Here is a 249,946-nt window from a genome sequence, read left to right on the forward strand (position 1 = left end):
GGATCTGCCAGAGTAAGAAGTAACAAGTAATGGGCAACCTGCTGTTCTCCAGATGTTTGGGGACTGCATGTCCCATTGGCCCTTGAGGCCTCTCAGAGTAGCATGTAAGTGTCAATTCCTTAAATCAGCCACTTATAGTATTTGTATTATAGTAACCTCTTTTTAATATGCAAACCAACAATATCAGGAAGTTTCTCTTTTCCTCAAAGATGAAGCACACACATTTCAGCAACATTTGTTAAAGAAGTGTGATTTTCAAAACATTTATATTTTCAGAGGGTGGCTTGAAGGATGAGATAGTTATGTAATTACTGAATTAAGTTCTCAAACTTTGCCCCACCAAAGGTAAAAATCCTTTTGAGCTTCACATTACTCAGACCCAAAGTGAGACATGCAGCAATTAAATTTAAAGCACAAAGTATAAGGCAGAACAAATACATACCCAGAGGGAATGGTTCTGCTTCCTCCTTCCATCCCAAATAATACAAAAATGGCTGTATCAATTATTTGGCTAGGTCACCTTCAACATTTGTTTTACAGAAAGTTCTTATTTTTATGCATAGTCCTCACTGACAGAAGGGTTCATTTTTTTCCTTAAGGATAAGAAACAAATGGTACTGTGAGGCTTGCATGTCCCATAGCTCATTCATTATGTTGAGAGAGCCCAAGTATTACAGAGGAAAGAACTAATCTCAAAAGAAATCGTTGGCTGTTAGGGTTGAAAAATACTTATCAGAGTGTTCCTCAGCCTCCCCATGTTACCCCACCATGAGGGTGACACGGTTCCTTGAATAGACCTCTAGGTTCAGAAAATCGTTGATTGATTAAACCAATTCCTAGAGAAACAACCCATAATGAGAAAAAGCACTCTCCTCTTGTGAACGGATTAAACAGCAGGCTTAACATTATTTATAAGGCAATTAGTTTATTCAGAATAACTATCCAGTCTTAGGATATGTGCCACTGAGGAAATTCCCTTAAAGGTAACCAACTGCAGTGAATGGATGGATATTATACAAAAACACCATATGTATAGGTACAGAGGTAGCTTTAACAGGGCTTAAATGTGTTTATTTTTCAAAAAAATGTTTTTTATCTCAGTTTTTTTTTTGGCCTTGAAACTCATAATGCCTTCTAAGGATGCTGACTCATACAGAATTAAACCTATCTAGTGTAACTGAAATGTAAAAAGGACTCCATCCATGCAGTTTCTACTTTTGCTTTCCTTGCAATAATTAATTGGGAATTCCTGCATGGCAGGAGGTTGAACTGAAGTCTTTTCTGACTCCGTGATTCTTTTAAAAAAAATTCTAAATTTGCATATATATCAAGGAGAATGGCAAATTAAAAAACCTATACACATGCATATATACATAAACAAATGTGTTTTAAAACTGTATTTCCTAACATCTATACAGTAATTGTTCCTAACTATGCCATTCCCTCCTCCCACCCATCCCATTGCAGTGACTTCCCGTCTTTTGGGTTGAAAAAAGTCATGTGCATGTATGTCTTTCATTCCTAGAGAAATATTTTTTCCTTTATTCCTTCTAGCATAATATTGTTATTTAAAGATTCTATACAAACATTCTAACAGATTAAATTATGATGCCTTCTATAAAAATATTTCTGCCTTTCTTGTTACAAAATTTAGAACTGTGATTTTAGGAGAAACAACCCCTTAAAAAGAATTCAAATGAATTGCTTTCAAAATGTTAAGCTGTTCACAAGAGGAGAATGAAATAAATTTTGAAAGTTATTTTTCCTGCAATCATAGAGAATAGAGCTCTGTTGCTTACCACTGAGGACAGAAGCAATGATGTTGTGACAAATGCTGCAGAGAAAAGATTCTTTATGACAGTCCCAATAGCAATGTCAACCTAATGAAAATCCAAAAATGTAATACCTGTGTAGTTTCATATGCAAGGATGGGTAACATCAGAGGGCTGAGAACCATTTGGGATTATTTCCACTCTCTCTTGGACTTCAGCAGGCTATACTACTATTTTTCAAAACTGGAAGTTATTGTCTGTTTTGTTTCTTTCTAAAAGTATATTTTGACCCTATAGCAGGCATCAAACTGCTTTTTTCAAAAAACCAACTGAGATTCATAATTGGTCTAAAATGGAAATAGGGTATCTTGTGGACTGCCTCACTGCACCTGCTTATTCTGAACAGTATAGCCAAAGCATTGCTTTTAAGTACATATTCATGTCTATTGTTTAGTGTGGGGTATATCTTAATTAACTAAAACTACTGACATCGTTTTAAAAGAAAATTCCATATACTGTGAACCGTGGAAAAAGCAATATACTTTCACTGACTTTCCAAGTTGTGACCAAGTACCAGTCCATCATTGCTCGTGCAGAGATAACAAGACAAGGTATGACAAATAAGAGGAAGTTATCTTCATTCACTTTTCATTCTACAATCCAGAATGATGACTCCTTCAGACTACATTTTTCAAATAAATAATCTGATAACTTAATCAGTTACTTTAAAATCCCTATTCTCTGGACAGGTGAGGAACTTGCTGGTAATAACATGCTTTGTCTTATCAATGAGCTGGCACCACTAAATTCAGTGACAATTGAAGCATCCTAGACCACATTTAATTGTTCTGCCTTAAAATATTAAGTTGATGGTCAGAATAAAATGTAGAGACCTCTAACTGATGAATATCACTGTGACAAGGGCATGTATTAAAGGTCAGAACCTATTTTTACTACCCTAATATCTGGTTTTCATTTCATATGAAGTTGATAGAGAATATAGTGCCATTTCCTGATATACTGATATACTGATAGTTGTCACTGTAATTAATATACTGTAGTATTCCTTTATTCAGAAAGATTTTCTGCTTTGATTCAAAACTTTTGAGTGGTATATACCATTAAAATTTTCTCTATATTATTAAAATATTTTAAAAATATGATATATATTCAAATCAACATACTGTTAGTCTAAGAAATATATGTTAGATGGCACTATCACCAAAGATTTTCAAAACTAATAATATTTTAATATGTATCAGAAACTTCATTTCAAAACGAAGAGAATGCCACCTAGTTGTTGCCACCATATACTAGATGTAAGGTAAAGGTAAAAGTTTCCTCTGACATTAAGTCCAGTTGTGTCCGACCCTAGGGTGAAGGTGAAGCTGAAGTGACGGCATTGCCAATACACACCTCCAAGGTCATGTGTCCGGCATGACTGCATGGAGTACCGTTACCTTCCCCCTGGAGCAGTACCTATTAATCTACATTTGTATGTTTTTGAACTGCTAGGTTGGCAGAAGCTGGGGCTGACAGTGGGAGCTCATGCCACTCCCCAGATTCGAACCTGCAATCTTTTGGTGAGCAAGTTCAGAAGCTAAGCGCTTTAACCCACTGCGCCACTGGGGGCTCCCTACAAATGATTAGGGTCTTAGGATCATGTGACACTACCAGGAGGGCTTCTCCAGATGACTTCATTAATCTAATATGGTTTGGGTTGTTGTAGCTTTTTTGGGCTATATGGCCATGTTCTAGAAGCATTCTCTCCTGACGTTTTGCCTACATCTATGGCAAGCATCCTCAGAGGTTGTGAGGTCTGCACTAATCAACCAGAAGTTCCCAGAAAACATCACAGCTCTGAACACCACTGCCTCACCACCAGCTACTTTCAGTGGGACAATGAATTCTATGAACAGAAAGATGGAGGAGCTATGGAGAGCCCTCTCAGCCCGGTCATAGCAAATTACTACATGGAACACTTTGAAAACAAGCCCTGGAAACAGCAACAAAAAAGCCCACTACATGGTTCAGATATGTGGATGACACCTTCACCATTTGGAGCCATGAAGAAGAAGAACTAAACAGGTTCCTATACCATCTTAACAGCATCCACCCAAATATCCAATTCACCATGGAAAAAGAAAATGAAGAAAAACTGCCTTTTCTAGATGTCCTAGTCATCCACAAACCAGATCAACAATTGGGTCACACCGTTTACAGAAAACCTACACACAAGATAGATACCTACATAAAAACTCCAACCATCACCCAAGTAAAAAAAGAAGCACAATTAAAGCCCTGGCAGACCATGAACTGAACCACCTAAACTGGGGTTTACAGGCCAGTGGGTACTCCACCTCAGATATCGGAACAAGCCAAGGGAGCAAAGACAAAGATCCACGCAGAGAAAAAGTGTTCTTGCCATACAACAAGGGAACCACTGACTGCATGGGGAAGCTGATGAGGAAACATAATATACAAACTACAAACCCACTAAGAAAATTCAACAAATGCTACGTGCAGCAAATGACAAGAGGGATCCCCTCACTTCTGCAAGAGTCTACTGTATACCATGCAGCTGTGGACAAGTCTACATAGGACCACCAAACGCAGCATTGCCCAGACACGAATCAAGGAACATGAAAGGCACTGCAGACTACTTCAACCAGAGAAGTCAGCCATAGCAGAGCATCTGATGAACCAATCTGGACACAGCATATTAATTGAGAGCACAGAAATGCTGGACCACTTTAACAACCACCATGTCAGACTACACAGAGAAGACACTGAAATCAATAAGCATGCGGACAATTTCAACAGAAAGGAGGAAACCATGAAAATGAACAAATTCTGGCTACCAGTATTAAAAAAACCTCCAATATTATAACAGCAAAACAACATTCAAACACAGGGAAACTCCAGATAGGAAACAATCAGGGACAGCTAATCACCTCTCAACAAAAGATTCCCCCAGGCACTAACAAACCACACCAAAAAAACTGCCAGGCCATCAAATGCTAATCAAGGTGGCCAGTTGAAACATTCACACCTAGCTCCAACAGACAAGAGTACTTTGTCCCACCCTGGTCATTCCACAGATATATAAACCCAATTTTCCTAGCTCCGTTTTGCCTGCATCTATGACAAGCATCCTCAGAGGTTGTGAGACCCATGCCTGCACTACACCCTCTGGTTGTGAGACCTTACAACCTCTGAGGATGCTTGCCATAGATGCAGGTGAAACGTCAGGAGAGAATGCTTCAAGAACATGGCTATATAGCCCAAAAAACCTACAACAACCCAGTGATTCCAGCCATTTCAACTAAAATGGTTTCGTAGGCAGCCAGATTGCTAATTATACTTTGAGGTTGTGGCTTTCTTCCCCAAGATGTGTGGATTGTTCTTTGATACTGGTCAAATTTGGAAGTTAGGACACAAGTTGCAAAAATGCAAAGTGTTGTACAACCATAATACATGAAGCATGCTTAGTGTACAAAATACAAATCTGCAATGTAGCTGGTCTATTTGTTTCCATGTTATTCTTTCTTAAGAAAGAGTACACAAAGCTAACCAGAAATTATAGGAATAGCATTTCATTCTGATTGGTGATTCAGGTTAGTTGTTCCTTTCATAAGCCAACTTCAAAAAGCTTTCTCTTTCTCTTTCTTTTTCTTTTCTTTTTTTTTTTTTTTGCTTTCACAATATACGAAGTTTCCAATGTCTTCTTAGTTTAGTGATCATGCTTGAAGAGAAATGCAAAGCATGAACAAGAAGTCTACAACAACTAGCATATGCAAAGTTCACAATAGGAAGTGAATATTCAGAATCTTGGCTTTTAATTGCATGCACAAGGTCACAATTTGCTCTGCACCATCCCCCAAATCAGACAGGAAACAACCACAATATTATTTAGATAGAACTGTAAACAGGGTTAGAGCACACCTGGGTGTGAATCCGGGCATTGATCAACCCAACTGTTGATTGATTAGCCAGCGGATTCAGCCTATTGCCGGATCCCATAGTGATACCATGAGAAGGGCCAGCTGGGAAGATTCTCAAACCTGGCCTCTCAGCTGCCAGAGGATGTAATCCTTCCACAACTGGATAAGACTTGCTCCCAGCCACACAGCCCAAGTGCCCAGCAGGGATCTCCTTCTAAAACCAGTGCCTGGTAGACATTCTACACTGGATTCTGGGTCCATTACCCATGCCAAGCACCCTTACAAAGTTGTGATGATTAAATAAGGTGTACCTCTAACAAAAGCCAAGACATAGGGAGGGAGGGTTGGACACAGCTTGGAGAGAACCGTTCCAATCCCAACTGTGGTTCTATCCTCTCTGCCAGGGTGCTGGTGCCTCATCAAACTGCAACTCCTTGGATTTTATACCATGTAACTATGGTAGTTAAAGTGATGTCAAACTACATTAATTCTGTAGTGTATATGCACCTTTACTCCCAAGCAAGAGTGAAGATAATTTCAATCTAATGCTAGTTATGATTATAAAGATATCATAATTACCAGCCTCTAGCTAGCAAGCAATGGAAGCCTTAGAATTCTGTTGCCTACTAAACAATACTGAAGGAGGAAGTCTGGTTATCACTTAACACCTGCCTTGCTATTTCATCTCCCTAATTATCTTTCTACATAAATAGCTAAAAATTGAGAAAAGGCAAGGGCAGACACAAATGTCAATAAGTGCAATAAATGAAAATGTCATAAACATAACCCAAGGCTTTGTGCTGGATGCCTTTTTTTATCAAAGCCCTTTGGCTATAGCCTGCTTCTCCCACCTCATTTAGCAAATTGTGATTAGAAACTATGTCATATTTCCTTCCATCCTCTGAAATTAATTTTGAAAATAAGGATCTGTAGCATAATTTGCAAATAGATGATATGTGTCTGCTATCATGCTGGAGGCCTAATAGTAGAACTTGTAGTATATACAAATTGCTGCATCTTCCAAGACGGGGGGAATAACATCTCTTGGGGTGAAGTAGTACTCCTGCCTGAGCTTGGGTGAAGAGTCACATATTTTCATCTTGCTAAGGCAAGTAAGATAAATAGTAAGTTTATTGAAACTCTACAGGCTACCATATACTCCAATATTTCACAGATAAAAATAAGGGCACATTTCTGTATTCATGCAAAGAATTACTGCCTGAGATCTTCCTTTATTACCCAACATCTATTCGCTGCTATGTACTATATTCATTGAGTTGGATCCAGTATTCATCTGCCATAGATCCAAGGCTTCAGAAAAACTGTCCATCTTCAAATCCTGGATAAGTTGTTCCCAATTCGCTTCTATCACAGTTCCTTGCATTCAGCAAGGGTTTTGGCCTCTTCTGTATTGATTTCAAGGAGGTGGGAAGAGCTGCTGAAGAAAAGATATGGAAGCAGAGAAGTTTGCTTTAAACAACCAATTTGCACAGATTTTTGTCAGGGTCCAGTCTATTATATCTTTATAAGTTTATCTTCCCTTTCCAGAATTTCATACTCCAAAATTGTCTACATGCATGGTTGAGACAGTGACACTTTTCTGTCTAAGGGTTCAGTGTACCCAAACTTTGTTCCACATACAAAATTATTAAACGTGGTGTGTATAATTATTGCCGAAGGCTTTCATGGCCAGAATCACTGGGTTGTTGTGCGTTTTCTGGGCCGTATGGCCATGTTCCAGAAGCATTCTCTCCTGATGTTTTACCTGCATCTATGGCAGGCATCCTCAAAGGTTGTGAGGTCTATTGGAAACATTCCACAGATATATAAACCCAATTTCCTGGTTTCCAACAGATCTCACAACCTCTGAGGATGCCTGCCATAGATTTGGGTGAAACGTCAGGAGAGGATGCTTCTGGAACATGGCCATAATGCCTGGAAAACTCACAACAACCCATTGTGTGCATACAATGATCTTCCGATTATGTATATAAGGTGAAAATGAATACATTTTATGTTTTGACTGTGTCCCTTCTCCAAGATACCTCATGATGTATGTCCAGGTATTTCAAAATTGGAGAGGGTCTGGTTTATTTATTTATTTATTTCCAATATTTCTATCCTGCCCTTCTCAATCCCCGAGGGGGGACTCAGGGCGGCTCACACACCAGCTACAATTCGAAGCCTCAATATGATACAAATATAAACACAAATAGCAACAGTTCAAAACAGTAAATAAAACATTAAGTTAAAAACACATTAAGAGGTTGGAGTTAAAAACACTAAGAGGTCGGAGGTATGGTAAGAGGCAGCTGGGGAGGTGCAAGTGTTCTATGGACCATACTTTCCATATCTTTGACTAGTTGCTAATCAAACACAGTGAGAAAAAAATCTATTTTCTGGATAGGAAAGAATGACACAAATGTAAAGAAAACAATTACAGTTTTTAAGCCCATGTAGTCATATTTGAACACACACAGAAGCAGGACAATTTTTTCCATTTCTTTAGCAGTGATCAGATTGAGAAAATGAAGAAAGGTTGGTATGCATTGTGAGAGGAAAGTTTGCTAGAAAATCACGTTTCTTTTTGCAAAAATAAATTACTATTTCACTATAACACTGTTATCCCAAACTTGTTTTCTATGAATAAGTCCTATTGATTTTGATAGAGCTGACTTTTAAGGAAACTTACTTGACATAGCCTTGCAGCCTTATTCTAAATTCCAATTTATGATTCAGCTACCATTTCTAGGTACTTCCAAAAGTGGCTGTTCTTTATGACTTGAAAATAATAAATGGGAAAGTCTATTTCTGGGTTGCTGTGAGCTTTCTGGGCCATGTTCCAGAAACATTTTCTCCTGATGTTTCACCCACATCTATGGTAGGAATCCTCAGGGGTTGGAAGGTCTGTTGGAAACTAGGCAAGTGCAGTTTATATATCTGTGGAATGTCCAGCGTGGAAGAAAGAACTCCTGTCTGTTTGAGCCAATTGTGAATGTTGCAATTAGCCAGCTTTACTAGCATTGAACAGCTCTGCAGTTTCAAAACCCAACTGCTTTGTGCCTGGGGAAATCCCCTCCTCTCACCTCTCTAGAAGTTTACCATATACCATGTAGCTGTGGACAAGTTTCCATCAAACACAGCATCCAAACACAAATCAAGGAACATGAAAGGCACTGCAGACTAGAGATGGGCCCGAATCACTGTTAACGAAAATATTTTTAGTTTTTGGAGGGCCATTTTCGTTTAATTTCCAAAAACAGAAAAGGAAAAAGAGAGACAAAAAGACCAGTGAAAAAAATTCAGAGAGCCAATATTTTTGGAAAGAGTTAAGTCCACAAAATACCTGAGGCAGGGGGATCTGTGGCAGATTTTTCTCTCCCTGGCAGAAGAAACCTCCTCCATTTTTTCTTGGAAAGTTACCTCCTCCACCAGAAAGGGCCCTTAGAACTCACTTTCATAGTGGCACTAGCATAAGGGGGAGGCACTAGCATATGTTGGCCATTGAAAGTTCTTTCAGAGCATGATGGGAGTTGAAGTTTTTCTCTGTGTGTCTCCCTCAGCCAATAAAGTGACTGGTGGTGTCCATGCTCTGATTGGATGGGAATGGACACAACCAGCAACTACAATTCCCAGAACTCTCTCTTGCGGTTTGTCTTTTTTTTAAAAAAAAAGTTATGTTTAAAACTTCAAAGAATTCTTAAAAAATCAGTAAATTGATGAATTGTTTTGAAGCTTGGCAAGCCTGCAGTTGTAAATGGGGTCTACAACTGAGGTGGTTTCATGCATACAGGCCTGAAAATGGTTGAGAATTGAGCCTCTAAAGTTTCCCATTGAAGCCAATGGGCCAAATCTTTGCTGAATGAAATGTAAAACATCCCTCCCCTTTCGGGTAACTTTCTGGTAAATTAAATGAGGGGTCAGATGAAAATCTAGCTGAAAACAGTATGCCTTTTGGGCCGAATGTACATGGCTACTGCAAACTGATTCAACCATAGGAGAGAACTTTATGAACCAACTTGGATACAGCATATTATGTTAGAACACAGAAATGCTGGATCACTCTAACAAACACATCAGACTACACAGAGAAGCCACTGAAATCCACAAGCATGTAGACAATTTCAACAGAAAGGAGAAAACCATGAAAATGAACAAAATATGGCTACTAGTATTTAAAAACTCTAATATCAGGGCATTAAATAAGGAGCAACAACCAGAAAATGGGGGAATTCCAAACAGGAAATAAGTGGATCCAGCTAGCACCTCCCTACTGCGGATTTCCCCCAAGAAAACTTACAGCAACCTAGTCATTCTGACCATGAAAGCCTTCAAGAAGACAAAGTCTATTTCATATATCTTGCAGAGGTAAAGCTGCAGATATTTGGCTGTGGGAATGTTTGATCTTGAACCTCCCTATAAGATCGAACCACCTATCTCCCTAAAAATAAAGCCAGAGGACAGAACTAACCAATCTCAATAGCTAAACAAATACAGAAGGTATTCCCTAGCAGAAGGAAATAGAAAAAGATAATTACATTCGAATTCATTGTGCAGTAGTATTTCACTACTGTGTTAATAAAGATTCTCTTGAAAATGCTGGTAATTACAAATAAAAACTGACAATGGAGTGGCCAAAACATATGAGGAAAGGTTGAAGGAGCTGGGCTTGTTCAGCTTGAAGAAAAGAACCAAGGTGACATGAATGCATTCTTTAAATAATGCAAGGGCTGCCACAGAGAGGAGTGAGGCATATTCTGTTGTCCGCGAGCGTAAGACCAGGGCAAACGATTAGAAGCCACAGGAGAGTAGATTTCAATTGAACATTAGAAGGGGTGAGAGAGGGTGTGGAATCTCTTTCTTTGGGTGTCTTCAAAAAGAGGCTGGAGATCCTGCACTGAGCAGGAGGTTGAACTCCATGACCCATGAGGCTCCTTCCATCTCTATGATTCATGCATGTCTTGAGAACAGGTCCTAGTGAGAAATTGCATAGAGTTCTGATTGCATAAGTGCATATGGGATTGCAAAATGAAGGAAAGGAAGAGGGATACAGCAAGTGGCTTTGAAAATGCTAAGCAGTCTTTTAATGCCTGGGACAGTTGCCAATAACTAACAATAAGAAGATAGTATTGGGGGGGAGGGGTGTAAGATTAATGTTAGATGTCAGATAATCTCTTTATGCATGTTTTCCCAGTACTACAATTCACAACTGGTTTTTAGAAAGGATACAGGAAGCAAAGGGGAGCCCAGAGTTACAGCTGGAGGTGCTCTTGTCAGTGGAGCAGCAAGTCTGATCTAGCTATAGCTTGAACTTTAAAGGAAGCTTCCAAGATGTTGAGCCTGTTTGGGGCATAGGTTTCAGAACCTTAGATAACCCCTTTGCAGTTTAGACAACAGCCCAGAGCACTTCCACTAACATGAGAGCCACCATTGGGAGCTAGGAAGGAGAAAGCTAGAAAAGAAAACAAAGCTAGAAATTCAGTTTTCTGAAATAAAGAAGTCAATTCCGCTAACTGTCTCAAGTTTTTTCCCCCTTTTTTGTTTAGACAGTCATCCAAGACACAACTGTGAATATACATTCAGCACACAATAGAGACATAAATTATATCCTGCCCACGTACATCTCTTCATGGAAAAAAAGAATCTGTTTTTAGGAACAGTTAGTTCATGTGTCTTATTCACCAGGTATGTGTGTGTGTTTTTAAAAAAAATCTAATTCTAGACATCTGTGGAGTTTTATTCAGGCTGAATTAATTTGCCACGTATTAGGTCTCACTCTTAGTAGTGCCCTTGTGTGTGTTAGTTTGAAGCAATGGTGGAATGGGAATGTGTTTACAGTGCTTTTAAAGCTGAGAGGCAGCTTTGCCACTCTCAGTGACCTCCAAAGTGAACGGAATTGCAAGCTATAAAGACAGAGTTTAATTCAGCACCCAGTGTGCCATTAGTGTTCCATATTCATGATCAATGAGCACAGCCGTAATATGAAAAACACTGAATATTCATGAAAACGCAGCTCGCTAACCCTACTTTGAAAACCACGGATGTGATTTTCACTTCGACAATAGCGTGGCTCAGTTAAATGAAAGAAAAGTTATTTGGCTTGGCTTTCATTTCCTGTCCCCCTCCCCCACTACATCAGGATATGTGTATGTAAAACCATGCTTATTTAGAAACACAGTTCAATAAGAGATCCATTTTATCTGTTCTACAGTAATTATGTATACAGATGGCAAAGCACAGATTGAGGTTGGCCTGACCAGAAGGAGCGTCAGCAGACATGTTCTGGACTAGATCATATTGGGCAACCTTTGTTCTCCAGATATTCTGGACTAGAGTGCAACATCTCCTTTGCCATACTGTGTGGGCCTTCTGGTAATTGTAGTACAATACAGCATAGTATCAAAAGGGCCATTCCCCTTAAATAAGTTTATATGATGTTCCTGAAGCCAAATTGCTTCTCTCAAGAACACAAATTAAAATGAGAAGGACATGATAGTAAATCGAGGATTTAATTTCATACACTCCTGGATCTGGATCTGAACAGAATGAGGATTCTGAGTTCAGTGTTCATAGCTCTAATACTGTATTCTAAAATCACTAATCCAGTAGTACTCATTCTGCATCTGCTGAGGTAACTTACCATCCAGTTAATATTCCTAGCAAATATTAAGTAAATTTTCCAGGCTAGGTTCCAAAAGTAGTCTTCAACAAATTGCTTCCATGTAAACAACCAAGTCCTTATTCCTTGTATCAGAAAGCTCTTAATGTGCATGGAGGAGTGTGATATTCTGATGTAACCTTTACTGTGTCAGCTTGCTTTTCTAGGGAAATTTCCCTGAAACTAAGGCACACAATTCTGAAAAGAGTCAAACATTTTTCTGTGTTAATCCAAAGGACAGCCTTTGTACAACATCATCCACTTATGACCAAGCATAGGAGAAAGCACTTCTCACACAATGGATGACAGGCAATGCCTACCATTTTCCAATCTCCAGCTTCCACTTTCTCAGTCACATCTCATGTTTCATCCCTTTCAAATCTGTTTTTGGATTTGGCATAGAAACAGGAATGGGGAAAAAATTCAAAATAGTAAAAAATGTGTTTCCTGTGTACTGGGAAAGCCTGACAAAGGGAATCTTGCACTGAAAAAATATTCAGTTTGAGGCTTCACACTAAAGAAATTACCACATTTCACTAAATCTAAGGTACTATTAAATGTAAGGTGCACCCCATTTCAAAGTTTCAATGTTAGGAAAATAGAATTTTCTTTGAATATTTTTTTGAATTTTCTGAGCATGTGAAATACTTTTAAAATATCAACACAGCTTTGTAGTGCAATCTTTCATGTGGGGTTAGGAGGGATTATAAGGAAAACTTGAAGCCATCTTGTTTGCATGAATCCATTTTGATAAGACTCTGGGTTTATTGCATAAACAGCCATCCGGCTGAGGCCAAAATGGTGGATGCTAGCAGAGCCATTTGGGACAGGGGCCCTTCCTCCTCCTCCTAATTCTCCTCTCTTGAAGGTAAGACAGTTAAAAAATAAAAACAATGCTGAATCCAAATCTAAATGTCACCCTGGTTTTGAAGCCCCTTAAATGGAAAAAGTGCACCTTTGGCAAAAGAAAAGAAGCATTTTTCTTTGTGAATTTTCCTAAACTGGGCATTACCTTCGAAAATTGCAGTTTTCACACATTTTCCCTCAGTGGAAGAGAATCACTGAAATAACTAATTCCTTCCTTCAAAATTAATAAAGAGTTGTATACCTCAATTTTAGGATGAAATGTTCTCAAATGTTTAATTCAAATCTAATATTAATCCATGGTCTATTTGGAAGTATAGTGTTATAAAGACTTTGGAGAGCTTTCAGGGCATTCGCCCCCACTGGATAATTTTGTATATCTTTTAATAGGTTCTTAAGTGGCTCAGCTATGTTCATGGATAGACAATAAATATGGTTATGGTGTGGATTCCAGCAAATTATTTAGAAATCTAAATCAAGAGGATCACATTATATTTCTTCTTTCCTGGCAATAGATTAGTAAAATATTCATTTTTGAAACAGCCTTCATGATGTCTTATCATGTTTCACAATGTCCTATCCTGCCTCCACGTCTTGTATCTTACTGTGATCCTGGGCTCTAAAAGCTCTCAAAGGCTAAGGCAGCACAGCCTAAATTCCGGCAGGTTCTACCAAGCTGATTATTATTATTATTATTATTATTATTATTATTATTATTAAACTTTATTTGTACCCCGCTAGCATCTCCCGAAGGATTCGATGCGGCTTACACAGGCCGAGGCCTCAACACACAACACAACAATACAATCTAAGCAAATCAAACAATTAAAAACAGAATAAAGCAAAATAAACAACAGGCACAATACAATAAACACAATAAAACTGGGCCGGGCCAGAGCAATGGGTACAAGATTAAAAGTGCCGATGTGACAGGAGGTGTATATAGGGCTTCCAGGGCAAGTGCGATGTGTGATGTGCAGCAATCATTGGTTCTGATAAAGTGCTTATGGGACTTGGTGGTGGAGATTTCCTAATCTGGGAAGGCGCATCGGAAAAGCCAGGTCTTCAAGTTCTTTCTGAAGACAGCCAATTTAGGGGCCTGTCTAAGGTCTTAGGTCTTTGGGGAGGGTGTTCCAGAGTTGGGGGGCCACCACGGAAAAGGTCCTGTCCCGCATCCCCACCAAGCGTGCTTGCGACGCCGGTGGGATCACGAACAGGGCCTCTCCAGATGACCGAAGAGAACGCGTGGGTTCGTAGATGGAGATGCGGTCACGCAGGTAGGCTGGTCCCAAACCGTTCAGGGCTAAACATATGGATCCAGTGACAGACTGGGGAGCTCATCAGATACAGAGTTCCCCTCCATTTCCACACACTTTAAAGATGAAGTCCCATGGAGCCTATCAAATGACACAAGAGTAGTTCTTTGAGTTGCCCATGGTACTTCATCTTTAAAGTACAAAGAAATGGGCAGATTGTAAAGTTTGGGGAGGAATCAGCTCCACTGCTTTCCTTGCACATAGAAATTGCTAAAAGCAGGTATTTTAAGATGGAATGGGAACCCTTGATTTTTAAGATGAGATGAGAACTGTTGTGATGTTTATGTGTGGGTTGGTCATGTGGGTGGTCTTTACATGTCCTTTTTTGCTCCTTCTGCTGCAATTACTCTTTGGATTCGAAAAAGGACATGGTAGCAGGCACAGTAGTATAATCTCTCTATAGCTGAAAAAAAGGAAGGTGGGGTGTGATTTTTCTCTTCATATCTATATATTAACTTTTAAGTTATTATTGCTCCTACTGAGAACTGTGGTGATGTACAAGTAATGAGGAGGGAGACATGGGAGGAGACTACACTTAAACAGATCATGTGTAAGCAGGAAGAGGTGATCCCTTATGACAGGTCACGTAAGACAGTGGTTCTCAACCTGTGAGTCCCTAAGTGTTTTAGCGTACAACTCCCAGAAATCCCAGGCAGTTTACCAGCTGATAGGACTTCTGGGAATTGAAGGCCAAAACATCTTGGGGGCCCACAGGTTGAAAACCACTGACGTAAGAAGTTGATTCTGCCTGCTTCCCCTTGTTGGATGAGATCCTGGATGGCTGTCATCTGAAGATTAGCCTATGTAAACACCATGATGCTCATCACCAAAACACGAGCCTTTAGTAATGAACTGACAGTGGCTACTGTAGCAATCACCACAGTGAGCATACCAGAATTACAATGACATTGTGGAATGATAGTGTTCCAGATTTATGAGGAGACTTCCAGTGAAATCCTGGCTATTCAAGATATAAGGGCAGCAATGGGATAAGACACGGTTGAGGCAATAGAGGTGGTTCATTTTTAATATTTCCCTTTGAAAATGCCACATGAGGGTTTTTTTTCCCCATTCTAGCTGTTGAGATAAGAGGGTTTCCATATTTTTCTATGTTATTAAGTCTTCTTATAGAATGGGTATAAAGCTAAAGAATCATACAGAAATCTCCCATGACAAGATATTAAACAATAGACAATCGTTTAGTCCCTTGGTGAATATTATGGTAGTTTCTCTCTATAGAATAATATCTAAGTATCTCTTAAACAGGTGCTATTTCACCTGTTTTTGGCCTGGCCTTCTCTGCCTGTAAAGTAGTTGTTTCTCTCATGCAACTTCATTGATTGCGGTCACGACTATAACTGGCCAGAACTGGATATAACTAGCAGACTCCTCTCTCACATCTCAACATGTCTTAAGCAGGGCGTTAGAGAGGTGACACAAATAGGATTTTTCTTTCTGAAACATCGAATGGAGGAAAGTGTGGTGTCTAAAATGCACATTTTCCCAATCCCATTTTTTGTACTCATGAAGGAAGTGGATTAGCACTCTTCTTTCACTTTCCTACTCAAATCATGGCACTGTATGACATTTTAATTGAAAAAAGGAGCCATCCACACAAATGGGATTTTTCTTATTGATTTAACTAATGTGTGTCTATCTAAACTTAGGGAGAGAAAGAATTGACCCTTCCTTCCCCATGAGAGACACCCCTCTCTCCCCATAACACAAACGCACAGCAACTAGGGTTGCGTGGAGAGTTATTTCATTCACATAAACATGAATTGTTCCCTAAATTTCATTTCTGCTTTTGGGATTGAGAAGGATGGAGAGAGAGAGAGAAAGAGAGATGAAGAGGAATTAAACAATGGGGTGAGAGGAAAGGGAGGAGGAAGAAATAAAGGAAAGAGGAGTGACGGCAGTAATCATTTGCTTTGCTTATGCATTTGCAGCAAGTAAATACAAACAGTATAAGCAAGAAGCTAAAATGAAGTGAATTTTTATTTAAACCTCCAACTCACATTCATGTTATGCACACATCTTTTTGATATGATGCTAATATAGCACTTGCTGTAGTTTTAATTATGCCTAATATCAAAGCATTGCCTATTGTGGTATTTAAACAGTTATCTTCTGCCTTTTTAAAAAATACAAAATACATCGCTGGAATCATGCTTTTGTCAAGAAAATCTGGTTCAACAGCTGTTTATGCCTCTAGATATATTTACCTAACATCTCTGTTGAAATTTGTAAAACGCAGGTGTTGTTTGATTATCCTTAACATAATTCACATTGACTTGTAAATGCCAACAAAATCCCATTTGCTAGCTGTTTTCTCTGTATATTAAGGCAAACACAATTCTTTCCTTTTTTTATGTAGGTAAGAATGAATATGGGAAAAATTGTTTCCTCTTCATTTCTGACACACAGTGCCACAAAAAAATCTTTAAAAAGAATGTTCTCACTGAGCATCCATTTTCAATGCTATTTATTGCTGATAGATGCATATCCAGAAAGCATAAATCCCACTTAGATGCCCTGAATAAGGGGGCTTTGATATAACCAGTGAATATATGCATTTGTCCACTTCCTGATAAAACCCTTTTCCCACCTGTATCAATTTAGATTTGTTATCTGCTTTCTCACCAGGTCTATCAGTTGCTTGTGTTGCCAAATTGAAACCTAATTGTTAGAACCGTACTTCACAGCTGAGATATCAGACCCAACTCCACTGCTTTGGTAATTAGCTCCTATTTCCCACTGTTTCAGCTGTCTGAACTGGGGACCACATGGATGCAGCATTTTTCATAAAAGCATACACATGGTGCAATGGACAACAGGGTTCTCCAGGTCCATTTGATAACTGAAGCTAGCAGATGATCTGAGTTTTATGCTTTTACATAAGTGGCCTTTTAAAATTTTCAATTGAAAGATTCAAAGGGTGCTCTCTGAGATTGGAAAAGTACTTGCACTGGTACTCAGCCAATAGAAGCCCTCAGCCAATAGAAGCACTGCCCATAGGATTCCAGGAGTTTGAGTCCCAAAACGTAATTTTCTAATCTCAAAGTATAATGGCTAGATACCCTTCAGCATATTTATTTGCTCATGAGCTATTGGCTTAACAGTTCAAGACTCCTTTATCCAAAATGTGTGTAGTTTGGATTTTTTGGACTTTTTCAGATTTGTAATATAGACAATCCTTGAGTTACAAACATCCAACTTACAAATGACTCATAGTTAAGAACGGGGGTGAGATAGCAAGAAGTGAGAGAAATCTACTCATAGGAAGGGAAATTCACTCTCGAAAGAGTTATCATGGGGAAAATGTGTCTCCATGGAAGCTTTCGCACCAATCCTTATTTCCACAATGAGCAATTTTTACAAAATCCAATTATCATGGAGACAGAAAGTGAGGTGCAAACTTCTGAACAGAGACACAATCAGCAAAACAAACAGCACAGGGCTATTAACTCTTTCCTATGCTATCCAAAACTTATATATGGAGAGGGGTGGGGGTGAGGAGGGAAAGCTGAAGTCACACATAAAAAGTACCTGTTCTGACTTAGATACAAAAAATTTATTTGTAACTTGGGGAATTCTGTACTTGTATTTGTATGTATAAAGTTAGTGTATCGTTGAGGGAAGAAGAGGCTATTCACATGTGTAATGTCCATTGAGCATTTTCCTCAAGGATTGTAAGCGTATTATCTGCCCTTTTAGCAAAGTAGCAGGGAAGAGAGGGGAAGTTACCTCCTTCCCCAGGAGTCTTTTTTGTTCTCTTTGGGCTGGACCCGTGGTAGGCTGGAGATCACTCTGCACTCATGGATGTTTTTAGAGTGGCCACCCCACCATCTTCTGCCATTGACCAGGTGGAAGGCAAGTGTGAAAGCATCTTTTTTCAAGCCTTGTGTCGGCGGACTAATCCCCATTCCCCTTTCTTTTTCCCTTGTCAAAGGTTCTGATAGCAAAAAGCCTTGCATTTTTTGGATTTTTAGACAGGGGAAACTCAACCTGTGTATATATGTATATACTTGCAATGGCTGTATTTATTCACACGGGTCCATGGAGGCTCCCCAGAAGCTCTCTGGAGATGCCTAAGCCCTCGTTCCCCAGATTTCAGAACATGGCAAGCATTTTTGGTCATGTGGAAGAGGGAGAAAATGGTGAGTCTCATCTTTCCCCCTGCAAAAACATCTTCAGGAACTGCAGTTTGCAAAGCAAATCCCACAAATTTGAGAAGACTAATTAAATTATTCCCTAACTTGCATAGGAACAAATATCTAAATGGTGCACATTCTCTAGTTCAAACTTTTAAAACTTTTGCATTTACAACCCCTTTTCACCTGAGAATTTTGTGTTTGACTTCGGGTACTGTATTTATTTATTTATTGTGTAAGAAGTGAATTGAAAATACAGTTATAATGTATAGAAAAACCATAAATAAAGTTAAAAACTTGGCATTATAATAAATTTCCTTTGACCAGAAGCTGGCCAGTTTGAGTGCTTCTGGTGTTGCTGTAAGGAGGTCCTCTATTGTGCATGTGGCAGGGCTTTAGACTAAGTAGGTATCTGTGGTTTGGACTCCACTTTGTAGCCCCATTTCTTAAGGTAAGCTCTGCATCTCTTGATGCCAGAGCACAGTCTGTTCAGCACCTTCCAAGTTGCCCAGGAGGGAGTTTCTCATCAGGTCAGTACCACTGATTGAGGTTCTGGGTTTTAGCCTGCCACTTTTGGACTCTCGCTTGCTGAGGTGTTCCTGTGAGTATCTCTGTAGATCTTAGGAAGCTATTTCCTGATTTAAGGCATTATTGTATATAAAAGAGGTATTTAAAAAAATCCCTGAAAATAAGCCAGCATTTGCAAGGCTTGCTAAACAGGCTGATTTGTGTGCTTGTGTACGTGCAATGCAGCTGATGATTGTTTTCCTGCAAAGTCCACTATAAACACAGGATGCTATTGCTAACAGATTTATGTAAATGGGTGAAGTTCAGAAATGTTTTACCAATGCCAATTTTTGAGACTCCAACACTGAACTAAGGGGACCAAAGTGTAAGGAACTTGTCACACATGCTGCTGAAATTGGCCAATATCACTGTGGCGTAGTGGTGCCTGCCCAGGGTGTGTGGGGACCTGTTGCCCTGCACTGCCTCAGCTTCTCCCCACCTCATCACATGGGGAAAAGACGGGAAGCCTCCCACTGTCCACCCCGGCAATTTTTTTCCAGTTTGGTCACGGAGCCACCCCAGAAGTACTTTTCTGGAGTGTGATGGGAGCCATTGAGCTCTGTGGCTGAACTTTTTTTTAAAAAACTGCCGTTGTCAAAATCGAACGCATGTGACGAGTTCCTAAGTTGTAGGCAGTGTTTTAGTATCGACAACCCAATTTTTTTTCACAGGCTAAGATAATGTTTGGTAGAACTCAGATTTGTTTTGCAGCTGAGGGAACTGCCCCACTCAGCTATGCTTTGCTGGTAAATGTCTGGTCCCGCTCACTTCACGGTACCCAAGGCTTATCTAGAATATGCCCCCAATATTCTTTCCAAATTGGAGTTAAAGTCAAAAAGTTTTCTACAATTCCAAATTAAATCTTCCAAGTAAAGAGAAGAATTCTCTGGTGTAATTTGAACTGAGGTTAGGGAAAAATTAAAAGTAAATTCCATTTGCTAATGTTACATATGCTTGGAGTGAGTATGCTTGCAAACCTCCCTATACCGAAATATTGAAGGACATTTACCCTGCCTGAGACATTGTATCCACCTATATGTTTTAAACATTTCTATATTCCATTAAAAAGCACAATAGAATTTAGAGCCTGCTACTTTAATATGCATTAATCAGGGCACACCAGGCAATGCTTCAAGATTTAGCTTCAACAAAGGACTGATTTTTCTAAAGGTAAGGTCCCACACATCACACTCCTGGAAGCAGTTGTGTAAATTTGACATTTGTAACACCTGTTGCTAATGGAAACTGAGAAAGGTCATGAACATAACTTTTATCAATCTATAAATCTGTCAAATTCTGTAGGTTTTATGAAATGTTTTCATGAAATAATGTGACTAGACTGAGTCGTCTGACAGGGACAGGTAAAAAATAGACATCTCATGATGTCTTTTCAAATAAATATATGTCCACCATAAACTCTGTCATCTATTTATACTCTGCCTTGTGTTTAGTGATAAACATAAACAAATGAAACAGCCACTGAGTATACTATATACTATGAAAATATAAGGTGTGGTTTATTGACCCGTTCTCTGGCTAGCTCGGTATTTTCAATTGCAGTGATTTTCAAAATTTGTTCCTTTAGATATTTGGGCAGGAAATTCTAGAAGTGGAAGTTCAAAACATCTGAAGAGTCAAAGTTGGAAATAATTGTAGACCAGTTGGTATTCATGCACTACCAGTACTTCCCAGCCATGCTTCTTCAAGAATGAAAGGGAAAAAGAACAATAACACTGGTCTTTCTCTAGGGCTTGCATCCTCTCAGTGGTTCTCTTGTTATTTCTTGTTATAGTCAATTGCCTTTAAGACAACTTCAGTATAGTGATCCTATGAAACAGAGACTTCCAAGAGTCTTGGTCAAAAATCCTGTTCAGGATTAAAACGTTTGGAAAGTACAAAGTTACTTCAATCTTGCCAAAGTACATGCACAAAGAAACATAGTTTTCTCTTGTTTGTTTTTTAACTAGGCTAACTAAATTTACTTGTTCAAAGCAGCACAATGAGCTACTGAAGGTTCTAATATTGGGTTTGGGGGGGGGGGGGTACCTGAGTTCCTCTCACCATTCTGAACAGCTTGGCTGGATGTGAACCTGGCCAGGCAGAGGTGGATTAATGCAAGCTGGAAGGGGACAGGGAAGGCCAGGCGGGAGGTGGAGGACAGGCCGAGAAGGCACTGGGTGGGCAGTTGACATGAGGAGGAGGCTGAGATCCTTGGTGAGTTGGGGGGGGGGGGGGGGTCCTGTGCAGTTGGAGAAGAGGAGAAGGTGTGGGACTTCTATTAGCTGGCCTAGGCATCTCCTCTCCTATCAGCATAGCAACCCAATTGGATCTCTGTGTAAAGAGGGGAAGAGAGGAAGGTGCACAGATGACAGAAGGGCTTCTGCCAGCCGCACACCTTCCTGATGGGCTGGGCCTCTCCTCTCGGCACAGCAACCCAGCTGGGTCACTGTGCCAAGAGGGGAGGGGAGAAAGGCACACAGCTGATAGAAGCCCTGTGCCTACCTGCTGTGCCGGGCTGCTCCTCTCCTCTCAGCAGAGCAAGCCAGTTGAGTCGCTGTGCCAAGAGGGGAAGGGGGGAAGCCACACAGCTGACAGAAATCCTGCAAAGGGCTTCTTTCAGCTGCATGCCATCCCTCTGGGCCAGGCTACTTCTCTCCTCTCAGTAGAGCATCCCAGTTTGGTCACTGTGCCAAGAGGGGAGGGGAGGAAGGTGCATGGCTTATTGGTCACATGCCTTCCTCTTTGCCCTATCCCACTGCATAAGGGTCAGGTTTTTTTGCCATCTGTTATCTAGTCATCACCCTTCCCATTTCAATAAAGTGTTGCTGATCATGCAATTGAAGGGCTTTCCACATTCCTAGCATTTGACTTCCTTCTCAACAAAAGGAAACTTGAGAAACTGAGGGGATCTTCCCTTAACAGATTGCACAGGGCTGTCGTGAAATTTGAGAATATTCGGTCTGGCAGGACTGGCCATTTATTTTGAAAGAAGTAACCTTTAGAGCAGTGTTCATAGATTGAAAGTGAATAGGAATAGAAGGTGTCTGGCAAGATGGGGAATTCATTTAGAAATAACTCTTTTTTTTCAAAGCTGTAATGAAAAAAAACATTCTCTGAATGTCTGGGATCATCTATAATTCATTAATAATTGATAAATTATTTATAATTTCCATTACATAAAAAAGGCTTGGCATGCCCATGCTGTAGGAGGTAAAGAGAATTAAATTTAAGTGCAGAATTTGGCATTTTGAAAATTTTATTGTCAGACATCAGACTACAAAGGAACACCATCTAAAAGGAATAATAGGCATTGGGATATGCACAATATCATTTTGATGTATCATATTTGGGGGATCCGTTAGCCGGATCCCTGGAAATGGGATGGGTGATGGGGGCAACTGGAGACTGGCAATAACAGGACATGTGGCAGCCGATCTTGGCTGCATTCAGCTGCCACATGAGAAGAGCAGCCACGCGCATGGGTTTCCTTTGCCTTACCAGAGTGAATCACAAGAAGGAGGAGGATCATGTGTCTTTTTGGAAAACTAGTCTATATATATCTGAGTGAGCTACACCATTTTTCTGTAGCATCCTGGCATTTGAGAAAGAGATTGTGCTAGCTTGCTCCATGTTCTCTCAGTGCCTTCTCTGCTTCTAGTGCTTACGGATCACTTTTTGAGAATTCCAGCATTTTTCTTCTGCATTAAATTTTCTTAGTCAATATCATTCTTGTAGTCCACCTTTTATTTTACTAGTAATTTTGCTATGGAGGAGTGAGTGGGTGTACATTTGGGGGGGGGGGTGAGTTTAAAAAGGGCATTTTTGTTTGTTTGCTTAAATTTTTAGGGGGCTTTAGCTTTACGTTGACTGAGAGTGGGATGGGTTTTGAGAACAGCCTGATACCCTTGAGTCCTCAGAGGGAGAATTTCCCCAGCCCTACTTTCTGGCTTCTTTACTCTAACCTGAACCAGCAGCCTAAGTTCCTCCCCACAACCCAGAAAAAAAGCCCTTTTTTCTTCTAGTTCACTTCTTTGACTCTCAGTCTCTGCTATTCCCAGTCCTACTTTCTGTCTTGTGTGTCTGTGCACCAATCCAACAAACTTTCTGACTGCTAAAAATAAAAATAAAAAATTACCCCCCAAAAGTTGTTTCTTCTTTTTAGTTTACCTATTTGACTCTCTCCTATATTTCTTCTGGCTTCTCTGTATGTGCTGTTCAAAGTCAAAAGCCTGAACCTATTTTTCCTCAAAAAAAGATACCTCGCTCTGCCCCCCCCCCCCTCGCCTTTGTTACTTCATCTGTATTATCCCCTATTTTTCTGGTTTTATAATGAGGTGTGGGCGTGGTGTAGGTAGTTCTGCTACACCAGGTTTTGAGGGGAGGGAAAGCCAGTGGGAGTGCTAGTGGGAGAGAGAGAGGAAGATAGAGAGGTGGTACTGATGAATGTGATCCTTCTACGCCCACCAAAATTCAAAGAACATATTTGAAGGTGGGAGAGGGGCTGCTGCAATTTAAAACACATTGTATTTGTAGAAACTTCAAAAATATTTTAATCAGTGGATTACTCAAATTTTCTGAAATCTGGAGGGCTTGCAGTTGTAAATGTGTCCTCTAAGTGTGGCTATTTTGCATCCTGATAGCCATAAACATGATAGAAAGAGAAGCCTTATCAGTTCCCCCATTGTCACCATGAGCTGGATCTTTCCAGAACGAAAATGGAGCTTTTGGCTGATGGATCACAAAACAGTATTTTCCCCCTCCCAAATTTGGGAATTTCTCAGTAAACATTATGGGAGGGCAGCTGAAAATGGGACAAAAAATGGGGTGGGACTGTGGTGCAGCTGTCTGAGCATCAGCTGCATTAAGATCACTTCTGACCACAAGATCATGAGTTCGAAGCCAGCCCGAGTCAGAGTGAGCTTCCAACCAATTGTGTAGCTTGTTGTTGACCTTTGCAACCAGAAAGATAGTTGCATCTGTCAAGTAGGAAAATTAGGTACCACCTATGTGTGGGGAGGCTAATTTAACAAAATTTGTGAGGCCATAAAAAAGACTCCAGCAAAAGCATGCGGGGAATGCAGAAGTACTTAATCAGTGTCGCAGATGGATGATGAAAGCGACAGCTCTCCTGGTGGCCAGAAAAAGTTAAATAGCCTCTGACTGTTTGTCTATATCTGTTTTGTGTCTTTGGCATTGAATGTTTGCCATATATGTGTACATTGTAATCCACCCTGAGTCCCTTGTGGGGTGAGAAGGGCCGAATATAAATACTGTAAATAAATAAATAAAAATAATTTTTGATGAATTGCACACCCCTAATAGGCATAGAATCAGGCATTGATTAAAATGTTTTGCTAATGAGAACTTTAAAATGGATGCTTTATACCCTGATAGCTTTTGAAACACACACACCTATACTGAAACCAACCTAAGGTACAATATACCTGTATCTGCTGGGGATATATTCCTGTTCCTTCCACAGATATGCTAAACCATGGATAACAGCAAACCCAATTGAAATTATAGACATCTGTCCCAGGAATACTATAGTCACACTGTTGGACTGAGAAAATGTTTAAAGACGACATATTTTCGAATGTGGATAAATAAAATGGTAGATACTGGTCACATGAATATGGGAATCATACAGTACTATAAACACACACACACCTTTAATTGTTTGAGGAGCCATACATCAAGGCATATGAAACAGTTATACATTTGTGGGTGGTGTGGCAGGGAGATGGCTCTTCCTAAATTCTCTGCTTGCTGCTAGAACCTGCAGGTTTGTCAGCTATCCAGACTCCATTTTAGGTGTACAGTTATTAATGTAGGACAAGTGTGAAGTACATGTGGAACAGAGTCCTGAATATATTTGTGACATTAATCAGTTGACACAGAAGTTTCTGCACCAGAAAATGAAATATGTTCAAAAGTACAGTGGCCTGAATGCAGTGACAAAACTTCACAGACTTGTTAGAATTCAGAGGAAATTAAGAGTGGACGCCTAACAATGGTTGAACACTTGAACTGTTTTTAACTCTTTAGCAAATGGGGAAGCATCAGGGATGTCATTCTTAGCTGATTTTCTTCTAAAAAAGAAGCAATGACTAATTGCAGAAAACAGAATATTGTGCTCCAAAAATATTTTGGTACACAAATATTTTCTTATACACAGAAAGTTATTTTCCCATATGGGAAATGCTGTTTTATGTGCAAATGATCACAGGTAAATTTTGTGCAAAATATGTTCTCAATTATAGACTTTTAAGTGCCAGAAATACGTTTTTTCTGTGCAGAAAACATTGATTTCAATGCAGAAAATGCTACTGTATGTGCAAGGCAAGCAAGTCCTGAACTGCAAACGTACTTATGAGTCCAGCTTTCTTCTCATCAGGATTCTCAAATCTTAAAAACATGTTATTGAATTATGTTAAAATAACTTTTCCATCCCTAGGGAGTGTGAAACTTCTTCAAATAGCGCTCTTGCTGCTTTTCCTACTCTGTCTTAGCTATCTTGTATTGTGTTTGAATCCCACTTAAAATTCAGAAGAGATGATTTTCTTTTTTTATTCCTAAAGCATGCAAATACTCAAATCCAACCCATCTGGTCCTTTTACCCACTGTTTGATGACAATCTAGAAATGTGAAGGCTATATCTTTCATTTGTATATGTAATGATGTTCCAGACGGAGTATATTCCTTAAATTTTGTTAAAGTGTACTAAATATTTTGAAGCTAAATGATTTATGTCCTTGTTTGTATTTTTTGATATTGGAATGCTTAATTTATTAGGTGAATTATCTTGAAAAAGGGGAGGATATTGCCTAGTAAAAGCAGTTACTTTTGGCTGCTTTGCTAATTCTTTAAAGAATAAGTCATGAAGATACAAGATATTTATCAATCCAGCTTGGGTTGTGGGCATGGCCACCTACCCCACATTTCAGCCAACAGGCATTGGGAAAACATCTTCTTGTCACTCTTGACTGACATAATCAATAATTAGAGATTATAGAAATAAAATCTAACTATGTCTGGAGGGACCCAGATTTAGAAGGCTAAGACAACACAGACAACTTGCTCAGTGTAATGTACTTTTTTACAGAACCAAACAGATGGTTATCACTGTGAGCTTTGGCAACCCTGATTACCACTAGGTGAAGGAATGAACAAAATCCAAGCATTAACCTCTGGATAGTGAAATGTTTTTGAACACCCACAGTTCCACAGTTCAATTTAGCTGCCTTAACTCCAATTATTATTTCTATCATTAGATGGCAAAATGTAATGAACAAAAAGAAATGAGAGGTGGGTGGGGTGGAGTGGAATGACTATTCTACAAATGTATTTGTGCGCAATGTTTTGGCCATGGCATTTAATGTTTGCTGTTTTGTATGTAAACCGCTCTGAGTGCCCTCGGGGAGAGAGGGCAGTCTATAAATAAAGTATTGATTAATACTATTAAATCTTTAGACAATCAAGAAAAAAAGAAATATACTACTGGGTTTTTTTGATACACATAGGACTTTAGATGGCAACCTGGGTCTAGTCCATTTGGACTATGGGAAGAAATTATCACTGTAAAGATATTGTGATGGCTATTTTTCAGAAATTGCTTCTGTCAAGAATCTCAGCCTGGTCTTTATTCAGTGTGAATGCCATACAACAGTGCAGGTCAGACTGGCCAACAAAAATGAGAGAGCTAATGTTCTGAGGACTGTGTAATTGAGAATAGTCTACCACTATTGCTGCCCATACCCACACTATTTCAGTTGAATGTACTGTATACAAATATTATTTGCGTTATCAGTAAAATAATTCTTTAGTAGGCTGAAACAATTTTAACAACATCTAATTTAAAATGACATTTTGATGATATTATTATTTCTTTAGACTATATTGACAAAGCACCTAGATATGTACATTGTTGGAGCAGACATACTGCATACAGTTTTTTTTTTTCTAGAACCCACTTCAGATAAATATCTGAACTATCTGTGAATCATACATCTCAATAGCAGGGGACAAAACATCATTCAGCTCAAATGAAAACGAATGGTTAGAAAATCCATAATTACGAAGCATCCCTCCTCCCATGGTTTTAGACAGATCCATATAACCTTGATAATACTAAATTCCTGAGACTGAGCATGGACAACACTGTGGTTGAAGGTTTTCATGCCTCCATGAATAGAGACCAGGGGTAAAGTAGATTGGCGTGAAAGGCCAAGTTTTGGCATGTTTGTTTGTTTTGCTGATCCCTGACTGACTGTGACAATTCATTAAGGATGATGTTGATTATTACGTCTTTGCTGACAAGTATTGGGGGCAGCAGGAAATAATATAAAAGCTGGTGTATTCTTTAGCACCCTCTTTTAGTGAAGGATGTGACTCTAGAATGTCATCTTTAGGTCCTGGGACCTGAGGTATATATGTGAAGAAGTCTGTCCTTGGAACTAACCTCAGGGCTTGCTTTCTCTTCTAAAGTCCTGGTGCTTGGGAGAAGTGCCCTAAGTTTGTCTTTCAGAAAATTAATTGCCCAGGGGAGCAACCCATGGCACTGGACTGTCTTCAGGGTCAGATGTTTTACCCAAGAGAAAGTTGGTAATGGTTTGACACCTGATCTCAGCTAAGACTCATATCAAGTTGTTGCCCCTGTCCTCTACTCATCTCCAGGCACAACTCAATTACACTGGTTGCCAATATATTTCTGTTGTGAATTCAAGATGCTTGTAATGACATTTACAATCATAAATGGTTTTTCACCTTGATACTAGAGGGAGGGTCTGCTTGATGATTAGGGTCTGCTGGGGGGTAGTCTCTACCCAGTTCCACCTGTGAGAGCAATACACTGTGGTGAGTAATGCAGAAGGGATTTCAAAGCTGTGGACTACCCTCTCCTTGCTGACCTGACTGGTACTGATATTGTTTAGGCATCAAGTTAAAAGTTCGCTGCTCACCAAAGCTTTTGGCCCTCATTGAACCAATCCAAAAATGGTTTTATATAGTATTTGAAATGTTTTAATGCTATTTGTAAGCTGCCCTGAGATATTTGACAAAGGACCAGATATAAATATAAGGAGGAGGAGGAGTCAACGGCAACTGATAGTGCGTCTTCAGGATTTGAGCTAGAACTCCTTCCCAATGCCTTCAATCCACTCCTCCTAAATAGATATGTCAGATACTGATACTACGTCTGCTGCATGCGACGCATCTACTTTTCCATAGAGCTATGCCCTTCTACCATGAGTAGATTTTGCTAGGGCAGAGTCTGGCACCTTATGGTCTGGAAAATTGAATCAAAACCACAACATAAAAAATTAAGAAATCCCATAAGCAGACAGCAGAGGTTTATAGACTAACAAAAACAATTAATAACAAAAGTCATTAAGCTAAAAATATATTGTTGTTATTGCTTGCTGTCAAGTTAGCTTATCGTGACACCTAAGAGTGAGAGAATGTCAAGACAACCTGCTATCAACAGCTTTGCTTAAGTCTATAAACTCAGTATGTGGCTTTCTCGGTTATGTTTATCAAAATACATATAGTAACTTTATCAGTCTTTACTTTGGGCCTGGAGTCTTACACAAGTATACATGTTTACATTGGGAAAATAGTCAATTGAAATCAACTGATCTTACTCATTAGAATACATGCTTAAGATTTCAATGTTTTAGGACATCGACCTCATTTTAAAGGGTTAAAAAAATGAACTCCATTCTATAGTCATATGGCCTCCAATCAAATTTTCAAGCAAACTTATTACCCACTAAAATGTGTTTAGAATTGCTATGAAAAGTAAAGAAATAGCATCACTCCCCTTTTTATCCTTACATAAAACCCTACAAAGCAAGTTTTTCCCCAATACTCAGAAAAAGGGGAAGGGGGAAGAAGGGCCCAAAGGTGTTTTTTAAAATTTGGCTGTAATCTGTGCAATTAAAGGAAAATCAATTAAATCTGCAAGCTTTGCAGTTACACACACATAAACTATATGACATCATGGCTTATATTAACATCACAATGGGGCTTAGTATACCATTTTATGCATTGGTCCAAATTCAAGAGAAACTATGTCAGAAATTAATCAAGATCATTTTTTAGTTTCTCTACCCAACTCACACTAGAGAGATGGCAAGTTGGAGTGAAAAAGAAAACTGTATACTGCCCGAGGCATGTTAAAGTTTGTTGTTCAGCTCAGTTAATTTAAACACTTAACTTTAAATGGCTCACTTAGAGGGAACATGCTATTAAAAGCATTTTGCTGCAGTTTTATTATATAAACATCTGCAGTTGAAACATTTTCCACTGGGACACATCACTGAAATAGGCCTGTCCATCATAGATGTTATAAAACAGCTTAGGAGAAAAGATTGTCCCATTTCTCTACTGGTTTATGCAGATGATTGCTCTCTATTCATGAGAGACTATCGTGGAGGTGGATGGGTCAGATGAATAGGTGGAAGGACAGATTTTACAGTGTGAAGGTTATCCAAAAGACCTGATTATTTCCTCCTTCTTTGTATTAAGTCGCTATAAGCAATAGCCTTCACTGAAGGGGAGTACTCCAATTTAGGATAGAAATGTGTTTTACCTTTATTCCACTGAGGATTTTCTTTTATGACGGAGGGAACAATTCTGTTAAAAGGAAACCTGCAACATTTCAAAAGCTTAAAGCTAGGGGTATAGAAAAAATGAAACTAATGTTAATATAGTAGTCCCACTTATTGCATGAGCTTCTTGAATGCAGCTTCATTTACATGCAAAGAGCTTTCAATACCACAAACTCCTCTGAAGTATTTAGAAAATGCCTAGAGAAGTGTTATCATTAGGCTTCCAGCATGATTATATGGTCAACCTCTGCCTGCCCCCCTGTGCTTTGTGGGTAATTGTCATAAGCAGCAGTCTGTATCATAGTAGAAATGTCTGCAAGAGTTTTTGTGGAAGAGGAATCCTATAGGCATTTTCTCCAAGAATTTTCTAGGTCCTCCGGAGTGATTCTATGGTATACTTCAGTCTGAAACCCAAGACATTGTTTATTTTGGTAAGAAAAATAGGTTTCCAGATTATGTGAAGATCATATTGCAAGATGATTCTTGAAATCAATGCCTCACAGAATTCGAATTTTTTTCTTATCTTCAATTAGCACCAAAAAGCACAAAAAAGATGAGGCAGATGATGCATAAGGAATAACGGTGTCCAAGGCAAATGGACCTGCAAATTAAGCATCTAAGCAAGCATCCAAGAGTCCCCCAGCCCCACAAAACATTAAAAAGTACTCTCTCTAGTATTTCTAGGTCCTCCAGAATGACTTTATTTTCCAACTTCTAGCAGAAATATACAATAGAACTGGGGAATGAAAACTAATGAAGAGGACTGAACACTCAATCAGTCTTGGATAACATTACCATCAGAGCTCTGGGCCCAAAACACAGGAAGTGGGGATTACTGGTAAAGCCATCGACCATTCTGAAGAGTTGGAGCTGTGAGTTACAAAACTAAATCTCTTCTCACCCTCCTTCTTCCTCGTGCTTGTCATTTTCCTTCTCTATAGAACTTGGAAGGCATGCTTCCCTCTTTAGAGACATACCATCTGGAACTCTGCCCTCCCCCCTCGCATACTAACAAAGATTTACAAAGTCCAGATTCATATCTCCCTAAAAGACCTCCTTTTTAGTTGGAACCCCCCCCCCCCCCCAATAATTTTGAATCAAACCAATTCAGCACATTATTCGGCCCTTAGGAAAGATGGATTCTTGTACTCCAGGTAATGTGACAATCATGTGTATACCTGTCTCATCACATCTAGTTGTAACTGTGAATTTTACAGCTGAACACGAGTCTCACTGGCCTAAGTCCAATAACTTGTTTCTTGCACCACATTCACAACTACTTTATTGCCCTGATTGATTGTCAGCAAAGTATTCAATTACCACTAAATAGATGGGACTATTCATACTGAGTGTTGAACAGTTAATTAATTTTACTGCAGGTACTAGGATACTCTGGTTTATTTATTTAAAGCATTCATTTATCACCCCTCAGCCCACCAGGGCTACTAGATCAATGTACAGCAGATTATATCTTCCCCAAAAGAGATATTGCCATACCTGTTAGATCTACCCAACCATTTATATCAAGAAGGACATTACAATGCTAATAATAGAAGAAAATATATTTCTTTTATCAACGCAGGAGAACAATGCTTTGCACAAGGCCCTACCATTATTTAGAGTGAGGAAACTGCCTCAGATGATAGCTGCTGGGGGAAAGTAGTTGCAACCTACCATGATCACCACCACTGTTCTTCCTGAACTCCCCTGGCTATTCTCCCAATGACAGAGGGCACTAGTGTGCCAAAATGCCTGTTCTGCATTCCATAACATTGCCTTGCCTAAGACTGAACCATATCGGTTTTGAAGAAAGATTCAGTGTCATTTAAATTTGCTTTTGTTTCTGGAATTTCAAGATTGCAAGTGGGATTCTCACTTTTCACATTCCGTATTCCATCAACCTTTGTCTCCAATAGAGGAATGGAGAAAATGATTAGAGACAAATGGAACATGGTGGTTCAGGATCATGGAATTAATTACAGTACAGCCTCCATATCTACAGAGGATACTTTCCTGGACTTACCATGAAAACGCAGAACCACAAATATAGAAAGATCTCCTTATCCATGGATCTGATTTCCAATATTTCACTTAACCATGCCTCCAAAATATCCTCCTACTAGTGTTTGTGTGTCTCCCTAGGTCCTCAATTGAGTTTTTACGGTATGTGCACAAATATAATCAAAATATAGGGTTTGTTATTACCCACAGTTTCAGATGTCCCACATATATGAGTCATACCATAATAGCAATCCCTCTTGCAAAGAATGGTTTCTGGTGGAAGCATGTCAAAGAATTAAGCTGGAGGACCTTGAAAATGCTTGTAGCATTTTTTTTTCTCTAGCATTCCTATGTCCTCCAGTGTGGATTTATGATCAAGTTCTGGCAGAAGCCTGCCACAGAATTGTGCTGGAGGACTACAAAATGCCTAGCAAGAAAACCCATCTAGAATTTCTGCATCTTCCCACATGACTCTATGATCATTTTCCAGTGGAAACATTCTATAGAACTGCAGGACTTTTAAAAATGCGTAAAGAGAACATATTTTGAGATGCAGATAAGTGAAATCGTGGGAACTGGTCCCACAAATTGTACTGTATAAAGCTGTGTCATCTAAGTAGGAATATAATTGTTCACTAGGTTTCTTCTCAAATGGGGCATTGAGTAAATTTCATCAATTTTTACCAAACCACATAGTTTTCTTGGAACACATTCTACTAAAAAATTGCATGTAGTTGTTTTGCATAGAAAACAGCGGTTTCTGTATAGGAAATAATAGTTCAATGTAGTCTTATTAATTTATGTGCTGAAAATGCTGTGCAAATTTTATATGAAACGAATACAGCTTTGTCTGCACAGAAATACAACATTTTCTGGGCAGGAATTAATAGTTCTTCATTAAAATATTATTTTCCACATAGAAAATGCTGTTTCTTATGCAAAATAAGCACATGAGAACTGCAAAGATTCTCATCATGACACTAGAACAACATGTTTTTTAGAGTTTTCCAAATATTATCTCCATCCCTATGTATAATGTATTACTGACTAGGCATTCTAATGGATTATATTCAAGTCATGCTGATCATTAAAGTGAAAGAGACTGTACAGGTTTGAAGAGAATGAGTGTGCCAATCCAAGAATCCACAAATGTAGGGAAAGGTAGCCATTTACTCCACTCCCATCATGCACACCAACACTTTGTGACGTATTAGCCAAACACAGATCACAAGTTACATTCAATGTCTTTCCAAAGATTTTGTAAATCTTTTGGTCTTTCCTTTTCCCTAGGGGGTTGAGAATTGTCAATATATGAGACACCATGAGACATAGTGGATGGGCTATGGGAACTTTATTCGGTCACAGATGTTGCTACCTGAACCATTTTTCTTTCCCTCTGAATAAATTAATTTTAGATTTTAAATGTTTGCCTCATAAACCAGGATTTATTATTCTAACAATCCAATAACCTTCTGATTTGAAAGTGTTAGCCTTGCGCTTCTAGGTGGGTGTTTGTTGTCTGCATAAGCATAAATTATTACATGCTTGCAGAGACTGTCTGTGGATTTTAAAGTAGTTCTGGCTTTGAAGAAAGGAGACTTGAGAGTGAAAGAAGAAGAAGAAGAAAAAACCTCCCCTGCCTGTGATAGAAAAGATCTCATTGACACAGGCATAAACCTGCATTGACCCTGTTTATGAAAATCCACTGAAACAGTTTTCAACCAAAGATGATAAATTTGCCACCACTTGTACAATTTCCTCGCAGTTCTCTCCAATTAGTTTACATTCCTCAGGCTTTACAGGAATATTGGCAAATTAATAGCCAGCTTCTACAATAAAATTAATTTGTTCTCTCACTCAACCATGGATGCATTTCCATATTTTAAACTGATAAATTATTTTGATTGTGTCAGGCCTCTGACTCTTATAAACACATTTTTGCATTACTGCGAACTTAAAATACTCCCACTAATGATAACTTCATCTAGTGCCCCGCTCCCAACCAATATGAGCCATTCTAGAAAAATTCCCATCTCCCCTCCACCAGAATCCATGATTACTTAGACAATTAAAAGCACAAATACCAAGCTGCTGAAGGAAGATTACCCGGGTCCAGCAATTTGCAGTTCTATTTAGTAAGTCAGTCTGCTTAAGGGCATTGTACAAATAGCACAAAATGTGCTGCATAATGGCTGTGACATTTCAAGCCATCATTATTGGAAAAGGCAACCAAATATATATTGTCAGCCCCCATACCTGTGATGATTTGCTTTCTAATGTTAGATATTCAGAGAAGCTATTTCCAGCCTTTCTTGAGACTAATGTATCTGGGTTTAGGCTTCATGTTTAATCAACCAAACTTTGGGCCTCATTCCAAAATGTATTTGTGTAGAGAAGGTACAAAGCCTATGCAAGATATTGACAGTAGTTTATTTGCCAAAGAAGCAAAGCATTTAAAAGGGGATTGTGGCTTACTTCTTCAATATACCTAAACAATTTGAAAAATATGGGTTTGGAGGCCGTTCACATGACACAGGTAGAACATCCCTTTTCTAGAATTCTAAAATCCAAATACCATAGTATGAGGTAGTAATGCCTTTCATTTCTGGTGGTTCAATGTATACAAACTTTGCTTCATGCGCAAATTTATTGTAAATATTATGTAAAATTACCTGCAGCCTTGTAACATTATTTATTTATTTATTTACATCATTTATATACCGCTTTTCTTCCCAGGGGGACTTGATTTCCAATAAATTCATGGCAAAAATCCAATGATTTACAGCATACACACACACACACACACTTCATTTTTCTCTGGTTGTGGGAAAGAAGGTTTCCTGCCTTTGCAGATTCCTCCCCTTTCAGGAAAATAGCTGTGGGGTTCTCAAAGGTGGCAAAGTAAATATATCAGAAAGAGGAAGAAACTATAAAGAAGCTAGCAATTATTTATAAAATACATTGGCCAAAGGCCTATTGGTGCCTTGTCCAAACTTTGCTATAATCAGTAGTGGGGATAGCAAAAAGGTTATGGGTGTCAGAAGAAAAAGGGAAGTAAGGAAAAGCAAGTTAAAATAGGTTGCTCTGAGCTAGCAGGTTTTGTTTGCCTACCCTAGGCATTGCTGTGTGACTCTGGTGAAAAGTACTAGTGTGGTACACAAACAGCTTTCCAGCTGTTATATTTAAGACATTTTTACAACCAATTTCTTTTTTAAAGCATATTACAGTAATAGTGTTAAAAAGAACTAAAAATAGAGTAAATTCTAGCAATAAAACAGTAGAACCAGTAGTGTACCACAGATAATTCACACATATTTTTAAGATCCTGGAAAAAAACATTTACAAAGCTCTCTGTTTTATTTTAAATATATCTGACACAGACACAGGAATGACTGTGGAGTTAATTGGGAAATTTATAGTAGATTCTACAGTCCATTCCAGAAACTAATCAGAAGTGTTTTAAGTTGTGAACAAAAGTATGTTGTGAGAGAACTTATTTTTATTGGGAATGAAAACAAAAGTTGGATACTAAGTAAAGTTGGAAGCTGTTGCCTTAAAAAGAGTTCCTTTGACGAAACTTGTTCTCAACTTCAGTTTCATTGATCATGATACAAGTACAGATTCCCAAATGTAATACTGGTAAAAAAAATAAGTGGTTGTATCCAAGCCTGGTTCCTCCTAGCCAGTTGGAAGGACTGTTGCCTGACTACAACAAAGAAATAACTTCTCCTGCTTGAATTGAATTCTTATGAGCTTGGTGAAAAGACCCCTCCCTAGTGAAATTCGGAGATTGTTATTACAGGTATCTGGTCTTTAGAGCATTGACGTTTCCTATAGAGAAGCTGGGGGGGGGGTGGTATAGAACCCCTCACCCAAAATGCTTGGGACCAGAAGTGTTGGGGTTTCAGATTTTCTTTGGTCAGATTTTTGAAATGCCCATATTTTAGAGCTACATGAGATATCTTGGAAATAAGACCGAACTCTAAACACAAAATTCATTTTTGTTTCTTATATACATAGCAAGCAGGCAATTTTATATAACATTTTTAAGAATACAGTGCATAAAATGAAGTTTATGCACATTGAACCATCAGAAAGCAAATGTGTCACTATATCAGTCACTCATGTAGACAAATTCAGATTTTGGACTATTGATATTTAATAAAATCATCCAGATTATGCATGTATTTTAATTTCATACTTTTATAAAAAGTTGTGTTTTTCCCACTTCTGCAGGCATGTCAGTGAAGACCAGAGCTTGGGAATGCTATCTTTCAGGCTACAGTTCCCTTGCCAATCTGATCACACTTAGCTAGGGCCTTTCTAACAAAACAAAACAAAAAAAAAAGAGCATAGCTCAAATTAGCATTTGTTTAAAACTCATGACATTTCTATACAGACCCTGTCATTCAGTTTGGAAGTGAATTAAAATGAACTGATTAGTTTGTAGCTAGGACGATTCCCTCACTATCCAATGATTACGGATCATAACTGAACTCAGGAATCACAGTATCCATGGCTAGACAGCGACCGGAAAATAGGGGAATTTCTTTTATTAACCTGTCCACTAAAATGTGTTGATGCACATATCCATGTCCATTCAGCATTAGTGCTATTGTGGCAGGACATGGTAAATGGAAAAAAAGGGGGTGGGGCGAAAAGCAAGAGTTCCCATGGGCATTGAGTCGCCTGAGGGCTGAGCAGGGCGGTATACAAATACAGCAAATAAATAAATAAATAAATAAATAAATAATTTTCTCTTCCAGGTGAGTAACTTTACCTTATGGCCAGCTGTGTTTCCATACCTCAGTATTAGGGAAGTCATGACAAGTGCTCTATGTTTTCCAGTCCCAGTTTCGAGCCCTACATGGGATATACTCTGATTGGCTGCAGTGCATTATCTGACTAATTCTGGATTTGGGGTTTTTTTAATGTGCTGTTTCTGGCTGGATGCGCACTGCAGAATGCATTGTAGATGTTTTATGACACTCCACACTTGAGTCAGCTCCAAACTGGATTATAGTGTCTGTGTAGAAGCACCCTCAATTAAGACATACTTCCTTTGCTGAGATGATTGGTGTTTTGGTCCTAGTTGGCAGTAAAGTCCAGGGAGAAGAGAGATAATCTAAGCCCAAATACTGCCTGTAAACAAGCCCAGCCAATGTAACTCCTTGCATCTTTACCACAAGGTTAATTCCAGAAGAACTGGGTTCAATAATTTTATTTCACAGAACCTCCGTATATCAAACATATCTCTATCAAATTATAATCCCCTTCAAAAATTGGATGAACTTAATTATCATTTTACTTGGTTATCATTGGAACCTTGATATCTACATCCTAATTGCCTATTCAGATCCATATGATTCTGCATTCTAACTTGTTTTTCATTATCTGTCATTTCAGAAATAATCTGACTGAAAATATTAGATCAAAACTATATGTGTACTTGCATAATTGGATATCAATTTATTCCTGGCACAATACAAATCTAATTTCTGGAAGTTACAAAACTCACTCTTAGGAAGGTATTTCTTTCTAAAAGAGAGAGGCTCTCCTGAAGGAATTTACTGAAAGCAATTGATGTCCCCGAAATTAAATGGCTTAATGTATATGAAACTGAAATACATATTTTTGAGACAAAGCTTCAAGAAGTTCCAGTCTTCAACACATTTTTCCACACAATGGTAAGGGGAAGATATGTCTTCAATAGTCATCAGAAATGTGGTCCTCAGGTTGCCTGTGAAACATTTGAACAATTGACTTTGGAGGACCTCCTGACAGGAAAGCTGATGAGATGAACACTTCCAAGGTTAAACTATGCTAATTTTCTGAGAAAATCCCTCTCCTGCTGAATTTAGTGGGAAAGTTCAGAAGTATATGTCTCTGATTTTGATGGCATGTTCCCCCATCTTTTAAGGATCAGTAGCTGTAACCGTACAATCCCACGATACCATCATGCTTCAAGATGTTAAATCCAGGAGGCATCTATCTTAGGACCTCATCACATTATCTTTGGGACACATCCTAAGATGCTTCCAGGATGCTTCTTCAACTGAGTCCAGTGGAGCCCATCATACGACACAAGGCTACTTCCAGTGGGGTTCCATAAAGAAAGCATTCTGGCAGCATCCTAGGATGCTGCCCAGAGAACATCATCATCATCATCATCATCATCATCATCATCATCATCACTTTATTTCTTAATTAGTCGCTATCCACCAAAGTGCTCCGAGCAACTTACAATTTAAAATAGCTTATACACAATATAAAACATTCAATATAAAACATTCAACATAAAAACATTCAACATAAAAACATTCAACATAAAAACATTCAGCAGTGACTATGGCAAAATTTGATCCGATTACTTAAATGCACAAGCAAACAGCCAAGTCTTGAGCGCCTACATGGGAGGCTTCCTGCATTCTTATTGGCAAGAATGGAGGGAAGCAGAGCAATGATGTTTTCCCCCTTGCTATGGGCAAAGAAGTGCAGCGGACAATGTAGGACATGGGGCAACTGTTTCTCCCTCTGCCCCACAGATTCACTATGCTACCTGGCGAATCTCCACACTGTCACCTGGCTTCAGAACCTCGGTATGATGACGTCCTTAGTTTATGACTGTTCGCTGAATAGAATAGTGCTTCACTGCAAACTGTTTTTTAAAAGAATCATTTGCACACCACAGACTCATTTGGATGCCATTGGAATCTCAGCTATTTTCCTCTGTTTTGACTTCAAGAAGTAATTCCTGTGGGGAACTTAGGGAGGCAAAATAGGCTTCAAGAAGTGTTCCAGCTGCCAGTTAAATGCTGTGAAAGGGTAGATTAATCTCGATGGACCTCACAATTGACAAAGTCATTGTTTAATGTGTTCAGGTTTAAAGCTAAAAGAAATATGATAACAGCAATAAGGCAGCTCCAAGTGTGTAGTTATCATACAATAATTACACCCCTTGAGGATTAGACGTAATCAGATGCACTGTGTCTTGAGACACCTCAGGGATGTGATTATCTTACTCTAACAATGCCACCCATTGTGTCTCATTGCTTCAACATGTTTCAGTAAAATAACGGAGCTACAACTCTGTAAAAAAAAGTCATAATCAAATTATCTAAACCCTTATCTTTCTTCCATTAACTTTTTTTCATAAAACACTGCTGAAGTTTTGAAATGATAGATATTCAGTCTCTATGGTCCCTTCTACACTGCTATATAATCCAGATTATCAAACCAGATAATCCAGATTATCTGATTTTAACTGGATTATCTGAGTCTACACTGCCATATAATCCAGTTCAAAGTAGATAATCTGTATTTTAAATGGCAGTGTGGAAGGGGCCTATGAAAGCAATATCTGTTGTCAAATTAGGAAAACAAAGATCTGTCCACCTGGTATGTCAATTGCCTCTCTATATAACTCACAAACTATTAGCAATATTCTCACCTGTTGCCAATTGGTAGATTCAACTAGAAGAGATCCATGGATCAAATGTTGAATAGAGAGTTACTACTTATAAAAATCTCAAAATTTTAAAGGGTCTGTTCTAGTTGAGCTAAGTGATAAGATACAGGTATGCTGTTAGTTAACTTACACAAACATAGGTTGGCATTGGCAGACCGCATCCCTTGTACAAACCTATCCAGACCCTGAGATCTTCAGAAGAGACCATTCTCTCAGTCCCACTTCCATCTCAAGCTCTGTTAGTGGGAACGAAAAAGCGGGCTTTCTCAGTGGCTGCCCTGCAACTCTGGAACTCCCAGCCTAGGGAAGCCAGAATGGCCTCCTCCCTGCTGTCCTTCTGGTAGCAGGCTAAAACCTTTTTATTCGGGCAAGGTTTCAAAGATGAAGGCTTTTAAGATAAATTCAGGGGGTGCTGTGGTATTAACTTTGAATATACATTGAATATGTTTGAATGGTTTTTAACTGTGAATTTTTAAATATTATTTATATTTAATTCTGTTTTAATGTTTGTATATTTGTATATTTTAAATTGTGTGCTAATGCTTTCATGTTAAACCGCTTTGAATCCCCTTTGGGGGAGATAAAGTGGGGTATAAATAAATAGAAGAAGAAGCAGAAGTCCAATTTATATCTGATTAATACATTTTTTTTGTTCCTGTGAAATCGCAACCCCTACAGGAAATATCAAAAAATATCTGCCAACTCTCACTTTTTATGCTAGCTACTAGGGCTGGGCGGTTTCGTTCGTTAATTTTGTAATTAGTTAATTATTCGTTATTTTTAACAATTACAAAATGATTTCAAAACTTATATTCAAACCCGGAAGTGTTTTTAAATAACGAAACGGCATCCTCCATCTTTTTTACGAGCTTCCGCCCGTTTCGGAAATGACGTTTAAGGATGGAGGATGCTGGGTGCGCCGGGAGCCAATCCGGCGCTCCCAAGCACCGTGGCTCATTCTGATTGGGCGGGCTGCCCTTTAAAAGCGGCTCCACGTGGCCGCATTTCTCATTCTGGGCTGAGGTGAGGAGCCGGGAGGAGCGGGTTGGGAGGCTTTAGCGTTGCTGGCTGCTGCTTGGGACTAGGGAGGACTAGCGAGGAGGCTGCTGCTTGGGACTAGCGAGGAGGGTGGGAGAGAGCAGGAGGCATTGCTTGCTGTGTGTGTGTGTTTCAAGTTGTTGTTCAGGGCTAGCATTTTGTTAATTTTCTTTTTCTGCTAAATATTTCTTTTTTTATTAAAAAAAAATTAAAAAATATTCCAAAAAAAGAAAAAAAAACATTTCTCTTTGGTGGTGAAACACAAGCTGTTTCACCCAGTTGTTGTGGCTGTTTTTGCCCCACTTCAGGGCTAGCATTTTGTTAATTTTCTTTTTCTGCTAATATTTCTTTTATTATTAAAAAAATTAAAAAAATATTCAAAAAAAAGAAAAAAAACATTTCTCTTTGGTGGTGAAACACAAGCTGATTCACCCATTTGTTGTGGCTGTTTTTGCTCCACTTTAGGGCTAGCATTTTGTTAATTTTCTTTTTCTGCTAAATATTTCTTTTATTATTAAAAAAATTAAAAAAATATTCCAAAAAAAAAAGAAAAAAATTCTCTTTGGTGGTGAAACACAAGCTGTTTCACCCATTTGTTGTGGCTGTTTTTGCCCCACTTCAGGGCTAGCATTTTGTTAATTTTCTTTTTCTGCTAAATATTTCTTTTATTATTAAAAAAAAATTAAAAAATATTCCAAAAAAAAGAAAAAAAAAGCACATTTCTCTTTGGTGTCACCCAGTTGTTGTGGCTGTTTTTGCCCCACTACAGGGCTAGCATTTCTTTTGTGTAGTTCCAACCAGTGCGGCCCTTTTGCCAACACAAAGTGCTATAATACAGTGCTCCTTCCTTATTTGTGTAGTTCCAGTGCGGTCCTTTTACCAACACAAAGTGCTATAATACAGTGCTCCTTCCTTATTTGTGTAGTTCCAACCAGTGCGGCACATTAGCCACCTCAAAGTGCTATAATACATTGCTCCTTCCTTATTTGTGTAGTTCCAGTGCGGTCCTTTTGCCAACACAAAGTGCTATAATACAGTGCTCCTTCCTTATTTGTGTAGTTCCAACCAGTGCGGCGCATTAGCCACCTCAAAGAGCTATAATACATTGCTCCTTCCTTATTTGTGTAGTTCCAGTGCGGTCCTTTTGCCAACACAAAGTGCTATAATACATTGCTCCTTCCTTATTTGTGTAGTTCCAACCAGTGCGGCGCATTAGCCACCTCAAAGTGCTATAATACATTGCTCCTTCCTTATTTGTGTAGTTCCAACCAGTGCGGCGCATTAGCCACCTCAAAGTGCTATAATACATTGCTCCTTCCTTATTTGTGTAGTTCCAGTGCGGTCCTTTTGCCAACACAAAGTGCTATAATACAGTGCTCCTTCCTTATTTGTGTAGTTCCAACCAGTGCGGCGCATTAGCCACCTCAAAGTGCTATAATACATTGCTCCTTCCTTATTTGTGTAGTTCCAACTAGTGCGGCGCATTAGCCACCTCAAAGTGCTATAATACAGTGCTCCTTCCTTATTTGTGTAGTTCCAACCAGTGCAGCGCATTAGCCACCACAAAGTGCTATAATACAGTGCTCATTATTTGTGTAGTTCCAGTGCGGTCCTTTTGCCAACACAAAGTGCTATAATACAGTGCTCCTTCCTTATTTGTGTAGTTCCAACCAGTGTGATGAAACGCTTCCTTCCCGGCTTTTCTAGTTGCAAGGGCCAAGTGCTATCGCGAATACCTAAGAAAGGCAGGGGACTGAAGATGAACACATTGGCAAGAAGGGAACATTCAACCAACGAGATGGTTATTGAAACACCCACAGATGCTTCAACCAGCTGTGAGATGGCAGAACCTTCTTCTTCATCAGTTCGAAAGACTCTACGTTCAGATCCTGATGTCCTTCCAAGTACCTCTGATACTACTTGTTATGAAGAGGAGGGCGAGGAGGCGGACGTGTCAGAGGAATGGGAGGAAGACAATATGGAATCTGCTTCCACCACAGGAATTAGTGATCAAGAGGACTGCATGCTGCTGGAGGGCGAGCTACAGAAACAACCAACAATTATACTCCCTTCCACAAACACCGTTTGGTGTCGGCCCTGTGATCCGTATCAATCACCTCCAGTGACAGGAGTGCCCAACGATGACCCAAGTCTAGGCAACCCTCCGTCTCCCACCAGTGAGCGGTCAGGGACAAATAGGAATGCCCTCCTCCCGTGCTCGTCCAGATGTCTGAGGTGAAATGTACATGGACGGGTTGTGATTTGTTCAACAGGGTTCTGAGACGTTGCTTGCATCCCTCGAACAAAGCGGGAATGACTGTTCGAGAGAAAGTTTTGCGATTCGGGATATTGTATTGTACCATGGTGCCAGGAGGTGAACTGAACAAATCAGCGAAAACCTTCCTGTTCCACCATACTGCATGATTGCATGTTGCCTGGAAGATGATGGCTGGTGGAGAGCCATCATCTCCCAGGCAACATGCAATCAAGTAGCAGGCAGCCAATCCCGGGGGGGGGGGGGCAGGCCGGGAAAGGGTTTTGGCCTTCTCACAGCAGGCAAAAAGGCAGCCAACCCTGGGGGGGGGGGCAGGGTCAAGACCCCCCCCCCCCGGGAGGTCCTAGAGGCTGTCTCACTAGGGGACGGATATGTAATGTTTTTTCATTTATAAATTAATTTCTAAATTATATACTTAATGATTTCGATTTTGAAGCCAAACAACCAACCAACCACCCACCCACCCAGTGGGAATTGGTCCTTCTTACTTAACTTGCAATACTGCTACAGAAATTAGTATGTATGCAATACTTCCCAGATAATTTTCAGAGTTTTTTCAAAGTGCAATTTCTGTTACTTTTTGTTACTTTTTCTTTATTTATTTCTTATATTTCTAAGTTTTTATAATAACATTATTTTTATATATTATTAATAATTTATAATTTAATTTTATATATTATTTTATTATTACTTATAATTATATTTTATAAATATTTTATAAATTTAATTATATTTTATTTAAATATTTATATGTTATATTATTATTTATTTCATTTATATATACAATAATATATTATTATATTATATTATATTATTTTATATTGTATATATTATATAATTTTATATTATTTATTATTAATATTTATTATTATTATTTATAAATTATTATTATTTATTATTATTTATATTTATTTAAATTTTATTATTATATTATTGTTTATTTCATTATATTATTTGACTCAGTTTTGGCTACTTTATCTTATTACTTTTTTATTTAATATCTTAATATCTTGTTCTATTTGATTATTTTATTTGATTTATTTTATGAAATGATTTTGTTTATAGAGCATTTAGCATTGCACAATCACGTCCGCCATTTTAACGAATCGATTCGTTATCATTTTAAAAACGAATCAATTCGTATTTAATAACGAAGTTTCGGAAGTCGTTTTCGCGCATGCGCAATCGCTTCTGCCATTTTTACGAATTGATTCGTTATTACCTTAACGAATCGACCCCGTTTTAATAACGAAGTTTCGGAAGTGATTTGCGCATGCGCGGGGGGGCTGCCATCTTAACGAATCGATTAGTTAATAATAACGAAATTTCGTAAATACCGAACTTTTTAAAAGGAAAATTTTGTAATTATTTTAAATAACGAAACGCAAAACCCCCCAAAAAAACGAATCAATTTTAGAAACAAATTTTTCCGTTGTTACCCAGGCCTACTAGCTACCATAGACACAGCCAAGCCACATAGTGATTAGTGCAAGGTGGTGGATATCTGAAAAGCATTGGCTATGTATGATAACAGGATATTCACCATTATCAGATTGACATAGTTACGAACCTATACCTTTATCAATTTCTGGTCACTCAATTTATGATAATGGGTAAACCAGAAAGTTCAGGTTAGTAAGAACACTTCACCTTAACATTTCTTGTCTTGGGAGTTCTAGAATATTTTTATGGGAATGACAGGCTTGTTTAATACACATTTAAACTATTTAGTTTACTTGCTTACTTTACTTACTCACTTATTTACTTACTTAGGCAATTCCTCATTGTCTGAGTATGATGGCCTTTCAAGTGTAGAGTCTTGGCAATATTTAGTTTAAGTATTTGCCGATACCTACATACATATACATTCTCTTCAAGAAGAAACGCAGACATAGCAATGCCTGGGCACTTCAGTTTAGTTATATTCAATATGTAAGGAATGTTATATTAAGTCATGCAGTCATCAAGATGTTCATCAAGGCATTTCAATTTAACACTTAAGCCATTATCCATGAGAAACTTTATCATTAGAGTTTTCTGTACTTCCATGCTGTCTTTTAGGACATTATACAAACAATTACTAAAGCTTTTACATATTCACAATCTTATTCCTTATCATATTTTTACTCATTTCAACCAATTATCCATGTCAATTCATTAGTCTGAGGAATTTTACTATGTGACAGGCTTCTGTCTGACATAGTTGTTCAACGGTTAAGCTGTAAACACAAACCAGAATCAGCATTTTGGGGCAGCAAATCAGGGGACTTCTCCCAGGAATGCTACACCATTGCCTTCTCTCCCCATGGTGGAAGCATGCTGAATAGCAGTGTAATTATGTGGCTCTGATTTAGCTCTTTTGTTATCTCCTGATACATAGTCAGTTAATCTTATCCCAAACAGAAGTTTTCATCTTATATTTCATCTGGTACCTTAGCGTCCAGTGCACATTCCACTTTTAGTACATACTCAATCTGCTGTCAGCATGTGTCCTTAATGTACTGACTCAGAGCATAACCTGAAGTCATTCTTTGATGTTTTGTTTACATTCTTTAAAGGACTATGTGGCATTCATCCCAGATTAGAAATCTACACAAGCATTTTTCTTCATTTGTTATAAGAAAGAGAATGGGCAGACACAGGCTGGAGCTACGCTGCCCTATATCCCAGGATCTGATACCAGATTATCTGCTCTGAACTGGTTTATGTGAGTCTCCACTGCCATATAATCTGGGATAAGAAGATAATCTTGGATCAGAACCTAGGATATAGGCCAGTGTAGAAGGGGCCACTGTCTTGAATCTTAGGCTCTATATTCTCCCATCTGTAGGGTTACCAAGTTATATGTCCAATAATATATACACATTTTAATGGTATACTTGCCAATTAATATTCATATGACATGTAACAAGATTCTTTTCAGATATCCCTTAGTTATTATATGTTGGCATCATTGGTGCGCAGTATGAAGAAGATGTGTTTATGTAGGAAAGAAGCAATAGATATGACACAATTTCACCAATTTCACACACAATGCATATACGGATGAATGCATAAATTCCAATAATTAGTGGGAAAATAGGTCCTTTTATCAAAGTGTATACAACACAATTAATTACAGCTTAATAAATCTGAACTCAGTGGAAAGCAGCTCTCTGGCATGAACAATAAATTTATTCAAAACAATGCTCTCACTGCAAGGGTTATTGCTGTTATTATTTGCTAAGTGCTGTAATTTTGGATATTTTCTTTTATATACATTCTAAAACACAGGAAAATAGGATTAGTCTGGATGTCCCTTATGATCTCTTCCAACTTTATGATTGTATTATTCTATATGCTGCCAAATCCCTGAAAAGGGGAGGGGGAAAGAGTTCACAGCTACATACTTGTGATATCTGGAGATACATTGACAATTTTATTTTGTGACAAAACTTTCTTTTGTCACAAATAGCTGTCCCAATAGAGGTGCTGGGCTACATTATAAGTCAGTTTGGCTTAATAACAGCACAAGTCTCATGAAACAAAAGGTCTCTTTCTGACTTACTACCCCCATATTCAGATCTTATAAATTTATTACTTTGACTTCACTTTAGTGAAGATAGAGTATCTATTGTCTAGTGTATTTTTTGCATGAATTCTCTTGTTGCAAATTATGATGAAGGGTGTGTCCACATTGTTGAATTAATACAGTTAATGCCATGGCTCACTGCTATGCAACCCTGAGAGTTGGAGTTTTACAAGAACTTTAGTCTTCTCTGCCAAAGAGTGCTAGTGTGTCATCAAACAGCCACTCCCATCGTTCCATAGCATTGAACCCTGGCAATTAAAGTGGTGTCAAACTGCATTAATGCACCCAAAACCCCTCCTGGGAAAGCAGAGCTGTCTACACATCTGAGTCCCACATGTTACAAATTATGGTCCTGTCTAAGAGCCCATGAAACACTCAACAGTTGATAGACTTGTAGTCCAAATAACTCAAATATAATTAATTTTGCCACAGTTTACTGATACAGATGATGTTCAAAAATACAGTAATTGATTAAACCAGCATAGTTGATAGTTGGGTTCCTTCCCATCCTTTCAACCAAAGAAATAAACTGAAATGCAATTGATTAGAAAGTCAGCATTCCAAGTCTTATGCCAGCACAGGAGGGTACTATATGATACTATACTTGGTGATAAAAGACACACATAGTGATTAGTGACCTACTATACCTTGGATGTATTGGTGATCTTTCTCCAGTTAAAGTTAATGTGGATAGTTTACCCTCTAAGAGGTGCAAAGACCTATAAAACAGTAAATTAAAAATGAAAGGAGATTTACTGTGAGCAGCTGGAACACAGTCAAATACCATGTTGTGGTCTGTCTTGGATTTTCAGTGCCAAGCTTTCCAACTTGTTATTTAAAGCTCTACTGGCAATTAGAATATTCAACTCTGCTATTCTAGCATTAAATAACACTGACTACAATGGGGATTTAAGCACTCCACGAGGTGCATTCAACTACCTAGGAGGCTTCACGGTTACAAGTGAGGTTGCATAGTGATGGCTATAAATATCTGTGCTAGAACTGCATAGCAAGAGGTTTCTTACTGTGCTTTAAATAAAATCCAAGCTGCTCAGCAGGTGGATTCTTCGTGAACTAGGATATTCTCTCTGTCCTTGAGGTTGGCTATTTATCAATATGACTTGGAAAAGATCCATAATTTTACCATCCTTTTTCATATTGGTAGACAGGATAGCACATTGGGACCATCTGCATGGAAAGGATGTATGCTGTCATTGAGCAAAGGCCCTTCACTAATCCTTTACTATTTTGGTACTGCTGAGACATGCTTGACATAGATGGTTAAAATCCTTAATAAACTGTCTTCTGCAAGTACATATCATCAGGTCATTCAATTCAGTGCATGCTTATGCAATGGATTTTAAACTTTAAGCCAATAGACTTTAAGCCTTCCATTAAAGGGGCTCATATATTAAAACATTGAAAGCTGATGCTACAGTTTTGAATCAAAGCCATATTTTCTATACATACTTGAGAAATTCAATAACCAGTATCAATGTAGGAATGAGTTCGGTTTTGGTAACAAGTGCCCATTTAGGAGTAGAATTAATGATATGCCTTTGAAAGATAGGATAGTTGACTTATAAGCAGGTTATATTTTAATAACCACCTATGGCTTATATATACTATGTGGTAAGAGAAATAATAAACAGATTAATCTATTAATTGTTGCATACATATGTATTAAAAAATTAAATATACTACCCTTTTATAGAAAAGCATCTGTTCTGTATCCAGTCATATGCAAACATAACAATAACAATAACAACAACAACTTGTGCCACAAATACCATCTGCCTGCGACAAAGAACTGGTGGGATCACAAGCCAGAAAAAGTTACAGAGAATGAACATATCAAACTACTCTGGGACTTCCGAATTCAGACAGACAGAGTTTTGGAGCACAATACTCCTGACCTCACAATCGTGTCAAAAAACGAAGTATGGATTGTCGATGTTGCAATCCCAGATGACAGCAGGATTGAAGAGAAACAACTGGAAAAGCTGACACAATATGAAGATTAAAGATCAAACTGCGCAAGCAGAGGCAGCCCTAGGTAATTTTCAACGGTAAGCAAACAGTATTTTGGCGCCCTCCCCCCCCCCACCCAATCATTGATATATATTTTCTGTTTATCGTGGGAGTTCTGTGTGCCATATTTGGTTCAATTCCATCATTGGTGGAGTTCAGAATGCTCTTTGATTGTAGGTGAACTATACATCCCAGTAACTACACTTGCCACACTTGCTCCCTTGCCTGGCCCGCTTTGGGTCTGGAGGCGTGACTGAAGACCCCGACGTGTGCACCAAAACTCACCTCTTCTCCTGACTTTCTCCTCAGCCATTGGGACCAAGAGAGAGAGAAAGAGAGAGAGAGAGGTGGAGATGCCCACCTTTCCTGAAGATAGGTGCAAAAACAAAGGAGGGAGAGGAGGTGGGAGATACCTCCAGTCAGAGGGGCTCTCTCTCTCTCTCTCTCTCTCTCTCTCTCGCTCTCTCTCTTGGTCCCAATGGCAGAAGAGAAAGTCAGGAGAAGAGGTGACTTTTGGTGTGCACGCTGGGGTCTTCAAACACGCTTCCGGACCCAAAGCGGGCCAGGTGCGGCGGCTCCGCCCCTTGGCCCACCCGCGGATTGGGGAGAGGAGAGGACGCGGGTGGAGCGCCGGGGGATCGGGAAAGGGAGCCGGTCATGGGGAAGGGATCGAACACAGAGAACAATTGAGCGCTGGCTCTGCTCGCACACCCAGTGGCCGGGTGGAGCAGGAACGAGAGGGGCTAGGAAAGGCTCAAGGGCCCGGCCCCTTTGGGAAGAGGATCGCCCAGCAGCGAGGCAAAAAAGCCAAGTCTCCCCCCCCCCCCCCGGACTGTTAGGGCTGTTGTGAGCTGAGGGGGCGCTCCTCAAGTGGCGGTCAAGGGGCATTTACAGAGGCGCCTTCGCGCCCCTGGCCAAAAAAAGTGTTCTGCAACCGCATATTTCGCGTAATGGACGAGCCACCCCTGTGCGCAAGCCATTCAAGTTGGTCCCAGTGGTGATCAGCACACTGGGTGCAGTGCCTAAAGACCATGGCCTGCACTTAAACACAATCGGTGCTGACAAAATTACCATCTGCCAGCTGCAGAAGGCCACCTTACTGGGATCTTCACGCATTATTCGCCAATACATCACACAGTTCTAGACACTTGGGAAGTGTCCGATGTGTGATCCAATACAACAGCCAGTAGAGTGTCTGCTCTGGACTCATCTTGTTGTGTTTCAAATAATAATAATAATAATAATAATAATAATAATAATAATTTGTATGCCGCCCTATCTCTCAAAGGGGACTCAGGGCAGTTTCCAACATATAAGGCAAAACATTCAATTGCCAGAAAGGAAAACCATACAGACCAATTAAAATAAACATCATAAAACATAAAATCTTACTAAAGCATACATTTAAAAACATTACAGCTCCATCAGACGGGTTCAAAATGCCAATGGCCAGGATTACAAAATAGACATGGTAGCTATAAAAGGGCTGGGCAAGGAATAGTGCAACAGTGTATCATAGGGCTAGCAACTAATCATTCTCAAAAACCTGCTGGAACATCTAGGTTTTCAGGTCCCTACGGAAGGAGAACACTGTGGGGGGCTTACTTAATCTCTCTTGGGAGGATGTTCCAAAGTCGGGGGGGGCACCACAAAGAAGGCCCTTTCCCTTGTCCCCACCAACCATGTTTGTGATAGTGGTGGAAGCGAGAGGAAGGCCTCCCCAGCAGATCTTAGAGCCCTTACCAGTTCAGAGGGGGAGATGTGATCACAAAGATAGGCACGGTCTGAACCGTTTAGGGCTTTGTGGTCATAACCTGCACCTTGAATTGGGATCAGTTAGAAGCCCGGCCGCCAACCTTTGTACCAATTGTAATTTCTGGGCTGTCTTCAAAGACAGCCCCATGTAGAGTGCATTGAAATAAGCATATCTTGTAACCAAGGCAAGGACCACCATGGTCATGTCTGATTTCTCGAGATATGGTCGCAGCTGCCGCACAAGCTTTAACTGTGCAAAGGCTCTCCTGGCCACCACCCACACCTGAGCATCACGTGTCAGCGCTGAGGACAGGAGGACACCCAAACTGCAGACCTGTGTCCTCAGGAGGAGTGCAATCCCGTCAAGCACAGGTTGCCACCTCATACCCCGATCGGCCCCACGACTGACCAGGAGGACCTCTGTCTTGTCTGGATTAAGCTTCAGCCTGTTGGCCCTCATCCAATACAGCACAGCTGCCAGGAACTGGTTCAGATTCCGGGAGGCTTCCCTAGATTTCATTGGAAAGGAGTAATAGAGTTGAGTCTCATCTGCGTATAGATGGCACTGAACTCCAAAACTCCAGAAAGCCTCACCCAGCAGTTTCATGTAGATTTTAAAAAGCATGGGGGATACAATGGGACCTTACGGGACCCCACTGGTCAATGGCCAGGGATCTGACCAGGTGTTCCCCAGCTTCACCAACTGGGTGCGATCTTCCAAAAAGGAGCGGAGCCACTGCAAAGCAATGCTCCCAAGACCCATTCTGGAGAACAACCCCAGAGGGATCAAAATCCACTGAGGTGTCCAAGAGAACCAACAAGGACACATTCCCCCTGTCTAGCTCTCTGTGGAGGTCATCTACTGAGGCAACCAAAGCCGTCTCCATACCATGACCAGGACTAAAACGAGACTGTGATAGATCAAGATAATCGGTGCCATCAAAGAAGGCCTGGAGCTGGGAGGCCAGCACTCACTCTAGAGCAGTGGTTCTCAACCTGTAGGTCCCCAGATGTTTTTGCCTTCAACTCTCAGAAATCCTAACAGCTGCTGAACTCACTGGGATATCTGGGAGTTGTAGACTAAAACACCTGGGGACCCACAGGTTGAGAACCACTGCTCTAGAACCTAGCCCAAGAAGGGAAGATTAGAAATTGGCCAATAGTTATACAATATAGAGGAATCTAGGGATGTCTCCTTCAAAACAAATCTCACTATTTCCTTTGTAGGCTTTATGGTATTTGTCCCTGTTCTAACATGGCATTTATAATCCTCATAAAACAGTCAGCTAATCCCCACTGGCAAGTCTGATGAGCCAGGAAGGGCAAGGATCTAGTATACATGTGGTTGCTGTCTGTGTCATCAGGCTGAATAAGTTGAAACAGATCCATCAAAACCAGATAGACAGATGCCTCAGTTACATCCCTTGGTACTGCTCTAAAACTACTCTAAAACTGGCAACTAAGTTGGAATGTATCCAAGTGACTTTATCTGCAAAACGATGGGCAAATTATTAATTTTGATGGGACAGAGTAACACAGTTGTGTTCAGGATCTCCAGCCTTTCAGAACATAATGCATCATTTTTAATTTGTCTATAGAATTTCCAAAAATCTACTAATAAGAGACAGGAGATCAATATGCTGCTTACAGAGTGGACTGAACTTGCCCCTTTTTGTTTCAAACTAGACTTTGGAAGCTAAGAAAGTCACTTCACAAGTTGCATGTTTACAGGTCTAAAGTACTAAAATAAACTGTCAAAGATATATGATCAAAACAGTTTAGCTTACACATATCCAACCTGTAATTAAAACTGTCCTTGAAACTTATATGTGATGATCAATATTGTTCTGAAGATATCCTGGCTAATTGACATTTTTAGAAGACTGTTGATAAAATAAGTGTTGCTTAAAGTTCTCTTAGGACCTCATCACATTGAGGATTTCTCCCATTGTAGAACACTTCATGTACAAAGAGAACAAAGAGGCACAGTTCCCATCACATGAAGTAAGCTTACTCCTGGCTGTTGGCCATGCCCCTCCATCCTCAAAATATGCATGAAATATCCTGAAAGGAGGGAGCTTTGAACATGGATGAGCAATCAGATATGTTGTTATAGCTGGAAAATACAAGGGATAGGAAGTGACTAACTTACTCATCCCATTTTGTCATTGCACAGTGGTATTTGAGGGGCAATCTGATGGGTGGTCATTTGGGGAGTGTCTTAAGAATGAGGCTTGGAAAGAAAAACAGCCCAGAGAAATGTCTTATGAATGTGGCTTGGGAAGGAAAGCAACCCATAGAAGTGATGTCTTAAGAATGATGTCTCCTCTAAGCGAATGGTTGAGCCAGAGGCAGGAGGAGACGATTCTGTGTGATGGGGGCAACTAAATTCTCCATCTTCTTTAAAGAGAAGATCCCCCCTCTTTTTATTCTTTTTTCTTTTTAAAAAGTTGAAGCAGGTGGAGAAAAGCCTTCCCATGACAGGATTCACAACCCGGGCAACAATGGGGGAGAAATCTGAAGAGACAAACACCTGTGATGGGAAGGGAGAACTTGAAACAGGACAATTAGCGATTGAAAGGGACAATTGCCTTCACTGGATATACAAACCCCCACACTTCTCAACATCCATGTGAAGAGGTCTCTACATGCAATAAAAGTTTTTCCTTGGAAACAAGTTGGAAAGAAAGTTCCAAATGTTATCCTGTAATTTAAAATTAATTGTATTGTATTAATGCTACTATCACTTGTGCTATTAGTGTAGCCAACTATCAGACAAGCTTTAATTAGGGTACCAGACTAAATGTGCTAAGCATCTACAGGGCAATAGCTGTATTAGGGACACCACAATGATAATGGCAGGAGCACCACAATTAACACATTTTAATATTGTGCAGAAGAGGGTCACAGGTAAACTACTTTGTCATTTATTATAAATACTCTATGGTGAGATTGTTGACATAACATCTACACAATTAACAACCAAGGATGGCCTTGCATGCTAGTGGGATGTATTGTAAGAATCAATGTGGATTAATGAAACATACTTCTTGTTTTTGAACTTCCTCAAAAACACTAACTGCAAGTATCTACCAAAATGTATGAATGACAAAGAGGGCACTGGGTGACAATCCAACAAGACATTTTTAGAAGTTCAAAAAAACTCAAGAGAAAATATTTCCAAACTAATTGTGTCTCCTTATCCATAGAGACAAGTGATTTAATGGCATGGATAACCTTAGCGCCTAATAAAGCTTCTGGTTCCTAAGGTGATTCTTTCAGGATTTCAGTAGCAACCATCCTCTTTCTGTTCTTAACTTAAAGGACTAGGAGAAGGGGGTATGTGCTTGATGTTCAAAGAGTAATAAAAAAATGAAATAAAGAGAAAAGAAACCTTCTGAAAACCACTATTCATTTTGTTCTCTGCCACCCATAGTTAAAAGGATGAAAGTGAATCTTTTTTAGATCACCGGTGTTTAGTTTGTTTTAAGGAAACATCAGAGGAATATACAAAGCTCAAGGTGCAACCACTTCACAATTTTATCTAGTACGTTTTCATTTAGGTTAGGCATATGGGAATTGCAAGAAAAGGTTATCATTCTGGTCAGGAAGCCATGTCCTGCTTTAGGATACTCCATCCCATTCCTTCTCTCGTTTTTATATATGCACATGCACACAAAGAGTGAGTGAGTGTGTGTGAGAGGGGGGGGGGGGAGAGAGCAGCATTTCATGATTTTCCTTACCAACCAAAGATTTTTGTGTGTCTTTAAACCCTAGCTTTTGAACTTTTGAAGACAGAATTGGTCATAGGAAGCTTAGCTACGTTCAGGCATTTGGCACGTTCATACACACACACATATATATATACTATCTCTACAAAATCATAGTGCCAGCCTGTTCACATGAGGAAGGCAGGATACTGTTTTTCTCTGCTTGAATAAAATAGGCCTCCTCTTGAAGACACATGCTTGACAAAAAGTAATGGGTAAAGAAATGGAACAGGAGCTCCCCATGCTTATGGAAAACCTGAAAAAATGTTATATGGAATACATATTATTATTATACTGCACCAACTTTGTAAATGGGACCTGTCAGAAAGGCAATTTCTAATACACACAATGGATCACTTGAAAGGGAAGGTGCATTGCATGTCCACTTAGTTTTTTCTCACCTCCATTTCTTCAATATAGATGTTCTCAGTTTTCACTTCATCCAAGAAGCAATAAGAACTCTTCATTCATTGAAATGGTCCATATTTGCAAAGCCAAGCCAAGTCATTTTGCAGCCTGAAATGATGGTGAAGATATACAAACTGATAAGACAATCAGGTAAATCTTTATTCAACACTGGCTAGTGGCTAGCTGCTGCACCCTAATATTTGCCCTCACACGTGATTTTCTTCACTCTGTCTAATGGTAGGGCCAGCTCTGTATACTTGGAATGCCACAGTGTCAACCTAGGATGCATGAAACTTCAGAGTTACTCAGCTAATTCTCCCATATCCTTGCTGGTAATGCTGTTGACCTTCCTGGTCAGCTTAGTTAGACAACACTAGAAGTTGTTATGCTACTTGTCATCAGTGGAAGTTCTTAGTTGTATGGCTTTTGTTTAATAATCAACTGTCTTATAAGAAAATGAAAAAATGTAAACTTTTTATCCTGAATAAGAAAAAAGATAGAATCATAGACTTGGAAGAAACTGCATGGGTCATGTAGTCCAACCCCCTGCCATGTACATTAAAAGTAATCCTAACAGATGCTCATCCAGCCTCTGTTTAAAAGCCTCCAAGGAGGAAGCTTCCACCACACTCCGAGGAACTTCTTGTATGGACAAGAAGTTCTTCCTAATGTTCAGGTGGAATCTCCTTTCCTGTAATTTGAATGGATTGCTTTGAGTCCTAGTTTCCAGGGCTGCAGAAAACAAGCCTGCTTCCTCTTCCTTATGACATCCTTTCACATATTTATACATGGTGATCATGTGTGCTCTCAACCTTCACTTCTGAGGGCTAAACAGACCCAGTTCCACAATCATTTTAGTTGCCCTCCTCTGGATACCTTCCTGCTTGTCTTTTAAATTGTTTTGCCTAGAATTAGACACAGTATTTCAGGTAAGGTCTGACCAAAGCAGGAGAGACACCGTGAGTTCCCTTGATCTAGACTATACTCCTTCTGATTCAGCCCAAATTCCCATTGGCTTTTTTAAAATGCAGCATCACACTGTTGGCTCATGTTCAACTTGTTGTCGACAAAGACTACAGGATCTTTTTCACATGTACTGTTGTTTAGTTACACATCACCATTTTGGATCTTTTCATTTCATTTTTTCTGCCTACACATAGTTTCTTACTTTTGTCCTTGATGAAATTCATTTTGTTAGTTTTGGCTCAACTCTCTATTCTGATCCTAATTTGGTGTCACCTGCAAACTTGATAAGCATGACCTCTAAACCTTCATCTAAGTCATTAATAAAGATGTTGAACAGTACTGGACCCAGAACCAAACCTTGCGGCACTCCACTAGTCACTTCTTGCCAGGATGACGAGAAATCATTGGTGAGCACTCTTTGGGTTTGGTTGCTTATTGGTTATTGGTTGTTGATGAGTTTGTGGTTTTATGATTTTTATATGTTTTTTCTTTCTTTATGGGTGTAATTTATTGTAATGAAATGTATTTTTGGTACTATATCTTATTTTTGTTTCACTGGGCCTGGTCCCCATGTAAGCTGCCCTGAGTCCCCTTGGGAAGATGGAGAAGGATATAAGAATAAAGTTATTATTATTATTATTATTATTATTATTATTATTATTATTGCTTAACCAATTACAGATCTACCTAACAGTGGCATTGCCTAGCCCACATTTGACTAGTTTGCTTGCAAGAAGGTCATGGGGGACCTTGTCAAAGGCCTTACTGAAATCAAGATATGCTTCCCTTACACAAGAGTATACATTGATTCACTGTGTGGAACATGTCCAAGAATTTCTACTGCACTACTATCTTTACCTGCCCTTTCTCCAAAGCAATTTCCTTCCTCTGAATTTGAATCTGACAAATGGAGAAAAAGTAGAAATTGACAGAGAGACTGAAGTTAACACTGTGTTTGCCCTGATGATTTGTGTACAAGCTTCAAGGTTTTTAAGGTAAGCTTTGTCTGTATGAGCTTTTCAAATGTTTACAACATCACTAATTAGTCCAACTGAACAAGAATTGCATCCCAATACTAATGATGGTAATGGAGAAAATCAAAAATTAATTGCTGAACCTGCAGCTATAATTTATTAGGAAGGGCAGATGTTGCTGAACTCAAATTCTGAATCTAAGGTCTCAGAAAGAATGACATGTGAGAGTCTTTTACTAAGAATCAGCAAAATGTCACACTGTCACAATCTATCATATGTTAGGTTTGTCTGCAATTATTTCAGAGTCTGCAAACACAGATTAGCATGCCCTCATCAATATAACATACTTTAATAATATCAGAAGATTTCATAGAAGATATCATTCTTGTCAGCTAGCACAGGGAGCAGAGCTAGATTAACCATAACACTGAGTAAACCATAGGGGTTCCGGCTATTATGTTTGAGCAAAATGTTACAGTGTGGAATGCTTCTCTTCAGCATTGCTTTATGATATTATAAAAACTGGGTTTGTATATTTCGGTCTTTAACATTGTAGATGACATGATTGTAAAAACCATTAAATTCAAAAACAGTTTGCCACACCATAAGTGTAATCCCCCCCCCCCCTATTTATGTAGGGAGATATCCAGCACAATTTTTAATTGCAGTCAAATATGAAGACTCAAAAAGGAGTCCCAGATAGCTTTTCAATGTACAAAGCCTATATATTAGAATATAATAGGTAACAATATAATATGCCTTATATTGTAATATGTAACTTAGCCTGTATCTGCACTGCTATATAATGCAGTATGAATTTGTACTACATGGTCAGTATAAACCCATATAATGAAGTTCAATGTAGTTAAACTGCATTATATGGATCTATATGGCAGTGTAGATCCGGTTCGGATTGTTATTACACATACTTAATAACTTCCCCCAACCAAAAAACCCCCTTATATGGATAATACACAGTTTTACCACGGTTTCCAAAGAATCTTCCTATCTCTTTTTAGTTCTTTTTGCAGAACAACAAGAAGTTATTGAGAAAGCAGAGGAGAAATGTGGGCACTTAGACATGCTGTTAAACATCTTTCAGGATTCTAATGAATTTAATAAGCTCCCAAGATGCTTCTCACAAAAAGCAGTGAAAGCCACAGAAAATATTAAAGTAATTTTGTTTTCTCTAGCGATAAAGTGTAATCTATGTGACTTGTAAGATACATCATCAATATTACTAACAGTGAAACTCACAGGAGGAAACAATTATTCACTTTGATGCTTTGAAACATCTCTTGATCCAATTCAGTGGCATGCTTTTTGCTGCACATGGGGGGTGGATGTTTAAGTCAAACACTATATGAATTACGATTTGCTAAATATATGCTTTCTATGCCAAAAGCTTTAGCAGCACAGAAAGAGATAGTATGAATGTGTTTTCACTTTACTCTGCCACCTAATCATATGAAATGAGTCACTGATGTGACTTAACTACAGAGAAAGCTGAAGAAAATATGTAGAAAAATTCATGAAAGCAGAGGTGTTAAACTTGTGGCCCTTCAGACGTTTGGGCATCTGAGAAGAAAAAGGCCACAGTGGGGTGAATGTGTCACTCTGCACACAGCTCTTTCTCAGTGACACTTTCCCCATCACATGGGGAAAGTGTCGCCCTTCTGGAGAAACCCCATGCTGGCTCCATTGGAAGACTCCCATGTTGAGAGGGAAGCAATGTACCATGCTTTCCCTCCAGTAGGGTTGGGTAGTGTTGTGGTTTGTAAAGAATCTGATGCTTCAGAAGGTGAGGAAGGGGACTTTGTGGGGTCTCTGGAGGGGGTTGGGGGGAAGGTGGAAGTAGCATGGAGAGATATGTTAGTGAATATCCTGGTAGTTCTCAGGATGGTAGTTCTCAGGATTCCCCCTCGATGGACTGTCACCTTGTCGTGGTGAGGGGGCTTGCGCGTTCCGATGAACCTGTAGGCACAACAACTGGAGTCGTGCACTCCCAGGAGTGGCTGCAGGGGAGGTTCCAGACCAAGCACAGTCCGAAGACCCAAAGACCTCAACGGCGGAGCAGGCGAAGGATAACATGGCACATGTTACAACGGCTGCGAAGGCGGAAGAAGGCTGCAACAGACTGAGAAGCCACGGTCATTGTGTTAAACTACATCACCAGTGGAACCTCACTCTGTGAAGTCTGTGTGTTGATCAGTTGTGCACTGACCTCCACACATTAAAAAAACCCACGCACATGCGTCTTCCAAAGAAAATAAAAACAAACCAACCAAAGCCCCATGGCGATCAGCGAGTGGCGACGGGGGCAGGACTGTGAAATCTGGAAGCCCCTAGTCACAGACTGGCACATGGGCGGTGGGTACGGACTCAGTCGTTCTACCTCAAGGTCCGAGGCAGTTGAGTAGTTCGGCAGCTGTATCCGCGACTGAGCAGCCCTTTTGAGGACCCACTCTGCTCACCCCACACGGGGAGGGGGCTAGAAAAGGTGCCCTAAACATAGTCTGCCTCACTTATCCCTGACTGGACTGCCGCATCCAGTGGGGTCACCACCCTGCGGCCAAAAAAGAAAAATGAACTTCGGTACGTGGAACGTACGGACTCTGATGGACAACAGCGGCAGTGAACGCCCCGAACGCAGAACTGCCATCATTGCAAGGGAGCTGGGACGCTTCAACATCGACATAGCAGCCCTTCAGGAGACCCGGAGAGCAGGAGAGGGACAGCTGAAGGAAGAAAAAGGAGGCTACACCTTCTTCTGGAAGGGACTGCCTGAAAAAGACCAAAGAATGCACGGAGTTGGCTTCGCCATCAGAAATGATCTGATGAAACATCTGCCCGAAGCACCCACTGGCATCAACGAACGACTCTCAACCCTCCGAATCAATCTTGCCAAAAACCAATGGGCAACCATCATAAGTGCCTATGCACCAACACTAGATGCTGACGAAGACATCAAGGAGAAATTCTACTATCAGCTGGACACCGTCCTATCGGGGATACCTAAGGAGGACAAAATCATCCTCCTGGGGGACTTCAATGCAAGAGTTGGGCGAGACTTCGACCTGTGGCCAGGGACCATAGGAAAAGACGGGGTTGGAAACAGCAACTCAAATGGCATCCTGCTTCTCACCAAATGTGCGGAGCACAACCTTGTCATCACCAACACGCTCTTCCGCCAGAAAAACAAGTTCAAGACATCATGGAAGCACCCCCGGTCAAAGCATTGGCACCTCTTAGACTATGTAATCACACGCGCCAGAGACCGCCGTGACGTGCTCCTCACAAGAGCCATGACAGGTGCTGACGACTGCTGGACTGACCACAGCCTAATTTGATCCTCGATGGCTATCAAGATCGCTCCCAAGCGCAGACTCCAAGGAAGGAAGACAAGGCGCAAAATGAACAGCCAAGCCCTTCAGGAGCCCTCCAGACGAGCCCATCTCCAAACAGCACTCAAGAACCATCTACCCACAGTACACCCCAAAAATGTTGAGGAACATTGGAACAAACTGAAGATCTCCATCATCCAAGCCTGCGAAGAAACTATTGGATACCAAGCCAAGAAACATCAAGACTGGTTTGATGAAAATGACATCGAGATCCAACAGCTAATTGACAAGAAAAGGAAAGCCTTCCAAGCATGGCAGAGAGACATCAACTGTGCTGCTAAGAAAAAGATCTATGCCAGTGCAAAAGCTGAGGTCCAAAGAAGGACAAGAGAGCTCAAGAACATCTGGTGGACAAAGAAGGCCGAAGAAATCCAACACCTGGCAGATACCCATAATGCTCAGGGATTTTTCAAAGCCACAAAGGTCATCTACGGACCAAGAAACCATGGCATACTGCCTCTACGCTCATCAGATGGAACCAAACTCCTGAAGGACCAAAACTCAATTGCACTACGTTGGAAAGAACACTACCAAAGCCTCCTGAACCGCAGCTCCAATGTGGCCGAAGAGGTCCTCTCACAAATCCCACAACAACAAACCAGGGATGAGCTTGCAGCACTGCCCAGTTTGGAAGAAGTCAGCAATGCCATCAGCCAACAGAAGAATAACAAAGCCAGTGGACCAGATGGGATCCCTGCTGAAATCTTTAAAGAGGAAGGACCTGAGCTGACACACCAACTCCACCAGCTCATAGAAAAAGTGTGGGTGACCGAGAAAATCCCAGCAGACTTCAAGGACGCCACCATCATCACCCTCTTCAAAAAAAGGGAAAGAACAGACTGCGGAAACTATCGAGGTATCTCCCTTCTAACCTCTGCTGGGAAAATCCTCGCAAGAATCCTTGCAAACCGCCTTCTGCCCCTCTCAGAAGACACCCTCCCAGCCACCCTTCCGGTGGAGGCAAGCATGGAGGCTGCAGCAGCTTGCTGAAGCTCCTGAAGCTCAGAGCTGTAAACCTCTCCCACAGGGTCGGGGACCAATATTTCCCCCCAACGACGATGGACAAGGTCGTGTTGGCACTTCTTTCAAGGTACACAAGCGGCAAGGGACCTTGGTAGGAACCCTGCTAGCAGCAACAACCTTGAAGATAAGATAAGACCCGGGACGAGGACGCCGACCTAATAGGAACGGCATGCGGCCTACTGCCTCCATAAACTATTTAATTACTTAACTGCAAAAAGAAAGAAGAATGCAAGAGAGATAAGGGAAACAGAGGAAAAAAGGAAGAAGAAGAATTTATTGAAATAAGTTACCCATAGAAGCTGCAGAGAAGAGTAAATAAAAAATAAGCCAAAGCAGTCGGAGGAGCCACAAAAAGCAAGGAAAGGCTGGAAAGAGTCGAAAAGGCTGAGGAAGGAAGGGAAGGCTGGAACAAAGCCAAAAAGCTGAAAAGCTGAAAAAGAAATAAAGGGAAACGAAGCTAGAAGGACAAAAGGTGGCAAAAAACACAGCACAGCAAGACGAAGATCACTAAAGAGAGAGGAAAGAGAACTGAGGAAGGCCAAACTACTACACCACTACTACGGAGAGCAGTAGAAGGGAATAACAAACACCGGATTGGAAGCAACCTTGGCATGGGGGGAATGAGAAGAAAACTGCAAAGTTGGAGCTTGTGAAGCTTAATGGAGGCGGTAGGCTGCTGACACTCCTCTCCGCTAATTTACTAACTTACACACTACCAAGCTACTGGGAGAGTAGAGTGAGGAGAGTGAAGCTGGAAGCTAACCCTGACGAAGGAAAAAAAAAAAAGAGAAGAAAACAGCAAAGGTAATCAACCCAGCTCAATAAATAGGTTTAAAATTAATACCTAAACATATTAAGATTGAATTTGTTTAATATATGTAACTGTATTTAATGGTACTTATATTTAATTAAACTCTCAATATATTAAATTAAGTTATATTGAGTAAGGTAAATCTTTATAGGTTATATGTCATATCTCATATGTAGGATACTCCCAAAAAGACCTGTGTAATGAATGGCTGTATGTAATCGTGACAATATATAGTAGGAGCTAGCGCAATTGAATAACTGGAATAGCACTTTAAAGCACTTTAAAGCGTACTAGCACCTGATAAAATTGATGATGATTGTAATCATTGTGAATAGACCATTGTAAAAGTAGATGTAGGGCTCTACACTTGGTTGTAAAGAAAGAAGAAAGAAGAGAAGCAGGAATAACCAGAAGAATATACTAGACAAAGAAATAGGACGGGAAGGCGAATTAGAAGTGTTGGAAACCAGGCATAGCCGGATAAGAGGAACGCAAACTTGGTGAAGGCTGGAAGGAATAACTAAATTAAACAAATAAATAAGGAAGTTAGAACTGACAGCAAACTCGATTGGGAATATACTAACTACTGAGGACCCGCAATATAAAAGGGAAAAAGATGGAACAAATGCTAGCAACAAAAGGCAATAAATTGCCACAAGGAAGAAGACACTCCCTACAGGGAGAAAAACTACAGAAAATGATAGGGGAAAAAGTTGAGAAAGCCCAAGAAGAGTCATCCACTGCGGGCATAATGGCAGAGCTAATTAAAATCCAAGAGGCACAAGGAAAATTACAAGAGACACAAGAAAAAATACAAGCATCCCAAAAGAAGATGGAATCCAAATTGGAGAAGATGATAAAAGATGAAATGGGGAAACTAGGAGAGGAAATTAAAGAAGAAATACAGGCTGTCAAAACAGAGATGAATACGATGCAAAAAGAAATCAATGACATAAAAAAGGAGAATGTGGCACAGAAGAAAACTGTGGAAAAAACAAATAAAAGAGTGGACAAATTGGAAGAGCTAACCGAAAAAATAAATAAAATGCAAGAAAGAACAGATAGAAACGAAACAGAGTATCAAATCAGAATTAGGAACATTGAAGAAAATGAACAAGACAACCTAAGGAATACAGTAATTGAAATTACAGCAAAGATTCTAGATGTGTCGACTCAAGAGATGGACAAAAATATAGACAGAGTGTACAGAGTGCAAACGATGTATGCAAAAAAGAAAGGGACGGCAAGAGACATCGTGGCCCACCTAGCAAGAAAACATCTAAGGGACCAAATTATAAAAAATAATACCAGAGAACCTACAACTTACAAAGGCAAGAAAGTGATCATCTTAAAGGAAATATCAATCTCGGACTTGAGTAAAAGAAAACAATACTATTTTCTAACAGATGAATTAAAAAAGTTACATATAAAATTTAGATGGGAAAGGACAGAGGGCATAATGGCTACCTACAATGAAGAAAAACAATGGATAACATCGGTAGAAAAAGCCAAGATTTTTTACCAAAAAATTAAGGAAGACCAAGAGGACAAAAAAAAGAAAGCGGGAAGACAACCACCCAGGGAAGAAGAGAGAGAAGCGGATAGAGAAGATATGGAGATAACAAATACACTAGACCCAACCAAAAGGAATAAAGGTGAAAAAAGAGCCAGAGAAACCTCCCCAGAGGATTATGGCAAACAAGGAATGAAGGACATAGTAACTAAGGACTTATCAGATATAAAATTGGATGATGGCGTTTAAAATTATATCGAATAATGTTAACGGGCTGAACAGCCCGAATAAAAGGAAATTAATAAGCAATATGTTTAAGAGTTTAAAGTGCGACGTAGTAGCGATGCAGGAAACGCACATCATGCAAAAACACTCTGCACACCTGCAAAATAAATATCTAGGAAAGCTATTTTATTCATCAGCGCCCCAAAAAAAGAGAGGGGTGGCATTATATATTAAAGAAAATCTGGAACCCGAATTGGCTTTTAAGGATAGTGATGGGAGGATGGTAGGTGTGAAATGCAAAGTAAAGGGGTTAAATGTACTTATATGTAATATATATGCCCCCAACGGAGCTAAGTCCAACTATGTTAAAGCCCTAAAGAAAGAACTAACGGAACATAGGATGGAAAATATCATAATTCTAGGGGATTTTAACGGAGTATTGGATAACAAAATAGACAGATCCGGAAAGAGAACGAGAGGGGGGGACCCGAAAGGAGGGAACCTACCAGCAGCCTTTATACAGATACAAAAAGAGTTCCATCTCCAAGACATATGGCGAACATTGAACCCAGAAGCAAGGGATTACACTTTCTTTTCAAATAGACACGAGACATGGTCTCGTATCGACATGTGCTGGATGTCCAAATCTTTAGTTATAAAAACCAAGAAGATAACAATAATGCCTAGAACGCTCACGGACCACTGTCCACTGAAGCTCGAAATGGTAATTAGTCACAAAGAGAAAAGATGGAGATTAAATGACTGGCTAATACAATCAGAGGAGGACATAAAACATAATAAGAACATATTAAAGGAATATTTCGAGAACAATATGGGCAAAGGAACTAAGTTAGGAATAGTGTGGGATGCTAGCAAGGCGGTTATCCGGGGACATCTAATACAGCAAGGAGCCATCAAAAGCCAAAAAAGAAAAGAGGAACAGGAAAAATTGGTAGAGAAGCTAAAAGCTAAAGAAGACACACTAAAGAAAAGACCAGGAAATAAAAAACTTCAATTAGAAATAGAATTGTTAAGGAAGGAAGTGAACGAGGCACAGATAATTCAAATGGCCAGGAAATTGAAATATTTAAAGGCCCAATTTTTTGCTAAGGCCAATAAGCCGGGCAAATTCCTGGCAAGTAAGTTGGCGAAGAGAAGACAACAAAAGTTCATAACACAAATAATAGAAGAAGGTAAGATCTACACAAAAGAAAGAGAGATTGCAGATCAATTCAGAAAATACTACCAAACATTGTACAAAAAAGATGAAGTTACAAAAGAGGATATAATGAAGTATATTTTAGACCAAAAAGTTTCTAAAATATCAGATATAGAAAGGGAATCATTAAACAAACCAATAGAAGAGGATGAAATAGTAAGAGCAATAAAGAGGATGGCCAACAATAAGGCCCCGGGCCCGGATGGGCTGACAGCAATGTATTATAAAACTTTTAGAGAAGAACTAATTAACTGTTTGAAAGAAATAATGAATGGCATCCTGAGTGGGGAAGAAATGCCGGAGACCTGGCATGAAGGTTATATATCGCTAATACATAAAGAAAACACAGAGGCTACACAACTTAAAAACTACCGGCCCATCACCCTGCTAAATTGCGATTGTAAGTTATTTACAAGCATATTAGCTGAAAGATTTAAGCTACTACTAAATGGGAAAATCAGAGAAGACCAAAGAGGCTTCTTACCGGGCAGACTAATGAGAGACAATGTAAGGACAATACTTAATGTTATAGAGTACTATGAGAAAAACCGCCAAAAGGAAGTAGGATTGCTTTTTCTTGATGCAGAAAAAGCTTTCGATCAAACAAACTGGGACTTCCTATATCTAATGTTAAAGGAGTTGGATATTGGCTACTCTATATTAAGCGCAGTTAAGACAATTTATTCAAGACAGACAGCAAAAGTACTAGTAAATGGCCTGCGCACAGAAAATATTGAGATAGAAAGAGGGGTGCGACAAGGGTGCCCCCTGTCCCCTTTATTGTTTATCTTAGTGCTAGAAGTCCTGTTAGAAGATTTAAGAAATGACAAAGAACTAAAAGGTCTTAAAATTAGAACGGAAGAATACAAAACTTTAGCTTTCGCAGACGATGTGGTCTGTATTATGGAAAATCCAGTAGAATCCATTCAAATATGGATACTAAAAATCGAAAAATTTGGGAAACTTGCTGGGTTGAAGATAAATAGGAATAAAACAAAAATTATTACAAAAAATGTCAAGATAGAGAGAAAGGAGAAAATCTTTATGAACTCAGGAATAGAAGTGGCAAATAAAGTCAGATATTTGGGCATCATAATCTCATCCTCTAATATACATCTGTTTAGGGACAATTATGACAAGGTATGGAGTAGTATACAAAAGAAGTTTAAAAACTGGAAGTACCTAAATTTGTCCATACTTGGGAAGATTGCAGCCATCAAGATGAGCGTGTTGCCTCAGATGTTACACCTGTTCCAAATGATTCCAATTATCAAGACGAACTCATGCTTTCAAAAATGGAACAAAGATATTAGGAACTTCATATGGGATGGAAGAAAGGCAAGGATAAAATTTAAAAATCTTACGGACGCTAAAAACAGGGGAGGATGGGGACTACCAGATATACAGTTATACTTTGAAGCCTGCGCGTCATCGTGGGTTAAAATATGGGCCACTTTAGAGCAAAAGAAAATGTTGACATTAGAAGGCCACGATATAAGAAGAGGGTGGCACGCCTACCTTTGTTATGGGAAAGCGAAAATAGAATACAACTTTACCAATCACTATGTCAGAGCCGCCCTATTGAAAATCTGGAATAAATATAAAAATGTCATGTACCCTCAAATACCCATGTGGACATCGCCAGTTGAGGCTCATCACAAAAGAGAAATACCGAAAAACAGATGGCTCAATTACAGACAATTGCTGACAAAAATTAACAACGAATGGCACCTGAGATCAATGGAAGAACTGAAGGGAGAAGACAAAGAAATAAACTGGTTACAATATATGCAAATCAAACAGTGCTTCAAGGAAGATCTAAAGGTTGGGTTCAGTGAAAAAGAAAGCTGCTGGGATATAATCATGAAAAAAGACAAAAAATTGATTCGATTATTATATAAGAACTTGCTTGAATGGAACACTGAGAGGGAGGTGGTAAAAGAGAATATGGTCAAGTGGGCTAGGGACGTAGGTCACTCCATCTTATTAAGTGAATGGGAGCAAGCATGGAAAACCAAACTGAAGTACACCAAATCCATCAATATTGTTGAGAACTGGTTTAAGGTTTTCTATAGGTGGCATCTGACTCCGGTCCAACTAGCCAAGTTTAGCAAAAACCCTAATAACCGATGCTGGAGGTGCGGAAAAGAAGCTGGCACTTATTTTCATATGTATTGGAGCTGCAAAAAAATAAAAGCTTTCTGGAAAATGATACACGAACATACACAAATCATTATAAAAACGAAATTTGACATAAAACCCGAATACTACCTACTAAATATAATGGAAATCGGGCTAGGGAAAAATGAAGAAAAAATCTTTTTCTATTTATCATCGGCGGCTAGAATACTAATAGCGCAAAAATGGAAAAGTAAAGAGATTCCCTCCAAGGAAGAATGGATAAAGAAGATAATAGACTACAGGAACTGTGATAGCCTATCGTGCTTACTAGAGGAGCAGAATAAGAACAAACAAACAAATTGGAAATACCTTAAAGAATACTTAAAAGGAAAAATCAAACTGGACATATAAATTTCTATGGGGAAAGAAACAAGAATTACGAGAAGAAGGCAAAAGAATAAAGGAGACAAGCAACTACCCTCTGTGGACTGAACGGAAGTTGTATATACATGTGTGTATACCCCTACCCCAACAACCCCTCCCACTATCTTCTCATCCCCCTCCTTTCCCCACCCATACCCACCCACAATTCTGTCCTTCACAATCTGTCTAAATTCTGTGACTTTCTATCACAAAGTCGTTTCTTTCGTTGTAAAGAAAAAACTGTATAAAAAAAAAAAGAAAAAAAAAGAAGACACCCTCCCAGAATCCCAGAACGGCTTCCGCCCCTCCAGAGGAACCGTGGACATGATCTTCACTGCACGACAGCTCCAAGAAAAATGCAGGGAACAAAACCAACCTCTGTTCATGGCATTCATCGACCTTGCAAAGGCATTCGACACAGTGAATCGCAGCGCTCTCTGGACCATCCTCCAAAAAATCGGGTGCCCAAGCAAATTTGTGAACATCCTGCGGCTCCTGCATGACGACATGATGGCAACAGTCTTGGACAGCAGTGGCTCCCAAAGTGACCCATTTAAAGTGGAATCCGGTGTCAAACAGGGATGTGTTATTGCCCCAACTCTATTCTCCATCTTCATCGCTATGATACTTCACCTTGTTGATGGGAAGCTTCCCACCGGAGTGGAAATAATATATCGGACAGATGGCAAGCTATTCAACCTCAGCAGACTGAAAGCCAAAACCAAGGTTACAACAACATCTGTTATAGAACTCCAGTATGCTGATGACAATGTCGTCTGTGTGCATTCAGAAGAAGATCTACAAGCCACTCTAAACACCTTCGCAGAAGCATACGAGAAGCTCGGCCCGTCACTGAACATTGAAAAAACCAAGGTGCTTTTCCAGCAGGCACCAGCCAACCCCTCTCCAATGCCAGTGATACAGCTTAATGGTGTAACATTAGAAAATGTTGATCATTTCCGCTACCTTGGCAGCCACCTCTCCACCAAAGTCAACATCGACGCCGAAATACAACACCGCCTGAGCTCTGCAAGTGCAGCATTTTCCAGAATGAAGCAGAGAGTGTTTGAGGACCGGGACATCCGTAGGGAGACCAAGGTGCTTGTCTATAAAGCTATTGTCCTCTCAACCCTGCTCTATGCCTGTGAGACGTGGACTGTCTACAGACGTCACATGCAGCTCCTGGAACGTTTCCATCAGCGCTGCCTCCGTAAAATCCTGCAAATCTCCTGGGAAGACAAGCGGACAAACGTCAGTGTGCTGGAAGAAGCAAAGACCACCAGCATTGAAGTGATGGTCCTCCAACATCAACTCCGCTGGGCCGGCCACATTGTCCGGATGCCCGACCACTGTCTCCCAAAGCAGTTGCTCTACTCCGAACTTAAGAACGGAAAACGGAACGTTGGTGGACAGGAAAAGAGATTCAAAGATGGGCTCAAAGCCAACCTTAAAAACTCTGGCATAGACACTGAGAACTGGGAAGCCCTGGCCCTTAAGCGCTCCAGCTGGAGGACAGCTGTGACCAGCAGTGCTGCAGAATTTGAGGAGGCACGAGTGGAGGGTGAAAGAGTGAAACGTGCCAGGAGGAAAGCGCGTCAAGCCAACCCCGACCGGGACCGCCTTCCACCTGGAAACCAATGCCCTCACTGCGGAAGAAGATGCAGAGCAAGAATAGGGCTCCACAGCCACATACGGACCCACAAGGAAATCCATAATGGAAGACCATCTTACTCGTCCAACGAGGGATCGCCTAAGTAAGTAAGTAAGTAAGTTCTCAGGATGTTATAGAAAAAAAACACTTTAAAACAATGCAATAATTAAAATGAAGATCAATTTTAACAAATATACACTTATTAGTATTTCAATAGCAAGTGTGGGCCTGCTTTTGGCTGATAAGATAGGATTGTTATTGTTGTTGTGTGCTTTCAGTTCATTTCAGACTTAGGTTGACCCTGAGTGAGGGCCGGGTAAATGATCTTTGAGGACCATATCCGGCCCCCCGGGCCTTAGTTTGAGGACCCTTGCTCTAGAACATAGCCATACAGCCCGAAAAAACCTACAACAACCCTGAGGTGGAATAGGTAGTAAACCCATCAGCTTTTCAGCTGGAGTGGAATCATCGTAGAACACTTCCCAAGGTATGAGGAGGATGGAGAACTATCACCCTCCTCTAACAATCATATTTCACCACTTATAAGATATCCTTTGGGTATTTCATGTATCATTCATCAAAGTTTAGCAGCAACATTTAGCAGCAATAGCAAAACTCATTCTGGTTGTTGTTTCTGCTAAATGTAAGAGTCAATCTTGAAAGTCATTTCCAGGTCAGTGATTTCATTAATGGAGTTAAAAGATTTCAGGGTCTTAAGTATATCAAAAGTGCTGGATTAGACCCAAAACTAGTCTAACATTCTCAAAATGCCCCAAGATGTTTAGATGTTTGGGATTGTGCAGAAAGAATGCATGATATTTAGTTTAGTAGCACCCAAAGCCAATTATGTTGGTTCCCAAGGATGAAAATCCCACATGCTTTGGCAATAAAATTCATAATTGTCAGGTATGTTTAAAAGGCATTTTTAAAAACCTACACATGTTGACAAACTCTACAAGCTAGCTGGCATTGCCCCCCCCCCCCCATGTACAATGGGAAGTTGCTGCTAAATGTGAGAGAAATAAGGTTGAACACTGTGAAAGCCATCCACTACATGGCTACCAGCCTCCTCCCAGCAGACTCAAATCAAGGAAAATCTTTATGAGAACTACCACTCCTCTTGGCGTCCCCCCAGCAACAGCAAGGGTATCCCTCTGGGCAGATAAACCAGGAAATCCCAACTGGATGGCCCTCCATGAGGGTCTTCCTCCAGGGGCAAACCAAGAACGGGCAACCTGGAAGTCCCTGAATAAAATCAGAAGCAGAGTGGCAAAAGACAACCTGGCAAAATGGCACTACTACCTAAAAGAATCCCAAACCTTGTGTGATTGTAGAGCAGAACAGACAACTCCGCATTGGTATGCTTGTCCATTGTGCCCGGCCTCATGTACATAGGAGGAATTGTTGGAGGCTATAGACAATAACATTGCTGTTGCCCGTTTTTGGTCAAAAGATATTTAACCACCCACACGCCTTCTATTTTTATCAGTTTTATACTAATTTATGCAATGCTTTTGATACGAAATAAAAAAAGGTATTTTCCTCTACCTAAGCAGAGTGATGGATGCATCCCCAAGCCATAAGCCAGCTAGGCCCCAGAATCCCCTTGAGCAATGCAGGAAACTTACTGTGTAAGCAAAAGTCCACACAGAGAGATATTCTTTCACTCCAGGACTGCAGGAAGGCTTTATCTTCTGTTCCTTAAGAAGATGCATACACACAACTCTATACACAGTACTCACTCTCTATCACAGCTCTTCTGTCCTCCATCCACTCTCTACAACATGCAGAGCACAAAATGGAGGTGCCAGCTTCCTTACCCTCCCTCCTGAGTCACGTGACTCTGCTACTCTACAGAGTGTCTGAGGCCTACACGAGTGACTGCAGTTTGGGCCAGGCCTAAAGGCTTCACTAGTTTGCTAGCTGATATATGCCAGTAATTTATAAATCATGACAATAATAATATATGTAGAATAATAAAAAATTAATAATATATTTTGCCTTTTCACGGTCCTGTGAAAATCTGCAACCTTAAGGTCAATCCCTAAATCTTATGTTAACATTCCTTGTATCAGGATACATAGCTCAAGTTCTAGTAAAACCAGATCAAACTTTTATAGCATGACAAAATGTATGCACTTTTACTGGGAGTTTTTAGGTCATGAGTTCACACTACACCAGGAATGGGCAAACTCCAGCCCTTCGGGTGTTTTGGACTCCCACAATTCCTAACAGCCAGTTTGTTTGGGCTCAAAGCCAACCTTAAAAACTCTGGCCTAGGCACTGAGAACTGGGAAGCCCTAGCCCTTGAGCGCTCCAGCTGGAGGTCAGCTGTGTCCAGCAGTGCTGTAGAATTTGAAGGGGCACGAATGGAGAGCGAAAGAGAGAAGCATGCCAAGAGGAAGGTGCATCAAGTCAACCCTGACCAGAACCCCCTTTCACCTGGAAACCAATGCCCTCACTGCAGGAGAAGATGCAGATCAAGAATAGGGCTTCAGAGTCACCTATGGACCCACCAGTACACTGATCTTAGAAGACTCTCCTACTGGGACAACGAGGGATCGCCTAAATAAGTAAGTATGGCAGTGGAATAAACAGCCTTGCATTTACTTCTCCCTGCATCCCATGGCATGACCACCTCACTTAACCTTGTGGTACACCTGCCTCAAAACATTAGGTTCATGAAGGACCTCATCCCACTGAGGCCGAGAAGCGTTTTCTCACTTCTCTGCGGTATCGACACAGAGTCCCCCGGAGCTCATCATCTGACGCTGGGCTGCTTCTACTGCTTCCCTTGGTCTCCATTCTGGCAGTGCAGAGAAATGGAGTCCAGAGGAGTCGGGTCTATACCTGATTCCTCATAGAAGAAGCCAAAGAGGAAGCAGGGGAGAGTGGGGGACAGTGGAGAAATGTCATGGGAAAGGGATGCCATGACCCACAACAATAAGCGAACACAGCATGATGCTGCCCCACAGTTTCCCCTGTGTTGTCTCCCGGCTTCTTGGCTTCAGAGTGATGAGGCCCATGGTGACCAAGCGGTTTTCTCTGGACATGATATCATAGACAGACATTTCAGAAATAATATGAGTACAAGAACAGCTAAAGTATGAATAGGTTGTTGTAGGTTTTTCATTTATTATTTATTTCGGTTGCTTCTACCCCGCCCTTCTCACCCGGGGGGGGGGGGGGGGACGGGACTCAGGGCGGCTTACAAAAGCAAGGCACAATTCGATGCCCGCATCACATACAGCAAGAGACAATAACATCAGTTAACAAAACAGCATTCTGGCAAAAACAACAGTTAACAGAAAACAATAATTAGTATAGGCAAAAACAACCATAAAACCAATAAAAGCAATAAAAACCAATACAAACCTCATTGTCGGTCAGCGTTTCACAATCTCATAGTTCAAATTCCCATTCCACAGTTGTCAGTCCTTTCAGTCCTATCCATCTGGCTGTCCATGTCTAATTGTCAGATTGCCCGATGGCCTGGTCCCACAACCACGTCTTTACCTTCCTCCTGAAGGAGAGGAGGGATGTTGATGCCCTAATTTCCCCTGGGAGTGAGTTCCACAGGTGAGGGGCCACCACTGAGAAGGTTTTTCAGGCTATATGGCCATGTTCTAGAAGCATTCTCTCCTGATGTTTCGCCTGCATCTATGACAAGCATCCTCAGAGGTTGGAAGACCCATGCCTGCACTACACCCTCTGGTTGTGAGACCTTACAACCTCTGAGGATGCTTGCCAAAATGCAGCCGAAACGTCAGGAGATAATGCTTCTAGAACATAGTCATATAACCCGAAAAACCTACAACAACCCAGTGATTCCAGCCATGAAAGCCTTCAACAATACAAAGTATGAATAGGTATTTTGCTTTTACTTTCTGAAAAAATCTCAGTCTAAAATATTCCCACCGGTACACATGAGATTCACTCTTATCTTTTCTGGTAGAAACAGAAATGCTCAGTTGATAATCTAGGTATATCTTATGATCCAGGGCAAACTCGGTATGTAGGAGAGCTTCAAAAATGTGAAGAGATGGGATCCCTAGTGGTTATGATGCCCTTCCACTTTCCAAAGGAATTATTTATCTGCTATTTTTTTCCTATTTCACAATCAGGGATGGTCAACTTAGCCAAATGTAGTATATAGTAAAATAAAGATTGTCCCCTGACATTAAGTTCAGTCGTGTCCAACTCTGGGTTGTGGTACTCATCTCCATTTCTAAGCCGAAGAGCCGGCATTGTCTGTAAAAACCTCCAAGGTCATGTGGCCAGCATGACTGCATGGATCGCCCTTACCTTCCCGCCGGAGCGGTACCTATTGATCTATTCCAATTTTAGTATATGTGCTGCCGAAGCGAGCACCTTTTGATCTATTCACATTTGCATGTTTTTGAACTGCTAGGCTGGCAGAAGCTGGGGCTAACAGCAGGAGCTCACGTTGCTCCCCAGATTCAAACCTGCAACCTTTCAGTCAAGTTCAGCAGCTCAGCGGTTTAACCCACTGAGCCACCGGGAGCTCCGTAAAGTAGTATATATGTTCCTTCAAACAACCATCATTAGATTGTAAGAAGGGCTTCCTTTTTTGTATACCATAAACTCAAGAGTTTAATGCTTATTTATTTATTTATTTGCTTTTCTCACCTTTAATACAGCATTGTATTTACTATCTCTGTGGAATTTCAGCATTAGTTAGGCTGCGCTTTGATTTATCTTGCAACCCATCAAAATTGTGTTATGCTTTACTAGAAAATACTTCCTCTTTTTAAACTGTTCTTCTCTTATAGATGCGTATACATGTTAATACCCTAGAGAAAGCTGTCATCCCATGTCCCAGGTTCTCTGAAATGTCTTCCTATTTCAGAATAAAAGAGTAAATTTCATGCTCTTGAGCTAAATGGAAGTCACAAGGACTAGTGTTTCTTACAGGTTTTTCTACCATAGGAATGTCTGAAATCATCAAGAATATTGTTGACTTTTAAGCATGGAACAAAAGCGATGTTGCCACAGAAACCTTAGTCTCTTTAATTCAAACCTAAGGGCTAGAACAGGATCAGATCTGTGGTCTCCATGAATATTTCCTCCACATTATTGTCGTATTGAACTGTTTTTCTATAGCTAAGAGAAAGGTTAGCTTACAGATAGAGACAGGTTTAGTAGGAATGTATTCTTCTCTTGTTGTTAGCATGTACTTTGCACCCTTCTAACCTCAGCTGGGAAAGTCCTTGCAAGAATCCCTGCAAACCGCCTTCTGCCCCTTTCAGAAGACACCCTCCCTATGTAATCACATGTGCCAGAGACCACCATGACGTGCTCCTCACAAGAGCCATGACAGGTGCTGACGACTGCTGGACAGACAACAGGCTAATCCGATCCACGATGGCTATCAAGATCGCCCCCAAGCGCAGACTCTAAGAAGAAAGACAAGGCACAAAATGAACACCCAAGCCCTTCAGGAGCCCTCCAAACAAGCCCTTCTCCAAACAGCACTCAAGGACCATCTACCCACAGAACACCCCAAAAATGTTGAGGAACATTGGAACAAACTGAAGACCTCCATCATCACAGCCTGCAAAGAAACTATTGGATATCAAACCAAGAAACATCAAGATTGGTTTGACGAAAATGACAACAAGATCCATCAGCTAATTGACAAGAAAAGGAAAGCATTCCACTGTGCTGCTAAGAAAAAGATCTACACCAGCGCAAACGCTGAGGTCCAAAGATGGAAAAGAGAACTCAAGAACATCTGGTGGACAAAGAAGTCTGAAGAAATCCAACACCTGGCAGATACGCATGATGCTCAGGGATTTTTCAAAGCCACAAAGGTCATCTATTGACCAAGAAACCATGACATACAGCCTCTACGCTCATCAGATGGAACCAAACTCCTGAAGGGCCAAAAATCAATTGCACTTCATTGGAAAGAACACTACCAAAGCCTCCTGAATCGCAGCTCCAAAGTGGCTGAAGAGGTTCTCTCAGAAATCCCTCAAAAACAAACCAGGGATGAGCTTGCAGCTTTGCCTAGTTTGGAAGAAGTCAACAATGCCATCAACCAACAAAAAAATAACAAAGCCAGCGGACCAGATGGGATCCCTGCTGAAATCTTTAAAGAGGGAGGACCTGAGCTGACACAACTCCACCAGCTCATAGAAAAAGTGTGGGTGACCGAGAAAATCCCAGCAGATTTCAAGGATGCCATCATCATCACCCTCTTCAAAAAAAGGGGGGGAAAGAACAGACTGCGGAAATTATCAAGGTATCTCCCTTCCTACCTCAGCTGGGAAAATCCTCACAAGAATCCTTGCAAACCGCCTTCTACCCCTCTCAGAAGACACCCTCCCAGAATCCCAGAATGGCTTCCGCCCCTCCAGAGGAACAGTGGACATGATCTGCACTGCACGACAGCTCCAAGAAAAATGCAGGGAACAAAATCAACTCTGTACATGGCATTCATTGACCTTGCAAAGGCATTTGACACAGTGAATCGCAGTGCTCTCTGGATCATCCTCCTAAAAATCAGATGCCCTAACTAATTTGTGAACATCCTACGGTTCCTTTATGATGACATGATGGCAACAGTCTTGGACAGCAATGGCTCTCAAAGTGACCCATTTAAGGTGGAATCAGGTGTCAAACAGGGATATGTGATTGCCCCAACTTTATTCTCCATTTTCATTGCTATGATACTTCATCTTTTTGATGGGAAGCTTCCCACCGGAGTGGAAATCATCTACTCCGAACTCAAGAATGGAAAACAGAATGTTGGTGGACAGGAAAATGGATTTAAAGATGGGCTCAAAGCCAACCTTAAAATCTCTGGCATAGACACTGTGAACTGGGAAGCCCTAGCCCTTGAGCGCTCCAGCTGGAGGTCAGCTGTGACCAGCAGTGCTGCAGAATTTGAAGAGGCACGAATGGAGGGTGAAAGAGAGAAATGTGCCAAGAGGAAGGCATGTCAAGTCAACCCCGACCGAGACCGCCTTCCATCTGGAAACCAATGCCCTCACTGCAGAAGAAGATGCAGATCAAGAATAGGGCTCCACAATCACCTAAGTAAGTATGTAAACAGCCTGGCATAAAATCCAATTCAATCACCACCATCCAATCATTCTACAAGTACTGGAATATATATATTTTAATTTCCCATTGGTAGAAATTGATCATGAATGATCACAGTTCTTCCTAATACATTACCATATGCCTTTCCTCTCGTTCTCTTGTCTCCAAATTACCAAAATCAAAATTACCAAAAATTCATGTGTGTGTGCAACTACATGCGCCTTCATGTCACCAGTTGAATTATGGTAATCTCATAAATACCATAGGGTTTTCTTAGGCAATGAAGACTCAGAGGTGGTTTTGCCAGTTCCTTCCTTTGAAATATAGCCTACAGTACCTGGTACCACTGGAGATCTTGTATCCAAGTACTAACCACCAGGGCTGATCCTACTTAGCTTTGAAGATCACATGGGGGCTGGTCCTTTGGAGTATTTTCCTTAGTCAAAAATGTTCAAAATTGTTTCTATTCCAGTGCAAGGATTCTAAATCATTACTTCTCTCATTCATTCATTCCATCTGAAATTTTCTTTCTGTTTTCCAGATAAATAATCTTTTTAGAAGTTGCGATGTCCTGCCCTTGGAAACGAACACAGAGATAGTGCACAATATTAGGAACTCGCTTTAGAAAACACTCAGACATACTCTGGGGAAGATGAATAAAACAATATTCTATGTTGATGAATATATATATATATATATATATATATATATATATTCCCCATTTTCTGAAGCACCATGCTTGGAAAGTTATTGTGGAAAAGATAAAGTTGTTACTGTGGGTACTTACATGATTCAAAGCACTAGAGACATGCTTATATCCCTTTAAGTTGTAATGTTCTAGAAAGAATTTTTTACAGTACAAGAGTGAACCCATAAACCACTGTAATTCTACAAGTAACTGTAACAGAATTATATCCAAAGGATAATGGCACTATCACTTCTCTTATAATAATGATGATATAATTTGGTTATGACTTAATTCTCTGAAAAAAGGAATTAATTGAAGCTTGTTGTTGTTGTTCATTCGTTCAGTCGTCTCCGACTCTTCGTGACCTCATGGAGCAGCCCACGCCAGAGCTCCCTGTCGGCCGTCACAACCCCCAGCTCCCTCAAGGTCAGTCCAGTCACTTCAAGGATGCCATCATCCATCTTGCCCTTGGTCGGCCCCTCTTCCTTTTGCCTTCCACTTTCCCCAGCATAATTGTCTTCTCTAGGCTTTCCTGTCTCCTCATGATGTGGCCAAAGTACTTCAACTTTGTCTCAAGTATCCTTTCCTCCAATGAGCAGTCGGGCTTTATTTCCTGGAGGATGGACTGGTTGGATCTTCTCACAGTCCAAGGCACTCTCAGAACTTTCCTCCAACACCACAGTTCAAAAGCATCTATCTTCTTTCGCTCAGCCTTCCCTAAGGTCCAGCTCTCACATCCGGAGGTTACTACAGGGAATACCATGGCTTTGACTAGGCGGATCTTTGTTGCCAGTCTGATGTCTCTACTCTTTACTATTTTATCGAGACTGGACATTGCTCTCCTCCCAAGAAGTAAGCGTCTTCTGATTTCCTGGCCACAGTCTGCATCTGCAGTAATCTTTGCACCTAGAAATACAAAGTCTGTCACGGCCTCCACATTTTCTCCCTCTATTTTCCAGTTGTCAATCATTCTTGTTGCCATAATCTTGGTTTTTTTGATGTTTAGCTGCAACCCGGCTTTTGCGCTTTCTTCTTTCACCTTGATTAGAAGGCTCCTCAGCTCCTCCTCGCTTTCGGCCATCAGAGTGGTGTCATCTGCATATCTGAGGTTGTTAATGTTTCTTCCAGCAATTTTCACCCCAGCTTTGCATTCATCAAGCCCCGCACATCGCATGATGTGTTCTGCATACAAGTTAAAAAGGTTGGGTGAGAGTATGCAGCCTTGCCGTACGCCTTTCCCAATCTTGAACTAGTCTGTTGTTCCGTGGTCAGTTCCTACTGTTGCTACTTGGTCCTTGTACATATTCCTCAGGAGAGAGACAAGGTGGCTTGGTATGCCCATCCCACCAAGAACTTGCCACAATTTATTATGATCCACACAGTCAAAAGCTGTGTGGATCAGTCAATGAAGCAGAAATAGATGTCCTTCTGAAACTCCCTGCCTTTCTCCATTATGCAGCGGATATTGGCAATCGGGTCTCTCTTTCCTCTGCTTTTTCTAAACCCAGCTTGAACGTCTGGCATCTCTCGCTCCATGTATTGCTGGAGTATTCCTTGCAGGATCTTGAGCATTACCTTACTGGCATGAGAAATAAGGGCCACTGTATGGAAGTTTGAGCAGTCTTTCGCATTTCCCTTTTTTGGTATGGGGATATAAGTTGATTTTTTCCAGTCTGATGGCCATTCTTGTGTTTTCCATATTTGCTGGCATATTGCATGCATCACCTTGACAGCATCATCTTTTAAGATTTTAAACAGTTCAGCTGGGATCCCGTCGTCTCTCGCTGCCTTGTTGTTAGCAATGCTTCTTAAGGCACATTCAACCTCACTCCTCAGGATGTCTGGTTCTAATTCATTCACCACACCATCAAAACTATCCTCGATATTATTATCCTTCCTATACAGATCTTCTGTATAGTCTCGCCACCTTCTCTTGATCTCTTCAGCTTCTGTTAGGTCCCTGCCATCTTTGTTTCTTATCATATCAATTTTTGCCTGAAATTTACCTCCAATGTTTCTAATTTTCTGGAAGAGGTCTCTTGTCCTTCCTATTCTGTTGTCTTCTTCCACTTCCATGCATTGCTTATTTTAAAACAGTTCCTTATCTCTTCTGGCTAACCTCTGGAATTGCGTATTTAACTGGGCATATCTCCCCTTATCACTGTTTCCTTTGCTTTCCTCCTTTCTTGGGCTAGTTCCAGTGTCTCAGCAGACAACCATTTTGCCTTCTTGGTTTTCTTTTTCTTTGGGACATATTTGTTGCCGCCTCCTGAACAATGTCCATAGTTCTTCTGGGACTCTGTTTACTAAATCAGACTCCTAAGCTTTGCTGATGCATAAGTCTCTGTACCAACAGCACTGCGCTAAGCATAACAGCCCAGCATAAAGAATATTTCCTATTTAGAGACAGTTGCTTTTCTCCCTAATTTACTACATGTAGGGAGATTTGAAATATGTGTCACTCCTGGCAGCTCTAGTCTGAAGTCTACAACCCAGAATTTGTCAACTCGGTATACTGTCTTATTCTGATTAATGTGTAAATTGCCTTTGTGTCTCTTCCTGGAAATCTGTTGGACAGAAAGAAATATGACCTTCCCATTCCATATTGTATGTTATAAAGTAAACATAACCAAATGTAAAAAAAATGAACTGTAGAAAAATAACTTGACAAGGAAAGTGTAGTTACCATATGAGCTCCTCCTCATTGACATTACTGAACATTTGTGTTTATATGAAGTTAGTCTTCTGTGAGAACATAATGCCATGGTGAAGAGCATCAAAAGAAAATATTGACAGTCATAAAATGAAATTTCAGGGGAAAGACACTAAATCACAAGACAGCACGCTGACAGTACTTATGCTAATTTTGGAAGTTTCATCCCTTCTGCATCAGTCTTGACACCTGATGTAAAATCACTCTTGAAGCACTGAGGAGTGAAAGTATATTATTCCAGACAAATATGTAAAGCAGAGAAAACACATATAAGCTCATGACCAATCTCACCCAATCACCAATGGTATCAATGGAAAAACTTCATAATTATTTTTAAAGGTCAATATGATTTGTTACAATTTTAGTCTCAAGGTGTGCGGCAAAGTAAAATGGTCCATAACTCAGTATGCACTTCCGCATACATGTTATTGCACTGCATTGTGATCATTCGTTTTAAATCCTTTAATAAAGGAACTCAGTGTTTGAATACTGATCGCTGTCTTTGTCTTTCCATCTCTCTCTCAATTTTAAAGGAAACATGGTGAAAGAAGTGTGTGCATATGCATATGTACTTATAGGGATTGTGTGTATTTTGTGTTTTTTTATGTGTTTGCAATACTTTTTCTTGAGGAAGAATACATAATACTGCACATATGCAAAATTTCTCCAAGAAGGAAATAAATTACATGTAAAGGGAGAAGAAAAACATCAATTCTTTTACTCAGATATTTGCAACAGGAATATAAAAGCCTCTGTCCCAGAACTCATTTACACTACAGAATTATATACTATTACTCCACATTAGCTGCTATGGTTCTGTACAAGAAATCCTGTGACTTGCAATTATGGATCATTTAGACTCCTCAGTAGAGAACTGTAATGTCTTACCAGGTCTCAAAATCCACTATTTCAAAAGAACGAACCTTTCTGATGGATTCAGTGCTATAATGGCTTAGTGTGGGTGAGCTCCCAGATTTGTTGCATTTATGTAAATCCTATATGTATATTTTTCCCATCAATTATTCATATCAGGTAGTGAGATTTTTTCCCATCCTTTCCCACAACTTTTCCATAATATTTGCCTTTATTTACATATTTTATTTTGTACCCTTTTCTCAGATGATTAAAATGGGTGGCTGCATAATTTTTTCCAATTGTACATATTCTCAGATATTCACATTTTTAAAATGCGTGGTCTACGAAATGTACCTCCAACCTTGTAATGTTAAAAGTCTTGGGAAATATGAAAGGAGTTAGTTCAGCAAAAGAATCTTAGAACCACAAAAATGGTTTCAGGTCAGCTGGACATTCAGCATTTGGACATTGTGATTCTTCACATTCTAACTTGAAGTGATATGGGATTTTTATTGCACTAAGCTGTTATTCCACTGCAGTCATATGATCACCAATTATGGCAAAATAACAAAATGAGCACTTTTTGCTCTTGCATGTCTTTGTATTCATACAACTATACCGACTAGCTGATCCATGGTTCTGTAGCCATACTTCCGCATCACTTCACAACTGTCTTGCACTGTAATTTTTAAAGTATTTATTTATTTATTTATTATTTATTTGCTTCATTTTTATACCGCATTTTTCAGCCTCAATCGGCGACTCAATGCGGTTTACAGTGCAATTTATATAACAATGACAGATTAAAACACGACATACACGACAGACAATACAAGACAAACAACATGGTCATCAACGCCTCAGTAAAATCAGATTCCGTTCTCATAATCCTTCTACCATTCCTTTGTTCATTTATACCGTCTTCCTGAGTTCAGTTGCCTTGTTGACCGAACGCCTGTTCATAGAGCCACGTCTTGACCCTCCTCCGAAACTCCAGCAACGAAGGGGCCTGCCTGATGTCTACGGGTAGGGCATTCCATAGCCGAGGGGCCACCACCGAGAAGGCCCTGTCTCTCGTCCCCGCCAGCCGCGCCTGCGACGCAGGCGGGACCGAGAGCAGGGCCTCCCCGGACGATCTTAACATCCTCGTCGGTTCATAGGTGGAGATGCGTTCGGAGAGGTAAGCAGGGCCAGAACCGTTTAGGGCTTTATAGGCTAAAGCCAGCACCTTGAATTGTGCCCGGTAGCAGATTGGTAGCCAGTGGACCTGGCTCAACAGAGGAGTGGTGTGCTCCCTGAGAGCCGCTCCCGTTAGTAACCTGGCCGCCGAACGCTGGACCATCTGAAGCTTCCGGGCAGTCTTCAAGGGCAACCCCACGTAGAGCGCGTTGCAGTAATCAATCCGGGATGTAACCAGAGCGTGGACTACCGTGGCCAGATCTGACTTCCCAAGGTACGGGCGCAAGTAATTATAAGTAATTTTGCAATTCCAACTAAAATTTATTTAAAATCAAATAAAACTTAAAATCATAAAATTGCTACCTTGAGAATAATGAGGGGAAAGGGAGAAGAGTGGGAGAGGAGAAGAACACCAACCTCTGACATCATTTCAGTACTGGCATGCTGACACATAGAAGTGGAGCAACCCCATCACAGCAGAATTGGAATGGGGCACTTTTTGCAGCTAATGTCCCCATCAACAGCAGGGGACAGATTTATCATGAGGAGGAATCAAGCCAACAATTAAATATGTATGGTTCTGCTTTGATGTCATTCTGTCTCCTTCATGTGATAATGTCCAAAATCCCAAGAGAACATTTGTCATATGATCATCATGAACATACAGATCAATTCATTTTATGTCAATACTTAGACAACTGCGGAAAAACACCTGGATTCCAGAGTTATGCTTAGGCAAAATCTCAGGCTGATCTGGAAGATTTATAGTCTTTCCAGAACTAGAGGTTCCAAAGACTTTCCTGAGTGGTTGAAGCACCTCTGGAACATAAAAACACGTGACCACATATGGTATTCTGTAATCCATAGCATTGATGGTTTACAGAATACCAAGAAGCACACATTTTATGGGCTCCTGGTTCTAATCCTTACAATTATTGACATACACGCACCTCCCCAGATATCCTGATTATTTCAGATTACATTTCTCACTTGTAGAGTAGAATTATTATCATTATTATTATTATTTGAAACACAACAAGATTAGTACACAACAAACAAGGTCACTATGCTGGCTGTTGTATTGGATCACACGTCCAACACTTCCCAAGTGTCTAGAACTGTGTAATGTATCAGCGAATAATGTGTGCAGATACTAGTAGGGTGGCCTTTTGCAGCTGACAGATGGTAATTTTGTCAGTGCCAATTGTGTTTAAGTGCAGGCCAAGGTCTTTAGGCACTGCACCCAAAGTTACCACCTTTACTGGCATGTGCTAGAATCTTTGCAGTCTAATCTTAAAATCCAGTTGTTTCTCTTCAATCCTGCTGTCACCTGGGATTGCATCATTGATGATCCATACTTTGTTTTTTAACACGATTGTGAAGTCAGGGGTATTGTGCTCCAAAACTGTCAGTATGAATTCAGAAGTCCCAGAGTCGTTTGATGTGTTTATTTTCTGTAACTTTTTCAGGCTTGTGATCCCACCAGTTCTTTGTCACAGGCAGATGGTATTTGTGGCACAAGTTCCAATGAATCATCTGAGCAATGCTATTATGCCTCTACTTGTAGTCTGTCTGCACGATCTTCTTTCATTATTATTATTATTATTATTATTATTATTATTATTATTACCCTGCTTTTCTCTCTTAAATGAGACTCAAAGTGACTATAAGTAACTGTTGCACATAATAGATATAACAACAATATGTGTTCTATACAACACAAAGCAAACAGGAGTGTTCAACAGTTCGAATGTAGTGTTCCATAACTAATGTAGTGTTCCATAAGCTACGGGTTACACAGAAGCAGGAAAAGGGTAGGTGTGGAAATGCAAACAGGAAGTAAATAAACATGAAAAGTAGCACTCCATGAATACAAACACACAAAGATTGCTAGATAATAAAATCAGGTGTGCCTAGAGCTCATTTTTTAACGTTATAGCTATTTTCTATATCAATTTCTATTTCTGGTCACACTGCCTTTTAGGGGAAAGCAACATAAACATATGACCCTTTCTTGTAATGTTTGATGGATTAGTGATATTGATTAGCAAGCACTGATCAGTGATGTGAATTTCTCACTTAATCTCAACGGCATGTTTGTCCATTTGAAAGTAAAATCATGTGTCAGGAAACAGGCGTAAGGTCAGAGGCCATAAAAAAATCCTTTCAATAGATGGCTACACTTGTTAAGAAAAGTACTGAATCATAAAGCCACATGTATGTCATAAATCACAGATAGTCCAAGGAGAATGATTTCATTTCTTTTCTTGTCCAGGAATATTTCTCTGCTTCACTTAGTAGTGTTTTACCATGGACAGCACACTGAAAGGCAAGATTGGGTAGCATTTTCTGCAGTGCATGCTAATGGCACTGAAAGTCCTTACACTGATAACATTTCTAACTTTGAAATTAGATGCAATCAACCAAACAAAAGAACAGTGATTGGTCCTGAGTTCCAGCTTTGGAGAGTTGTGCCCAGATTTCAAATGATGGAATTAAGAAATTGTAATACAGAAGAGTAGATTAATTTTCTAGATTGTTGCATATTGATCATGCGGATCAATCAATCCAAGGTCATTTGGGAATGAATCACCTTTGTGAAAGAGCAGGGGTTGTTGTTGTGGGGAGCTATAGCCTAACTTTTGCAAGATCTGAAGGAAAAACATAAGCATTCCTCAAAGCAGTTGGCAGTAGCGGCATTTCACAGCTTCTTTATAGAAGGGTGCTCTTCTCATTATGCTCCTCCACTTTAATGGTGGAAGAGGCAGGCAACTTAGAGTGCTTGAGCACAGTAGCTTACTATTTTCTGTGAAAATAACAACATGTTTAGAGATGTTACAGGTCAACATCTTCCTGCTGCTAATGTGTATAGCTAGCTGCAATGCCCTTACAGGTCACTGTGAGTTATAATAGAACCAAATGTTTTTAGTGGGAAAGTATGCTCTTACAATGCTGTTATGACTTTACTATGACATGATATTACAATGCAATGCATCTAATGAAGTCAGTTTTAGATCAGAAGAGCATATGCCACCTGCCATATGTTATAATTGCCTGCTTACTTCTTTCTAAGATGATTTATTTCTACCCAATAATAGGCGAACAATCTAACAGACACTTTGCGTCTCTAAAAGGTGCCACAAGATGCTGTTGATCCTGCTACAACACTATAACATGGCCTTGCCTCTGGAATGTGTTGTTATTGTTGACAAATTGCTTCATAAATAACACTATAATATAATAGTATAATATAATATAGTATTATAGCCTGCATCCAATGTCATGTTAATAATTGACAGTCAGTGTAATGGAAATATCCTTCCCTTTTCCCTTCAGCTCTGTATTGCCACAAAATCCAGACTCTAGTGTATTTCCTAGACCTTTGAAACCACATTGAGATTGCACAGGAAAGGGCTGCAAAAAGCAGACAGGATGGAATAACTCACTTCCTATTTTTCACAATTGGAAGCAATTCCTATAGCAGAACCACCCTCCTGGATTATGTCTTCTGTTTTCAAAAGACCTCTCAGGATTCAACCATTTAACAAATAGAATGTGTCTATACAGGGGAAGAAAAAGGACTACATTAGAGGGAGACAATTTGAAACTCAGATGTTGGGGGCTCTGGCTCTGACAGCCAGGGGATTCTCTAAAATGTAGTCTTAAAAAGTAAGTGATATACAAGTGTAATTCTTTCCTTTGCACTTTGTAATGAGTGAAAATTATTCCTCCTCATGGGAAAAAGGAAAATGTTACCATTGGAGAGTCTCTTCTAGTCCCATTGTGTTCGATTTTCCATTATGCTATTTTGCTTTATTTACTATATTTTGCCACTGTATGCACTTTATTGTGATGTAATTTTTTGTTATATTTTGCACTTTATTTTGCTGTATTGTATCTTTGGGTTTGACCTCATGTTAGCCGCCCTGAGTCCCCTTCGGGGAGATGGTGGTGGGGTATAAATAATAATAAATATTATTTTTATTATTATTATCATTATTATTATTATTGGGAACACATAATCTTCTGCATTCACTGCACCAACAGCTCTGTCACACAACTGTGCAGATGGTGTATAAAAGTGAAATGTCCTTTCCATCTACACAAATGTACCATAATCACCAGGGTCCTTGCAGTACAAAACAAATTTCCTGGACTGGTTAAGCAGTATGCCAGTGTAATTTTATAAACAGTGTGTCCTCAGAACATATTACATATTAAATAGAATATAAAGACCTAAATCCAATTTCTAGTCTCAACTAGAGTAGACCCAATAAATCAATGGAACTTACTTGCATAAATGTTGACTTCCCAGGATCTTGTTAATTTTATCATTCTCATCTGGTTAGTATTAACAACCAGATCTATGCCATAGAAAGCGCTAAAAGTGCAGCCCTATAAGTATAGAAGCCAGCACACATACTTCTCAGAATAGGACTGGGAGATTATTTCTTTCCAATTATCAAGGCTGTTAGGTAGCATTTGCTTCCAAAAATTAAGTATTGGAGCAGTCTCAGAGACTGTTGTAGACAGAATAGCCTCAGAGGAGACTGCAAATAAAGGATTTAAATGCATCTCTCCCCTTCTGCTGTCAATGTGCCAGCTACTACCTCCAAATTCCAATCTCACCTCTGTTCCCTCCGTGGCTGCTGTTCATCTGTCTGATGCACCTATTTATTCACACCACATTTCTAGTAAACTGCTGTTCACTCCAGGGTTGACATTTCCTTGTCACCCTGATGAGCTAGCCGTGTGTTCTGGCAATCGCATGGCTTAAAAGTGACATCCAGGATAGATTCTGTTTCTATAAAGCTGGATATTAAGTTTGAATCTCGCAACTCTGCTACTTACACTTGGAAGCCTTGTTCTTTTGCTATGTATTACACATTGTGGAGAATCCGGTGTATCTGAGAAGTTATTGGAATGAACAACATAAAGGCATGACTGAAATTACTACAGAGAACTTTACTGTGTTATGGCAAGGACTATTTACTACTGTTGTGCTTATAGTTGTACTTATAGCTGCCATTCTTGTCATTGTTGCTGCTGTTGTTATTACGTGCCTTCCATTTCAACTTATGGCAATCCTATTTGAGGGGTTTTGTTAACAATTTTTATTCAGCAAATATTTGCTATTACCTTTCTCTTAGGTGGGTCGTGGTGGTGAAGGAGTTAAACTGCTAAGCTGCAGAACTTGCTGATTGGAAGGTCGCCAGTTTGATTCCATGGACAAGGTGAGCTCCCTTTGTTAGCCTCAGCTTCTGTCAACCTAGCAGTTTGAAAACATGAAATGTGAGTAGATCAATAGGTACTGCTTCAGCGGGAAGGTAACAGCACTCCATGCAGTCATGCCAACCATATGACCTAGAAGGTGTCCATGGACAATGCTGGGTCTTCAGCTTAGAAATGGAAATGAGCACCATCCCCCAGAGTTGGACACGACTAGACTTAATGTCAAGGGAAAACCTTTACCTTTACTTCTCTTAGGCTGAAATAATGACTCTTCAAAAGCCACTTAGCGAGTTTTCATTACTGTCCTGGTTTTCTAGAGGCACACCCAAGCTTCTACACCACACTGCCTCTCAGGCCTATATAACAGCTTACTTGTGACTAGCAATGTCATTCTTTTTCAAATGGTGGAGCAAGTGACACTCCTCTCTTCGCTGTAGAAATGAATGGCTCACTCCATGATACATATGTTTTTTTCAAACTAGGTGATAAATAAATTGGAGCAGGGTCTCCATATAAATAGGCACTTACATTAAAGTCACTATCTGTGTAGCATAGGAAAGGGTCTGGGGATTGGTGCTCATCTCAATTTCTATGCCGAAGAGCCGGCATTGTCCGTAGACACCTCCAAGGCAGCAAGACCGCATGGAGTGCCGTTACCTTCCAGAGTGGTACTTATTGATCTACTCACATTTGCATGTTTTCAAACTTCAAGGGACTAACAGCTGGAGCTCACGCCACTCCCCAGATTTGAACCTGTGACCTTTCGGTTAACAAGTCCAGGAGCTCAGTGCTTTAACCCACTGGACACCATAAAGCAGGATATAATAATAATAATAATAATAATAATAATAATAATAATAAATGTAACCTAAATTCTTTAACGCTGCTTGAAAATGCAGCCCTCTAGGCTAGATTTTGTTCAAACTATGTGTTGTAACATTTTAGTGTGTCACCAGCATAGTATACGTGTCATGTGAAGAATGTTGGGAGACAAAATTTGGAGGGGGGCAAAACCATGTGCTCCCCTGGCCTCCCACACACACACACACATAGGAAGTCTGCCTTGGCCATGGTAGTCCACACTCTGGCTACATCCCGTATAGATTACTGCAATGCACTCTATGTGGGGGTGCCTTTGAAGACTGTCCGGAAGCTTCAAATGCTGCAATGGACAGCAGACAGACTACTAACTGGAGAAGCGCTCAGGGAGCTTACGACTCCTCTGTTGCGCCAGCTCCACTGGCTGTCAGTCTGCTACTGGGCTCAATTCAAAGTGCTGTCTTTAGCCTATAAAGCCCTAAATGGTTCTGGCCCAACTTACCTGTCTGAACGCATCTCCCCTTATGAACCTGCTAGAACTTTAAGATCGTCCGGGGAGGCACTGCTCTCGTTCCCGCCTGCATCACAAATACATTTGGCGGGGATGAGAGACAGGGCCTTCTCAGTGGTGGCCCCTCAGCTATGGAACGCCCTTCCTAGGGACATTAGATTGGCCCCCTCTCTCTTAACATTCCGGAAAAGAGTCATGACTTGGCTGTTTGAGCAAACATTTGAAAATGCAATGTAAAAGACATAGGAATATGGAATGACTGGACGATGAGATTGGACAATGTTTTAACTAGGAGACGAAATTGATTTATGTTTTTATTGTTCTTGTTATGGTTTTATATTATGTATAAATGTTTTAAAATGTTTTATGGTGTTCTTGGGCATTGAATTGTTGCCTCTGTAAACTGCCCTGAGTTGCCTGAGGACTGAGAAGGACGGTATACAAATATAGTAAATAAATAAATAAATAATAGTATCTTCCAGCCCTTTTGCTGCCAGCACATAATATGCAGAGGGAGAGAGGGAGGAAGGGATAATATTATTCTGGCATTCAAGGCACTTCCAGACAGAAACTTATTGCGGGCAAAAGCAGGCTGAAGTAACTCGTTTTCACCCATGTTGCTGTCTCCATGGGCGCCCAAAAGAAACGGGTTTTCCCATGGTAGTGGGGTAACTTCTGCACTAGCATGGGGCCACCCCAACCCCCCCCCCCCAAAAAAAGCCTTAAAAACAAAGAAAACTTACTGGGTTGCCATTAGGCCTCTCCTGGCATGTACCAATGACACACCAGAAGGCAGGGGAGCAGGGGTGACTTGTCCCCCTTCTCCCTGCTAAATGGGGCCTGAAGAAGCAAACTGGGTTGTGGGGACAGACTACTGGGATTGTGGGAGCAGTCCCAGCAGTCTGTCTCCACAGGGCCCATACTCTATTAGACCTGGATCATTCGGGAAGGCCCAAGTCTAATTGAGTATCATAGTAATTCGGGACAAAGCAGGGTTTACCTGTTTTTTCTTGAATTACTTCACTTTCACCTGAGGCAATGTTTGGACACCTCTTGTAAAAATCTGACAGGACCTGGAATATGAGCCCTGTCCAGAAAGGCCCTCAGTAAGCATGCTTATTTCAAATGAGAAGAGGGGATAGAGCAAGCAAGCTCCTTCTCTTTTATCACCACTTTCATCATTTGAAAGCCATGTGTCTGAAGTAAATCTACATTCAGTAGGTTTCCCCCATGAGACATAAAGCATAAAGAAAGCTAGGCCTTTCAGAACTATAACAGAACTCCTAGCAGTCTTGATTTTTGTGGCATCATAGTGTTTGAAAAAATTGTAAGTCCAAACCTGGCCTGTACAATAATCAACTTCTTAACCACCCCTGAGAGTTGGCCGTCTTCTAATATAGTCCACTCTCCAACAAGTCTTAATATCATATTTCCTACAGCAATACCAGCCTAATATCATATTCTTCTCTCATTTTTACTTGGAATATCCTTTCTTGTAACATGTCTATTTCTAGATGAGCTTGAAATGTGAGAAAAATGGGAAGTGATGACTGCCTACCTGCCTTATAAGGAACTGGCTAAAAAAGGTTGTAACAAAATACAAATAATAATGGCCCAAGGAAACTCACAAATAGCCACTGCACATAGTCCTACCGTACACTGCTAGCATTAGAATGGAAAGGCTAATTCGTGGCAACAATTCATTGGAGACAGGAATAAGATCCTGCTGACCTCCTGTCACTAGAACCCAGTGGAATAAAATAATCAGCAAAGCTTGGTGACTTACAGATATGTTTTGAAAAGGGAATAAATGTGATGTGCTTGAAACTTTCAAAAGTGGAGCTGCTGTCAGCAGGGATTAAATTGTATACCAACAGCAAAGGCATTTATGCACTGCTGCTTAAAGTGTAACAAATGGTTGCAAACCTGATCATTTCGGGAAGCTTTAATCTGAATGAATGAAGCTTTTAGCCTACCTCTGACTGGAATTCATTTGGCAAATCAAGAAAAATTTCCTACCCAGTTTTGTGTAAACAACACATAACAAGAGGCCAGGAGCCGTGCCTTTCATAAATATCTATAAACACACATCAATATTTTTTTTCTCCAAAAGTCCCTCAGCAGCATACCTTTCTACATGTCTTCTTTTCTGAATCCCTAGAACTGACTGCAAGACAAATTAATAAGATTTTTACTTAGCTGTCAAGCTTCAGGAAATTGTTTTTGAATCAAGTTTTCAGTCCTTCATTCCTTCGGCAGTTCCTCATTTTATAATAATTCAAATGCATAGGAGGCAGCAAGGATGACATTAAAAATGCAGTGATTTTTTAAATAAAAAAGACAAAACAAAAATGTAGCATGGTTTGAAAGCTATTAGAAATAATTTCAACCCTTGCCAGGTTAAGCGTAACAAGCGCTTTTGGGAAATGCATGAGTAGATACGATTTTTCCTCTGACAGTTTTATACCCAAAATCTCAAATCGGAAGAAAGAAAAGTTTGGGCAGAGTGAGGGAGGCATCTCAGATAGCAGATATTGTGTGTCAGGGAAGAGGAGGGAACCGACTGCTTCTTAATCTGTTTTCTACTGTGCTTTTTATGCCAGGGATGGGAAGAGGCGTTTGTGGGATTTTCTTCCTCATATGCCAAAATAATATAACTGGCATTAGTCACTCTGCACCTTGACTTGGGTGGATCATAAGTGGACATTTGCTCTTCTACCTGAGGCAGCAAAATGTCTTAGTCTTAGTACGATATCTATATTTATTTTAAAGTTCAGATTTCCATGACATAAGCTGTGCTGGCTTCAATGATGTGTCAGTCCACTCTCTGTATTCGCAGGAACAAACATAGGCACAAGCCAGATTTCCATACAGCTTAAGAGAAATGGGATGTTTTCAAACCCTAGTCTTCTTTAGATGCCAGGACATGTCCTTTAGAATGGTGGACACATGTCTCTGAATAAAAGCTTATTCATGAAAGAAAGCCTATCCATAGAAGAGAGTTTGGGATGTTTTATAGTGCCCTTCCTGTCCATGCTGAGAGGCTAGGTGGGAAAGGATGTTTTTCCCTCTTCCCCTGGGATTTCTTTCCCTTTTACCCTGGCAACACATTTTTCTTTTCTTTTCTTTTCTGAGAAGGTAACCAAAATGGGAGAAAAAAAATAAGATTATGAAATATTTTTAGAACAATGGATAAAATGGTTTGCATATGCTCACTTACTAGTAACATCTCTGTATGTTTGTGTCCTAGCAATTTCCTGTGGGTTTGTATCAATTCCACAAATTCAATATGGTTTTCTTAGATGGTTTGCCACTGCCTTCCTCTGACATGAAGTCTTACAGCATCTGATGCTTCCTGGAAGTCATCTATGCAACTACTAATCAGGCCTGAATTTAGTTAGGCTCCAAGATCAGAGAAGCTCTGGTATCTTCAGAGTATGTAGGCAGGACCTCATCACATTGAGATCCTTGATGGAGGGGACAGTGGGGACCATAAGGCAGTGTGGCAAATCATGGGAGAGTGGGACAAATCTGTTGCCCGGAACCCCGCATCACTTGCACCACCTGCTTGCCCATCACATGATGCGTTGTCCCCAAGATTCCTAACCTAAACATGGGTACTCTCCCGTGTTCAGGTTTCTTCTTCCTACTACGCTGCCTCAGTGCAGATGTACATTATAGGATGAGATCCAGTGGGCTCCATGCCAGCTGCATTGAGGAAGTGCTGTACGACAGGGAATTTAGGTAATGTGATGTGGTTGTTTAAGTCATCTTTGCTTCTCCAAAAATATTGTTGAGAACATGTTGATGTTCAAAAAGAATAGTTAGACACTGCAAAATACAAGGCATTTGTCTAAGAAAGAAATCTGAGGTTGTACCAAGATCACTGGAGACTGCAACATAGTGAAATGGCAAGGCCTTTGAATAACAGAGCCCTGGATTTCTCTTCTTTCCTCCATATTTCACTCTGGATAAAACAAACTGGTCCATTTTGGAAAATAATCACACCTCTCATACATTTTTGTAGCTATAAGACCCATGTTAGAATTGGATCTACAGGGTACTGCTGAAGTCAGAAGAGATGCTTCAGATAACCACACACAAACACTGACAGTACACATACACACATTATTTTAGATGTCTCCCTTGGCAATGCTCATAAGCTGATTGTAACACTCCACAATTATTTTAAAATCAGAGGAAAGGGAGAGAAAAGAAAATTGTTTGCCATATGGAAAATAAATATATGAAGAAAGGAAAACTGATTCAGTTATATTTCTGTGACTGTATGAAAATTCACAGTAACAATGACCATGCCTATATTTTTTTTTAAAAGCTCATGCTGAATACAAGACAATGAATCATAGAAAATACCACTGGTTCAGTTTTAAAAACAAAAGATTATAGCATCTCTTCTCCAGGCCTTGTTTAAAATAACAATCTGAACAATTTAGCCATAGAGGAGAAAATGTAAGCTTTGTTCAGAAGAAATCCTACTGATGAAATACTTTATTTAGAACAAGGTTAAAAGAAAGTTAAATTCATTTTTAAAAGAAGGAACTTACTGCCATCTTGTGGGATGTAGTATATTCCACACACCACTTGGGTTACACATAATATTTTCATTCTCAAAGTCCTCTCCTCTAAAATCATGTTATGTTGTATATGTGTGCTTTGTGTTTGTGTGTTTCATTTAGAGCCCTTCCAGACCCAACAAATTCAGAAATTACAAACTGTAGACAATTCCAATGCCTTTCTTCAAAACAGCACTTCTATTTTAAGCATATCACATTTTCAGGCACAGATAGCACTATAGTTTATTATTAGAGAAAGAGACTGCATGTCAGCTTTGACAGAGTTCTGCATGGCTCTGCAGGGAACCTTTGAGGGTGTTTTCTGTGGTATTATTAGTGATTGGTTGTAGTATATTCACACAGCACAACACATCACGGTATTGTCAGCTTAGCTGTTTTTGTATCAGCAGAGATGGAATAAATGCCCACATATATTGTAGTCCTGAGTTTAATTTGTGGACCTATAGAATATGACTTGACTAAGCGCCTATCAATTCTTCTTGAAGATGCCTGCTAATTTTATGAATGACGAGAAAAGATGTATTTGGACTATAATGTTAATTTGGAAATAAAAAACATAATATATAATGTTAATTTGGAAATAAAAATGCCATATATATGTTTTAAGAATAATCATTGCAACATACTTTTTTAAAAATACTAAGAAAAACTTGTCCAGTCAGCCCAAGAAAGTTGGCTGATGCAGACAGTTGGCTGATGCACAAGGCACTCACCCAAATCAATATGCAGTCACAAAGTACATGTTTCTCATCACACAGCCAAGAAAAAAACAAGATCGGCCTACGTTCTCTCTTCCACACAATCATAAAAGGTTCAGATGTTCTCTCCAGTTTTCAATCTGGCAACCCTAGCCAATTGAATTGTTTTGCTTTATGAGACAGAAAATCTCACAAACTACTCTCCATTCGGCTTAGGCACAGATTCATTTTTAGCCATTTCCTTTGGCCAATCCAGCTTCTTCAGTTTGTTCAAGTACCCAGCCTTTATGGATTCCTGTCTGTAACAGGACCACGTGGCAGCCGATCCTGGCTCCTCCTCCCTTATTCAGCATCACAGTTTAATCTTTTTTATTTTCCATTATTTTCTTGATTCTTTTTGTTTAGTGGGACTGACTGGGAGTTGGGGACGTGCATGACATGTGGGTGGAATGCATGCGTGTGTTTGAGGTGTTTCGGGATTTGGGAGAGTCACCCTTTTAGCTTTTTTTTCTCCTTCCTCTCCTTCAATTACTTCTAAAAGATCATAATAATTATTAATCATAGCTAACAAAGAGAAAACCCTCATTCTCTGAAAACTACTACCACCTAGTTACCTGTCCTCTAGAGCAGAAAGTAGAAGCAGCTCTAAGGAAGCATTATTTATTTATTTATTTATTTCGGTCATTTCTACCCCGCCTTTCTCACCCCTTAGTGGGGACTCATTAAACCCAAAGCAGAAAACAGAAAGGAATCTGAAGCATGCCAAGAAAAAAGAGGGTTTTTTAAAAGGAAGCCCAGGGAGGGTAGCTCCATGCTATCGCTCTTCCTTCCCTGGTCCTTCTTAAAATATATTGAAAAGTTGTGTGGCGTGATGCTGGGAGACAGTATGCATGCCTGCCTGCAGTATCTCTTCTCTAGAGTAGAAACAGCTTCAAGAAGCATTAAACTTGGTCTCCTCTACAGACAGAAGGGAAAGGATTGAAGAAAGAGTAGTATCTTAACTCTGATGCTTTTAATCCAGGTCTTAATGAAGGATATGGAAGGTGAACCTGTGGGAAGTGCCCTCCCCCTTAATGGTCTGGATAGGATGTTTCCTTAACCCCATTGCTAACAGCCAGGCTCCCTTGAAGGGAAAAAGGAAATGGTCCCAGGAACAGAAAGGGGAGCCTATAAGTTCCCCATTGCTGCCAGTGAGCCTCATTTATTGGCAAGGGACCGAAAACGGCTATCCAGCTATCCACCTGTTTTCAGGAGGCACATGAAAATTGATGCGGGGGGTCTACCGGTATCTGGCCAGCAGAAACAGATTGAGTTTCAGCTGAAATGCACAAGCCTGCGTTCCATATCCCTGTGTGAAAGAGAATAAATAAAATCAAAATATGTTGATTTGACTTATTACTCCAAATCTCTTGCCTTATGCAGATAATTCTCTATGCTTAATGAAATAGCCAGCCCTGAATGAATACCATATTTTTTTTCTTTCTCTTGATCACATATTAAAGTGGAAATAGTATGAAATATACCTGTGGGCAGCACAGTTATTCATTCCTCCCTCACTCTGAATGGCACAGAGAGCTTCTTCAGGATTTCCCATTCATGTGAGTGGAGAGACAGCTCTAGCCTTGGGAAATTGTGCATACACTAGAGCTCTTGATCAGAAAAATGATATTGGATGTTAAAGATTGTTTGCTTAGGTAGCTTATTTTTAATTAGAGAAGAGATCAGGGATTTGGGACTCAATGCTACTGGATTGCATTTCACATCACCCATTCATTGGACATGAAAGCTAGGAAAGAAGGCTGTTTTTGTCCTACAGCACCTAGATCAGGCATGGACACACTTTGGCCTTCCAGGTGTTTTGGACTTCAACTCACAGAAATCCCAGCCAGCTTACTAACTGTTAGGAATTGTGGGAATTGAAATCCAACACATATGGAGTGCTGAAGCTTGCCCATGCCTGATCTAGAGGGTGTCATACCCTCTAGATCAGTGGTTTCCAACTTGTGGGCCACAGGTGGGCCGCAAGACCTAAGATAAGGTTCATGGCTCTATGTTATTAAATATGGCTTCCTGTGGGCAAGCAGATGGCAACTACTGGATGGCATATGTCCAGTATCAGAAACTAGAGGTGATGCGGTCTATCCAGTGCAATTTTCTGAATCAGCATCCCAAATACCCCACTCGTAACCAAAGTGAATCTAAAGCTAACATAATTTCTACAGTTTCATAGTCAGCTAATGCAATTCAGGATAGTTGGGTTATTGTTAAATTTGCTTCAGAGCTAAAAAGCATAATTTATTTATTTATTTATTTGATGCACTTATTAACCGCCATTCTCAGCCCATAAGGGCGACTCATGGCGGTGTACAAATACATATAGGAGACACTTTACAAGAAAGCCAGTTACAACCACATATAGACTATACAACAATTACAGACAACACTAAAAATCCGCTTCGTCACTTAATAGAATCATAACCAGTCTCATATTCCTTGTTCCATTCCGATCTTCTTTACCTCATTGTTATAGCTCTCAATTAAATGCTCTCTCGAAAAGCCACGTTTTAAGGCTTTTTCGAAAGGACAAGAGGGAGGGCGCCTGTCTGATGTCTGCGGGGAGAGTGTTCCATAGCCGGGGGGCCACCACCGAGAAGGCCCTCTCCCTCGTCCCCGCCAACCGTGCCTGTGAGGCAGGCGGGATCGAGAGAAGGGCCTCCCCAGACGATCTCAAGGTCCTCGTGTGCTCGTAGGCCAAGATGCGGTCCGAAAGGTATTTTGGGCCGGAACCGTTTAGGGCTTTGTAGGCCAAGACCAGTACCTTGAATTGGGTCCGGTAGCAGATCGGCAGCCAGTGGAGTTGGGACAACAAGGGTGTTGTGTGCTCCCTGCTACCCGCTCCAGTTAGTAACATGGCTGCCGCGCGCTGAACCAGCTGAAGCTTCCGGGCCGTCTTCAAGGGCAGCCCCACGTAGTGAGCGTTGCAGTAATCAAGGCGGGATGTGACCAGAGCGTGTACCACCGTGGCCAAGTCAGACTTCCCGAGATACGGGCGCAGCTGGCGCACGAGCCTGAGCTGTGCAAATGCTCCCCTGGTCACCGCTGAAACCTGGGGATCCAGGCTCAACGATGAGTCCAGGGTCACACCCAAGCTGCGAACCTGCGCCTTCAAGGGGAGTGCGACCCCATCCAGCACAGGCTGTAACCCTATACCCCGTTCGGCCTTGCGACTGACCAGGAGTACCTCTGTCTTGTCTGGATTTAATTTCAGTTTGTTCGCCCTCATCCAGACCGTCACAGCGGCCAGGCACCGGTTCAGGACCTCGACAGCCTCCTTAGTAGCAGGTGGAAAGGAGTGACAGAGTTGGACATCATCTGCGTACAGATGACACCGCACCCCGAAACTCCGGATGATCTCACCCAGCGGCTTCATGTAGATATTAAACAGCATGGGGGACAGTATGGAACCCTGAGGCACCCCACAAGTCAAAGGCTGTGGTGCGGAACAGGAGTCCCCCAATGACACCTTCTGGGTGCGGCCCCCCAGGAATGACTGGAGCCACTGCAAAGCAATGCCTCCAAGACCCATTTCCGCAAGGCGCCCCAGAAGGATACCGTGGTCGACGGTATCGAAGGCCGCTGAGAGGTCCAGGAGCACCAACAGGGACACACTCTTCCTGTCTAGCTCCCGGCGCAGATCATCCACTAAGGCGACCAAGATCGTCTCGGTACCATGTCCCGGTCTGAAACCAGACTGTGCCGGATCCAGATAATCCGTGTCTCTCAAGAATACCTGGAGTTGTGAGGCCACCACGCTTTCCATGACTTTGCCCAAGAAGGGGAGATTGGAAACAGGCCGAAAGTTGTCCAAATTAGTGGGGTCCAGTGATGGTTTCTTCAACAGCGGCTTTATAATAGCCTGTTTTAGGTTCACAGGAATCTTGCCTTCCCGAAGGGAGGCATTCACCACCACTGTTACCCACTCAGCCAATCCCCCTCTGGCCTCCCTCAGAAGCCAGGATGGGCAGGGGTCTAGGATGGACGTGGTGGGCCTCATTCCTCCAAGTATCTTGTCCACATCCTCGGGTTTCACAAACTGAAAAGAATCCATCAAAATAGGACAAGCAGGTGCTCTTGTTACATCCTCAGAGACTGCATTTAACGCGGCGTCCAGCCCAGAGCGGATCAAGGCGACTTTGTCTGCAAAGAACCGAGCAAATGCTTCACAGCGCGCGACCGAGTTGTCAGGGCTCCCGCCTGCAGTGGCGGGAGTTAAAAGACCACTGACAATCCGAAACAACTCCGCCGGACGGTTCTTTGCAGACGCAATAGTGGTCGCAAAGAAAGTTTTCTTTGCGGCCTTTATTGCCGCGGCGTATGCCCTAAGAAAGGACACAAACCGTGCTCGGTTTGACTCGTTCAGATCCGAACGCCACACACTCTCTAGTTCCCTCTTCCTTCGCTTCATCACTGCCAGCTCCTCAGTAAACCAAGGAGCTGGTTTAGCTCGGCTACTTGAGAGGGGACATTCCGGAGCAATCATGTCAATTGCCCTGGCCATCTCCCCATTCCAGAGAGCGACCAAGGCCTCGACATGGTCACCTACCGAGGTGGCGGGAAAATCCCCAAGAGCCGTCAGGAATCCATTTGGATCCATAAGCCTCCTGGGGCGGACCATCTTAATGGGTCCTCCACCTTTGCAGAGGTTAGGGGGCGCAGTGAGCCTAAATCTGATCAGGAAGTGGTCGGTCCATGGCAACGGAGAGATGGACAACTCCTCCACACCGCCACCCTGTTCCCATCCCTGACAGAAAACCAAATCCAATGTGTGTCCAGCACATGAAGTCCTGAGCCGCACCTGTGAGGGTCGCCTCGGCATGGATGTTGAAGTCTCCCAGCACAAGGAGCTGTTGAGACTCCAACACCAGGCTCGAGACCACCCCCGCTAGCTCAGGTAGGGAGACTGTAGTGCAGCGAGGTGGACGGTACACTAACAGAATCCCTATTCTGTCCCGGTCACCCACCCTCAGGTAGATGCTTTCAAAATTTGCGGTCTGCGGGATGGGGCACCTGGTCAGATGGATGGAATCTCTATAGACCACTGCGACCCTGCCTCCCCGCCCTCCGGATCTCGGTTGGTGCTGCACGGAGAAACCCGGGGGACAAAGCTGGGTCAGATTTACTCCTCCAGCTTCATCCAACCAGGTCTCCGTGATGCACGCCAGATCTGCCCGTTCGTCCAGGATTAAGTCCTGGATCCAGGTCGTTTTTCCGTTGACAGATCTGGCGTTCAACAGCACCACCTTCAGTCCAGAGGGTCCGCTCACCTGGTTACACCAATTTACCTTAGGAGACCGATTTGGAGTTTTTAATATGGATAAGTGGTCCGAATTAGGCCGAATTCGAGGTCTCCTTGTCCCGCATCTCCTCCTTCCCACCACGACCTCTATGGGGGCCCCTCGGCTAGTGGAACACCTCCCCTCCTCCATGCCGCAGTTCCTGGTCAGGGTCTTAATCTCAGTTTCACCAGCTGTTCGGGAGTTAGCGTTTTTTCTTGCCAGTTACTTTGGTCTTTTTCATCCCCCCTCCCCCCTCATTGTTTTTCACAGGCTCCGGCCCACTTCCTCCCCTGCCCCTTCCCCCAGACAATAGTATCAGAGACAGAATACATAGGAGGGTGGGGGACCACATGGATGGAAACAACACTTAGTAGATGATGGATACAGGAGGTAGGCGTTCAGCCGCGAAATAGGGTAGTCCCTGAAGTGCTAGAGTCTTAAAGTGCAAAGTGAATTCCGCGGCTACAGGTAGTTCTTAAGGTGCAGGGTTATAAAGTGCAGCAAGATATTAAAGTGCAACGGCCCCAAAAAATTGGCCCTCTATACTACTAAAGTGCGGCAGGAGGAATTGGAGGAGGGGTAAAGTGCAGACAGTTGGCTACAGAACAGGCGCCTCTAAGCGCTATATTATGCTCTTATTACCACATTAGCAGCAGAGGTAGGACGGAACTGTATCGTGCAGTGTTCGCAAAATATACACAGTAATCAGGAGATTGGCAGTTGGCAAAGTGCTATGATTCAGATGTAAACTACAGACATTTGATGTAAGTTAGCGGATGGTCCTCCGGAGGTGGTCGACACGGTGGCGGTCAGCTCGGATGGTCTATATACGGCTAAATTGCACAAGCAACACAACCGTCAGTCTACACAAAGAGCGGCTCGCCTCACAAGATCTATACAAGTCGGTCTGCCCAGACTGACCAACACAATGGTCTAAAATGATCTACACAGTGGGCTACCCAGCAGCACAGTGGAGGTTGAGAAGAGAGAGGATCCGCCGCTTGGCCGATGGTGAGGGCCAGGTGGAGGGACAGTAGGGCCCGAGCGGGATAGGCGAAGATGGAGGAGCCTAGTTGGCCCCGAGGCAAGGGAGGGAGACAAGCAAGCCCAGGTGGTAGGGCCGCAGGACCGAACCACGTGGCAAGGGACCATACAGTTGGTCAGCATACGATGACAACACCACCGCGGTAGAAAGTAGAGCTGTCATTATCACTCTCGTGGTCCCGCACTCCCGATGGAGAAGGTACGCAAGGTTGCACCGCAGCAAGCCGCAAGATGGTGGCAGACAACACAGCCCATAGTTGGCGTGCTGGGAGGCCGTTCAGGATGCAACAAGCCTTATTACAGGCACTGCTGGGCGATGGAAAACAGCTGGAACAGCCGAACTTGAGCGATGGAGAAACCAGGGAGGCCCGGGAAATCAGCTGGAACGATGGAGCTGGAATGATGGAAAGCCAGCGAGGCCCGGAACCCAGCACCTCCAACTCGCGGCAGCAAGGCAGCCTATGCGGACGGAGGCCAGTCAAGCCGCATCCGGACCAGCCCCAGTGGCAGGAGCCATGGAAGGCGATCAGCCCGTTGGTAGCAACTACGGCAGTGTAGTAATGTCGCAAAGCAATGGCGGGAGGCTGGAAAGCAAGGAGTCCACAGCTGATCAGGGTACTCTTGCTCTCTTTTCCTTCTCCAGCGCTCCCCAGCTGATGGCAGGGCGCTGGCCCAATGGAAGAGCCAGCCTTCCTTGGGCCCGGACGGGCCCTGAGGCCGAGAGGAAGCCAACAGGAAGCCGAGAGGAGGCCGCGCGCTGGCCCTGCGCGCTGGCCGCGCCGCAACAATGGCGACCGCAGTCGCGGTCCGCCCTCCCCCTCCTGATGGCTAGGAGGCCGGGTAGCAGGGTGACGGGCAGGCCGGCGACGGGCACCCAGCAACTGCGGTGATACAGCAGTGGAGCGGCAGCGGAGCACCCAGCAACGCGGAGCGCCCAGCAACGCCGAGTGCTATAGCTAGAGCAGCAGCTTGGTAGGCCCTCTAGCAGCAATGGCGTCCGAGCCGGAGACTGCAATGGCGCTCGCAACGGAGACACAGGTGATGTGAGGGGGCAGGCAGGGTGCCGACACACACCTCCCGGGCCGTAGCTCAGGAAGGTCGGCAATCTGGCAGCCACAGTCTTGGCTCAGAGGGAACGCTCTACTTGGGCCCTGGATGGAAAGGCCCCGGCGTTCTGCCTCTCCTCCCTTTCTTCCCTCTTCCTCCTAACTCCCCTCTCTTAGGTGGAAATTCGCCAAAAAGCCCCCAGGGGGTTCCTTCGAACCTCTGGGAGCCGATGGTGGCGGTTGGTAGTTGGGGAGGGTCTGGATGAGGAGGATTGGGTTCGGATAGATAATCTCACCAGCCCCGCTCTGCAAGTTGCTGTTAGCTGTCCGCCATCTTACCGGAAGTCATAATGTTAACAAACTGCCAAATCTTTTATATTAGTCTTCTTTTATGATTTATATAAATACTCGCAAAAGCTCATGATGAAATTAGTCATGATTTACTTAGGTTCAGGAATTAAGCAGAATATTTTTGCATTATCAGGAGACAGATTCAGGAGAAAGCAGTGACATTATTCCAGTTGTTTCTACGGAACTATATAGCTAGTCTCCTCTGTGAAAAAACAATATGTCTTTTCCTCACAACCTGACCTGATCTCCAAAAAAACTGCCTGCTAATGTAAGTTTCAATTCAACTGGTTTCTGATGTGGAGAAGGCCCCACTATACCAATTGTGTCAGATAGCAAAATGTCTTGATGCAGTCTTTGGTCCATAATCTATTGTACCAATGCTTTTCAGATAACTTGCTCTTGTATTTAGGCCCTAGGCTAAATGATGTACTTTGCAACATATTTGAAGCAGATCTCTTTTAAGAAGCAAAATACATTTGTTCACCTTAGCATGAACTTGCCTCATTAATATGTAGAAAAACTGTGTGAGACATAAACACCTTTGGAATTATTGTTCCTTTTCTCATACAGTCTGGTTTTAGATATGGGACCTCTTCACACGGCCTTTTCGGGCTGTGCAATCACTTCCTCTCCTCATAATACAGAGGAGACAGGAGACTGTGTGTTGGCACATTGGATGGCAGAAATGGTGGCAATGTTTGTCCCACCACCCTTTCTGCCATCACATGTGCAAGTAGCTCTGTTGGAGCTACCCAAAATACATGTGGTAGTGCACAGCAGGCCCCATGAAGCAAAGCAGCAAATTAGGGCAAAAAGGTATATCTGCTAACATGAACACTTAGTTCTAAGTCTTTGAAATTCCATTAAATCCAATTAATTGACCACAAAAGAATTCTACTCTAGTCATAATTTTAACTATTAGAGTTTTGTTCAGTGATCCTAAAATCTTTCTAAAACTTATTTCCTACAAATATTACAATTTCACATCCTTAAATCCTGAGTTTCCCTTAGTGAATAACTGAATGTTCTACCTAATTACTATTAATCACTATCTAAGTTTATTCCTTCAAATTGATGGTTCTCTTTATATAGAGAGACAAAGATGAGCCAGGATAGTTTATCAGGGCTTCTTGAATTTCTGAAAACAGGCAGATACAGGTCATCTTAACAGAGATAAAAGACACATTTTTCTTGTTGAACTTTATTCTTCTAATATCACCTTATTGAGATTCTTCACAATATAAATAAAACAGTCACTGAATAACCTTCTGTGCACAACTCTAGGATACAGTTATATCCAGTAACTGGACTAGGAGGATTTAATGAGTGCAATTGTATTTGCTTCAAACATATCATGTCTTCCTCCTTCTAAGCAAGAAGAATACCATGTCACAAAGCTGGGACACTGCTATCCCTTGAGCATATCTTGTAATTCAGCACATATTTCTTTTCTTTTCTTTTCTTTTTAAAAAAAGAAGAATCCATCACTAACCATTTTATACAAAAATTAATTGATTTTGTCATTTCTGTTAATTTAAAACTGGGAACTTTGTCAGTTCTGCTGCTTTGTGAATTCTTCTTCTTATAGTTATAATTTTAGAGCTCTGTCAGCATGAGGGTCCTTCTGCTAATAGCTATGCTCTAAGTCCCAAGAAACAATGAATAATTTATTTGGGGGATGGGGATGGCACACTGCCCTGTTTCTATGTTCACAGAATATTCAAAATCAGATTTTATTCAATTTTAGCACAGAGAAACATTTTTAAAATAATGCTCAAATTAAAAAAAAGGAGGAAGGTTTGATCATAGGACTCCATAGAGAATCCTTGCGTTTCTGTTAAAATGTCATAATCTTCTGTGTTATTCTCATCCAGATGTCAAGCTACAATTAGTTTAACAAACTAGTTAAACTAAAACATTTAGCCTGGTATTACTTATGTGGTGCTGAATGTGGTATTACACTGCTGAGCAGCCACCCTAACTGCCTCCTCTCTCTAGTCTTGGACCTCCAGCAGCTAGAATATTTCTACCTAACCCATTTCTTCAAGGAGCCAGTTGCAATCAACAATGTGGGATACATCAGGCTTTGGCTCTATACCCTGTTACTGATAAAATGTTAAAAATAATTATTAAGTAGAAAATTAATATGTTCATATTATCTCTGATCAACACTTGCCCAGTTTTTAGACATCTATCCTGAAGTTTGGTTAGAAGTTTTGTATTTGCTATTAATCATAATTTTTGTTAACTGCAAATGCAAATGTTATGACTTTACAATGCATGTCTTGAAATTATTCATATATGTATTTGCATTGTGATGCACTTTCTCATGCACTGAATTGCTGCACCATCTGTCTACAGAGTCAAAAAGGACCAAAGATCCATTTGACTCTGTGTCCCACAGCAAGAAATGTGCAGTTAGCCCACCCCTGAGAAGAACACAAATGCCCATGCTGCTCACTAATATCCGAAATCTGTAATTAATTTTGTGACCTGGTATGTTGACAGATCAAGGCCTCTGTTGGGCCAGAGTCTTCCTTTGCTGAATCCTGTTACTATCATTGGGCTCTTGACAGCTGTCTGACAGGATTGGCAACAGTTCAGTTATGGCATACAGAGAGATGCCAGGATGGGGAGACTCCAGATTTCACAGTTATCATTTGTACCTTCAAGAACCTTAATTATGTATTAGTGTGAATCTACCTGACTCTGTCATAGCTCCAAAACTCTGAAATGTACACATCTGAAACTGGCCATGCATGCTAAGTGGACCCTCAAGGTATTCATGTTGGAGCCATTTTCTTTTCATTCCCTGAAATCATTTCAGGTCTCATCACAGCTCTCGAAACTACACACAGGCAGTCCCCAAGTTATAAACAAGATTGGTTATGCAGGTTTTGTTCTTAAGTTGAATTTGTTTACATTAAGTTGGAACATGTACCTTTTAAAGTGTAACTTTGGATAGCATAGGGAAGGGTTAACAATCCTGTGCTGCTTGTTTTGCTGACTGTGTCTCTGTTCAGAAGATTGCACCTCACTTTCTGTCCCCATGATCATTTTGTAAAAATTTTGTAAAAAATTGCTCATTGTGGAAATAAGGATTGGGGATAAAGCTACAGTGGAGACACATTTCCCCATGATAACTCTTTCAGAAGTGAACTTCCCTTCCTAAGGGTAGATTTGCCTCACTTCCTGTTTCTCACTCCTGTTCTTAACTATGAGTCATTTATAACTCAGATGTTTGTAATTTGAGGACTGCCTGTACATATTCCCAGTTCAGTACCTGGAAATGGGATAATGAATTGGGCATGCCCATTTGGGGCTATACCTATTTCTGTGCCTATCCAAAATATGTATAAGTCCTCCAGGAGTAATTAGCCTTGGGGTTGCTTCTAATATCTCAATGCCATAAGTGCTGCTAGCAGCAGCAGAATATTCTTACATACATACTGGAAGTAAGCATTGGTAATAAGAAATCTTTTAGAGAAAATATCATATTGAAACCGAAATGGAGTTCCTGCAATTCCCAAAGATATGCTTTAGCTAAATAATTGTCCAGAATTACCTAGTAGGCAGTCTATCAGTCCATGTACCTCCCAGGCAGGTAACAGTTCAATCTGCTAGGAATCCAACTCTGCGCCAAGCTATTTCAAAAGGCAGGGAAATAACTAGACAGATCTGCCTTACAGGCAGGTCATTGACAAGGGGAATGATTCCAGACAGATACCTGTTCACAAGTCTGCCCAGAAATCAAGGCATAATCTTTTGTATATCAGCTCTCAGACAGACAGCTCTTTCAGGTCTGAACATACAGCAGGTCAGCATGCAGATATGCCTAGGAGGCATAGAACTTTGCAAGAAGTCCTTTCCATGGCTTCAAAGACTTATCAAGAATTTCATTTTAATGGTTTCTTGAGGAAAAAAAATGTTTCCTGTAAGAAAATGTAGAAACTCTTTATGTTTCATTGCTGTATGCAGTAAAAGCACCACTCCAAACTCCACATTTCTGTTGGTATGAAAATAAGACTCTGTTTTTACACCATCCCTTTGGTTTTGGTTTAAAACAAAGAATAAAAAACCCTCAAAGAATCTATCTATTTCTTAGGAACATTTGGAAGATTATGACCAACAATAAAAATGACCTGTATTATTAGGAAACTATCTTGAGGCAGATTTGTTGGGATCTCATTTTTAATCCAGATAAATGCAGATCAAGGCCACTTTAATGTAGGTTTGAAGCATGTTTACCAAAGTTGTGGATTGCTTTGAATTCATCCCAAGAGTCTGGAGCAAACTTATGTAAATAGTTGGAATTAGCTACAACTGTTTACATGGCCAGTAAGCTAGTATTGATCTCTCATTGCCTGAAGTGATATTGACTGGACTAACAAGGTGATTGGAGAAGGGAGCGGGAGATGAGGGGGCAATTTTTCCTCTACTTCCTTCTGCATAACACTGGTGTCTGAGCTCACAGCACTCCAGGCAACGAGTGGCATGTGGTGCTTCATGACTGCCACTACAAAGATATTGGGGAAGGATGGGAAGTGTTGCTGCCCAGTGGTGCTGATTTGTATTCGGAGCTACTGTAAGATCAGGACTCCTTACAACTTCTGCAACATTTGAGGGAATGGTGGTTTGAACTATGCTGGGACCAGTCCAGAATTTGCCACTCTGGATGGGCCTTGGGATTAGTGGTCAGTATAGATCTGCCCACAGTCACTGTTCCAGCACTAATATCATGGTTGTAACTGTCCTCCCATAAGGAGCCCCCAGTGGTGCAATGGGTTAAACCTTTGTGCCAGCAGGACTGAAGACCGACAAGTCAGAAGTTTAAATCTGAGGAGAGCGTGGATGAGCTCCCTCTGTCAGCTCCAGCTCCCCATGCGGGGAATGAGAGAAGCCTCCCACAAGAATGGTAAAACATCAAAACATCTGGGTGACCCCTGGGCAACGTCCTTGCAGATGGCCAATTCTCTCACACCAGAAGCAACTTGCAGTTTCTCAAGTCACTCCTGACACATACACACTGTTTCCCCAGCCTATTTTACTAAGCATCAGCAAATGGGAAGAAGGGGGGTGGGTGTGGGTCCATTCTTCTTCTGATCGGGGAGCTCATGGGTGTGGATGTTTTCACTCACAATTTCCTACCACCAGTGAGGCTAAAAGAAGCAGAAGCAGGATCCTTGTCCCACTTCCTTGTTGCCCTTCACTGACTGGCAAAAGAAGGTGGGGAATCCCCCTATTCTCCAGTGTCCAGCAGAATGTATCCCCTTCTCTCCATATGGCTGATGATACTCGGTTCAGTAGGTCAGGCCAATACTATTTATTCTTAGCTATGTAACCAAGGTAATTACATAATAAAGTATCACAAGTAGATTTAGATAAATATGCTTTATTTAATGTAAATTCTAAAAAGTAGTTATCAACCTTTTCCTTTCTACTTAAATGATCTACACACACAGTGAACTGCACTTATTTATTTATTTATTTACTTTATTTCTATATTTCTTTTCTCAGCCCTCAGGCGACTCAAAGCAGTGAACAACATCAGTACAAAATATCACAAAACGAGTATAGGGCAATTAAAAACAATTATCACATAAATCATTAACATCAGAATAACAATCATTAGCGCCTCAACAGTAAAATCAGAATCCAGTCTCGTCATCCATTATTCCGTATTCCTATGTTCAATTACACTGTTTAATCAAATGCTTGTTCGAACAGCCAGGTCTTAACTTTCCTCCGAAATGCCAGCAGGGAGGGGGCCAATCTGATATCTGCAGGCAGGGCGTTCCACAGCCGAGGGGCCACCACTGAGAAGGCCCTGTCTCTCATCCCTGCCAAGCGCACCTGTGATGCAGGCGGGACCGAGAACAGGGCCTCCCCAGATGATCTTAGTGTCCTAGTCGGTTCATACGAGGAGATGCGTTCGGAGAGGTAAGTAGGGCCAGAACCGTTTAGGGCTTTATAGGCTAAAGCCAGCACTTTGAATTGTGTCCAGTAGCAAACTGGTAGCCAGTGGAGCTGGCGCAACAGAGGAGTAGTATGCTCCCTGAGTGCCGCTCCTGTTAGCAACCTGGCTGCCAAGCGCTGGACCATTTGAAGCTTCTGAGCAGTCTTCAAAGGCAACCCCACGTAGAGAGCATTGCAGTAGTCTACACGGGATGTAACCAGAGCGTGGACTACCGTGGCCAAGTCAGACTTCCCAAGGTACGGGCGCAGCTGGCGCACAGGTTTTAACTGTGCGAATGCTCCCCTGGTCACCGCTGAAACCTGGGGTTCCAGGCTCAGCGACAAATCCAAGATCACACCCAAGCTGCGAACCTGCGTCTTCAGGGGGAGTGTGACCCCGTCCAACACTTCTCTTCTTTCTGATCATCCTTCTAACTCCACCTCCCTGCAATTCAGGTTGCTACAATTTGGCATAGGGCATGGTGCTGCTCTGAGTGAATGCCTGAATGACAAGTGGACAGGTTGAAAAGTACCACAGTATCAGACTGTGCTCATCAGAACAATGACAGCTTGAAATGCAATACATCTAATCCCTCTTCTTTTACTCTACCTGGCTGGTTTTATATGCTTGTGAAGGAAGGTCCCCTCCTGTAAACAAAATTTGTTTTTCAGTTAAAAAATTAGAATTAATGCTATAACTAGAGCTGGTCACATTTTATTCTCTTCTGTTGTTGTATAGTGGATTTATCATTTCAACTTGCACTGCACTCACTATCTATATGGAGTCTGAGAATTGTTATGAGCAATTCCAAGATCAGCACAAATACTCTTTTCTAAGGAAGGCAATGTGTATTTTTTTTTCTTCTGCTGCTGATTTATCAGAGTGCATCGGCATGAATGAAGTCAGTGGCCAAAGAAAAGAATACTGCTGTGATTGTGCAATGATATCTAAACCCCCTTGCCTCTGATTTAATGTGAATTTTAAATTATACAAATACAGACTTGTATCTCCACCTGCACACAGAGGAATACCTTATTCATTGATATTCCTCCAAAACCATGGTCATATTATTCAGGTATGTGAAATCTGGGGAAAAATTCTGAAGGGAGTAGTTTCATAGACCTCTGTAACTACAGGCAATTTTACTGCTCAAGAGGTACGTGAATAACATTAAGTCTTACTATACATCTGTGGATTTCTTGGTTTTGTGTGTGTGTGTGTGTCAGGAGGGCTTGAGAAACAGAAAGTCGATTCTAGTGTGAGAGAATTGGCAATCTATAAGGACATTGCCCAGGGGACACTCTGATGTTTTGTTGGAGCCCCCTTGTGGCGCAGTGGGTTAAACCCGTGCCAGCAGGACTGAAGACGCAGGTTCGAATCCGGGGAGAGACGGATGAGCTTCCACTATCAGCTCAAGCTCCTCATGCGGGGACATGAGAGAAGCCTCCCACAAGGATGATAAAACATCAAATCATCCAGGCGTCCCCTGGGCAACGTCCTTGCAGACGGCCAATTCTCTCACAACAGAAGTGACTTGAGCTCCTGACACAACAAAAAAAAAAATCTCTGATGTTTTGATGATTTACCATCCTTGTGGGTAGCTTCTCTCATGTCCCTTCATGGGAAGCTGGAGCCGACAGAGGGAGCTCATCTGAGCTCTTCCCAGATTCAAACCTCTGACCTGTCGGTCTTCAGTCCTGCAGGCACAAGGGTTAAACCCATTGCACCACTGGGGTCTCCTACATCTATGGTAGGGATCATGCAATCCACAACACAGTGTCGAACTGCAAGTCCCAGCCATCTTTATATTGGGCATTTAATCTAAAACAACTGGGAGCTGCAAACCTGTGCTACTACAATTCTCAATTTCCACCCCTGCTATGCATAGAAAAAAAAGAGTAATATTTTTTTTTAAAAAAAATGAGATTTAACTGTGCTATTTTGTGGAATGTAACTTCATCATATAAACACCTTATAGGAGCCACATTAATTCACGTGCGATTTATTTATTATACACAGTAAAAGTAACTAACTGAACATTGTGCCATTATAATTCTCATTCATTTTTATGAGTGAGCATGTCATTTTTTTTTACTCCAGCCACTCATTTCAAGCTTTCCTCCTAAATTGCTCCCTTGAGGGACTCATTGTTGTTCAGGTTTTTTGAACAATATAAGAAAAGTCTCCCAGAATGCTCATTAATCAAATGTAATCAAATAGCCCCCAGCTTACTGGTACTGCACATTGTTTTCCAATATTATGAAATGATCCAAAGGCACGGCATCTTAATTTGGTCATGTTCCATTTCAATACATTTTAATCAACTTACTGGAGTCTATTTCCTTTTGGAACCAAATTAGATAGGGCAAAGGCTGGCAAGAAGAAATAGAAATACAAATGAGTGTGTTTAGGATTTGTTTATTATTAAATCGTTGTATCATACCCTATAGCCAAAGATTTAAGCATCAGTTTAAACAATTTAAAATGTAAAACAATAAAAGCCCATTTAGGTCATTAAACTATCTACTAGGGATTCAAATTCATTCTCAAGGGAAGCAATGGGTAATTTTAGCAATTTTCTTCCCTCTGCGAGAAAGTTTCACAACAGTGCCGTTTTTAAAGACTATTGGCAGTTTGGCAGTTATCCTACAAATGTTCACACTTCGTTATTGCTCAGAAAACAACATTTCCTCAGAAATAGCATTTATTATACATTACTATATTATATTATCTCCATTATATTGTTTTTGTGTGCCTTTAAATTGTTTCCAACTTATGGTGAACTTATCACATTTTTTCTTGGCAACGTTTGTTCAATAGAGACTTGCTTTTGACTTCCTCTGAGACTGACAAAATATGATTTGCCCAAGGTCCATGGTTTCCATGGCAAGTAAGGATTCAAGCCAGGATCTCTAGAATTGTAGTCCAACATTTAAACTACTACACCACATTGGTTATTATATGATAATGCATTTGATAGTACATAAAAATACTTTGTGCTTTACAGAAAATGCTATATATTTTGATAAATGTTCTTTGCAAAACTCCTATTTTTTTCTGTGCAGGATTCTCCTGCACAAAATAGTTTTTAACAAAAACCCTCCCCCAGAAAAAAACATGTTTACATTTTGAAAATCATTCTAAAATTGCAAAGATTTTTTTTATCACTGCAGGATTCTCTTCATCAGGGTCTCCCAACGTACAATAGACTTTTTCAACATGTGTAAATGTATTTCCAATCTTACTACCTACAACATAAAGCCGTTATCCTGTGGCATTCCTACCACCAGGGATAGGGACAACTGACCAGTAATATAATTCTTATCATTGCACTTCTGTTGACATCATGCATCTGCAACACCTTGGCAGTGCAAGCTCACAACTTTAGGTGGGCAACGTAACTCCACGGGCCCACTTCCTTTCCTTTTTATTTATTTTTTTAAAGATTTCATAATTGCATGCAATATAGGTTAGAAAATTATTTGTTGGGTTGTTGTATGTTTTTCAGGCTGTATGGCCATGTTCTAGAAGCATTCTCTCCTGTTGATTCACCTGTATCTATGGCAGGCATCCTCAGAGGTTGTGAGGTCTCAGATTTCGCTTTCTATAACATCCTGAGAACTACCAGGAAATTCACTAACACATCTCTCCATGCCACTTCCATCCCCCCAAAACCTCTCCTCATAATCTGAAGCATCACATTCTTCACAAACCACAACACTACCCAATACTACTGGAGGGAAAGCATGGTGCAACGTTTCCTTCTCAATATGAGAATCTTCTGGTGTTGTGCTGGCTCCAGTTGAGCCAGCATGGGGTTTCTCCAGAAGGGCAACACTTTCACTGAGAAGGAGCTGTGCTGGGAAAATTGGGTTTATATATCTGTGGAAAGTCCCAGGTGGAAGAAAGAACTCTTGTCTGTTGGAGCTAGGTGGGAATGTTTCAATTGGTCACCTTGATTAGCATTTGATGGCCTGACAGTTTTTAGGTGTGGCTTGTTACTGGGAGGAATCCTTTGTTGAGAGGTGATTAACTATCTCTGATTATTTCTTGTCTGGAGTTCCCCTGTGTTTGAGTGTTGTTCTTTATTTACAGTTATCATTTTTGAGTTAAGTTTTTTTATTACTGGTAGCCAGATTTTGTTCATTTTCATGGTTTCTTCCTTTCTATTGAAATTGTCCAAAAATATTTTCTTCTTTTTCAGCAAAGAAAGAATGGAAGTAGAAGACAATCCTACTCCCTGACATCAACAGCATGCCACCATAGAAACACTCGGACCTCACTGCACAAGGTAACTCAAAGGACTGTGGAACCATCAGGGCTATGGATGGATGATGTCCATCAGTAGTAGGGGACAGCTTCATTGCAACCAGCAACAGATATCACATAGCATATACATGTGTAAATTGAATACAATTATTAAAACCCAAAGACTTTAATAAGAAAGCAGCATTTTAACTTAACACCAAGTTAATGGTGGGCATCAAATTGGGAAAGAGCACATGCACATAAACCAATAATTTTGCATTAACTCATGGAATCTGAATCAACATTGAGAGAGAAAGAGAGGCTGTCAGGAGCCAATAATGTTAGTAACACAGGACTTTATTACACCAGTCTGTTGTTGCATCGCTATTGCATTCTTTAAGTAAGTGGAAGCATACCATTATAGAAACAATTGTACAATGCTGGTAATTTTTGTATGCACATTCTTATGATCAATCTTCCAGACAGTTCACCTGCTACCTGTGTTTACCCTAGCACATGCACACTGTATTTTTCTATTTTTCCTTTCCTCCTCTTTTACCATAACTGATACATTCACACAGTTTCAACATTCTCACAAAACCTTGCTATGTTTTGTAATACTGGGACTCCTCCAAAATGACATTATTGCAAAAGGAAGAGTGACAGAGGAACAGTGACAATGGATTCATTGATGGGTTTTTCCCATCAATGAAAAGAGATGATTCAATCACAATTCAAGCACAATGAGACTATGGCAGAGATGTGATGTTATGTGATAAGCTTGATCCAAAGGTGCTTTTATCCTGTCATAAGTGTACTTTTTTCAGTCTCACATGATAAAGTCCAAAAGATGCAGGTAGTCCCTAATTTGTTTTTTATGAGATGTTTAACTTACATACAATGAGAGAAGGTATGCTGCCCTACCATTCCATATCTCCTTGCACATGGAGATCAGTCTGAACCCCACAAAAATCACAATAGTGGAAGCTGCTGTCTTAAATGAAAAGTGTAGGGTTCTCTCTTTGTGTTTTGGGTTAACTTGCTTTTAAATAATACCTCAATGAAGCCATACATGTCCACATCCACAGTCCCTTGGGTGGGCTTATACAGTGAGGCACAAACATATGGACAACACATTTCTTGATTGAAATAGATATAGAAGTATCTTTTCCAATGTCTGTATATATGGATAAATATAAGAAGCCCAAAGGAGAGACGTGTCATCGCAGTAAAGTAGAAATAAAAATGGGAAGTCACACCTATCCATGGGCAAGTCTCATGGGTCTAAAAACAAACCTACTGAAGGAAAGTCAGACAGAAAGGCAAACAGATTAGTTGCATCAACATAGTACAATCCAGACTCCTGCTTGTTTTGAATTTCCCTCATTGCGTATTAAATTCATGTTCATGAAATTAACCTTGTAGTACTTTCAAACTGAATCAATCTGGGGCTTTTTTGTCATTTCATACCCAACTATAGCCACAAAGGCAACAAATTCTTATTGTCTCTCACTAAGTTTGTATTCATCTTTTGTTAACCTTGTCTTTTTCCCCTTGCCTTTCCTTTTTAAAATGCCTATTCATTTTTCCCACCATTCACACCCTGAGGGCAACTTATGGAACTTCATAAAACACATGTCCTGGTGGGGGTATATTTATGTTAATAAGTAGAATAATGTTCATATGTGGGCCAAACAGGTTACATTGTGCTTTACTGAAAACAAGAGGGCAGGCTCCTGTCCCAAGGAGCAAGATTGACTTGGGGAACAGAGAAAGGAGAGAAGTAGCAGAGCCTGTATTGGGTTGTTTTAGGTTTTTTTTGCTATATGGCCATGTTCTAGAGGCATTCTCTCCTGACGTTTTGCCTGCATCTATGGCAAGCAGCCTCAGAGGTAGTGAGGTCTGCATTACTCATTGTGGAGAATGAAGCAACTGCCTCAGATGGGCAGTAGAACGTTAAACTAGGGACATCAGACTTTCTTAACTTCATTCTTGCAGGAAAGTATGAATTATTTAGCTATGTCTTACAAACTGGAAGCAAAAAAAGGACAGACAGGCAGGCTTACTCATGGTGAAACAAGAGCAAAAAGGCCTAATCCCCTCAACGCCCTTCTGAGGATCAAGAACCTGGGCCAAAAAAATCAAAATGCATGTTGGTATCCTCTTAGTGACAGAGGCATTTGTATGACCAAAAGTTACAAATGAAAGAATTCACTATGCCCCTCGGGTAATGGCCAGTCTCCAGAGAAGTGCTGTCTTTCTACACCCTTCTGCTGAACTCAGAGATGTAATGGGTAGGGGACAGCACTGGCGAGGTATACAAGATTTATCTGGCTATATTCAGAGAGGCAGGCATATGACAATGCAGTCCCAGGGATCTTCCAGGATACATACAACTTACAGAACTAGACTATGTTTTCCCTCCCCTGGCCACAACACAACCATAATGGGGCAGGCACAGGGAAACAATGGGTTCTATGAGATACAGAATTTTGGCCAGATTCCTATGTCTATCAATGGCGATAACTTTTTAAAAGAACCTTAAATAGTCAAAGACTATTCTTTTGTTGGGACAGGAGTTTCCTTGACAGTTTCCCTCCAAAAAAACCAAACAAAAACATTTTCATTTCTTTCCTTCCGTGTTCTAAGCTGCAGTAGAAGAGGTTGCCAGCACTGAAATGAAAAATCATCTGCTACTCCTCTTCATTTTGTATGGAAAAAGAGAGGTTGTCATCTTCTCTTTGACCATGGCAGCATCTTTGAGTGACCTAGGGAGATAAGCAATGTGCAGGTGCTTCGGCTGAAATTATGGCTGATTAGGTGAAAGGGAAGGACTTGAAAGGTTAAAAAATAGCATGTTGGTTAGCAAAGTGGAGAGCAATTGTGAAGTGGAATGCAGGAGCTTTGTATTGAAAGCCAGCATGGTATAGGTATGTATTGGTATGTATTGAAAGCTGGCATTGGATTATGTCTCTGGAGAACAGGGTTCAAATCCCTGCTGGGTCATGACACTCACAGGGACCCCTTCTACACTGCCATATAAAATCCAGATTATCTGCTTTGAACAGGATTATATAGCAATGTAGACTCAGGGACTTTCCAGACAGGCCTTACATCCCAGGATCTGATCCCAAGTTTTTTGCTTTAAACTGGATTATATTTATTTATTTATTTATTTATTTATTTATTTGCTGCATTTGTTGACCGCCGTTCTCAGCCCTGGGGCGACTCACGGCGGTGTACAACATATAAAAACACATTTACAATAAGCAATAATCACTACTACACAATACTAAATTACACTAAATAATCCGCTCCGTCTTATCGTAGAATCATAACCAAGCTCGTAAACCATATTCCGTTCCAGTCGTCATTACCAGTGAATGTAGCACTCAGTTAAATGCCTTCTCAAATAGCCACGTCTTTAGGCCCTTACGGAAAGACATAAGGGAGGGCGCCTGTCGGATGTCAACAGGGAGGGTGTTCCACAGCAGTGAGTCTGCACTGCCAGATAATCTGGAATAAACTGAAAACCTGGGCTCAAATCCTGTGGTATAGGGCCTGTCTTGAAGGGCCTTAGATAATCTAGTTCAAAGAAGATGATGTGGATTATCTCCTTTGATAATCTGGATTATATGCAGTGTAGAAGGGGCCTGGGTGACCTTTGGGGAGTTTCAGTCTCAGCGGAAGGCCATGGGGAAATTCTTTTGAACAAATCTTTCCAATAAATTTTGGAATAGCTTCACCTTTAGATCAACATAGCTCAACAAGACTTGGGTCCCTTCTACACTGCCAAATAATCCAGATTATCAAAGCAGAAAACCCATGTTATCTACTTTGAGCTGGATTACCTAACTCTACACTGCCATATAATCGAATTCAAAGCAGATCATCTGGAATTTCTATGGCAGTGTAGATAGGGCCTACGAGAGCTGCATCCATCACTGCACTCATTCCTGAAAAAAGAAGAAGAAGCAGCCAAATTGCCCCCAAATGTCTCTAATGTCCTAGAAGAGACAGAGGCATTTTCATCAGGCTTTGGGACTTTGCTGGACCATTTTAGGCCCATTGGAAACCCTTTTACATAAAATTAAGTAGTAAATTGAAGGAATTTCAAGTTAACTTCTTGCTTCAAAAAGAGTCTCTCATTTGGGAGGCAAGGCCAAGATGGTGGAAGTGCTCTAAAAGGCATTTTGGAGCTATTTCCTGTCTTCGTGACTGCATCTTTTTCTTCAAACCAGCACGGGCATTAAGATCTACCAGGGAGGCCCTCCTCTCGGTCTCGCCTCTGTCTCAAGTGCGGTTGGTGGGGACAAGAGAGAGGACCTTCTCGGTGGTGGCCCCCCATCTTTGGAATACTCTACTTAGGCGATCCCTCATTGGACGAGTAGGATAGTATTCCAGGATCAGTATTCTTGTGGATCCGTAGGTGACTGTGGAGCCCTATTCTTGACCTGCATCTTCTCCCACAGTGGGGACATTGGTTTCCATGTGGAAGATGGTCTCAGTCGGGGCTGGCTTGACACGCCTTCCTCTTGGCATGTTTCTCTCTTTCACCCTCCATTCATGCCTCTTAAAATTCTGCAGCACTGCTGGTCACAGCTGACCTCCAGCTGGAGCGCTTAAGAGCCAGGGCTTCCCAGTTCTCAGTGTCTATGCCAGAGTTTTTAAGGTTGGCTTTGAGCCCATCTTTAAATCTCTTTTCCTGTCCACCAACATTCTGTTTTCCATTCTTGGGTTCGGAGTAGAGCAACTGCTTTGGGAGACGGTGGTCGGGCATCCGGACAACGTGGCCGGTCCAGTGGAGTTGATGGCGGAGGACCATCACTTAAATGCTGGTGGTCTTTGCTTCTTCCAGCATGCTTGCCTTCCCAAGAGATTTGCAGGATTTTCTGGAGGCAGTGCTGATGGAATCGTTCCAGGAGTTGCATGTGACATCTGTAGACAGTCCATGTTTCGCAGGCATATAGCAGGTTTGGGAGGACAATAGCTTTATAAACAAGCACCTTGGTATCCCTACGGATGTCCTGGTCCTCAAACACTCTCTACTTCATTCAGAAAAATACTGCACTCGCGTAGTATTTCCCACATGAGGAACATCAGACTAGCCCCCACTCTTCAAGCCATACACAATTGAAGACATGGTTTTTTCAACAAGCCTTCAAGCATATTGAGATTCCTTTAATGAATCTGCGTGAGGATCCATAGATTTCACCAAGCACTTTACATGACTGAGCTTGAATATTGTTGGTCTATTCTTGCAGCTATTGCTGTATTTTACTGTTTTTAACCAGGGGTTTTGTGAAGTGAGATATTTATGTTGGCTGTCATTGTTTTATATTATTGTTTTCGCCATTTTTGTATTGTATGTTTGCCCCTTTGGGTGCTTTGTAAGCTGCCCCGAGTCCCTCTGAGAGATGGTGGCACGGTATAAATAAAGATGATGATGATGATGATGATGATCATCATCATCATCATCATCATCATGGGCCACGGAGGCCCTGGGAGCCACAAGCAACCTATAGGCTGCACTTTGCCTATCCCAAATTGGAAGATTTTTTTTCAACAACTGGTTTGTGCTACTAGGAATCAGAAAGTTTAAACTTGTACAATACATTTGCTATTATGAAAGACAGGTTTCCCCTGTGTCCTGTAAGTCTATGTGTATCTGTGCCTGTACGAGACAAAAGGATCGGATTCTTTTATTTTACAAATTGTATGCATTGGGTAGGAAGAAGATAGCTACCATAATGTAATGGAGCGATAAATGGCCTGCTCCTGACTTTGCTCTAATTACAGGGGTTGAAAATTCAGCATGTCTTGACAAGACTTCAAGGGAGTTCCTCCCCGGGCTGATTTCAATCCAGCATAACAGAGACCTAATTCACAGAAAAGCTCAATTAGGAGGACGGCTCAGGGTCACAGTTCCAGTCATTTAGTTGGATTAAAAGCCTATTTCAGCGTAAAGCAAAAGCTGAACAAGGTGAAGTATTTAAAAGCTATCTGCCCTTTTGAGTACCTCTGAGGAGGCCACTCAAGATAGAAAGCCGTGGGGGGAAGAAGGTAGCTCTGTGTTGTGCCATGGGAACAATTGTAAGGGAAGCACGCTAACAATTATAAACTGGATTATAGTTCTTTCATGCTTTATTGGCTCCCTTTACATTCACATCGTACAAGTACATGAAAAGAAGCATTGAAAACGTATACATTAGAACATCCAGGGAAGCTCTGACTGTGCTCCAGTTCAGTTTGCTGTTTAACACTCACTCACACGCACACATACCTTTAAGACATCAAATGTATATGAAAATCTTCCTTCATAGCATGCAAGGGCCAAATACAAAACTGATAACAGGGGGAAATATTTTTCAAGGGGATCATAGTCACAGTCACTGTTTCTCTAGCTCTGCTTGGCTTCGTATTGTAGTCTCTGGCTGCAAGACAAGGGCCTGCTTGAGGCAAAAGGAAAGAAGACACATACTGCCAGAAGTTGACTGGATTTGCAGTAGAGTTCTAGTTCAACACTGAAAATGTGATGGCATCTTCCACTGTGATGGAAGCAGGAGATTAGGTCAGAATCCCAATCCAAGGCTCCCAGGACAGTAATGGGGCACACACAGCTCCATCTCCTAGCCTTTGGGAGCAGACAGAGACTCCATCAAGCAGATGATCGCTCATCGCACCCCTTCCACTGCTATAAAACTGTACTACAACATATATAGACAGACACAAAGGCAATTTAATATTTCAGCTTTTCCAGCTTCATGAGGGTATGGTTGGTTCTGGCCACAGGGGAAGCTGCCACTCCTTTGATGGATTACTTCCTCATTCTTCTGCACACTGCCGGAAGGTTTTATGGCATAATAATTAGTTAAATTGGCCTCCTCGCATAAAGCGGTACCTAAATTTCCTACTTGACAGATGCAACCGTCTTTCAGGCTGCATAGGTCAACAGCAAGCTAGATTATTAATGGTCAGGAGCTTACTCCAACTCAGGCTGGCTTTGAACTCATGTCCTCTCGTTCAGTAGTGATTTATTGCAGCTGACTGCTAACTAGCTGCGTCACAGCCCGTTCTAGAAGATGTGGTTACAAGGGTAAATGGAAGTACGATCATGGGATGATGAATTGGTGAATCAATGCTATTATGTGAATGAAGAGAGATGCAATATTGAAGGTGTGTAACTTGGTATGTATCCACTATCAGTGATAACAGGACTACAGTGGAATAGGGGGTTCATGCAATCAAGCCCTTAAACTGGATGGACATTCATGGGACACAAAGCAATTCACAAGATTAAAAAAAATCCTCATCTACATAAAATGTATGGCTTATCTGATTATCACATTAGATCCTCAAGTGCTGGTGCTTTAGGAGATGCGGAATGGGTATGCCCTGAACCCATCATTACAGCATAGTTAAAAATAGAGTACTATATATATTGAGGGTAGAAAATGAAATTGATTCATTTTGCAGCTTCTGTTTTCAAGCAATAGGCTTGTCATTCTGAAAGGTGAAATTGACTTTGCCATTAGCTCTATTGTGGCTCATAAACTGTGCTATGAGAAATAGTATAAGTAATCGTCAGTTATTTCCCCTGTTTTACACAACCCTGTAAAGCACCTGCTCTCTATTTAAAGACTCTGATGATCTCATTGCATAGGTCATTTTATTACTAGGATTTTGTCTTATGCAGGAAGGCAGATACAATTTTGGTGTTTTCTTTCTCTACTGATAAAGAGGCATGTCTCGGAATACAATGGAGGAACGTTTTATTGTTAAAATGTCTGACCTGTTTCAGCCAACAGAAATGTTAAGGGCCTTCCCAAGGGAGCTAACAATTTTCAGAAATTTCTGAGGATAATAATAGGTTCCAGTAGTCTCCAACTGAACTTCCTTGCAAGTCCCAGTTAAGTTGTATCAGAAAGGGCTTCATCAGAAATTTCTTCTAACAGTTTTCATCCCAGAGCGGGCCTCAATAATAATAATAATAATAATAATAATAATAATAATAACACAAAATATTCACAGAATGAATTTTAATAAAGAAAAAAATCATACTGGAAATAGTCCTGCTCATATGAAAGATCTGCTAGGTGCTCTGCTCTTTGGTATTACCATTTTTTTCTATTTACTCCATGATATGCACTGTGCCAGGTGTGTCAAAATGTTACCTGTTAATGTTCATAGCATATGTTCATAGCACATTAGAATTAAAAGATCTTGGAGTCCTTGTGAACAACAAGTTACACATGAGCCAACAACGTGATGTAGCTGCTAAAAAAGCCAACTGGGTTTTGGAATATAAATAAAAAGTGTCTAGATCCAGGGAAGTCATGTTACCTGTCTATTCTGCCTTGGTCAGACCACACCTGGAATACTGTGTCCAATTCGGGCACCACCGTTGTAGTGAGATGTTGACAGGCTGGAATGTGTCCAGAGGAGGGAGACTAAAATGATCAAGGGTTTGGAGAACATGCCCTATGAGGAGTGGTTTAAAGAGTTGGGCATGTTTAACCTGAAGAAGAGAAGGCTGAGAGTAGACATGATAGGGAAGTCATAGGGAGGAGGGAGCAAGCTTGTTTTCTGCTGCCCTGGAGACCAGGACGTGGAACAATGGCTTCAAATTATAGAAAAGGAGATTCCACCTGAACATTAGGAAGAACTTCTTACCTATGAGAGCTGTTCAGCAGTGGAACTCTCTGCCTCAGGGTGTAGTGAAGGCTCCTTCTTTGGAGGCTTTGAAACAGAGGCTGGATGAGCATCTGCCAGGAGTGCTTTGAATGTGATTTTCCTGTTTCTTGGCAGGGGGTTGGACTGGCTGGCCCACGAGGTCTCTTCTGACTCTATGATTCTAATACAGTTCGACACCACTTAACTGCTGTGGCTCAATGCTATCAAATCATAGAAGATATAGTTTTACAAAGTCATTTAATCTCCTCTGTCAGTGGAGATCAGATTGGGCAAACTTGGGCCCTCCAGGTGTTTTTGAACTTCAACTTCCACAATTCCGAACAGCCTGCTGGTGTAGACACATGCTTACTCCTGCTTATGTTATCAACCTTAGGCAAACTGGGATGATTGTAGAGAAAAATAAGTGAATGCCCTCTCTTTAAAGAATATATTCCTCCCAGCACTTGCTTAAATGGTGTCACAATCAATAACTAATAACTAGTGTTCAGGACATATTCCACTATCTGTGAATTGTGTAGTCATTCCCTGTTAAAGCTTTAAGAAATCATGGAGTAAAAGCAATTAAATTCTCCTTCGAATTTAAGATCATCCAGGGAAGCCCTGCTCTCGGTCCTGACTTTTTTGCAAACGCGGTTGGTGGGAACGAGAGACAGGGCCTTCTCAGTGGTGGCTCCCTGTCTGTGGAACTCATTCCCAGTGAAATTAGCTTGGTGTCATCTCTCTTTACCTTCAGGAAAAAGCTCAAATCATGGTTGTGGGACCAGGCATTTGGACAGCAGGCTTAGCCGCAATCACAGTTGATGTATGTGAACTGATAATGGACAGGCTTTGGACAAAGTCCCTGAATGTTCAATCGAATTTGGATGTGGCCATATTATTGTTAATAATGTTTTAACTGCCTATTTATATTTAATGTTTTAATCAATGTTTTGATTGTGTTTTATTGCTATGTTGTGTGTTCGAATTGAATCGAATTGAATTGAATCGCATCAAATTGTTGCCAGTGTAAGCCACCCTGAGTCTCCCCTCGGGGGTTGAGAAGGATGGGGTACAAATGTTTAAATAATAAATAAATAAATGAATGAATAACCTTTCTCTAATCGTTGCATTAGCTCTATGTTGCATTTGCTGCAGATGTTCTCTCCTTTCAAATACTTCTATGGACTTCTTTCCTTCCATCCATCTCCCCACCTCTTCCTTCCTCAAAACTGCTCAGATAAACAGAGATGAAGAGAAAAGTCATGAATTCTAAAAAGTTTAGGAAAGTGTGCTTATAGTCTCATTGTGAAGTTAAGTCACTAGGTGGCACTGGATTTAATTTTATCTGAATGAAGACCAATCTGACAGGCTGAGCATTCTTTATCTGAAATACTTTGGACCAGATGTGATTTGGATTTCAGAACATTTTATTTAGGGTTTCGGAATACCTATATTTTGCATAAATGTACACAATGAGTGATCTTGTAGATGAGATCAAAATCTAAATATGAAATCAATTTATGTTTCATATACACCTTGCAACCATAGCCTAAATATATTTTATATAACATTTTGTCCATGAAATAAAGTTTGCGTATATTGAACTATTATAAAACAAAAGTGTCTTAGCTACCCATGTGAACAATTAAGGATTTTAGAGTATGTTAGAATTCCAGATAAGGGATGCTCAACCTGTCTTATAAGTTTTCCGTGACAACCGGAGCCCTTTTGTTTGGTGTTTACTACCTGGTCTCATAACTACACCAGATCCTGAAAATGATATCCTGCATTGAACTTGATCTAAGTTTGTGATCAATTAAAGTATTCATTAATACCCATTCAGAGCTGAAAAACAAAATCAATCTAAAGATTTGCTTTCAAGGACACAAACACTGCTATATTAACCTAAAGATGTTGCAATTACACAGAGAGACATATAGCTGAAAACAGGAAAAATTGAGGTATGCAATTCCTTCCAATTTAAAATTAGTCACTAACAAAAACTATGGAATTTTCTTCTAAGCTTGCAAGTTGTTTAGATTGCCCTTCAATTCCTTTATTGTATACTTTTAATTCTTAGGAAAAAATGAATTTCATTGAATAGTTTCACATGTTGCAGAAATACTCTCAAATCAATGCAGCATGTGGATACTAGTAACGATGATATTAAAGTCTGACTAGATTAGTCTGTAAAGTGATTTTTCCATTTCACAATGCACGGTTGTGTTAAGACAAAAGCATCTTGAGTGCAAGAACTTATCTAGTTCAGAATATTGAATAGATTTCTGCACATGGACAGTCAGCGTGCAGCAGATTAGGAATTAAGACCAAGTTTTATTTTGCTTTTTTCATAAAAACTACAGTTCTGAAATATATCCTAAGATCTAACTCAATGTTGTTGTTGGGTTGTTGTAGGTTTTTTCGGGCTATATGGCCATGGTTTACAGGTATTCTCTCCTGACGTTTCGCCTGCATCTATGGCAAGCATCCTCAGAGGTAGTGAGGTCTGCTGGAACTAGGAAAATGGGTTTATATATCTGTGGAAAAACCAGGGTGGGACAAAGAACTCTTGTCTGCTGGAGATAGGTGTGAATGTTTCAACTGACCACCTTGATTAGCATTGCCTGGAGCAATCTTTTGTTGAGAGGTGATTAGATGTCCCTGATTGTTTTCCCTCTGCTGTTTTGCTGTTTTAATTTTAGAGTTTTTAATACTGGTAGCCAGATTTTGTTCATTTTCATGGTTTCCTCCTTTCTGTTGAAATGCTTGTGGATTTCAGTGGCTTCTCTGTGTAGTCTGACATGCTGGTTGTGAGAGTGGTCCAGCATTTCTGTGTTCTCAAATAATATGCTGTGTCCAGGTTGGTTCATCAGGTGCTCTGCTATGGCTGACTTCTCTGGTTGAAGTAGTCTGCAGTGCCTTTCATGTTCCTTGATTCATGTTTGGGCAATGCTGCATTTGGTGGTCCTTATGTAGACTTGTCCACAGCTGTGTGGTATACGGTAGACTCCTGCAGAAATACTGGATCACTCTAACAACCACCAGACTAAACGTCAGGAGAGAATGCCTCTAGAACATGGCCATATAGCCTGAAAAAACCTACAACAACCCAGTGATTCCTGCCATGAAATCCTTCGACAATACGATGTTGTTGTTTATTTAACCACATCCTGCTCAGGTCAATAGCCCTCACTGAAAAAATAGACAGGCAGAAAACAAGTTAGGCTAGCAATGGTTCTCAACCTGTGGCTCCCCAGATGTTTTGGCTTTCAACACCTAGAAATCCTAACAGTTGATAAAATGGTTGGGATTTCTGGGAGTTGTAGTGATATACAAATTCAGTTGACCCTGTTGAATAGAGTGAATCATGGGAAGGTATCTCTGAAAACTGAGCAAAGGGACTTAATATGCACAGAAATGAAAGAGTGCAGTGTAGATCTTGAACTCTTCCTATTGTAAATCAGTCACTTCTATTATTATAATATTTTGTACCAGAAGTGCTACCATATTAACCACAATTTACAACAGTAGCTTTATTCTGTACAGTCTACAGTGCAAACTTTCTACTAAACACCATAGGACATACTAAACATCTCTGTCTAGCATGATGAACATGCCAAACTGTGACTGAGAATCTATTGTGTATCAACAGACAAGCAAAACACAGACAAGCATTAGCACTCTTAGTGAGAGGACAGAATGATGGCATGACTCTAGGCCAAGAATGTCAGAACAGCTGCCCATTTTGAAGCATTTGCATTTGTGATAAAAGGAAAGAACCTCTGGTACTCCAACACTAATGTGGGGAAATAGATTAATATTGAGACAAACAAGGCCAATAATCTTCTGAAGGGCCAAATAAAAAGGGCTGTTTATTACTGCCAATTAGCCTAAGTGCTTGTCACACTATTCAGCCTGGAAAAACTGGATGATGTGGAGTTCAAAATGGTGTGGTGCCATCAGGGTTTTTTTGTTTTTTGTAAAAGAGAAACATAATGATTGAGTACAAATGATGGACTTTGAATAAATACTAGGTTGAAGAACACATATTTTGAAAAAGGCATAAAAGTTGGCATTGAGTACGCAGTAATAATACTTGGCAAGAGAGGAAATGATGACTGTTGTAGCAACTATCATTGGTCAAGTTCAGAATTAGCCCAGCTGTTCACACATACTCCAAAAGTGTGGAGCGTACTCAGTGACACTCAATAGCATGGAAAGGAGAAAAGAGGGAGGAATTTTGCCCTTTCCAGTAGGCTCAAGGGGGGAAAAGTGGCTGCAGGAGTGTTTTCCTCCACATGACCCTATATATATCTAAAAAACCTAGCCAGAAAATCAGGAAAAAAACCCTTGGTTATTCTTTCATATCAAGAAAGGAACCACCCCTTCTCTGAGTAAGGTAGTAAAAGGAAAGACCGGGCTGTGATGCAGCTAACTGCATTAAATCACTACTTACTGAGGGGTCATGAGTTTGAAGCCAGCTCGGGTCAGAGTGAGCTTCCGGCCATTAGTCTAGTTTGCTGTGGACCTATGCAGCATGAAAGACAGTTACATCTGTCAAGTGGGAAATTTATGTACTGCTTTATGCGGGGAGGCCAATTTAACTAATTTACGATGCCATAAAACCTTCCAGCAGCATGCAGAAAACTGAAGTACTCCATCAAAGGACTCAGTGTCACAAATGGACGGTGAAGTGACAGCTCCCCTGTGGCCGGAATCGAGCATACCCTCATGAAGCCAAAAAGCTGGAATGTTAAATTGTCTCTGTGTCTGTCTATATATGTTGTATGTCTAATTGGCATTGAATGTTTGCCATATATATGTGTATTGTAATCCGCCCTGAGTCCCCTGCGGGGTGAGAAGGGTGACATACAAATACTGTAAAGAAGTAAAATAAATAAATAAGAGTTTAATCCAGCCCTGGAAAAACTGAACCCACTGTTTTGTGAAAATGACAAAGCCATTTAATGATAAACAGGTCTCTAGAATTGCCTCTCCCACTCTTTATTTTTCCAAATTATGGCACTGTTTTTCAGTGGGTTTTTTTTAATGGAAATGAATCTCATTCAAATCAGTGGGATTTACTCCTAGGCAGATATACATATGATTGCATTTTGATTTCATGAGCTGTACTTCCTTTCCTTTTTGATCTCGTATATGTAACAATAGAAATGTAAGAAATTTATTTTTCTCCAAATGGCTGCAATTTTAAAAATAGATTGCACAGAAAAAATATGACTTGATTTTTTAAAAATAAGCCTAGCTCAATTACTATTCTTTATTCTCTGAGGTATTTCACTTGCATTCCTACTTATTTTATATAAAATGAGCTATTGGAGGAAGAAATCACCTCACTGGTATTTTGCTGCACTAAATGAATGTAGTAAGAGAAAGTAATGTAAACATCTAAACATTTAAAACGGCTGAAAATCCAGCAAAGTCACACCAGAATGGAAGTGCTATAGTGAAAACCACACACAAAAAAGCTATAAAATTAAAAATATTGTAACCAGTCTTTGCTTGCTACCATTCTGCTCAGAATAATCATGCTCTTTTTAAAAAGAAAGAAATCTGGGAAGGAATCTGATATAGATAAGAGTTCAATGCGAATTCTTTTAACTTTTCAGCTGAACATTTAATGCCCAGAGGAGCTTCTCAGTGTTTGAATAGTCTCACCTGAGGGTATTATGATTCTCAGCTTACTGTAACTGTTTGGTTTCTGCAGCAAAATATACAATATGACTTTAAGGAAGACTTAAGTTTTTTAAGGACATTTGTTTTTTTCCATTTCTCTTGAGGATTGCTCTATTATTCTTTCATGTTAGAGATGTGATTCTGCTAGTCTCGTGTCTCTGCTGCATTTTAAATGATATATTTGCAGTGTTTAGATGTTTATATTATTATATTATTAAATTGATATTTTCCCTTTTTAATTTTTTGGTCTTATTCTTTGCATCCTTATTTTTGTTCTGGTCATGTTTGGTTGGATCCTTTCAACCAAATGTATCTGTAAAGTTGCTGGAAAGAGATGGCCTTTCAGCATCCCCTCAAACTGTCCTGATTTGGCAGGATTAATTTTCCCCATTCCACTTTCTCCCATATTCAGCTTACTTCAATTGCTTTAGTACTCCAAATTGAATTGGAGTACTAAAGCAGTTTATTTATTTATTTATTTATTTATTTACAGAATTTCTATTCTGCCTTTCTCACCCCGGAGGGGACTCAAGGCAGCTTTATATACAGGCAATGATTCGATGCCTTAAAACACAATGTACACTTAAAGAAATATTAAAATAGAATTAAAAAGTACATTAAAATCAATTAAAACATTTAAAAACAATATATTCAGAGTTCAACATGAAATCTACAAGTGTAATCTGGGCCATTCCAATGGGCATTGCACATTATTCCAAGTCTATCTATTGCACAAGTTCTCGAAAGGCTTGGTCACAAAGCCACATTTTCACTCTCTTACAGAAGGTCAGGAGGGAGGGGGTTGATCCAATATCCCTGGGGATCGAGTTCCACAGCCAAGGGGCCACCACTTAGAAGGCCCTGTCTCTCTTCTCCACTAATCGCACTTGCAAGGGAGGCGGGACTGAGAGCAGGGCCTCCCCAGATAATCTTAAACTCTGCTGTGGTTCATAGAGAGAGGTAGATTCGGACAGATAAGCTGGGCCAGAACCCAGCTTTAGGGCTTTATAGGCTAAAGCCAGCATTTTAAATTGTGCTCAGTAACAGATTGTTAGTTACTACTCTGTTTAGCAAGAAAGGAAAGGCAAACCGCTGCCACCTTTATTATCTTGTCCATTCTTCTTCATGAATAACTTTTACTATGTTGAAAACACTCTGACATTGCTTGGCCATTGAATCATAGAGTTGGAAGAGACCTTATGGGCCATCCAATCCAACCCCCTGCCAAGAAGCAGGAAAATTGCATTCAAAGCACCCCTGACAGATGGCCATCTAGCCTCTACTTAAAAGACTCCATGTTCCTACTTTCCTATGTGGCAATGTTGAAGGGTATACTACAGTTGACAACCTGAATCCTTCAGTCAAACATATAGAGATATGATGTCCATCAGATACTTTTTAAATAATGTGTGGGATTAGTATTCTTGTGCATACTCCAAAAATAAATAAATAAGGCAAAGCCTTATCTGTGAATGAGGCTGTCTGAGTTGTTTCTCCAACAATATTTTGGGAAAGGCTGTATGTTCAACAGTGGCGTTCTGAATAGTTTGGCGAGCTAATGATGTCTGCATTTGAAGGCTGTAATCATATATTTTGAAGTCAAGGTTTAATTAATAAAAATACCTGTAGTGTTTGCTATGCAAGCCCTTGGTCCATGGCAACACCAAGTATATAACCGAGGAGATGGAAGCTTGAGGCTTTGGAAATGTCTCTGAGAAATTCATATCAGTTATACTTCTGGATGTATGCAATATATTTAAAGGATTACAATGTATAAAGAGTATTGTTGCATTATGCATGTTCTGCCATTTGGGATGGATGGATGGATGGATGGATGGAAGGAAGGAAGGAAGGAAGGAAGGAAGGAAGGAAGGAAGGAAGGAAGGCTAGCTTATTTATTTGTGGTCTGGTGGACCAAGATCCAAAAATAGATACTGAGACTTGAAAATGCTGGCTGAGAGAAGGGGAGGTGTCAGTACTGCTCCAGCCCTTGAGAGAACATGAATCCATTTCATTAAATAGAGGGCAAAGGGAAAGAAAGGCCTTCATTTCCCCACCACATATGCTCAGAGTGACTGCCCAAAGGGCTTGCACATTTTTCCATGACAAGGGGGAAACAGGTGCACAGCTTTGCAGTTGCCCAGCAGCTACTTTGAGGTGGCAGCTCCACCTCCTTTGCCTTATTTACAGGGAGACCATATGCTAGATCTAAAAGGAGCAACCATTCAAAAAATGACCCTGCTGCTGGAGGGGAGTTGAGAGAGAGCAGCGGCTGATGTGAACCAGAGCAATGTGGCAGCTGCTGTGCATAAAAGTGATGGGGCTGAGGGGCTGCAGGGCTCAGCATGAAGTCGAGCGGGGGTGCTGCATCCGACCCAGAGGAGCTGGAGAGTGGCAGCAGCGAGAGCAGCTCTGGGAAATCCCTGCCTTCCACCGGTGCCCAAGGCAAACGCAAGCGCAAGAGTCCTCGGTTGTGTGGCCTGAGCAGGCAGAGGCAAGCTGCCAACGCCCGGGAGAGGGACCGGACCCACAGTGTGAATACTGCTTTCACTGCGCTCCGCACACTCATCCCAACCGAGCCAGCAGATCGCAAGCTGTCCAAGATAGAGACCTTGCGCCTGGCCTCAAGCTACATCTCACACCTGGCTAACATGCTATTTCTACAACAGCATCAACAGCAATCACAAAGTGGGAGCTTGGGAGAGGAACCTATGCAGCCCTGCCTGCAATACCAGGCTGTCCTGCAGAGCGGCAGCACTCCAGCAACACCCAGGCCCATCTGCACCTTCTGTCTGAGCAGCCAGAGGAAACAGGTAAGGTTGCCCTCTGGCACTCACTGACCCCAAGATGGAGGCCAATGGGAAATGGGGTTGGATTCAATGTGGGAGGGACAACCTTTTCATAGCAACATAAACTCCCTTTTTGGCCATTAAAGAAAAATGATTTCATGTATTGCAGACACAAACTTGGTTGCTTTGCAATTATAGGAGCCAGTACTTGAGTGGACCAAGTGGGAAGTTGGGCTACATGAGGGGAGGATGTATAGATACCCCGGTCTGATATTTCTGATCATGTTAAAGCTCTTTAAAACAGACTCACACATTTTGTGTCAGTGTATGTAAATAGCTTGCTGCATTTTGCTTCGTTTGTAGCTGGAAAAAAAGTATTTGCATTTCTTCCTTGCTTCTTGCATTCTTACCAATGTCACCTGTCGTGTTACTTAAAGTTACATACCTTTTATGTACCATTCTTTTATCTCATTCTACCTGTAGTTTGGGAAGGGGGGTCTCCTGTCTTGAGGTTTACTTTAGAGTGGGGGGGGGGGAGACAGAGAGCACAACTAGTTTCATAGTGTCTTTTATTTTGCACAGAGCAGGAAGAAAAGGTAAAAATATTCTATTAGCAAACGCAAGAAGTTAAATGTTTGACACATAAAGCGCTGTGTTCTCTGGGTTTAAGGAATTACAACCATAATCCGACCAAGCCCCAAAAGTCTTTGAGGTGAAAACATAAGCCTGGTTTCATGGCTAGGCATTTCATTTAGCTTATGAAATTTGTGAGAGATAGGCATTGGCAACTGCAATGAAGTGAAACATGACTGTATGCTGTCTCTGTACTGCTGTTTTGTAATGGATGCCTTTATCCTTTTTGCAGCACAGAGAAAGGGAGAAACACTTGTCTCTTTAAAAGCTTTGTGGACATTGATTCAGCTGAGGACCTTGCACAAATGCTGGACTGGTAATAGCACAGTTGTAGGTAATGTCTTTGCACTCCAAACAAAAATGTTTATACTGAAATTGTGCCTGTATATACAGCGTGTCCCAAAAATGTATTCTATACACCATAAGCAGTTTATAATTCTGGATTATTATCATTATTTATTTATTTATTTTAATGATACAAAAGAATAGTATGTCACAGCAAACAAGATGCTGGTTTTCATATTAAAAAATCACAAGTCGAACACTTTCCAAGCGTCTAGGACTATGTGATGTATTTTCGAATGATGCGCGCAGATCCAAGTAAGGTGGCCTTTTGCAGTTGACAGATCGTGATTTTGTCAACGTTCATTGTTTCCAAATACCGGCTGAGATCTTTTCGCCAATGCCTACTGGGACCACCTGGACTGGTTTATGCCAGAGCCTTTGCAGTTCAATTTTGAGGTCTTGGTAGCAGCTGAGTTTTTCCTGTTGTTTTTCCTCAATGCGACTGTCACTCAGTATGGCAACATCTATAATCCAGACTTTTTTCTTTTCCACAATCGTGATGTCTGGTGTATTGTGTTCCAAAACTTTGTCAGTCTGGATTCGAAAGTCCCACAGTATTTTTGCATGTTCATTTTCCATGACCATTGCGGGTTTACGATCCCACCAATTCTTTACTGCTGACAGGTGGTACTTGTGACATAAGTTCCAGTGAATCACCTGGGCTATTATTATTATTATTTGCAATTTTAAAATTATATACACCTTTAGCAGCCTGAAAGATCCCAGTAGTAGAAAATGGCATGAAATTACAATAGAAATTTTCAATAAGGTTTATAACTGTGTTTCAGCAATTCAAACAATGCTTTGCTGCACAGGAATGACAAAAATGGCCACTTTATGTATAATCCAATTTAAATTGGAATTTGCAATATGACTAAATCATAATTATAACATTTATTCTTAAATATAAATATATTGGTATAGCCTTCAAATAACCTCTATATCAGGCCCGTAGCCAGGATTTTGATTCGGGGGGGGGGGGGAACGGGGGACTGAGTTTGATATGGGGGGGCTGAGTCTGAGTGAAAGAGGGTCTACCCTAGCAAACCTATTGTATCGTTACCCCAATATCCACATGCATATGGGTATATTGAGTATGGTGATCAGATCATGATATGAATAAACATAACAGTTTAAATAATGCACCAGTAAGGCCTTCTCACAGACCATCATGAGAATTTCGGGCGGGGGGGCTGAAGCCCCTCGAGCCCCCCCCCCCCCCCCCGGCTACATGCCTGCACTATAGCTATTATTAACTGTTAAAGAATATATGAGTATATATAATTTTGGGACATGCTGTTTATGGGGGGGAGAGAGAAAGAGGCAGAGAGAGAGAGAGAGAGAGAGAGCAATCCTGAGTTGTATTTTGTTTTCCATTGCAGCAGACTTATTCGAGGGGCTTTTCACGGATGAAACTGAACACGGTGGGGAAAGTTGCACCTGGTGTGGCAGCTATTTTTGGGTGAGAAATGCTAAAGCTAAGCAGCCAAGCCCTGACACTGATGCCTCCTAACCAAAGGCACATGATGGAACTTGAGCTTTCAAATACTCGGTGTCTCCTCTTCCTCAAGGCTCTCATAATGCACCAGACCCGGAGCCTTGAACCACAACTGGACAGATGGAGCAATGTTATGCCTCTCTTTTCTTTTCCTTCTTCTTCTTCTTTTCTTTTCCTTCCTTCTTCTTATTTCAGTCAAGAGCTTATTTATCTCTCTAAGCAAATGCATAACTTTCTACTGAAAGAAGGTATTAATGGTTTGCAGGAACCTCAGATGCTACAATACCATCTCAGCTCAGCTGCCCATACAGAGAGAAAGGTGCTCATATGCACTTTTCAAAACTTAGGAAAACCACGTGTCCCCTTCATAATGTCCACAGTGAAATAGTAGCTGTATAGTTAACTCCATTTCTCCCCAGGAAGCTTGCATTTATATCATGGGAGGTTGTAACTTATGGTCTTTCAGGATGTGTGTGTGTGTGTTTCATTGGCAGCACAGAGAGAGAAAAATGTTAATTCCCCTTCCTTTTGTATGCACAAATGATGGACTAATCTTGATTGCTTGTATTTTGAATGTTAAAATAAGATATGTGAAATACACATTTAATAGACCATCTAATTTGGCCCCTATACAGAACTCTATGGGAGATTTTTTTAGAATACAGTGAATTGTTTCCCAATTCAAGCCAATGTCATGCCATTATAGTGAATTTCTAATGATGAAAGTAAGGCCCTGGAGCTGCCAAGCATAAAATATTTCAGGTTAATTTTTGTGCCATTGTGTATGCAGATAGCCACATGAGAAACAAAGGGGATAATCCTATTAAGCAGTGAAGGAAATATAATTACTTTTTGCCATTCACCGTCATCTGTGAACAGAGCCTAGGTCTGCATGTCAAGTTGGCCATAGATGCCCGAAGACTAATTTCTCACTCTTTTAAACCATGATTTCTATGCTAATTCCTGTTTCTCGGGGGTCTCGCATAATGAGATTCTCAGCCTACATAGCCCAATGCCATTAACAGATGGGAAACTGGCCTTCTGTTGGCCCTTGCTCCCATGGTGAGTTCTGACATACTCAGTGTTCAATATTTACCACAGAGACCCTATTTCCCACAGACATAGAACAGTTACGGCCCAGAGATATAATTAAAAAGAAGCCCAAAGAGCTGGAAACATGCTTTGAGGTCATCTTTTAAATATTCATGTGGCAGAAACAAGGCAGTGCATCAAAAGTGGCCATGCTACAGACATTTCATTGGTTGCTTCCTCACTCTGCTTCCTTCCAATCATTTCCCCTGAGACTGGAGGTGGTTGCAACTGTGAGCCATTTCCTTATCCAGAAACAAAAGAATAGGAAATGGTGACACCTTTGAGGCTACAACCCCCCCCCCCCCGCCCCTGAGAGAATAAGGCAGCAATGTAGAGTGGGGGGCACTCACCTCCATTTTCAGTAGTACTGTTGGTACATCATGTCTCCTGGTGGCAGTGTGCTAAGCGCCAGTCCTGAGAACATGGGTGACTACCTGTGTTCTCATAAGGCAAGCTGGGGACAATGCAGGAGCCATCTGGAACCTAACAGATAATAGCATGAGATGGCAAGAGAGCAATGCAGGGCACTGCCTAACAATTTGCCCTGCTGGCTGATGGATTGATTATGCTGCACCACAGACGCCCCCACTGTCCCCCAGATTAAGGTCCTCCATCTAATGAGTTTTATGGTATGCTTCCTCTTGAAGTTGTTCATTCAATAGGATTTCCTATTATCCACAGTTTTTGTTAACCATGGTAATTCAAGGAACTTATTCTTTGAAGATACATGATCATATTACTGTACATACAATTGGGGAAGGAAAATCATAAGAGGTACCAATGTACAGAAGAACATAAGTCATACATTCCTTCCCTACTATCTTGAAGAGAGCATGGAAGAAGATTTGGCAAAGAAGACGAGTCAGGCACAAGATATACTTGTTCAGAAGATTGTCTGCGAATATCTTTGCCATCCTTAAGGCAGACACTTGCTCCCATAGTCAGTTATTTCCAACTCCACAAAAAGCTGGGTTTTTTTTTTTTGTAAAGTTAACAGATTCTAATGACCCACTCAAGATTAAACCACTGTAAAATGCTTTGCAATAGGACAGGTTTGACTCAAAACGTAATGTTGCCGGAGTTTGAAAAAAATGGCACAATGCCCCACAATAACCAAATTGCCTACAATTCATACTTTTTTGGCCTTTTGACTAAGATCAAGTGTAGTACTTTTGTGGTAATGTTATTTTTGAAAGGCAGCTTAATGTCAGAATGGTCATTGTATAGCATAATGAAGTATCCTAAAATCATAGAGTTGGAAGAGATACCACAAGGGTCATCCAGTCCAACCTCCTATCCAACTCATCTTATATTTGCTCAGATGCATTGCTCATGTGAGGGTCATTTGGATCAATTTGTTGTCATTTTGTATTTTATAAATATTTTTGTTAAAAAAATATTAAAGCACCACACTGTTAACAATGTAGCATACGATCATGAGTTATAGTTTCAATATGAGAAATTAAAGTCTTTTAAAATGTAGAACTCTGTGCTATGAGTGTCAGTGGGGAAAATGTATCTTTGCCCATCATCCCACAACTGTATGTCAGAGAAGCCAGAAGGTTGGCAGACAACATCTTGAAAACAGATCCAGATGTTTAGAGTTGGTGCTAGGGGGGAAAAAACACTTCTTCCCATCTACAGACAAGCAGGTAACTAACCAATTTGGTGAAGTGAATAGTGTTACCAGACTCCAACTGAAGAAAGGAATGTGTGCACTCTCCACTTGGCAATGAAGCTCACTGGTTGACCTTAGGTCACTCACAAGGGGATGCATCTACATTGTAGAATCATTGCAGCTTGACACAGTGGAAATTGTAGTTTGCTGAAATGCCAAACTCTTTAGCAGAGAAAACTAAAGTCCTTATGAAACTACAGTTCACATGATTCCATAGCATTGAGCTGTGACAACTAAAGTGGTGTCAAACTATTTATTTTACAGTGTTGCTGGACTCAAAATAATCCACTCTGCATGAATATAAAAACAGAGATGAGGGCCATGCACAACGCCTGTAGTTCTTGGTATGAAGATGATCTAGAAGGGGAGCAGGAGGACAATAATGTATCCCTTAAATCTAAAAGGAAGCGGCTGCTGCCAAAGGGCTGTAGCAAAGCAGCTATCAATTTCCTTCTATACATCAATCACATGCACATCTAAAAGTTATCTTCACAGCACTTTGAGCATTTTTTAAATAGCTGTCTGAGCTTCTAGACTTGGGTCCAGAAATGGAACATAAACCTGAACTGATTTACTGCAAGTAGAGGATGCATCCATGCTTCCCGACATTAAAAAAAAAAGGCTTTCCGCTATATACAGAACTAGCAAATTATTTTTAAAACATAGTATTTTTCTATATGGAAGATTTAAACTTTAATATCACTCCTCTTCTGTACTATAGTGTTGAACAATAATGAATGAAAAAGCAACATAGGATTTCTGGTGGTCTATTTTAGATCTTTATAACTATCTGATGCTTCACTGTTAGAATGGCTTCTCATATTTCAATCCAACTTGTTATGCATTAAAAAATTGGACATATCCCTGCCTTTCCCTGACAGATATTTGTGTCATGCTCATTTGACTCTGCTGCAGATGGTGTGGACAGCCATCACTCTGTATATATCCACATAATGAAGCAAGTGAAGCAACTGGATGTCCCTGTCAAAGCAGACCCATTTTGGCCATTCACCTGTGTCCATGACCTTGTGCCACAACTCTCCCATCAAATCAGCTCCATTAAATGGCTCTTGTAGGAGATGTTGCCAAATTGAGCAGTGATTCTTAGCTTCGGCTGAAACTTGAGGAGGGCCATTCTGTGACATGGACCAATTCTTGAAACAGTGTGCAATCTTTCTAAATTTGTTCATCTCTAAAGTGTGAAGCAAGAGGAGTTCCCAAGGGTCCTCTAAATTTGTCTGTGCTGCTAGGTTACTTCCATGTTGCAGTTGTACATTGTGGAAGGGAGTTAGCATCTTAGTTGTCTTGAGTCGCCGATAGGCTGAGAAAGGCAGTATACAAATACAGTAAATAAATAATAAATAAAATAAATAGGACTGCTTGCAGTGTAAGACATTCAATCTTTATTCAGATGAAATCAAAGAATGTCAAAGTTGATTCATTTTTCCAGATATAGGAAGAATAACAAAAAGAAGGTAGTATACATTGTGTACCATAGGTACTTTGAAAAATCAGCTAAGAGTCTGGCATATGTGAATTTGTGTCTTTCTGTGTTGGAGAGAACTGTACTGCACTAAAAGTATGGTTACAACTAATGTGATATAAATTTCACACTGAGCCTCATGTTTCATATTTAAAATCAATTGGAGGAAATCAGTCAAGATTAACAATCCTGCAATTATGATTTCCCAGCCTTCCTAAACTTTTAATTATCTTCATAAATATGTCATGAGCAAATCCACATTAAAGTAATATTTGTGGCATATATTTCAAAATTTTAATTGGATCATTAACTCTTCTAGTTGTCTGATATAGTTGTCATAATGCTGTCATTAATCATAGTCAAAGAGCAACTGAAAACGGGGCAGATGTAATGCAAAATATTTTTTTTCTCCGTGGTAGAGTGCCTTCTGGACTTATCATGAGTATCCAAAGTTCAATGGTGATTCTCAAGAATGTGACTTCAATGTGCCCCCATTAATTTCTTGGTTCTTTCTTAAGCAAGGAATACTCAGAAATGGTATTGCCACTCCCTTCCTATGAAATATGCCCTACAGTACCTGATACTCTTTGGCGGTCTCCCATTTGAATACTAACCAGCGATGATCTTGCTTATTCTCTAAGTTAAGAAGGGTTCTGAAGCCTGATAACTAATAATTTATAGAATAACATGAAACATTATGCTAAATTATATTTTAAAATGAAAGCAGGTTTGTAGTTATTTGTTATATCCCATTTAAATGAAGTATGTTGTACTTCTCCTTATAGGATCATCATCAAATTTTGTGGCCATTCCATTCCACTCTCAGTTCATTGCTGTCGTTTCTGCACAATTTTAAGTACAGTGTAGACATTAGGAAAGCTTATTTGTGCAAAAACACAGTTTTTCTGTGCAGAAAATGAGCTTTTGGTATGAAAAAGCAATATTCTAGCACAGAAATCAGGGTATTTTATACAAAATACAGAAGCTCCAGCAGAGAAATAATTGTTGCAGAAAAATAAATAAGTTTCCTGTGCAAAAAAACCTGTATCATTTTATCATTAATAGTTTTTCCAAACAAGGCCTCAAAGTGCAAAGATGTTTGCTACCCTTCTTCTCTTCCTTAGCTAAGCATTTCAAATTTCAAGAGACCCTCCCCCCCTCCCCAATCAATAATGTGAGTATTAATGAGAAATCTTTACATCTCTAACATTAGGTCTTTACAATTAGAGTAATTATGGCTTGGCCAGGAAATATAGAAAATCCACTTGTAGTATGCTCTTGTTTCTATTTCCTACGTATTAGCTTTTCATATGAAGCTTGTTCCATTTGCAGTTATTTCTACTAAATAATATAAGTGATAACTGCTGACAAAAGTTAAGAGGCATCTGCAAGCTGGGTATGGCATTAGTTCTTTTTTGATTATCAAATATAATCAAAATCACTGTCTGCATAGCATTAGGTCAGACTCAAGGGAATACTATATTTCAAAGTGTATAATGAAGAAAAGCTTCAACAGGTTCTTATAGAGTTGTCCAATCCTCAAGGGGTTCTTCTGCTGATGCTTTCTCACACTAGTATTACTTCAAATACCTATGTTTCAAGCAACCCAAGAAACTTTGAAACTCAGTGATATCTCCTAACTTGAGTAGTTGTTCACCCTTCCACTAGACATGTTACAAATGTGTCAACATACCTCCTTTTGGATCACTGAACTTTAAGATTCTTTTAACTTGTTGATACAGGTTGAACATCCCTTATACAGAATTCTGAAATCTGAAATACTCCAAAATTGTCCACATAGGTGACTGGGATAGTGATACTTTTGATTTCCGATTTTTCAGTGTACACACATTATATTTCAAACACAAAAATATTTTTTAAATGTTGTATAAAATTACCTGCAAGCTAGGTGTATATGAAAAATCAAGTTGGTGTTTAGACTTGGGTCTGTTGCAAACTAACTATCTCTCTAGTCATTGATTCTCCCACCCAAAAGACAGAGCTCTCTTATCTAAGAGTACATTTTAAACAAATATCTCCTACATAATCTCTGTTGTAATGAGGGAAAGCTCTTCAAAAGCTTTCTTGATCAGAAAAATGTATCCAGATGGATTGTGCTCTAAAATGTTTAAATTCACTGTAGTGTTCTCACTAAGCTTTCAAGCTGCCTTCTATAGAGCATTCCCCTGTGGAAGAAAAGAACTGAAAAGCCCAGTTCTTTTCTATGTACACGTACTTCATGGAGAGTACTGCAGACTAAACGTGCCAATTTTCAAAAGCGTTTTAATGCATTTCGGTTTGCTCATTGTATGTTGCCTTTGAATAATATTATTCTAAGGGCTGACAAAAGAAAGAATGTTTAGGAATAATGTTAGGGCACTAGGACAACACTTACAGTGGTTTGGATCCACGATCAATCTCTGCCGAGGAAAGGGATTTACTGAAGGAAAAGGCATCCATTCATTTTAAGGGAAGGGGTTTCCTCAGGCACTACATCTCAGCTATTCAGCGGGGCTTGAATAGGTGGTATGATTCAGAGGTCTGAAGGGTTGCCATGGCTTGATGCATTTTTCTTTAATTTGATCTATCTACCAGCAAAAAAAGATCCTGGATACAACCCATTGGGCACTATTACTGATAGAAGACCACTTATAACGTGTTAGATCCAGGATATGCCTTTGTGTGCACCAGATCCTACAGTGACATAGGCCTAAATCTAGGTCCAACTCATTGCATTTTTATCAAAAGATTATAAAATTGCTTCCTGGTGACTTTTTATAACAAAAATGTCTATGTGTACTTGATTTTTTTTAAAAAACTGCCTGTAATAATTTTGATCCATGTCTTTTGGGCTAAAAAAGCAATAATGATAACTGTGTAAAAGTGTCTAATTTGTTTACAAAAAGCTCTGACTTCTCCAAAAAGCGTATTTTTGTAAAACAGATCAACATTAAAATGATTGTTACATTATGTTTTAGTTTATGTATTCATTTCACTGTTGAAGGGCTCCTCTATATCCACACCAAGCAATGAGCTATGGAGGCTTATGTCTCCAATCACATGATGGTGAGTGGTGCCATATATAGCTTTATTCCAACAACATTAACATCAATAGCAGTATCGTTTTGGAGAGAATTAGGATTTTGAATCACACAATACTTTTCTAGATGTTATTTTTGTAAGTAAAGAGAGGGGAGTTAGAACTTGCTGGACTGACTTCAATAATGAGGAAGAGGAGGAGGATATTTTAATTATTACCCACCTCTCCTCATGGCTCAAAGTGGAACAAAACACAGTTAAGACACATCACCATAAAATCCACTGGTTCCACTTTTAACATGCAACATTGCTGGACTGGAAAAGGACTCATCTATTCATTAGGCTGAACTACAGGTGGAGGTTGTGGCTGTGGCTTCTGTAAGTCATTTTTCTCTTCTAAAGAAGATGAACTCTCAGGAAGGCATGACCACACCTTCCACTTATCTGCTATATGTGCATAGGTTTCAAAGTCAGCCCTCTCATTAGACAGAATGAGCACCAGGGAAGTAAACTGACTTAGGATCAGATGCTGTAGAAGGGCTGCCCTTCATTGAGAGATATTCTTCTAAGACACCTTATCTATCAATGCTGCCCCAACAAGGAAGTGAAAAGCAGGTCTACACAAATAAAGATGAAAGAATTGATGCAGTTAAAGCCAAGAGGTACACTTCTGGGTGATGGAATATAACAGGACTCAGATGGGACCTTGGGTATCCATACCTGAATTTATCTCTGGACCATATGAATTTCCACTTTATTGTTTCTGAAGGAAGAACTTGAGCTACAAATTTGAATGAGATATGAAACAGGCTGCTTACCTGACCAAGGACAAGTGCTAACTGAAGGATAAGCTCTGGTATGAATGTTCAAAATCCAACAATACATGTCACTAAAAGAGTTAAATGTGTCCTACCACCAGATCGCACTAGAGGCTTTGGGCTCTTTGCTCCTCTTTGGGGATGGAGGCTGATGAACAATCACATGACACTGGCAGTGGCCCCACCCCATTGAGTGCCTTGCAACACTTTCTTGTCAACAACAGGAGATAAGGCATCTTTTGGGTCCCACATTTTTTGGTTCTCTCCTCCCCTCCCCCATCTGATGGGGAAAGGACAGTAACACACGTTGATGGGGACAGGGCGCCAATGCACCTTGTTCTGATGCCCCCCATGTGATGGGGGAAAAGGGAGTACAGAGGTGTTGCTGTGACGCACCACGTGCACCTTTAATATTGCTGGCAATTACCAGCAAAACAGAACTAAATGGGGGAGGGGGGATCTTTATGATGAGATTGTTGTGCTTCAAGTGGATTTCAGTCTAGTCCAACAAAAACACAATAACTTTGCACAGTTGCAAAAGGAAAAACAGAAAACTATACTCTTTTCAGTAGAGTCAAACATAAACTTGCAGAGTTACATCAAATACAAATCGCATGATGTAACAAACTTACATAGTCCTTGTAAGCATTCCAAGATCCAAAAAAGCATAGCGTCTTCTTCTTCTACCAAAGGAGAGAGAGCAAAAAGCAAAAGCAGGAGCAGGAGCTAACATACACATACAGCTACACCTCACCGGGTGTGGTCCAAACTTCATTGCTTAGCTGCTGACCTAGATAGCTCCTGCATGTTATGAGCAGCAGTATAGGTTTTTCTTTAACACATCCATCCTTGGTCTTCATTATACCCTAACAGAGGTCCCTAGAGAGAGCAGTAGTAATGGTATTAAATAGTATTCCAGTCTCCTTGTGTGTTATCCACATTTCCTTATAGACAGATATTCTTAATGATCATTCTGTGTTTTCTCTATAACCTGAAGAGCACCCTTGTATGGGTTGGAGTCAATGGCTTAATCCAAACTTTAAAGCAACTATCCAAAGTGCTTTATCTTATCCTAAAAATAAGTTCAAGACCTTGGAAGCACTTTAAAAACTATCCTAAACCTAGTTCTAGCATCCCACTTGCATGGGAAGCACTTTCTGCCAATGTTTCAAGAAGACTCCAATTGAGAGGAATAGGGAGAAGGCTTTTAAAAAAAATACTGTGTTCAGTAATCTTCAAGATATTCTGCTTGACCAACCTTTGTTATTGTACTCTAACTTTCTTGCCTTTTTTCACGTGAATTAGTGCACTCAAACAACAAAATAAACTGTTCTATGCTTGGCATTTTTAACTTGTTTCCCCTTTTCTATTATTATTTCAAAGTCTTGTCCTTTGACGGTATTTCCAAGGTCTTCAATGAACAGAAGATCCTGCCATCTTCAAAAGGTTCTTTAGGAATGGAAATATTTGAGATGTTTCACCATCCACCAAGTTCATAACAAATTCTGAGGGTGCATCATCCCAAAAGTATAAATTTATCCTTTATTTTCTAGATGAAAGTATTTCTACTTTGTACTGGAAATGAAAAGATGTGGTGCAGATCTCATTGGAAAAATATCTTCTACCATACTAAGTGCTGCATCAATGTGACTTGAACTGTGTGTATGTGTATGAAAGAAAATAATAGTACACTAAAGGATGAGATCCATTGAGCACACTAGTAGCTGACAGGTCTCTCCCATCATCTAGGACAGTGGTTCTCAACCTGTGGGTTCCCAGATGTTTTGGCCTTCAACTCCCAGAAATCCTAACAGCTGGTAAACTGGTTGGGTTTTCTGGGAGTTATAGGCCAAAACACCTGGGGATCCACAGGTTGAGAACCACTGATCTAGGAAATGTTACCAGCTTCCTCTTCCTTCCCAACTGTGGCGCAGAGATCAAGGAAAACTCATGGGGTGCAACTCCATCCCCCAGTGACTTAAATACATTCTGGCTCATCTCAGCCACTGAAAGTAATAATTTCTGCCTGAAATAGTCTCCATAGCCAAAGAGTTGTCAGAGGGAAAAGAATGTACCCAAAATCTCCCTGGTGGCTGTTGTGCAAGTAAGATGATGGGTGTTGTGCCACAAGGTACAGACTACCTCCTTCTTCAACATCCTTGAAAATGCAAATTCGGGCATAAGTGAGGGTTATGCCATTATCTGCTACCCAGAGACTTCTAGTCAATAAATAACAATAATGATTATATTAATCAAGCACATCAGGACTTCTGGGAACATGAAGATTAAAGAAAAATAGACATTGAGACCCAGGGATCTGTATAGGGGAAATTTGCTCTCAGAAGAAGACCCAGCCAAAAGATTACATTTTCCTGAGGCAGCTGGCATGGCTCATGCCCTATCAGGGCAAGATGTCTCTTATAATGACTGTGCTTTTGGAAGAAAAAAACCCTCTTGCTGCCCAGCATCACCATCTCTTATTGCACCCCCTTGCACACCACATTTTGGATTGGATCAGGTTCCAATGGCACAACAATCTGGAGTCTTTTCCAATATAAGTCTTTGAAATATTTATTGAAATTTTTAAAATAGGTTTATAATAGGCTTGATCCATATTAATTTCCCCAAATTATTTATGAAAATGGACTCAGGAGTTTAAGCAAGTCCAGGTACATTTCTCTACTAGTCAAGAGAAATCATTCTCCTTTACAAAAATGTGCGAATAGTGTTTGCAAAATTCTCCACAAAATAGATCTTTTAAAAGGGTTCCAAAATCTGCCTAAATACGTAGGGCATTCTTAAGTTTTCAAACATGTAAGGGAGAGGACACAAAAAAATAGCTCTGAAAAATCCTCCTACTTCATTAGATTAGTTTCCATGAGGGCATGGAGTCAGTAAATAAAAATGGAATTACTGAGCCCTCCCAAACTAGTAGAAGTGTCTTTTCTTCTCTCAGCAGAACCTCTAGATCCAAATCCTTCTTTGTTTTCAATACAAGTAAGTACCAAAGAGTTCTCTGTTCTGTTGTTCAGATATTTTCAAGCCACCTACCATCACCCTGTATTGAAAATTATGTGGCAGTTATTGAACTGGTCTACTCTCAAGAGTAGTAATGCTAAAAGAACTTGCCTGAGAAAAGGGCCAGCCACTTGTCAGGTTTAGATGGGATCAGGCAGCTGTGCTTCTACCTGAGAGAGAGAGAGAGCGAGCTTTGAAGCTGAGCCTCCCTTGGCAAGAAACAATATGTCCAGAATGAAAAGCAACAAACGTGGATGGGCTTTTAGCCAATGAAAAAGCTAAAACAACTTAAATAAGTAGGCAACATGACACATGTTCCAGTGGGGTGAGCTACTGCATTAGCAAATAAACACCGATGATATCAGTGTGTGTGTAGCAGGCGATCCCCAGACCTTTTCCACATTTGAATACATTAAGGCAAATGTAGATAAATAAAATGGCCCTCCTCTTTTCTGCTCCTCCAAATACAATATTCAGCCATCTGATTGCCATTTAGACATGCCAGACTACAATGCGCATCACTCCAGCAACCTGAACAGATGATGGTTGTGGCCTGAGTCATCCGGATGGCATTAAGCTGGAGATGCTTCTCAAAGCACTATGCATGCATGCTGCCTGTCAGTTGTCTTTTGTCCAAGAGAAAAACATGATTATACAATCCATTCATTGTGTTCCTTACAGCCATGTCAGGGGTATTTGGAAATTTGGACGACGGATTGGATCACAACTCTAGTTATGAGATGCATTGTGTTGTCTATTGTTGTGTCAATATTGTATATTATGCTTTTATGGTTTTAAATTGTATATCGTGATTGATTCTTATTCTTGTTGTAAACCGCGTTGAGTCGCCCGTTGGGCTGAGAAACTGCGGTATACAAGTAAAATAAAATAAATAAATAAATATTTTCTTTTGTTTCTCTTTTTTTGATCTTATGCATCCACTGTCAGTTATTTCTATTGAGACTGCAGAAATTGCTGTCCATTCATGATCCATAGGAATGGGAGATCGTCAATGAATACCAGGTGCTTTGTCTATTTCAGATGAAGGAACAAGGAGTATTTCCTGCCTCAGAGAACTCTATGGAATTCATGAGGTTGCTATAAGTTATCAGCCAACTTGAAGGCATGCACATACATATGATGGGATAACAAGGGCCTTACCCTGATACAGTTCTATATCTCACTTGAAGAACTACTAATTTGGGACGAAAGACAGGATGATAAGCTCCAGTAGGAAAGGTCTAATGTTATAAGAAGAGCTCAAGAGAACTGCTGACATCAATACTCTGGAAGCACGGTTGTCTGGCCTCAAGCCTCCATAAAGTATCAACTCACTCCAAAGTAGGGATTTGAGGCTGACTCCAGGGCAGAGCTTCCCCAAACTTTAGGGGAGAAGATATCTGGCCAATGTAACGTATAAGGCTTTGGCAGAAGATACTTCATACAGCTGCAGGTATGTAAGGGAATCTTCCTTTGTGGTTGTAAATAAATATCCATTGTTTCAGCATCCCTGGCTGCAAAGAACATCTCTTTTACTAGTCATGTTCCTTATTTTCATTTCAGCATTCCTTGGATTTCTGTTGCGCAAATGTCCAGGCAATCTGAATATGACACACGTAATTTTGCACTTCTCTTCTGGCTACCACTTTCTTTTCTTGATGATCCGGAAGGATTTTCTCTGTTACCAGACCTGAGCTTACATACTATCTTCTTTGCTTGATCCACTGAGTTTCTGCTGTATTCATGGAGTAACCTCAACCTCATCAGAACAAGTATATGATCCACAATGCCCCACCCTCACCCCCACCCCAGCCTAATTTGATTTGGGCTGCAGATTCCACCCAATTTAGTTATTCATTGATAACAATTTAGTTATTCATTGTTGATTTGCTTTCTTGCTTAAAAATGTCTGTTTTTGTCACTCTAGTTCTCACCATTGGTTTTGAATGTGTTTTCTGAAATCTCTTTTGCTATCATATTAAAAAAATGCACCAGTATGCTGAAATCACATCTCACTCTTTAGATTTCCCTAAAATGTATAGTTTGGATATTTCAGATCCCTTTTTGGTTAAATATCCTGCATATGTTGTGGCTTTTGATAAAGAGAAGAGCCTTCATTTTACTTCATATTTCAAAATGCATTCTGGGGCTCCAGGCAGTTACTTAGAACGACCTTTGAGTAAAGTAATAAATGCATTGTGATGTCCTAGTTGTGTACCGCTAGTAGCAATTCTTTCTTTCTCAGAGGGTACATATAACCAGTATGACAGAAACACATATGAATTATGCTGGAGAACATTCTTGTAATATGAGCTCATAATATGTGTTTCTCTCCTATTGTGTTGTTATCCTCAGGACATTAAACATAAACGTCTGCCCTTCTTTTGTTGTTTGGGTGCTTTTGTAAATGTTCGCAGTGTGGGAGAGATATGCAAAACAGAGTAAGTTCTAAATTGAATATATTCCAGATGAAGTAGGTATTATATCTGAATTACAAATGCAAGAAATGGAACACCGATTTAAATGTCACATAAAAACTAATTCACATTTAAACTGCCATTCAGCAAAGTGTAAGTTTTTTATGACTAATTTTAGCATTTTCATATAAGTACGCATCTAAGAGCTCCTATTAGTTTTTACTATTGATTGAAGAAGGATGGGCACAATTTGAGCAGATTTAAGCAATTTTAAAAATTCTTGGTGTAAATGGGAGAGAAGGAAGATCACATTTAACAATCCCAGAGAAGCTAATCAAATTTAAAAATGTTCTAAAGAATTAATACCTTATTTCCTCAAATCTAATCATCACCTTTTTTGGCTAAAAGACCTCACCAAAATCACAATATGGCAATCTTAGTGCTGAGCCAAAGCCAGAGGGGAAGCTGCTTCAGGAGCTGTGTCTTGGACTCCTTTATGAGGGGCCTCACCTGCAATTTAATGACCAGGGCTTAATGCTATGCTAGCCTAGGATTTGTAGTTTAAGACTTAAGACATATAATTCAGCAATGTAGTTATTGACACCTAAAATAAGAATTCTTCTCCCTCAAATGAAATTGTCCTACAATCCCCAAATGTCTAGCTTGTCAGTAACTTGAAAGCTCAGCTGAGCATTTAGAAAAATGAATTAGGTAACCAGGTAAAATGGACAGTCATAATTAGCAAAAAAAATGTAAATATGTAAAATATAATAGTTCTAGTTATGAACAGCTTTTGTTGTATCACTTTCTGCAATGCTAGAAATTTGAGGATTGAAGAAAAATGTCATTGGAGATAAAAATCTTTGTGGGGGCAATCATAAAGAATCATCATTTCAGTGTTGGTGGTCTTTGTTTCTTACAGAGCGTTCACATTTGTCCGTCTGTCTTCCCAAGAGACTTGCAGGATTTTTTGACAGCAACTCTGATGGAATTTTTCCAAAAATTGATAGTAACATTTGTAGATGGTCTACATTTCACAGGCGTATAATGGGGTTGGAAGGACAATAGCTTTATAAACAAGCATCTTGGTCTCTCTTTGAACATCCCAATCCTTGAATACTCCCTACCTCATTTGAAAAAATTCTGCACTCGCAGAGCTTAGATGGTGTATTTTGCTATCAATCTCAACTTTTGTGAGAGGTGACTGCCCAAACCCCAGAATTCTGCAGGAGGAAGCCACACTATAGAAAGAGGGCACAAATATTTTACCTGCTCTTTAAAACACTAATGTGATTATACTATGTTCTAATAACCACATTCTTTAGATTCTGCATAATATAGAGGTTTTCTGCTTCCAACATATAAGACCTCACTTATAACTATATTCAGCTGTGTTTTTTTTAAAAAAAAATATTGACATGCTTGGATGTGTGTGGGGGGGGGGGTGCCTGTCTAAGTGGTCATACTCTGTTGAACTGTAACAGTAAACTAGATATTGCTCACAGATCTGCACAGGTGTGACCCAGCAAAGGTCAATAGTCCAACACTTTGTTCAAGTATGGAAAGTTATAAATAGAGGGTGAAATGATAGTTCTATATAAACAGGTGATGAGTGCTGGCCTTCTAAGGTCATTGCAGGCAGGACAAAACAAAACCCATGCCTGACACAATAAAAAGTAAGTACTTGAACCGAGAACATCTAATCGGTAGAGCTTTGCAGAAATACCAACTCATAATTTCCATGGAGATCTCATATATCTTGCTCTAAATATTACTGGATTTGAATCAATAAATTTTTACTAGAATTTTTAATCCAATGTATACAGCCTAACAATTGAGTTTACCAGGGAAAATAAAAACTTTAATTGAGAAAAAAAGTATCTCAATACATTATAGAAACTAAACTTAAATTCCATGATACTATAGAAGAGTAGCCATCTAACTGGAAATCTCAAAAACAAATTGGAAAAGGCACTTTGAGGTTGTGAAGATGTTTGGCATGAATACATCACTTGTGTGTAACTATTTGACAAGGGAATTGTTTGAGCATGGGAACATTGTAAGAGATAAAAGTGAGGAACTGAATTTTGGTAGGAAATATAAATTGAGTACAAATTTACGGGCAAGGTTTTAGCAGCAGAATATGTTTAAAAGACTGCAAAGGTAACACAAGTCAACAAAGTTATGTGGTAGCAAAGAGAAGCCAACACAGTTTTAGACTGCATCATAACAGAAGTGTTTATATCTAGGGAAGTAAAAAAATCTCTCTATTTTTATTTAGTCAGACTTCACCTGGACTATTGTGTCCAGTGCTGAGCATCATTGTTCATGAAGGATATTGACAAACTGGAATGTATCCAGGGAACAATCCAAGATGCAAAAGGTCTGCAAACCAAGTTCTGTGAAGAATAGTTGAGGGAGTTGAGTATGTTTAGCCTGAGAGAAGAAAGGGAGGTGATATGTGTACATAGGTGTCTTCGCATTTCCTATCAATTTATTGTGACTTCATAAATTTCATAGTGTTTTCTTAGTCAAAGAATGCATAGGCTGGATCTATACTGCCCTATAACCCAGTTTCAGAAGGTGGATTAATTGCATTTTTCTAGAGTAGATCAGTCTACAATGCCCTATTATCCAGATCAATACAGTTAATCCATATTCTGAAACTGAATTATAGGGCAGTATAGATATAGCCTGAGAAGTGATTTTGCCTGTTCCACCCTCTGAAATATAACTTGCAGCACATTGTTTTCATGGGTGATTTCCAATCCAAATCCAAATTTCTAATCCAAATTAAATTTTATAAATGCTGTTTAAATGGACAACATTCAGGAGTGATTTAATGTGGAATTGTCATACATCATTTGGCCACTTTTAAAGTGAGTAAATGAAGTATAGAAATTCCACACTAAATTAATAATGTCCACTATTTAAGCCATGATAATGCAATTCATCTGGTCTTCCTTCCCTTTACTAACAAAAGAGTTAAGTAAACCTGTGTGGTTGATAAACCAAATACATGGGGAAACAAGATCAACTTTACTTATGGGTACAGCTAGTATATGAGTAATAGCTCTCACCCCTCTTTTTCCAGGTGTGCAGGTCTGTTTCAAGATGCACATCTAAAACCTTTTCCCCAAGGAAATAGCCATGTCAATGTGTTTTCAATGTGCCCAAGTGTATTCTAAGACTACTACTGGTAAACAATTTCAGCATAATCTTTCACACATTTGTCCACTACTTCAATTTCCCCTGAAAGTCATGAAAACTCATGCTAAAATAAAGCAGGGAGGCTCAAAGGTCCTGCTAGATGTCTTCTCTTTTGCCCTTTTTCTTTTTATGGACTACTCATGGTATCTAAGACATTTGGGAATGCAAGAGAGATAAGTAAAACTGAAAGAAAGTTTCAAAATGAAGAAAATTGAAAATGCTGCTCATAACCTTTTCTCAGTCTGTGGAGGCTCAATATTTATCTGACAAAGCACTGAGACATATGACCACAAGTAGAAATATATCTATGTGTGAATCATCCATGTACACCAGACAGCCGGTGCTCTTTCGGTGACCGCAGCTTCTCCTTTTCAAGATACTGCAAAGGATGGAAATGGCTGCAGCTGTTCCTGTGTCTGAACTTAGTCCAAACTGAAATTACTTGGCTATATATTCAACGCTTGGAAAAGTTAAAGTTCCAGAATCCATAAGGAGCAGAGTCACCAGCGTTTCCAGGCTCTGTGTACATTTTTACCTCCACTTGGACAGAAACAACTCTGGCTTTTTGGTGGCACTCATAAACAAATGACTTGAAATCTTTTCACACTTTTCCACTTGAAATTGCTGTATGATCCCAGACATATAGGCATATAAAATAGATATAAAATCAAACATTTACTGATAATAAATCAACATTTGTCAGGCCTTGCTAAAAAAATAAGGCTAATTTTCCTTTTTATGAAGTAAACCCTGCATGTTGTGGATAACAGATTTATGTAAATGGATGGTGTTCAAAAACCTCTTACTGTTTTCAACTTTTTATGTGACCCTAACTGAGCTAAGGGGACCCCATTTGGAATCAGAACCCACAGTTTAAGAAGCAGTGATCTATATAACCTAATGCCATTTATACAATCACCTGAACAGAGCTTGATGTCCTTTCCCCAGGTGATGATTTCATTAACCAAATAAAAATTCACTCTTGAACTCAATCATTAGCACAATCACTACTAAAGTCAAAACCAATTAATAAAAATAGAAATCCAATAGTATTCTGCTGAAATTTCTATGAGTAATGAGAGCATTGGCTGCTGAAGTGTGTTACTATCTATTTTTAAAAACTTGGTTGTCTAATGGTGAAGGGTAATGAAAACAGAAGATAAAACTATGAGACTTCAGTTCATCTGTTTATTTTTTTGCACACAGATGTATGAAATCCACATTGAACTGGATTATATGACAGTGTGGACTCAGATAATCCAGTTCAAAGCAGATATTGTAGATTATCTGCCTTGATATTCTAGGTTATATGGCTGTGTGGAAGGGCCCTAAGTGAACCAGATGTATGAGTACATTGGTATGTCCTGTTCTTGTTTTTGTTTTTTCATCCTGTCTTTCTGATTGCCTTCTTCAGCCAGATCCTTGTTTTTGGGTGGATGCAGGTTTGGGTGCATGCACCAGGACTCATAGAAGAGAATTTTCCAAACTCCTTCATCTCTAGGGCAGACTGCCCACCCACTCCTGAAAATTGTCATAGATTTACGTTATTATTGGGGTGATATTGGAAAGGTCCCTATTCTTTCATCTTTGAGCAGCCTCCTGGAAATAATCCACAAATAGTCAAGGTCCCGTGTTAAATAAAGCAAGCTGTGTTGGACAGGGGGAGGTGGAGGGCCCTTCCACACAGCCATATAACCCAGAATATCAAGGCAGATGATCCACAATATCTGTTTTGGGTTATCTGAGTCCACATTGCCATATAATCCAATTCAGTGTGGATTTTGTGGAAGCATCCAGAGACACTCTCTAAATCCAGTGGATTTCTCTTGCACCAAAGTCCTTCCATCAAAGAAAAGTATATCACAGATCCAACCCATAGTATCTTCGCTTACACTAATGTGAATAAAAACTGTTTCTTGTCTTCATGTATCACAGAACTGTATGAAATGTATGGCTTGGATTTCAGCCTTTAAAAATGGACTTGCTTTTCTTTCCTGAAATAGTTCTGTTTTCTCTGAAAGACAGAATGTGCTTTCCATCCAGGCAGGCCACGCTTGAAAGAAAAATGATGATGAAAACCTTCCTCTTTACTCAGATTGTGAATTTAAAGATGTGCCTATTTCTTCTCTTCTTTCTTCCCCCAAGGCCCTGAGATGCATTACGGTCAGAAGAAAGCATGTCTTTAAAATTTATTCTGGTGGGACAAATGAAGCATCCTCTTTCCTTCTCTTGGTGCAATTGCAAAGAAATTGCTTGCACTGCTGCATTTTTCGACATTATTAAGGCGACCTGCTAAGATGAATAGGGACTGAGAAAGGGAGACAAGCAAGTTGTATAGAGATAGATGAAAGCAGAAGGGGAGTGGGAGAGAAAGAAACGTTGCAGAGCAAAATGATGAATTTCTGAAGACTCCCCACACACCTTGGATGGATGGACAGTGACATCTATCTCCTTCTCATATGCCTTACTCGATATGTAGTTCAGTCCCTAATCAACACTTAGTAGTAGTTTTCAGACACAATATCCTGTCACATTTTTATAGGGTGTTCTGTTTCATTAGAAATTATCTGGTTCTCCTACCCAGTTGTATCCCTGCTATTCTGATGGACTCTTGAGACTAACACTAACTACAGCAAATCGGAGTGGCTGAAAACATCTGATCTGCTCTCTTAATATTGAATTGCCAGGCAAGCACTTCCCTTCCAAATGGATGCAAGGAGTGTGGGAGGAAATCAAACAAAATGAAATAGCTGCTTTCCATGCTTATCCAAAGTGAGAATGCATCGCAAGGGAAGCAGCATAAGAAGGCAAAAGTTTTATAAAAGAAAAGTTGTGGCTTGAAATGGGGCGGAGGGGAGCACAGTGGTGGGGGAAAAAAGGGGGGAATAAAATGCTTAAGCAAAAGAATAAGATTATATGTTAAAGAGGGTGTTGAATAATATGTAACTGCTATAAACAAATGTATAATAAATGTAATAATTATGATAAAACAATAAAAATATTTTTTTTAAAAAAAGAAACCCTTAGAAGCCCAAGTATATCTTTCGAGGTGGTGGGAGAAGAAAAGATAATAAGCAAGACATTCTGAGAGGTGTGAAAGCCACTAGAGATATTTTTATTGAGCCAATCACTCAAGGAAGCTGGGAGACAAAGATTTAACCATCCATATTCAAAATCAACAAAAAGGAATACAAGCCTCAAGGACAATGTCCACTTCCATTAAGTTTGTAGACATTTATATAATTGACTATATACTAGTATATGCCAAATTAAACTTAAATGGTCCTGAAGTGGAATGCAGAGCAACACAGTTCTCTCACAAAACACATCTTCTTGTAAATTATAAGACCATTCTTACTATTTTTCATAGGCAAAAGGTTAATGTTAGAGCTGTAAAACAAAGTAGATTACCAGAGGGTTCTCTGTTTCACTGTATGTGTATGTGTGTGTGTGTGTGTGTGTGTGTGCGTGCGTGCATGTGTGTGTGTGTGATCTAAAGTCCGCAACCTGATTTCATGTAGCCCTTGTACTAATATCAAACACCCTATGCAAAGGTTCAGTTTGGGCTATTGGCTTCAGCCCCTCCTACCACAGGCTCATAATCCCGAAAAGATTACCCGTCTCCCCCATCCAAGAACAAATCAGCAATTGGTGGTTCAGATAGTTAAATATGTGTTTTTAATTTAGGGCATCCACTTATTATTACGCTACTGTGACAGATAATGAAAAGGAAAATAATAAAGAAAGACTTCTTAAGATTGAGCACTAGCTTTTGTTGACAAAAACCAACTCATATGTTTTCTTCAAGACATCAAAAATATATTGATATTGAGATTTTGCAAAATACATGGCTTCTGGGCTGTGTATGTCCCCTCTAACTGTTTTTATCCCCTGTCGACCTAAACTGCACTGCCAAAATTTATTAGTGGACAGACCCTATATCCCAGGATCTGATCCCAGGTTGTCTGTTTATCCCAGATTATCTGACAGTGCGGAGTCATATAATCCAATTTAAAGCAGAAAACCTGGGATCAGATCTTGGGATATGGGGCCTGTCTGGAAGGGCCCTGGATTGCCACCTAAAGTTACTGTGTGGTGGTTGGTGGTAGTTCCCAATGGGTTACAAAGGGGAAGCTGGCTTCCAGATCTGCTTAAAGTGCAGATATGTGGGCTGCATCCAAATTTAGCTTTGGGTGAGTCATTCGTTTTTTTAAAAAATAAGATACTATGTTAAACTTGTGTCAAACCTCATTAATGTACCTTATTCTGTAAAGGTTTATGCCAGGGGTCTTCAAACTTTTTAAACGGGGGGCCAGGTCACAGTCCCTCAAACCGTTGGAGGGCTGGATTATAATTTGGAAAAAAAAAACATAATTTGAATGCCTATGCACACTGCACAAAGCTGCACATATCTTATTTGTAGTGCAAAAAAAACACTTGTAAACAATACAGTAATTAAAATGATGAACAATTTTAACAAACTTACTAGTATTTCAATGGGAATTGTGGGCCTGCTTTTGGCTGATGAGATAGGATTATTGTTGTTGCTGCTGTGTGCTTTCAAGTCGTTTCAGACTTAGATTGACCCTGAGGGAGGTAAATGAGCTTTGAGGGCCATATCCGGCCCTCGGACCTTAGTTTGAGAACCCCTGGTTTATGCTATCATCTTTGTTTTCTCTATTCATTTCTAAGGTACTACTTTTCATTTGATGTAGTAGTTATGCTTTTGAATATGTCAGTTATGTACCACATGAAGTTTATTTTTTATGGAAAGAAATTCAGCCCCAAATTTATTCCTAACTGGTCTGATCTTAGTTTTTTTGCCCTATTTCAAAGGAGCCCTTCAAGTTTTTTTTTAAAAAAAATATTTGGCTGCAAGAAGATGCTGTATTTTAAGAAACCAGTAAACACTTATAAACATTCAAGGGAGAAGGCATGATAAGGAGAGATTGTGCACATGTATGACTCACTCCTGATCTAATCAATTATTTATTGTGCCAGAGCAGTTATGTCAGCAGTGGTCCTATCCTTAGGCATGCCATCATCTTATTATTGCTCAGAAATTATTTTAGGAGACATTGGGGTGAGAGCTTTCAGAATTACCCGGCCAGCCTGAACTGGGATTTGGGGAGGTCTTGTCCAACAAAAGAAGTTTTCCTAGGTGTGCATCGGCCTATATTTAAAAACTTGATAGGAAAATGGTGGATTTGTGTAACCATTTCATCCCAGTTCTAAAGGGCAAAAAAGACTGGCAAGCTTTTGGTTAGTCTCAACTAGAGTAGATTACTGCAATTGTTGACTGATTAATTAAGACATAGGATTCAATGAGACTACTCAAAATAAAGGCCCCCCTGTGGTGCAGTGGATTAAACGGCTGAGCTGCTGAACTTGCTGACTAAAAGGTCAGTGGTTCTAATTCAGGGAGCAGGGTGAGCGCCCGCTATTAGCCCAGCTCCTGCAAACCTAGCAGTTCAAAGACATGCAAATGTGAGTAGATAAATACATACCGCTCCGGCAGGAAAGTGACAGTGCTCCATGCAGTCATGCCAGCCACATGACCCTGGAGACATGTACGGACAACACTGGCTCTTCAGCTTAGAAATGGAGATGAGCACCAACCCCCAAAGTTGGACACAACTGGACTTAATGTCAAGAAGAAACCTTTACTTACTCAAATAAGCATCAACATGATTTAGACTAATGTGGCCTACAGTCAGGCATGTAGCCGGGGGGGGGGGGGGGGAGCTCGGGGGGCTTCAGCCCCCCCCCCCCAAATTCTCATGGTGGTTTGCGAAAAGGCCTTACTGGTGCATTATTTAAACTGTTATGTTTATTCATATCATGATCTGATCACCATACTCAATATATCCCATATGCATGGGGGTATTGGGGTAATGATACAAAAGGTTTGCTAGGCTAGACCCTCTTATCACTCAGACTCAGCTCCCCCCCCCCCGAAACTCAGCCCCCCCTGAAACCCCCCCTGAAAAAAAATCAGCCCCCCCCCCCCCGAAACGAAATCCTGGCTATGGGCCTGCCTACAGTTAACATCAGTCTTAGTGTGCATCTGCACTGGAAATTAAGTTTGACCCTACTTTCACTACCACAGCTCAATGATATAGGATCTTGAGAGTTGAAATTTTATAAGACCATTAGCGTTCTTGTACAAAGTGTGCTGGTTTCTTACCAAACTACAAATCCCAGGATCCCATAGCATTAATCCATGGCAATGGTGTTGAACTGCATTAATTTTGTTGCACAGATGTACTTCTAGATACCAGAACAAAAAAGAAACACATCCTTGTGTAACCTCACTATGAAGAATACTACTGAAGGGAAGTTTGTTGACTGAGAAGAGTAAGGAAAACACAATTAAAGCCTGCCAATTTTTGCTCCTGCTTTCTAAGATAATTCTCAATTTCAGCCATATCGTTATGACTTGTTCCTGTGTGTAGAAACACACAGGAACAAGTCATAACTACATGGCTGAAATTCAGAATTATCTTAGAAAGCTGCTGAGCACCTTTTCATACCGGGAAGATCCCTATAAGTTACCTGAACATAACAGATGGATGGATATAGATATAGATATAGATGGAGTCTCTCCCTCCCTCCCTCCCTCTCTCTCTCTCTCTCTCTCTATATATATATATATATATATATTGTGTGTGTACATACACACACACACACACACTACATATACATACTTTAAATAGACTAATTCTGTCCATTACCAACCACGCACAAAACAGCTTTTGTTGAAGCAATTGGTGAAAAATAGTATTCACAGCAGGATTTAAGTAAGTTATTGCAAGCAAATTGTATAAAAAGTCAAATGGATGAACGGCCTCAATTGCACCTGACAAAAATATCCACAGGCACTACAGCATTTTATATGTATTAATACTTTGACGCCAGCCTTTGACACTTCTAAATCTCATAATGTATGGAAAATGCAAATGTATGCAGGTAGGGTTTTAAAAGTCAAATCTTTAGGTAGCACATGGGTCCCTTTGATCTTTGCAAGTCTCTTAAATTATAAATGAGAGGCAACTACTTGAATGGCACTTATGTGTTCAAATATTTGCAGGTAATTCTAAATCTTTCTCCAGAAAGCAGGACTTTGCATTAGTCAGTGATTTACAGTTCAAGAGGCTGTCTTTTTAAGTTGTTTGCATAATCAGATCGATCTTGACATTTTTTAAAACCTCAAATTACTATTATTAGACTATGTGCGTTAATGATTTGTTCTAAGAGGCATACATTTGAGGGTTCTTTGATCTCTGAACTTTGGCAAGTGATTATGGAGGCTTTGGGGGGAAGTGAGCCTTTTATGCCAAAAAAAGATCACCCATGTTATATAAATGGTGTATTAAGTGTTTTAAAGGAAGCAGAGAAATGTAATGAGTTTTGTAAACAGGGAGACGATTAAAACTCTTTGTCGCCAAGAGTGTCACCATCCAAATTAAGGCAACATATTCTCAAAGCTCCTGTCATGATTTGTGTGTTAAGTGTTCTATCTCATCCTTCTTTCTTCCCCCCATACCATCAGTCAGGTGTCAGATACATATAGAAGGATTGCAGGGGGGGGGGGGAAGCCTTGAAGTTTCACTCCACAGATTAAGATGGCAGTGGGAAACCTCTACTCTAGTCTAAATCTGGCCTGATGCAGCCTTGGATTTTATACACATGACCAGAATATAATTTTATACAGTATTTAAAAAATAATTATGTTTGTGAAATAAAGTTTATGTACAACAGAAAGCAAAGGTTTCACTATCTCAGCCATCTACAGGGATTATTTTGAAATATTTTGAATTCTGAAATTTCAGATAAGGGATAGTCAATTATTATGAATATGATTCTTGGATATTCTTAGGCAAAGAATACTCAAAGGCCATTTTTCCAGTTCCTTCCTCTCTCTGACATATAGATTACAGAATGTGGAATTGGCAATTTCTCATCCAAGTACTGGCCAGGGCCAACTTTGCTTAGCTTTCAATATTGGTGATTTCTCGCTCTAGCATTGCTTGGTCATTCTTCCCTTCCGGAAGCTTTTTGTGAGTTTTGAGCAAGTGAAAAGTACCAGTCAATAATCACTGGAATCATTGGCTTACAAGTGGGACAACTGATATTATGGTAAAGTCTTCACACCAGTTAGATCGCAAACACCTTTACCATATCTGGAAAGAGAATTTCAGATGTCCAAGCTGAGTTCAGGAAAGGGAGAGACACTAGGGATCCTACTGCAGACAGACATATATTGAATAACAGAGAGGCAGCCTGTGCCTTACTGATTACAGCAAAGCCTTTGGTTGTATACATTACTAAAAACTATGGCCAGCTCTTAAATAAATGGGTTGTGCCATAATCTTTGCTTGTCCTGATGTGTAACCAGTACTCAGGATCATAGGCTACCATCAGGACAGATTATGGAGAAATGGAATGGTTTCTGATTGGTAAATGGCAAGGTCAGGAAATGCTGCATTTTAATAACCCCATTCTGTTTAATTTGTATGCAAAACATACCATGCAGAGAGCAAAATTAGAAATCTGGAGAAAGAAATGCCAAACAACAACTATAGCCCTTCCAGGACTCATGGTTTTGCTTCAGTGACTGGTGGAGTGGTAGGAAGGGCATTGAAATGGGGCCTTGGTTTTGTCCCCATAGTCAGAAGTAGAATGGTAGCTGAGTCACCAGAGGTTCATGTCCTGCTATGGAAAATAGCCATATCACCTCAAGCCAAAAAGATGAGCAGCTTCTTCCAGTCAGAGAGCAGGCAAAAAGATCTGAGAGTTTTTCAATTTAAGAAGGAGTTATTGAAAAAGTTCAGAACTACAAAAAAATGATACCTTGCAAGCTATGGACCAGAAGTTTTATATCTGATATTATTGCTTGTTGGCTAAGATCAGTGCATTCAAGTATTCAATTTCTTCCTAATCTTCAGTTTGGATAGCTACAAAAATAAAACAGCTTGTATGACCTATTGAGCACCAAGTAGTAAGTACAACTTCTGCTATCTTTTCATACTGCTTTGCTTCAAAATGCAAATCAATACCAGGAAGAGCAGATGTATTACATTCGTCTCTCTTTGACATTGTAAGGCAAAGAACACCAGTATCGCAGAGACAGCGATAAACAGGTACTGATCATATGGAGAGAATAACAAATTGGGTACGCCCTGTTGTAGTTTGGACAACAGGGCCCTGAAAAGGGCTTGCCCCTGCAAATAAATTTGCTTGCATGGCTTGCTTATCAAATAGCAACCTGAAAATATTTATTTATTTATATGATATTTATATACTGCCCTTCTCACCCCAAAGGGGACTCAGACTGGCTTACAAGATATATATACATACAATATATTAAATTATAAGCATAGTACAATATCAGTATTATATATTAGTATATTGTACTACACCATTATATTGTAATATTATTAACATCTCTCTCCAGTTCTAGTCTCTTGCCCAGATGGTTCTCTAAGCTCCCTTTCCCTCTCCACCCACCATGGTATGACCATGGCGGAGGAGGAAGATGTTACGGGAAACCGTGTGTCCTAGTAGTGATGAGCAAGGAAACATAGGTGGTGTCTATATGTGCCAAATAAAATGGACTCACCTTGTGATTGCTGAATAGTCCACCAATACATAGCTCTGTTTCCAGTCATTAATCTAGCACAAAGGGAATCACAATTTATCCAGAGCTTCTAGTAAACTCCAGAGCAAACTTGGGGTTTGTTTAGGTGTGGACAGCTGGATTTGTCTGGATCCAACCCAATTTATTGTCCATGCTTCAAAAAGAACAACTGCTGTGTTGTGAGCCAGAAGCAGCTCCCTGGCACAGCCTTGCTTATAGGGGATCACATGGCTGGGTTCCCTATTGTGACCTCACCAGAAGAAATGTCACCAGTAAGGCTCTGCCAGTAAGCTGCTTTTAGTCAGTGAAACAGTTGCAGCTGCTGCTGCCCAGATGTGCTGTTGGCCTGGCTGGTCATCTGGACTTGAAAACAACTTCAGAAGCGCCCATAATCTATTCATGGCAGCTGTAGAGCACAGCAATCTGTATTATTTTGGTAGTTGTAGATGCAACCATAATGGAATTTCATCTGCTAAGTCTTACATTATGCCAGACAATATTGGATCTCAGGCATTCATAGAATTACAGAATTGGAAGAAACCTTATGCGCTATCCATGGCCATGGCTCAAAGCTGTGGAATCCTGGAAGTTGTAGTTTTGCAAAGTCCTTAGCCTTCTCTGCCAAATTACAGCTTCACATCACCGAGTCATGGAAATTACAGTTGTACCAAACTTCACTGACTCTATAGTGTACATACACCCTGAAACACAAGCTTACCCTCACACAGAATTCATAGAATCATAGCATCATAGAGTTGGAAGAGACCTTGTGGGCCATCCAGTCCAACCCCCTGCCAAGAAGCAGGAAAATCGCATTCAAAGTACCCAGGGGCGGCTTGTCCATTACGCGAAGTAAGCGGTCGCAGAACACTTTTTTTTGCCAGGGGTGCAGAGGCGCCTCTGTAAATGCCCCTCGACTGCCACTTGAGGAGCGTCCCCTCAGCTCACAACAGCCCTAGCAGTCCGGGGGGAGCCTCGGCTTTCTTGCCTCGCTGCCGGGTGATCCTCTTCCCAAAGGGGCGGGCCCTTGAGCCTCGCCTAGCCCCTCTCATTCCTGCTCCACCGGCCACCGGGTGCACGAGCAGAGCTGGCGCTCAATTGTTCTCCATGTTCAATCTCTTCCCCATGATCAGCTCCCTTTCCCGATCCCCCGGCGCTCCACCCGCCTCCTCTCCTCTCCCCAATCCGTGGGTGGGCCAAGGGGCGGAGCCGCTGCATCTGGCCCACTTCAGGTCCAGAGGCATGTCTGAAGACCCCAGCGTGTGCACCAAAAGTCGCCTCTTCTCCTGACTTTCTCTTCAGCCATTGGGACCGAGAGAGAGAGAGAGAGCCCCTCCTTTGTTTTTGCGCCTACCTTCGGGAAAGGTGGGAATCTCTACCTCTGACCTCTGTCTCTCTCTCTCTCTTGGTCCCAATGGCTGAGGAGAAAGTCAGGAGAAGAGGTGACTTTTGATGCACACGCCGGGGTCGTCAGGCACGCCTCTGGACCCAAAGCAGGCCAGGCAAAGGAGCAAGTGTGGCAAGTGTAGTTACTGGGATGTATAGTTCACCTACAATTAAAGAGCATTCTGAACTCCACCAATGTTGGAATTGAACCAAATATGGCACACAGAACTCCCACGACGAACAGAAAACATATATCAATAATTGGTTGGGGGGGGCACCAAAATACTGTTTGCTTACCTTTGAAAATTACCTAGGGCAGCCTCTGAAAGTACCCCTGACAGATGGCCATCCAGCCTCTGTTTAAAATCCTCCAAAGAAGGAGCCTCCACCACACTCCAGGGCAGAGAGTTCCACTGCTGAATAGCTCTCACAGTTAGGAAGTTATTCCTAATCTTCAGGTGGAATCTCCTTTCCTGTAGTTTGAAGCCATTGTTCTGCATCCTAGTCTCCAGGGCAACATTATGCAATTCATATCTATATGTTTCTTTCACTTACTCAAACTACTCCCTTAGTTGGGCCATTCTGAAAGCAGAAAAAAATTTATCTAATATAAGAAAGACAAGAAAGAACCAAAATCATCAGCAAAGAAGGGAAAGGGCCCACTGGAGGGAATTCAATTCTTCTGTTAGTCCTGTTTTAAAGCAACAGTTCACTGATAAATATCAAGCAGCCTACTGAAGTAACAGAATGAACAATATACACTTTGATCCTAACAGAATGGAAAATGTTTTGCTGAAACTTCCATTCAGAGTTGAAATACACTGCAGTCCCAGAGTGCATTTCATGCAGGGGGGAGTTGATAGTTTGAAAGGCATAATGTAAGTTCAGGATGTGTTTTTAGTAGAAGACAAAGCTGGTGGAGTGGGAGATGAAAGGAGTTCTGTTTTAGTGGAAATGATTTGCACCTATAATGACTTGATGATAGGAACATATAGGAATGTTTTAATCTTCAGAGACTGTTTCCCATACTTTTGAGTGACAAGATTTATCAGTTAACTTTTTTCTTGCTTGGTGTGTGCATTCAAATAGTGCCCCAGAGATTCCAAGTATAATTTCTCCATTCCCTTTTTTCTCTGAGTGTTTTATAGAGTACTTTCTCCATTAACTATCTACTATTAACTTTCAAGTCTGTGAGACATTTTACGTACAATGAAGGAAATTGGTCAATGATTTCAGTTTTCTGCAAACACACAGAGAAATTGTGTGTGTGTGTGACACATGTTATTTCCGATTTCAACATAAGTCTTTGTGGTTTTCTTTCAATAGAGAGAGTATTTATTTCCAAATATTTCTAAACTGCCTTCCAAGAGCACGTAATTTCTGCCTTAAGCAATTAAGAAAGACACAAATGGTGATTAACAAAATCAGTTTTAAAATACAGCAACTGCTATAAAGCACACTTCCAAATATGACTAAGTCTGGAAAGCTTAAATACAGCAGAGTCTGGCTTATCCAACATAAAAGGGCCGGCAGTAAGTTTGATAAGCAAAAATGTTGGATAATAAGGAGGGATTAAGGAAAAGCCTATTAAAAGTCAAATTACATTATGATTTTACAAATTAAGCACAAAACATATTTTACAATGAATTGACAGAAAAGCAGTTCAATACACCATAACGTTATGTAGTAATAATTACTGTATTTATGAATTTAGCATCAAAATACTGCAATGTATAGAAACAGCTGTGGATCCGGGTGGTAGGCAGATTGTGTTGGATAATACATAAAAGTTGGATGAGCAAAGGTTGAATAAGTGAGACTCTACTATACAGTCAATTTGTTTCTTCAGATTAAGTGCAATCCCTTCCAACATAAATAAAATCCCTACTTTCATCAATCCAGTTTGCCTTCATCATCTCAAAAGGGCCTTCAAACACTGAGTCTGAGAGTTTCACAGCCTACTTTGAATCAATATGTGGAAAACATGGAGATCCATATATTGTTAATGCAATCCAAACCCACAGGATGCTTTCCCTGGTAACTTCATGTTCTAAAGCATGGAGGAGATGGATGCAGCAGGTGGAATTGGACAATGCCATGTTCTTCTGGACTGCCTGGCTGGTTTGAGTTTGGATGACATAATATTGTCCAAATGCATCTGCGGGATCCATCTTGTCCTCCATGTTTTGTGTCTTGATACTGTTGAGAGATAAAGAAGAAACAAATAGGACCACACAGCCCTAATCCTGTCTCTAGGGCAAGTGACCAAGGATCTCATCACATTAAGTGTCAGTGGAGGGATTCATCAGGCATTGTGGAGAATCCATGGGGCATTGGGAAACTCCGTCGCCCAGCATCACCAACAACAACTCCTTCCCCATCGCACAGGGAAAAGCATCGCTGCCCGACTTCCTCTCATGCTGTTCCCATTGCTGGTAAAAAGAATACATGAAACCTCCCATGTTCTCCTTGCTCCATCGTAGGATGCTTCCAGCACAGTTCAGGGATGGAGTCCTGCCAGAAGTAGTTGTGCATCGTTTGATGGGATCCAGCAGGCTCTGTCCCTGAACTGTGCTTGAAGTGACCTACGATGGGTAAGAAAGCCTATGTGATGCAGTTGCAAGACTGTTTATGCTCACACAGGATTGGAACATATCCAAATCATTAGTTACATCCAAAACAACCTTGATTTGAAACACAGCAGTGGTTATCAGACTACAGGATCTAAATTAGATTTAAAGGAGAGTCCTTTCACTGCCAATTTAAGCAGGGAAAAGTCCAAATTACCTGTCATGTCTAAATTATCTCCCCTCCAAACAGAACTTCATCAGGGATCTGAATTCTAGCCTCCCTGCCTATTAGTCCAATATTCAAAACACTATAACACAATTGTTGTATCACCAATATTTAATCAATATACAACACTATGTTCATCGCCACATAAGATATTAAGAGTTATCAAGTTAATTAACCCTTTTTTGTGTGTGCCAGGAGTGCCTTGAGAAACTGCTAGTTGCTTCTCGTGTGAGAGAATTGGCCATCTACAAGGACATTGTCCAGGGGACACTGGATGTTTTACAATCCTGTGGGAGGCTTCTCTCATGTCCCTGCATGAGAAGCTGGAGCTGACAGGTGGGAGCTCACCATACTCCCCGGATTCAAACTGGTGACCCTTAGGTCAGCAGTCCTGCTGGCACATGGATTTACCTTTCATTCATCCATAATCCAATATTTTGAGCCATTAGCTATACCAAACTTGCCATCAACCGAAGGAATTATCCAACATTAAAACTGACAAATAAATGTGAAGCCAACTGAAACAGATGTCACAGATATATAATGCATACCTGCGTTGTAAAAGAATATTCAACCTTGACACAACTTTCTGTAACTAAAAAGATGTTACATGTTTGTTTTATGATGCAGTCCTGCAGTTGTCTACTCTAATTTTCATTGAGTTCAATGGGGTACAGTCCAAAGCAATTGAATTATGTCAATAGTTTCTGCTCTGCTCTGGCTTTTAATCCAAAGTGCTAGACTTGTTTTATGGACAAGGCTTAACACTCTGAACAATTCTTTTACTATTTAGCCTAAAATTGACAGTAAATCTAACAACTTCAACTTCAAGTGCATCTTCACTGTATGAATAGTGTAGTTTGGCCAGTGAAACAGTTGCAGCAGCATCCCAGTTTGACATCCTATGGAATCACAGCATTTGCAGTTTTATAAGGTTTTTAGCCTTCTTGGCTAAAGAATACTGGTTACTCACCCTCCAGAATTCCATAGCATTGGGCCACAGCAATTAAAGTGGTGTCAAACTGCATTAATTCTACAGTGCAGCTGCACCCTTGGTGAGTGACCTAAGATCAACTAATGAGCTTCATGAGATTTACTTTTCAACTTAGTTAAGAATAAGATGCCAGTTTTAGTGTATTCAGTATAAGTTTGATTGATATGTATTTTTGGTATTTTTATTTTTATTGTTTACTACTTTATTTTAAACAGCTCTATATTCAAAATACAGCAAGATACATTTCTTTTGCTTTCTCTTTCCTATGCTACAGTGTTATTGTGGAGATGTAAAGTATTGTCCAATGTTTATTTACAAACTCTAAATTATATCATGTCTTAAGTCAGTTTTTCCATTATTTTCTTATCATTTTTCCATATATTAAAACTTAATGTTATGTGACATAAAGGCTTCCAAACTTTAAGGAATGGGACAAAATATGACACAAAAAATCCACTAGATGGCAGCATAAATCTGCTTAGCTACTGATTTTTAAAATTCTTCTGTGCTAAAAAAAAGAGAGAGAGAGAGACCTAGGGAGAAAATAGTAAAATGACAGAACTGAGTTATGTACTAGGACCTGTAAGTTTCCATACAGTTTAGCTGATATTTTGTGTGACAATGGCAATTGAGTAGGGCTGTCAGGGAATCCTATAGAATAAATGCTATAGTGAAATCAAAAATGGAGTATCTCAAACAAACACAAAATTAAAGAAAGTAATTTGTATTACTGAATGCCTTGTCCAAATATCTGTCTGTTCTGATCTTTAACAATAAGCTGCATTTGAAAAAATTCAAGAATCACTGTTGCTATTCATTAGCATTTATCAGGGGAAGAGGAACCCTCTCATGTCTGGCACAAAATCTTCTGCCAACTCTTTGAAGTACAGAGAAGGTAAAACACTATCATTATGCCACAATTATTGCTTTTTTACATTTACCTACTTACGGAAGACATATATTTCAATAATGTAACTCCAATTTAACCTGAAATGATTTTTGCCAGTAATTTTTTTCCTTTTATAAAATGTTATTCATTAGTGAGAGCCATGTGCTTGCCATGTATAAAGCAAATGTTATTTGCAATTAACATGTTATATTTGGTATGTGTCTTTGACATGTAACATTTTACCACTGCTGAATACGGTTTTGAGGAAGTTGTAAAAAATGAATAAAATTAGGCACCAGTGGTTCCAAATCTTTTTTTTTACCAGAGACCACTTGACCAGGGGACTGCTTGACCAAAGACCACTTTGACTAGGGACCACTCTCCAACATCAGTACCAAAAAGGTTACTAATCAGTCTTAGATCAACTTTAGATTCAGTTTGGTTATTTGGGATGCTGATTCAGAAAATTGCATTGGATAGACCACATCAGCTCTAATTTCTGATACAGAGCATATGCCACCCAGTAGTTGCCCTTTGCTTGCCTTCAGAAACCCATATTTTATAATCTAGAGCTGATGTGGTCTATTCAATGTGGTTTTCTGAATCGGCACCCCCAAATAACCCCAGGAACAGGCCTAAAAACAAAGACACCAAGGCGCCCCCCTTTCCAGGCACCACACTGAATGGCTTTTTGTATTTGCAAAAGGTCAAAATAATGTGATTGTATAGTAAAGTTTCTATGACAAGTGTTTCTTTTTTCAACTTGATGAATCATTGTAAATCCTGCACCATGTCACTCTGTCCTCAGTTCAAAATAGCTGTTTCTTGGCTTAATGTTGAGGCATCTGGCAAAGGAGCAAACAGCCTGAAAGACTTGGCCATTGCAGTTCACTTGATCATTAGCTTCTAAAAAGCTTCTAAAAAGTCCATCTGCCATGCAACAAGAATTGTGACCAGCTGCTGTTTATGAAAAGTCATGTGAAACCACAAAACAGGTCATCACCACTCTATATTATACCAACAAGCTAAAATTCAGTGCAAGAATCCAACTAATTAAGGGCCCTTCTACACAGCTATATAAAATCCAGATTATCTGATTTGAGCTGGATTATGTGTCAGTACAGCCCGAAAAACCTACAACAAGCCAGTGATTTCGGCCATGAAAGCCTTCAACAATACATATGTCATACTGTCCTTCCTGTTCGCCCATTTCTAGTTTCTTAACATCATAATGCTTCAAAAAGGAAGAAAGAATAAGCCTCAGTCTTTACAGCTGACAATTTAGCTACCTTTGCAAACACTTTCTGCTTTCTTTCCAATTCCTTCTCTAAGCAGTCTTCTGAATGTAGCTAATGTTTGAATGTGCCCAAATTATTTAATAATGAAAAAGTAAAGAGTCTATAAAGAAGCATGCCAAATCCCACCTGCTGTTACTAAAGGTACATGCCAGTTTTCTATCACAACACCTCCTAGCTCAGTTTAACCTTTATGATAATATAGCCTGCACAGGTGAAAAATAACCCACTTTTTCCCCACTGTTCTCTTTTGAACATTATTTTTTATAATTGTAGCAGATATAAATCCCATTTAGAAACTGATCTAAAAGTGCAAAACTCTGAAAGTATTCCTTAATTTAGGTAAGGATGTAAAGGATGTCATTCTTCAGGACTGCAATAGATGGTGCTATTAAGGCATAAGCCAATAGCAAAACGGTGAGCTTTTAAGTCCTGCCTGGGAAAAGCTCAAAAAAGGATATACTATTAGCAACGTGCTTAAAAGATACATTGTTGCAATCCCTGAATACTAAAATTAGGATTTATTTATTTACTTTCAGCATTTATAATAGAATCACCCATGCCATCATATTTTGCATTTCTATGTATGCTAGTGAAAGTTGGACATTGAAGAAAGCTGATTAAACTCATTTGAAATGTGGTACTACAGAAGAGTTCTGGTGGATTACTAAAAAGACAAATACATGGATTATAGAGCCTAGAATGTCCTCAGATGCCAAGATACTGAGACTGTTGTACTTTGGATATATCATGAGTCGCCATGATTCACTAGAAAAGACATTAATGTTTGGTAAGGTAGAAGGCAGCATGAAATGCAGAAAACTGCCTTATAGACAAATAGACTCAGTCAAGGAAACTGTGAGCCTGATTCATGGGGTCACCATAAGTCTAAGTCAACTTGATGGCAACAACAATGCTTAACCTCAAACAAAAAGATCATTTCAGATAGGAAGGGCTCCAATAACATATTTTATATTCTAAAAACAAGATCAAGATTATAAATCCTTTTAGTGTAGCATAAATGTAGGCCAAATCTTGTCAGGAAAACCCAATTTTAGGTTTGCCTTAGGGTCGTCATGTCAGAAATTACATGAAGGCACATAACAATCCAAATTATGAGTAAAAGACAACTTATATTATTTTCAAAGCTGTGTCCTTCCAGCTATAGAATGCACTTTCCATTATTTTCTATCGTCTTTTATTTCTACTTGGTCTTGCGGTGTATTCCCCTGTTAGTCATATAGCATTCTCACTCTTGATTTAAATTTCCTTTTGATTTCTTTGATTTTGTGGATGGAGTCTCTTGTTCCTCCTTTTTTTGTCATCATCTTGTTTCTCTGTATTGATTATTATAGTAGTTCTCTGTTCCTGTTGTGATTCTGTTTGTGTCTCCTTTTCCTTTGACTTCTCATCTGTCCTTAATGTCTTGAAGACTTTAAGCTCACATCCATTGAGAATTCGTTTTTGGAAGCAGATAATGTCTTTGTGCATATTTCCATCACAATGTCCCTGGCTTCAGTCCACACTTATTCTGGCTTCTGGTCAATTAGGCCTAATAGTACAAATCTATTTTTACATTATCTTCAAACTCTGCAGGGCTGTTCTTCAGATTGTATTCTGGCACAATGATATATTTTATACATTAACAAAATAGTCATTATTGCAATGGGAAGGGAAAATAGCATTGCACTGGGTAGCCTCATTTACCTATTATACTTTTGCAGCCACTGATAACTTTAATATTTTGAAGAAATCACATGACTATTGCCAAGGTAGCTGTTACTTTAACTGACAAGGAGTCCCAAAGCAACTTAGAGACTAACTGAGAAAGGTTGGTAGTTAAGCTTTTGTAGACTGCGTGTCTACACTATAGAATAAATGAATTTTGAAACCACTGTAACGGCCATCGCTCAATGCTATGGAATTGTGAGATTTGTAGACTGGTGAGACACTAGCGCTTTTTGATAGAGGAGCCCCTGGTGGCACAATGGGTTAAACACTTGTGCCAGCAGAACTTCTGACCAAAAGGTCAGCAGTTCAGATCCGGGGAACAGAGTGAGCTCCTGTCTGACAGCTCCAGCAGGGACATGAGAAAAGCCTCCCACAAGGATGGTAAAACATTCGGGTATCCCCTGGGCAATGTCCTTGCAGACAGTCAATTATCTCACACTAGAAGCATCTTGCAGTTTCTCAAGTCACTCCTGACATGGAAAAAAAAACAAACAGAGAAGGCTAAAGACTTCATAAAACTCCCACTATCGTCTTTTATTTCTACATGGTAATGCAGAGCTGTTATTTCTAGTAACAAACCAATATAATGATCTTTTTAAAAAAATCCTTGAGCCTCATTTAAATATTACTAGCCGTCCCCTGCCACGCGTTGCTGTGGCCCAGCCTGGTGATCTGGAAAATAAAGTAATGAGAAAGTGTTGATTTCTAATAAATGTGATGTCTTTCTGCTTGTGGGTAAACAGTATTTCTTGTTGTTACTTTGTCAGTGTTGTTGTGGAGATTGTCCTTCTTTAGGGGTCCCTTTCAAATCTATGATACTATATCTGTGTGTGTGTGAATAATATCTATCATCTATCTATCTATCTATCTATCTATCTATCTCTATGGCTGGATGGCTCTTTGTCATGAGGACTTTGATTACGTTTTCTTGCTCTGATGAAGGGCGTTGGACTGGATGGCCTTAAGTATTTTCTGTTGGTGATGGGGGTTCTGTGTAGGAAGATTGCCCCAATTCTGTCGTTGGTGGGGTTCAGAATGCTCTTTGATTGTAGGTGAACTGTGAATCCCAGTGACTACAACTCCCAAATGTCAAGGTCTATTTTCCCCAAACTCCATCTGTGTTCATATTTGGGCGTATTGAGTGCTTGTGCCAAGTTTGGTCCAGATCCATAATTGTTTGAGTCCACAGTGCTCTCTGGATATAGGTGAACTACAACTTCCAAACTCAAGGTCAATGCCCACCAAACCTTTCCAATATTTTCTGTTGGTCATGGGAGTTGTGTGTGCCAAGTTTCACTCAATTCAATCATTGGTGGAGTTCAGAATGCTCTTTGATTGTAGGTGAACTATAAATCCCAGCAACTACAACTCCCAAATGACAAAATCATAATTTTTGAGTGATGGTCACTCCTTGTGTTGTGAGATGTTTTGTTGCCAAATTTGGTGTGATTTTGTTCATTGGTTCTTTTGTTTTTAAGGAACTCATTATGCACAGAGCATTTTTATATATATACTAGCTGTGCCCTGCCACGCGTTGCTGTGGCCTATAGTAAAACTTATCAAAGTTGAGGTAGATATCTGGACTATTATGAAAGAGAGGTACCTACCTATTCCTTCCCCCTTTTCCTCCCCCTTTCTCTCCTTTCTTCCTTCTCTACCTCTTTCTTTCTTTCCTTCTTTCACTACTTGGTTTCATCCTTCTCTCTTTCCTTCATTCCCTCCCCCTTTCTTCCTTTGCCTTTCTTCCCTCCCTGTTTGCTTCCTTCTTTCACTTTTTATTCCCTTTTATTTCACCACCATCATAACAATAACAATAATGCAATGCATTGCCTCTGGGACCTGACACCTCTCCCATTCCCCCTAAAAGGGTCTAATAGGAATAATAATAGCATAATAATAATAATAGAAATAACAACCTTTACCTGTCACGTGTTGCTGTGGCCAACCTTCCCTCTTTCTCTCCTTCTTTCCCTCCTTCCTTCCTTCCTTCCCTCCCATCTTTCCTTCTCCTCTTCATTCTCTATCTCTTTCCTTCCTTCCCCCTTTTCTTTCTCTTCTGGTCTCTTTTCTTCCTTCTCTCTTTCCTTCTTTCCTTCCCTCCCTCTTTCTCTACATCTTCGCACTTCCATCACTCCCTCTTTCCTTCCTTCATTCCCTTTTTTCTTTCCTTCTCTCCTTCCTTCCTTCCTTCCTTCCTTCCTTCCTTCCCCCTTTTTCTTTCCCTCCCTCTGTCTCTCATTTCTTCCTTCTCTACCTCTTTCCTTCCTTCCCCCTTTTTCTTTCTCTTCTGCTGTCTCTCTTTTCTTTCCTTCCATCTTTCCTTTTCTTTCCTTTTCTTCTTCCTTCTTTCTCTAACTTTCCTTCCTTCCCCCTTTTTCTTTACTTCCCTTTCTCCTTCTTCCTTCTTTCCTTTCTTCCTGTCTTTCCTGGATTTTGACAGGGCGGGAAGGGGCGGGGTGGGGTTTGGAGGTGGCGTGAAGTAAAAGGAGGTAAGATTGGGGCAGGGGAGTGATGGAGCATGGGGTTGTGTGTGTGTGTGTGCGGCGGCGGGGGGAGTGATGGAGCGTGGGGTTGTGTGTGTGTGTGTGGCGGTGGGGGGGAGTGATGGAGTGTGGGGTTGCGTGTGTGCGCGCGGCGGCGGGGGGAGTAGGGTTGCGTGTGTGTGTGCGGCAGCGGGGGGAGTGATGGAGCGTGGGGTTGCGTGTGTGTGCGGCGGCAGGGGGAGTGATGGAGCGTGGGGTTGCATGTGTGTGTGCGGCGGCGGGGGAGTGATGGAGCGTGGGGTTGCATTTGTGTGCGGCGGCGGGGGAGTGGTGTTGCGTGTGTGTGTGCGGCGGCAGGGGAGTGATGGAGTGTGGGGTTGCATGTGTGTGTGCGGTGGTGGGGGGAGTGATGGATGTGGGGTTGTGTGTGTGCATGCGGCAGGGGGGGGGTGTGCGGGAAGCAGCGCGGCGGTGCTTGGAGTGGGCATGGCTTCCGCAGAGGGAACGTTGGCCAGAAGGCTGTGTGCGCACCCAGGGAACTTGCGGCTGGGCGCCAATGCGCATGCTCAGTTGTTTTGCCGTATTGTGAGTGTGTTGTTGTGTTGTTTTTCATTTTGAGTAGATATGTTTGTACCTTGTGGGTTGTGTTATGGGCATGGGAATTTTGGTTAAGTTTCGTTGGGGAGTTTTTGAGTTTTGTTGTTTTGTGAGTGTGTTGTTGTGTTGTTTTTCATTTTGAGTAGATATGTTTGTACCTTGTGGGTTGTGTTATGGGCATAGGAATTTTGGTTAAGTTTCGTTGGGTTTTTTTTTAGTTTTGTTGTTTTGCCATTTTGTGAGTGTGTTGTTGTGTTGTTTTTCATTTTGAGTAGATATGTTTGTACCTTGTGGGTTGTGTTATGGGCATGGGAATTTTGGTTAAGTTTCGTTGGGTTTTTTTGAGTTTTGTTGTTTTGCCGTTTTGTGAGTGTGTTGTTGTGTTGTTTTTCATTTTGAGTAGATATGTTTGTACCTTGTGGGTTGTGTTATGGGCATGGGAATTTTGGTTAAGTTTCGTTGGGTTTTTTTGAGTTTTGTTGTTTTGCTGTTTTGTGAGTGTGTTGTTGTGTTGTTTTTCATTTTGAGTAGATATGTTTGTACCTTGTGGGTTGTGTTATGGGCATGGGAATTTTGGTTAAGTTTCGTTGGGAGGTTGTGGAGTTTTGCTGTCCTGTTGAACCAACCTAACAGATTTATATATATATATATAGATATAGATGTAATGCCAATAGGTCAACTATATCTTTAGAAAAATTGATCCTGAAATAAACTTCAAGAAAAATGGGATGACTTTATAGTAAATATGCCAGTTGGCCAATCTCCACCGCATATCATATATATATAATAGCAAGAAACAAGGAAATCCTGAATAATAAATACTATCAAATGTGATTAGCACAATAAGAGGTTCAAAATGTAAAATTCTTAACATGGCACCAAACTTACCAAAAAAAGATAATGTTCACATTCAACTTATTTGGTGTGACTCAACTTTGTTCTGTCATGTGAAAACTGTAAAAAGTTAAAACTGTAAAAAGTCTGAAACTGATTGTGAGTGACTGACTAGAAATGATATTTCTTGGCTTCCAACAAAGTTAACATCTGCAATCCTGCATTATTGGCTATGGTTCTTTCATCTTATATGCCTAGCATTAAATATAGGAAATCGCTAGAACATATTGTACTGACTATTAGAGTTTTCTAATGACCACACAACAAGTAACAGATGCACTTAAAGAAAAAAAACTATAATGTGAACCATCATTAGTAACTCAGCAGCAACAAAGAAGTTGCTATGTTGTCCTCAGCATGTTGTGATTTTGTATGAAGTTTTTTTTCCCCATTTTCCCTCTTGGTATAATAATCCATTATAAGCAAACCTATTTTGGTTCAGTAACATGCTGATTATAAAGCTGAAAACAAATATCCATATCTCCAGTATGAATCATTCCTAAAACTTCAAATGGAGTCTCACCTAAGCTACCTGCTACCTTCCCCTATTCAACTGTTTACCATCATCTAAACAAATCATTGGTTAGGCAATGTAAGATACTGTTGTGTTTTGACTGGAAATTGGGAAAAAACAGGTTCAGGTCCCCACCAAGCCATGAAACCTACTTGATGGAAGTGGAGAACAATGTGTGCTACCATGGATTCACGTGAATGAACAAACCAATAGAGAGATAAACAAGGTAGAAAGTTAAGCCATGCATCATAGCTTCATCACATTCCCATTGACTCTCTTCAATACATGGACAGAGGGGAATATGTGTCAGTGGGAAATTGAACATGAACTTCTCCTGTGAAATGAAACCATATTGAATTTGGAATACATGTCACATGGGGAGCCTATACAAATATAGCAGATCCCCCTTAGTAGATATGCTCCTCCATGCAGAGGTGCATGAGCAGAGACAGCACAAACTTGAAGTTAGTGGGGGCAGCAAGTGTTGCCCCACTTTTCCTCTCGTGTGATTTTGAATCATGGGAAAAGGAGGTCTGAACAGAACTTGCCACATTGAAAGAGCTGACATCTGTAATATTATTTTGGTAGCTAAAAATATTTTGGTAGCTAAAACCATTTCCCTTAAAGGTTGCCCAGTTAGATCACCAGGGAACCCAGGTGTTTCACCCATAAAAGTTATATTAAGCCGGGTAGGGATGCTACCTTGGCTTGGCTACACCAAGTTCCAGACACCCTTAAGTTATGTTAGGATAAATCTAAATAGGTAACATTTAATAAATGTTGCCCAATTTGAACCCTCAGATTTGTTGTGTTGTCTCTTTATTTCGGGGGTTGGCAGTCAAATCTCTTTACCAAAATGGGAGCAACCAACTGCTATGGGCAATCTCACTCCGTGTAGCTAAGTACACCAAACTTTCATTATTATCTTATCAGAATTGCTTACATACTTTGTTGTGGAATAGCCATACATGGTCCAGTTTTTCTTGAGGGCCCTTTCATACAACACAACCATATCACTATGATTCTACTTTAATAGCTAAGACCATTTCCTATGCAGTTTTGGGTTTGTAGTTTGGAGCACTAAGAGTGGTCTTTGTCTGGGAACTCGAACTGCCCTTTCTTAAACTGCAAATCCCCAGATCCCGTAGGATGTTGCCATGGCAATGAAATGTGGAAATATGGTGCTATAATTGTAAGACTCACATGGAGGTAGTGACAAACCCGCCTCTGAACACATTTTGTGAAGAAAACCTCACAGCAAATCTGCCTTGGGGTTGCCATAAATCACAACTAACTTCAAAGCACATAACAACAACAACAAATTTAATTAAAGGACCTAATGTATGCATGTTGTGAGGAAAACATCTTCCACTGTGTTTCTTCTTTCAGCTTCCACTCCCCTCATTTAAATATTTCACATGTTCTGAGGAAGAGATAGTAAACTTTTTCTTGTTCCAGTACCATTTCACATGGGGCATTGGATAATCCTATATCAGTGTCTCTCAACCTGTGGGTTGGGACCCCAGGGAGGGTCATGAGGGGTGTCAAAAGGGTCACCAAAGACCATCAGAAAACACAGTATTTTCTGTTGGTCATGGGGGTTCTGTATGGGAAGTTTGGCCCAATTCAATTATTGGTGGAGTTCAGAATGCTCTTTGATTGTAGGTGAACCCAGCAAATACAACTCCCAAATGTCATACTCCACTAGTGTTCATATTTGGGCATATTGAGTAGTCGTGCCAAGTTTGGTCCTGATCCATCATTGTTTGAGTCCCCAGTGCTCTATGGATATAGATGAACTACAACTCCAAAACTCAAGGTCAGTGCCCACCAAACCCTTCCAATATTTTCTGTTGGTCATGGGAGTTCTCTGTGACAAGTTTGGTTTGATTCCATCGTTGGTGAAGTACAGAATTCTCTTTGCTTGTAGGTGAACTATAAATCCTAACAATTACAACTCCCAAATGACAAAATCAATCCCCCCACCAACCCCACTAGTATTCGAATTTGGTCATATCAGGTATTTGTGCCAAATTTGGTCCAGTGAATGAAAATAACATCCTGCATATCAGATATTTACATTACAATTCATAACAGTAGCAAAATGACAGTTATGAAGTAGCAACAAAAATAATTTTATAGTTGGGGGTGACCACAACATGAGGTACTGTATTAAGGGGTTACAGCATTAGAAACGTTGAGAACCACTGTCCTATATGGGAAAAAATGTCAATATATACACTCTCATATGTGGAGCTGACTACACATATGTGGAGCTGACTACAGCAGCTTAATTCATAATATGTGCCCAAACCTAGCATCCATTTAGCTCAATCTGAAATTCTTGAAGATCAGCATGCTGTGGGACAATACTAACAAATCTTTTAAATTAGGCAGGATTTGTGATCTGAATATTTTGGTTCTCAGGAACAAACTTTTGAAAGAGGTCCATGTTATGACCAACAGGTGTTTCAGCTCCATGTGCCTATTTCAGAAAAGTTCTCTATACATAAAGAGTAAGTTAAAGCAAACCTATGCTTTGATAAAGAAATATGCATTTAAGAGTATCTGAAGTTTTAAATGTTATATTTCTCTCAAGCAGAGGTATCTCCGGTGATATAGGTGAGCAGTAGGGTATCAGTACAACTTTCAAACCCTTTAATTTTGTCAGTTTGCATTTTATCTTTCACATTAATTAATTTCCTGCATATAATAGTATCAAAGTGCTTACTCTGAGTTTTGATGGATGATCCAGGGAGGGGGAAGCGGAAGCTCAGCAGGATCCAGTAACGAGATGCCAGTCTAAGATCTCTTCTTGATGTCTGCAGTCAAGCCAAACTGGTAATTTGTAACTTCCCTGCTGATAAACTACATCTTACAAACTTGTATGTTCCTGGGGTGAGTGAAAACTTAATTGGCTCCAGTTTTATAGCAAAAGGAGGAAAATGAAGACTTTGTCTTTTATGATGAGACAACCACGTCCTATTTCTGCATGTAAGAAGGAAACATAAAATGCCATGAAACTGAGCAAGCAAAGTGAAAAACAGGAATCTTTCCAGAGGAGAGGGCTAGCTCAGCCAGAGGTCATTCAAGAATTACATCTGGATGTATAAAAATTAATCATGGAGAAAGCAGGATAAGAGTGTACAGATGAAACATGCCTCATTCTTCACCCGAACAGAAGGAATGACCACACACAAACACACACATACCCATCTTTCTGCAGTAATCCTGGCACAAACTAGATAAGGATCTAAATCTTCAGCCTTTGGTGGGCTCTTCAGCTTATCACTCATATCCATGCATAAAGACCCAAATTTATCCTTACTGGATTAAACCGCCCTTCCATGAGCTAAGATGGTATGGACAAAATGCAATCCTTAACTTTTTCTGTCTTCCTGGACTGTTTTTGTTCCTCTGAAAAAGAGACTTTGGTCTTAGAAACATCCGATAATAATAATAATCATCATCATCATCATTTTTTTCAAAACAGACAAGGATATCTGGCCACTTCTAGTTTGGTTTCTCTTTTCTGAGATTTATTTTATTTCAATTGTTGACAATTTTGGAAGTCTACGCTGCCTTCTGAAGATCCTGGACTAAATAAAAATCCCACAGATTCACTCACCTCTTGCCTAATTTATTAAACTGCCACAGGGAATTTCTTTCTTTTGAGAAACACCTGCCTTTGCTTCACAACTCAGTCCGTGCAACAAGGAACCCCCCAATACATTCTGTAGCATTTCGGGGGGGGGGGGGGGAGCTGGAAGAGCTATAGTGAATAGAAGGAGCAGGGAAAATGAAGCAAATGATTGACTTTAGATCACAGAAAGGTTTTCTTATTCAGTTTTAATAAGAAGAGCAGAGCTTGGAAAACTGCTTTTAGAAATAAAATGGGCCTTTAGTATCCACTGGGGTTCAGTTTCATGCTCCCCCTCCCCTCTGGACATCAAAATCTGTGGATACAATGGTTTACCTTATGTAAAATAAAGGTTTACTTTTTGGATTTTTTTTTAAAAAATATTGTGAACAGTATTGTGAACAGTAGAATTCATGGATGCAAAATCCATGGATGGGGAGGAATAGTTGTAATATTTATAGTTACTGTCCCTTGTATTTAAAATGCCTCCAAAATTAGTTACTATTTTTAAAGATTTTTTTCATTTATAAAAGTAAGTAAACTGTTGCCTTTTATTATTTATTTGATTACATCTATACATTTCATTCACTTGGTATATGTTCTCATCTTTTCCATTTCATCCAGAGAAGAACCCTAAGAGGTAGATCACTCTGGAAGGGAGCAACTGGAACACCCAGTGAATTCCATGATTCAGTGTGGACCTCTTCTTGAGCTCCCAAGTCCTATCCCCACTGGTGTAACCACTGCACTACTGTGGTTCTCACTTTATTTCTTTATCAGGAAGGAAGGAAGAAAATATGTTATAAACTGGAAGCCTATTATACAGATTACAGTCTCTTCTGCCTACCTTCCATTTACCTTTGTGCTCAATACAGATCATGATGCTACAGCATAAGGTAAACATGAGCCAACACATGAAACACATGATTTTCCTTTTCCACCATTTAGTGACACTAGAAAAAATATTCGAAATGTTATATAGTGACATTACACTTCCATTGTACTTCAATTGTAATCCAAGATATATGAACTTCAGTTATTGGAAAAGGACACTAATTGTAAGGAAGTAGTATAGAAGCCTACTGGGAGACGTTGGATGAGCCACACAAACCCAGAAAACCCTGTAATAACCTTAGGGTCTCCATAAATCAGAAATGACTTGAAGGCACACAACAACAGCAACAACAATCCGTAATGAATTACTTCTAATCTCTGATCACACTACCTGACTCAATGGGGTAATCATAAAATATATTTCCCCTGTGTTCAATGAACAAGGTTTTCATGAGATATGTTGTGTTCCCATGATTTTTGTTATTGCATTTTATGTATGTGTCTGTAACTCTTATAAAGTATTGGTTAAACCTTTGGTTTGCTGGTAAAACTGAATTACTATGTTACAAAATGATCTATGTCTAAAAAGTGTTTCACCAACATGAAGTGTTGGGAAAGCTCTACTTATACTCATGAATAAATTGGGGGGGAAATCAACCCCAAAAAACAGGGTCAAATTATCCACAGGTCAATGTGAATACTCCACCTTAACTCTAAGCAAAAGAAAGAGACTTCTCCTCTGAGTAGATTGTCCATCCTGGAACAACATAAAAGAAATACCAACCCCCTCTACTCTCTCCATCATAGTGCCACTTCTGTGCTTTTTGAATGCCTGAGTAAGCAAATTGTGGCCAGGGACAATTCTCCTTGACTTATCCATGGATCATATCAAAATACATAATTTTGGCTCCAAAATCTGCACTCAACTTATACAGGAGGCTGACTTGTACATGAATATATTTGGTAGTCCATCACTTCTTTTCCTCATTGCTGAAAGGTCTTGTCTAATTTGGGTCAAATTGTGAGGAGGAGTGTGCCTACCTAGTGCTTATATATCTGCCTGCACATTTTCCCATGCATGTTTTCTCTTTCTTTTCCCCCCAAAGCACTAAGGATCTTTCCCAGATCATCTGACACTGCTTGTTGGATCATAACTGTGCAAAAAAAAAAAAAAGTGAAACCCACACAATATCATAATCGTCTACAAATTAAGCATTGCAAAAATGCTTTTAAAAATACAATTAAAATGTTTTTTTCTGCATGGCAACAGAGAACAATTGTTCCTAATAATTTTACTTGGGGAGTTTTCAGAAAAACTTCATTTGACCCTTCCAGATGGTAATGATGACTCTATTTTTAGATTTCCTGTCCCATAGACTAGTATCAATACATTTTCTTTACTATTTGCTCAAGTAGATTTCCCAATACTCAGCTTCAGCTGATTGTTCATTACCTTTCTTATACCTCCTTTTTATTCTCCTTTCATGTTCATAGAAAGGCTTTGAATGCATTGATTACCATTATTGCAGCCATTCTACTTTTAATTAGAGACCCATTCTAACCACTTTGTGTAAAGCTGGATCAGCATATCTAAGAAAAAGCCTGTGTTTTCAAAGGGTTTTATTTGGTAATAAAATTTTGTCTGGTTGCATATTTGCTCAGCTTCCAGATCTCACGCACAATTCCCCTCTGCAAGAGCACCAAAGATGCTTCTTATGAGCTCATAAATGATTAAACATTACAACGTTGCATCATCTGTTTAAAGAATCTAAAAACAGTTACAAAGGCAAAGTATTACAAAGTGTTACACCGGGGAAGCAATTTTTACCTTGCTGACCAATCTGTGCAGTATTTTATGACACATTTATACACTGAAAAGATACAGAGTTTATTCTAAACCAATGACACATGGCCCAACCAATGACAAATGACACATGGCCCAACATGCCGTGGAGTGGACTTACACAGTTTTCCAGACAGCCTTGTATTCTTCCAAGATACACTAACTTTTAATTGACATTTTGGGTCCTCCCCTTTACCTAGGCAAAAACCTTTGCTCCTAAATATTTTTTCTACTCTATCAATGTATTTAAACTGCAATAGATGAGTCTACATTGATTACATAATGCAGTTTCAAACTGCATTATACTGTATTCCAGTGTAGACGGGGCCTTGAATTTCAACCTACTTATGATTTCTTCTTGTACACAGATGGTCATGTTTTGGCAACACAAGGGTCACACTCACTTCTGAATTTTGGAAACAGAGAGACTGAACATTGCAAATTGATCTGAAGGCATCTATCTACTAATAGAAATGGGTGCCATCTTGTCTACATGGTCAAAGCTCTCATTTTCACACAGGATACTAATAGCACTATAATAAGCATGTTTTTAATAAAGGAAAACCGTTTGTTCAATGAACACCCACATCTTATGGTGTGTCTTACAAATACTGGGGTCTCTAAAAGGTCTCCTGATTTCTTTGTGTGCCTATAAGGGCACTGCTCACATATATAGTCGTTCCATCATATCCATGCATTCTGCATCCATGAATTCCGCCATACATAACATAAAATATTCCATCTCCCCTCCTCCCAACAAAATCCAAAAAGCCAACCTTAATTTTGAATTTCCATATAAGGTATACCATTACTATGTCATTGTATATAATTATATATAATGGGGTTTGAACATCCATGGTAGGTACTAGAACCAAACCCCAATGGATACCAGGGATCCACTGTAATGAAGAATGGAATAGAGAAACTTTAAATGTTTGAATATGCAAATATGGCATCCAGATTACTAATCAGAGAAAGGCAAACTACAATGGAATCTCCATCACCCTGATATAGCTGAAGTTGCAAAGAGTATTTCCTTACACCTTAAAGGTGTTGTTCATGAATAGAGGCCATCCCCAAGTTACAAACATCTGACTTGCAAACAACTCCTAGTTAAGAACAGGGGTGAAACAACAGGAAGTGAAAAGAATCTACCCCTAGGAAGAGAAATTCACTCCTGAAAGAGTTATCATGGGGAAAAGGTGTCTCAGCTGAAGCTTTCTCACCAGTTCTTGCTTCCAAGCATGTGTGTGTGCGTGCGTGTGTGTATGTATGTTTATGGAGTTTATGGAGTTACACTTTAAAATGTATCTCTTTCAACTTACGTACAAATGCAACATACCTACAGACCCTATCCTGTTCTAACCTGGAGACCGCCTGTACAGGTTTCAGTCCTATTCTGGAGTGAGATCTGTCTCGTTTTTGCAGTTTTGCTATATTTATTGTAGATTAGAGATGATAATATGGTTCATGTTGCAACTATTGTGAAGGTGGACAAAGACCGCAACTGATAAGAGACCACCAATCATTGTGGTATCAATGCAATTCAATTAGAACCTCTTTCTGTGAAGATAGTGAGTTGCGTGCTATGCACCAATTCCTATACATAAAACATATTCACGCACAGGCATCTTCCAAGCAAAACCGACAAAGTCTCTACCTTTGGAAGACAATCATACTCAGCCGCAAGTGATCATCTATTATGAGGAGGAGGGGGAGGGGGAGGGGGAAGGGGAAGATATTAGCGATTGAAAGTAAATGTTCAAATCTCAGAGGGAAAGAGACCTTTTCCCTGTGGTCTGGAAATATGACTCCAGGGATGGATGATTTATTCTGCATGGAAAGCATTTGTGGTTCTGCACCCCACCCCCCAAAAAAACTTTTTTTGGTGCATAAAATACGTATTTTCACAGAATGCACCTCAGACAGCAAAAAGTGTAGGACTTTCTTACAGAAGGGAGGAAAAATATATTTTGCATTCTAGCCTGTGAGAATGCAGTTTACAAAGATTTGAATCACTGCTATGCATTGGAGCACTGGGTTACATCTTTCACCCTCTTTCACCCTCTTTTATCCCATGTTAGATCTACATTTCTGATGATAGTTTTAACTCTTCCTGACAGAATAACATGGTGATTCACACTGTGGAAAGAGAATAATGAAAAATTAGAGCTAGATGGAGGTTTTTAGCTGGAGGGTCATTCTGAATATCATAAAACATTTATTACCCTTTTATAAATATTTGACAAATGGAAAAGATCTAAATCTCAATATAATAAATGTATTACAGCTATGTTTTTTTGTGGCAACAGGTGGAGAAGAAAGAGTATTCAGGAGTGCCATGATTTTCACATCATTATTTCTGTATGAGGGTAAGCCTGTGTCTCAGGGTGCATTTTCAACAGGCATTAGCAAACATTTTTGTCTTTGGTCCGCATTGTGGACCTGGCTGGGAGGGAGGGGGGCCGGGCACACACTGGGTGGGTTGGGGCCAGGAGGGGGCCAAGGTTGGGTCTGGGTCATCCTCAGGTTTTCCTCCCAGCATAAGGATGAGGTTGCTTGCCCTATCCTTATGCCAAGAGGAAAGCGAGACACATGGATTTGCTCCAATTCTCCGCAATCCCCCTCCCGATCCTCCCCCCCCCCCCTGATCCTTGAGGCTGTCCTCTTAGCATGTCAGGAGGAGGGCAAAACAGGTGGCAATTGAGAGTCTTCAGTGGGGCATTTAGCTGCTATATGACTTCCTCCCCCATCTTTTTGGCATAAGGACATGGTGGGCTGCCGTGTCCTTCTGCCAAGAGAACAGGAAAATGAGAAAGGCCTGAGGTAAGCACCCAGGGGCCGCATGAGGCCCCCAAACCTTAGTTTACCCATGCCTGATCTACACTGTTGAGTCAGTGTAGCTTGGCACTACTTTAATTTCCATGGTTCAGTGATATGGAATAATGGGAGCTGCAGTTTGATAGAGAGGGTTAAGAACCTTGCAAAACTACAACTCCCAGGATTCCGCAGCCTTGAGTCATGGCAAATAAAGTCATATCAAACTGCATTTACAATTCTATAGACAATCATAGGAGAAGGAAAAATAATCTGCTAGAAAGGGTTTAGTTCAGGAATGGGAATGATGTTGGTCATCCAGATATTGTTTAGCTGAAATTTCCTTACATTCTACAGCATTGTTTATGCATACTAGGTCTGGGATATGCAATCCAATAAGATTTTGAAAGCCACATGATTTCTGCTCTCTTTCTTTATAAAGAGAAAGAGGCTTTAAAGAGAGAAGGTTTTGAGGCCAATATAAATAGCAATTATATACTCATTGCTCCCCCACCCCCTTACATTCAAAGGATTTTACAAATATTTTTTTAAAAAGTTAATCTCAGAAAGTATGATGTTAGGCCAAATGTTGATCACTGGTGTGACAAATCTAATGCCATTTAAATTGAGCATGATCATATGTAATAGGATAGAACTTTATTCACTCGTTTAAGTCCTATTGTTCTCCTAAAAGCCAATGGATGGAATTCAGCTTTGCCTTAATTTATGGTGCTGGAGATTTACATTTTAAAAAGTCTCTCTAACCAAATGCATCATCTGAAATTAGCCTTTTAAAATATTTTCCCCTCATTTCATTCTAACAGTAAAATAGGCTTTTGAGGCTGGTTCCTGTCTAAGCCTTTGCTTAGAAATAAAGATCTTTCAACAACACACTGTCTCCACAGGTAATTCTAGTTGTGTGCAGCAGATAGCGCTCAAGATGTTTGTATTTACAACATCAGAAAGGAACATCATTGCTGCTGCTTTTCTGTTGGATAACAATTGCATGCATCCATTTTTAATGGACCTAACAACATTGCTTATTGTGTAAGCTGTTTTGATATAAAGGAACACATTATTAGCATTATGTTAACTCTTTTATAAAAGCAGATATTTCTATGTATTAAATTTTTGTTTCATTGCAATGAAATTGACAGCTATGGACTTAAAATGTATTGACAATGGACCCTTGGATGGATTTGGTTCCAGGGCATTCCCAAAGATAACAAAATCTATGGATGCTCCACTCCCATCATATACAATAATCTAATAAGATGACATATATTACTTAAAATGGCAAAATAAAGGTTTGCTTTGGGGGTTTTCCCCCTTTTTTGGAGGGGAGTAATTTGGCAAAGTTTAGCTTGTTCTGAAAGGGCAAAAAATGTTAATTATTTGATTTATCCCCTTTACTGAGAGGAAGAGGAGAAATGTGCCTGTGAGATCCCCTGCCTCACATTACTAAATCTGCTGGGTATTAGTGTTGGATATTTTATACCTGGACTTGCGGAGAGGGGCACACCATTTGTTGCTCTGCCTTGAGCAGAAAAATATTTCAGGCTGATCCCAAAATAAACATCTAGTACAGTGGTTCTCAATCTGTGGGTCTCCAGATGTTTTGGCCTACAACTCCCAGAAATCCCATCTAGTTTACCAGCTGTTGGGATTTCTGGGATTTGGAGGCCAAAACAGGTTGAGAACAACTGAACTAGTAGATAGGCTGGGGGAATGAAATGAGAGTGGCATTGGAGTTATATGTCCTTGTATAAGGTTGAAAACAAGGCAGTACAGTGGGGGTTGGGCCAAATGTAACCTGGAATCTGCAGGTGGCATCCAAGTACTTTTTAGCAATTCTCAGTGGCGTCAATTTTTTAAGAAAGTAAATTGATGTTAAAAATCAAGATCCTATTTCAATTGTGTTAAGCTTTGTCAATGTAGCAAGAGAGATCTGGAAGGGCAAAGGGTGTGCCTTTCCTCCAAGTGAAGAAAGATAGCAGACAACACATTAGAGCAACACTGTGGCCCATCTTTTGAGGTGGGAGAGGAAGGAACCAGGCCCAAATATGTCCGTCTGTCAGTGTGCAGCAGATGGAAAATATTTATCACCTGAGGTTTATTTGCACAACATCTAAGAAAGCAGTTAGGCACTGGTTCGCATTCCCTTTTATGATGGAGCCCCGCCACAAGTTGCAGTGTATTGTGGGATGGAAGCTCTAGTTTAGGGACCATGACTGTTCTACCAAGCTCCACTTACCCAAAAGCAGCTGCTGCAACCAAGAGGGATCTGTTCCTCCGTAAATCAGTAAGCAGCTGTCTGACAGCCCCACCCCAACTCTCATACAACTGATCCCTGACATTAGGAAATTGGAACACAGAGGCCATTTCTTCCTGTTGAACCAGAGATTGTTCATAGGAAGAGGTGAGACAGTCAGCAGCTTCCCAATCAACAGAGGAACAGACCCCTTCATTTACAGCAGCTGCATTCCAGTGAGTGGGGAATATAAGGGGTTCATGGCATAGCACTCTAAGGTTGATGTTTATGCATCCATAAATCCTCAAAAGAATTCTGGCAAATAGAATTAATCTGTCTACATAATAATTTACAAAGAATGAGTGAGTGAGTGAGTGTGTGTGTGTGTGGGGGGGGGGGGGTTATTTGTCAGTAATTCGGTTTGAACACAAAGAATAAAACAAAATACAAAACAACGTCAATTTTTAAACATTTTTTAAAAGCCTACTAAACTCTGTCCACTTCCTCTTAGACTACACCTCTACTATCTCTCCTAACTGAAAAGTAGCCCCTGGTCCTGCATAAGTCCTTCCTCCTCCAAAGTAATGCAGTGATAATAGTAGAAACTATGTCCATAACCATTCACTAAAAGGGAATATTGGTGCCTTTTTAGGAAAAGCTGAAAGTGAAGGACACATTATCCCTCACTACTCTCAGAAAACAATTCCATCTGTATTTGTTCTTAGTTGGCTGGAGTTCACATCTCAGTACAACACAATTATTTTATTTATTCTTGTCCATTCATGAGCAGCTGTGGCAAGTGACTTGCAGCTCTGTTTGCACCCACTTCACCTCTCTACCAGATAAATATTTGCTCTCTCCTATAACAATACAAATAGTGCTTCTCATGTCTTGGTTACAGCCCATCTTTGAGAAAACTTTTAATTCCTCAAGAAAAAGCTTCCATCTCTTTAAAATTCTGAGTTCGATTAATAATGGTTTATAGGCCATCGGTCTTTGGACTGTGGAAATTATAGATGTATATATATTCCCCCATCATCATGTGCTGAAACATCAGGTGATGCCACCCACCTTAAAATAAATGGAATCAACACAAGCAAAACAAGGCAGAGTCAATGGAAAGGGGAGAGGTAAGAAACAGGCCATTTCAGCAATAACAAAAACATTTTAAATAAAATATACATTGGGTCAGTTGGTTTTGGCCATCTTGGTTTTGTTTCACCAAATTGCCATCTCCTTACTGCAAATATAACAAAGGAGAAATAAGAAGCCAATCAAACCTGTCTAGATAAGAATGCGAACACTTGCATACTGCATTACATGAAATAATGCACTAATAAATTTTAAAGTAAAGGCAATAGTTGTGATTTGGAGTGGAGCAACAAGTTGATGGGATTCTTCTTGTGCTACCCAAGAGCCATATATTACTTAAGTGGGAACGCTGTAAAGAAAATGATTGGACCTTGCTTGAATTTTTTTTAGTCCATATCACTAAAGCTTGCATTGGGCAGGAAGGAGAGCTATAATCACCTAAGAGGCAAAGAACATGGATTCACACTTGGATCTCTCCATATTATGCTATCATCCTTGACAAAAACACCAATGTCCTATAAAAGATAAAACAGTACAATATCTTCCTCTTTTTCACATCTCCCATCTTCTTTTGTGGCATTTGAAAGAAAAGGCTACAAAGCTCTTCAGAGAAGTGAGAATGCCTGAACCATAAGAATTAAATTGCAGTATATCTTATTTAAGAGACAGAGGCCATATTGGTATTTTGCCTCACTGTGATAATATCAGTGTGGGAAATACCAGTTCAATATAATGTATGTAATATAGTGCAAGTGTTTTCTCTGTTTAAGGGAAAGGAAAATAATGTGTGACAAAGCCCTCAGTTTGGTTTAATGACTTTGTGAAGCCCTTTGCCAATTGTACTGTGATTAAATTCTTCCTTAGAGACACACGCTCATATTACAACCCTGCCATTACACTTCCTGGCCTTTTGCATGACACATATTATTCTCAAGAATGACTAGTATCATGGTTCAAAAGGTGACATGAACAACTACTTCTAAGTTCAGTTCAGACAGGGACCCTTGACTTATTTCATTTGCGTACTTGTTGGGAAACTGGAGGAACAAACTTAGGGTGAAAGAGAAGGAATAACAGCATAGTCTCATCACTACATTGGCTATAGTAAATAGTTCCTATCCAACGAATTTCTAGTACACCTATTTTAGAAATCACCAGCGGATATTCCTAGCTTTCTGCCCAAATCATGTTATCCCTGAATTTTAATATGAATATTTAATTGAACTTTTTTATATATAGTGTTCAGCACACTGGGTACTTCTCTAAAAGTTTAAACTAAAATCTTGGAATGGATTCACTGCTCCAATGATAGGGTATTGTCGAAAAACCAACCTCTCTCTTGAAAAGATCAACTGAATCAAATGTTGAACACACACATACACAGAGTAGAGTCTCAATTATCCAACAAAAGCAGGCCGGCAGAATGTTGGATAAATGAAAATGTTGGATAATAAGGAGAGATTAAGGAAAAGTATATTAACACCAAATTGCATTATAATTTTACAAATCAAGCACCAAAACATCATGTTTAACAACAAATTGTCAGAAAAAGCAGTTCAATACCTGATAACATGTAGTAATTACTGTATTTATGAATTTAGCACCAAAACATAGCAATGCATTGAAAAAGCTGTGGATCCAGGCGGGAGACAGACTGCACTGGATAATCCAGAACATTGGATGAGTGAAGGCTGGATAAGCAAGACTCTACTGTGTGTATCCATACAAGTTCCACAACAGTGAAACCACTCTGTTTCAGTAGTCCAAAGATCATGTCTCCGGCAGCCAAGCCAGAACCCATGCATTGTAAAGCCCCACCTTAATCTTCCAACAAAATATCTCTGGGTTCTTTGAAAATGTACTTTGTGAAATGCACAAAGTTATATTTCATTTGGGACTGAGATAGATAGATAGATAGATAGATAGATAGATAGATAGATAGATAGAAAAACTACTCAAGTGTGATGAAGTGGAGATGCCTAGATATGATCCAGTACAACAGGGGGATCTTAGATGAAATATTATGTATATGCTTTTGGAGCTTTTCTAACTTCCTGCTATAAGGTGAGCTGACCCCCCCCCCCCCCCCCCAAAAAAAAACAAACAAACAAACAACCCAATGCTGGCAGGAAGGACCAAACCCTCTCAACAAAAGACCCCAATCTCCTGAGAAAATCCAGGTGTTAGGAAATGCTAGGAATAAAATTTCATGAAATTTGCTGAAACAGAGAAGTTTTCAACTAACCTGATTATTAATAAAGCCTGCTTGAACCCAGAGCAACATCAGACTTTAAAGGAATATAACAATTAAACTCAATGATTTTCCTTGGTCAGACACTCTAAGCTAACCATTGACAAGAAAAAACCTGGCCTTATTGGCAGCTTGAAAGTACTTTAAGACCCTATAACTGTGGAGTGCAGCTCTTCATAACTGAGTAATCTAACATGCCAGTGTTGAGATATCTGGTCCTTCTTCTTCAACGCACAGTACACAACAAGCCCTGTTCATATCTGCATATGTTTACAAAGGACATGATCCAGCAAGACTGATCCCAGCTTTAGTTGTAAAAGAAATATGCAGGCTAGCTTCCTCCTCCCAGTTTAGCTTTAATGAACACACTCCTTTCAGGAATGTAATTTCTCTGATATTTCTAATGTGCTATACCAGCAATGTATTCCTGGGATCAGGAAAGTATTATAGCCTCAGTAAGAAATCTTAATGTCCATGACTTGTTGAAGAGTCTGAAGACACTTTGTCCTTTGGTTCTTAGAACATTCACACACTTCCTTTCCTGTCACAAATGAGGTGAGCCTCATACATCTTTCAGATCATTTGACTCTGAGAAGGGGTGTTGGAACTCTTTCTAAAGTGGTAAAAAGGAATGATAGTTTTTTTAAAAGGACCTCAGAAGTGCCTTTTAATTGTGGTCTGCTGTGGTTCCGTGTAACTGCATGGCAAAGCCCAATCTCACAAAGTTTCTGATCCTTCTGTAAGAAATGACCTTCCAAACCCATCACTGAAGACTTATTTATCCACTTGGTTCAAATTCTTGCCTTGAACTGATACAATCAAGGGTTCATTTATTTCAAATTGTGTTCTGAATATCACTGTTTGCTAAATGTATACAACATGCTATATCACAAGACACAGAACCAATTGGATATTTAGGCTGATGTTGATTCACAAAGAATATTGTGATAAAACGACAGAATTTCCATAATCATCATCCAGCTTGAGAAATTTCTTATTTCCCTTTCTGATCAAAGTCTTGGAATGTGTGGCTGCCTCGCAACTTCAGGGGTTCATGGATGAAACTGACTATCTGGATCTCTCTCAGTCTGATTTCAGTCTGGGTCATGGAACTGAGACAGCCTTGGTCACCTTAGTGGATAATCTCCACAGAGAGCTCGACAAGGGGAGTGTGTCCCTGTTGGTTCTCCTGGGCCTCTCAGCAGCCTCCGATACTGTAGACTACAATAACTTTCTGGGTCACCTTGCGAGGATGGGTTTGGAGGTACTGTTTTGCAGTGGCTCCGGTCCTTCCTGGAGGATTTTACCCAGAAGGTGTTGTTGGGAACACCTGCTCAGCCCCACAACCATTGTCCTGTGGTGTACCACAGGGTTCAGTATTGTTCCCCATGTTGTTTAACATCTACATGAAGATGTTGGCCGAGATCATCCGGAGTTTTGGAGTTTGATGCCATATGTACACAGATGATGTCCAACTCTACTACTCCTTTTCACCAGATGCAAAGGAGGCTGTCCAGGTTGTGAACTGGTGTCTGACTGCTGTGATAGTCTGAATGAGGACAAACAAATTGAAATTGAATCCAGACAAGACAGAGGTCCTCCTGGTCAGTCGCAAGGCCAAACAGGATATAGGATTACAGCCTGTGCTGGATGGGGTTACATTCCCCTTGAAGGCGCAGGTTCGCAGCTTGGGAGTCCTCCTGGACTCATTGCTGAGAGGCTGGAACCTGAGGTTGCAGTGGTGAGTAGGGGGCATTCGCCCAATTAAAACTTGTGCATCAGTTGTGCCCACACCTTAGGAAGTCAGACTTGGCCACAGTGGTCCACACTCTCGTTACATCCAGGATAGGCTACTGCAAAGCGCTCTACATTGTGTTGCCTTTGAAGACTTTTTGGAAGCTTCACATAGTCCAACAAGAGGCAGCCAGATTAATAACTGGGGTGGCATACAGGGAGCATACAACCTCCATGTTGTGCCAGCTCCATTGGCTGCCAGTTTGCTACTGAGCACAATTTAAAGTGCTGGATTTGGCATATAAAACCCAAATCAGCCTTGGCCCAGTTTATTTGTACGAATGCATCTCCCTCTACGAACCACCATGGAGGCTAAGATCCTCTTGAGAGGCCCTGCTCTCGCATGCATGATGAGAGAGAGGGCCTGCTCAGTGATTGACTCTCAACTATGGAACTCCATCCCTGGTGAGATTAGATCAGCCCCCTCTATCCTGTCCTTCAGAAAAAAATGGTGAAAACTTGGCTGTGGGACCAGGCATTTGGGACAGTGCAATAAGATGATGATGATGATGATAATAATAATAATAATACTACTACTAATAATAATAATAATAGGAACTCCTACCCCGCTGACCGGTTCCAGTATAGCTGTTTGGAGATGCTTTTTAACAATTGATTTTAAAATGATACAGCTTATTTTTATGTTTTTGGATATTTGTAGTTTGTTTTGTGTTCCAGCATCAAATGTTTGCTGTATATATGTTGTGCTTCACACTGATTCCCCTTCGGGATACGAAGGGCAGAATATAAACGCTTTAAATAATAATAATAAATAATAATTGTAAACTGACCTTGGATTACAGTGAGGCAGAAATTGTAGAGTAAATACGTTTTTCAGAAACATCTGTCTGCTGATTGAGACCTAGATGAAATAGATATAGTCTAAGTAGATTTGGTCCAATCTGTCAGGGCTCTTCTAGTTTTTTTAAAAAAATCATTTTTGGTACCTGTTTGGTTTGTTTGTCCCCCTCCCCAGTGTTCATCAGCAAGGAATATTTGAAGGGAGGGGTATTTTGAAATCATACATTGGCCTACCTTTCACAAAAGAAGGATGTTGTGTTACTGCTTCATAACCACTGCCAATATGTCTTAAAACACCAATACAGTATTGCTGCAACACTGATATTATTACTAGAAGGCAGAAAGCAAATCAACACTTGAATTTTTGAAAAAGAAATCTAAAGAACTGACAACATGTTATGCAGCCAATGGCATAGGAAAAGGTAATGAACAAAGGGAACTGGATATATTTAAAAATGCAACTTTCTTCCCATTTAATGAAGCTTTTCTGGATAGGTAGACAATAATTGTATTTTGGGGGAACCACTGCTTATCTTTGATCTAGTGACAAGTGGCTGCATAGCACAATGCAAGCATTAGGGATTTCTTTCTCTTTAAAGATTCTGTTCAGGGGATACCGTCCCTTGTTGTTTTATTAATGTGCTTGCTCATACCTCTTAAGGCAGAACTAACGCTTGCTTAATCTAGTCCCATATTAATTCACTTGTCTACTACTGACGTGATGCATTTCTTTGCGGCAGCAATTTGGGTTTGTTTTCCTCCCAGTTTTCTCCCTATCCATACCAATAGCAGAAAGCTTGAAAATGCTTAAGCCATTAAAAAAAGGATAAGAAAATAAATTCCTTGATTAAAGGAAAAACAAACAGTTGTTCTAAGCGGCAAATATTTTGCTCAGGGAAGCTCTAGCATCCATTCAAAACAGAAGAGCACATGTGAACTCCACTCCACTGGGAACAGTTTCCACTTAAAATAGTGACTTTATAATATAGGGGGTCAGTGCACAAACATATCACAAGACTATGGACCAAGTCTATTTCTCAGCACAGATATACTTTAGAAATGATAACTCTAGAGGATTACATTTGGGAAAGGTTACATTCTAATTGCAAATCCACATGGATACTGAACTAATCTAGGAGCTACTAGTTATGTATTATGCTGTCCATAAATCTGTCCTGAAAAATCTGATATTAATGTTCTCCTCAGTGGGAAATAATTCTAAAACACTAATTTCTTTTCAGAAATCTCTTTCTGAAACCCTATCTGTCCTTTCAAAAGATTATTCCAAAACACTACTACTCTACAGAGCTACAACAGAATAAGTATTCTTTTCTATTATATTGTCAATATTTAAATGGTGAAATTTTTTTTGCTCGATTTGACTTCCTGGATCTTTGCAGTACTAGGGGTTGACATACAAATCTACTTATTGCTCCTAGGTCAGAGACAAGAGTCTTCCAGATGCACGACTACAACACTAATCAGTCCTACCACCTCATCACACTAGAAAATGAATCCGCTTTAAATCTAGTTTCTGCCTCCTGCAGAATTCTGGGGTTTGTAGTTTAGTGAGGCTGTTAAAGGCTCCTCCCTAAACCACAAACCCCAGAATTCTGCAGAAGGCAAAAAACAGATTTAAAGTGGATTCATTCTCTAGTGTGATGAGGTCCCTAGATTATAGGCCAATGGGGGGAAATCATGGCACTACAGTTGCATGGTAGTGCAATTGGTGAAACCGCTGAGCTGCTGAAAGTTCTGACCAGAAAGTTGGTGGTTCCAATCCATGGGATGGGATGAGCTCCCACTGTTAGCCCCAGCTTCTGCCAATCTAGCAGTTCAAAAACATGCAGATGTGGGTAGATCAATAGCTACCACTTCAGCCAGAAAGTAGCAGTGCTCCATGCAGTCATGCTGGCCACATGACCTAGGAGGTGTTTACAGACAACACAAGCTCTTTGGCTTAGAAATGGAGATGAGCACCAACCCCCAGAGCTGGAGATGAGCATGACCTCAGAGCCAGAAGGGGAAACCTTTACATTTATGTGTGTTTTGTTGTTTCTAGGCATTGAATGTTTGTCTTCATGTTTGTGTATACTGGAATCCACCTTAAGTCCCCTCAGGGAGGTAGGGTGGAATACAAATATATAATGACAATTATTATTATTATTATTGTTATTATTATTATTATTATTACAGTTGGTCTTTCACATCTGTGGTTTTGACCTTTGTGGATCTGATTATTCACATATTTGATAAATATGGTCTTTCTAGGGTGCTTTTGCCCCAGTTGAGCCATGGTGCCCCGCTAGAAATGAGCCTGCATCACCTGAAGGGCAGCGTGGGGCTCCATGGCTCAACTGAGGTTAACGTATCCTATGATGATGTAAATGATTTGTGTGAGGAAATGGTTAGACATTCAAATAAAAGAAGCGAGATTCTATAAGAAAGGAAATAAATGCCTGCCTCCGGAAATACCTCTGGTCACTTTCTTGGGTCATGAAAGGACTAGATATTTGGATCTATCAGCAATCTTCTCAGTTACTCACATGCTAATGGATGGATCCCACTCAAACACTTGCTAATTGTACCCTTCATGCTTGATTAATAGACATTGCTTCTTTCTCCCACCCTGGACGTTCCACGGGTGTGTTTGTGTATGTATGTGTGCTCTACCACCATCAGATTCTCTGAAGATGCCAGCCTCAGATGCAGGTGAAATATCAGGAGAAATTGCTGCTAGAACACAGCCATACAACCTGGAAACCACACAGCACCCCAGCAACCCCATTCTTCAGAACAATATCTCATTGTTCTCACATGAATTATTTTGGAGCAGCTGACAGTAGGCTAGCACCTCATGAAGGGGCAGTGAGACTGGTCATTTGCTACAGAGGGACAGCAGCTACTGGAAGACTTGACCTTTGACAAGATGGCTGCAGCTTTCTTTGATATCTCCTCAGCTCAAATGGTCAGTAAAACTGCCACACGTTTGTCCACAAAATGCTACAAGGAGCAGCTGCTTTTGTTTCCAATTTGCTTTCTATGAGAAGTGCAACAGTAAAAAACCTGTGGTACACCCACATACTGTATCGTTCAAGAGAGCAATAATGTGGCCCTTTCCTTAGCCCACATATGCCTTTTGGTTGGTTCTGGAAGGGAGTAGAGTGTATGGGATTGCCTCAGAGAAATACAAGTAACTTTACTCACTCCTTCTCTTGCATTATTATCAGTACCACATGAAGTCAGTTTGGACCCTGTGGGAGTCATGACCCTGAGAAGAGAGGACAGGAAAGAGAGTCAAAGAGAAAAGGGGATGAGTGTGGTCTCTGCATCTTTTTCTGTTGTGCCAACTCACACTACCACAGTCTCTCTCTCTCTCTCTCTCTCTCTCTCTATATATATATATATATATATATACATACACACACACACACAGTATTGCACAAAACAGCAAAATACAGTGGACCTTTGTTACTTGTTGGGGTTTAGTTCCAGAATACCTTGCGGATACCAAGCTCTGTGGAGGCTCACATAAACATTGGAGTAGCAATATGGTCTTGTTTATATGCAATGGCAAAATCAAGTTTATTTTTGGGATTATTTTTCATTTTGTGGAGGTAATATTTTCAAGCCATGGATGGATGGATCCTTGAATACAGAAACTTGGGTGCAGAGGGATGACTGTACTCATCTTTTCATTCATTCATTCACAAGCACATTCCCTCCTGATGCAGTGAATATTTGGCATACTGTGAGGGAAAGGGAGGGCTTATCCCTTCTGCTGGGACTACGCCACTCACCCTGCTGCATCACTTGGGGATGGCCATCAGGAGGATGTTGCAAAGTAACTCCCAGCAGCCCAGAAATGCAGAATGCCGGGAACTGTGTATCCCAAGGAGAGGATCTTTCCACAAACTGCTGCTTGCATAGGGAGCTCGCTCTCCCTCTCTCTCAGCTAAGGCTGGAAATCATGCACTTCCCAGGATGTAGTCAGATGGCAACTCCCATCATGTATTAGTCTAAAGATCTGCAGCCAGGTTACTCACAGGTGCTGGACCCAGGGAGCATACTTCCCCCTTGCTTCAGCACTTGTGCTAGCTGCCAATACGTTTCCGGGCCTGATTCAAGGTGCTTGCTTTTGACCCCTAAAGCCCTAAAAGGTTCAGGTCCAATTTAACTATCTGACTGCATCTTCTCATACCAACCTGCCTGAGTGTTAAGATCTTCCGGAGAGGGCCGTCTCTCACTGCTCCCTCTATCGCAAATGTGGTTGGCGGTGACAAGAGAGAGGGCCTTCTCAGTGGCTGCTCCGACCCTTTGGAACTCCCTCCTTAAGGAGATTAAAGAACAGCTAAAAACCTTCATGTTCAAGCAAGCTTGCAATGAAATTTAATTTGGAATGAGTGTGTTGAGTGAAGTGTAGTGTTTAAACTGAGTTCTCACAACAACTGTATCTGCTAAATGGTTTTAAAATATTTATAGTTGGTTTTATTTGTATGGTTGATCTGTATTGTTTAAGACAGTGATTCTCAATCTTCCTAATGTCGCAACCCCTTCATGCAGTTCCTCATGTTGTAGTGACCCCCAACCATAACATTATTTTTATTGCTCCTTCATAACTGTAATTTTGCTAGTTTTGAATCATAATGTGAATATCTGATATGCAGGATGTATTTTCATTCACTGGACCAAATTTGGCACAAATACCCAATATTCCCAATTTTGAATACTGGTGAGGTTGGGGGGGGGATTAACTTTGTCATTTGGGAGTTGTGGTTGCTAGGATGTATGGTTCAAAGAACATTCTGAACTCCACAAATGATGGAATTGAACCAATCTTGGTACATAGAACTCCCATGACCAACAGCAAATATTGGAAAGAATTTGGGAGTTGTAGTTCACCTACATCCAGAGAGCACTGTGGACTCAAACAGTGATGGATCTGGATCAGACTTGGCACATATATTCAATGTGCCCAAATGTGAACACTTGTGCAGATTGGGGAAAATAGACCTTGATATTTGGGAGTTTTAGTTGCTGGGATTGATAGTTCACCTACAATCAAAGAGCATTTTGAACCCCACCAACAATAGAATTGGGCCAAACTTCCCACACAGAACCCCCATGACCAACAGAAAATACTGTGTAACACACCTTTGCAACTCCCCCAAGGGATCCCAACCCCGAGGTTGAGAAACACTGGTTTAAAATATTGTGAATTGCCTTGGGTCCCATTTAGGGAGAAAAGTGGGATATTAAAAATATATTTAAAGGTAAAGGCTTTCCCCTGACATTGTCCAGTCGTGTTCAACTCTGGGGGTTGGCACTGATCTCCATTTCTAAGCCAAAGAGCTGGTGTTGTCCATAGACACCTCCAAGGTCATATGGCCGGCATGACTACATGAAGCACCATTACCTTCCCACCGGAGCATTACCTATTGATCTACTCACATTTGCAACTTTTTGAACTGCTAGGTTGGCAGGAGCTGGGGCTAACAGTGGGAGCTCACGCCGCTCCCTGGATTCCAACTTTTGACCTTTCAATTAGCAAATTCAGCAGCTCAGTGATTTAACCCACTGCGCCACCGGGGGTTCCAAATAAAAAAATACATATTTTTATTTATGTATGTATTTATTATTACCAGTCCAAGGCCTTTGTGAGGCGGGGCTGCTGGGAGGTGCAGTCCAACCACACTAGAAGAGCCACATGATTTCCAGCCCAGCTCTAGATTTCTGCCCGGTGGTAAGGGAGGACTGTCTCACTGGGGCAGCAGAATAGGCTGGAGTATCCCGCGAACCCAAGTCTCTCTCTCCCTGTCTGGGTGGGGGTGGGGGGCGAGCGCCGGGGAACGCCAGCAGAAAAGCCCACGCGTGCTCTATGCGCCCAAGTAGGAGAAGGGCCAGGGCTTGCCCGAGTGTGGCGTTGGCGACGGGGTCCCAGGCCTGTGGCTTAGAGAAAGAACTGCCTTCACTACTGACCCGACTCGGGAGAGGCTCCCGCCTGGCGCTCCCTGTCCCCGTGTGAGAGACTGGGCGGCAGGGTGTGTGAATATAAGAGCGAAAGAAATAGATGGGGGGGGAGAAAGAAAAGGGGGGAAAGAGCTAGGGAAAGAAGAGAGGAGGCAGAGGAAATAGAAGGGGAGGCGAGAAAGGGAGACAAGAGCCCTTTCCACTCAGCTGTTTAAAATCCACATTGAACTGGCAGTGTGGACTCAGATTGTGCCTTATCTGCCTTGATATTCTGGGTTATATGGCTGTGTGGAAGGGCTCTTAGAGAGAGAGGAGGAGGAGGAAGGAGGAAGGCGGAGAAGATAAAAGGGGAAAAGAAGAAGGAAACACAGAAAGAGGGTGGAGAAGGAGAGGGGGAGGGAGACGAAGAAAGAAAGAAATAGAGGGGGAGAGAAGGAGAGAAGAAGAGGATTGAGAAATAGAGAAGAAGAGAGAGGAAGAGGAGGGGGAAGAGGAAGAAAGAAGAAAGAAGAAAGAAAGAGACAAGGAGGAAAAGAGGGAGAGAAGAAGAGAGAGAAACAGAAAGAAAGGAGGTAGAGAGAGAAATACAGAGAGAGGGGGCGGGAGGGAAAGAAGAGAGAGAAGAAGAGGAAGGGAGAGATAAAAGAGAAGAGGAGGGAGGGTGGGAGAGAGGCGGGGAAAGGGAGAAGAAGAGGAGGGAAGGAAGAGAGAGAGGTAAGAAATAGAGAGGAGGGAGAGAAGAAGAGGAGGATTAAGAAATAGAGAGAAAGAGAGGAGGAAGAGAGGGAGTGAGACCAAGAGGGGGAGAAGAAGAGAGAGGGAGAAAGAAAGAGAGAGACAAGGAAGGGAAAGACAGAAAGAAAGGGGGCGGGAGGGAGGGAAAGGAGGGGAGAGAATAAGAGGGAGAAACAGAAAGAGAGGAAGAGGGAGGGAAGGTGGGAGAGAGGCGGAGAGAGGGAGATGAAGAGGGAGGGAGGAAGAGGTAAGAAATAGAGGAGGAAGAGGAGAAGGAGGGAGAAAAAGAGGGAGAGAAGAAGAGGAAGGGAGAAACAGAGAGTGAGAGAGGCGGAGAGAGAGAGAAGAGGAGGGAGGGAGGAAGAAAGAGAGAGGTAAGAAAGAGAGGAGTAAGAGGAGGAGGGAGAAAAACGGTGAGAGGAAGAGGGAAAAAAGAAAGAAAGGAGGAGGAGAGAGGGGAGAGAAGAAGAGGAAGGGAGAAATAGAAAGAGAGGGAGGAGGGAGGGAGAGAGAGAGGCGGAGAGGAGGAGAAGAGGGAGGAAGAAAGAGAGAGAGCAAGAGGGGGGGGGGAAGAAGAGCGATTGCGAGCCCCGTGCCTCCTCCTCCTCCTCCTCCTCCTCCTCGGTGTGGCTCTTCTTCCGTCCCGCTCTCATTCCGCAGCTGGTCCGGACAGACCGGGTGCCCCTTCGCCTTTTGAGAAGCGAGGAGAGGAAGAGGAGGGCGAGCCCTTGAGAGGGAGGGAGGGCAGCAGCGTTAGCATCAGGAGCAGGATCCCCCGGTGGCACTCTCCCTGGGACTAGCCCTCGGGGCGGCGGGCGTGAGCGAGTGGCATGTGCGCGCGTCCGGCGTGGTCGGGGTCGTGGCCGTGGTGTTGGGCTCTGCTTCCCGGCGGCGGAGGGGCGATGATCCAGAGGCCGGGCCGGGGACGCCGCTCCTCCTAAGAGTCCGGAGCCAGGATGGGCCGCCTGCCGCAGCCCCTGCCGCTCCTCCTGGTCTGCCTGGCGCAGGGCCTCCTCCCGCTCGTAAGTCCAAGCTCCTCTCTCCCAGGCGTTGCCCGCCTTTCTCCCCGCCAGGAAGGAGGCCGGGACAGTTGGGCACCAGTTGGGGTCCAAGGGTTGGGAAGAGGGCTCTCATTGTTGCTCATTTGTTGGCAAGTACCTTTTGAGGGACGGCTTGGGAAAGTTGGCTTGGCGAATGCTTCGGCTTCGGCTTGGCTAGTTGGCAAAAAACTTTGGAAACAAGTCAGAGAGAGAGAAAGGCGCGATGATGATAAGGAGGGTAATGAAGATGAGTTGGGTGCTGTTTCGACTAGGGAATGTGCCCGGTTTGCTCTCGGCAGCTGCGACAAAGGCCCCTTCCACACAGCTGTAAAACCCACAATGGACCGGATTATATGGCAGTGTGGACTCAGGGTTCTTCCGCACAGTCCTTTAACCCAAAATATCAAGGCAGAAAATCCCACAATATCTGCTTTGAACTGGAATATCTGAGACCCCTTCCACACAGCAGAATAAAATCCCACATCTGCTTTGAACTGAGATATATGGCAGTATGGAGTATGGTATTCCAGTTCAAAGCAGATATTGTGAGTTATTCTGCATTGATATTCCGGGTTATATAGCTGTGTGGAAGGGTCCTGGGTTATTGGAGGCTTTGAAGAGATATATATGGCAGTGTGGACTGAGATAACCCAGTTCAAAGCAGATATTGTGGGATTTTCTGCTTTGGTATTCTGGGTTATATGCCTGTGTGGAAGGGCCCTGAGCCCACAGTGCCATGCAGGCATGTATCCGAGGGGGGGGGGGCTTCACCCCCCCTCCCCCCGAAATTCTGATGGTGGTCCGCGAGAAGGCCTTACTGGTGTATTATTTAAACTGCTATGTTTATTCATATCATGATCTGATCACCCTACTCAATATATCCCATATGCATGGGGGTATTGGGGTAACCATACAAAAGGTTTGCTAGGCTAGACCCTCTTTCATTCAGACTCAGCCCCCCCCCCCTCCCAAAAAAATCCTGGCTACTGGCCTGGTGCCATGTATTCCAGTTCAAGGCAATTATTGTGGGGTTTTATTTAGCTGTGTGGAAGGGGCCTCAGAAAATCTAGTTGAAAGCAGATATTGTGGAGTATCTGCCTTGATATTCTGGGTTATATGTCTGTGTGGAAGGTCCTGTACAATGAGAGCCCATCTAGAAATTCAGAGTTGAATTAAACAGTCCAGGAAACCCCAAAGTGTGTTGTTTTTTAGGCGAAGGGGCCACAGGTTGAGCAATTTGAGAGTTTGGTTTCAAGTCTTTCTCAAATGATGTGTTGTTAAATCTAAGCAATGTAAAACTTGACGACAACAACAACTCAACTCAGCACTTATAGGCTTGGGCTGCATCTCCGCTGTAGTATGAATGCAGTCTGTGCCACTTGAACTGCCATGGATGAGTGCTATCCAGTGCTGGCACCCTTTGGCAGAGAAGGCTTTGTAAAGCTACCAGGTTCCCTAGCCTTGAGCCATGAGAGCTAAAGTGGTGCCAACCTGCATTCATTCTCCAGTGGAGATGCACCCTTGGAAGAAGTTAGCTGCACCATTGCTTGCCCCAGAGGGCCCTGCTGCACAGCCATATAACCCAGAATATCGAGGCAGAAAATCCCCCAATATCTGCTTTGAACTGGGTTCTCGGAGTCCACACTGCCATATATTCCAGTTCAAAGTAGATAATGTGAGATTTTATTCAGCTATGTGGAAGGGGCCAGAGTTTCCAGTGACAAGAAAGAGTGTTTCCCTGCAGGAGATCAAATGTATTCCTAGCAGGGTGTAACTTTCTCATTTGTTTGCAGCTAGCAGTGAGCGAGTGAGAGGACCAGTGAAGACTATTGTATAAGCATGTAGGAATACCATAAGCCTTTGTGGATACTGGCCGCTACCAGACATCAATTGTGTGTTGTAAATAGAATCACAGCCTATGCTTCTTTTGCAGACAGAATCTAAGAGTGATTTTGTTAAAATGTCAGTGTGGTATGACTATGGAGAACTACTAAACAAACTTCATTTATTTTGTTTATTTGCATCTAACTTTGCTTCCATAGTATATAATCTTGTGGCATCTTTTAAAAAAATGAGTACATTGGTTGTTATTGTCGCCTTTCATAGATTGGAGTTTACGCAGTTGGTTTCCAGTCTATGATTAAGCAATTTGGATACAGGTTTGATGTGAGATTTACATGCAAACCCGGATTATGTATTGTTACAACTCATCATTCAAATAGTAAACATACTTATATTGTTATTTGTCACTTGTGCATCTTAGTTCATCTTTAGTTCATGGCTTTGCTATCAAATAAGTGAACAGGACTGCTAAGTCCATTTATCCTGCAGGTCCACATGCATCTTATGTATTTTAAACCCTAAAGTGGTGTTATATATGTTTGTCGATATCAAACACGAGTCAAAAGTACGACTACAGGGGCCCATTTTAAATATATTGATTTGGCAGACTTGGGGGCTGGCAATTATAGTCTGAAGCAAATGGCAAAAGCTAGAGATTTTTTTTTTTTGTTCATGTCAGCAGCGGCTTGAGAAATTGCAAGTTTATGGATAGATTATGATTATAAATAGTGTGGTTTAACAACGATGATATTGGTTTAAATGTTTTTAAATGTTTGGATGTATTTTATAATTCTATTTAAAATGCTCATTTTAATTATATATTGTTTTTAATGGCATCAAATAGTTGCCTATGTGCCTCCGGGGTTGAGAAAGGCGGGATAGAAATGTCATAAATAAATAAATCTCTGGTGGGAGAGAATTGGCCATCTGCAAGGATGTTGCCCAGGGACACTCGGATGTTTTACCATCCTGTGGGAGGCTTCTCTCATGCCCCTGCATGGGAAGCCAGAGCTGACAGACAGGAGCTCACCCTGCTCCCCAGATTCAAACCACTGACCTTTCAGTCAGCAGTCCTGCTGGCACAAGTGTTTAACCCATGGTGCCACTGGGGACTGCTAGCTAGAGAGTTGGAGACAGAAGTAACTTCAAATGACACACTGGCATGAGGTAGAGTATGCACAGAATATGGTTGTATAAAACTCCCATAAGAAACAAATGTTTTTAAGCATTATATATACGACAAAAGGGGTAAAGATAATTTGTTCTCCGGATTTATCCTGAAAAGCAATGCAGACCATTATGTTTAATCACAGGACTATATTCATTAAGCTCACACCACAACAAGATAAAAAGTTTTGATTTTTGCCCATGGCTGCAATTCTAGCTTAAGTATGTGTGTGTGTGTGTGTGCCGCCACACTCAATAAGGAAATGTCTAATAAACCTTGAAGGGATTAGACTGCCTCCTTAAGAGCTGGATTCTAATATTACAGCATGAGTTGATTGATTAGTTTTTGAGGAAGCTTATGTCAAATTCTAATCCGTTTTTGGATTGTGCGTGTCTTGTAGTGTTGTGGGGCTTTCTTCCCTTTGCTGGGTTTTTTTTTTTTTTTGGTTGCTCCAGTACTTTATCATAGCAGCAAAGTGTCGAGCTGCAGCCTTGCGATAAAGCACACGTTTTCTTTCACACTGCTTTCCTTTTTTTTGAACAAGAAAGGCCTGTTTACATTCTTAGGGCAGAGTTTCCAGCTAAACACTACGCAGGGGTTAAGGATATGAATGGAAAGCGGGAAATGGATTATGGAGTTGCTGAGCAGGGGGAAAAAAGCCAAATTGAAATACTCCCTTCTATCTTTTAAAAAAATTAACCTGATATGAAAGGCAGTGATTATAACTTCTCGACAGGACATTGGTTTTGTTCCACATTTTCCATTGTCAAAGTTGTGGCTGTGGTTTCGCAAGAAGTGCTTTGAAGGATCAAATGGTGCTTTTGCTGGGAAAAGACACATGCAGAGAGACAAAGGGATACCTGTTGTGATAGGTAGAGGATATATACATTTGTCTAATAATAGCTAATTTTCTATATTTCTAAATATTTACATCTGATGTAGTAATGGCCTAAAATCCATTCATTGTATATTCCTACTATGCTCAAGAAGCAAGTAATGTTTACAGTAGAGTCTCACTTATCCAACCTTCATTCATCCAACATTCGGTATTATCCAACGCAGTTCAGGGTAGGAGAAAGAAAGAACCCTTCTCTGTTTTGGCACTAAATTCATAAATACAGTAATTACTACATAATGTTACCATGTATTGAATGGCTTTTTGTATTGATTTGTTGTAAAACATGATATTTTGGTGCTTAATTTGTAAAATCATAATATAATCATAACGTAATTTGACGTTTAATAGACTTTTCCTTAACCCTTTCTTGTTCTCCAACATTTTTGCTTGTCCAATGTTGTGCCGGCCCGTTTATGTTGGATAAGCAAGACTCGACTGTATTTATTTAATTATTTATGGAGGGGTTTTACTTTAAGCTATGTATATCAGTCTTGGAAAATGAATTTCTTCTGAAATGGGAGAATTTATTAATGACTGTTTGTTCACTGATGGCTCTATGGACCATAATAAATATTATTGTTATTGTATATAATAATTTATGGAGCAATAAAGTCAAACCAGTGCTGTATTTTGTAACATAGCTGTGCTCAGAATTAAGTTCCAAGCACTCCAGTGCGTTTTTGTCCCAAATAAAGGGGGGAAGGATCACAATATTTAATGTTTTGGCTTAATTCAATGAGGCTTAGTACCAGATGCAGGATTGTAATGTAACTCTACTAGTCTTAAGTGAACAGAGGCTAGTAAAGTGTGAAAAGGGTGTGCCTAATGTTTCATTGCTATGCTGCACCTGTCAGAACTGTAATATCAGTAAGCTGTGACAAATACATTGCCTTTGCATATCTTTAATGTGAAAATAATACTATATAGTTATTAAATATTGGCACAACATATAAGCCACTTGGCCATACTATTTCAGTACACATACTTTTCAGTACCTTGTGATGTTCAGATGGGTAATTTAATGACTAGGTGATGTTAGAGCTATTCAGAAATCCTGTGTGTTCAGACAGACATCTAATAATACTCTGTATACAATAGAAGAGTAGCTTTTGTAGTAACGTGGTTTAAAGGAAAACACTAAGATGGACACCTTTTAAAAATAAACTTTATGAAATCCATAGTTGCACAGTGTGAAACTAAGTGCATTCACACAAACATTGGGCATATTGCCTTATGGCCATTAGAAAGAAAACTGCCAAATCATCACATGCCCTTAAATGGAAGACCACAATGTATTTTATCTATCTACCACATCTATTTGCATGCCTGTAGACAGTTCTTTTGTTCAAGCTTTAGTAATTTTTACAAAACTCTCTGCTGTTAGTGATTTAGTGAGCGTTTTTTAACTTTAGATAAACAATCCTGTTGGACAACAATATAATGTGTGTTTTGAATATTCCATGATACCTTTTGAAACTCGTGTTTAGCAACATGAAAACGGCAGAGTAAGCCTGAGTGAATAGAACTGCTTTTGTGTAAAGTACTCAGCAGTGGTGCAAAAATATGCATAAGACTGAGTTGTAAGCATATGGGTTGTGTATATACTAATAGGCATGGTAAAAAAGAAAATGGCGCCTCTTGCATTATTTCTACATATTTGATTGTCGATAGCTATGGAGAAGTTACTAATTTGCTATAACTTGTTGTTTGTTAAATAACATAAAACGGATTGTATGCCAGAACAATAACAATCAATATCGTTATTGGCTACAGAGTAAAAAAGGGGAAATGCTCTGTGTCCTGTATTAAAATTAGTGACTACTATTGCTTTAAATGTTTAAATGTGTCTTTAATAGTTGCTCAGCTGTTCTATTGTTGCATCTTTTCCCCCCAATTTCATTTAAACAATTTGGATAGAACAGAATGGAACTGACAATAAGGAAAGTTCTTTGTATAAGAGGATTTTTGATACATTCCTTAAAACACTGCTCTTCACATTGAATCAAGGCTATTTAACATATGCCTGCAAACAAATCTCATCATTTACAGACATTTATTCCAATTTCCCTGATCTCAACCAAAATGTACGTTTCACAACATGGTCTTAAAACAATGAGTCATAACCATAACTCATTGAATACCAGCAAATTAATTTTTTTTAAAAAAATGTTTAATGTTACATTTAAAATATAGATACAGTGCCTTTTTAAGTATTACACATTTTACATCTTTATTAGAAAGGAATGGCTGTATAGAAGTAAGTTCTCAGACTGGTCTTGTTCTGAAAGCACTGTATTAAGCTTTATATCTTTAAAAAATGATGATAGATATAATAAATGGAAGTATTGTTGTGTCTATAAGACATACAGTCAACAGTTCTTATATGTTGGTATTAGGGTTCTGCCTTGTTTATTGTGGCTGGGCAAGCATTCTCCTTAATTTTAAATAGCAAATTGTGGAGTTAACATTTTGTATTAGTGACAAGCAGAGTGTACTATTGGTTCGTCTTTGTAGTTTACATTTGAAATATTGTAGTAGATAGGTTTTTTTTTAAAAGTGCTAACTTGCTTGAAATAGAATTATTTGTTCTGTGTGAACGAAGCATAACATGTATTGTTCTGGTGCTTTGCATACAAATGGGGAGTTCTAATAAAAACTAGCTTTTTTTAAAAAAAAGGGAGGGGGACAATTTAAATGTCTTTATGCTCCAGAAATTCCTCCTAGAGTTGTCTAAAGCCATGTAGTTTCTTTAATCGAAGCTGATAAAATATTTCATTCCAGATAGAATTACCTAAATGTGGAAAAATAATTGAATCATGTTAAAAAAAAACCTTTGAGATTGAAATATTTTGTGAAACTATGAACAAAGACAGAAGTGAGTATATTTAAAATTGGGATTCAGCTAGATCTTGAACTAGATGTGTGTGTGTGTGTGTGTGTGTGTGTGTGTGGTTCCAGGGTGTGGCTTCCCATCCTCAGTTCCACTCTTCTGAGTCCATCTCTTTTTCTTCACCTATGTGCTGAACCAGTATATGCTGTTTCTGCCCTCATGTTTCACTATCCATTCATTACCATATTTCCCTAATGCTGCCAGATAACAGAACGATACTTCTGTTCCCATCTTGCAAGTGAAAACAGTTTTCCATCTTTTATGCCTCCGCCACACATTTATTGAATGCTAAATATGCTTCTTTTCAGATAACTGCTAATAGGGCTTTGCCTAAGTTCAGAAGATGGAAAGAAGCCCTACCTATCATGGTTCTGGTTTCTGGCAGATCTCCATCCATGTAAAGACCTTCTGTCTACATCCAGAGTCCTATTTACCATCTGTGAGGCATAGCTGAATAAAATCCACACAACTGAATAAAATCCCACAATATCTGTTTTGAACTGGAATATATGGCAGTGTGGACTCAGATGACCCAGTTCAAAGCCTATATTGTGGGATTTTCTGCCTTGATATTCTGGGTTATATGGCTGTGTGGAAGGGCCCTTAGGCTCCTTCTGCACTGCCATATAATCCAGATTATCAAAGATGATTATCCATATTATCTTGTTTATATGAATTATATGAGTCCACACTGCCATTTAATCCAGTTCAAAGCCAATAATCTAGATTTTATATGTCAGTGTAGAAGGGACTTTAGGCTCCTTCTACACTGCCCTATATCCCAGTATCCGATTCCAAATTATCTGGCAATGGAGACTCATATAATCCAGTTCAAAGCAAATAGCCTGGAATCAGGTCCTGGGATATAGGGCAGTGTAGATCCAGCCTTAATCCTCCCCTCACTGTTTTACCTTGTCTATACGTTTGAGGCAAGTGCATTAGTTACACCAAAACAACACTTCTAAGGAAGTTAAAAAACATGTGCATTCTGAGTTAGATTGGATAGCATGAAAAACACTTTCCCATAAATCAACAAAGCTACCTTGGTTGGCTGGTTGCAGTATGGTACGTACCAGTCCAGAAGAAGACATAGGCCCCTTCTACACTGCCATATAAAACCCAGATTACATTCTTTAAACTGGATTATATGGCCGTATGGACACTCTGCTTTGATAATCTGGATTATATGACAGTGAAGAATGGGTCATAGTCTATTATAACAAAGTTTTGGATAGGCCTCACCAAATCCTATACTGTAATTTTTATTTTATTATTATTTAATTAATTTTAGTATAATCTAATTTACAATTAAAAAGTATACAACTAAGTCTGGATCTACCCTGCCATATAATCCGGATTATATGATTTGAATTGGATTATATGAGTCTACACTGCCATATAGTCCAGTTCAAAGCAGATAATCTGGATTTTATATGACATTTTAGACGGGGGTCTACTACACATTAGAGTTCTGATCCTCTCATCCTGATTGTAATGAAATTGTACCATAATTAAATAATGGCCATAGATTATTACATCATTAGATTTCTTATTACTTAAAAATCCATTAATGGTTTCCAGTCTTCAGTTGGTTTACCCTTAAGGATTCCCATTAAATTGGCTATTTAGTAAATTCAGCATTCTCAACCACCCATTCTTTATCATCAGTGCTTCAGTATGTTTCCAAGTTTGAGCAAACAATGTTCTTGCTGCTGTTGTCATATATCAAAGTATTCCATATTAATGTTCAGCTGAAATGTAGCCTCATTATCCTTTATTTTTTATATTAAAATAAATTGTCATTATTTTATATATCCTTCTTTCATATAAATAACCATTTTTGTTGTTTCCACATTATCTCGTTCAGTGTGTAAAATATAATGTAATAGATTAACATTTTAAACATGAAATCCACATGTTGGAATTTTCTTTTCTTCCAAGTCTTTCTTGAATATTGAAGGGTCTTTTATCTGAAGATATCTTGTCAAAATGCCAATTTCTGCTATTTCAGCTACTTTTGTTATCAATTTTTCCATTTTTGGTGTTTTTTCTAGTTTCCATGTCCATGCATACACAATTCTTGCTGCAGTTGTCATCAGAATGAAAGTCTATCATACATCTTCAGAAATGATCAATCTGTTATGCTTAGTAAGATTGTCTTACTAAGATGCCCGGGTATTTTTAGTTTTAATACTTTTTCTATAGTTTTGTGGATCTCAATAAAAATGTATCTTGGATTTAATTTAACTTTTTATCTTGATATTCCTATTTAAGCATTCTGGGACATTATGATATCTTATTTAATATTATAGGTATTGGGTATGAGGTTTACATAATCTTATACAGGTTTTCTTTTCAATTACAGCACAAAGGAAAGGCTTTATCTTTAGGCCACATTTTCCAATACATCCATATGGGCATTATACACTTTTGTTTACTTTTTTACGATCTCATTTTCTATCTTTTATTTCAAAGCCATTTATACACTTTTAATATTACATGGTAAACATATTTGTTGTTATTGTTGTTAACTGGCATCAGGTTGACATAGACTTATAAAAACCCCATTAATGAGAGACCTATCACCCTATCATCACAGCAGTTAAAGCCCCTAGCTGCAGAAAGGCTGCTGACCAGTGGGTCAGCAGTTTGAAGCTGCGAGTCAGGGTAAGTTCCCAACTGTCAGTCCTAGCTTCTGCCAACCTAGCAGTTCGAAAGCATGCAATGCAAGTAGATCAGTGTGAAGGTAAAAAGGTGCCCCATGCAGACATGCCGACGAAAAGATTGGAGATGTCTGTGCACAGAAGGCTCCTTCAGCATGGAAAATGGAAAAAGAGCACCTCCCCGTGGCCCGAGCTGAGCATCGTCTCCTGATGCCAGATATGAAAAAAGGGGAAGGCCTTTGCCTTCTCTGTGTATTGAATGTTGTTTGTGTAAAAAGGCACTGAATGTTTGCCTTGTAGGTATACTGAAATTCACTTTGACTCCAGGGACATAAAGCAGAATATAAATAAAGTGTATTATTATTATTATTATCATTATCAACAGCCCATGCAGACTCAGAACCTTGACTTATTTGATTGAGTCTTACCAAACATCATTGTCTTTGCCATGTCTTCTAATAATATGGCCTGAGCACAGCAGTTGCAGTTTAGTTATCTTGGCTTTTAGGGAGAGTTTAGGCTAGATTGCTTTTTGGACTCAATTATTTGTCTTTTTATCTGCCCACATTATCCACAGGACTCTTCTCCAGCACCACATTTCAAATGATTTGATTTTCTTCCTATCAGCTTTCATTAATGTATAACTTTCATAACCATACATTGAAATACAGTGCCATGGGCAATCCTAATTTTATTCAGTGATCTATCTTTACTGTTCAGGATCTTGTCTGCTTCCTTTAGAGCTGCCATTTCAATTCCTCATCTTCATTCAACTTTTTGATTGCAGCCTCCATTCTCATTAATGACCAAGACAAGGATAGAGAATCCTGAACGATCTTGTCTTCATCATCTACTTTAAAATTATAGAAATCATCCATGGACTTCATTTTTGTTTTCTTAATACCCAACCCTAAAATAGCCTTTGCACTTTCTTCTTCAACTTTCTTCAGTAATGGTTTCAAGTCTTCCTATTTTTTGTTAATAGTCTTGTGTCCTCTGCATACCATCACTTTACAGAACTATAAATAAAATTATTTTTCTGCCCTGCTTGGCTCTGTTTCTTTTGGAAAACTGGAAAATTTGAGATCTCACCAGATTATGGACCTCACTGTCTATTTAACTACTGAAGAGCTAACCATCATTGCAAGAGCTCCAACATAGCACATGGCAGGAGGGGGATGCAATTGGATTAAGCAAATGACTGAGGATCACAGATGTCTGATCTCACACCAAACCCTTTCCCCTAATTACCAAAGCTTCCACTTTTTCCATGATAAAATTTTGAAAACCCACAAACTTGTCTCAAGCTTCTGATCCAGTAAAAGGTAAAGGTAAAAATTTCCCCTGACATTAAGTCTAGTCGTGTCTGTCTCTGGGCAGTGGTGCTCATCTCCATTTCTAAGCTGAAGAGCCGGCATTGTCCATAGACACATCCAAGGTCATGTGGTCAGCATGATTGCATAGAGTGCTGTTACCTTCCTGCCAAAGTGGTACCCATTTATCTGCTCACATTTGCATGTTTTCAAACTGCTAGGTTGACAGAAGTTGGGTCTAACAGCGGGAGCTCTCCCTGCTTCCCGGATTTGAACTGCCAACCCTTCGGTCAGCAAAAAGGTAGCTCAGTTGTTTAACCTGCTGCACCACCAGGGGGCTCTCTGATCCAGTAGATAATGGCAAATAAGTACTGTATAAAAATGCAGAAATATGTAGACCAGTGGTTCTCAACCTGTGGGTCCCCAGATGTTTTGGCCTTCAACTCCCAGAAGTCCTAACAGCTGGTAAACTGGCTGGGATTTCTGGGAGTTGTAGACCAAAACACCTGGAGACTCACAGGTTGAGAACCACTGATGGAGAGCTAAGTCTGCCACATGCTTGTGGATTTCAATGGCTTCTCTGTGTAGTCTGACATGGTAGTTGTTAGAGTGGTCCAGCATTTTTGTGTTCTCAAATAATATGCTGTCTCCAAGTTGGTTTATCAGGTGCTCTGCTATGGCTGATTCCTCTGGTTGAAGTAGTCTGCAGTGCCTTTCATGTTTGGGCAATGCTGCGTTTGGTGGTCCCTATGTAGACTTGTCCACAGCGGCATGGTATACAGTAGACTCTTGCAGAAGTGAGAGGATCCCTCTTGTCCTTTGCTGAACGTAGCATTTGTTGGATTTTCTTGGTGGATCTGTAGATAGTTTGTATGTTGTGTTTCCTTATCAGCTTCCCTATGCGGTCAGTGGTTCCCTTAATGTATGGCAAGAACACTTTTCCTCTGGATCTTTGTCTTTACTCTTGTGGCTTGGTCTCGATCTTGCAGCTCTTCTGATATCTGAGGTGGAGTATCCATTGGCCTGTAAAGCCCAGTTTAGGTGGTTCAGTTCATCTTGGAGGAGGTGGGGTTCACAGATTCCGCAGAAATCCACAGCATGTGGACAATTTCAACAGAAAGGAGGAAACCATGAAAATGAACAAAATCTGGCTACCAGTATTAAAAATAACAACAGCAAAACAACAGAGAGGAAACAATCAGGGGCATCTAATCACCTCTAAACAAAAGATTGCCCCAGGCACTGCCAGGCCATCAAATGCTAATCAAGGTGGTCAGTTGACACATTCACACCTAACTCCAGCAGACAAGTCCTTTGTCCCACCCTGGTCATTCCACAGGTATATAAACCCATTTTCCTAGTTCCAACAGACCTCACTACCTCTAAGGATGCTTGCCAAAGATTCAGGCGAAACATCAGGAGAGAATGCCTCTAGAACATGGCCATATAGCCCGAAAAAACCTACAACAACCCAATGAGGAAATAGATTAAACTGCATTCAGGGCAGACCTGTAAGGTATATGGTAAATGTCATTTCTTGATTCTTATTTTGGGTGAAGTTTGGGGATTTGTGTACTTCTTCTACAGCAGACATAGGAACTCTAATTTAGCACATCTGGTAAGAATTCAAAAATATATAAGAAATTTGTTAAGGGATATAATAGTATATTTTATGTCTCTAATGGGCTAGAGCATGGGCAGATCTCAGTGTAAACAGTCATGAAACTTCCTCATAAAGGATTTATTATGTTTAAAATGCTTTTGAAGTTGCCTCTTCTTTCTCCTTCAGTGCCTTATAAAGCCTGCCACCCATAGATCTGTATTCAGCAGGGTAAATTATGTACTCAACATGGAGTCCAGGCTGCAGAGTTCAGCTATTGGGAAGAAAAGAGAAAACAAGCCAGCAAGTGCCTACTTTAATTGGTGCAAAACCAAAAAAAGATTTTTACCCTATTTTTTGAGCAGTGCATCAGTCTATGCATATGAATAAGGAATCTGATAAATACTAGAGGCAGCTATTGTCATTATCTGGAACTTAAGACCTTCAACTCTGAACTACTGTATACCTCTAGTTTATTTATTTATTTATTTATTTTATTATTTATTTATTTGATGCATTTATTAACCGCCATTCTCAGCCCTTTAGGGCGACTCATGGCGGTGTACATACATATAAAAGACAGTTTATTTCAGTGGTTCCCAGCCTTTTTTTTTTTTTTTTACAAGGGACCATTTGACCAAGGACCACTTTGAGCAGGGATCACTTTACCGTGAACTACATTGACCAGGGACCACTTTGACCAGGGACAACTTTGGCAGGGAGCACTTGACTAGGGACCACTTTGACCAGGGAAATTAAATTAAATAAATAAATAAAGAGGAAGGAGGCTCGCAGAAGAGATTTTTGTCCTCACGGCCCACTGCTGGTCTGTGGCTCACAGGTTAAGAACCATTCCTGTTTGTTGTTCATTCATTCAGTCCCTTCTGACTCTAGTTTCTAAAGCAGTGGTTCTCAACCTGGGGTCCCCAGATGTTTTTGGCCTTCAACTCCCAGAAATCCTAACAGCTGGTAAACTGGCTGGGATTTCTGGGAGTTGTAGGCCAAAAACATCTGGGGACCCCAGGTTGAGAACCACTGTTCTAAAGGTTCTTCTACTGGAACCAATAAATAAACTCCGAGTTACAGGTTGAGCATTCCTTATCCAGAATTCCAAAATCTAAAATTGTCCAAATGGGTGCCTAAAGTCGCAACATCTTTGTTTCCTGTTTGTTGTTCATTTGTTCAGTTGCTTCTGACTCTTATCCAGAGCTCCCTGTCGGCCGTTACCACCCCCAGCTCCTTCAAGGTCAAGCCAGTCGCTTCAAGGATGCCATCCATCCATCTTGCCCTTGGTCGGCCCCTCTTCCTTTTTCCTTCCACTTTCCCCAGCATAATTGCTTTCTCCAAGCTTTCCTGTCTTCTCATTATGTGGCCAAAATACTTCATCTTTGCCTCTAATATCCTTCCCTCCAGTGAGCAGCCGGGCTTTATTTCCTGAAGTATGGACTGGTTGGATCTTCTTGCGGTCCGAGGCACTCTCAGAACTTTTCTCCAACACCACAATTCAAAAACATCTATCTTCCTTCGCTCAGCCTTTGTTTCCTAATGATATACAAACTTTGTTTTATATATAAAATTACTACAAATATTGTATACAATCATGTTTAGGCTATATGTATAAAATGTGTATGAAGCATAAATTAATTTTGTGTCCAGGTATCTCAGTATGTATGCATATGCAAATACTGGTATTCTAACCCCCCCCCCCCCAACGCTCCAAAATAAATAAATAAAACACTTCTGGTCCCAAGCATTTCAGATCAAGGAAGCTCAGCCTGTGTATCCTAATAACAAATCTATTATCCGAGTTTCTGCCTTTGTAGGTTTTTAAGCAGAAACTGGATTGTTATTTGTCAGAAGGGCTCCATGGCAGGGGGTTAGACTGGATGGTTCCTGTGGTCTTGTCCAACTTCATGATTCTTAGATATCCAAAATACACATTTAATAAACCAGCCAGGATGTTTTAGTGGGATACATATCCACCCTAGTAAAATATTATTCTGAAGTGCTTATGGATCCTGCAGTAGTTCTGTACACAACTACCTAGTTTTATTGCTTACTGAATTATTTCTTGTTACTTCCAAGAACCCATGTTTTGACAGATGGAAGTCCTCTCCCACTTTTGACATTCTGGTGCTTAGTCAGGCAGAGGAGTCACAGCTGACAGGGAAGGCTGCTTCCCTCTAACACAGAGAGCAATGACTGTGTCTGCTGTGATATTCCAAGCCCAAAGACCATCAGGCCAAAACTGAAGCCTGTTTTGCAAAACAAACTTCGTCAGAATACTTGTTCATTTATTTTGTTTTTGTTTTCATCCTTCTTACCATTCTTCTTGCATTTAAAAAAAAGTTTTATGGGGTAACAACTCAAGTGTTTTTGTAGGTGCTTGTGTATAGTTAGGTGACAAGATGAAAATAAGCTATAGCTAATAATAATAATAATAATAATAATAATAATAATGCTTTATTTATATCCCGCCACCATCTCCCCAAGGGGACTCGGGGTGGCTTACATGAGGCCAAGCCCAACAACACATCAATAAAACAACAAAGCAGTAGGCAAATAAAACAATACAGACAATATAACTCACATATAGGAAATAACACACAAAAATTTAAAAACCTATGGCTGGGCCAGATGTATTAAATTACAATTTTAAAATAGACATTGGGTTAGGACGTATCTAAACAGGGTGTTTTAAGGTATAGTGTAGGGAGAGCAACCCAACGGGTAGTTAAAGTGCTTCTGAGGACATTTTGCAGGGAATTAATCAGAGCAGGGCATTGTTTCCTTTATTCAGGGAAGGCACACTGGAACAGCCACGTTTTCAGGCTGCTCCTAAAGACTGCCAATGTGGGGGTTGCCTGATATCCTTGGGGAGTGGGTTCCAGAGTCGGGGGGGCACCACAGAAAAGGCCCTCTCCCTCATCCCCACCAATCGCGCTTGCGAAGGAGGCGGGAGTGAGAGCAGGGCCTCTCCAGATGATCGAAGAGATTGTGTGGGTTTGTACACAGAAATGCGGTCACGCAGGTAGGCAGGCCCCAAACCGTTCAGGCCTTTGTAGGTAAGAACCTGCACCTTGAATTGGGACCGGAAAATGAACAGCAGCCAATGGAGCTCCTTAAACGGGGGTTGACCGCTCCCTGTAAGTCGTTCCAGTTAATAACTTGGCTGCCGCCCGTTGTACCAATTGAAATTTCTGCGCCGTCTTCAAGGGCAGCCCACGTAGAGTGCATTACAGTAATCCAATCTGGAGGTGACTAAGCTACCAGAGCCAGCCCTCTGTATCCGTGGATTCTAGATATATGGACTTTTTTTTGTCATTGAGAAACTGCAAGTCGCTTCTTGTGTGAGAGAATTGGCCGTCTGCAAGGATGTTGCCCAGGGGACGCCTGAATGATTTTGATGTTTTTATCATCCTTTTGGGAGGCTTATCTCATGTCCCCGCATGAAGAGCTGGAGCTGATAGAGGAAGCTCATCCGCCTCTCCCCAGATTCGAACCTGCGACCTGTCGATCTTCAGTCCTGCTGGCACAGGGGTTTAACCCACTGCGCCACTGGGGGCTCCGATATATGAACTGAAACATATGGATATATGGACTGTGAGAGCTGTTCAGTAGTGGAACTCTCTGCCCCAGAGTGTGGTGGAGGCTCCTTTTTTAAAAAAGAGGCTGGATGGTCATTTTTTCAGAGACTGGATGGAGTTTTAAACAGAGGCTGGATGGTCATTTGTTCGAGCTGCTTTGAATGCGATTTTCCTGCTTCTTGGCAGGAGGTTTCACTGGATGGCCCATGAGGTCTCTTCCAACTCTATGATTCTATTCTATGATTCTATGATTAATTTTTGCTTCTCATAGATTTAGCATGGGGATTTTGTTAACCAGTTTAAATTCATGAGCAAACCAATTTTTTTAACCTGATATTTCTTTTGAGGGGGGGGGGGGGTGAACCCCCCCCCCCCCCCGGCTCCAAGCCTGGTGACAGGAATAGAGAAATATGAAGAATGGGGAACTCATATCATTTGTGCATTATGTGATGAATATCAAAATATTTCATGGGGAAACAATAACTCTAGTTGTAAGGGAAGTTTTCTGTAATCAAACTGCAAAACAAACTTCTATCACCTTGAAGATAGGTTACTATCAGAAAAGAATGGATAAAAAGATTTATAGTGACAAAACTACCACGAACAAGTATGCAGCAATTCTTAGACAAACCTTTCTGAAAGAATGAGTTACTGAAATTGAGTGATAGTGCACTTATTTGAAACAGAACTGTACTTCACCAGTAATGAAAGAAACACATAAAGGGAAAGGATTGTTGAAAAGGATTGGATAGAATAGAGGAGGAAAGAGAAAAGTGGGAATGGAGCTGCGTCTTAATAAAGTGCTACATCTGCTGTCTTGCATTTGAAAGAAAACTACAAGCCAAAGTAAATGTGATGACACATGGGACCGTGCATTCCATGTTTATGCTTTGAAAGATGCACAAAATGAGGACAACCTTTTACTGGAACCAGAGGAAGCAGACAAAGACAAAGAGGACCTTTAACCCTTTCTTTCTCACTACTTCAGATCCTGGAAATAACCCTTTCTCTAATTCCAATCCAAGTAGAACATCCCATTTCCAAATTTTTAAATTAGAAATACTCCAAAATCGAATATTGTTGAGATGGGTGACTAAACTTTGATTACTGCTGATTCAATATACACAAACTTTCATTCACAAAATTATTAAGAATATTGTGTATAAAATTGCTTCTAGATTGTAGATATACGATGTATATGAAACATAAATGAATTTTGTTTTTAGATCTTGCTTCCATCCCCAAGGTATATATATGTATACATACTTCAACATCTGCGGGGGGGGGGGGGGGGGGAGGAAGAAAGATCTGAAATTCAAGGGTCAAACAATTTTTTTCAGGAAGAGAGCTTCACAGCTAAGGCATTACTCCAGGGAAAGCCCAGTTTTGTGTATCCTATCCACCAACTTCATTTGACTGGGTGTTGGGACATGCAACCGGGCCTCCTTGGAAGATCTCAGATTCTTAGCAGGCTAATGTGGGAGGAGTCAGTCTTTAAGATGTCCTTGTTCCAACTCATTTATGGCTTTGTAAGTCAAAACCAGCACATTGAATTGAACGCAGAACCCAAAATGGAAGCCAATACAGTTCTTGCAAGACCAGTGTTATATGGTCTCTAAAATGCACATCTAACACCAGTCTGGGTGCTGTATTTTGCAATAGCTGTAGCTTCTAAACTCTCTTGAAGTGAAACTCAATGGTCATCCCAAGATAGTAGTCTAATTGCTAAGGGAAAGTAGAGATAACTCATTCGAAAGTTGTATAAAGATGAGAGAAATATTTTGATCTACAGAAGCCCAAATCCCATTTTTACTATAATTCCATAGATAAAATATACATATTTCCTTTAAATAGAAAAAATATTTCTGGTTTATACACATATCATATATCAAACAAAGTGTATATTTGATTTATTTGTTGTGTCAGGGCAACCAGTCAAATGTAATACATTTCTAACAGAACAAAACAAATAGACAGACAAAACACAAAATTTGCAAGTTTGGTAGTTGATTAAATGTCCTTTGACCAGTATCTGGCCACTTGGAGTGCTTCTGGTGTTGCTGAAAGAAGGTCCTCCATTGTGCATCTGGCAGGGCTCAGGGTGCATTGCAGCAGGTGGTCAGTGGTTTGATCTTCTCCACACTCGCATGTTGTGGATTCCACTTTGTGGCCCCATTTCTTCAGGTTGGCTCTGCATCTCATGGTGCCAGAGCGCAGTCTGTTCAGCGCCTTCCAAGTCGCCCAGTCTTCTGTGTGCCCAGGGGGGAGTCTCTCATTTGATACATATATCAAACAAGAGAAAAAGCAGATGGGTATACTGACAATCAAAACTGTCACCAACATGTAATACTACAAATACATATTCTTGTGTAATTGCCATCTCAAAATCAGAAATGTTGTGGCTTATTTGACCATGAGACTTCTAGTCACAAAGAGACTATAGTAATGTATAGTGTTCTGTACTATACATTAGAATAGTATATAATGTATTCTGAAGAAGACATGGTATTTCTTTCCTAGAAGGAAACTATCCAAGCACATGTGACACAGTGTCATAAACTAGTCAAACCACCCATTTCTTTAAATTAGATGCAATTCTTCTGACGAAAAAATGCTCAAGGTAGGTCTAAAAAAGGCACTCAGAGGGAATGACTCAGGTCAATCAATATTTATCAATACACACCTGACAGACCTGCCATAAGGAGTGTCTTGCTAGACCCATTTTAGATAATATGCATCTTCCATTATTTTTTTCTCAAATTTATGTTTTAAAAAAGAATTCAGAAACAATACCCTTGATGGTATGTAGAATGAGACTGATTCTCTTAGGGTCCTTCCAGACAGGACCCAAAATGTGGGTGCTGTTAGTCTTTTACCTCAGGTGTCCAAATGACACCTCTGGTAAAAGAGGATCAATTCGGGACAAAGCACGTAAACTCTGCTTTGTCCTGAATTAATTTGATGCCTCATTAGATCCGGGCCTTCCTGAAAATGAACGAATGATTTGATATTTTTATTCCTAATGAACGAATGATTTGATATTTTTATCATCCTTGTGGGAGGCTTCTCTCATGTCCCCGTATGAGGAGCTGGAGCTGATAAAGGGAGCTCATCTGCCTCTCCCCGGATTCGAACCTGTGACCTGTCAGTCTTCAGTCCTGCCAACACAGGGGTTTAACCCACTGCGCCACCGGGGACTCAGCAATGTGGATGAAAATGGGTAAAAGTAACTTGCTTTACGGGCTAAATTAAATTGCTGTCTGGAAGCATGTTTATTCTGCACGTCAGGAACAAACTAGAGACTTCCAAACTTTGGTCTTCCAGCTATTTTGAACTCAGCTTCCAGAATCTGTCAGGGGTGATTTGAATGCAATATTCCTGCTTCTTGGCAGGGGGTTGGACTGGATGGCCCATGAGGTCTCTTCCAACTCTTCGATTCTATGATTCTATGATTAAGACTCATACACTTGGGCTAATGATCAGAGATTTTGGGAGCTGAAGTCCAAAACACCTGGAAGATCAGAGTTTGAGAATCATGGTGGAACAGAGTAACAAACAAAACAATCTTCAGGCGGGGGGGCCTTTTATTTAATCATCCCACTGCTTGCCACCATTTGAAACGTGGTTACAAAGGATCAAATGCTTGCTGATTACTGAACAATGTTTCAATATGAGTTTCATTCAATCTATTCTTTCTTCGCAAAAGGACTGTTCTACTAATACATAAAAACGAACTTCACACTATCTTTAACCTATCCCTTTGACCAATTTTCCAGCTGCTTCTCAGCTATGTCCTCCCAGACCCGATCTCATTGACCAACTCTCATAGACTGCCCCCAGCTGACTAACTAACTGGCATAGAATGTTCAGTTGGGCTTCTCCAACTGTCATTCTTGCCTCTGCCCCTTTTTCAAATCTTGGCACCTGCTCATTTGCATACAGCCAATCAGGTTGTTCTCATGCAAATAGCTCTCCACTGGTGCTATCATTCTCTGGGCACCCCAAAATGGCTGCTCACACGCCAGCATTTTCAGGTAGGTCACTTCCTAACTTTCTAAAATGAGATTGTGGATGTCAGATCACAAAGATTGTCATGTGTTTTAGTGGCAAGGCTGCCTGTAGCACAGCACTGGCTTTTGGGTATCTAAACCAGATAAACCTGGCATGATATACTAATGCCAAACACACCAACTTCTTCAAAATCAGGAGCTGCTCCAGTTGACACCAAGCATGTTTCTTCCAGGCATCAATAGGGTAACACTTTATTATCTCTTGAGATTTCATGGATGTTAGTACAGTACTCAACAGGGTTAGCCTGCAGGCAGTATTAGACCTTGTTTGCTCTGTCTGATTCTTAAGGTTTACAGATGAAGCCCAGCTTGTTTGGTTTTCAGAGCTTCCTTCTGGCTCTTTTTTTCCACTCAACCCACTTGCTCAAACTGGCCGAAGGGGCAAAGGCCCTCTAGGAAGTACCAATGTCTATGTCTTCTCCACATGTCAGTCAATTTAGCAATGTGTTTTGAGAATTAGTCTTTAACAAGAAAGGGTAATATAGTATTCCATGTCCAAACAGTTGTGTCCATTGCATATTAAATGAAACTGCTCAACTTAAAAGAATTTCAATTGAAATGTATGGGAGAAATGAAGTGAACTAATGTTCAGCTTTCACCTGAGCTCCAGAATGAAATTCTGCAATGTGATATCCTCCATACCAGCATCGGGGGTGGAAATTGCCAGTAGGATGAATACTTTGGGAAAATGTTTTTAAACGTCCAGTCAAGTTACACTGGAACACACTCAAATTTGACTCAAACACACTGTCTGCCATATTACCATTCACCAGCCATTTTTGTTTTGCAGCCCACTTTCAGCAGGGGTCTGCATTCCAACAAAATACAAGAAACCTAGACTTCTGTTACAATACCTTTGCCTTTTAAAGGTCTTTTGGGCCTTATTATTTTAATCCTTGTGTAGACTGATTTATCATTTCAAACATCTGTCAGCTGTGCTTTGTCTGGTAATGGATAGCGATAGTGTTCCTGATTTTTAGCAGCAGCTGTTAGAGGTTCATTAGTTTCTCTCTCAAAGGGTGCAGATAACTGTAATATTTTTCTTTGTTAATTATCTCTTCTGTGTTACAATAACAGAGGATCTGAAATTCGCTCAGCTTCCTGCATTCCAAAGCTGTCAGGTATACCATTAGTTTTAATCAAATAATTCTAATTTTTCATTCCCAACTTCAAAAGATGAGACACATGGGTGAAAGGCAACCCTTAAATAGGGAACCAATTTTTCTCTGTGTGGAGTTTGAGGCTACAATGAGGAGTCAGTTGTGGTAAATGTGGAATATCATTTGTAGCTATTGAACTAAAAGAGTCAAGAACTCAGTTATATATTTCTGGTATCTCAGATTGCTGGAAGCCTATTTGATGAAAAATTACCACAGGAGACACAAGATAATCACATAAATTCATACTTTATCCTGTTTTTCTTCTTCTGTAAACCATTAATAGCTCTGGGTTTGTTTGTTTTTTTAAAAAAATGTAACTGAGTGCATGTTACAAGAGCTGCAACACTGCAGCAGAAAGATCTCAAACCACTCCAGCAGTTTTATATCTGATTTGACTATTGCTATCAAAAAACCTGGAAGATTGATATGCATGGGTCAAATTTACCTTGTAGGCCAGAAGATGGCAACTTTTTGGCCAGTGACATCTAATAACTAGTGAGTGGTAAATCAGTTCTGGGTTTTCATCTGAAATTTAAAGAACATATTCAATGAGCTGAACCCCTTCTTCTGAAGTTAAGTATCTTTCATGTCTCCTATATTCCTTACATTTGACTATACTGAGTTGTAGCCTAAACCATGGCAAGGTTCAAATGTTCCCAACTGACCTTCTAGGTCTGTCTATCTGTCTATCCATCTATCCATCCATTGGATTTATACACCACCTTTCTACCAGAATGAGATTAAAGGGAGATGACAATAATTTTAAAATATACCATCAAAACAGTTATTTTATAAAAGTTAAAGAAGAATTAAACATGCTAAAAAATAATTCCTCCTGGTTCTTATAAAGTCATGAAATCTTAAATCCAGTTCCTCAGTCTAAACCACTGGTCAAAAGAAGAAGGTGTTCGGCAGGCTTTGGTTACCTGACATTTCTTTATTATTATTGCACCATCAGCCTCGTTATTTTTTTATTAAAATATACCTACCCCATACTATGGCAGAAAATCTCAAGACAGCTTTATCCAAGTTATCTTATTCTCACCATTCAAATTTTGGTCTACTTGACCTGGAACCAAGCTCCAAACTGGTACTGGCCTTATGGTAGGCATGGGCAGACTTCAGCCTTCCAGGTGCTTTAGACTTCAACTTCCACAATTCCTTGTGGGAGATGAAATCCTAAGCACTGGTGGGCTGTAATTTGCCCATTCCTTTCCTTTGGGTGTCTCAGTTTCTCAGTAGCATGAGAGGAAGAAATGTATCCTTCCATTTTTGCCTTTCTATCATGTTTTGCTCCATTGCACCAAATTCTATCCCTAACTAACCAGGGAAAACTGGGAGTGGGACAAAGTACACTGTTATTTCTTATTTCATATAGACTCAGAGGCTTCTCATTACACTTGTGTGTTACACTTAAACTCTAGAGCCAACACACTAATGTGTTGGGACAGATAGTTTGGAGATCTCTGCCTTATCCAGAATTTTGGCAGAATAAGATTAGATCTGCAATCTTGTAGTTCATCTCTAAACTTATTATCACCCAGATCAGTCAAACAATCTCATGGGGATATTAGAAAAATAAAGTATATTTAATAGAATGATTGGAAACAAGTGCATCAGATGTTTCAGTTTCCTCAATGATGTCTGTTGGAAAGGGAGTGATAAAGTGAGATTGGCGGGGACGAGGAGCAGGGCCTTCTCGGTGGTGGCCCCCCGCCTGTGGAATTCACTCCCCGGGGAAATTAGATCTGCAACATCGCTCCTTTCTTTTCGGAAAAAAACTAAAAACATGGATCTGGGACCAGGCATTTGGACAAGCGGGCAGATAAAGAAAGAACTTCGATGATAACTAGGAAATGATTAACGGATTGGATCTATGGAACTCTGGAAAACGAAACGCTGATTATAAGAATGATTTTATAGGATGTTTTATATGATGTATTATGTACTGGCTGTTGACTGTTTTTAATTGTGATAACTGTTTTAATTATGTTTTTTGTATATTTTTGTATATTTTGTATAGGCATCGAATTCTGCCTTTTCTGTAAGCCGCCCTGAGTCCCCCTTACGGGGTTGAGAAGGGCGGAGTAAAAGTACCAGAAATAAAATAAAATAATAAATAAATAAAATAAACAGCATCCCAGGAATAGTATAATCTATATCAGTAGTGTCAAATTTGTGACCGCCTAGCTGTTTTAGACTTCAGATCCCTGGATTACTTGCAATAGGACAAGGTGACTAGGGCTTCTAGGTGTTGAAGGCCCAAACATCTGGAGGGTGTTGGTCTAGATGGAGCTGGTGTGCTTTTGCCATCTTGTCATAAACTCATATGGCATCAAGGTGACAAGTAAATCTAGAGCAGTGGTTCTCTATCTGTGGGTTTTGGCTTTCAACTCCCAGAAATCCTAACAGCTGGTAAACTGGCTGGGATTTCTGGGAGTTGTAGGCCAAAACACCTGGGGACCCACAGGTTGAGAACCACTGATCTAGAAGATTTCTGACTGTTAAAGCATAGTGAGAGAATATTGGAAAAGCTGTGACTCCCATAATTACAATGTTTTCATCAGATCATTCTTCTACATTTTTTGTGGCCATTGCTAAGTAATAGGTTCCCAATCTTGTTCAAAGATCAACAGTAGCCCCCCCCCCCCCCCCCCCCGGTGTATTGCATTTTGCATCAGATCAGGGCTGCTTGCATTTGATCAGATATATTGTATTTGGGAATGGCAATACATGTTTATTTTATGATATAGATTTAGCTCATGCATTTGATTTTGTTAGTTGTCACCAGCAGCTTCTTTGAAGTAGGACAGCTCATGGATAGCTGAGACACACACACACACAGAGGGAGATAGATATAAAGGTTTGAGCAATACATTATGACTCTTGAACAGAATTGGAATTCCCAGTCAGCCATGGAAACCCAGTGGGCAGCCTTGGGTAAGCCACACACTCTCAGCTTCCTCCTAACAAAGGCTGCCGATAAAATCCTGTGATAGGGTTGCCTTAGGGTTGCCATAAATCAAAAATGACTGTAAGATACACAACAACAATGAAACTGAAAGAAAGCAGCAATAGGAGATTTGTTAATGGCTTTAGTAACACATGATAAATTAGCTGTCAAGGGGTAGTTTTCTTTGATTGTCAAATGGTAATTCAGAGAGAGTGGCCACTAAAGGCACACAACTGTCCCTATTTTTACTCCCTCGCTTCTGTAGACGCTATATTTATTTATTTACCCTATCTTTCTCTACTCCAAAGCTTTACATATGACAACTATTCAGTAATGCCTTTGGACAACAAACAGTTAAAATACATTTAAGTTTAAACTTAAAATTAAATGCACATTAAAGCATATAAAACATTGCATTCACTATTAAATTTACAAAATTTTGTGAATATACCTTATGGATGTTACACTCAGTAATCAGAGAAAGATATCATTACCTGCTAGGACTTTAAGATTGTCTGGGGAGGCCCTCGATCCTGCCTGCATCACAATCCTGCCTTGTGATGCAGGCAGGATTGTCTCGATCCTGCCTGCATCACAAACATGTTTGGTGGGGATGAGAGACAGGGCCTTCTCAGTGGTGGCCCCTTGGCTATGGAGCACGCTTCCTGGGGACATTAGATCAGTTCCCTCCCTCTTAACATTTTGGAAAAGAGTCAAGACTTGGTTGTTTGAAAATGCAAGGTAAATGACATGAATTGGAACAACTGGACGGCGAGATTAGACAACGTTTTTATTAGGAGACGTAATTGATGTATGTTTTTAATATTGTTATGATTTTATATTATGTGTTCTTGCTTTTAAATGTTTTATGGTGTATTGGGCATCTAATCGTTGCCTCTGTAAACCACCCTGAGTCGCCTGAGGGCTGAGAAGGGTGGTATACAAATACAGTAAATAAGTCAATCATTCTTGCTGCAGGTACTGAGTTTCTGAGGTCTTTGTTGGTAGATAGTAACAACATTGCATATATGTATAATCCTGTGTGCTAAACTTCAGCCATTAAAAAAACATTGTTGGAATGACATCAGTTCCAGTTCATAAGTATATATCAGTATCAAAGTTATTGTGGCACTACAGCTCCCAGAATCCCCCACTCAGCCTCTGAGCTGAATTCGTTGGAAATTTCTGAAACATGTAGTCATAAGAAATGACTAAGATAATACTTGTGTTGCTATTGAAGGAGTATAACTTCCAGGCCATCTTACTTTTCTCGCTGGTAAGTTAACATTACTTTTGAATAATATCATTGAAGAAGGCAAAAAAAAAAATTCTGATGATTAGACAGAGTGAGGAAATAAACTTTAGGTGTCAAAAAAGGACAACAAATTGTTAGTTGTTTAATATGTTAATACTGTGTTGTTGGTTTTTTTTACTGTTGGATGGCTGTAAGTGCCTGAGGGATTTTCTGCCTTCTGTGCCAAAATGACTTGGCTGCCTTTGGGTACTGTACATCTTGCCTTGTGTGTGTTTCTACCATTTGCTACCATCTGCCTCAAGCAGAAAAATGTCTTTGCCCAGCCCTGGGTGAATGGCTATATGATTATTGCTGTATGGGGCCTGGGGTGTTCCCCTTTCTGCCGGGCCAGCTTACACAGATTAGAAAAGCCATGTGGAAACAGTTTCTGTCCCTAGCCATTGGCAGTAGGTAACGGCTGGCAGGACCACAAAAGGCTTTACACATTGTGCATAACCCACGTGGCCTGCCACTCTGCACAATACGGTCTTCCCAGGGAAGCTGTTTTAAAGTAACTTCCCATTGTGCTACCCAGTCACCCCCGCTGTGTGGTTCTTTGATAAGCCAATTCTCTTCTATAGGATTCTACTTTCCAAATCTTTGTGGACCGTCAAGAAAAGTAACTGTAAACTATCACCAGTTGTTTAGCCTTTTCCATTGAATACAAATCACATTTAGAAGTCTGTTCTCCTCCTGATTTTTTAAATAAATTACTAAATTAAAATAATGCAAAATGTATGTACATGATATTATAGAAATAAGCAGTCTTAGATATTTATTGTAGTACTGTATTCCTAGATTTTAAATTTTTGGCACAGCATTATTAGAATATGCAATTTCCTTGTTTAAATAAAGTGCAATTGTCACCTTCAGTACTCTTCGGTACAGACATATATCCCTACATACCCATCAGTATGTCCACATTGTCGTGACTTGTGTGTGGTTTCTTGCTGATTTTTGCTACGTATCAGATTTGGTTACAAAATTCAGAAAAGGTATTGTGACAAAAGCAGTACTCAATAATATAGCTGCGGTGGCGCAGTGGGTTAAACCCTTGTGCTGGCTGAACTACTGACCTGAAGGTCATCAGTTTGAATCCACAAGACAGGGTCGATGCCCAACAATGTCTGGAAGGACAGCAGATTCCACCTTCAATGGAGATACTGAGTCTACACTGCCATATAATTCAGTTCAAAGCAGATAATCTGGATTTTATATAGCTGTGTAGAAGGGGTCATAGAGATTCAGTTCTGCTTAGATACATATTGATTGTGAGACATTTGTCCATAGGTCTTATGTTATTAGCACTGTTGTGTTGTCAGATTTATAAATAGGATTCATCAAATTCTGATGAAGTTTGCTGCAAGGAAAGTTTAATGTTTTGTTTTTTCTTGCCATGTTGTTAAACAGTGTTAGCCATCTTTAATGTAAAAGCTGGCTGCATACAAAGTCTAGTGACATTTGTGTTAGAAGTTTATGAAGTTTTTGTTACTGTCCCTCTATATAATCCTTTTCATTCTTTATTCATTTGGGGTGGGAAAAGCCCACTTTCCTGCTAAGCACATTTCCTAAATCTCTTTGAAGACTGTCTCCCTGCACATAGGAGACTCCTGGGGACTGGAACATCTGTGAACTTTCCTGCAGTTAGGAGTATATCAGCACTACAGCTTGTTCAAGCAGCAGAGCTAACCCGCAGATAATTACAATTTGAAATTAGTATTTTAATGAACTGATTTGAGCAAAGGTAAAATTAAATCTCCCAGGCATTGGAAAAGTCTATAAGAAGGGAAAATCATTAAACTATAAAGTTCAGCAGACGGGTGGTCAGCAGGTGCTGTTTGGAAACGAGTGCTAACTATGCTTCTTTCAATCAGCAAGTAACAAAAAGTAATTTGGGTGCTGTCCAGGGAGGTGTTGAAGCATTTGCATGTGGGTTGTTATTTTTGGGGAAATGAGATTTATAGATACTTCCTGGGGAGCAAGTGTTGAAATGATAAATGGAAAATGTTCAACATCATGCACTTCACAAAAACCTGCAAACTCTGGTGCAGTTCTTTATCACCTTTTGTCTCAGGAAGAAAGAGAAAGACATGTAAAAATGCACAAAACAGCACCTTGAAAATGCTCTTTTCTAGTACTTTACTTGTTACTGTCCTTGCTACCTTCATCCTGGAATTGAGAAATAAGTCCTTTGTTTGTTATTGTTATCATCATATCTATGTTTTCATTCATAATAATCCAATTATCTAATCCATCTTCAGTTCGGATATTGCAAAAAAGAAAATAAAATGCAGAATATAAATGATGATGATGATGACGATGATGATGATGACGATGACAAAAGCATCCCTTATCCAAAATGCTTAGAACCAGAAGTGTTCTGAATTTTGATTTTTTTTTTCAGATATTGGAATAATTACATATACATAATGAGATCTCTTAGAGATGGGACCCAATTTTAACCACAAAATTCCTGTGTTTCATATGCACTTTGCACACATATCTAGAAGTAATTTTATACACAATCTTTTAATATTTGTATACCTAAACAAAGTTCAGAAAGCAAAGAAGTCACTATCTCAGGTACTCATGTGGACAATTTCAGATTTTGGAGCAATTTGGATTTTTGGATTCTGGGCAAGGGATACTTAACTGTGTATGTGTGATTTTTTTTGCATGTTTTAATAACTATATCCTTATTTAAAATTAATCTATACAGTTAAAGCTATTCAAAATTAATTTAAAGGACAACCATTAAAATCGACGTAACACATTTAAAAACTCATTGTGGTTAATTAGTAGAGCTTATTGGCATAGGACCCTTTTCACTGTTTGGCCAAGGACAACAAGGAAGGAGTCATTCTGACCGCCTTCGGGAGAGAGTTCAAAGTCTCCAGTGGCATAAGGGGAGGAAACAAAGAAGAATTTACTGGAAAATGGAGACTGGCCTTTGGGTGTTTAAAAAAGAAGACAAAAACAGATTTTGAAATAGCTGAATGGGAAATTTATTAGTGTAATCTTAAGGACAGACTTTTTTTTGTTAGATACTAGTTCCATATTGTGTGGTGTCAGAAGTCATGGGTGGTGGTTCACGGGTGGGAGTGGGGAGGTGGTGGGACAGGGGAAATAACACTTGTATGTTGATGGTTGAATCCCAAAGATTGTGTGTTGTTGTTTTTTCTCATATATCACAATAAAAAATTATACAAAAAAGAGGGTGTTTCAAAGTCTGAGAGCTACCACTGAGAAGGTCCTCTCACTTGTTTCTACCAGATATGCCTGAGAAACTAATGAGATAGAGAGAAGGTCCTCTCACAAGAGCTCACATATACTCATATAAAGAGACACAGTTTTTCAAATAGCCTGGGCCTAGATGATATAGGGCTTTATAAGTCATAATCAAAACATGAATTGTAGCTTGAAATGGACCAGCAGCCAAGCAGTTGTTGCAACAAGAGAGTTTTATGCACCTTATAGCCAGACCCAGTTAACAATCTAGCGACAGTGCTACGGCCAAATGAAATTTCTGAGCATTTTTCAAAGGCATTTCAATGTGCAGCGTATTACAGTAATCTAAGCAGGATACATTGAATCAAAATCATCTGACCACAGGGCATGTGTTGCCATGGTCGATCATATGTCCTTTTTAGGTATTGGGATGACATAACTTGGGATGTGTCCAGTGAAAGCCAGGGATCCTTTGAATCATTCGAAAGTGACAAAGAATGGCAAGTTAGTAGTGAAAAGCAAACACATTGAAATTATAGTTGGCAAAGTGTTTAATCCCATTACCTTTCTACTGGAAGTAGAATATTTTAACAATAATTGTAATTGGTGTTTAAGCTTATATTACAGTACCACAAAGCACTAATAAAATAATGGTGAAATAAAAGCCACCAGTGATTTTATTATTTCTTCCTTTTCATCCCTTTCTGGAGTTTTTGAAAGAAGAAGACAGCAGACTAAATATTTGAAGAGCTCACTTTTCAACCAACACACCCAGGGAAATGTGATGGCCACAGGAACAGCTGTAACTGCTTAAGATACCCTGCAGTGTGGGGCTGATTTTGTCTACTGCAGGGTAAAATCATGTTATGTGGCCTTGCCCTGAATTGGAGCAAGAATGTGGAGAGGATTCCTGGTTGTGTCTGCTTTGCTGTTCTGCCTCCTGTTTTCCCAGAATCATTCCTAAATAATTGATTTTTTTTTAATGGAGGCGGGGGGACATAAAACATTGTGTAAGGGCACTCATTAAACTTTTTTTTTTGGTCGTTCAGGAGCGACTTGAGAAACTGCAAGTCACTTCCGGTGTGAGAGAATTGGCCGTCTGGAAGGACATTGCCCTGAGAACACCTGGATGTTGTGATGTTTTAACATCCATGTTAGAAGCTGGAGCTGATAGAGGGAGCTCATCCACACCCTTCCTGGATTTGAACCTGCGACCTGTCAGTCTTCAGTCATGCCGGCACAGGGGTTTAACCCACTGAGCCACCGGGGGCTCCTACTCATTAAACTAAAAATATTTTTAGTTTAATTTTTACTCATTAAACTAAAAATATTTTACATGCCTTCCATTTATATTTTTTGCTTATTTTTTCCTCTTCCAGTTTGATATGTAGCATTTTGTAAAGAGGCTTCCATTTTTAAAGTAAAGGCTTAGAAAAAGCTGAACATAGTTCATAATTATCTCCCTTCCTTTTTTCTCAACTTAGGTTCCAAGTGCGTATTAGAATTTATCAGCACTACCAGCTTTTCGGAAAGTGATATATTGCCTTGGAAAATATTAATATCAACAATTAGTGTACTGATATATAGTTCACTTCTGTCATTTCTCATCCGCTTTCTGTCATTTTCCTATTATGCGGCGCTGACAATTCCCTAAAGATTTAGAAGAGATATGGCTTCAGGGGAAGTTGTACCACTAATCATTGATAGCCATGTTTTGTTGTAGCGGGATCTGCTTTCAGTTTTGTCAGCAGAGGGGTTGGTGTGTGAATCTCTCTGCAGAGAATATAGTTCTTCATAAGATTCATCTACAAGCAGAAAATTTAATGGGCTGCAAGATTCAATCATGAGAGGTTTTCCCCCTCTTTCTTTCTTGCTGAAGCAGCTTGTCATTTTACTTAACTATAGGAGACAGGACAGAATTGTTAAAGCAATCCAATTATATAAGCTGTTGAACAAGGGATTTCTGGAAACTTTTCATTAGTCTAGTAAAACTGTAATAACGGATGGTGCTTTACCAATTGCTGGGTGTGGGACACAATTTGCAAATTCTGAATGGATAAGGATTTGAATTTGGACCTTATCGCATGGGCAGGGATAAAGTGGGGGACAACTGGGGAAATTGTGTGGAAGCAGAGGGAGCCGTCAGGCTCTGTTATCTCCCTTCAGGACCCGTAATCTCCCTTCCCATGACATTTCCAGTCTGTTTCCACTTCCTCTTTGCCTCCTCTCATATGCCAGCACAGAGTCCCACCAGAAATAGTGCTGCATCATGTGATGGGCTTTGGGGGACTTGGTACCAGCAAAGGAGAGAAACTGAGAAAAGATATTCATTCTCTGTGTCTAGTAAGATCATGTCACCCAACCCACACCAGTACTGTGGATAAAATCCTATTTGCAGGTAACTGAAACTTCAGACACTGTGGTCATTTTTGAAAAACCCACTATCATTGTTGACATGACATTCTCCTGTGACAAGTTAATGAACAAACAAGAGTTCATAATTAGAAATTGGAGGGTGCTTGGAGCATCTAGATATAAAAAGTGAACTCCATACTGAACATGGGACTCCAGTGTGATGCTCTTTCAAAAATAACTACCAACTCAAAGACAGGAGGGCCATTCCAAGGTTCAGGCCCTGGCATTTCCACTTATAAGGACCAAGTGAACGACCACATCCTTGATTTATACTAGGTGCTAAGCAAAAGAGACTCCAAGAACTAAAGGATTCAATTAGCAGGTGCTAAGAATGTCATGGAGGAGGTTCAGTCTTTTTTCTCCTTAACCTTTCTTTTCTTGTGATCTGCTGCACAAAGGGAAGATCTTGGTTTGTCAAAAACTACGTAAAAGCAAATCCCTAGATTCAAGTAAAAATCTAGTTCTCTAAATCGAAATTAAAAATAACCAATTATTCAAGCAATTCAGTGCAGAGAATCATAATGAGCAGTCAGTAAATGAAACAATAAATAAAACCTACTCCACTTATTGGGGAAGGGGATAGCCCCTAATAAAATCCATGTGTCCGCTGCAGCCAAATTTTGTCCCTTCCGTTCTGCCCTGTACATGTTAAATATCCGGAGCCAGACCTTATCCCACAGCAAGATCACACTTCCTCCTTACAATTTCATTGTCATTTGCATGTAATGCTCTTTATAAATCTAACTTCGGCACAATCACCACTTTATCTGCAATATTACAGATTGAGTTGTTGTTTTCTCTCTGTAAACCATATGCTCACATCCAGCTTTTGGCCATTCAGAAAGATTTATTATTCAAACTATAATCACTCTGAGCTGGAAGGTATATTAGGCAACTGTTAAATTTCACAATTTGATATATCCGCCGTTTTATATGTGTGCATGCACAACCCAAAGAATTCAAGGGGGGGGGGGGGGAGAGAAGAAAGTCAGACTCAACATACTTGGCAGATCATGACAGTCCTCTGCCTTCCTGGAACTACAAGGTATACATGACTTTGGCCCTCCACTGTGAATCTATGCACTGTAAGTCCATATACATTTGAGTGCTGGAGATTCATGGCAGAGAATGCGGCTTGTTTTGTTGATCTGTCCATTGCTTTTCCAGGTAAAAGACCTTATCAGGACAAAGGCACCACATAAAAGGGCACTTTGAGACCACTCACAGCCCTTTCGTCAAGGGCAAAAGCTGTCAGCAGAAATAATGCTGAAGAGCTTTTCTAGTTCAAGAACACACAGGTTTTAGAAAACATGTAAAGGCTGCACTGAATATGGACTTTGCTGGGTAATTTTCAGTTAAGAGTACTTAATTGCTAGAATCCCATACCATATTCCTGATGGTGATTATATCTACTGTTATAAACCTTATTGCACCTATTGCACCCTTTGCTGTAGGAAATACACATTTAATTAACAGTAATGTCCAAGCTCTGCTTATTATGTTAAATGATGAGAATCTTTTCTAATTTTCTTACCAAAAAGAAATGTACTGGGATATAGTGTTATAAGAAGGGTTGTGCAATATGTGTGTGATAAAATGTTCATGCTTATGTGCAGTTAACACATAGCGTGAGACTTAATTGATCTTGAATGTCTGACTGAAAATTTAATACAACATTTTAAAGTGCGTGAATCAAAGAAATTTAGAATTCTGTCATAAATTATTTTAAAAATTGATATATTCAGTGGAATCAATGAATTTTCAGGCTGATAAAAAAGCAGCAATTCCTGTGTTTCATAATTTTGAGTTCTAACCGTTTTTTACTCTGGCACTTCAATGGTTTTATCTTGTTGTATACAGCTATAGATGGGCAAAAATTTAATAAAACCAATAATGTGATTTGAATGTGGAGAAAATATTCATTTTTGTAACTGAAATTATTTATTTGGTTAATCACATAGTATTTACAAGAAGCTTGTATACTTTCTCCTGTGGTATAAAAGAGGTGCACTTGCTCAGTTCCACCCAAAATGTTGAGAATTTGTATTTTCAAGTCTAATATTCTTGCAGTGTAGTTATAAATAAATGCAGCTATTAAAAGATAAAATGAAAGAAAATCTTATTGTTCAGACTTCTCTTGTTTTGCCAGTATAATATAATTATCAATAAACTACAGCACCAAATGTTATCATTCATTCATTAATAAGCTTATCATCTTTGGTTGGGACTTATCACATGACATGGCTTCTCCCTTGTTGCTCTCCTGGTGGGAGATAACTTAGAAAGTATTTCTAAGTATTTTAACGGGCACTTAAAATACTTAGAAAAACACACGGTAATCGATTGCTGACATACCAATAAGAAAGGCCTCACCATGTCATCTTTCACAAGATGCAGGCATCTAGAAGGGCTGCTGGTGGAGCCATTTCATTAATGTGAGACTTTATAGCTAGACTCATGCACAACTTGACCTGGTTATGCAAGAGCTACTCAATATGGCAGTATTGTTGTAAGCTACCTTAATCATTTTATCCTGTAAAGACAGGATAACACTGTTTTTCCTTAGTATTTATATTATTTTCTTGTTCTCTTTTCAAATAGATATGCTGTGATGCTAAGCAAATCATTCGTGCTACGGATTTATTGGACTGGGAGGACAAAGATACTGCAGAAACACTGGTTGATAACATAGTCCATTCAAAGATCGTCAATCCTTTACGCCTTTTTGTGAAGCCATCACCAGGACTGAAACATGGGCAGATGTCATATTCGGACAGCATAGACAACTTTTGGGATTGGTTATCCAACATCACTGAAGTTCAAGAATCTCTTCAACGAACTAAACGCAGACCAATTGTAAAAACTGGGAAATTCAAGAAAATGTTTGGATGGGGTGACTTCCATTCTAACATCAAAACTGTGAAGCTGAATCTTCTCATAACAGGGAAAATTGTTGACCATGGCAATGGAACCTTCAGTGTTTATTTCCGGCACAATTCAACCGGACTTGGAAATGTTTCGGTGAGCCTCGTGCCACCTTCTAAGGTGGTGGAGTTTGAACCTTCACCTCAGTCAGCTTTAGAGACCAAGGAGTCCAAGTCTTTCAACTGTCGAATTGAATATGAGAAAACAGACAGGGCTAAGAAAACTGCATTGTGTAATTTTGACCCTTCAAAGATTTGCTACCAAGAGCAGACGCAAAGCCATGTATCCTGGTTGTGTTCCAAACCATTTAAAGTCATCTGTATTTACATTGCTTTTTACAGTGTTGACTACAAACTGGTGCAGAAAGTCTGCCCTGACTACAACTACCACAGCGAGACACCCTATTTATCTTCTGGATGATACACTCTCTCCAATTTTCAAGGACTGTGAAATCTGAATATTGATAATCTGTCTAAAATTCCACTTAAAATGTCTTAAGGCAGTGCTTCCCAATCAGGTTAAAATAAACGCATTCTTCCCCTGAAAATTATCCCCTTCCATGGGCTGGTTCACCCATGTATATTTTGCAGTTGATGGCTACAACATCAAGTAGCAATGTGCATGTTGTCAATATATCGTCTGGGATCAAGCACCACATAAATTCCTTCCAGAGCAGTTCAGAGACACATGTCTTTTAGTGGAGTTGGTTCAGCCACTCAGCCGCAGTTCAACATAATGAGTAATTGTGGTTGTGCATGTGTATCAGCCATACGTCTGTGCTGTTACCATAAACATTTTCACATTCAGGTACCCTAATGTTGCTTTAGAAAAACATTTAATTTCTGGATGTTTTTTTAAAAAGCTATTCTAATTATAGGGAAAGAAACAACCACCACTAACAATATGGGGATGAGACGCCAAGAACAATCTCACATGTAAGCAATGTGTACCATTCAACTGATCTGAAAACTGCAAAAAATCTAACACCAACTGTTTGGTGTTGAAGGAGGCACTGCAGTCCCTTGGTGTTATAGGTTTGGCCAGAACTGCTGTTGAATGCAAATGTGTCGAGGCAAATATTCAGGGCCCTGTAGAAATGACACTTAAATGGGCATCTGTATGAATTTAGGGGAAAATTAAACAGTAGTATGAGGTTATGGGGGGGGGGGAACATTACTGTGCAGGGCTTACACGTCACTACATTTGCCATAAATTCTGCCTAAAGTTTAGGCAAAAAATTATGTAGAGAGTGAATGTTGCAACAGGTTTCTGTGAGATTTGCATAGCCTATTCATGAATGAATCTTTCACAAAATTTTGTTAAAGGCTTGCCATTTAACTATAGTGTAGCAGACTTGAGTCCAGATAATGCAGTGTGGGTGTATCATTTGTACGCCTAAGAAGCCATGTTTATATCAGTTCCTGAAGTGCACTAGTATAATTTTTACACCCACTCCTGAGTTTAAAAGTCTAACTTTATTGCTACTCCTATATGAAAATTTGCCATTAGTGAAATAGAATAAAACAGGGTCCTAATGAAATACATTTGTAAAAAGAAACAATTAATGCTATAGGTTCAGCAGCTAAACAGGGTTCAACCTTAAAGGCTGTTGCTAGCACAGTACAGTGAAACCTTCCTAAGATCTCAACAGCTTTTGCTATAGTAAAAATGCATTAATCCCAAGGATTGCCAGCTCTCTTAAGGAAACCAGTCTTATTAAATACAGGAAACTGTAAAGTACATTTTCAGTGAAACAGCCAAGCTATGGAGGATCACCCCTTTCTGTGCAATGGAAATCATGCTCAATCACAAGGAGAAGGTTTTTGATTTCTAGTAACATGTACACTTGCCAGGTGTGAAATGGTTGGGAAATCTCGTAAGAAATCTGAGATATGATGTGTCAATTGCAAACTTGTGTTTATCTGACCAGAATTTCAGGGTTTATGTGTATGTGTTCTGATATTGTTCATTTTTTGGATGAGAAAGTCTTTAATTATTTTAGTGAAATATGTGTATACACAACCGTTCCTACATTCTATAAGTGTAGACACCATATGTGGTATTACCTCCTCCAGCCCCCATCTTCGTCCTGATATTGAACACTGAACTTCAAGTAAGATCTTTTTCATCCACCCACAGAACACATCTTTGGATGACCACACTTTTGGATTCATGACACCAGTGAGAAGCTCATTTATTCCAATATAGAAAGCAACTATATTAAAAAACCCAGTGAAAAACCCAGTGAAAGGCAGGTAGTTTTCTTAAATTTTTACCCTGAACATTTTAAAAGCTAACAGTGTCTGCCTGCCAGTGAAATGGATATAACTAGTGAAACAGATTCATATTTCCCCTGCAGCCCTATGTATACATCCCAGAATCTATTTCAGAGAGATAAAGCATCTTCTGCAAAGATTTAGGTGTGTGCGTGTGTACATACACAGGCAGGAAATGGAAACTTGTTTTCATATGTTATAGGGCATAGCTCTTGGTAATTATTAGATTTCAGTGAAAGAGAATTGAAAAGTTCTCTTTAAAACATACTACAAGTTGTCCAAAGTTGAAAGAGCACATAAAACAGATTTGTAAAAACTACAGGCTTATAAACTGTGCATTTCAGGGTTATATATACACATATCAATTCACTTAACTGTAGAAAGGTCAAACACAGCATTTAAAGTTATCAATTGCTGTAAGAATAATCAAACAATGATATCCAGTGTTACTGAGTGAAAACAAGTAGGATGCAAAGAACTTCTGTATTAGCCTCTCTCTTCAAACAAAGCAGAGGGTTCCTTCTACACTTGCTTCCTTTTAGTTACAGCACGTTTGCTAAATGCATGTCAGGAGAGAGCAACATGGTGATACTTTACCATCAGTTTGGGAGACCACATTACATTCCCTAGTCCAAGAAGCTAGGACAGAAATGAGAATTGAATTTCTAATGTAAAAGACTCCCAAATTGCTTTTTCTTGACCCATGTGCATCTGGTCTCACCTCAACCATATATCCAGACCACCACCATGTTGCTTTAATATGTATAATATGTATTCTTGTGTAGACCAGAAATATGGCCAAGACCTGTTAAGTCCTTTGTACAGAAGAATCACAGAATCATAGTTGGAATAGACCACAAGTGCCATCTGTTCCAAATCTGTGCTATACAGGAGTACATAATCAAAGTAGTCCCAGCAGATGGCCATGCAACTTCTGTTTAAAAACCTCTTAAGAAGGAGATTCTATCATATTCTGAAGCAGCATATTCCACTGCCAAACAGCTCTTACCATCAGGAAATTCTTCCTACTATTCAGGTGGATTCTCTTTTCTTATAATTTGAATCCATTTCTCCACGTTCCATTTTCTAGACCAGCAGAATATAAATTTGCTCCATCTTTCAAATATTTAAACATGGCCACCATGTCCTCTCTCAACCATTTCTCCAAGATGCACATACCCACCTCCCTATGCCTCTCCCATAGGACTTGGCTTTGAAACATTTGATAATTTAGTCACTATTATCTGAACACTTATCAATATCCTTCTTGAATTGTGGTTCCAGGATTCCAGTTGAGGTCTGGCCTAAACAGAATAGAGGGGACTATGACCTCCCTCGATCTAGGCACTATTTTCTTATTGAAGTTTTTCAGGCAGCAGATTAACCCTTAAAAAAAGTTATTTCAAGATTTCTTTCCCAAGAAATTTTGAGGACACACACATTTATTTTACAATGCTATCAGATATATATTTATTTATCACATCATAACCGTTTCCTGAACTCTCTCAGTTTACTATGCAATCAAACTTTTCCTAGCCAGCTTCAACTCCATTCTAAATTTATCTTAATACCCTTGAGTTCCCTTTCTTCTCCCCTTAATTCTAATTCTTCCTTTAAAAGTTCAGTTGGTACTGAATTGTTGATCCCACATGTTGGTAGGTGCTCTTTCTGTCTGCTAACCTAGCATTTCAGTATAACAAATTGACAAAATATTACTGTGTACCTTCAAGTCATTTATGACTTATGGTGATCCTTAGGAGACCACATCACAGGGTTTTCTGTGGCTGAGAGTGTGATTTGCCTTTGGTCATAGAATCATAGAATTTGACAACACAATAGACTCATGTATAGAACTAACATGGCTCCATAACTTGCATACTATAGCCTTTTATGTTCCTCATCTTTCCCTCCTGTTTCCCTTTTTATTGTTTATTCAAGTTATGTTTTTTAAAAAAATAAAATAAAAGTTATATATAAAAGAGCCCACAAGAGCCATCTAGTCCATCTCCATCTGCCATGTACCAATACACAAATCAAAGCCTACATGACAGGTAAGCATTCAACCTCTGTTTAAAAACCTCCAGAGAAGGAGGGTCCACCACACTCCAAGGTGACACATTCCACTGGCAAACAGCTCTTAACCAACAGGAAGTTTTTCACAATGTTTAGGTAGAATTTGTTTTCCTATAGTTTGAATCTGTTGCTCCATATCTTAGTCTATGAAGCAGCAGAAAACAAATTTGCTCCTTCCTCAATATTACATCCTTTGAAATATTTGAACATGGCGATCATGTCCCGAGTCAGCCATCTAAGCTGAACATGCCCAGCTCTATGAACCATTCATAGAATCATAGAGTTGGAAGAGACCTCGTGGGACATCCAGTCCTACTCCCTGCCAAGAAGCAGGAAAATTCCTCGTATGGCTTCCAGATCTTTCAGTCACTCAATTGGTTTTCATGGCTGAGATCCTGTTCTCTAGAGTCATAGCTCAGCACTCAAACCACTACACCACACTTGCTGCTAATTGACAAAATAGCTATAATTTATTTTTTAAATTGAACATTGTTAGCCACTGCACTACCTAATCTGGAGGCTTTTGGCAGGATTAACCCCCACAGCCATACTGTCTACCTTCCATGATTTCCAGTGAGGCATAGTTCCAGTTATGGGTCAAATGTTGATTGGATCTAAACTTGCTGGTAAAAAAACACAGGAATATCCAGCCATCTATAAGCTTAGTCCCCTCCTGACTTCAAAGCAGTGTATTAATTTCTTTCTCTTGCAGGAAATTTCCATCCAAATATTATTTAAACAAAAGTAGTGGTCATAGAAATTTGCAGCTGAGAAGTGTGTTTTTTATTTGATTGATCATAAATATGAAAATTTACACATTTTTCCTGTCAATAATATTTTTTCTGCATTAACATCCTTTCCATTTTTTCCTTTCTGCCAGGATGATAAACCATGATAATTCTAGTTCACATTTATGTCTTGTATGGTCTAGATTTAGCTGTATATAAGCTAGGATTTATTGCTAAAAATTATGAGTTCAATACTGGGTGCTTTTGTAATTCAGTCGTAAGCCATTATTTTTGGACATGTATTTTTACCCACCTCTATAGGCAATTTAAAATACAGCTAAAAGTTATTTATTGTAGAGTATGTGGGAATTATAAATGTATATATACTTAGAAATGTATGTGTACAAGTACAAAATACCTGCATACACATATTTCTATGTAAATAAATAGAGTTTGTTAAATCTGTCATTGTTTAGGACAGCTTTCCTTTGGAGTGTAATTTTTCTCAGTGTAACTGTTTGAATATGCTTACATTAAATAAGGATTATATGTCTGCATTTTATCACAATTTAGAGTAAAGCTGCCAATGCATTACAAGTTTTTGGCTACAATCCTATTAGCCACTTAACTGAGAGTTTGGGTGCATTTACATTGTAGAATTAATGCAGTTTGACACCACTTTAAGTACCATAGATCAATGCTAGGGAATCCTGGGCTTTGTAATTTGGTAAGGAACCAGCACTCTTTGGCAGAGAAAGCTAATGATCTTGCAGAACTACAGCTCCCACGATCCCATACCATTGAGTCACAGCAGTTAAAAATCTGCAGTGTCAATGCATCCTAAGCCTCATTAGATTGGATGGTGCTTGCTTCCCAAAAGGATCCATTTGTGTTTATTCTGAAATGCTGTTTCATTTTATGATACATAATTCCAGGTATGAGTATGAGATTGCAGATTTACAAGGCAATTGATCAGTTTGTGCTCAGAAATGAGTATGATTCATTTCTGCGCAGAGAATACAGCAAAGTTAGAATTTGTGTAGAAATCGCTTAGGCATGGAATATTCAACATTCAGAATTGCTTATTTTCCTTCACAGAGGATGAGATCTTCCAACAGGGCTGTACGGATTAATCTTTGCGTTGATTGTGCCGTGCCATCCTTGAGTTGAATTGAAAAGTTACAAAACTGAAGAGGCACGCAAATACAGAACCAAATGCAGAAGCAGTCTGAAAGCATCTATGCCTCTACATCTGTGTGCAGTATGACATTGCATGCATACCTCCATAACCCTGAACTGAATCCTTATGTTCCACATTCAATGAAAGTGTCCAACTGTTTCCATAGAAAATCTAAGTGACACCAGCAGGGTTCCGGCCATAATTCATATAGTTGGTCAGAAATTTATCTGTAACGTAATAGTAGTTTACACTCTGTTGCCAAGTGGCCTACAGAGCCTATGGGTGTATCTATATTGTATAATTAATGCAGTTTGACTCCACTTTAATAGATATCCTGACTCAATGTTATAGGATCATGAGACTTATAGATTCACCCTTTCACATTCAAGAATGGGAATTAATTCCATGTAAGATTTATCTGTGCAAAAATATGCCGCATCATTGTGTACTAATAATTTATGACCTTACTTTTGTGAAAAGGTCTCTTAAACTATTCGGGCAGGGAGAATAGGAGAAAGCATTAGGCATACTGACAATATCTCTGTAGTTATGAGATGTTTTTCGTTTTCTTTTTAATTAGCTAGAATGGAATGGGTCATCTCCAGAGAGCTGTTTTTGCAGTAGTACTGAGGCTGGCGGTTGGTGGGAAGGGAAGGGGAGTTGTGCTGTGCTGTGCTGATACAAATGTTTTGAGATAATGCAGAAGGATCCTAAAAGCAGGTAACTTTGTTACACAGCAATGGCTAAGAATGACACCATCTTTTCCCAGTCCTCCAAATGTATCCATGAATTCTACCTTAATGAATTTAATCATACACAGATTGAAAATATCACCCATCCCCACCCCCTGAACATTCCAAAAAGCAAGATTTGATTTTGCCAATTTATATAAGGAACATGATTTTATTGCACCATGTGTATAATAGGACTTGAGCATTCACGGATTTTGAAATCCATGGGAAGTCCTGGAGCCAAACTCCCAACAGACACCAAGAGCCCACTATATACCATTAAATTTAGTCCAGATTTGCTCTGCGTAAACCATAATTGATTTTTCTGATATTGTATTTTTATTATTGCTTACGACATTCAGAGTTTCAATTGTGCTTTCAGATTCCTTATTCTCCTGCCTTATCAATGCCTTTCACTGGTTTAAATAGGACTCATACAAACCCAAGTCTTATTTTTTTAGCTTCTAGGGATAAGGAATTATTCCCATGCATGAAGTATTTTCTCCAGATTTTGACCAATCACTTCCTGTTGTTAAAAAGGAGGCTTCAGTTGGCCCAGGAGACCCTAAAACATGGTGAAAATACTCCTCATAGCCCTAGATATTGGGGGTAGGGGGTAGATACAGCCTGCAGTGGTTTCCTACAGGGCTAATGTAGCCTTCCTTTCCCAACTAGTCTATCACTAAGCTAAACATACAGTGATTTGATGATATCAGAATCACCAATTAATAACACTGCCCTCAATTTTAGTCTTTTGGTTTGTCCTTGTAGCTTTGATTCACAACTTGATCATCTTAGATGCAAATCCAATTTATAATTCTGTGCATCTTTCCTTATAGTGAGACCAGGCTTGCTCTTTCATCAAAAGTAAAGGCAATTAAGCTTTGGTTACTTTATCTTAGCAATTCCGCATAAGCTGGTGATCTCCCCAAAAGGTGATATGTTGTAATTGGTTTCAAATTAAAACTCTAGTATTTAGAATATGAAATTTTGAGGAGGGGTGATATTGTAATTCTTCTGCATTTCCTTTAAAGGCAAAAGTTGGGGATGGGAGGGCTGTTTTTTAAAAAGTGTTATACCAAAATACACCACGATGAGCAGAGATTCTACAGTTTATCGCCTATCTAATGAACATTTATTGAATAATGTACTACAGTTATCAAATTCTGCTCTAAGAAGCCACGTGAATGTGAGTTTCCATAACCAGTTCTTTCTTCATAGATTTTATATTCAAAAATATCAAAGTCAATGATTGGCTCAGTTGATAAACTCAGAAAGAGGACACAACCCCCATATAATGGATCCAGTATGTCTTGCTAATTCTATTAATCACACTTCTGCAAATACCTGATTGCACAGAAGCTAAGTTTGAAATCATGAATTGAAACAAATGTGAAGTTTCTGCTCAAATAATCTTGAGGAGTATTCATACTACACAGTTACAGCTCTTGGACTGCCAATACTCTGTTCTACATGATCCTAGAATTTGGACTTTGTTGAGATACCTCCTCAAAAAGCTGTAGTGCTGTAATTCATTAAAGGATTCTGCAAAATTCAATAGCACTCCAGCAAACAACAAAGCCCATAATTCCATAGGATACCACCATGACACTTAAAGTGATATCAAACTGCTATAATTCTGCCATGTGGGCCAATGCTTGCTGGTTGAAAAAGAAAAAAGGGGAGAAACATGTATATTAATTTATTACAAATTGGCATTTTATGCAAAGTATATTTGCATCAATTATGCAAAGTGAAAAAAATGGCATTTGGGTTTTGTACCAAGTGGGTAGTTACAGGAGGAACAAAAATAAGTGCATTGGTCCTCAATAAATGCTGCCCCTACATGAACATTTCCTTTGGCCCTCAACTTCTAGCATTGCAGAGAATGAGACACTGAAAATCATTCTCAGAGCTCATATTTGTCATGGATGAATACTCTTAGTAACTTTGCCTGCCCCCCTTTTTTGGATATTTAAACTATTTCTAACTGTTCAATGACGGAAATCGGAGTACTGAAGGAACATTACGTGAGGTAGGGGCAGCATTCTTGTTTGAAAGGGATAATGCCTTCATTTTGACCTAAGCCCTCTATATAAGGCATGGGTAAACTTTGGCCCTCCAGGTGTTTTGGACTTCAACAATTCCTAACAGCCAACCAGCTGGAAGTTGGACACCTTCACTCAGATGTCTCCCTTTTTTAGAAACAAATGATAAGTCGTACTTCAGAAGGAGATAGCTGATCTGGGATGCCACTTGTCAGGCCCCATAAGAACCTGTGAAAGCTTTCCTTACTTGATCTCAGAGCTCCAATAAATGTAAAGACAAAGGAGTGACTTGTCATGTGTGGATTAGAATTCCACAACATCCAAACTCCTACAACCCACTCATTTTATGAAAATACCCCAACACTGGAAAAGGGATTAAGCCAACCCTGGATCTGCTAGATGTAACTTCCATCCCAGTATTTCCAAAGGGAGAGAATCAAGGACAAAAAAAAGAACATACACAACTTTCCTTCCTTTCTGTCTTCCTGTTACAAGCCTGAACATGCTTTGACTACAGTGGTCCCATCTTTATCTTTTGATATCTTTCATTCACCCTTAGGATTGCTCCTTAAAGCAGAGTTTTAAAGTAACACTTGGTATTTCAGCAACGTTTCTCACATGATGCTCAAATCTGATTAAAATTTATCATTGAAGAAGCAATTCGATTCTCATTTCAGTTTGGCTCTCTGTTCCCCATTGCATTAAGTTTCTTATTTTAACACCAATTGCATTTTCCATTTATGATTTGGATTTGCATAGTTATCATTTACCAATGTACTATCTTTAATTACATGACACGCACCCTCCCCACTGCATTATTAACAAAAGTGCTTTAATTAAATGGCTCTTGGAATATTACTCCGTCATTAATTCCACAGACTCTAGCTTCGGGATATTCAGATCCCAATTTCTTATAGTCTGGGGAAGCTTTTATTTTGGTTTTGATTTTGGGGTCAGCAGAATTCTGAATTACAAGTGAAGAGAGAAAAAACCTTTAGGAGTACAGAAAGTGTCCATAATGTAGCTGATTCTCAGTGTAGTTCTTACTTTGCAGATCACTTATTACTCATTTGTTGACTTATAATAACTGAATCTTTGGAATATGACTCCTCTGAGTGTGTGGTCAATACAAAAGGATTAATCCCAAACACATTGAGAGACATCCTATTTTCTCATCCTGTGCATGAAACTGTGGACACAACCAAGCACCATTCAGTTTCATCACTTCCAGTCTCACATACCATACAGTAACATTGGAGGGCACTCACTCTACAAAACTGCTAGGTTGGCTAACACAACTCTATGATAACCATATAATAACACAGAGGACCTAGAAATTTTTCACCAGGCACAGGCAATAGTTCTGTGGTTATAGGGGTCTTGCTGTACTTTGTGATAAGTTACCGTTTTTCCCATACCAGAAAAAAATGAACTACTTAATTAAAGCTAAATGATCTCAATGATCTCCAAATCAAATTAAGGTCCAAAGTAAATAAAAAGTATTTCAAGCAAACCATTCTGCAGAACATTGAATATCTGGTTTTTCGAATAGCAAATAAAAAACAAGTACATACTTCCTAAATTCCAGCAAGGAAGTAATTGACAAATATGTTCAAATAAATTAAGATATCAAAATGTTTAATTTACTGGCAACATTTCACTTGGATTCCAACCAACACAAAATACCTTGAAACAAATGTAGATTTAGCATTAGGCAAAATTTTCTCCCCAGAGTTACTTATTTGTGCCAGAAGTGAATCAAATTAGCTATAGCCCAATATCTGATCAGGATTTACTGCTAGAATTGGTGAGTATAGTGGGCTGTATCCGGTGATAGCATTACACTAATAGAAAATACCTATGCAGCTCTTTTTCTTCTCTCAGTATATAGAATGAACATTTAATAGAGCTTCGATAAAAACCCTACCTTGCTTTGAAAGAATCTAGCAAATCATTTCTTCTGGTAGAATCAGTATAATGTTTATTACCATTATTTCTGCAACTGCCTGCTACTTTCCCAACAATCATAACCTAAGACTTCTTTCTGATAATACATATCCCAGCTATGTGATAAATGTAATGATGAGGATTAGATTTATGATGATAGTATTCCTGGCTCTACGGATGCATGAAGACGTTTCCCTTCCCTTGTAGCACACCTGATGAAGAACAAATCTCAGCAAAAAAGCATCTGCATTTTGGGCAATCTTGAGTAAATATTCCCTCCTCTTTGCCTTTAGTTCAGCTCTCATTTCTTCCCTGAAGAAAAATATTCTGTATTTTTAGTACAACACAACTAATTACAATATGTGTTCCGGCTTCAAGCCTTACTGTCTACATAAAACATCAGGCCATAATGAAGATAATTGAAAGTATGACTTTCATCAATATTTAATTAGCATTTGGTGCTAACTCATTATTTCAGTACAAATTTGACATCTCACTGTTCAGCTTTGCACATATTTCATTCCATACAGGTCTTTTATTGCTGGGACATAGGCAAATCTAGACATGTGCACACCTTCCCTGAGGCTTAGAGGACACCCTGCGTGAACTATGGAGAATATGATTGACATCTTAATCTAATGTAGAATACGAACACATAATGTAGAGAATGCTGGAAAAATGCATTCCATTTTGGAATAAAGAAATCTTTCTCTCTAACCAAATGTTCTCCACATACATTTGTATCTTTGTGAATGAGCTTGATTAACTATAGAAACTACAGGTTATTTATGTAACTTTAGATTGCTCAGCAAATTTTGAGAAAAATATATTTGATAGACATTATAATCAATAAAAGTTTAATATTCTTCACCCTTTGGGGTGAGAAGGTTGGCATATAAATGTCGTAAATAAATAAATAAATAAATACTTGCCAGCAAAGATAGGCCATAGCATGGGAAGGAATGATATCTCATTCAAACACAGCACATCGAGGCAATACAGAGGAGAATCGAGAAAGGACTATATACATTTACATATATATTTGACAAAAATATATGTGAAGTAATATTTGTGGAAATTTCATTCACCTTTATGAAGATATTTTGAATCCTGTGAAATGTCACCAGAGTGCTGTGGGTTAGTGCAGTGAGCTTCTGGCTATAAAAAAGAAATGACTAAAAGAAAATCTTATTTTTTATTATTTCAGGAAATTCATGGAAGATAATGCAGAGTTGTTGGGGGTAACTTGGATACAGAAGCCTCGATAGCTGGCAGTCTTGTGTGTAAGTTTGCTAAAGCAGCCATCATTGTAGGCTTGCCTGCCTTTCTTTGGAACTGGGAGAAATAGAAGAGACGAGGGATTCTCAGAGAGATCAAGAAATGAAACCTCAATGTAGCAATCTGAAAAAATGGGAAAATATCAAATGCTATCTGCCTATTTATCAGAAATTTTCTGACTAATCAACACACACTTCCCAATCCCACCAGTTCATGTTAACCTGAAACAACATTAGTTTTTAAAGTTCCCAACACCATCATGAAATACTTTCCCAACAAAGGGAATTTTCATTTTATTAGAGATAGCATGATTTACTTTATGGTTTACTTCACATTCCATATGATCTAAGCCCTTTTATGGAGATAACATCAGAGTTCATCAGTACCAAGATATATTTCTCTGACTTTTGCGGGATTGCTGCAGTAAAGGACAATTTACAGATATCAAAAGGGCAGATACAAGCCCTTGAACTAGATGGAGGAACAGGAGTGATACAGATGGGTGTACTACAACACATAGTATTCCTCAGCTTGGCTAGGGTTGTTGGGACCTCCCATCCAACAATGGTCTGTGGGTCACACTTAGAAGAGTTCAGAAAAAAAATTCTGGGATACTTGAGTAGTATCTAGATTTCAAGGAGCCCATGCCATAATATCTCAATAGCTCTCTGGGCAATTTTTCTTACAGTACAGTTCTGGAGTGGGAAAAACAATCCTCATGATTCATCATTCAACAATCTGAGTTCTGCACAGGTGTCCTGTCTATCGGCTTTTCTGTACACTACCTCTTCCAAGGAATAAGTATGGGGCATCGGTCTTGTCATTCATTAGAGTGAAGACACATTTTATAACTTACACCAGTGGTTATAGTGCCTGGACAGTAGACTGAACTGATAAATGTAACACTGAAGATTTAGTGTCCTCATTATATAGATATGACCTTTATTTGTAAATCAAATATAAATCTATATATTAAATGCACTAGCATTTGCAACACTTTATGTAGCTCTGTGTCACCTTTTAACCTTCCTTTGAAGATTTTAGAAAAAAATGCATTTTTTGCTTTAGCGATTTTTCTCATTTATGCCTATTTGTAAACATCAAATGGAAAGCAGCAGTAGACACAAAAGAAAAGGCATTAAACTGGGTGAGGAATATGCAGAAGACACTGTAATATTATTAGCATCATGGAGCAACAAAGACTTGGAACAATTACTAATGGAAATTAAGGAAGAAAGTGCAAAAGCTAGAGGTTGCAGTCAAATGTGAAGAAAATAACGATAATGACCATAGCTTTGCAGTGGGGAATGAAAACACTTTGGATCAGTCATTCATCTAAATGGAGACCACAGTCTTGAAATCAGGTGACTATACTGACCATTTAATACATTTTGAAATTAGTTCAAGCTTTGGCAACTTGACAACAAACACCCAGGAAAAATACATGAAAGAAAGCCCTCAATGAGCAACAGTGCTCTGTTGTTTATGCCATCACTATCTGGGCCTCAAACTAATTTCAGGATTTTCTGTGTAATTATTTGCACAGCGATACCGTTTTCTTCAATACCAGTTGGAAACTGCATTGAATGGTCAGTGTTGATGAGGCCTACGATTTGGAAGGACAATGATGAAGGAGTTAAATAAGATTCTCAGATGTAAGGATATATAATTAAGTACCAAAGTCAGATTCATCTATGCGATTGCATTTCAGATTTCAATGTATGGAAAAAAGGGGGCAGTGAAGGAAGCTAATAGGAAAACAATCAACCCATGTGAAATGTGGTGCTTGAAAAAATGAGTCCCCCGCATTGCTGATGAACTCTGTTCAGCCTGAAAAAGAATGTGAGGAAGGAGAGATGGAGAGAGAGAGATGCCTTTCTTCCTTCAATTATGAGGGAGACACGCACCTCATGCATCTCACTTCTGCTTCCTGTCACTGTTTGCATTCGATTCCTATTCCAGCATTGACACAGGCATAACTTGTCTCAAGTTTTGGGGACTGAAGTTTTGTCATAAATATATAAACACATATATACATTAATTCTGAGAAGCAAAATGGCTTACAGCAGCACTGGCAAGGGAACATGCAACCACTCAGTGTCTACATTTGATCATCCTGATTCCTTGAGCCATAAACTTCAGCCCAATGAAAGTTATCACTGCAGTTTCTGCTGAAATACCTGGACTAGATTATAAGTGGTTGTTTTCCGTGGGGTTTCAGTAATCAGCACGACTAATTCTATATCGGACCTTCAATTTCTTCTTTTCCTTTGCTATACATACATATTTTGTCCTTCCTAGTTTCTCATCTATTAACAGATTGCGCTATTCCTAAGCTTACTGTAAAAGCACCAGGAATGGGAGGGAACAAAGGTTATGTGGGGGGGGGGGGGGGGGGTTAAAAAAGTGCACAAGTGATTTCATGCTCTATTTAGACTTCACAAATGTTCAGTCGAGTGTTTCGTTTGCATTCCTGGCAACACCCATCACAAATAAATTTGATTATTGCTTTGCGGAAGAGCACAAAGTCAGGTAGCATTAGCAGAATGGCTCATGCTGGCGCTCGTAATTGCTCCCTTTGTAAGGTAATGGCAAAGTCTGTCCGCACAAAGCTGATAGTGCTTCTATTGTTGGGGCCAGTTGAGGCAGATGGATGGTTACTGCTTTCCCTTTCTGAATCCAGGAGCTATAACCAGTGTTTTGTCTTTGAAATAAAAAGTAAAGCATGTGAGTGTGTATATATCAAAAAGCTGCTGTAGTACAATAAAGGAATATGAAGGAGTCTGTGAAATTTGCTTGGAATGAGTTCTGTTAGGGAATACACAGGTGTCTGATCACTTTTAGTCCAGTATGGAATGGGAAGCTTTATCAATCAATTTCTTCAAAATGGAACCCAGAAGAAATTGTATATCTCTGAAGACTACATGATAGTGGAGCATAGAGACTGGAAATTTGCTCTCTGAAATAATTAATTGCAGATAATGTTAAAGACACAATTTTAAAATTAACATTAAAGATCATAAAGCAGATCATAAAGTTCCTCCTGATGCAGCTGCAAACTTTTCCTCATCTCTGTCTTTTGGATTATGTTCTCCCATCCAACAACTATTCAATAGCTAGGGGAAGATGGGAAAAGAATGAGTATCAACCATAGCGCCTGTGTTCCTCATTCCTGCAGGCAGCATCAGGAAGAAGACACTATCCTCTGTAGGAAGCCCCAAAGGATGACCTTAAATTTCTGTGGATCAGGAGGAGGATCTGGCAAGTGTGCAAATACTTTCGCATTCTCTAGTAACCTCTCCTGGCTACTAAGGGCCAGTAAGTTGTGTAAAAGTTTTAGGAAGGGAGTCATAGCAGATAAATGCCTTCACCTGACATAACCTCAAAGCTTGTGTGTACCACTGAAAGGATGCCAGCCAATATTTTCATTCTTAAAAAATCCCATATTACCCTATACTTTATAGGAGTGCCACCCTACACTCCTGTGTGTAAGTGTAGAAATGGTAATATAAAAATTAACCCAAAAATACACCGGTTCACTTTATCCACAGGTCAATATCAATATTGTATCTTAACTTTTATATAAAAAGGAAATATCTCCCACCTGTGAGTAGAGTGGCAAAATGTAACAACTAAGTCCTCCCAGGAGAATTTTTAAAAAAGCACCAGCCTCTTCATTTCTCCAGCATGACAACTTCAGACCTTTTTGAATACACAGATGGTCATCAGGGGTGACCGACCCCGGGTTGGCATTGGTGCATTCCCCCCTTTGAGGAATGACCCTTGACTTATGGAACTTTTCATCCATTTCTACCAATTTGTACACACTTCAAACACAGATTCCCATGGAGTCTACCAAATGATGAAGGACTGTTTCTGGTGTTTGCTCTTGGGTCCCTTCTTGGGAGGATTTCAAAGACGAGCAGAAATCAACTCCATTCCTTTCTTTGCGCATAGAAATGCTGAAAAAATTGTGTTTTTCCTTGTGATGAGAAGTGTCCAATTACTTTGTGAAGTTTCACTGTGGGTGTTCATGTGGGCAGTCTGTTACTTCTGTTTCCATAGTGGTTTAAAGATAGTGTGGATCCCATTGAAAAAAGTATTTCAAAAAGTCTGCCTTTTTCCTTTAGTGTAGGGGGCTTAAAGGGAACGATCCCATGAAAAGTGGTGTTTCTAAAAGGATGGCTGTTTTAAAAAGGTGTGCTGGTATCCTTGACATGGTTGAACTAAAAAGGGGAGGAGGCTATCCAATGTGATGAGAGTGAGTAAATTATCCGGCTTCTTTAAAGATGTAACCCCATGAAATGCCACTCAAAGGACATAATTCCCCTTGCTTCCCCCATCCCCTTGTGAAATGAAGGCCTTAGCCACAGGTCATATCAAAGTCCACATTTTTCCCCAAACCTATTATATATGAGGCCAACGTATATATGAGTATATATGTGGCAGTTTCATTTAAGGAAAGTCACTGGAGGACAATAAGGAATATGGCAAATCCCCTTTTAAAAGGCAAAATGTTTGCCTTTTTAAAAGGTTGTCTTGATTTAAAGTACCTAAAGTTGGCACTATGAAATCCACTGTAGGGTTTGTTTTATTGCAGGGTTTTTGTGAGATCAGCAGGAGAGCCATGAAGGCCACCTTCATTATTCAGGCACTAAAATCTCTTAGATGAGAAAATTTTATAAAATATAAATAAAACAACATCAGAATAATCCACACAAATCCAGTCAAAAGGGTAAGTAGAATTAATTATAAATAAATAACCACAAGTATAAGCACCAGTGTAGCATGAGAGATTCTATGAAAGTGAAGGTCACCAAATATGAAGAGTTCCATAACAGGTTTCATAGACTTGGATCCAATGAATGCCTTTTGTATTATTCTATAAGCTGAGACCACTTCATAGATATCATTAAGTCACAAAAGTTATTAATAACTAAATTGTGTTACTAAATTACTACATTTTACTCCCTGAAGCTCAATTTTGGCCTCTGTGGTGCTACGCAGTATTTTTCATGTGATGATGAAACAAAAGAATGTGTCTGGAAAAAATGACATAAATTCTATTATGTGGAAAGACCTGTATTTCAGGGATGTTGGAGGGAAGAAAATGGGAACTGCAACCCAACAGCACTTATGGGTCTGAGGTTGGGGAAAGGTTAAAGAACATTTTAACACCAGACATATCCACATGCCTTGTATCTCAATTCAAACTCCACCATCCTGACTAAACAGAACAAACAGTAGCCTTCCAGATGTTATTGTATCCAACTCCCATCAGTTCAAGTCATGATGTCTAACACTGAGCAATACAGAAGTTGTAGTCCAGCATCTGGAGGGCCACATAAAATGACATGGTGGGACAGATTCAGACCACGGATCTTGAGTTTGACAAATGTGGGCTAGATAGCAAATCAGTACACCAAGGAAAGGCACCTAGATTAAAACTCTCCTCCAGGCTTTCCAAACATAGCAACTGATAGATCATTTCTATTGCAGAAGTGAATTAAAACTTGAGGTTCTTCAACTGCGGCCTTTAATACAGTACCTAGTTCTGAAACTATTTCTAGTCCAGTCCAAAAATATTGCAGCTGACACGTGTTTTGTTTGTTTGTTTGTTTGTTTACTGTATTTGTACACCGCCTTTCTCAGCCCACAGGCAGCTCAAGGCGGTTCCATTAAACTGGACTCACATTTCAAGTCCATGTGTACCAGTTGCTAATCAATTGTATTTTTGAGTGCCCAGTCACACATTCTCGGAAATGTTTATAGCCCCTTCTTAAAATTTGCATTTATATATCTGAAACAGGAAAAATGCCTAAATAGTTAATTTGAAAGTAAACATTTAAGAGGACTTAAAATTGTTGCTTGGGGGAGTATTGATGGGGGAGGTGAAATAGTTTTCATTTGTTTAGGTATTAATAGCAAACTACTACTTGTGACAAGCTGACAGAATTTGCGAATGGAAACTTGATGAATCTTAATGTCTTCTGTCATGCAGCTCAATTTCCCGAAATTATTTCTCCAATTAGTTCTAGTCTTTTGTGAAGGGATGTTTAATGATAATTAATACATGCTTTTAATTTGCATATTCAAGCTATAGTATGTCTGAAACATGCAGATTTGTTGTCAGGGCAAATCAAATTTCTTTTCTTTCTTTTTTATAGATCACAATGTTTTAAATGCACACTTCTATGATGCTCATTATTGATAACCCACTAGATTTTCAAGGGCAACTTTTTCCCTAACTAAACACACTCTCTTGATTAGCACCTTTCCCGGGATTGACGCTAAATTGGAATTTTAATCATCAATCCATTTGTCTTTGTAGATGAATGACGACACGTTCCTCTAGCTAATTAGACTAAAAACTCAATAAACTATCAGTGTGTAGCGTAATTCAGAAACGGGCAGAAGGTAGAATGGATTGACCATCCCTGGGTAATTTGCAGGAGACTGGGATTAAAGTATTTTTCCTTCATTTAGTACATTTGATCCCCAGTCTGCAGGATATAATCAAAAGTGATGGGAGTTGTCATTCAATAACATCTTGGGACCCAAACTGGGTAGAGTCCCAGCCACTATGTATAAAAATATAGTTGGCCCTCTGTATACACAGATTCTCCATCAATGGATTCAATGGCCCTTTGAAGGCGACCATAAGGCTGATGTGGCCCTCTGTGAAAATAAGTCTGACCTCCCCGATGTAGCACATGAGATTGGAAACCCATGGCCCTATATATATTATTCAAATATGACTGTTTGGCTATGCTACCAAGGTCTCATGAGAGCTGTAGTTTGATAACATCTAGATAACTCAAATTGCCCTTTGCTAATATAGGGTAGTTTGGATTCATAGCCTCAATTCATTCAGAAAGCAAAAGCAATTTTACACTAATATTAAAAGCGCAATCCACTAATTCCTTGGAAAACAGAGCATGCCAGGATAGCCTGTGACAACACTGGAAAAAATGTGCAAATACATTCCAATTAATTAGAATTCTTAAATATTAATGTAACAAATCCTACTCCAGACCTACAAGGAAATGCAGTGTCATCCTCACTAACTGAAACATTTCAAATCTTTTCCAAAACCATTTAGCATCTTAAACAGATATCCATTCATATTAATGCCTAAACTGGAAGATAACATCTTGTTAAATATGAATGAAGTTCCATAATATTTATGAATTGAGATGCCTGAAAGGACACACTGAAGGCCGCTCAAACTGAAAGCATTCAAGCAATCACCCTCGGGTGCTTCCTGGCTGCCAATCTGTTGGAGTACTCTAACTTTCGGGCACATGTTTTTCTGCAGTTTTCAAATGTGCCCTTCCTTATGGTTTGGTTTTTAAGACATTTGTAATGTAAGGCACATCAGTTCTAGATGGTGAGCTTGACAGAAATGAAGTGAATGTTCAACCCACAGTCTTTCGGTGACAGACATTACTTCCCACTAAGCTGAAATCTGCTCATCAAAAAGGAAGTCACCAGAATGGAAAAGGAAGGCAACAGTTATCAATAAATGAGTTACCAACTTAATCTGCAGAACAACATCAAAAGGGACCCACTAAAAGCTGTCTGAAGAACATTGTTCTCAGTACTGTGTGGTGTCAATGTGAATACTACATAGATCTTCTAGAATATCTATGTGGTATCACTTTCTTCGGACCCACTTCTTCTATGAGGGCCTTGGCTTTACTCCTTATTCTTTTTCCAACAAACAAAATCCAGAGTGTGTTCTATAGCATTTACTCATATTCACCTACTGCTATCCTTCTGTCTGTGCCATCCAGTATCTTTTTATTTTCTCACTGTTGCCTCTTTAAGGCAGGAGATTGCCCTCTATTTATTCCTGTTATGTCAGATGCCTTGTACTGTGCCATGCCTTGAATCTGGAAGACTAGATGATAGGGTGACTTGGAGGTCTCGCATTCATAGGGTCATTATAAGTCAAAGTCAACTTGATGGCAGTTAACAACAAGCCATGTACTGTATACGTATTTATTTATTGAAGGCATTTATCCACTGGTTCTCAACCTCCCATGGTTGCCAAGATAATGTACAATGGATTAAGTTGAAAATACTAAATACTGTACATGCATTAAAAAATGTAAAAAAACCCCAAAGC

The 249,946-nt window shown here is 40.0% G+C and overlaps 2 protein-coding genes and 1 long non-coding RNA gene across 6 annotated transcripts; 2 read left to right on the top strand and 1 right to left on the bottom strand.

Annotated features, from left to right (window-relative positions):
* Positions 1-6,850: 6,850 nt before the first annotated feature.
* Positions 6,851-173,393, bottom strand: LOC137097770 (uncharacterized). Its single transcript, XR_010910426.1, has 4 exons — positions 173,212-173,393; positions 54,196-54,310; positions 46,886-46,957; positions 6,851-7,154 (listed from the first exon to the last, which is right to left on the bottom strand). It is a non-coding gene; the product is annotated as an uncharacterized lncRNA (long non-coding RNA).
* Positions 127,280-130,665, top strand: LOC132775412 (transcription factor 15-like). 3 transcript variants are annotated; one of them, XM_060776156.2, is made up of 3 exons: positions 127,280-128,054; positions 128,896-128,997; positions 130,391-130,665. In XM_060776156.2, exons 1-2 carry the CDS (start codon positions 127,587-127,589, stop codon positions 128,926-128,928), a joined length of 501 nt encoding a protein of 166 aa, XP_060632139.1. In that variant the 5' UTR covers positions 127,280-127,586; the 3' UTR covers positions 128,929-128,997; positions 130,391-130,665. The 3 variants fall into 3 exon arrangements, with proteins under 3 accessions (XP_060632139.1, XP_067319317.1, XP_060632145.1); XM_067463216.1 differs by having other exon boundaries at positions 130,394-130,665; XM_060776162.2 differs by having other exon boundaries at positions 128,896-128,993.
* A 21,327-nt stretch (positions 173,394-194,720) lies between the features above and the next one.
* Positions 194,721-230,718, top strand: NXPH2 (neurexophilin 2). 2 transcript variants are annotated; one of them, XM_060776143.2, is made up of 2 exons: positions 194,721-195,530; positions 229,231-230,718. In XM_060776143.2, the coding sequence occupies exons 1-2, from the start codon at positions 195,465-195,467 to the stop codon at positions 229,972-229,974; spliced, it is 810 nt and encodes a 269-aa protein (XP_060632126.1). In that variant the 5' UTR covers positions 194,721-195,464; the 3' UTR covers positions 229,975-230,718. The 2 variants fall into 2 exon arrangements, with proteins under 2 accessions (XP_060632126.1, XP_060632130.2); XM_060776147.2 differs by lacking the exon at positions 194,721-195,530 and adding an exon at positions 198,525-198,557.
* Positions 230,719-249,946: the final 19,228 nt, after the last annotated feature.

Source organism: Anolis sagrei, chromosome 1, assembly GCF_037176765.1.
Source record: "Anolis sagrei isolate rAnoSag1 chromosome 1, rAnoSag1.mat, whole genome shotgun sequence".
In the NCBI taxonomy this organism is placed as follows: Eukaryota; Metazoa; Chordata; class Lepidosauria; order Squamata; family Dactyloidae; genus Anolis; species Anolis sagrei.

Coding starts and splice junctions, on each gene's coding strand:
- LOC132775412 (XM_060776156.2), top strand. CDS start 127,587: ATGAAGTCGAGCGGGGGTGCTGCATCCGACCCAGAGGAGCTGGAGAGT. Junction 128,055..128,895: donor TGAGCAGCCAGAGGAAACAG/GTAAGGTTGCCC, acceptor TCCTTTTTGCAG/CACAGAGAAAGGGAGAAACA.
- NXPH2 (XM_060776143.2), top strand. CDS start 195,465: ATGGGCCGCCTGCCGCAGCCCCTGCCGCTCCTCCTGGTCTGCCTGGCG. Junction 195,531..229,230: donor CGCAGGGCCTCCTCCCGCTC/GTAAGTCCAAGC, acceptor CTTTTCAAATAG/ATATGCTGTGATGCTAAGCA.